The following is a 255,849-nucleotide window of genomic DNA, read 5'->3' as shown; positions in this document are numbered from 1 at the left end:
TTCCTTTAATATGATCTAGTCAAGGAAAGTTAAATTGAGGAAGGGGCTTCTGGTCCACTTAAAATGAGGCCTCTTTCTGGTAACCGCCTGACAATTGAGAGATGCGACCCTCAGAGACAATTATCCAGCTCAAATAACAGAAGCTGGGAGGAAAGAATTAGTCATTGAATCTTATGGTAAAGAATGTTAATTCTTAGAGGAAAGAAGAAAAACTGATTTTAATCAAATTATGACATTTGAAGACAATGGAATTATTAAGCCACTATTTACATTAAGCGATTATTTCCAGATTAAAGGAACTTAAAGACCTGCAACTGAATGCAATGTGTGGTGTTGGATTTGTGTGTGTGTGTGTGTGTTGTGTGTGTGTGTGTGTGAAGGGCATTACTGAATTGCCAAAATCTAAAAAAGTCTGTATATTAGAAAATAGTATTGTTAATTTTCTGATTTTCATAATTGTATTGTGACTACGTAAAATACTATTGTTTTGGGGAAAATACACACCGAGGCATTTAATAGTTTAAAAAGTGCTAACGGTCCTGCTTTAATAATAAGACTAAAATCTAAACCACTACAAGATCTGGTTCCATGTCCACCTCTATGATTTTACTTCCTGCCGTCTCCCCCACTTAATCACTGACAGGCCAGGCTGCCCGGATCGTTCCTGTAAAATGTCAAGCTTATATTCCTATAACAATCCCAAGTTTCAGTTTAATTATCACCCATTCCGAAAGTCATTCTGTAAGTACCAGGTCTCAAGTTCAAACCTCCATTGTCTCCTCTACCTTCCTACCGCAAGGTCCAACTATTTTGCCCATTTCGTTACATTGTATGTAAATTCCATGAGGGTTGAGGTTAGGTCTACTCCACGTCTTTATCACCAGTGTTTAGCAGAGTACTTGGAATATATTAGATCTTTAATCAGTTTTATCCTTAATTCCACTAAATAGTTCTTTTCACAAAAAAGGGTACTAAATGCTTCTGTAAAATTCCTGAGCTCAAAGGTGAGATACCTTTAGAGTGCAACTTCCACTGTTGTGAGGATAGGCGGGTTGAAGGGGATGCCCTCAGAATAATGGGTCAGAACCGGGACGCCAAGTGTGGAGGGAGACATCTCCTCTATCGCTTTCTTTGGTCTTGGTAAGAACATCTCTGCTTTGCTCTAAGAAAGAATAAGGTATCAAGATAGAGGGATAATTTAAAAGATAAATAATCCCTAGGAAATGGACTAGAGCAGCTTCTCAACCCGATGACTCAAAATGACTCCACATCACTCACGCCAGAAACTGAAGAGGAAGAACCCCCTACCTTGCCCTAACCCCACCTTCATTGTTTCTGCTTCTGCGCCTCGCCCGCCTAGGTTGTCCCCTCCTTTTCCTTTCCCATAATCCTCTGTTCCCGGAACTAAACACCGAGGGACGAACCACAGAGCAGGCTATTGGTCGAGAGATCAGCCAATGAGAGAGCCTGTTACTAGCCTGCGTGCTGCGGTGTAGCGGGAGCGCTTTCGGCCCTGAAGCCCTACACGTTCCGCTGATTTTTAGCAGGATGAGCTCGATCGGCACCGGGGTGAGTTCGTTATCTCTCGGTGTGATAGTCTTAGTCAGAGGATTCGCGTTGAAGGGAGCTCGGGCAGGCCGCTTAGGGTGCGCCAGTTCGGGGTGCACTGGGACTGCTTTCGGCCGAGCGGGCCGCTTCCAGTTGTCCTTCCCACACGCTTATTTCTAGGCCGGAGCCTGCGGTGACGGTGACCTGAAGCTCTGCAGCTCAGGTGTGGCGGGCCTGGCGGCGCCGCCGTGAGATTTGGAGCCGCTTCGGATTGCTGAGTCACTTGCTTGACCCTCTCAGGGAAACCGAAAGTGGAAACTCGTGGGGCCTGAGCCAGTGGGAAGGGTTTGGGCGTCAGCCCCTCTTGAGAACCACCGAGGCAAGGCGGCTTGTGGTTCCAAGATCTGAGACGCCGCTTTCCGTGGACAGTTCCTATGCAGTTGCTAGGGTGCTGCTGACTCACGGGGCCTTCTCCATCTTCCCTCCGAGTGGAGCGATCGCTCCGTATGCTTCTTTGGGAACTCTATCGGGACAGAACTAATAAGGAAAATGGTCTGAAAAGTGAAATCTGAAGGATCCTTTACGTTTTTCCTTTGTCCCAGCTTTTCCTGTACAGAGTACTTAGTACACTACTGCAAACATTGGAATTATTAGCTAAGGGACCTCACCGCTTCTGACCTTTTTCATAGACAAGACTGTTGAGGGTTTTGAAGTTGGACTTGTTCGGCTAACTTCTTGTTACACGTACTGCATATATGCAGTCATTTGCTTACCCCTTTTATGTATTTCTCCATATAGAAAATATAGTTTTGTTTAGAAATACAGATTGGTTGTTTGCATGAAGGCGTTGAATAATGGGGTTTCTGAGTTCATCAAATTCTACAGTTCACAGGATTTTGATACTCAGCATTAAACCCAAGTACTGGTTTTCCGAGTTTGGTAATAGGCAGCTTATGTTTGGAATGGTTTATTCCATTTGGTTATGTGATGCTAAAGTTTGCCTTTTTTTTTGTTTTAGGACTACTAGTTGCTTAGTAATGCATATTGTAGCAAATTGACTTTGCAACTGCATTAATATTACTTTCGATTGGTAGTGTTTCATTCTCCAAACCCTGTGAAAACACTTGATAATATAACCTTTTGTTGTTATAGTGGTAGAGTGAAGAATCTTCGTTTAACACATCAGGAAGCACCACTGTGGAGGGCTCATCTCCTGTTAGCACTTCTAATAAGACCTGTCTACTTGACATTTCTCTCCACTTGATTGTTTAACAGGCATTTCAAACTACATGTCCAAAGTAGAGCTCTGGGTTTTCTTGCCATTTTGCATCTCTTTCAATCTTGAGTCTTCAGTGAATGGCCCAGTTCTAGTTGCTCAAGTGAAAAAAAAAAAAAAAGTATGGTTCACCTTTAGTTTATTTTTTACTTCCTATTTGCATCTCCTACAATCTTCAGCTCAGTGAATGGTCGCGCTCTAGTTGCTCAAATGAAAAAAATCTGATTCATCTTTAATTTTTTATTTTTTTTTTACTTTACTCCTAGAGCCAATCCATTAGTAGGGTTTTGTTGTGGGGGGAGGGAGGAGGTTCTCTACCCTCAAAAGAGATTGCTTTCCGTTTTTTTTCTCTAGTCGAAGTACCACCTTTGGAATATCTGATCTCTGCTTCCACTCTTGTTCCCACTGCAATTCATTTTTCAGATGATTTTTTTAAAAATTAGATTATATCACACACACACACACACACACACACACACACACCCCCCTCCCCCCGTTTATATTCCCATGACTTCCTATTGCATTTAGAATAAAATATAAACTTCTTACTCCAGCCTGGAAGGCAGTATAGTTTTGTTTTTTTTTAAATATATTTTATTTATTTTTTACAGAGAGGAAGGGAGAGGGATAGAGAGCTAGAAACATCAATGAGAGAGAAACCTTGATCAGCTGCCTCCTGCACACTCCCTACTGGGTATGTGCCGGCAACCAAGGTACATGCCCTTGTCCGAATCGAACCTGGGACCCTTGAGTCCGCAGGCCGACGCTCTATCCACTGAGCCAAACCGGTTAAGGCATGGGCAGTATAGTTTATCCCCACATATCTCTGATATAGTTTTCTCTCTACCACTTAGTGCTCAAGACGCAGTGGCCTTATTTCTTTTCCTGGATTGTGCTAGGCTTATTTCTACCTTCTGGTCTTTAGGCCAAATGCGAGGATGGCTCCTCCGTATCCTAAATGTCTAGTTACGACTGTGTGACAGTCTAAATAACTAAATATAACTAACTGTCCCAGCAAGACCTTTCCTGATCAGGTAGTCTGTAATAGTTATTCCTATTCCTTCAATCTGTTTTATTTTCATTATAGTCCTTTTTTTTTAAAAAAAAAATGTTTTTATTGATTTTAGAGAGAGAGAGAGAGAGAGAGAGAGAGAGAGAGAGAGAGATCTGTTGTCTCCCGTATTCACCTGTGCATGTGCCCTGACCAGAGACCTTTTGGTGCATGGGGCAACGTTCAACCAACAGAGCCACACTGGCCAGGGCTCATTATAGTCTTTTTTTCTGGGTATTTCCAACATCAGATTTGTGCCTGGTCTGATTTGAAATGAATGAGTTAAAGAATGAGTATTCTTAATATTCCCTTATAGTGACTAACATGCTTATTACATGTTTTAATGCTAAATGATTTGTCTAAGGCTCTTCAGTTTGTTTAGTGCCACAGTTATGAATTAAAATGTTCTGACTTCAGTGCTATTTCTGCCATACCATAGTAATTACAAAATGGAGTTTTGTGTTTTATTGGAAAAAAGTTGCTTTTATCTGGGACTTCCATCTATTGCTTTCCAATAGCAGAAATCTAAAGTGTATTACTTTTCCCTTAGCTTCTGTTGCTGCTCTGACATGATAAAGCAAAGTCTTTCTTTTTTTTTTTTATATTAAACCAGGAAGCTTTATTTACACAGTAAAAGTAGCAAGAGAATTCCTGAGACTAGAGGGCTGTAGTGCAAGGCAGCGTGGCCCGTGGGGGGTGGGGGGCAGCTGTGGGGGTGGAAGTGGCCAGACCCCACGCCTGGGCACACGGGGGCTCTGCCGGGCAGAGGCCTGGCCTACCCTACCCGCTCAGGCCGCCACCCTTCCTGGAGTTTCGGGAAAACACGCCACAGCCCCAGAAACAGGCTCACTCTGTCACCGAGCCCCCAGGACACCCCCCACACACACCGGCAACACAATTTGCCAGAGAGACTGTGCTAGAAGGTCAGACTCCCAGTCCCCGCTGTGGCCTGCGACTTCTTTCATCTTGTTCTCTTTCAAGAGGCCTGGTTTCCCGTGCTGGCGTCATTGGGAGGGGTTTGAGCAACTGTGTGACTGGCAAGAGGCAGTCCATGGGCCACACCCACGGGCCAGGCAGGGGACTGCTCACGCCCCAGGCACACAGCCCGAGCGGTCATCATTTAGGTGACCGACTCCAGGGCCAGAGGGTACGCCGTTAACCTGAGCAGAGGCAGAGGCGCAGGGCCACCCGGGAGGGGACTGTAATGAACACACATTTCTGATGTGTAAACCGTTTAGAAAAAAAATTGTAAGGTTATTATTGCCAAAGATACATAATTATAGGCTTATTGTTGTTTTTTTCCTCCCAGTATGACCTGTCAGCCTCTACATTCTCTCCTGATGGAAGAGTTTTTCAAGTTGAATATGCTATGAAGGCTGTTGAAAATAGTAGGTAAGAAACGGTGTTTTATTTAAAATTAGCATATTATTAAATATCTCCTTTTCTGTATTTTTAGTGCTTAGCCTTTGTTACATTTACTTTGGTACAAAACATGTGTCCTAAAATAATCTCAACTTATTAGTCATTTTCAGATCTCTTTTTAGGCCAGATCATTTCATTAGTCTTAGTCCTATATTTCAATTTGGACATTTTACCATGTCTCAAATCTACCTATCTACCTAATAAAAGAGTAACATGCTATTGACCATACCTTTGCGGCACCCACCAGCCAATCAGGAGTGAGTATGCAAATCAACCCAACAAAAATGGCAGGTTAATTTGCATATGCAGGTACCTAGCAGCCGGGGGTGGTGCGGAATGCTCTGGGCCTCTGGGCAGCATGGGAATGTGAAAAGGCAGCTCCTGCCAGAGCAAAGTTGGTGCTGGCAGCCAGGGGAAGGAAGGCTCATTCTTGCACGAATCTTTGTGCATTGGGCCTCTAGTGTGGTGTATAAAACCAAATTCATTATCATCTTTGCTAGCCCATTTCCTGGTTTATATCATTGTTTTCTTTGGCAATTAGGTTTTGACTTGTATTTCTTTGTTTTTTAAATATCCTATGCCATTAGTCATGTGTTCCTCTCTGCAGGGATTTTAAAAAATTCTGCTGCCACACTCCAAAAGGTGTATGATCACTAAGATACTTTTCTGTTGGACTCTTTTAGTTTATCTTTTATTGTTTAGAATAATGCACTAAAACGATCCCGTGGCAAATTTTATGAATCTTTTATTGAAAAAATTGTATCAGTTATAGTTACATGTTAATTGTATTTTTGAATCTAAAGAAGCTTTGGGAAGAATTAAAGGACTTTTAAAAATGAATTTTTATTATAGCATTTCACTCAGATCTCAAAGAATTTTTTTTCAGGCCTACTAAACAAATGGTGTTGGTGTTTAAGCTCAGTTTTTAAAATAATAATGAGCCCTAGCCAGTTTGGCTCAGTGGAAAGAGTGTTGGCCTGCAGACTGAAGGGTACCGAGTTCGATTCCTGTCAAGGGTACATGCCTGGGTTGTGGGCTTAATCCCCAGTGTGGGGCGTGCAGGAGGCAGCCAATCAATGATTCTCTCTCATCATTGATGTTTCTCTCTGTCTCTCCCTCTCTCTTCTTCTCTGAAATCAATAAAAAAAATATAAAAAATAATAATGAAAGCTTTTGGAGTAGAGGTGGAGTAGGGAAATGTTTGTAGAGCTTTAGAAAAGTCCACATGCAAATACTGAGTTACTCAAATTTGTACTAATATCTTTAATACTGATTATGGAGACTATTATTTGTCTTTGCATGTGCTAGCACCTAGCATGTCCTCAGTAGTTATTCCTGACTACTAGAAAGAAAGTATGTGGATTTCTAATGGTTTATGAAATATTTAAAAAAATTTTAGCAAAAATACATTTTAAGTCCTATTATAGGATTTGAAAGTTTATTTTGTGTTTAAGTGTTGTATTAGATACATTGGTATATTTATAGGTTGTTGGTATCTGATCCTGTAATAGAAGTAAAGCTGTTAAGAATTTAGGCTAAAATGTATTTGTCATTGTATACAAAGCCTGATACTAGGTGTACTGGTTAATAATATCAGATTTTGTAATCAAAGAAAACATGGTAATTTCAAGAGAAACATCAAAAGTGCGTTATTCAAAGTAATGTTCATCGCTAGCTACACATTTCCCCCATCTTTCAGGTAATTTGTGGATACCGTCCCAATAGAACTTTTCTTGTTTTGAGGCAAACCATTCAGAAACCCAGTTTTCCACTTCTTTGTATGTTTTCAAGTGCTGCTCAGAAAGTGTGTGTGCCATCGATCAGAACAAGTGTTAATCTGAAGGAGCAATGTCTGGTGAATACAGCGGGTGGGTTAATACTTCCCAGGCAAGATCTTTTAACGTGTCTTTAACTGGTTTTGAAGTGTGTGATGGTTCGTCATCATGAAGCAAAATTACTTTGCCATGTCTTCTGGCACATTCTGGTCGTTTCATGATCAAAGGATGGTTCAAATTGATTATTTGTTGTTGGTAGCGATCAGTATTAACGGTTTCACCTAGTTTTAGAAGCTCATAATACACCACACCTTCCTGATCCCACCAAACGCAGAGCATTGTCTTCTTTCGAAGTGATTTGGCCTTGCAGTGGATGTTGATGGTGGACCTGGATCAACCCATGATTTTGTACATTTAGGATTCTCAAAATAAATCCACTTGTCATCGCCAGTCACAATTCAATGCAAAAAAGACTTTCGTGTGTTGAGGCAACATTTTACTGATAACTTTTCGGTTTTCTATTTGTCTTTCATTCAGTTGATGTGGCACCCATTTTTCCTTCCTTTAAAATCTTTCCCATTGCTTGTACACGATTGGAAATTGTTTGCTGAGCAACGTTTAATCTTTCTGCAAGTTGTTTTTGAGTTTAACATGCATCTTCATCCAATAATGCTCGTAATTGTTGGTCTTCAAACTTTTTCAGTTGACCTGAACGTCTTTGTCTTTCACATCGAAATCATCACTTTTAAAGTGTTTAAACCAGTGTTCACAAGTATCTTTTATTTTTTAAGTATATTTTATTAATTTTTTTTTTTTTACAGAGAGGAAGGGAAAAGGGTAGAGAGTTAGGAACATCGATCAGCTGCTTCCTGCACACCCCCTACTCGGGATGTGTGCGCAACCTAGGTACATGCCCTTGACTGGAATCGAACCTGGGACCCTTCAGTCCACATGCCGACGCTCTATCCAGTGAGCCAAACTAGTTAGGGCCACAAGTATCTTGAGATGAAGCATGTTCACCATAAGCTTCCCGAAGTATTCAGCAGCACTTTTCTTTAAAATAAAGTAACGAATTAAAACTTCCCGCAAATGCTCTATTTTTGGCACGAAATTCGACATTTTTAAGTGTAAAAATATCTATGATGTTAACACCTTCAGCAAATTTGACATGGAGTTTTGAAGCTTGTTGTCAATACAACAAAATAGCATACATATCTAATTGCATATATATCAACATATGTGTAACTCCATTTATTGAAAAATATCCGCATTATTAACTGGTACACCTAGTAGGGTTCAGAAGAGAGTCAAATTAAAAAAAAAGTTGGCACATTTTCTTCCTGTTGATAAAGGAAGATTGGCTCTTAGACTAGGGAGCTGGAGAAAGACTTGAGGAAGTTACAATTTTTTTTCCTCTTTTGCATTCTTGCACTTTCATTAGTGTGAAAAATGGTAAGAGAAGTATCAAGTAAGAAAAACTGGAAATACATTTGAAACCATCTGTAACCCAGAAAATTGAGGCTAGGCTATGGGGCTATATTTAATAATTGGTTTTCTATTAAGTATTTCTAAATATGATTTAAAACAGTTACATTTAAATAAAATTAGAATTTTTAAAAATTGAAATATTATAAATGATGTCTTTATCTGCATAAAGAAAAAATACGCAAAGTTCTTCTTTTAAAGGGATCTATATAACCTGATATGATAGAATGTTGGATGAGGATCACAAAATGTGAATTTTCTACCCTGGCTGGAAGATAGCTCAGTTGGTTAGAGCATCCTCCCCATAGGCCAAGGTTGGGTGTTTGATCCATGGTCAGGGCACATACAAGAAGCAACCAATTAATGCATAAATAAGTGGAACAAGAAACTGATGCTTCTCTCTCACTTCCCCCTCTCTCTCTCTCTCTCTCAAAATCATTAAATTAAAAAAATATCTTTAAAAAACAAGATGTGAATTTTCTTCCTAGCTGCTAGGAAGAAATAGTGATATCAGGTAGGGTTACTACAGTCTTATGAATGTTAGGTGTAGACATTTACCCTAACTACTCACATAACTAATAATAAGAATGAAATTTATGTAAAAATCATTTGGAAAATCTTTTAAGTGCTGTGTGGGAACAAAAGTGAAAATTAGAAAAATTAGATTGTATATTAATTTTTTCTTAATCTGGCCTATAAACTAATCGTTAGAAAACATTTAACCATTTATTTAAATAAATTGATGTAAGATTATATTATGCATTGAATGATGATCAGTTTTTTTAAAGAAAGAAATTTAATCTTGAAAATTTAAAAGTCAAATATTTTTGAGTACCTGCTAAGTATAGGAACTACCAAATTAATTAATGACATAAGTTAATACGTAAAAGTACTGTATTATGATATATATACCATGATCTTAATTTTATACCCTTAGAATGTGATATGCAAAAGGTTAAACTGTAATCTTCCTCTTGAGCCTCATTGAGGAATCATAATATGAAAGAAAAATTGTGAAATATAACATAAGGATTAGATTGCTTAGAACAAAAATGTACACAGAATTTTGGTGTCCAGACCCCGTTATAATTAGGACCTCAAAGCATTTTTTATGTAGGCTATAGGTTCTATCCATATTTACTGTGACCCTAAAGAGCTTTTATTTATGCAGGTTATTGGTCCTATTAATATTTACCATGTTAGATTTTAAAACAATTAAAAATATTAAATCACTCAAAAGAACAATAATAAACACATTTGCATGTTACCATAAAATATTTAAATGAATGTTATTTAAAAACTGGAGGCCCGCTGCACAAAGATTTGTGCAATAGGCCTTCCTTCCTCTGGCTACTGTCTACAGTTTTCCACCGGCACCCGGGACCCAGGCCTTCACTCTGGCCGCCGCCTTCAGTCTTCGCTCCGGCTGGAGCGCCGCTCCTGTAGCTCCCTCTGCCCCCCACCCTCCCCCTCATAGCAGGCATCCCGCCCCACCACTCCACACCTGCATGCCTGCTGCCCAGAGGCCTGGAGTGGGAATGGAACTGTGACCTCCTGGTTCATAGGTCTATGCTCAACCACTGAGCCACTGTGGTTGGGCAAGATCTATCTTGTTTTAAACAGTTGTATAGAACATATATTTTATTCTTTTATATACTTACTAGTGGCCCGGTGCATGAAATTCGTGCACGGGATGGGGGAGGGGTGGTTCCCTCAGCCCAGCCTGCATCCTCTTCAATTGGGGACCCCTTGGGGGATGTCTGACCACAATCTGGGACCGCTGGCTCTTAACCACTCACCTGCCTGCCTGCCTGATCGTCCCTAACTGCCCTCCCTTGCCAGACTGATCTCGCCCCCAACTGCCCTCCCCTGCCAGCCTGGTTGCCCCCAACAGCCCTCCCCTGCCTGCCTGATCTCGCCCTCAACGGCCCTCCCCTGCCAGCCTGATCGCCCCTAACAGCCTCTGTCTCTGCCCCCACCACCATGGCTTTGTCTGGAAGGAAGTCGGATGTCCGGAAGATGGCCGGTTGACCTGGCTAATTAGCCTATTACCCTTTTAGTAGAATAGATAGATTATATACATAGGATTGCTTAAATGGGGGGCAAAAGCCTTTTTCATCAGGAGGAGATGCTCTTGGCAGACAGAAATACATAATCCCTATATCTGGACTGATAGCCAGCCATATGCACTATACTGTTAAACTGGTCATTAAAAAATTGAACCGCTCTCTTACACCTTACACCAAACAGCTGTTGCCTTTAAAACCCCTCCTCAGCCCCCACCTTAGGTTCTGTCTTTGCAGTTCACCCAGATTAGGTTCTGATTGGTCGGTTTCTATGCCAGTCAGCATCAAAAGCTCTTCCTCCTAGGCAGCCATTGGCTCCTCACACTTCACCCAGACTTGGTTCTGGTTAGTCGGTTTCTATGCCAGTCAGTGGGCCTGATCAGAGAAGCGGGGCTGATCAGCAGCCCCAGCAGAGGCCAAAGAGAAAGAGAGGCATGGCTGCTGTCCAGGCCCGGAGCAAAAGAGAGAGGCAAGTGCTGATCAACAGCTGCCATGGAGGCTACGGATCAGACCCTGCTTCTCTCTCCCCAGGCCTCTCTCTGGGCCTGATCCACAGCCCCCTTGGCAGTCAGTGCTGGGTCACCATGGCAACCCAGCACTGACTTCCGCTTGGTCAAGCCTTTGGTCATATTGGATGTTACAGACCCTGGGTTTTTTTATATTAGGATTATAAGCAGTACATGGTTAGTGCAGAAAAAGCAAAGAAAAAGAATTATAATCTATCCACCCAAGTTAGTCACTGTTAACTTTTTAGCTTGTGTATAGCCTGTTTCTTCAATGCATATAATGTACCACTCTTAATAGACATGAATTTAGTCAACATTTGTTATAATATGGCTATCATATGCCAGACATTACCATGTTGTACATATTTTGTTGGCATCTTTTTTCACTTATGTTTTAATATCCTTTTATGTCATAATATAGATTTTTTGGTCACATGATATTCATTTATATGGCTATAATTTACTACACTTTAGGTAGCATACCCTTTTTAGTTTTCATATGTGTTTTAAAGTACTTGACATGTTTTTAAAAACTAAATGTTACCTATTTTTGTGTTTATGAACTTCATTAAAAAATTTTGATTTTCTTGTGCTTGTTTCAGTACAGCTATTGGAATCAGATGTAAAGATGGTGTTGTCTTTGGTGTGGAAAAATTAGTCCTTTCTAAACTTTATGAAGAAGGGTCCAACAAACGACTTTTTAATGTTGATCGGCATGTTGGAATGGTAAGTTCACATTTTAAAATGTTTCCTTCTGCCTTGTCCAGTTTCTTGTAAAGTAACTGATTGGAATATATTAAGATGTGATTAAAAGTACCCATTTATTACTTTAGCATTGAGGTAGAAACAGATTAGAGAGCAGCCACAGAAATCAACAGAGAGTTACTGGTTTGTGAACAGTTCTCATAACTTGATTGGAAATAGATATGAAAAACCAAGTTGCCTTAAGAAAAAGGGGAGGGGAGAGGGGTGAGAAATATGTGTAGAAAAGAGAAGTTGGGCTCTGGCCTGTTTTGGTCAGTGGTTAGAGAGTCAACCTGTGGACTGCAGGGTAACGGGTTCAGTTCTGGTCAAGGACACGTAACTCAGTTGCAGGTTTGATCCCCAGCTTCAGTTTGAGAGGCAGCCAGTCAATGTTTCTCTCTCACATTGATGTTTCTTTCTCCCTCTTTCTCTCTCTCCCTCTCTCCCTCTCCCCCCCGCTTCCCTCACTTCCATTCTGTCTCTAAAGATAAATTGAAAAAATATCTTAGGATGAGGATTTAAAAAAGAAAGAAAGAAAGAGATGTTGGCAGCATAGATCACCGATGAAGGCATATCCTTGTGGAGATCACTGTCATACTGAATATATTATTAGATAGCATATACCTTTATAGGAAGGTAGAGCACCAGGAAAGGATGTTTAATGAAAGGAAAAGTGAACACATCTTTTTTAATAGTTTCATAGGCATCACTGTTTTTAAGTTTTTTCATGCAGCTAGTATCTAATGACTGGTTTGCACAGTTGCAAGGCAAATCATAAATACATTACTGGTTTATACTGGTGTCATCCTATATGAATGTCGGACTTTCTTCAGTAACAACCTAAAAAAAGGAAAGAAAGATTCTAACCCTGTTTACTGAAAAGGCTAGGAAGAAAAGAGAAAACCTGTGTTCTGGGCACTATACTAGAGGCTCTTTACATAAGTTATTGTCTTTAATCCTGACAACCCAGGGAAAGTAATACTAATCCCATTTTTTCTCTTTTTTTGTTAATCCTCACTAGAGGGTAATTTCCCATTGATTTTTCTTTAATTTTTAAAAAAATGTATTTTTATTGATTTCAGGGAGGAAGGGAGAGGGAGAGAGAGATGGAAACATTAATGATGAGAGAGAATCATGGATTGGCTGCCTCCTGTAAGTCCCCCCACTGGGGATCGAGCCCACAACCCGGGCATGTGCCCTTGATTGGAATTGAACCTTTCAGTTCGCAGGCCGACTCTTTATCCACTGAGCCAAACCAGCTAGGACTAATTTATTTTTTTTAGAGAGAATGGAAGAGGGGGGGGGGGGGGGACAGAAAGAAACATTGATGTGAGAAAGACACCTCGATTGGTTGCCTCCTGCACATGCCCCAACGGGGGCCAGAGGGTCAGGGATTGAGCTTGCAATTCAAGTGCGTGCCCTTGACCGGAATTGAACTTGAGACCCATCAGTTGGTGGGCTGATAACCGACTGAGCCAAAATGGCTAGGGCTCTAATCCCATTTTTACAGGTGAGAAAATAGATCTCTATAACTGGTCAAGATAGAAGCTGGGATTCAGACTTTTGGGTTTGCATGGCCTACATGTTACACACCAGGACCCATTTTGCAGGGTGAGATCCTATAGAACACACTCACTCTGCTATTAGCTTTGGTATTTCCAAATGAGATGTGTTACACACAAACACAAAAAAGGACTGGTAAATATAACCAGTTAAACATAAAGCTACAGGTAAAAATTTTTTTTACCTTTCAGATCATTGTTTTTTCTGAATATTTTTCTCCCCTGAACAAATTTATTATTGCCAATGAAACTAATACGTTTTGATGAAACTTGCCATGTTATAATCTTGCTGATAGGAGGGGAACTAGTAAATTAGGCACTCGTTCACTTAGTAAAAAATACTTTAGGTCAGGGTATTTTTTAAAAAATAATATATGCTTATAGGCACTTTGGTGATGAAAAATGGTTATCCTAGAATTTTCAAATTTTTCCATTTGTTATTTAAAGCCAGGAAACTGATGGCATTTCTTATAGCCAGAAATTGGCAAAACATTAGACATTGAAGGGGATTAGGAACAATGAAGGATTAATGTTTTGTTTCCACAATCGTCATCTTCAAGTGATTTGAATTTACAATAAGCTTTCTCCAAAGCAATGGATGACTTAAATAATAAAATTTACTGGCTGGGTAACCTTTGGAAAGTCACTCTAAAAACACTATTTTCCTCACCTGCAAAACTGAGGTGATAATAGTACCTACCTACCTTATACATTTGTTGGCAAGGTTGAAAATAGTTATATAAAAGGTTAATTAGCATGTAATGAGTGCTCAATATGTGTTAGGAATTTTCATCATTATTACTATTAGTAGGTAGCAGTGGATAAAAGGCTATTAAAAATTATAAATTCTGCAAATTTTCTAAACAAGCATTTTCCAGACTTTTTTGGTTCCTAGTACCTATGTCCCAGTATTTTTTTTTTTTCATGTCTTCTCATGAAATACCCAGTGGTTCTATTTATTATGTATTTAGGTCCAAACAACTTACATGCTTATGTCCTAAAAACTTAAGTAGCTATAAAAAAATGACACATAGAATGAAAGGATTATGTATATTTTAATTTTTAAACAATCACAATTAATGTGAACTGTATAACTTCTAAAGTTTGGAATCAGATTACTTGCTGCCCTCCTCATTTCCTGTTACACGTTGATTTTTGCACAGAACTTATTTTTTACAGAGAGGAAGGGAGAGGCATAGAGAGCTAGAAACATCGATGTGAGAGAAACATCGACCAGCTGCCTCCTGCACAACCCCCACCGGGGATGTGCCCGCAACCAAGGTACATGCCCTTGACCGGAATCGAACCCGGAACCTTTCAGTCCGCAGGCCGACGCTCTATCCACTGAGCCAAACCGGTTTCGGCTACACATTGATTTTTGCACAGTACTTATTTTTTATTAGAGCAACCCAGCTTCTCAGTGATTTGATGTATTGAAAGGAGTGTAGAATGATTTGATGTTGAAACTGTGAACTGCTTTGACAAATGTTTCCCCTAAACTTCACAGCTCTTGAGAGTTCATTGCAGTGCTGTACGCTATCTCAGTACTTGGTTTGGTAACTGCAGTTGTAAACCACTAATCTTGGAAGATATGAGGCTTGTCAAGTTTTGGTTTGGCATAGCAACTTATTAGTCAATAGGCTGAAAGGAGATTTGAGGTTGTGCTGTTTAGATAAAAACTTCTAATAACTTTTTGAACATAAAACTGCTTTAAATAAAGAAAAGGTCATTCCTTACCAAGACCAAAAGTTTTATTATTTTTGTTGTTGTTTTAATCTTTATAATGAAGTGGAGGATTTATTATAGAAATAATCATTCAGAATGTGATCATTGGAAAAAGCAATAAAGTCACACGTAGTAAATTTCTAAATTGTAATCCCATATCAAGCATCAAAAGGCCAGAATGTCTTTTGAAGACCTTTAAACAAAAAAACCTTATTTTTAGTGGTGATGCTTATTAAATATTTTAAAAGCCTACAATAATTATGTACTTCCCCTGACTTATGATCGTTATATCTATTAAATTGGTACTTACTTCTTTCAGGCAGTAGCAGGTTTGTTGGCAGATGCTCGTTCTTTAGCAGACATTGCAAGAGAAGAAGCTTCCAACTTTAGATCTAACTTTGGCTATAACATTCCACTAAAAGTAAGTTGATAACATGTTGGGGAGGCTTTTGAACAGTAATAGAGGTTCATTGATAAGCTCTTGTTTTCCTCCCTTCTCCCAGCATCTTGCAGACAGAGTGGCCATGTATGTACACGCATATACACTCTACAGTGCTGTTAGACCTTTTGGCTGCAGGTATGAAATTTTCTGATTTATATACTCAGATCTGTACTATAGGTATCTGTTTTTCCCAGTATTTTAGCCTTTTATACCTTAAAAATATGAGCTATACTAAGAGGTATTAGGGCAGTGATTGAATACATTATGCATAAAAATAAAACCTTTGAATAGTGAAAAACACTATACAGAGTTGAACTGATGATGAAACATAGAACTCATAGTAATAATTTTGACTATAACAAAATCTCTAGAGGAAGGTGGTTTGGTCTAAAGGTATAAACTTCCAGTTATAAGATAAATAAGCACTAGGGATGTAATGTACAGCCTTATGACTATAGTTAACACTACTGTATGATACTTAGAAAAGTTGAGAGTAAATCCTAAGAGTTCTCATTACAAGGAGAAAATTTTTTTCTCTTTACTGTACTTATATGAGATGATGGGTGTTAACTAAACCTATTGTGGTAATCATTTCACCGTTTCTGTAAATCAAATCATCATGCTGTACATCTAAAACTTTGATACAGAGGTGTATGTTAATTATTTTTCAATAAAACAAAAAAGCATTCTCTGATGTTAGATCCTGACATTCCCAGGAAACTGCAAACTGATATTCTGTGTTACCATTATTAGTAGCCAACTATACTGACACCTTAGTTTTCTCATTAATTTCCATCTGTATACTTGGGAGTTTAGTAGTCAGTAATGAGTGCATACAAAAATACATTTTAAGTTGCTGTTAGTTTCAGTTTCTTGTTGTTAAGGTGGAATGCTGGTATTTTTATTTTTGGGGCAAGCTGGGATTTAGTTTCATCAAGACCTAGAGTATATATTCAAATGTGGCTTAGATATAAATATTCAAATACAACTTCTCAGAGATCTGTCATGGCTCTAGATTTCCCTTAAAAAGATGTTTATAACTTTTAAAAAAATATTGTTGAAATTTTTACATATGTCCCCCTCCCCCCCATTGACCCCTTTCAGCTCCCCCTAGTTTATAACTTTTAAAAAAATAAACAAGTCAGCCCTAGCCGGTTAGATTTAGTGGATAGAGCGTCATCCTGCCAACTGAAGGGTCCCAAGTTCTATTCCGGCCAAGGACACATGCCCAGGTTGTGAGCTTGATCCCCAGTAGGGGATGTGCAGGAGGCAGCCAATCAATGATTCTCTCTCATCATTGATGTTTCTCTCTCTCTCTCTCTCTCTCTCTCTCTCTTTCTCTCTCTCTGAAATCAGTAAAAATATATTTAAAAAATAAAGTCAGCCCAGCCAGTGTGGAGGAATGGGGAGGCAGAAAGATAAGTGTGTCATCATTGATATAATTTTAGAAGTGATATGATAAAGGTATGTATAGTGGGGCACCAGTTAGGAAATGTTCTCTTTCTGGAGTGTTGGCAAGGAAAGGAGGATGTGAGATGTAGTGGGATTGATAAGGGTATCTTAAGCAAAGGGACTAGTATGAAACTACACGGGCATTTCAGATAATGTGGAGGTACTCAAGCATCCTTATTATGTAGACTGTATTTATATGATATTAAAGATATAGGAAGGGGTCAGATTATACAGAAGTTTGCTCCATACTAAAAAAAACATTGAAGGGCTTTAAAATAATGACAGTCAGTTATATACTCTGCAAGATAAATCTCATAGCCATGTGGAAAATGGAAGGGTATGATGCTAGTGGTGGGAATTGGACTGGTGGCTGTTAAGATATTCTGTACATTAAATGATATATAAGATGAGGCTGGTTTCTTTTCTACTTCTTAAGGGAAAGGAAAGAAATTACAATTTCAGAAAATCAGTAATTGATATGATTGTTTCATAGCCCAATTTTAATTTATTGAACATATAAAAATGCACTGAGCTAATCTGGCTAATTGGAGCAATATGAGGGCTAGCCCCCCAAAATGAAGGAACAAGAGCTTGAGGTAGATTCAGTGTATTCACATCAGGAATTTTGTCACCTTGGCTTTTTTCATATTTATGTTTTCACCTATTGGTTCCTCTTATTGGTATTCCATCTATCGTTACTCCTTTGTCTAAACTGTTGTCCTCCCAGGAAAATTTCATCAGAAAGTTTTTTGTTTTTTTTTAAATATATATTTTTTTGGTTTCAGAGAGGAAGGGAGAGGGAGAGAGAGAGAGGTAGAAACATCAATGATGAGAACCATTGATCGACTGCCTCCTGCACGCCCCGCACTGGGGATTGAGCCTGCAACCCAGGCATGTGCCCCTGACTGGAATCGAACCTGGGACCCTTCAGTCCGCAGGCCGACTCTTTATCCACTGAGCCAAACCAGCCAGGGCAGAAAGTTTAATACTAATCAAACAAAGCCCATGAATTTTGAACAGTTTCAAAAATATACTAGTTTTTATTAAAACTACCTTATTAAAGTGTATAATGAGTTATATGTATATAAGTAGTTTATCTTAGAAAGTACAACTAAATTTTTATTGCTGTGTTTTTAAAATACTTTTCTGGTATTAAGAACTGTGGTTTAAACAATTAATTTCTTTTTATGAAGTTTCATGTTAGGGTCTTACAGTGTGAATGATGGTGCACAACTCTACATGATTGACCCATCGGGTGTTTCATACGTGAGTAATTTTGAATCATATGGAATTCTATTTTTAGTTTAATTGTATATTGTTAACATTGAAATCATATATTTAGATTACATAAAGTTTTTTTAAAATTCATTCAAGGAATGTAACATTTTGTTTAGCATTAATAATAATAACCTATGGATATGAGGCAGAGGAAAGATTTGTAGTTTTCAGTATGCTGCTTATAAAAACTGCGATGCGAACATAAAATTTTGAATATGTGGTATTTTCTTTATTACTATAAGAAGTAGCAGTGTTTTAAGACTGCATATATTTTCCCTTTTAAAAAAAGGACTTTAAATGGGATTTCTTTGACCTTTCACCATCTTCTGAGATTTTTTTAAACTTAAAAAATATTTTATATTTTGTCATTACATGCAAGTATAAATGGACATTCTTTAATTTAAAAAATAAACTATAATAGGAATAATAAAGAATTATGGTTTAGAGTATAGAACTCATAGGAAATTCAGAAGTAACTTTTTTCATTGTTATAATGCTAAAAAAAAATTTCATTCCTACTCTCAAAAATGTCTCTAGTTCATGAAATATACATATTTGTTTTTATTTGGATATACCTGTATTAAAAATAACCCATATTCAAACTTTTAGAAGTAAGTTTGGTGTTTTAAATATTTTGAGCCCCTTGGTGTTCCTTAGAATGTGTTTGACTGTATTTCTGCAGACTTCCTTTTGAAAGTCTTAACATTCTTTCATTAACCTTTAAATATAAACAGTAGTTATCAATGATTTATAATAGTATATTAATTGAATATATACATATGCATATATTTTGGTGTGTGCTTTTTAAATAGGGTTATTGGGGCTGTGCTATTGGCAAGGCCAAACAAGCTGCGAAGACAGAAATAGAAAAGCTTCAGGTAGGTAATACATAATGCTTGAATTTTTGCTATAACATTATTCTCATGTAATGAAGTTTTATCACCACAAACTAAACCTTTTCTACCAAGTACTAGTATATAGTATGGTTTGCTGTTTTGAGCAGAACTTATTGAAGCTGCTAAGTAGCTGAATAGGAAAGCTGGTAACATATTACTTGTGGAATTGTGTCATGGATCCCTTTATGATTTTGGTATCTGCTTATTGTAAACCCTTAATCCAGAAAAATACAAAGTATCATGTCATTTCACAAAACCCTTCAAGGCCATTCATGGAACCCTATGAGCCTTCTTAGGTTGAGAACCTGGGTGTTTTATTCTGTCATTTCTTTCTTCTCTGGAGCACTTTTATCTGTGGATGTCTTACCTTAAGAGTGTGACTGCTCCAGTGCTTTTCTTTCCTTTGTTCCTACCTAAATTAAGGCATGAAACTCTGTCCTGTTCGAACTACCCACTTTTTCTACCCCCAAGAAGCAGAAATTCATCTTTAGTGTAAAAAAGTTTTCTTAAAAGTTTGTTGGTTTTCCTTTTAGCCAATTTGATCAACTTAATATTGAAACAATATTACCAGCTCTTTATTGCTTATCAGAAAGGTCCCGAAAAGGCAGGCATATATATGACTTAACAGTATTTTGGTAAATTACAGTGAGAAAAAATTTCATATACATTTAATATTAATGCAGAACTTGGCTTTACTCATTCAACGTATTTAAGGCCAGGCTCTAGAACATCTTTTTAGTGCTTAAAATTTAATGCCACGTTCTAGACATATAAAACCTAATTCATGTTTGATGTTTTTTGTTTTGTTGTTGTTAATCCTCACCTGAGGATATTTTCCATTGATTTTTAGGGAGAGTGGGAGAGAGAGGGAAAGACAGAGAAACATTGATGTGAGAGAAACACATCGATTGGGTTGCCTCTTGCAGGAGCCCTGACTAGGGAGGAGCCTGCAACCAAGGTATGTGCCCTTGACCAGAATCGAATCTGGGATCCTTTGGTCCTCAGGCCGATGCTCTATCCACTGAGCCAAACTGGCTAGGATCATGTCTGGTGTTTTAATAAAATTGACAAAAGGACCTTAGGCATCACTTAGCCCAAGCACAATCCTGGGTTAAATACACTGGCTAGAATCATGGAATTACATTGGTTATGAATAGTTTCTAGACCTTATGACTCTTAGACCAATGTTCTTTTCCATCACACACTTCCTGATGTAGCACTAAGATCCTGTCTTCTACTCATTTCCCTTTTGCTTTCATCTTTCCTTATTATTGTGTAGAAATTTGAAGAGAGTATTTAGAATAGTCAAGTATCTTTTTGTCTTTCTGAGGTTAAATCCTAGCAAGGAATTGAGAAAGATCTCTTCACCTCAGGAACATGTATACCTAAATGACAAAAAGATGCTCTAAATCAGGTCAACAAACTATGGTTCCTACTTTTCACAGTTTTATGGGAACACAGCCACATTCAGTCTATGGCTACTTTCATACTACAACAATAGAGTTTGATAGTTGGAATCGAGACCAAAGTCCATAAAGTCAAAAATACTTACTGTTGGGTCCTTTACAGAAGTTGGCCAACCACCACTCTCCATCATTGCTTTGCCCTCTTTTTCTTCTGTTGTTGTTTACCAAAATTATTATTTTATGAGATAAAAACTTCACGAATATATGTAAAAATATGTCATTTAAAATGTGGCTTTTGCCCTAGCCAGTTTGGCTCAGTGGATAGAACATTGGCCTGCGGACTGAATGGTCCCAGGCTCCATCCCAGTGGGGGGCGTACAGGAGACAGCCAATCAATATTCTCTCTCATCATTGATGTTTATATCTATCTCTTCCTCTCCCTTCCTATCTGAAATCAGTAACATATTTAAAAAATAAAATGTGGCTTTTCACATGTGTTCAAGTTTGCCTTTATATAATAATTTAGCAAATACAGAATTTAACCCATAAGGAAAAATTATAAAGATCCTTTATTTTATTTCACCCCTAATTTTACATAAAAAATAAAAACATCAGAAAAGATATGAATAGTACAATATCTGCATCTAGATTGCAGTTAATATTTTCCAATTTGTATGCTATTTTTCTAAATGGTTTGAAACAAAAATTGCCAACATTATGACATTGCATCCCTAACTGCTTCAGCATGCATCTCTTTAGAATACCATTATTACCCTTATCTAATGTTCAGTACATAGAGTTGCCTCATTAATCTCAACAATGTCATTTGTAACTTTTTCAAGCCATAATTAAGGTTCACACACTGAATTTGTTTTCTATCTCTTATAATTTAAATCCTCCCCCTGCACCCAATACTAATTTTTTGAAGAACCCATGCCATTGCTTTTATAGTTGTACTAGAGGCCTGATGCACAAAATTCGTGCAAGGGGCTTGGCCCTCGCACAAAGCTTCACCTGGAAGGTCGTTCAGCTGTCCACACTAATTAGCATATTACACTTTTATTATAGATTATGATTTTTGTTGTTCCTGCTTCCTCAGATGGCTGTGCAGGCACAGAGCATGTTTAAAACCTAAATAAGCCCTGACCGGTTTGGCTCAGTGGATAGAGCGTCAGCCTGCGGACTGAGGGGTCCCAGGTTTGATTCCAGTCAAGGCCATGTACCTTGGTTGCGGGCACATCCCCAGTGGGGGTGTGTGCAGGAGGCAGCTGATCGATGTTTCTCTCTCATCGATGTTTCTGTCTAATCCTCTCCCTTCCTCTCTGTAAAAAAATGAATAAATATATTTTAAAAAAACCAAACCTAAATAAATGCCAAAAGTAAAATACTAATGAATCTAGTTTAGAGATAAAGTAATTGAATTACCTCAAGTCTGCACTGCTTTATGAACACTTTTTATCTTTTACCATTTCTATCCTCCCGAACATATCCAGAATACGAACGTTTGCTCAAACGTGTTTTTGATCTTATCTTGTGCATTCCATTTTTCTTCTGCAAAATCAAACCTAATCCAGCTATGTTCTAGGAACCCACTCAACTCTTCGTTCTTCAGTTTTCCCCAACATTTTGCATTTTCGTCATGTAAGGGACAATTTTTCTTAATCATTTATGTGGATCTTATGTACAGTCTTTTAAACATCAGGGTCTGCCTGTGAATAATAGACTCAGAAAGGGGTGTGGATTTTTTTTAAAATAACCACTGTCTTTTAAAATGTATCTTTATTGATTTCAGAGAGGAACGGAGAGAGAGAGAAATATCAGTGATGACAGAATCATTGATCAGCTGCCTTCTGCCCGCCCCCTACTAGGGATCGAGCCCACAACCCGGGCATGTGCCCTTGACCGGAATCAAACTTGAGACCCTTCAGTCCACAGGTTGACGCTATAGCCATGGAGCCAAACCAGTTAGGGCAAAGGGGTTTGGATTTTTATAAATTTTAATACTTATAACAAAATTAGTGGTCCCCAGATTAGGGTCATTAAGAATATCAGTTTTGGCATAATAATTTAAAAACATTAAAATGAATCAAGAAATTTAGGCTCTCGTCTTTTAGGGATATTATTTTTCTTAGTTTTATATCTGAGAATATATCACAAAAGCATGGGTTATGAAAAGAATCTTAAAATAGTTACACAAGTGGAAAGTGTTCTTTTAACTCATAACTTACTGAATATATATTTTATTTTTTGTAGATGAAAGAAATGACTTGCCGTGATGTTGTTAAAGAAGTTGCAAAAATGTAAGTTGAAATTTCCTTACCATTAACAAAAATCTTTCACTTTATCACAACCATTAATTCAAAAAGGCTGTTTTGTTTGAAGATAACTGCATAATTTTTGGGTGAATTTAATATTTGAAGGAGAATTAAGGAAGACAATATTCATATTTTACGTGATAATTAATGGAATGGAGAAAAACTAGCTTTTGACAAAATAAACTCCTGTTCAGGTGACATAATTCAAGGGTAGGAGGATATAGTGGACCTCTGGGGATTTCATTTCATAGTTCCCAACTTCCCAAATGTCAAAATTCCCAATAATAGTAATCTTAATTTACAAACTTTATTTTCAGTTTACAGCTAATTATTTCTATATGTGATTCATTAATTTGGCTCATTTCTTTTTAAAAAAAATTATTTTATTGATTTTTTACAGAGAGGAAGGGGGGAGAGAGAGTTAGAAACATCGATCAGCTGCCTCCTGCACACCTCCTACTGGGGATGTGCCCGCAACCAAGGTACATGCCCTTGACTGGAATTGAACCTGGGACCTTTCAGTCCGCAGGCCAATGCTCTATCCACTGAGCCAAACCAGCTAGGGCAAAGTTGGCTCATTTCTTTCAGTAAGATAATGTCAGTTATAAAAGTTCTTTTAAGAAGATGAGGAGAGCAATATTTCAAACATTTAAAAACAATTGAAGAAAGCTTGAAATGATTCATTTATAGGTACAGAGTAGGTTGCTAAGTAATAGTTAATAGTAAGTAATAACAAAGCCAGTAAACCTGAGTGACAGTGCTTCATAATTCATAATTCTCCTAGATCAAGGGTGTGGAACCTCTGGTCCTCGGACTGTATTAGACCTGCAAAATCATTTGGTCTGGCCCTGCCAAGGCAGCTGCAGGCGGGACTCAAAATTCAATAAATCTAGCTTTTTTCATAGCAACATAAATTTATATTAAATGAGTTGTATTAAGTAAATGATGGTATAAATATCCAAATGGCCCTTGGCAGAAAAAAGGTTCCCCATCCCTGATCAGGGAATGCAAGCATCTGAATATTTCAAAAAGTCCAATAAAATGTTAGTTTGAAGTCAACTTTTCATATTTTAAAGTCATAAACAATACTCCAGAGAATTCACAGCATCTCTATAACTATTCCACATGAACATTGTCTAGTCAGTCAGCTCTTTGTATAAATGTCTTAGGTTTTACATTTAATAATACATGCAAGGGGAAAAGTCCTAGAGAGCTCTTTTATTATTTTTTGTTGTTAATCCTCACCGTAAGATATTTTCCCATTGATTTTGAGAGTGGAGGGGAGAGGGAGAGACAGAGAGAAACATCGATTGGTTGCCTCCTGCTCACCCTGACCAGGGCCAGGGGACCTGACACCAAGATACTTGACCGGAATTGAACCCAGGACCCTTCAGTCTGCAGGCCAACACTGTATCCACCGAGCCAAACCGGCTAGGGCTAGAGAACGCTTTATTAATATAAGTGTACTAAATAGTACCCTTAATCTCTCTTAAACTGAGTTTTTGTAAATAAAATATTAAAATGGCAAAAGTATTTGAAAGTACTAATTCTCCATCACTCATTCGCCCCCTCCTTTTTTTATCATACCCTTCCCTTTCCACTTGTGAAGAAGCAGAACCCACCTTTAAAAAATTCTCATTATAATTACATTCTAACAGGTTTTTCAAAAATAAATTTTTATTGATTTCAGGGAGAGAGATAAACATCAATGATGAGAATCATTGATCGGCTGCCTCCTGCATGCCCCACACTGGGGATCGAACTGTGACTTACTGGTTCACAGGTTGCTGCTCAACCACTGAGCCATGCATTGTAAGTTTAACATGATAAACTCAATTTCCTCCATTGAGAAGTGCTTCTGGAAATCAGCCCTTTTATGTTTAGGTGTAACAGCAGACACTAATTAGTTCCATGCAGAAAAGCCATCCCTTTTGCAGCACTACTTATCTTTTATTGGTTTCAGAAAAATTAACATGATTCCTTATATTATAGCAAGGGATTAGTAAAGTGTGTAAGGTTGTACAAAGTATAAAATACAAAAGCTTTGCTCTGATGCTTAATTTTTTGATACTTTTACTTTAATGTTATGTGACAGTACCTCCTTGTTTGCTATAATTTGGCATGTACAGTAGGTCCTTGGGTTACGTGGGAGATCCGTTCCTATGTGATTTTCGCCTTAAGTCAGAACCCACCTACATAAGCACCTATTGTCACTCACATGGAGCACACACACAGCAGTAATGAAGTGGAAGTCAAAAAAATTTAAAAGATAACAATTCCTGACCTTTACTTGTGGTAAATACAGTAAATAATAAAAAATATAAAACACATATGTACATATGTCAAAATGACAGAACTTTTTTTTTTAAATATATTTTATTGATTTTTTACAGAGAGGAAGGGAGAGGGATAGAGAGCTAGAAACATCGATGAGAGAGAAATATCGACCAGCTGCCTCCTGCACACCTCCTACTGGGGATGTGCCCGCAACCAGTGTACATGCCCTTGACTGGAATCGAACCTGGGACCTTTCAGTCCGCAGACCGACGCTCTATCCACTGAGCCAAACCGGTTTCGGCAGAACTTTTTTTTTATAAATCAATAGGAGATGGCGATGTAACTACGAGTCTGACCGTAACCCGAGGACTGCCTGTATTGTAGTTTGAAGGCCAGGGGGGGGAAAATGGACAAGGGTTTACAATGATTCCAGCCAAGAAGTTGCAGAGAGAAGAGACCATTAATAATTGCAAACTTAGAAATTAGTTTATTTTAAAGATAATCAGTTAATGAAGAAAACAAATTACCTTGAAAAGGCACAGGTAATGGTTTTTCCCATTTGTATTCCTTATGAGATCTTTTTAGTTATGTCTCTAACTAAAACACTGTATCAAGATAAACAACATGGATTTTGAAGGTATACTGAATCACTTGTAGTGTTTATCAATCCTGTGTAATTAGTTGTATTTTCTAGTGTTCATAAATAGAAATTATGTATAATGGGTATATGTATCATTTTATACTTATACAAGCAATGGGTATTCTAATTTGTGCTGACGGTACATTAACTACAATGTTTTAATTGTTAAAATTTTCTATTTTCTGTTCTAGAATTTACATAGTACATGATGAAGTTAAGGATAAAGCTTTTGAACTGGAGCTCAGCTGGGTTGGTGAAAGTAAGTTATTTTTATGCATTCTTTCAAGTTGTCTGTACCAAACCTAATTTACCACTGGGTGACTTTTTAAAAAATAATTTGTTAATGACATATATATGTATACAAATGACAAATGAATTGACAAATTATTACAATATGGATACAGTCTTATAACCACTGCTCTGGTCAACAAATAGACTAGCCTTCCTCCTCCCACCCCCCTCCTTGGATAGCTCAGTTGGTTAGAACATTGCCCTGATACACCAAAGTTGTTGCGGGTTCAATACCTTGTCAGGGCACATACAAGAAGGAACCAATGAATATATAAGCCAGTGGAACAAAAATCGATGTTTCTCTCTCTAAAATAAATTAAAATTGTAAAATTTAAAAAGTATGAAAAAACTAGACTAGCCCCCAGATCACCCCTTAGGCCTTCTTGAAGTCAGTCTTCTACCTTCTCCCCAAAAGTAACCACTATCCTAAATTTTAACACCATAGTCTTGTCGAAGTTTTTATATAAATGGAATGATACAATATATATTCTTTTGCCCCGATTTCTTCAACATTATATTTGTGTAGGTCATTTGGGTTGCTGTGTATTTTAAGTAGTATTTGTTCATTTGCCTTGCCTGTATAGTGTTCTGTTGTTTAAATATACCACAATTTATCCAACTTCTGTTGCTGGACAGTCTGGGTTCTTTCCAATTTTGTTCTGTTTCTGTTCTATAATGAATATTGCAGCTGTGAATATCATGTACAATTGTTTACATAAGAGTAGAACTACTGGGTCATGAAATGTGCATATGTTCTATTGCAATAGGTATTGCCAAAATGCGTTCAGAACAAGGGAAGTCTGAACAACTTTACCAAGTAGTCTTTTTGAAGGGAAAGTTCTGCTTAATAATTGACTAAAGTTGTGAATTATTTAGTTTAACTTTTGAAACATCCATTTCATGTTTTTAAAAAATATCACTGAGAAACAAGTTTTTCTCTGTAGCTTGGTAACCATGAAGCTTCAAGGCCAGTTTAAAAAAATTAATCATGCTGTCCATGAATGAATACATGCTGTCCATGAATGAATACTCAAGATTTATCACAGTATAATTCATTCTGTTTCCATAAAAGCTAAATTTGGACAGATTTAATTTCCCGTGGAGAAAACACATAAAAATGAGTTCAAAGCATCTGGTTTTATTCAAAGTACAACTTTACAACATTAACCTTAAATGGACCATACCTGTGGATTGGGTAGATTGCATAGTCTTGCAAATCACAATATAGTCCTCGTTTTTAATTCATTTGAATATATGGCTTAATTTCTAGTAACTAAAGGAAGACATGAAATTGTTCCAAAAGATATAAGGGAAGAGGCAGAGAAATATGCTAAGGTAAGTCACTGCATGAAAACTCCATGGAAATAAGCATAGAATTGATTCATATTAAATAACGAAAGTTGAGTTGAACTAAGGATAGAAATGTTCTACGTTATCCTCAAGGGGGATAAAGTTACCCTGGTTCTACGCTACCTCTCCCCTCTCCCATTTTATTCTTTGAAAATTGCAGTGGTTTTCAGGCCATTAAATACTTTCATACTGTGTGTATTCTATTCTATCAAAAATAAGTCAATTGATGTTAGACTAAGGTATATATAATTATCCTCTTTTTTTTTTTTTTTTAAGTTGGGTGCCTTATTCTAAACCAGTGTTAATTTTTCAATTAAGTGTTTTAGTAAGTGGCTAATTAGATTCAGGTTGTTGTGACTGTAATATTAGAAATTTATTTTAAACACTTTTTCTCTTAACAGGAATCTTTGAAGGAAGAAGATGAATCAGATGATGATAATATGTAACATTTACTTCAGCATTTATCTTAAATTTCTAATACAGTCCCAATGTAACTATTTAGCTCCTTGAATTATTAAATACCACTGACCATTTTTCATTAAATTTTTGTCTTGTAATCATTGATGTTTGGTTTAATACCCGCTTGACAAAATTGGTGAGGGTATTTGAGCACATATTTACTTAGTATTAAATTATAGATTTATGCCTATTTAAAAATTTCTTAGTTAAAATACTGCAAATAAAGGCTTTGGAATCAGATTTAAAAAGTACCTACCATTGCTTCTAGGCTGTTTGGCTAAGATCAAGTATAAAAAGTACCTATCAAGGTAGTAGGCAATTAATTGATGCCATTGCCCAGTTTTGTATTTAGTGAAATGGCTGTTGGTCATCAGCCACTTTTAACCTCTAGGTGTACACACACAAGAAAGATGTTTCAGGAGAGTCAAGAATGTATTGGAGTGGATTTAAGTACCCACAAGTTGCTATTCTGTCACATAAAAAATTTCTCAATCTGTAAAGTTAATATAAAAATACTCATATTTTATGCCAAAAAATAAATGAGAATATTTGTGGAATGCTCTGTAAGCAGAATCGTTACTGAGGAATAGTCAGAATTGTGCCCTATAAGAACAATTGTCATAACCTGAACAGTAGCATTCACAGCAGGAAGAAACAATGTGAACTCACTCAGGCCAAGTATCCAGGTGTATGCACCTTTTATTGGGCTCATGCCAGTATCACTACATTCAACTGTCATGCTTTCCTAGGTAGGAATCTAGTCACTGAGTTTAGCAGCAGGGTACTGCTGCTGGACTTTGAACATCTGTGTAGTTCAAATAGCAAATCATTATACATGAATAGCTAACTACTATACAAACAAGCCAAAACCAATGTCACTGCCATGGCTTCTTTTATATAAAATTATTTGTTAATTTTACAACTCATACATTTAATTCAGAATGACACCACTGTTGGCCTTGGCCAAACATAGTGAGAGAGACATAATAAGCTGACTATCCCTAAGCCAATCTATGGCCATTCTTTATTTTTCCAAACTTCCAAAGTAAGTATAGTACATGGATCTCCTATTACTATACTGTGAGTACATGTTCTTATTCATATCAGTATAGCTAAAAACCCTTTTTAAAAGAGTAATTCTAAAGAAACCTATATTTGAGTAGCTAAGCCACCTGAAAAACAGTATGGATGCCGTAACAAACAAATCTAAAAATACTTAAGCAGGTACACCCAGCTCTTCAGCTATGTATGGAAGGAAAACAATTGAGTTTCATACATATATTTATATAGGCTCAATTGTAGGGTCACTATGTAACTGCACCGTTGAGATAGATTAGCCTCTGAGGAAAGAGACTTGTACATTTTACTTTGTACAAGATTACAAATTTATCTTCAGAAAAGACTGAGTACCTTGATTACTGTAAACCTTGATGCTGGCACCTGAAAAAAGAAAAATGAAAAGTGTTTTAAAGAATCAAGTTTTGGTTTAGAGATTACAATTAATAAAATGTAATTAAACTATAAAAGCACTTATCTGATAATCCGTTTGCTTTTATGTTTTATCATTCATAAAGGGACCTAAAAAATAAATGAGAGCAATCACATTTGTAGGTCATCAATACACTTAACTGATTGAAACAAAATACTCTTCAAATTAAGACTTGAAGAGCAAATTAAGATGACAAATTAACATTTCCTTTCTCATTTTGTAAAAATATCTACTTATCTATATTTACTTCACCATGCACAGGCTATTTCTTAAGTGGTCTTTCCTAAGGAATCAGACCACCAGCCAAAAGCCTTCTGAAATGATTTCCCCCTCTCAAAGCTCTTTACATGTTTCCCACTAAATAGTTTTCAAATTACTTAAAAAGTAAAGAAAAAGGAACTCCAAAACATGAAGTAAAAGTACTCAGTCCTAACCAAGTAAAAGCTTTTGTTCTACCACTGCCGTGTTTATGCATCTATTACGGTTGGTGTTCACTATCCCTCCCATAGATGGGAGTTGTTCAAGAAAAGAAAACATGTTTTTCCTCTTAACTGGTGAGCACACAGTAGGCATTCAAATGCTAATGGTACACATTTTTTAAAGTTTGAAATAATTCATACTAGTGAACTACAACATGAAGTATACCAATTTTGGGTATATATTGAAAGGAACTCAAAACTGATTCAAAAGAATATATGCACTCCCATGTTCATTGCAGCATTATTTACAAGAGTCAAGATATGGGAGCAACCCAAATGCCCATCGATGAGGAGATAAAAAAGCTGTGGTACATATATACAATGAAATATTCCTCTCTCATCATTGATGTTTCTATCTCTCCCTCTGTGAAATCAATAAAAATATACTTTTAAAAAGTGTGCCCTGAAAAACATGTGCATAGCGTGACAGTCAACTAAGCCACACTGGCCAAGGAAGAATAAATTCTTTTGTAAAAACAAGATAATGGGATTTTTCTAGTTAAAAGAAGTTAGGGCTTCCTTTCTGCCACCATTGTAATCACAACAATTTCATAATAAAAGCAACATCATAATTAAAGCCAGATTAATGTAAGTTTCAAACTGGCTTTGTCTTTTAATGTGTCACCTTGGGCCAGTTACTTCTTCCGTCATCTATAAAATGAGGATTATATACCATTAAAATGGCATGAACTGGAACACTTAGGTATAAGTTTAAATTTGTGAAAGGTACGTTGAAAATTATAAAATGGTGAGAGAAAATGAACTAATCAGAAACTGATCAGAAGACTCAGTATTGTCAAGTCTCCCTAAACTGATTTATGGATTCAATGTAAACCCAAATTCATAAGAGGCTCTTTTTGGGGGGTGGGGTTAGGGAGTGGTTAAGAAATCATCAAGCTATTACTAAAATTTATATGGGAAAAAGGATTAGAACAGCCAAAACACTTTCGAAAAATAAAAAGACTGCCACCTGATCAAATAAAGTTAATGTAACAGAATGGAGTCTTAAAATAGACTTACAAATATGGTCAATTGATTGACAATGGTGAGGAAAAAAAGACAAATCAATGGAAGGTTAGAGTTTTTTCACAGATGACACTGGAACAATTGGACAGACATCCATAATGCAAAAACAAACCAACACCAAAAGCCAAACTATACGTTGGTACTATATACAGAAATGAATTCAAAGGATAAGCCAAAATGTACCCCAAACTCTAAAGCTTCTAGAAGAACACAGATGATTTGGTTTAAAAAGAGTTCTCACTGTATCAAAACCGAAAAACTGAATTTCACCCAAATTAAAAGCTTCTACTCTCCTAAAAACACTGAAAATGAAAAGACAAAAAAAGTTCTAGGGGAAAACATCTGCAAATCACTTAACTTTACAAAGAACAAGTGTTTAAAATGTACAAAGAATTCTCAAAATTCAATTTCAACAATAAGAACCTGATTTTTAAATGGGTAAAAGATTCAGACAATTCACATTACAAATAAAACTGATGTTCCTTCTTTGACCATCCAAATATGTATCCTTCCAGTCCATAAATAACTTTAAAAAAGTAAACACTGGTGTAATGTGGTTAATATACAGAAGAGCAAGGGTCCTTACACATCTTGAGTTTGTGTTTGAAGTGTAAGATTTGGACTTTTAAATGTGGAATTTAAGGAAAATTTCATTTAAAGAGCTGAACTGTACAGTTCATATAAGAAATAATTTTAAAACTTCCAGGAAAAGTCAATATCAAGACCAGTGTGCAGTATGGGAGAATTAATCTTAAGATAGCACCAAGGAAATACTGAAAATTTAAAGAAAGGGAAACGGTATATGAGAATTAGAGGTATACTAGGTGTACCAGTTAATAATGCGGATTTTTTTTCAATAGATGGAGTTACACATATGTTGATATTCATGCGATTTGATATGTATGCTATTTTGTTGTATTGACAGCAAGCTCCAAAACTTCGTATGTCAAATATGCTGAAGGTGTTAATATCATAGATATTTTTACACTTAAAAATGTCCAATTTCGTGCCAAAAAAAAGCATTTGTGGGAAGTTTTAATTCATTATTTTGAAGAAAATGTTACCGTATACTTCGGGAAGCTTATGGTGAACATGCTCCCTCTCAAGAAACTTGTGAACGCTGGTTTAAACGCTTTAAAAGTGATGATTTCTATGTGAAAAGCAAAGAACGTCCAGGTCAACCGAAAAAGTTTGAAGATCAACAATTACGAGCATTATTGGATGAAGATTGTGTCAAACTCAAAAACAACTTGCAGAAAGATTAAACGTTGCTCGGCAAACAATTTCCGATTGTTTATAAGCAATGGGAAAGATTTTAAGGGAAGGAAAATGGGTGCCACATCAATTGAACGAAAGACAAATGGAAAACCGAAAAGTCATCAGTAAAAGGTTGCTTCAAGGGCACGAAAGAAAGCCTTTTTTGCCATCTAATTGTGGCTGGCGATGAAAAATGGATTTATTTTGAGGATCCCAAATGCCTGATCCAGGTCCACCATCAACATCGACTGCAAGGCCAAATCACTTCGAAAGAAGACAATGCTCTGCGTTTGGTGGGATCAGGAAGGTGTGGTCTATTATGAGCTTCTAAAACTAGATGAAACCGTTAATACTGATCACTACTGACAACAAATAATCAATTTGAACCATGCTTTGATCATGAAATGACCAGAATATGCCAGAAGACATGGCAAAGTAATTTTGCTTCATGATGACGCACCATCACACACTTCAAAACCAGTTAAAGACACGTTAAAAGATCTTGCCTGGGAAGTATTAACCCACCCACTGTATTCACCAGAACTAGCTCCTTCAGGTTACCACTTGTGCTGATCGATGGCACACACACTTTCTGAGCAGCACTTGAAAACATACGAAGAAGTGGAAAATTGGGTTTCTGAATGGTTTGCCTCAAAACAAGAAAAGTTCTATTGGGACGGTATCCACAAATTACCTGAAAGATGGGGAAATGTGTAGCTAGAGATGGACATTACTTTGAATAATGCACTTTTGATGTTTCTCTTGAAATTACCGTGTTTTCTTTGATTGCAAAATCCGCCATTATTAACCGGTACACCTAGTAAAGACAACCTGCTATCTTTAGGAAACTGACTGGTTTGAGAGTAAGCAGGAACCAAGTGATAGCAGTAAAGAATCAATGCAAACATTTGGATGCCTACAATGTGTATCACACTGCCAGAAAGTATTTTAAAAGGTAAATAAAAAACAATTACTTCCCCAATGGGAAAAACAGGCACATTTAACAATCACTAGGCAAGGTACAATAGAAATATGTATTATTATATATACATATACTGTATATGCATACTCAACTACAAATGTGTGCTTTGGGAAGGGGGAAAGATAAATTGACAAGACAGGGAATTTGGACAGTTTCCTGAAGATCTGGTAGGATGAGCTCTCTAATCAGGACATTCAGAAAAACGAAGGATGTCCATGATTAGTATGAAAAAAGTTCTGAGAGAGCAATAATTGAAACCAAGTAAAAAGACTAAATCTTTATAAACAGAATTTAGATGACAGTGGGACTACATCCATTTGGTTCAAAGACCACCTGCGAAAGAATCCTCCATAGATTGAATTCACTAGGTTTGAAGTGAATATGTATTTTGAACAAGTAGCCCAAGGTAATGCTTAGGAATACACTAAAATTTGAGATTCACTGATTTGGACCCAGGTTATTAAAAGGAGAACATGGCAATAGAAACAATTATTTAAAGGGTTTCAACAGATGAACTTTCTGTTATAAATCAAAATGGAGGATGAAACTGTAGGTCATGATTAGTATTTAGGAAATCTGAATTTTTAAAGAAATACATGTCTCAGAAATGGGAGCACATTCTGAGACGATGAAAAGGAAAAGTAAGTATCTGTTAGAAACTTTATAGTAGATGGTTTCAAATATCTTATAAATCAGCATCAGTTCTCTGAAAATTTCCAAAATGCCAGCAAACCGATATGGAAGAAATTATATAAGTAGTCAGGGATTAAAAAGCTCCTTATTTTAGTGACAGTTCAAAAAAGAGAAAAATAGCTGACTTAAGGCTGGCTAGGCTAATTTGGTCAAAGAAAATTTTATAAAAATGCTTGGTTCTATGACTGCAAAATCACCTCAACACAATATTCCCTTACCAGCAATAGGAGGGGATTAAAGTTTACATTGAAAGTTAGGTTCTACTGACACATTCTCTTACCTAATTAGAAGTTGAATTCATAGAACAAAAACATGACAATTCATCATTTATAACTAAATGTTCTGTTTATTCACTATTTTAATGGCAAGAGTCCTTTTTTTTTAATCGTTTTAAATATATTTTATTGATTTCTTACAGACAGGAAGGGAGAGGGATAGAGAGCTAGAAACATCGATGAGAGAGAAACATCGATCAGCTGCCTCTTGCACAACTCCAACTGGGGATGTGCCCGCAACCACGGTACATGCCCTTGACCAGAATCAAACCCGGGATCTTTCAGTCCGCAGGCCGATGCCTTACCCACTGAGCCAAACCGGTTAGGGCATGGCAAGAGTCTTTAAATCATTTACTGCAACCTTTCCCCAAAAGACGTTCTATATTTACAACGTAGTCCATTTCTATTCAAATCATCACTTGACCTTTCATCTGTCCCTACTGAAAACAGAGTAAATGTGGCCGAATGCAGTTTTACATATTTGTAGAGAAAAGTCTACTAGAAATGAACATATTCTTCCTTCACAGGCTATGTAATGATTCATTCACAAACTGAAACACATTTGATATGGAAAGCCTAAAGGCAAGCTACAGCGTTAGCAAGTCATACGCTAATTATTTCTAACAAGAGTTTCTCTTCCTGGCAACCCTCTCTTTCATAAAACAAAGCCAAATGAAGCTTTCTGACAAATGTCTTCAAATGTAGACAGGATGTGCCATTCCCACCCCCAATCTCGATATTTGGACAGCTTCCAAACTGAATTTCAGGAGAGATGCTTTAAACATGCAACTCAGGCTCCTCTGTTCTTTCCCCTAAATGGAAATCTGACAAAACAGGAAGTACTTGGCAGCATAGAGAAGCAAGTTTTGTGGCTTACATATTTACTGGTAGCAGACTAATTCTTTGTGACAGTGTAATAAAATGCAGAACTTCACATTTGAGAGGAAAACAGCAAAAATTTGCCTTGGTTACCAACGTTCCCTTACATTTTAAAGGCCTTAAAGACATTATCACATGATATATAGAGGAGTAAGAAACAGGAAGATGGCTTTTCTTTTTGTTATGTTCCTTCCTATAAAAACCCCCTTCCCTGTCCTAAGCCATCAAAATTATACAAACACTGGAAGCAGTTTTATGACTACATATATAAAAACTAAGAAATACAAAGATTAAAAAAAAACACACCACTTCTGGTTTGGTTTGTGGCAAGTACTTAGGGAAAATTTTTTTGTTTGTGCTTGCCATAGGATTTGAAGTAAACCTAACTAAAAAATAAATATGAATATAAATTTCTAAGTGGCACATTAGGATTAGCAGATTCAGTAACACACTACCAAACATACCATAAACCAACCAAAGGGGAAAAAAAATAATCCTTCCCCTATGACATCCTCCAGCTAGCCTCCTCCACTTATACAAACTTCACTACAGTGAAATTAATCAGTGAACCTGCTATTATTTCAAATATCTGTTTTACTAGCCAATGAAAGCATTTACAACACTTGTTAAATAAAACACTGACGTAGGTAGGACATACACTCAGGCAGAGTAACATATCCCAGGTCACAACCAATGAAAGCAGGCTTATGATCATAGCACAGAACATGTTTTCAAATACAGTGTTTTCTTTATTAAGATATTTATGCAATCCGACATCGCACTGAACTATTGTAAAAGTTCTGAGAATTTTTAAGCTGAGCATGTAATTACTATGTTAGCTCTACGCATGCCTACTATGAGCCAGGTATTTTAACTTACCTCCCTATTTCCCACCATTCCCATTATTTCTAGAGGCCAAGACCCTATCAATAGTATAGTAACCAAGGATAAATGTTTTCATAACATCTCTCACCCAGTTCCTATTCTCAGAGTATCCTTACTTTCCTGACTAGAGACATTATGGCACCATGATAAGAAAATGTACTTGTAGACTGAGAGTATGAGTTCAATAACTAATTGAGCCAGTTATTGGCAGCAAATGTACTTTGAGTTCTAGCCAAACTTCACAAATCTAGACCACTGGTGATAAAGATTAGTGGGTGAGTAGATCTATGAAAAATCAGTTACTATCAGAAAAACAATCCCTTTGGTAGTTAGACATACTATTTTAAAAAAAGGGACACACACACACATACTAATGAAAATTCTTGACCTGTGGATAGTAGCCATTATGCTCTACTCCTTACATGTTCTTGAATCTGACCCAATTCCCAAAGCCTCAAGTGATCTCATTTTTAGTAACTGACCAGGCAAGATGTTCCTGGTGTACAAACACTGACAAAGCACATTTTCACTTGCACACATTTGTCCATTAAACATCACCTTTTAGCTTGCTATACCTTTTATAAACTTTCACTCCATATATACAGGGCATATGAAGTGCCAAGGCCTGTGATAGGTTTTAACCCTACAAAGATGAATAAGGTATAGTTATCTGCCTGTAAGAATGTCATCACTTAGTGAAGAACATGAAAGTGGATAAAAAAATGAACAAAACTGAAATGCAACATAGAAAGTGGCAGGAATCTTATAAGAAGAAATATAAAATTCATATGGACAGATTACCACAGTTGCAAAGGTATCATGGAAAGCTTCACTTAAAAAGTAGCGTTTGACCAAGTGTTAATAGGGCAACATTCCAGATAGTGGGAAAAGTATGAGTAAAAACAAAGAGCTGGACCCATCCAGATTGGCTCAACTGAGTGTAGCCCTGTGCACCTAAAGGTTGAGGTCTGATTCCCTGTCAGGGCAAATACCTGGGTTGTGGGTTCAATCCCTGGTTGGGGCACATATGGAGAGCAACTGATCGATGTTTTTCTCTTCCCTTCTTCCTCTCTCTCAGCATGTCCTTGATTGAGGATTAAAAAAAAAAAAAGAAAAAGAGCTGGGAAAACACAAAGCGTGTGGAGGGGAGACATGATAGCCTTCATGTGACAAGAGCAAATACCTAAAGAGAAGTAAAAGTATGAAGAGAGGTTGTGATGACTTTTGGAAAGCTACTGAATGGGAGGCAGAGTCTAGATGCTTTATTTCTGCATATAAATATAATAAAGTATTCTTTTGAAACGTTCTTTGAATGACAGACACTATTTAACATCTTTATACACACTAACCACAATAACACTTAATATCTGAGTGCTTCCTAAATACTTGGCATCATTCTAAACACTTTACATGTCTTAGTTCATTTAATACTAATCCCAACCCTATCAGGTCAGTTCTATTATTATCCCCATTTTACAGATGGGACAGAGAGGTTAAGAAATCTGCTCTAAACTACCCCTCCCAATAAAAGCCTTACCACACATACACATTCTAAAGCTGGAAGTATCTTCTTTGCTATCCCTGAATGATTTTTAAAGCTATCATTTTAATGGAGAAGATTTATAACCTGTAAGTAAATCGAATGATGTAACCTTTGAAAATAAGAGGTACCAGAGAAAAGGGGTTAATGTAAGAGAAGCAATTAAAACATACACATACCAGTCATTACAAACTAATGCTGAAATTAATGCACAAATGTTGTATGTTTCTGAATGTATTACTTTTTCCTCAACTTATAAACAGGTTATATCTTTGTAACTCAAAGCTAGCACTATGATGGGGAAACTTTTTTATACCTAATTATTTAAATGAGGTAAGAGTCTTGATATATGTGACAAAGTAGCCCAAAGTTCATAAGACCATATACTAACTCCAAAAATTTGGTTTTATAAAAACAGATTAAAAAGCCAAATCAAAAAGAAAAAAAAGGGGGGGAGGCAAATTTTTTTTGCTAAAACAAAACTGTAATCTTTTCCTTGCTAAATAGCAGAAAACATTTTTTAAAGCCCTAGGAAAAAATGGGGGAAAGGATCATGAGAGATTAATTGGTTAAATTAGGCTTTTTTTAATAATAAAATATATGTTTTATTGATTTCAGAGAGGAAGGGATATGGAGAGAAACACCAATGATGAGAGAGAACCATTGATTAGCTGCCTCCTGCATGCCCCCCACTTGGAATTGAGCCTACGATGTGCCCTGACCAGGAATCAAACCGTGACCTCCTGGTTCATAGGTCAACACTCAACCACTCAGGCCACGCCAACTGGCTAGGCTCTTCCTTTTGAAGAACACTCAGTCTACTCCATATTTTCATGTCTAATTGCCAAAGTCCTTCCTTAAATTGAACACTTAAATTTCATCTATTAAAAGTGCTTCCCCCAAAATAAGACAACTAACATCTTTACTTAGATGTCATATATTCAAAGAATATTGGCTAAACATTCATGTTTCACAGAATTACATCTGTTTCTTTTCTATATTTTGTTAAAATAAAAATAAAACACACCAAACTTAGTCCACAGAGGAAGAGGAAAGATACATCAACCCATGTATCTGAACAGCTTTTTAAAAAAGCATCCACGTATTTTACAAGATGCTCATTTAACACTATTGTTTTTTTAATCATGAAAAACTAACCTCCTTTTAATTTAGTTTGAGAATCACCTGGTTTCCCTGCACTTATTTTACTATTAATCTACTTTAACTTTTGAAGTTGTACTTTCAAACTCAGAAATAAGAAAGCTCTGATAAAAGAACCAAAGTCTCAAGACTAAAACTGAAAGTCAAAGTACAGAAAGCAGTATCAAGGTCCATCATATACCTTGACCCAATTAGGGACCTCATAGGCACTTTGAGAAAAGGAAGAATAGATGCTTACTGAATAATCCAAGCTCTAACTTGCATGTTTAAAAATAATTTCATCTTTCTTACCAACCAGTGGTCTCTGCTGACTTTCCAAATTAGTTAATGGTACAATCTACTCCCTGCTCTTTAAAATCCTGAGTGTTTTTTCTTTCTTCTTTACTTTTATAATCAATTAGAGATCAAATGCTGTCAACTCTTTTTCTTGCTCACCTGTTCCTTCCTATTTCTCCAGGTCTTAGTCTAGTTTCATTTTAGGCTGACACAACTGCAACATTATCTTCCTTCCTCCAATTCTTGTGTCATTTCTTTAGTTACATTGGACACACTGTATCCAAATAATTTTCCAATAATACATTTTGTGTACATCATACCCCTCTGTGTCTGTTAAAAAAACCTACAACAAAAATAACTAAAATTAAAAGAGAAGTCTACATGGAAAAATATCTGCAGCAAATTACTATTAAATAGTATTTAATACACTCAAAAGATATAAAAAAAACATCAAGGCTGTACTACATAAGGGACAGAAGTCTTGAATAGACTAATAATCAGTAAGTAAAAATCCAACCTCACTAGTTAACAAAACATTATAAAGAAAAAGAGAATTTAACAGATTTTTCACCTATTAAATTAGCAAAAATGATTAGAATTATAGACTACCCAAAGCTGACAATTACACTCACAGGGATGGTGAGTAAATTATAACTCTTTTGGAAAACAACATTGCAATGTTTCAAGAGTCATAAAAATATTCATACAATGACCTTTTAAATCAATCCTGAAAGTCAAAAGACAGAAAATATTGTATGCACATAGATGATAATTATAGCACAATCTTGAAGAACTAGAAACCTAAATATAGACAGGCAACAGAAAAATGAAGTTAAAAGTAAAATAATTTGATGGAATGTTTTCAGATATTAAAATTATTAGAGAGACTGCATAGTCATGTTGAATGTTAAAGGAAAAACTAAAATAAAAAAAAATTCTAAGACTAAAGAAAGAATATGTGTACAGACCAGGAAGAAAAAACTTTTAAAATTTAATGTTGGGGTAGGATTAAATATGATTCATTTTAGTTCCATTTTGATTTGTAAAATTTGAAAATAAAACAAAAATTAATCATCACTTTCTGCTCACAAACCAGCTTTCAATGCTCTCTACAGGTTCCAAAACCCTGTAGAGGACAAGCACCTGATATAATTCTGATGGCCTCAAACAATTTTCCCAATGTAATCTTTAGCCAGCCATCTTCTCCAAAGTGGTTTACTCACTGTCCCAAATATAGCTTTCCTGACATAATTGTATTCTCAGTCACAACCTTCCACCCACTTAGAATGTCTTCTTCCTTTTTTCTACTTTAATATATTAAATCTCACTAATTTTGAGAAGTCTTCAACGATCACTAAGTGAATTTCTTTCTGTTCAGTATTATCAATTTGTCCTCTTATAAGCAATTAGATTGACTGAACTGCCATGTTTTAAATCTTTAAAAAGTTTATCTAAATTGACTGAATCTTCTGAAATAACTACTTTTTACTTAGCTTTCACATGTTTAATTTTCTTTCGTTTACTGACAGTAAGCTCCTCACCATGTAGAAATGCCACTAGGTAACCTAGATCAGCTTGAATCCAAATCCTAAAATATGCTGTCATTCTAGTTTGAATTATAAATGAAAGAAAACCAGTATCAATGACTCCATGTGTCCATAAAATCACCAGTGACATCTAATAGGGCAAAAAATCAGATAGAGATTGCAAAGGTTACTTTGGTTTCAAATGAGCAAATTTTGTAACTATAAAAAAAACACCACACTCATTAGGAATCATCAAGCAGATACATTCAACACAGTAATGTTCTACTTCTCTAGATAGACATTTACAGAAACAACTGTACAGTGGAACAAATCCTACCACTTTTCAAACGAGATATATGTAACAGTAACACGACTAATCTTGATTACTAAAGAATAGTTAAGTGAAATTGCTTACCAGAAACATAATTTTCAACAGGTAGCAAATCTAGGTATTTAAAAACTGGAATACCTTCCTTCATTTTTCCACAAAATGAAGCTAGAAGACAAAGCCCACATACTCAGAACACAGAATGTTTTAAAATTTCCATTAAAAACACACACACACACACAGTATTTCTTCACTTCTAAACACTTTTAAGGATGAGATCTCAAGTACTGTTAAAAAAAATCATGAAAATATTCAGTGTTCTGTGATTAAGAATCCAGAAATGAAATCTATGTGAATGGGTAAACAAATCCATATGGATCAGGCGTCCTCAAACTACGGCCCGCGGGCCACACGCGGGTGTTTTTGCCGTTTTGTTTTTTTACTTCAAAAATAAGATATGTGCAGTGCGCATAGGAATTTGTTCATAGTTTTTTTTAAACTATAGTCTGGCCCTCCAACGGTCTGAGGGACAGTGAACTGGCCCCTGTTTAAAAAGTTTGAGGACCCCTGATATGGATGTTCTAAATTTGTGATTTCAGTCTAAAATACATTGGGAAGATAATTATATAGCCTCACTGAAACCCCTGGCCAAAAAAAAGAACATTTTGCTTTCACAAAAGCTTTTCATCAATAGAAGCATTATTAAAAAGTTGACAATTGTGATTTTATAGGAAACATTATTCTATTAATTGGGGCCTGTTGAAATAGGTTACAAAAAACAATTCTATTACAATTTTCTTTCATTCATACCTAAGAGATAGTCAAAGTGACTATTTAGTTACAGTTGCCTTCCATTAAGAGATCATAAAATCTTTTTAAAAAAACTGAGAAAACAAAATCCTGAATAACTGTTCTTAAGAGTTCTCTAAATCCACATATTAGCAATTACAAATAAATTCAGTATTAAATAAAAAATTTGGAGCATCAAAAAATTTCTGAAGGTTAAGACAGCATCAGTGGAACATCATGAAAGAATTACTGTTAAAGAAAACCTAAATTAGCTTATTTTACATATTTTGTATATAAAAGTACATAGATTCATAAGAAATAATAACAGAGCATCTATTATGTTTCTGACAGGCAAACACAAGAGTGATTAAAACCTCTGTTGCTTCCCTCTGGAAATACTGTCTCAAACCCAGGAGAGCCAAACAACTGCTAAGTAAATGTTATGAGAGGCATGAAAAGGGTCCTTCCTTGTAAGGGTACAAAATCACCAAGAGCATAGAATAATGTTTCCTATAAAATCACAATTGTCAACTTTTTAATAATGCTTCTATTGATGAAAAGCTTTTGTGAAAGCAAAATGTTCTATTTTTTTGGCCAGGGGTTTCAATGAGGCTATATAATTATCTTCCCAATGTATTTTAGAGTGAAATCACCAAGAGCATAGCATGCACATAAGGATGGATAACTTTAGGAAATATAGCATTCTGCTTTCACAATAGGAAAGGTTACAGGAAACTCTAAAATAGTTCAACTCAACTAACTATATCATAAAAATAATTTGTTGAACTCAACTAAATATACCAAAACAACAACTTGTTTGTTTTTAGCAACCTCTAAATGTCACTTCTGTGTAGCAAAATGTTTCACTGCACATTTAATTTTTAGAGTAAAAAATAAATTAGCTTTAAAAAATTATTCCTAAGGTCCAACAAAAATTCTCAATTTTACTACATATGTGACTTAAGACTGTAATAATTCTACTTGAATAAACAGAGACCCAGGAGAGAAAATTAAAAAAATAAAGCTAAAGAAAAAAACAAAATATAATAAAAAGCAAACGGACGACAAAACAATGTAAGTGCAGTAAGAGCAAATGCTTTTTGATAGACAGCTGTTCAAGGATTAAAGGCATTAAATATACAATCCCTTTGGTCTTATATTTCCACTTCCGGGAATTTATTCTAAAGAAATAATCAGGGATGTGAAGGAAAATCTTGATGCCTAGAAATTTTAGTCACAGATGTTAGTTCTTAGGCAAAATCTTGTAAAATATATACAAGGCTATTCAGACACATTGCTGAAATAGGAAACAAGAGATCAGGTTATACGAATTATTGTGCACCTACCTTGCAGAATACTATGCAGCCATAAAAATGCTTTAAGGACACAATATTTTCTGTTTCCAATGCTTTCTATAAAGAAAAATATATCGGTGACAAAATGAGTACGACTGAAATGATTTTTATTTTGTAAAACAAAACCAATGAAAAAGTGAAATTCCTTGTATAGTAAAAGCTGTAATTACCTTTTGGTGGAGGGAATACAAAGATTGTGGTGCTCTTCTTTTGGCTTTTTAGTAATTTCCAAATGCCCTCTGATGTGTTATTTGGGGAGTAACAGCTGAAAGCTGTGTAGTGAAATTAGAGGTGATTACCCCCTGGAAAGTTCCCTAAGGAAGAAAGAAAATCACTTCACTTGTAAACTCTTATTGAAGTATCTTTTTTATATGTAAAATTTTTAAACTGGGAGAAAAAAAATCATAAAATAGTTCATATTAGTCCATGATAAAAATACTAAGTACTTAAAAATCCAGAAATGAGAATCACATGAATGGGTAGACAAATTCATAAGCATGTCCTAACTTTGAGGTTTCACTCTAAAATACCACACCAGAAAAAAATAAAAAATATCACACCTGATAGCTAATTGTACAGACTCACTTGAATCCTTGACCAAACAAAACAGCTTTCAACTACCATTCTTCCATTTTGCTATTTATGGCTCTCCTTTTTTGGTCCATAGAAAATTTTTCCAGGCAGCCTCCCCAATTTTAAACATTTTTACAGACCTTAGAACTCCTCTCGGTAACATTTCAGGGTATTTGTCACGGAGAGGTCCTGCTATCTTCAGACCAACTGCCAACAATACCCAATAAATTATTAAAACTTAACCATAGTATTCAAAACAGGGGCAGTCTTATCATGGTAATTTAAGAAGCTATCCAGATCAGTGCCACTGGGTCACTCAATAGAAATACCAACCTATCTTTCACTTTCTTAGTAATTATTTTTGAGAAAAACCACTGTTCTGGATGAAAAAAATTGATTCGGCTTTCTTGGAACTGTTCTCGGAGTAAATTTAGTCAACGTGGATTATCGGACGATATTTTCCATTTCCCTAATTATCTCATTCCTTATGACAGCTTGCCATTGACATCCCACCATTTCAAATGTGTTTTTGCTTCATTTGACAAAACACAAGATTTTGCTAAGCGACCAAGACCAAAGGCTGCCCGGCACAAGGTCCTCCCCGGAGGTCCTTTGATCGAAGGTGTTTTCTGACCCTGCAAAACCGCTGCTGCCGCTTCCTCTCCAAGAGCAGCCTAAGCCTCGTGCCACGCGGAACAGCTGCCAGCCTCAGGGCAGAGCGGCAGCGTGGGTGCGAGCACGTGCATTCTCGGCATTCCGACCCGAGAGCCTAATCGCGTGACGGGCACGCGGAAACACCTGTCCCCACGCACCGTGTCGCGTCTAAGAACCTATCCTTCCCCGTCTTCATGAGGGAGGCGCCCAGAGCCAGTAGCACTTGGCAGAGAGTATGACAAATCCCCGGAACACACTCCCAAAGGGAGGTGCGGCCCGGGGAGGAGCAGAACCCAGAAAGCCCGTCAAGCTCTCCGGAGGAGTCCAAGGACCAGCCCAGAGAAAGACTTCCCCTCCGCCCCTTTTCTCGAGCGGCGGGAGAGGAAGCCTCGCCCCCTTTCATCCCGCCTTCTACTTCCCACTCCGCGGCGGGGAGAACTTAGCCATGGCGGCCCTGGCCCCTTCACTTCCGGTGCCGGCGCCGCTAGAGCTGCGCCATCCCCCCCAGTCAATCGGACAACCGCGGCTTCCAACTGACCTTTTAAGCAGACTCGCGACTCCTCCGACCTTCACTTAGGTGCTGTCCTGGGGAGAACCGCGGACGGGTACCGCACTGAAAAGGATCTACGGTAGAAAGACATCGCTGTCCTCTCGCCAGAAACATGAAATGCGATAGACCTGCGGCCACCGCTGCCCAGACAAAATGGCGCCGAGAAGTCGGTTTGGCGCATGCGCCTTGGACAGGCCCTGCCCCGCCCCCGCGCAAGTCTTGGCCGCAGCCCCCGGGTTCGGTTTCCATGGGACACTCCGCTGCCAATCCTCGTGCGGAACTGCTCTTCCTGACCCCCTCCATTTACCAATCAGTGTTCAGTGAAGCACATCCGGAGTCTTCTCAGCCAATCCTTTGGCAGCCCTGGCTTACTCAATACCTGGCCCTCCAGTAACGTTAGGCCTCGGAGGCGGCCAATCAGAAGTGGAAGATGTCCTACCTGCTGTTTTTCGCACCAATCCGTGAAGTTTCAGAGCTACATCCAATGAGGACGGCAAGGAGTGAGCGCCAATCCGAAACTCTTCGGCGTCATGAGCAGCCAATGAGAGTTCGTGTAGAAGCCAGTCTGCTCAACAGCTTGTTATTTGGTGGATTGTGGCAGTAAATTGGGAGAGTGGGGAACCGGGCGCAGGAACTGCCGCCGCGGCCGAGAGTGGTGCTGCCCAGCCGGGGGCCCCCGGCGGTCAGTGGGGCGGAGGACTCTGGCACTGACAGCGCGCACTTCTCCCGCAGTTGGTAGGTGGGGAGGAGGGAAGTGGGGGATACCGAGCAGCATAGCAGCTGCTGCCGCTGCCCGGGGTCCCGGTGCAGTTAGAAGCTTTGGAGGGTGGGGAGCGGGGTGCTAGGCTAGCGGTGCGGCGAGCGCTGGGGAAGGGGCACGTCGCGGAGCGGCGACAGCAAGTGCGGGAACCGCCGCCGCCTCCTCGGCCGCTTCCCCGGGAAAATGGCTGTGGGGCTGGCCGCGCCGCTAAGTTTGCTTCGGCGCCGTGAAGAGCGGGCTGCTTTAGGGAGCCGGCCCCCAACTCCGCGGTGCGTCCTTCCCCGCAGAGTCCGCGGCAGGACCCGAGGGGCTGGGGGCAGGTACCGCTCTGGGCTGTACAAAAAGTTAAGGCGGGCGCGGGGAGGCGGCGGCGGCTGCCGCTGTGTGGCTCCCCTCCCCTCCCACACACTGTCCGGGCCACCTCCCTCCTCCTCTCCGCCCCCTCAGCCCCCTCCTCCTCCGCGGGTATCCCCGCACCCTCGCGCCTCCCGCTGAAGGCCTCGGCTCCCTGCCCCTCCGGGGGAAGAAGCGCTTCTTTTTTGACTGACATGGTGCAGAGCGGAGGAAGGAGAGCAATGGCGCCGTGACACTCCGCTGCCGCCACCGCGGGCCCGGGGCGGGCCGAGGGGGCCGAGCGGCGGAGGCGGGGCGCGGGCCGAAGTCGGGTATCCGGCGGGCGGCCGAGCGAAGGCTGGGGCGGCCGCGCCTATCGGGGACTAGGGTGAGCCCACACGGCGCCCCGTCCTTTTCCTGAGCGATCGGCCCTCGGGATCCGAGTTGAGCTTTTCGGGTCCAAGTAGCGAGCGAGGCGGGGGCGCGGTGGGCCGCTGGCGAAGTCCCGGGCGGAACGGGCGCCGGCGGGGTTTTCGCCGCCCGCTCTGCTCCTGCGTCCCAGTTACCCTCCGAGGGGACGATCTTATCCCGTGGCCGGCGAGGTTCCTGCCCCTCCCCGCCGGCGTTTGTTTACTTTCTTTTCCTGGGTCGGTCCCCCCGCGTAGACTGATTTCTGGCTTGTCTTTCTCCTCCCCGTGGTTCTAGCGACGGAGGACAGAGCCGGTTGAGCTGGAACCCCATAGGTCACCAGTAAAAATGAAGGTAAGTGGAGTCAGCACTGCTCTGAGCCTCGTGCCCGGGACACTGCCCGTCGGGAGGCTAAGTGCTGTGGAATGTCATTATTTTTTTTTTTTTTCTTTTGGCTACTCAGAATTGATTTCTCAGCCAGGCACCGCTTTCTGAAAAGGAGGACGTGTTGAATGGGTGAGAAATGATCATTGTGTCTAGATGCAGTCAGCTCGGCCCATCGCTGAAGCAGCACTTGGGCAAGGCTGCTGCAGCCTTTCCATTGTTGTCCATTGGGCTAGTATTTTTAAACACTTCCTGTGTTGGCAGCAACCTTTGCAGAAGTAAAGCTTTTGTCCTGCTTTGGTTCTTCAGGGGATTTTTGGGGAAATTTTTATTCTTCCTCAGTGCCAGTGTGATTTTTCTAAGGAAAAAAAAAAATAGGTGGATTGTGTAAGGGAGGTATCATTTTTGTTGGAGGTAAAGTGAAATTCTGTGGCTGAAATACTTGCAAGTTGAACCAAAACTAATAGTTTTAGTTCAGTCGTTATAATAAATAATTTTAAGCATGTAGCTAACCAGAAAATACGTATATATTCTTCTGAAGACAAATAATATTGCAAACATCGTATGTGATGTTTAAAGGAGAAGAAGGGGGGATAGCAGTCTAGTGCTGTAGCATTGAATGTTTCAGGTCAGATATTTACTTGCTAAAAGTATTCCTTTTCAGTTTGCATTATTTGAAAATACACTAACTTTAAGAGGTTCTTGATTTCTTAGTCACTTACTATTTCAGTGTATTAAGCCCTGAAATACAGCATTTTTCCAAATTTTCTCTTACCTTATCTTCATAAAGTGACCTTTAACGTTACTTTTTTTTTTTTAAGGTTACATATAACTTTTAGTATTACTTGGGAAAACTTACTGGAAAATTAAAATCATTTCCTACTTACAAATGTGTCTCTTAAGTGTGTGTACACTGTAACTTTTGCTCTTGGCAATGTTGAATCAAACTTGTATGCTTACCTTTTGAAAAAAAATAGGTAAAGTGATAGATTGAAGTAGCAATCACTGTTACTATCAAGATTAAAATGAATCGTAGAATGAAATTTCTCACATCTTTCAATGTATCTTAGGCCATTGGCTAAAAGTAGGTATTTCTTAATAAAGCTTTTATATGTATATACCCAAAAGACTACTGTGATAAACTGGTATGGCTACAAGTCTTGTGCCATCAGTTCATATCTCTGCATTCATCAGACTTAAACCTCTAAAATGCAGCTTTTAGCCAATGATTTTTTTTCAAATAATGCTCTCATCAAAAGGATTGGCTTCATTTCTTATCTGTACAATTATACCGTACTTGAAAAGATGTTGCCTTTATGTAGCTATATTAATAAGCATATAGTTATGTATTGTTGGTATTGATTTTAATAGCATTATCTTTTCATTTGAAAACAGAATTTTCCCTAGACCATAATTGAGTAACTTAAAGTATTATGAGACACTTAATATGCATATATTTTTTGTTTTTTTTTCTTTTTTTTAATTTCTTAAATAAATTTCAGAATTGTTGAAACATTTTGTACCTGGAGAAAAAAATTGTATATTCTTAATGATACTTTCCAGTTTTAATTTAAATGTTTTATGTTATCAGGATATAGTTTATAAAATAAAGGATTGTATTTTTTTTTAAAGGGGTATTTTTCAATTATCACTGATACTAATAAATAGTGTTACCGTTTTTATTACTTTAAACACAGAACCTTTTAATGAGACTTGAGATTCAAGTAGGGGAAAATAGTAGTGAAATTCACATTTTATGTTCCTTCCATCAGGCGGCTGATGAGCCTGCCTACCTGACAGTGGGAACCGATGTAAGTGCCAAGTACCGAGGTGCCTTCTGTGAGGCAAAAATTAAGACTGTGAAAAGACTGGTAAAAGTTAAGGTAATTTTTTTTTCTTTTTATGTAACAGCATTACTAATTCTAGATTGAAAAGTGTTGGGGAGGTGGGGCATACTTCAAATCAACATTTCATTTATTGAATCATTACTTTGTACAAACACTGTTATACATAAAACTATAGGAAAAGCACATTAAGGTTTGAGCAATAACTCAAAATGAGAAATTATTTCAAAGTGCTTCCATGAAAATACCATGTTCATGATACTTCCTATCATTTGGATCTTTCCTGTTTGTGGCATCATGCTTACTAAGGCTGTAATTTCTTTTCTTTTCTTTTTTTTTCATGATGTTCACATTGAGACAATTTCAAGTGATTACGAATAATAATAAGTGGGAATTGTGTTTTCAAGATAGCATTAAAAATGATTTAGGAAATTTATTTTTAAGATGCTTTTATAACCAGAAAAAAACTTAACACATTATTTGTGTACAATATTTGGAAATATAGAATGTACTAAGGATTAATGCCCATAGCTTACCTCTTAGAAACACTACTATTAACATTTTTTTGTTTCCTTATAGTAATTTTCCTATATAAATGTTTTTAATAATCTTAGTTATAGTTCATTAATTCAGCAAACATTTATTAAGTGCCTATAATATGCATTGACATTTGCTAACTGCTGGGCCTATAGTGATGATGGAGGACTAGAGCCTTCAAGGAGCTCACAGTTAATGAGAGAGACAATAAACATAAATACAAGACAATGTAATAAGTATTATAACAGAAGTAACCACAGGATGCTAAGAAAGCAGAGACTAAAGACATTGTTGTTAGAGTATTACCATAAATGTATTGTTTTAAAACTAACATATGAATTATTGTGCAAAAATACTTTTCAGGTACTCCTGAAACAGGACAATACTACACAGTTGGTGCAAGATGACCAAGTAAAAGGTCCTTTAAGAGTACGTATGTTCTACATTTTCAAATCTGAAATGATGAATAATTAATTCATACAATAACTTACTGAATTTTACATTTGTAGATACAATTTAAAATTTTTAGAATGTTAGAGAACAAAAATACAAATGTGATGTTATACAGTTAGTATAAATTATGATAATGCAATGGTTATGTCCTTAATTTAAGAATGTTAAACATCTTATGGGAGCGTAACTTTTAACATATATAAACATGAGTTTTTCAGCCCCCCCTTTCAATTCTTGGATTTAATGCTTCATTTTGTTTTTTAGGTTGTTATATATATTTAGTTTGCTAAGTAATACGCTAATATAAATCTGAATCTTCTGTTATTCTTTCTAACATACCAAGTAAACTATTGATTTCATAATTGAATTTAATGAATACCTATATTATGTTTTTCATTCATTTCTGGCCATTTGTTTATATAATCTTTATTCTGTCAGAATGCTATTTTAGTTAATATCTGATATACAAAGGCCTGAAAAGAAGGTCAGCTGGTCCATCTCTCTCTCTCTCTCTCTCTTTAGGTGAAATTTTTATCTAAAAGGTCCCTTAAATACAAATGCTAAATCCAATATTTCTATGAAAGAAATTGAAGCTATTTTTGCTGTGTTGTATGTTTTTTCGGTTCTTACATTCCACAGTTTTCTTGAAGACGTGTTATAGTAAGAAAGTTCTGAAGTAAGACAAGTGACTGGGTTCTCATCCTGTATCCTGCAAATTATTTTCTCTTTCTGAGCCACAATTCTCAATGTGAAAAATAGGGGCAATAATAGCTTTCTTACGTATGCCAAAAGAGGGCTCAAATTGCATGATAAATGTATGAGCACTATTAATGATAAAGATCTAAGCCAATATAAGGTAGAATTATTCTAAGTAGTATTTTTTTACCCAGGTGGTAGTGATTTGGTTTGTTTACATTTGGAAATGAATTTTTCATTTTGTGTTTTAGGTTGGAGCTATTGTTGAAACAAGGACATCCGATGGATCCTTTCAGGAAGCTATTATCAGCAAGTTGACAGATGCTAGTTGGTATACTGTGGGTAAGTAGTTAAGTAATAATTTAATACATAGGATTTGATTTGTAGGTTGCATATACCTCTATTTTGTAAATATACTGAATCATTATGTTGGCAGAGAAATATGTATTCTTTCCTGTCACTTATCTCTTACAGTAGTAACTTGGCTTTTGTGGCTGTTTCACCCAAGATTATATGGTAATTTTTGTTTCATAAGAAAAGTCAGTACAACTTAGTATTGTAAATAATCAGACTTTTTAACTTTCTGTAATTACAGTTAGGATTGCTTAGTTGCAGTATTTTATTGTGTTGCTACCTCTTTTATATAAGGGTAGTATAGATGTGACCATGGGATTCACAGAGTAAAAAATTCTGACCAGAGTAGATTCAAGCCGAGGTAATCATAGTTTAATTTTTAAAATATGATACAATGAGGGTAAGGAAGATATATGTGTGCTAGCTTTGGCAGCACATATACTAAAATTAGAATGATACAGAGAAGATTAGCATGGCCCCTGTGCAAGGATGACACACAAAAAAAGAAAGAAAAAGATATGTGTTACTAATATGAATGCACTTTAACATTCCATACATAACCTTATACTGGTTTTAAAAACTTTACTGTAGTGAATAGCAAGTGTCATAATATAAGTAAATTAAAACCTAAATGTAGTGCTTATATAGTTGCTGTCATTATGTTGATGAGAATGTCAGTAATTAAAATTCCTAAATTTTCTCTCAGTACTTCCAAACTATGCCATCATGTGGATAACATCGAATCCTTGGTTTTACTCTGAACATCTATCTCATTCTTTGTTTTTTATGTTAAATCTTGGTACAAATAGTATAATGACAGTGATGTGGTTTCCTTGTAGAAGTAAGTGAAATGGCCCTTAGATTTACTTAATGTGTTGCTTCGGGTAAAAAATATTTATCTGCAGTTGTTCAAAGCTGTGAAGAACATGCTTTGGTTAACAATTGTACTTCCTGTACCCCTCCTACCCTTGTGGCTTCTATTAGTACTAGTAGCAATTTACTGAACATGACTAGTACTATACTGCTATTTCCTAACCATTTTTATTCTTGAATTTCCTAGAAGTTGGTATTGGTTCACAGTGGTCTATTATTCTGAACTACATATTTTTAGGAAGCTTAGTTGTGGCTATTGGTAGATGTTAGAGGTTTAAAAACTAAGCTAATGTTTACTCTTAGAGATTAAGTAAATACAGTTTTGCTATATTAAATAAGGCAGTGACAAAAATTATAGGAGTTGATGTGTGCAGAATCATGGTAAATTATATGATGCATGTTCAAATACTGATACTTCATTCTATTTGGTGTCCAATATCAAGCTTGCATTCATAGTACTTGTTTGGTTTTATTGATATAATGCTCACGCTTCTGCAGAAGCAATACTTTCCAGGTTTTCACATTCTTGATTTCTAGACCCTAGAATAATCCTTCAATTGTGAATAGCAACCTCTGTCCTTTACATGAAAGGCATTTTAGCATTTCTAAAAACTAGTTGCTACTGAGCATTCTCTATAGTGATTTTCCCATTGGTAATTACAGAATTCTTGTTCTCAAAAGAGTTTAGAATTATAATTACATATAATTCATGTATCGCAATCACTAGTGTACATAAGAATCACTTGGTGCTTGTTTAAAAATTGAGATTTGAGGACCCCAAGTCTCTCTAATTTAGTAGATCAGGAGGTGGCAACCCAAGAATCTTTCTTTTTATATGCACAATGGCTGAATCTAATGTAGCTAGTACACACTTAGGAAAACAAACCACACTTAGAGAAACAGAGACTTATTCAGGAGAAAAATTAAAAATATTTAAGATCTTTGCATCTGTGTAATGAGAGAATTATCTAAAATACTTAAGGCTTGAAGAGGCACTATTCACTTAATTGTACTCAATATAGCACTCTACTATAAACAATGTTTAGGTATTGAAGGATGTAAATTACATAAAGGATGATTTGAATATAATGAGCTTAATGCATTGTATGCCTTAAGCGTCTGTAGACACAATCGGCGGACCTTCCCCACACGCCGCGCGTCTATTAAAAAAAAAAATGTTTTCCCTATGTGGCATCCTTGACCAACTTTGAAATAATTTTTCGTGAGAATTTTCAGCTGAAAATATTCAAGAACACCCGAATTGTAACATGTTTATTTTTATAATATTCATTGCAAATTGATTTTTTAAATTAAATTCAAAATGTGGTGTGTGGGGATGGTTTTGTTTTGGACATGTGGTAGTCAACTGGTTAAGAGGCAAAATGAAATGATTTCTTACAGGTCATGAACTTTCTATATTTTTCTTTGATTAAGTGTCTACTACCTATTTAATTTTTCTTTTCTGAAAATTTACTTGATTTCTAGTTCATAGGAAGTGCTGTATAGGTAGAAACAGTTATACAAAGTATAAATGTACTTCATGACTATTTAAGAGGTCTTGAATTTATGTCAGAGTATTAAAAAACGAAACAAGGCCTAACCGGTTTGGCTCAGTGGATAGAGAGTCGGCCTGCGGACTGAAAGGTCCCAGGTTCGATTCCAGTCAAGGGCATGCACCTTGGTTGCGGGCACATCTCCAGTGGGAGGTGTGCAGGAGGCAGCTGATCGATGTTTCTCTCTCATCGATGTTTCTAACTCTCTATCCCTCTCCCTTCCTCTCTATAAAAATTAAATAAAATATATTTAAAAACAAAACAAAAAAAAAATGAAATAAAGGAGGATACCCTACTGCTGGTTTGGATCAGACAGGAGCAATGAGTCAGTGATAGTAACATAGATATTAACTTTTCCTATTATAGCTTAACTAGAGGCCCAGTGCATGATTGAATCATGCACGTGTAGGGTCCCCTACCCGCTTTCGCTTTTCGCAGTGGAGCTGGGCACCCAGCTCCCCCGCTTTTGATGGTCCGCGGCTGCTGAGGGGGGCTACCCTGCTGTTGAGAGGCTCAGGGGGCAGGACTCCGGCCCCCTGTGCCTCTCAACGGCCAGATCCGCGGCCGCTGAGGGGGCCTGCCGCGGACACCCAGCTGCGCCTCTCAACGGCCGTTGAGAGGCGCAGGGGGCGGGACTGGGCGCATGTTACCCTATTATTAGATAGGATAACCAATTTTGAAAGAGGTTTTAGATCTACTATAACACAATTTTTCAAAATCTAATAATACCGTATTTTCCAGCGTATAAGACGACTTTTTAACCCAGGAAAATCTTCTCAAAAGTCCGGGGTCGTCCTATACACCTGGTGTCATCTTATAGGGCGGGTATATCCCAAACTCTATATTTTAACTGGAAAAGTTGGGGTTCGTCTTATACACCCAGTCGTCTTTTACGCCGGAAAATACGGTACTTTGCCTTCTAATGGTGAACAGTAAATAGCTGGAGCTATTTACTGTTTTTTTTTGTTGGTTTGTTTTTTGAACCTTGGAAATACTACCTCTCATAAAACAGTGCTTCCTAGCATAGTTTATTCATTTGACAGTTCTTTTCCTTGCACTAAAGATAAGGAATCTGTAATGTGTGGAATTGTGTTGTTAAATGTCATTTAAGGGTATCAAAATTTGGAATAGAATTCATATCTACATTTTTGAACATTGCCATTAACTCCTGGTGAATACAACACTCAATAAGACATTCTAAAGCTACTCCTCTTTTGCATTTTTGGGGTATGAAAATAAACACATTGATTTGAAAAATAAGGAAAAAAATTGCTGTTAAATTTAGTAACTTACATATAAAATGTACATATACATTATGTATCAGATTTAACACTAAAATCTATTTGATCATTTATGTTTTTGAGACAAATTATTTTTTAAGATTCTTAATTTTTTTCATGCCTTATAGTTGTTATTCTGCACATATATCATACCAGATCTCATGGATTTCTAGTTTAGATTAAACTGGTGAATGGACTGACATTTCTTTTGGAATGCGCTGAAGGCTTATAAGGCTTTTAATATAGTTAGAGCCTCTTCTGACAAATGTTATAACCAAAATCAACCACAAAATGTTTTCAAAACTAGGTGGTTATTCCATTGACTAGAAAATTGTTAAAAAATGTACTGAACAACAAGAAATCTATTCAGTCCTGTGATAGGCTTTAACCCATTGTTTAAATGGCCTTTCATGAGACTTAGAATTCCTATATTTTAATCTAATTAGACATTTGAATGTTAATTTCTCCAGTTTACAGATTCCTGAAGTTTTTTACCTTAGCTGTTGAAGGACTCAACAGATGATTTTATGAGTAGTAATAGAACTATTGATTGTTCCTAGGGTATGCATCTATTTTTAACTTTAAAGTTTTTACTTCATTATGTGAAATATTTTGTTAATCATAACTGCAATACGCAGACATAATAATACTTATTTTTCCAAAGTCAGAATTCGTTCATTTTTTACCTCTGCTTCATACCTATTTATTATGCATTTTGATCCCTCTTGACTAAATTGTAGCTCATTGATTAACTTTCTGATTCTCAATTTCTTTATCTATGAAAGAAAGGTAATAATTCCTGTCTTGTAGAGGCTGCTGTGATGGTCAGGACATGGTAGAAACTTAAGTGATAGCCAATTACATAATGGGTAAATAAAGTTAGTTTACTATTACTATCTTACTATCCTCCAGCATCTAGCAGTGTTATGATAGACTACTATGTATTAAGTAGTTAGATTAGATCCTGGTTGGCTTTTGTTTCTTTGAATTCTAACAGTTTAGGATTAGGCTTTGTATATTTATTTGCATTGGTATTATTTTTCCTAGAATGAGTAAAGTTAATTGAGAGATTCTCAGCTTTATCATTTTTCTCAAATTAGGTTTTAGTATTTACATATAATATAATATAATAACAGATACTACTTTTGTTATATCCTATTGCACACAATGAATAATCTATTTAAATGCAAGTATAAGAAATTTCATAGAATTACTAAATTCTAATAGCCTTACGTGGTTTTTTTTTCTCTTGGCATGCTGTAGTATACATCTTAAACTGGAAGAAGCTGAGTTTACTAAGTACACCAGTTACTTATTTCACTTATCAAAATGCCAAAGTCACTTTTCAACGCCTACAAATTTTGTGTTCTTTTAAATGATCCTTAGAAGTTATAGAGAAAACTTCTTATAGGTAGAACTTTCATGATTTTGATAATCAGGATATCATGATTAATAGGTCTACCTTGCTGTTGGGTTTTCTAATTGCCTTTCAGAAAATCTTGAGAAATCACATGGCTTAACAGACTTGTTAAAGTACTCAAATACACAGTTTTGCACAGTTTTGTGAATTAAAAAAAAAGTCTTAATACTGTTTCTCTTTGTTCACTTGAAGTGGGAAGGGTTCCTATGTAAAGCTGTGAAATTGTTTGCTCCACAATCTGCTGTTGAGAAGTTTCTTTGGTTCTTACATTACTTCTACTGATGGTAAATAAAATGTGATGAGTGAAATGAATTTTTTCTTTCAAAAATCTGATTTATTTCAAAATGGTTATTTTGAAAAACAAGAATTAATAATGTTAAACTTGAAATTTCTCATAAAAACATTTTGACTTGGGCTGCCATTGATTTTAATGGTAAAAAACTGGTGAATGGTTTTGTGGCCTAAATTTAATATTAATTGATCTTACAGTCTCATTTTCCTTCCTCACACCTCCACTTAAATGTGTGTGTAAATGAGTATGTATGTGTGTGTCCAGTGTTACCATCTTTGTAATGTAGGCATTAAGGAAAATTGGAACTTTTAACATTTTATTCTTTAGTATCTTATGGATTTTAATATTAATGAGAAGCATTATTTTAAATTTGGTATGTTAATTTTATGATTTTGAATTTTATAAAGAACAGTGGTTTATTATTAGACTTGACCCCATATAAATCATAATTTTGATACAAATACTTGTTTAGAGCACTGTTAATCAAGAATAGATTAATGATGTAATTGTTGAAAGATGCTGTTTTATCCTGTCATTGTGTCTGCCTGCAAGTGGTCATTAATTTCTGCATCATTGACAGCTACTTTGTGGGATCATTATGGTTCTTTGAATATGTACTTCAGGAGCTGTTAATTGTCTCTGCATTGTCTCCTGCATGTAAGAGAATCTAAGCTAAATGTCTTCAGTCTAAGGAAAAGATCTGAATGTGGTAGATGAATATTGAAGAAGTAGAGTGCTCTTACATAATTGAATTTCTGGCATGAAAAATTAAGTTTATGATTTGAAGGCAAAGTACTAATAAAACAACCTTAAAAAAAAAAAAAAAAAAGGCAGGGATGGCCTGGCCAGGTAGCTTAGTTGGATAGAGCATCATCCTGATATGCCAAAGTTGCGGGTTCCATCTGAGGTCAGGATACATATAAGAATTAACAAATGAAATCTTAAATAAGTGGAACAACAAATCGATGTTTCTCTCTCTCTCCCTCTCTCCTCCCTCCTCTATCTTTAAAATCAATTTAAAAATTTTAAATGCAGGATTGTAATTATATAGATAACAAAGTAAAATATCTTAAGACAGGCGTCCTCAAACTACGGCCCGAGGGCCACATGCGGGTGTTTTTGCCGTTTTGTTTTTTTACTTCAAAATAAGATATGTGCAGTGTGCATAGGAATTTGTTCATAGTTTTTTTAAACTATAGTCTGGCCCTCCAACGGTCTGAGGGACAGTGAACTGGCCCCCTGTTTAAAAAATTTGAGAATACCTGATAAGATATTATTAAATTAAGGTAGTGCAAAATTTTCTTTTATTAACACTAACCTATTTTGTTAGAATGGAAAAACATCAAGCAGCTTTTTGGCTCCTTCTCGAATCTGTCTGGTTCAGCCTCCTCGCCTCCACTGCAGTCTCCGCCATGTCCACAAGGGTGACCCAGAAGACCTACATGGTGTCCACCTCTGGCTCCAGAGTCTTTAGCAGCTGCTCATACTCCAGTGGGCCTGGCACCCACATCATTTCCTTGGCGTTTTCCTGGGTGGGCAGCAGCTACCGGGGTGGCCTGGGGTTATGACGGGGCTGGGAGTATGGGGAGCATCATAGTTGTCTCAGTGAACCAGAGCCTGCTGACTCCCTTGAAGCTGGAGGTGGACCTTAACATCTAGGCTGTGTGCAACCAGGAGAAGGAGCAGATCAAGATCCTCAACAAGTTTGCTTCCTTCATCAGTAAGGTGTGGAGCCTGGAGCAGTAGAGTAAGATTCTGGAGACCAAATGGAACCTCCTTCAGCAGCAGTATACAACTCACAGTTACATGGACATTGTTTTCGAGAGCTACATCAACAACCTTCAGCAGCAGCTGGTTCGGGAGGCCGAGTTTGGCAACATGCAGGGACTGGTGGAGGACTTGAAGAATAAGTACGAGGATGAGATCCACAAGCGCACAGAGATAGAGAATGAATTTTTCCTTACCAAGGAGGTAAGCTTACATGGATGAAGCTTACATGAACAAGGGAGAGCTGGAGGCCCGCATGGATGGGTTGACCCTGACTGATGAGATCAACTTCTACAAGCAACTGTATGAAGAGGAGATTCATGAACTGCAGTCCTAGATCTCTGACACATCTGTGGTGCTGTCTATGGACAACAGTTGCTCTCTGGACCTTGATGGAATCATTGTTGAGGTCAACGCCCAGTATGAGGACATTGCCAACCGAAGCTGGGCTGAGGTTGAGTTTATGTACCAGATCAAGTATAAGGAAGTGTTGGCTGGGAAGCATGGGGGTGACCTGCGCTGCACGAAGACCTAGATTTCTGAGCTGAACCAGAACATCAGCGACTCCAGGCTGAGATTGAGGGCCTCAAAGGCCAGAGGGCTTCCCTGGAGGCCGCCATCGCTGATGCCGAGCAGCGTGGGGAGCTGGCCATCAAGGATGCTCAATCCAAGGTGGCTGAGCTGGAGGCCGCTCTTGAGAAACACCAAGCAGGATGTGGCTTGGAAGCTGCACAAGTACCAGGAGCTCATGAATGTCAAGCTGGCCCTGAATGTGGAGATCACCATCTACCTCAAGCTGCTGGAGGGTGAGGAGAACCAGTTGGAATCCGGAATGCAGAACATGAGCACCCACACCAAGACCACCAGTGGCTACTCAGGTGGGCTGTTGAACCCATCTTACGGAAACCTCAACTATGGTCTGGGTTTCCAGGCCAACTTGGGCTTTGGCGGGACCTCTGCCTTCTTCAGCTGCACCAGCTCCTCCAAGGTTGTGAAGAAGATTGAGACCCAAGATGGGAAGCTGGTGTCTGAATCATCTTATGTCCTCCCCAAGTGAATGACTACCAGGGTCCCTCCTGTCCTAGCCTTGGGAAAGGAGCTGTGCAGGGGAGCAACAGGCACAGGAAGCCCTGTCTGAGGCTCAGCCCCAGGCCTAGCTCACCCTTGGGGTGGGGGAGTTTACTGCCTGGGGGACCACCTCTTTCCCATGCTCTCAACTAAAAGCCAAATCAAGTTTTTCCCCAAAAAATAAAGCCTTAGCTGATTCTGCAAACCCTAAAAAAACACATACAATGGAAAAACATCTAAAATTAGGAAAAACGGGATTAAATCTTAAAATAACATTTTTTGTATATGTTTCCCTGTTCATAAGTTATTTTCATAAGTGTACAAACATTTGCTGATATATCTATACATTTTAAGTATCTGAAGTAAGGACTCCATTTTATATTTTATTTCTTCATAATAGCTGGACAATCAGGTGTCTTCTGAGAACATTTTCTTTTTATAAGCTTTGTAAGTTTTAGATGTTAAAATCAGTACATTTCTGCAAAATTAAACCTATAAAATTATCAAGATAATATAGCTACTTATATGGTAAACGTTAGTTGTTAATTGTTAAATTTTTTCCCCCATTTCCTTAAAGTGTTTTCAAGAAGTGTGATTTTTAAAAATTATAAAGTAAAAACTTTTAAGTTCCATGTAATTTTGACTAATTTTTCAGAATTTAAAAAAAAAATTCAGCTTTTTGATGTTTTCCTCGTTTCAACCTTTATGTCTAAAACTTCTTACATCCTCTTCTACCAAAATAAAAAAGTTGAATCTTATGACTTTAGAATCTACTATGGTAGGTTATCATACAAATAACTAGAAGTAAATAATCCAACATCATTATCAGAAGTCAGTTTCTTGAAGTTAGATGTACTCCATTGATAACTTGAAAAACAACACCATAACACTTCATTTTTGTAAACCAGGTTTTTGTTCATTCTTCTAGGAGTAAAAGTAATTTCATATTTGTGTTTTGACTATGCTGCTAATGGTTTAAGAAGGTGACTGAAGAAACTTAAGCAGTTGGGGCAGCCATTTAACTTGTTTGGTACCTATAAAATGAAAAATGTGCTATGTACATTTTAAAGGGTTTTGAAAAATAACAAATTATGGTTCATGCAAATATTAAACCCTAGATAAATAGCAATGACAGCATTCTGTGCAGTTATGTTTTTATTTGTGAGCATAAATTTTCTCTCTTTTGCTCATTATAGTGTTTGATGATGGTGATGAGAGGACATTGAGACGCACCTCACTTTGCTTAAAAGGAGAGAGACATTTTGCTGAGAGTGAGGTAAGGTGACACGGACTTTTGCGGTTGAACAAAGGATACTCATATAGAGAAAAATGTGATTTAATTTGTTTGTTTCTTATCCAGACACTTGATCAGCTTCCATTAACAAATCCAGAGCATTTTGGAACTCCAGTAATTGCAAAGAAGACGAACAGAGGAAGGAGGTCCTCTCTTCCTATGTGAGTGTTAACATATACAGTAACATTATAGTAATTATTATAACATTAAACAAATGACTTTTCTAGGATGGGTAAATTTGTTTGGGTAACCTTTTCATAGCATCTTGTATTATGTTAGATATTTATCCTGTGCCGACTTTGTTCTTAATTTTTCCCATTACTTTGTCAGTAATTATCACACTCCTTTTTCAAAGAGGTTATTTTTGTTTTGAATTACATTGCCAAATTCCATAATTGATACAATAATTTTATTTTTAGTGAGTATATATAATTTTTTAACCTTTTTATTTCAAAAACATTTCAGAATTATTGAATTTATCTTTATTGTTGATGACCTTTTTTCTTCCTGCGCCCACCCAGACATACCGCACTATTGCCTGTGTCTATGGGCTATGCCTATATGTATACTAGTGGCCCGGCGCACGAATTTCGTGCTCAGGAGGGGGTGTTCCTCAGCTCAGCCAGTACCCTCTCCAATCTGGAACCTCTCTGGGGGTTGTCCAGAGGGATCGGGCCTAAACCGACAGTCAGACAACCCTCTCGCAATCCAGGACCACTGGCTCCTAACTGCTCACCTGCCTGCCTTGCCTGCCTGATCGCCCCTAACCACTCTGCCTGCCAGCCTGCTTGCTCCCAACTGTCCCCCACCTCCTTGCTGGGCTGCTTGCCCCCAACTGGCACCCCCTGCTGGCCTGCTCACCCCCAACTGCCCTCCCCTCTTGGCCTGATTGCCTCTAACTGCCTCTGCCTTGGCCCCACCACCATGGCTTTGTTTGGAAGGACATCAGGAAGGTCTCTCAGTCTAATTAGCATATTACCCTTTTATTAGTATAGATAAGCTCTTTGGTTAATCTCTTCCAGCTTCCCCCACCCCTCTCAAACTTAAAATTTTAAAGAATATTACAATAAACTTTAATATATTCATAATCTAGTTTCACTAATTGTTAACATTTTTGGCACATCTGCATTGTCATTTTCTCTTTTTATAGGTACATATCACAATGTTTTAATTAAATAATAACTTTAATTGGTTGAACTATTTAAGAGGAAGTTGCAAGTGTCATGACCTTTTACCTCTTAAATACTTTACCTAGGACAGAAGAAGGACATTTTCTTACATAACCAAAGTATGATTATCAGAATCGGAAATTTAACAGTATAGAATGCTATCTTTGCCAGTTGCTCAAAATAGCCTTTATAGCATTCCCTAATTCCAGGATGCAATCTAAGATCATGCATTGCATTTAGTTTATATTGTTCTCAAGTCTCTTTTAATCTGGAAAAGTTCCTCAGCCCCCCCCCTCCCTTTTTTTTTGTCTTTTCATGACATTTGACATTTTTGAAAAGTACAGGCTAGTCTACTAGTTCTGTAAACTGTTCTTTGCTATGGGTTTGTATTATTGTTTAGTTATCTAGATAGGTCATCTAAATAACCCCTCAGATGTGTTTTCATAATCTGTCAGAAAATTAGAGTTCTATTATCTGGCATACATAAAAAATAGAAGGGAATCTTTTTTAAAAATGTGTTTGGCATAGTAAGTTCTTCATGGTGACATATAATTAGGCTTTTCTGTCCCAGTGGGTGGCTGGCAGGAGAGCTTAAGTTCGTGTCCTCTTTAATCTGATGAAGTGGACTCCGAGTTACGATGGACATTTCAGGACGACTACTGTGGGGCTAGGAAGTGTCTAGCTCTTCAATTCAAATAAGAATAAAAAGGGGTAATACAGATTAGAAATTGAGTTGTATGTATTAAATTCACACCTCTCTGACTATATTCAAAGTGGTTTATCTTAAGATTATGATAAAATTATTTCGGCTTTTAGTAATGAAGATGAAAAGGAGGAAGAAACTAGTGAAGATGAAGATGAAGATAAGCGACGTCTCAATGATGAATTATTAGGAAAAGTTGTAAGTGTGTTATCTACTTCTGAGAAGACCGAATGGTATCCTGCTTTGGTAAGTAAGGTTTCTTTCCAAAGTTAATCAACCATTTAACATACTTGTTTCACATGGGTTTTAAAAAAGCATTTAAAATATTTTTAAAGTGTTACACAAATTTAATTTGGACTTCATTGCAAAATTCAGCAATCATGCTCAGATCCCACATACTTCACTGTCTCTTTTTGTTATTTCCTCTCTTTAATTTTAATTCTCTGTAACCAATCATTTATTGCAGGGGTGGGGAACCTTTTTTCTGCCAGTGGCCATTTGGATATTTATCACATCATTTGTGGGCCATGCAAAATTATCAACTTATAAATTAGCCTGCTATATTTGGTCAAACATGTAATTAACTCATTCCTAATGCCTTGGCAGGGCCAAACCAAATGATTTCAAAGACCTTTTGTGAGCCAAACATTCCCCACCCCTGATTTATTGGAATCTTTCAATTCTTCCTTTAAAACATGTTAGTGGTGTTTCTTTTTACCCTATTCCCATTACCACTTTATACCTGACCCTATGGTAAGCTACCTCCTAAGTTCCCTTAACTTGATTATTGAATTTTTTAAAATTAATTTTCAAGAAGTAACTTTTTTAGAGATTTAATTATGATAGTCTCATTCTTTAAACACACAAAACTTTCTTTTTTAAAAAAAAAATATTTTATTGATTTCAGAGAGGAAGGGAGAGGGAGAGAGAGATTGTAACATCAGTGATGAGAGAGAATCATTGATTGGTTGCCTTCTGCATGCCCCCCACCAGGGATCGAGCCCGCAACCCGGGCATGTGCCCTTGACTGGAATCGAACCTGGGACCCTTCAATCCACAGGCCGACGCTCTATCCTCTGAGCCAAACCAGCTAGGGCAAAACACACAAAACTTTCACTGACTGTGCCTGATGGATCAATTCTGCTTTCTTAAATAAATATTTAAGGCCATCCCTACCTCTTGATTTGTTCCCATTCCCAGTGTAAGCTCTCTACTTTACTCAGGTTCTTTCTCAATTTCTCCCTCCATAAGTCACTTCAATCCTCCTAGCCTGCTTAAATCATTAGTATTTACTGAGGATCTGCAGTGAGTTCAGGTTTGTTCTAAGTTCCTTAGAAGAATGAGAAGTATGAGATTTGCAACACATTGCCCTCAAGCAGCTTACTAAACACATAGTAATGAAAAATTATATAGTAATTTAAAAAACTTTTGGGGAAGACACAGGTCAGGGAGTTACTGGAGAAAGGAAAGGTACACTTAGACTTTGGAAATGCAAGTCTTAGTAGATAGGTTAGTAGAGAAAACTAATCTTTGCTTATTCAGGGAAGAAGTGAAAAGAATGGATGGGCAGGAGATTTATTTCATGAGAGGAATCAATAATATTTGGAAATACCTCTCTCCTCTTGCTCCTCTTACTATTTCTCTCTTAAATAAGTCTTAAGGTCCAACTCAAGTCCTATCTTTTCTGTAATCTCCCCTAAACACTAACATAAATACACCCTTTTTCTCTGAGTTTTGATATCACTTGTATCTAATAATTTTGACACAAAAATGTGTCCCAAATTAAATTAGAATCCTTTTAAGAGCTGAGGCCATTTTTTTAAGGTTATTTGTGCATATAAATGCATTACTTAATCCCATATAATGGATTTACCTTATAGAGGAAAAGTCTGAAAATCCTTTGAATCATTCATTTTGCAGGCAGATAAGTAAACAGGGTTCGATTCGGAATATTCAGGTCATAATTTGCCAAGAGACTTAAAAAATAACTATTCAATAGATTTATCCTTTTTCTGGTGATGGACAAAATAAAAGATGAGGAAGACACCAATCTACATTTGGTGATTTTATAGTCTAATGCAGAAAATGATTTAAGTAACTATACTAATAGTATATGTTTAATATTATGACTTCTTGTCTTGAGAGGTTATATTTATTTAAAGGAAAATCAGAAAGCCATCATAAAGCAGGTACTTTTGAGCTGGGCCTTGAAGGATTTAGAGTTAGTAAGCAGAGCTTCGTTAGAGGACTTAGAGGATACAAGATAAGTAAAAGCAGAAAAGCAAGAGGTTTGTTCATGGAATTGTTTGATCTGGGAATTCACTTTGGCTAAATATTAGAAGTGAGTACGGGAATAATAGGAAATAGATCGAGAACATACCCTGACTGGGTAGCTCAGTTTGCTGTAATGTCATCCTGTACACCAAAAGGTTGTGGGTTCAATTCCCAGTCAGAGCACATACCTAGGTTTTGGGTTTGATCCCCAATCAAGGCACATATGGGAGGCAACCCATTGATGTTTCTCCCTCTCTCCCCCCCTTCTTCTTTCTCTAAAAATCAATGAAAGCATATCCTTGGGTGAAGATGAAATTAAAATTAAAAAGATTGGGAAGATAATTTGGATATAGAGCAGAAGAGTCTTTAAAAGTTCATCTAAGGAATTTGGACATAATTCACGGTATTTTGCAGAAGAGTGACAGTATTTGAGCTGTGTTTGTAGGAATATTAATGAGGCAGTGGTATGTTGGATGGATTATTGTTAGAAAGACTGAAGGTGGCAGGAACCAATTTGGAGGCCATTAGAGTGATTCACAAATGAGGTAATTAAGCTTTGGGCTGTGCCTACTCATCCTTTAAGACTTACTTGAATCCTTTGCTGCTACACCTGTTTCTTCTCCAGGGTGGGTTGAATCTTCTTCCTAGATGCTTTCGTGTTACCCTGAGCCTAGTGGTATCACTGTACTTACCCTCCATTGTGTTCTTTTGTGTATCTTGACCCTTCATTACACAGTTAGCTCCTTGAAGGTAGACATAAATATATTACTATTTTTAAATATTCACCTCTTTTATCTTTTTAAATATGTTTTTATTGATCTTTTTACAGAGAGAGGGAACAGAGAAACATCAATTGGTTTTCTCCCATAGTGGGGATCAAACCAGCAACTTTTTGGTGCATGGATGCTGCTCAGCCAACTGAGCCACACCGGACAGGGCACAAATATATTATTAATATAATAATTACCAGCACCTAACAAACATTTACTTTCACCTGATATTAAGACAGCTTATTTGACTGCCAAGAATTTTCAATTATCTGGATATATGCTGTTTAATATAATAGCCATGTGGCTATTGAAGTTTAAATGTAACAATTAAAATTAAATAGAATTAAAAATTTAATCTCTAAGTTGCACCAGTCACATTTCAAGTGATCAGCCCCATGTGGTTCATTGCTACTTTATTGGTCAGATATGGAAGATTTTTTTAAAATTTATTTTCTTTCTTTATTGATTAAGGTATTACATATGTGTCCTTATTACCCACTTTGTCCCCCCAATTCCCCCCCCACACACACACACACACAAAGATATAGAAGATTTTCATCATTGAACAAGTTTTGTGGATAGTGCTAGATTGTAGGAGAGGGGCTAGTTAGGGGTGATAATGAGCAGGTACATGTCAGTAATTTATTGGTAGAGTTTAATATTTAAAAAAATATGAAATTCTATAAAGTACACAGACTAGTTATTTACATTTGTTATTTTTTAAGAAATTAAAAAGTTCTTTACTCAGATTTTCTCAGATTTGAATTAAATACTAAAAGTTGTATATGCCCTGGTAAGAAAGGGAATTTAGATAGGTGCTTATTTCAAAATAGATCCTGATTCAAGTATATTTTTAAAAATTAACTTGCCAAGTTTTCATCATATATCATATGTAATTTATTAATAATTCAATGAGTTATTTAGCTTAGAGTAAGTCCTAATATTTTTAAATATTTTGGTGGTCACATTGTAATTTATATTTCATTAATTAATCATTTTATAATTAACTAAAGGCCTGGTTATATTGAAAGTAAATTAATTAGAAGGTGGCCAGTGGGAGCAGGACTGGGCAAGACGGTCCAGACACACCCTAGAGCTAACCTCCTGCAGTCCCTCCCTGGCTGGCAGCACCTGGGGCGGCACAGGGCTCGAAGGGTGTCTGAGGAGTGAGCCGAGTCCCTCTGGCAGGTGGGGTCCCTTTGCCTGGCCCTCGGGGATTGGGCCAAAACCGGCAGTCTGGCATCCCTCGAGGGGTCCAGGAGTGCTAGAGGGCACTCTGCAAAGTTGCTGTCGTTTGGCAACTCCTGTGTTTAGTGTCTGCCCCCTGGTGGTCAGTGCGTGTCATAGCTACTGGTCTGTCTTTTAGGCTTTTATATATATATAGATGACTAGATAAAATAAAATATCTAGAAAACTAATATGTTAAAGAAAAATTATAAGGTTATCTTCTTTTATAAGTAATTAATAATGGAAGGTATTGATAATGAAGCTCTTTCTTATAAAACACTAGAGGCCCGATGCCAGCATTGGTTTCCTTCTAGCACCCAGGACCAGGGCTTCCCTTCGGCTGCCAGCAGGCACCCGGGACCCGAGATTCCCTCCGGCCACCGGCAGGCATCCAGGACCCGGGCTTCCCTCGCAGCCCCAGCTTCATCTGGAAGGTCGTCCAGAAGGACGTCCAGTCTAATTAGCATATTATGCTTTTATTATTATAGATTATCCACTTGAGAATATATTCTGTTTTTGAGCAAGGATAATAGGAATCAATGTATTCTTATTTTTTATTTTAGGTAATATCTCCCAGTTGTAATGATGACATCACAGTGAGAAAAGACCAGTGTTTAGTTCGATCATTTATCGATTCTAAATTGTGAGTAATTAATCACTTCATACATTGGGAGAAAAAAAATGGAATCACAGTGATAGAAAAGTTTTTAAAAGTTTAATCACTTCATGAACTGAATTTTTACTTATGTTTTGCCTTTGTAATGTAGGTTATTTTTTACTTAAAAACTATAAAACCTGAACAACAATATGTGAGAATAATAGTAAATAGTTTTTTTAAATAAAGCATGATGTTGATTTTCTCTTTAGTTGTAAAAATTCTGTAATTTCTATGTACTATTACATGTTATGAACTATGAAATAGTCTTTAAATAAATAAAATTTATTTACCAGAATAATTATCTTGACTTTTTTTCTGATTAAAAGTCAGATTTTTAGAAACTTTTCTTAACTTCAGCTCTGCTTTGTTTCCATAAAAAGATTTAAGATTTAAAAAATATGAGTTATAATCCTCTGAAAAATTTAGTGCCATAATATATCTCACAATGATAAACATATTTTAATACTACCTTCTATTACATTTCTTTTTACTAAACCAAATAGTAAGTTTAAGAAATAATGAAGATCAAAATAGACATTTTTGTCTTCATAAGGAAAACATCATGCTGATAGAAAGTACCTCATGCTGTGTGTAGGAGAGTTGCATAGCTTGAAATATTACAAATGTGAGGCTCTCAATATACTTTGACTATGTGACTCATCAGAATTAAGACACAAGCTTTGCATATATTACCTCTTACTCTTTATTAAGGATTAGGATATATATGATGTTTTTAAAACATTTTATGTGCAAAGTAATTATGATTTTAAGGTTTATATTTTTTCTATATATTAACAAGGACTATTTAAATGATGATTTTTATTTAATAATGATTCCCTCCCTTTTCTTCTTTTCTATAATTAGTTATTCTATAGCAAGAAAGGATATCAAGGAAGTGGACATTCTCAATCTGCCTGAATCTGAGCTCTCTGCTAAACCAGGTAAGATAAGGATGAATCAGTGCATTATTTCATGATGTGGCTGTAAATGGCGAAACTGACTAAAGCAAGACAGACTATTCTCTGGTGCCATTTTAACTGTTTAGAGTTGATATCCACTCTGATTTGATGGCTATTTTTTGAATGTCTAGAAAGAACATTTGATTTATAATTTTTAGATAAGGATTACTTTTCATGTTTTACCATTAAGATTTCTAACAGTACTTTCTAGAGTAATAAACATTAATATGACATTGTAACTTATAAAAGGTGTTTGAGTATATTGTATTATTTTGTGTGTGTGTGTTTATTGTTTTCAGAGAGGGGGAGAGAGAGATAGAAACATCAGTGATGAGAGAATCATTGATCGGCTGCACACCCCCTATTGGGGATCGAGCCCACAACCCAGGCATGTGCCCTTGACTGGAATCGAACCCGGGACCCTTCAGTCCACAGGCCGATTCTCTATCCACTGAGCCAAACCAGCTAGGGCTGTATTGTGTTGTTTTATAAGTGACAGTTGAATTTGAACCCAGATCTTTTGATTGAATGTTACGCCTTTCAGTCATGTTATGCTGATTCCATAACAATTGCTAAAGTGTGTTTTAAATCTTAGGGCTACAGAAAGCAAGCATCTTCTTAAAAACTAGAGTTGTTCCTGATAATTGGAAAATGGATATAAGTGAAATCCTTGAGTCATCTAGCAGTGATGATGAAGATGGCCCCCCTGAGGAAAATGAGGAAGAGAAGGAAAAGGAAGCCAAAAAGGAAGAAGAAGAGGTGGTAGGTGAAATTTTGTATTTGTAACATATAAAAACATTTTAATATAGAGGCCTGGTGCATGAGATTTGTTCACTGTGGGGGAGGGAAGGAGGTCCTTCAGCCCAGCCTGTGCCCTCTCGCAGCCTGGGGCTCTTGCAGTCTGGGACCCTTTACTCCTTACCACCCGCCTGCAGTGGAGGCAGGAAAGGCTCCTGCCACCATTGCTATGCTCGCCAGCCATGAACCAGGCTTCTGGCTGAGCGGTACTCCCCCTGTGGGAGCGCACTGACCACCAGGGGACAGCTCCTGCGTTGAGGGTCTGCCTCCTGGTGGTCAGTGTGCATAGATTTGCATATTGGGCTTTTATTATATAGGATACTCTAAAGCAGTGGTTCTCAACCTTCCTAATGCCACGTGACCCACAGGTTAAGAACCGTTAGCAGAGTCGCCTAAGACCATCAGAAAACACAGATATTTACATTACAATTCATAACAGTGGCAAAATTACAGTTATGAAGTAGCAACGAAAATAATTTTATGGCTGGGGGTCACCACAACATGAGGAACTGTAATAAAGGGTCGCAGCATTAGGAAGGTTGAGAACCACTGCACTAAAGTAAAAGTTATACGTTTGTATTTTTTCCCTCTGTTTAGAGTAGGGTTGGGGAACCTTTTCTCTGCCAAGGGCCATTTGGTAGTTTATAATATCATTTGCAGGCCATACAAGATTATCAACTTAAAAATTAGCCTGCTTATTTGGTCAAACATTTAATTAACTCACCCCTAATGCCTTGGCAGGGCCAGACCAAGTGATTTCAATGGCCTTATACGGCCTGCGGGCCCGACCTTCACCACCCCTGGTTTAGAATCTCTATTACTTGTTTCTGTCTTCCTCTGGTTCATCTTGATTTAGGAGAGAGGGTTTGTTTGTTTTTTGGCTTCTAGCTTAGTGGGCAAATCAGGATTAATTTTTATCCAGTAAGAGGTTACAAAGAAGAACTCTTCAGGTAAATCAAGGGCAAATTTTATTTTTATTTTACTACCTTTCCCAAACAACCAAGAAGTAAAGAAATGTGTGTAGGAGTTACATGTGTTACCTCATTTAAGTGTTTGCTATGTGGAGTAACTGGTGTTATCCTACTTTAAAGCAGAGAAAAGTAATGGTCATAAAGTTAAATAACTTTTCAAGGTGACCCAGGTTAAATGTGGAGAACAAGGATTTGAACCTAGGTCTGGTCTGTCTTAACTTCGAAAACATGACCTCTTTCAGAAATTTAACAGTATCTCAAGGATAATGGGTATAAAAAAATTCTATGCAAACTGAAAGAAAATTTCATTTGGCAGTTTGATCAGTCATAGGAAAGATTTAAATTACATTTTTGAAGTGCTGATGGTTTTTTTTTTTGTAATATTATATGTCATTTAGAGTATTGTAGGAAATCATTCAATGGAATTCCACATAATTATTTACATGACTATTGTTGTCTATTTATTCAGTAGTGTTTTGTCAAATGGGATAAATTGTCCAGTGTATTTTGGTTGTTATGAGGTAAAGGAGTTTGGGGATAGACAAAGAGAATGAGTTTACTGAAAAGGAAGACCTCCTTCTTTGAGCATGAAAAATATTTGTTTGAAAAATGTGGAATGCTTATTTCTGTTTTACATTTACAAATATGAATTTATGAAATAAGATTAGTATACTTGTATGTGATGAAGGGCATACAACATTTCTCCTTTTACTTCCCCTGCAGTATTTGGTTTTGTGCACTCTGAAATCAGAATGGCGGTTCATACTTAGAGGCTGCCTACAGAGTTGCCATAGTAACATGCTGTTGGTTTTAAGTGAGCATGCTCGGAAAGACAGGAAGGTTTAGCAGAGGCTTGGCAGGTTGCCAATGGAGGTTTGCCAGATGCTTTGAAATGGGCTGTCTTTCTTTTCCTTTCATGTAATGTCTGATTTTTATGTGGAAGAGAATGTAAGTAGTGCTGTATAACCCTGCGGATGCTATGCCCTAAGAGGGAAAGCAAATATTTGCAAGTCAGACTGAAAAATGTTCAGACACTGTACTGATTAAGTAGAAGGGGAATCTAACCATATTGCATTTGAAAGAAAATGCAGCATATAGGTAAGATTTTTTTTTATATTTAGTTACCATTTTTATTGCCAAAAATGAGGTTAAATAGGAATTTTAGGTATTGGTGATGTGGCTGATATGGTAGGACTCGTAACCGAGCGTAATTGTTTTTTGTAAAAGAGACAGTAGGAGTCTATTTTTAGAATATCAGAGGACGAAGGCTATTTTTCTGAAACATAAAATAGATTTTGAAATGAAAATGAAGAGATAGTTTGGCAGAATTGAGAATTTAAAGTCTAAATATTAAATGTGATTTTTGTATTTTATCTGTATTTATAGATTATATGTTTTCAGGATAAATAGGCCACATTTTCAGGGTGTGAACTGTTGCAGTCAGGTTTTGATATTTTTTTTTAATTATAACATTGGGTTAGTATCTTGTATTGCCAATTATTGAAAAAAGATTAGTCTGTTTTTGCTAGTACTTTTAATTGGTGTTCCTTTCAGAATGCATTTTCTCTATTCCCCACCCCCCAAAATACCCTGAAATTTTAAACAAAGAGGGAAAAAAGAGCTCTGTAGTAAGATTGGAGAGGATAGCTTAAAAATAGTAAATAGTGCTCTTATTACAGCTATTAATTTCATAAAAATCATAATGTTTTATTTAAACCATGAGTAAATATTAGTAAAAAAGAATGAAGAGCAGAGGCAAGCTCTGTTACCTATTGTTTGCAGGTAATAAGTAAAGAAATTAAAAAGGTAAGGACTTTTATAAGGCTAGCATCTTCTTATAATGTATCATTTAAGTTATGAACCTGCTAAAATTAAGTGAACCAAGATGCTTTTCATGTACTAAAAAATAAAAGCAAAATGTAGGCACTGATTTATATGGTTATCATTTTAAATTATTTTTCAAATGGTCATTTTCATAATATACTTTATTGAATTCATTGATAGAAACTAATTCCTCTTTTTCTCTGGCTATATAGGCAGGTTTTCTTGAGTGAGATTTTGATTGCTTTAGAAAAAAACAGCTGCATTTTTGCTCTTGGATTTATGATTTAGTTGCTGAATCATTCTAACTTGTCTGGAACAGTAATTTAAAAAAATTGGTATATTGATAAACTGAAAAGCAGGTGAATCTATATATAGCAAAGGGGAAAAAATGGGTATGCTATAAAATGAATTAAAATCTGATAAGCCAGGGCCTACCTGGCTTAGTCATTACAGGCCTTTACTACATAAGTGAGGCTAAGCTGTTGTATTACATTACAGATCATATTTTTCTCGAAATGCAATTATGGTATGCTTTTTATGAAGATTTAATATTGCTTTTCAATGATCAAAAAGATCTTTTATGACATTCTGTAAACCACTACAATAATACTTTAGCCTCTCATTTGGTGTTTGTAAATTTTATGCAGTAGAATCATACAAGTGTTAGATACTTCTGCAGTGTTCATGGGCAGTGGGCATTGTTTTTATATTTCATGCTTTGAGTGTCCTAATATAGCCTTGATAAGGAGATTTGAGATTCTACGACTTTACCATGGAGAAGTATCTTTTTACTTTAAATTATTTGAATTCCTAAGCATTGGTAGTTTAGGATTCCAGTACGAGAAATATATTTTATACTATTCCTGGATGGAAAAGGACTTGAGAGTTTGACAGGAAGTAGATGATATCTCTCTTGATGACTTTAAATTTTAACTCACTGGTAAGTGGAGAATATTTTTGAGGCTATTACTTAAATGTCTTCTGTTAAGAAAATTTTATATTAAAAAATATATTACTGAATTTCCTTTTGAGCTTTGAAATTGCTTGAACGTCCATGTAAACATAAAGTAATGATGTCAGTTATTCATTTACTCCTGACATATTCACTTCGGGTGAATATAGGGGAGTTTTCTAAAGATAAAGTAAATAGGTGATTGCTTAGAAGACTAAATATAAGGGGGGAATTTGGCCAGTCTTAGCTTCTTTGTCCTTTTGGTTTGTTATAGGTAGGCTTATGTGTTGAGCCCCTTCAAAAAATCTTTTCTGGTTTCATATTTAGCAAAGAAAATTAGAATTTAGTGAATTTTTATAAGAAATGTTCATTTTTGTTTACAAGTATTGGTACCCATTTCTCTGACCTGTGCATTATCTAGGGATCACTGTTACATTTAATGCCTAGAATTATATTCCACTATTATAAAATCATAAGTGCTTGAATTTTTTATTCATGGAAATCAGAAAGTATTTTAATGTTCTCAGTTTATTCTTGGAGACTTAGTGATTTTTAAAGTAAGATTGTTTATTTAATCCTCACAACAGGATTTTTTATGACCGAGAAAACTTAGAGATGACAGAGGTTTTCACAGAGTTTTAAGAATATTTTCTCTCTTCCTCTAGATTTAATGTCTATGAAAGCAGTGGTTGTTAAGTTTTTGTTTTGTTCCCTTTTCCCACCAATATAAACATCCACTATCTAGGAACACAGAGCTTGGCACAGAGTAAACCTTCATTTAATAGTTTGTGAATAAATGAATGAGGTGTGGGCTACGCAATTATCCTAACATATTTCTGTTTGAAACAAAGTGGAAGATTTGTTGTAAGGTTCTAGAAAGTTCACTTGGAAGGAAACATGGGATAGGTATCTCATAATAGGTTTCCTTTTGTTTTTTATCCTCACCTGAGGATATGTTTATTGATTTTTAGAGAGGGGCGGGAGAAAAAAGAGAGAGAAACAAACATTGATGTGAGAGAAAAACATCCATCAGCTTCCTTCCATACACACCCCAACTGGGAATTGAACCTCTAACCTTTTGGTGTATGGGATGATGCTCCAACCAACTGAGCCACCTGGCCAGGGCCATAATTTATTTCTTTTATCAGACAGTGCACTCTGTAAGCAATCTCATTTCCTTATCTAATATTGTGAGTTTATAAATTCTTTTTGGCTTAAGCTAGTTTGGAATAGTTTTCTGTCACTTGCAATAAGAGTTCTTGAATAATGCTCCTCTTTCGTATCTTGCTCCCACTTATTTCAGTATCTTTTGACTAGTCTTTTCCCTCCTATACCCCTTCAACTCCAATCCATTATCCATAGACATCTTCCTAAAACATAAATGGTTCATGCTGGGAACCCTTTAATGGCTTTCAGCAGCTAAAGGATGAAGTTTAGATCTTTTACCTTAACTTTTTATAAGTCTGGCCCTTCATGCATGCCCACCTTTTTATTCTCTCCTCCACCATTTTCCAGCAATAGGGAACTTCTTACAGCTTCCCTCACTACCTCTTATGTGTTGTATAGAAGCTGCTTGTTGTCAGGTATATTACATTGAGTATCACCTTTGTGCTTCCCATTTGCTTTATTCGTATTAAATATAATAGGAAAGTAAAATGAAAGTTTAAAAAACTCAGAAAACAATGAACTATGATTTAAAGGATCCAATGGAACTAAGAGAGCACTGGCTAAATTACAGTGGTTGAGTATGACTTATAAATGTTATATGCATTAACCTTAGTAAGATGTTCTGGTATTTATTTCAGTTTTTTAAAAAATCAGTGAGGTTATTACTTCATGTTTCAAATTTAAAATGTATTCAAAAAAGCATAAGCAGCTACTGGTATTACTGTTGCTTTTATGTTACTCTTCCAGTCCACAGAGCTGTACTTCTTGCAGGGCTCCCCAGAGTGGAGCTTTTAGGGTGTTATCTTAATACCCTCATTTCCCTAACAGAGAGATCTGCCCATGTTAAAGGAGTCCAAGCTCAGCCTCCTTTTGTTTTTAAAGTAGTGGGGCATTACAGAGAGAACAAGGGATTATAAGAACTGAGGAGTTGAGAGAATGTGTGATGGAGTTCCAGGGGTGGGGTGAGAAGGGGAGCTAATAGAGAGGAGCAGAGGAGGTGCTGTAGACAGCAGCATGAAGGGTAAGCAAAGCTACTGTTGTCCAAAATAACGTTAATTCACAGAAACAGTATTTTGGTATTGAAAAATAAGCATGGTATACTAGAATTTAAAAAAAAAAAGGAGGAGGGTGTTATATAATCATTTAATAACTTATTAAGGATACCTGTAGGGGTTCATGAGAGGTGAGATATACCCATCAATAAAAGATGTGTAGCCAAAACCGGTTTGGCTCAGTGGATAGAGCGTCGGCCTGCGGACTGAAAGGTCCCAGGTTCGATTCCAGTCAAGGGCATGTACCTTGGTTGTGGGCACATCCCCAGTAGGGGGTGTGCAGGAGGCAGCTGATCGATGTTTATCTCTCATCGATGTTTCTAACTCTCTATCAAAAATCAATAAAATATATAAATAAAAAAAATAAAAGATGTGTACTTCACATACAATACACAACACAGGGAAACTACAGAGATCAAGTTCAGTTATATCCTTTCCTAATCTGTTATGTGCTAAGAAACTACTCTGACCCCCTTCAGTAGAACTGTGTATAAGTTATATTGGTCTGAGGGGTTTTGTGTATCATCTTTTACTAAAGTATTTTGACAATTTGGACACTTTCTGTTCACCTTCCTAATTTGTGTTCTGAAGAGTAGAGTTGCTAGCTAAGTAAATTAATATCTCAGCAAAAACAAGGTATTACCTTATTAAAAAATAAATAACAAAATGTGTTCACCTCCCATTTCAAGAAAATGCTGTAAGTTCGTACTTCACTAGAATTTGTGCCTTTTGTGAGTGAATAATCATTCATTTTTGTCATTAACGTATTTGGGAAAAGAATGAAGTAAATGCTAGCAAGTGATTTATGAAACCACCACCTGTGACTTAACATCCTTGGCCATTCTTGTTTTTCTCTCTATTCTCTGACTCCTGTTACATTTATATTATCATTAATGTTAGCCCTGAAACTCAGTGAATGTGGAACAATTGAAGAAAATCTCCTCCTCAGTTCATTTTCACTGATGTCATTTTCATTCATATAACAATAAAGTGTCTAACCTAAATGTCAGACTCTGGTGATAAATTGTGAGTAAAATAGGCAATAGGCATATTTGTAGCATCATAGAACTTACTGATCATTTCTAGTGTGTTGGAACTTTGAGGACTACAACTATGAGTAACTTAACTTAGGCTTAAATTTAAAAAATATCAGTATTAATTCCTCTCTCTTTCCTTCAGGGGAGGGGTCACCTTTCCATCACCAGGTGGCAAGACTAATTCAGCATTGATCCTCCTCCTTATGGACTGCTGTATTAGCTTGCCTTTCCCTTCCAGTCATCAAACTCATTCTTGGCAGAGAACTTTTAAAAACACAAATCTGACCTAATTCCTCTTTAGCTCTCTCAGACCTCACAGCTACCCAGAGTATTCAGTTCTGATTCTCTAGCATATATCATCACCAAGTCTTTTCCTAATCACGGTCTCTGCCTTTGTCAGCCTTGGGTTTATGCTGTTTGCTTCTAGCTCCTGGGCTGTCTGCTCATCACATTTGGAGGCTTTTCCTAATGTTACCACCATCAGTCCATCCCCAGCAGAATCATTCATCCCCTCCTGTATTTTTTATTTTTTTTTATTAAGGTATTATATGTGTATTTCTTTATATATTTTACAACACGTATCACATTGTATTGAATTGATTTTACATTTTGACACTCCTTGCCAGACTCGAGCAAAGTAGAAGATAGACTGTTTTCTTATCTAATCACAGTACTTTTGCATATTCCCTGACTCATGGTAACCATCAACAGATGTTTGAACTGAATTTGAAGATACAGAAAACCTTCATAATCTAGAAAATTCATAATCTAGTATTATAGATAAATAGATAGCACAACTATCTAATATTCAGTAGTATATACTGATGCCAACTAAAATTGTAAATTTCTTGGAATGATGATCATGGCCATGTCTCTTCTATATCCTTAACCCCCTCCCCTGCCATTTTACTGGGAGCATAATTACTCTTCACATGTTTGACTAAATGAAGAGAAGAAGGCCCATCAGTAGTCTGGTGGACTCTCTACCTCCCATCATTACAACCCTTTCCCACTCTAAAACCCCTATCAAGGAGGAGAGAGATGCTATAGCAAATACGAGCCCCCAAGCAAAAGCCATGAAGGCAGATTCTTCTAGTTCAAGATGCTTCCTAGCATATGTAGTCTACTTCAAAGTGACTAACAACACAGCTAATTTCAAAAACAGATTGGGAAAAATTGCTTATTATAAGAGAATAAGCAATTTTAATTTTTGCAAAAGCAATTAGGTAACTTTAAAACTTGTTTTATAGCCTCAACTTTGTGTGTGTGGAAAGTAAATTTCATTTCAAGCAGGCATTTGTTTATAAGTAAAATTATTCATTTACATCTTGTTTTTACACCTGATAATTGCACCTAAACTTAAAAGTTTATGGCCATGGTTTCTTATGGAACTTAATACACTTTTGGACATTGACATCCACTGACTTTTAAATCATGTGTATTTAATTCACTAATTTTTATCTATAAATTTATATTCTTGCCCAGCTGGTGTGGCTCAGTGATTGAGTGTCAACCTATGTACTAGGAAGTCACTGTTCAATTCCAGGTCAGGGCACATGCCTGGATTGCAGGCTTCATCCCAAGCAGGGGGCATGCAGGAGGCAGCAGATCGATATTTATTTTTCTCTCTCATCAATGTTTCTCTCTCTCTTCCTCATCCCTTCTCTTTCTCTCAAATCAATAAAAACATCTTCTTTACGGGCAGTCCTCAGGTTACGTCATTTCATGGTTAGTCGCCATCTCCCATTTATTTATTTAAAAAAAAAAAAAGATCCGTCATTTCGACGCATGTACATATGTGCTTTATGTTTTTTATTATTTACTTACCACAAGTAAAGGTCAGGAATTGTTATCTTTTAAGTTTTTTAAACAGTTTCACTTCATTACTGCTGTGTATATGCTCCATGTGAGTGATGTAGGTGGGTTCTGACTTACGGCGAAAATTGCGTTACATCACGCTGTAGGAACGGATCTTCGACGTAACCCAAGGACCTACTGTGTGTGTGTGTGTGTGTGTGTGTGTGTGTGTGTGTGTGTGTATGCCTAAGCGACCGTTAGGACTGAATGATTGGAACAAGCAGTCGCTATGACATGCACTGACCACCAGGGGGTAGACGCTCAACGCAGGAGTTGCCCCTGGTGGTCAGTGTGCTCCAACGGGGGCAGGGGGGGAGTTGCCACTCAGCCAGAAGCCAGGCTCACAGCTGGCAAGCATGGCAGGAGCCTCTTCCAACTCTGAGGCATTGGCAGCAAGCACCAGGTCAGGATGAATGTGAGAGGCATGGCACCTGCCCCCGCTAGGGCTCCTCCCTGGCCACCTGCCACTTGGCACAGTGCTATATCCCTCTGGGGATATCCGACTGCCCGTTTAGGCCCAATCCCTGCAGGCCAGGCAGGCAGGCAGAGTGGTTAGGGCCTAAATCGGCAGTCGAACATCCCAAGGGGTCCAGATTGCAAGAGGGTGCAGGCCAGGCTGAGGGACAACCCCTCTGCCACCCCTGTACAAATCCGTGCACTGGGCCTCTAGTTTTAAAATATAAAGATTCTTTGTTTTGTTAATCCTTACCCAAGGATATTTTTCCATTGATTGTTAGAGAGAGTGGACGGGAGTGGGAGAGACACAGAGAGAGAAACATCGATGTGAGGGAGACACATCGATTGCCTCCTGCTCACGCCCTGATCAGGGCCAGGGATCAAGCCTGCAGTCGAGGTATTTGCCCTTGATCAGATCGAACCTGAAACCCTTCAGTCCATAGGCCAATGCTCTATCCACTGATCCAAACCACCTAGGGCTAAAAAAAAATTCTATAATAATAAAAGTGTAATATGCTAATTAGACTGGACAGCTGAATGACCTTCTGGATGAAGCCGTGGCAGCGGGGCCGAGGTAAAGGCGGTTAGGGGCAATCAGGCAGGTAGGCAGAGTGGTTAGGGGTGATCAGGCAGGCAGGTAAGCGGTTAGGAGCCAGCAGTCCCAGATTGCGAGAGGGATGTCTGACTGCCGGTTTAGGCCCGATCCCGCAGGCCTAAACTGGCAGTCAGACATCCCCGGAGGGGTCCCGGATTGTGAGAGAGTGCAGGATGGGCTGAGGGCCCCCCCCCCCCATGCATGAATTTCGTGCACTGGGCCTCTAGTATTCTCAGTAACTAAGAATTTATCAAGCCAAAACCGGTTTGGCTCAGTGGATAGAGCGTCGGCCTACGGACTCAAGGGTCCCAGGTTCGATTCCGGTCAAGGGCATGTACCTTGGTTGCGGGCACATCCCCAACAGGGGGTGTGCAGGAGGCAGCTGATCAATGTTTCTCTCTCATCGATGTTTCTAACTCCCTATCCCTCTCTCTTCTTCTCTGTAAAATAAATAAAATATATTTTTTAAAAAAAAGAAGAATTTATCAAATGGTTGATACAACCTTAATAAATACCTAATCTGCAGTTGATGGCTTTGTTTTGTTTACTTGTTTTGGAAGAAACTTTGATTTCAAATCAACGCCTTTTTAAAAAATGGTTTTTACATATACTGGACTAGGTGCCCAGTGCACGAATTCGTGCACCTTGAAAGGAACTGTGGGTTGAGAGGCTGTGGTGGGCATGGGCAGGTCTCGGCCCATCTTCCACACACCCGCCTAGCCCCTCCCACCACGGCCCTTCCCCCCCAGCCCCATGTCTGCTGACAGCCCCACTCCTGCTGCCTCCGCTCCCACGTGCTGATGGTGCCAGCCATGCTTGCACCCGCTGATGGCACAGAGCGATTGGGGCCGGCGCCAGCAGCCGGTGCAAGTGATGGCTGCTGCCCTATCGCCCCTCAGGAGCAGGGGGAGTTGGAGAAGCCCTGAGGGGCCATCGGGGCCTGCGCCAATGCTGGCAGTGGATACAAGCGCCGGGCAAGACCGCGGCACATGGGCGCAAAGAATTTTTAGTAACCACCAGAGGCTCGCCCTAATGACAGCAGCTGGCGCCCTACCTTGGTCTGGCTCCCCTGCTCACCATCCCGCCACAGCCGACATCCTCCATGTTCCACACTCTGCTACTTGCTGCCAATGCCTGCCATGTTCTGCGCATACCCCCTGGTGATCAGTGTACGTCATAGCGACCAGTTCGGTTGTTCTGCCTTTTGGTTTGTTTGCATATTAGGGTTTTATATATATAGATAAGATGGTCTTATTTGAATTCTGTATGATCATAAATACTGGAAATGAGTTGTTAGCCTGAGGAGAGAATATTTTGATTACAAAGCCCAAGCAAAGCATAGAGCCAGTCTGGCATAAGGTGTTTTTGTTTTTCCACCCATACTGAAAGTCCTTAAAATTAATATCTGAAATGATTCTTGGTTACTAGATTTCTTTTTTCCTTGAGTTAACTCATTGGCAGGTCCCTCCCCCCCTCCCCCCCAGTTACAGTTAACATTCAATATTATTTTGTATTAGTTTCAGGTGTACAGCATAGTGTTAGACAAAGCGTTTTCCCTGATAGGCAGTTGTATTAATAACCTTGCAAAAGCAAGATGTTTTAATTCACATGGGGAAAAAGACTTTTTTGTGTGTATATATATTTATTTTGTTAAATTTACTTTTCACCCTGGCCAGTGTTGCTCAATGGATAGAGTGTCAGCCCAAGTACCAAAGGGTTGCAGTTTCACTTCCTGGTCAGTTCGATTCCTGGCCCCATCTGGGCAAGTGTAGGAGTCAACCAATCAATGTGTCTCTCTCACGTCAATGTTTCTTCCCCTCCCTCCCACTCTCTCTAAAAAAAAATAAATAAATAAATGGAAAAAATATCTTCAGGTGAGGATTAACAAAACAAAACAGAAATTTATTTTTCAATTACAGTTGACATACAATATTATACTAAGAACTGCCATTGTTGATTTGAGCATTTATTAATGACTCCTATTAACTTTGTAAATTGCTATTTTGAGGCTTAGTAGAATTTTGACTTAAGTTTCTTTATATTTGATAAAACTGAAAGAACTCCAATTTATAAATCATTCTGAATGAATTTTAAATAAGAATGTTCCCAAATACTAGTTTACAAGTAGCCTATCTGAAAAGGGAATATTTTGTTGAAACCCATAACCAGTTGTTTTACTAGAGCCAAAAACCTAAGCTGCATAAGAAGAAATCATTAATTTATATAATTAGTAAAAAATCACACTTAAATAGGTATTTGTAGAAATAGTTGCTTTATCATGAATGTTTCCATTCGTTCCTCTACCCCATCACCCAATAAATGAGCAATTATTTATCTAGTTTTTTTTCATAAGAAAATTTTCATTGTCTTATTTTCAGGGGTCGCAAAGTCAATACAGATGCTAGGCAAATCAGAAAAGCAGGCTAGTGTGATAAGAGGGGATGATAGAGTTTGGGGCAAAACAGAATTTATATGACTCATTAAAAGGCTTAAAATTTTTTTTTTATCCTCACCCAAGGATATGTTTTTATTGATTTGAGAGAGAGGGAGAAACCATATGAGAGAGAAACATCAATCTGTTGCCTTCTGTAAGCGTCCTGACGGATGATGGAACCGAGACCTTTTGTTGCACAGAACGATGATCCAATCAACTGAGCCACCTGGCCAGAGCAAGGCATTTAAAGTTTTTACAAATGTAGTGCTTCCAAACAAAAAATCTTTGCCATGTGACTGCAACCTTTGGGTTATATTCATTCAACAATAACAAAATTTTGATGTTTTTGTGTGGGTTGTTTTTATAATAAACACATTTGTAATTAGTGTGCTCATCTATCAATGTATTTGTACAGGCCACATGGTATTTTAATAGATTAAAAAAACAACAACAAACGAGTGAGTTGAAAACACTCTCAGCCTATTTCATTCTTGAGCCTTTTTCTCATAGCTAATCTTAGTCCTTATGGTGATAGTCAGGGTAGGGTTAGAGTGATAAATGGCATGATGGGTAGAGATTGATATTTTTTAAATTAATTCTTTTATTTTTGAGGGTAAATAATGATATTTTGACAGTTGCATCAAATCAGCTTTATCAAAATATGACTTAAAAATCTGGCATTGTAGGATTTTGAGGAAATTCATATTTCCAGCTTCATTAAAATTTTATCCCCTTATATTGAGTTCACAAAACAGCAACAAAAAGAAGTCATGTATCTCATCCTACTCATTGTTCTACATATTTGTATATTTTACCTTTACAGCCTGAGGAAGAACTTGATCCTGAAGAGAGGGACAACTTCCTCCAACAGCTTTATAAGTTTATGGAAGACAGAGGTACTTTCATGCTCATTAATTAAAAGTAGTCATTCCTTTTACACTTTTAAATTCTAGGTTTATGCATTGTTTTTGTTAGAATCATGGGTATATGGATTTGGATTTAAAGTAATACCTGACAGTAATTAAGTACTTGGAATAAAAACAATGTTCAAATCTATTTTGAGCAGAAATATATAGGAAAATAGTTTTGGTACAAGTAATTTTAGTTTCCTTGGGACTTGTAAAACCAAAACATATAATATTTCGGTAATAAAAAGTGAACAGACATAATGTTAATCTACATACCGATTAATTAACTAATACTGCCTTTGTGGCAAGTAAACTAGCCTGATCCTTGCTCTCAACAAATTAAACATAATAGGAGATCAGTTCCTATCTGAGAGAATAGGATTTCTATTTAGAAGTTAGAAAAAATAAAAGCTTTAGAGTTAGAAGAAATAGAATCCTCAGAAATCATAATTCTTGACGTTATGTTAGATCTGAGAAACCCTTAGATAAATTGTCCTGCACACACTGTGGCCTTCAGAAATCATCCTTAGGATTACTGCGAACAGTCTTAACATTTGTGTTAAAACAGAGAAAATGGAACCATGGCCTAAAATGTACCCTTTACATTGTGTGTATTCTTGCCCAAGCTTTTTGAACCAACAACACTATTGGCTATACCTTGTAGTCCTAAGGTTTAATTTAGTTTTACTCAATTCAGTGGTAATTAGAGAGGTGATTTTATTATTTGTGGAAGTAAATCTAAGGACTACCACAAGAATATACTGAATATTTTGTGTTGTCTTACTTAACTTAAAAAATTAAGGTGTTTAAACATATCCATTGATTAATGAAATTTGGGAAATTAGAAATTGATAGCTTTTTTTACCTTAGTTTTTTCCATTTGATTAAACATTATTTCTACCCTCTATAAAAAAAATAGGTACTCCAATCAACAAACCACCTGTTTTGGGCTATAAAGATCTCAATCTCTTCAAACTCTTTAGACTGGTTTATCATCAGGGTGGATGTGACAATGTAAGTAAGGAAATGATGAAAAGTTAAATTATCTAATGTTTCACTGTTATATATACTTTAGGTGATAAAACACATTTTCTTAACATAGAATATTACTCTAAAGATGATCTCCCTTTGCAAATGTTAACAAATAAAAACTTAATTTTCCAGATTGATAGTGGTGCTGTATGGAAGCAAATTTATATGGACCTTGGAATTCCTATTTTGAATTCAGCTGCTTCCTACAATGTAAAAACTGCGTATAGAAAGTAAGTAGTATCGTTTACTCATCAAAGAATACATACTTACAGGGAATATTTTCCATTTATTTGGTTAACAAATAAAAACATTAAAGTTGGAGAAAGTGTATAAAAAGTTTAGGTTAATAGATACTTGTGATTGAAAGTTATTTCAGTGCACCAAGTCTGCTGTGCTCCATTTTTTGTGTTGTCCTAATTTCCTTTCCAAAATCAGGGATGTAGGCAGCATTTATCATCTAAAATGATGGTACATGTTATGGAGCTGAATCTTTTGTGTGAATAACTTTCAGATCAAAACCACAGTGGCTATGTTCAGTTATCACAAGCTTATATTTTTTAGGAATTTTATTTTATGATCAATGTTTCTGTTAATAATTCTTCTTAAAACACCAATAATTTAGTAACATAGAAAAAGTACTTTAAAAAAAGAAAGGCTTGAGTTTTACTTTTTAAAAATGTGTGTTTAACAATATTGTATTCAAGTTAAATGTAAAGACTAAGATTTATCAAAGGGAAATACTGTTTGTTTAGGTATCTCTATGGTTTTGAAGAGTACTGCCGTTCGGCAAATATTCAGTTCAGAACTATTCACCACCATGAACCAAAAGTAAAAGAGGAAAAAAAAGACTTAGAAGAATCAATGGAAGAGGCTCTAAAACTAGACCAAGAAATGCCTTTAGTAGAAGTAAAGAGTGAACCCGAGGAAAATATTGATTCAAACAGTGAAAGTGAAAGAGAAGAAATAGAATTAAAATCTCCACGTGTAAGTACTTAAACTATTTGGTTTATTTTAAAAATTACATAACATTTTTTATTATGGACATTTTCAGATACATACAAAAATACTCTAATGAACCTAACTTATTTTCCAGTATTTAGTTATGTGTTAGCCAGGCTAATCTAGCTACCTTTCTCTAAATATATCATATATTATTTCTTCTACCTGAGAAATCATTTCTTCTGTTGTTTTCTGTTTTTAAGTCATTCTCACCTGAGGTCAAATATTCATTGCACATTCCCTCTAACATTGCTCTTTTTATATGTAAATTTATTCTGTTTAGTATATCTTGTTTCTTTTACCCCTCTCTGCACTAGAATCACACTTCAGGAGAGCAGGGACTAGTGTCTACTCTATTCATTGACAGTTCCCAGACATCTAGAATAGTGCCTGACATAAAGTGAGGACTTATTTAATAGTTGTTGCATGAATGAATCTCCTCTTTATAGTACTTGTGCTCCCAACCAGGTGGGATCTTTTCTCTGTGTTACTCCATAGCACACTGTATAGTGCTTGTGGCCATTTTCTTACGATCTGCCTTGTCTTCTAGTCATGTGCACACTGGTTTTATCTTCTGACTTTACTCTTCCTCTCCATAACTATGTAAGTCCCCTATAAGAATTATCACCCACTGTTTTGGTCATTGTTGAATGATGTCTACATAATAGTATTCATTAAAATTTAGGAGAAAGAAAATTTATCACACTATCGAAGTTCAGTTACTGAAACACATCTTATTTTTCAGTGAAATCATATTTGATGAAAGAGGAGGTTGAAGTCACCTTCTCTTTTATTTAACCAGAAACTACTTTCTAAAACTGTCTATTCTGACTGTCATCTAGTAAATGGAATTTTCTAGTGAGTTTTAGGAAACATCCAAATTGGTTTGTCTCTTTTCATTTTTTTAATTTTTGAAAATTGTGGCAAAAATTTGTGTTAAAAAATTGTGGTAAGTACACAACATAAAATTTATCATAACCAATATTAAGTGTATAGTTCAGTGGCATTAACTACATTCACGTTGTTGTACAACCATCACCTTCATATTATGTAATCTGTACTGTATTGTATTGTAGATGTACCATAAATTTACTTCCTAGAGATTTTTCTCCAATTTTTACTATTATAAGAAGAGCTGCAATAAATGTGCTTGTAAAAATGTACTTCTAATGTAGCTGAATATAGAGAGCAGATTTGTAAAACTGGGATTTCAGGGACAAACGTATTCAGACCTAAATTTTAATAGATAATAACTTTCATTATACATACAAATATTTAAAGGGCATCTGCTATGTGCCAGGCACTGTCTAAATCTGAGAATACGAAACTGATCATGACAAAGTTCCTGCCCTCATGGAATGTAAATTTTAGTTCTTTGTGAAAAGAAAAATAAACTTCTTCTTTCTACCTTTGAAGTTTAATACATAGTCAGGAACTAGGAAAAACATTTGTTATACTGAGATATTAATTGTAAAGTATTTCAGTGGTCCCTAAATTGTTGGTACCTTTTTATCCTCACTTTATTCCAAGTAGAGGGAATCCTGCCAGTGTGCAAAGGTTGACTTGAAGAAGAATTTAGGAAATAATTAAATAGCTCACCAGTTTCATGTTCAGTTGAGTATGCAACAAGAGGCGGAGTAAAAGCTGCTGGGGGCAGAACAATACAGTGCAGGCCCAGTGAGCTCTTCAGATATTCATTCAAAGAAATCAGCTCACTTCTGGCCATTGATGCAAGTCAGTCCTTTTAAAATGTAGCCATAGATAACTATAGTGATAATATTAATTTCATTTAAAAAAAACAACACAGCCCTGCCTGGTTTGGCTCAGTGGATAGAGCGTCGGCATGCGGACTGAAGGGTCCCAGGTTCGATTCCGGTCAAGGGCATGTACCTTGGTTGCGGGCACATCCCCAGTGGGGGGTGTGCAGGAGGCAGCTGATCAATGTTTCTCTCTCATCGATGTTTCTAACTCTATCCCTCTCCCTTCCTCTCTGTAAAAAATCAATAAAATGTATTTTTAAAAAAAACTAAAAAAAAACAACACAGTAGAATTAGAGACCGCAGAGCTTTTTAAAAGTCCATATAAAAGTTAGGGGGTTGGGCCGAAACCGGTTTAGCTCAGTGGATAGAGCGTCGGCCTGCAGACTCAAGGGTCCCAGGTTCGATTCCGGTCAAGGGCATGTACCTTGGTTGCAGGCACATCCCCAGTAAGGGGTGTGCAGGAGGCGGCTGATCGATGTTTCTAACTCACTATCCCTCTCTCTTCCTCTCTGTAAAAAATCAATAAATATATTTAAAAAAAAAAGTTAGGGGGTTGGTTTATTATTACTATCACTATTATTATCAGCTTATTTCATTGACATTTAAATACTGCTTTAAAAACTTTTATTATAGTCAAGAAATACTAAAAGTGAGATAAATAATGTAGTGAACAAAGAACATTTTTCTTTTTTAAGTAATCTGTGGCTAAGGATCATTGTAGTCCTGGACATAAGTAATTTACATGAGGTATTATTTTATTTTCAAGAGGAAGAGAAGTATATAGGAGTTTCGTTGTCACTGTCATTTCTCAAGCTAGAGAGAAGATTAGTCATTGCTATTAATGTTTAAAAACCAACAAACACATTTTCTGTTGTCTAACCTCTGCCCCCCTTGTAGTGATAGCTATTTTAAAGCTTCTGTACTCTCTATTTAGGGACGAAGGAGAATTGCTCGGGATGCAAATTCTATTAAAAATGAAATTGAAGAAGAGAAAACAGAAGACAAATTAAAAGATAATGATACAGAAAGTAAGGATGTGAATGATGACTATGAAACTGCAGAGAAAAAAGAAAATGATCTACTACTGGGGAGAAAAAATACACCAAAGCAAAAGGAGAAGAAAATTAAAAAGCAGGAAGACTCTGACAGAGACTCAGATGAAGAGGAAGAGAAAAACCAAGAGAGGTACAATATCTTATATTTGTTCTCCAGAAGCACCTGTCTGGGGCACATCAGTGCTCTGTTCCTGCTTAGATATTCAGGTTTGAGGGAATGTTTTCTTATTGGGACTTCCATTCCTCTTGTCTAATGAAGGTGAAACACATTGTGAAGATGATGTGTATCGCCTTTCGGAATTGGAGAATATACTGGTCGCACCATTTTAATAGCACTTGTGCCCTAAACAGTGGCCTCAAAGAAGGCTGCGCCACCCAGTCAAAAGAAAGGTCCTGCAGTTGACAGCAGGGAAGGGAGCTGGAGAAAAATGGAGGAAGTGGACAAGAGGAAACAGCGACAGCAAAAATTCCATTTTAAAAAAGGTACAACGTGGGAAAGCTAACAAACACATGGGTGCACAATACTAGCAGATGTTTCTGTGTGTTAGCTTTATCTAAGACATTTTTCTTTTTCAAGTTATTGTATTAGATTAAGTGGCATGCACCCCTTATTCTTGTTTGGAAAATACATTCTTGCCCCACATCACACCAATAAATTTCAGCTTTTTAATGTCCATCCTGTTTGCTGTTGAGTGAAAACTGTATTTTTTCCCCCCGTGTATTATATACATATATGGACCGAATTGACTTAAAAATAACCAATTAGGCAGTTCAGCTAGATCAAAGTAATATCCGACGGTGTTTAGTTGGCCATTTCTGTGTTGTCAAATAGATTTACTAATTTTTATATGCTACTAAAAATGAATTTTAATTTAGCAACAACAGCATAACACACTTGTAATATAAGCTCGCCTCCATAGTTATTTTTCATTTATTACATTATATGATGCTAAGTTTTCTAGAAATTTGAATTGTTGAGCAAAATTTGGGAAAAGTAGCCTGCTGTGTTCAACTAGTGGCTGACATCCATCTGAACAAAATATTTAGAAAAATAGGAATGACTGCTGAGTGAAGAGGTAATTTTATGATTCAGTACAAATAAGTATGGGAGCTATCACAAATGTGAGTGAATTAGATTAGTGAATAAGGAAAGTTCTGTAGTGAAATATAATTAGGATTAGGAAAAGTGGAAGGAAGTAATTGGAGTCGAGTATAATTGTGTATAATGGGATTTCAAATATTTGGACAAAAAATTTAAGCAAAGGTGAACAACTTAAAAAGTAGGGTTTAATTATAGTTTGAAGTTTTGTTAATAATAAGCAATATAATATAATATATAATATATAATTATTTAACATAATTAATATAATATATATATATATAAAAGCTTGAGTGACCGGCTGATAGCTATGATGCTCAATGACCACCAGGAGCAGATGCTCAACATAGGAGCTGCCAAGTGACAGCAACTTTGCAGAGTGCCCTCTTGCACTCCAGGACCCCTCAGGGGATGTCAGACTGCCGGTTGATCCCCACAGGCCAGGCTGAGGGACCCCACCTGCCAGAGGGACCCCACTCACTCCACAGACACCCTTCGAGCCCCAGTGCCATCCAAGGTGTGGCCGACCAGGGAGGGACCATGGGAAATTGGCTCCAGGGCATGTCCAGCCACCCAGTCCCGCCCTGCCCAGTCCTGCCCCAGGGACCACTTTCTAATTAATTTCCTATCAATGCACAAATCCGTGCGCCAGGCCTCTAGTATAATACATAAAACACACAATACATATCTAAAATATAAATGGGACAAATATTTTAAAGAAAATTTTAGACATATATGAAGAACAGTATTTCTTTTTATAAAATAAAATTTGAATATGCAAATAAACAATCTGTACTCTCATTCTGTAGCAGGAATCATGGAAATGGGAGACGTATCTGTAGAAATTTGTTTTAAGTGGTGTCTCTCATAGTGTTTCAAATTATCCTTTCAGACTGTAATTGGAAGGTGCCCTTGGAGGAAAAACATTCCCAAGGCAAATGGGTTGTCAAAGCTATTTCATGTTGACTGCCCAGTAGTCCTCAAAATAATGCTCTATGCTTATTATAGAGCACAATGCCTTCTCTTAAGCACTTAATAATACTCTTGTGACATTAGAATGGCCTTTGATGCAGATCTCTTCTGAATCCTTGCAGTATTAACACAGGATGATTATTTGTAAAAATATTATTGGACCTCCCAATGTGAATCTCCTTTTACCTGATTATCAAAACAAAGAAAAACTAATGGGAGATGAATAAAAACAAATAGAGAATATACTGGTTGCACCATTTTAATAGCACTTGTGCCCTAAACACAAAGATACACAAAGCTTTGTTCTGGTGCTATCCCACAGTTTCAACTAGTGACCTGATATTCAAGCATCTATTGTTTCTTTGTTAGGATAGGGAAACCTTTAAAATATAAACTAGTTTAAAAGATATGGTTACTAAGGTAGATAGCTCTTTTTCATTATTTTATCCACCAAAAAGTAGTCTTGCTAAGAACAATTCTAAATTGAGTAGAAAGCAATAGTAATGTAGATTTAAAACAGTTTAGTTGCAGGAAGTTACAAACTACTTTTAGGTAATTTTTGCATATAAAGTGACATTTGAGTGTAAATTCCAAAGGCTTTCAGAGCATATTTATTCTTATTTTGTTTTAACAAAAGTGATTTATTTGACTCCACATCATCATTTAATTATATTATTGATTGGCCTTTAAAAAGTCTGGATTTACTTTTGGTACAGTGCACCTTTACATAATAAATAAATTCCTTAGTAAGTAGTCCATTAAAAATCTTCTCCTTCTCCTCCTTCTTCTCCTCCTCCACTGACATGCTATTAAGGTAATATTTAGGTTGTGACTATTGCATATGTTGGATTTTTTTTTTAGCATATATTAGTTCTCCATTAAGCTATTAGTAGCATTATCAATGTTATAACTTACTGCAGGGAAGAAACTGAAAGCAAATGTGACTCTGAAGGAGAGGAAGATGAGGAAGATATGGAACCCTGCCTAACAGGAACCAAAGTAAAAGTAAAATATGGACGGGGGAAAACGCAGAAAATCTATGAAGCCAGTATTAAAAGCACTGAAATTGATGATGGAGAAGTTTTATATTTGGTACATTACTATGGTTGGAATGTGAGGTAAGCAAGAAATGTATTTTCTTTCTATTGAAATTTCTTTTCAGTGATTCAAAAAGTTCAAATTAATGTTGTGAAGAGCCATTGCAAATGGCATATGTGTATTTACAAAGCACACCTTGTACCCTAATTTTCCAAGATTTCCAACATTCCCACTGTTTTACTAGCTGTGCCAATACTCCCAGCCAAAGGTTGCCTAGATCATACCTATAGTTGAACAAGTTGCATGTATTACTCATTTGCAGTGAGGAAGAATGTACAGCATGGAGAGCTGTGAGGTGATTCAGTAAGAGGGTGTTAGACGAAAGCCCCGAGTACCACCTTTGGGGGCAGCCATAGCCCAGGATTCTCTGAGAACATCCTGCAGATATGGGCGAAGAACCAGGCCCATAGCTCCCAACAGTACAAATGGGTTTGTTTGTTTGTTTATTACATTTATTGGAAATCAAAACTATATCATGCATTGTAGTAATTCTAAATTGATTACTTTAGAAAAGTGTTAGGAAGGACTTAGATTTGAACTTCTATTAGGTGATTTGGGGGAGGGTTTAAGGAAATGGGGCTTTCCTCTAGATTAGAAGTTGTCAAGACATAGGGTTAATTCTGTGATTGGTCATCTTAATAAATTTTATCCATAAGGAGGGAAGACTAAACCATTGTTAATGCTGTAGGTTGGTAAAGAGGCTGTAGTCAGTCAGGAAAAAAGGATGTTTGGTCATTTTTGTGGCTTGGACAATGTTCACGTTTTTCTGTGTTTACATACCCGTAGGGGGGTGGTTTTGTTTTTGTCTTGATTCATCACAGTCATGTTGCAAGACTTGTCTGATGTTGATGTTCTGTGAAATTGTTCATGTTCAACAGGAGAACAATACAACCTAGCTGTGATGCCAGATCACCTCTGTAGCAACACCAAGGCCCACCTGATTGTACCAGGCTAGTTTTCTTTCTCCTTTAGAAAGGCTTGTGTGTTTAATATCTCTGCTTGGTCTGTATTTGTTTGGAACCAGAGTGCTCCAAGGTTTCCCTGCATACTCACAATGTACTCTGTTATACCTCAATTCCCTCATCTCTGAATTGGGGAAGATAAAATACCTACTTTGTAGAGATGTTGTGAGAAATCTTGGTTAATACCTGTATTAAAATACAAAATGCTTACAATAATGCTTGGCACTTAGCAAGTGCACAAGTAAATGTTAACTTTTTTTTTTTTTTTTTTAGTGAGTTAGGTTTCTTTCATCTCACATCATTTTAAATAAGTTTGGGTTTATCAATATAAAATATTAAAGTATGGGTGTATTGCATATAAACCTTTTTTTTTTTTTTCTCAAACCAGCTGTGTCTTTCACATTTTTACTAACATTAGAAACAAACCTAGTCTACCTCACTGTAGTATGTACTTGTTGAGTTCATGGGGAAAGCCTACATTTACCAACTTTGAGTCACTATCTTTGCAGTGATGGCATATTGAAGTCTTCTTTTTTCCTCAGATTCTATTCAGTTAAGTAATCCACTCTTGTTTATTGTCTTTGTGTGTCTGTTCTTCTGTTCTGCTTTCTAGAATTTCCCCTTGCTATCATCTCTCTCAATTGTTTAATGTTTTACTGTATGACCATTCTCACAGAAATTTTATTATATGCTGACATTCTTCCTAACTAGTTAAGTCCCTAAATACTTACTTAACTGATTACTCACAAGGTTCATGGTTTTTCACTGCCCCTTCATACTCCTAAAAGCTGGTATAATTCTAGTGTGCTCATTGACATAGAGCCACTGTAGTTCTTAGAGAATCTGGTTGGGTTTCTAAAATAGGGTGGCATGTGAAACTATGAGGGAAATACTAGTCTTAGTTGAGAAACTCTTGGACCACCTTTGGTTGGCATTATTACTGCTGGAAGTGCCTACGTGGCATACGATGGTGACCAGGACCTGCTGTCTTCCAGGTCAGGCCTGTGCTTGCTGGTTGTCTCATATGTCCTCTGGAATTTTAGAGTTGGGCAGAGTTACTTACTTTTTCTTTGTTAGCCCATAACCAGACACATACCCTCTTAGTGTATTTACCAGACTATACTTGGTTTTAGTATTTATCTGTCTTTCAAACCAGACTGCGAGTTGCATGAGAGCAAGGGCCTTCCTGTTTTTCTCTATTATTCTCTACACTAGAAGCCCATTGCATGAAAATTCATGCCCTGGAGTAAGGGGGTAGGGATCCTCAGCCCGGCCTGCCCCCTCTCACAGTCTGGGAGCCCTCAGGGGCGGGAGGCAACACGGTGATCAGGGGAAGGTGACACCCCCATCATACCTCTGCTGCTGCCACTGTCAGCAGCATAAGCCTCGGCCCTGGTTACCTGAGCCCTGAGCGGCTGGGCAGCCACCATCCGAGGCTTGACTGCACCTTGGGCCGGCCCTGGGCAGCTGGGGGCTGAGGGAACTGGGCGCCGCTATCTTGTGGCTGTAGGCACCGCCATATTTGAGGGTGTGGCAGTCAATTAGCATATTTCGTCCTTATTGGCTATGGGCACCACCATCTTTGTGAGGGTGTGATAGTCAATTAGTATATTCCCTCTTTATTAGATAGGATATCTCCTCATACATACTACCTGGCATACTAAGTAGGTCCTCAGTAAATGTCCAAATAAATGAATACTTCTAAGTAAGGTGACAATGTATAGATACTTAGCCTGGTAAAATGAAGATATTTGGTTGATTCAGGAGAGATCATTTTCAAACCATAATATAGGTAATCATGAAACTAGAACTTGTGGATATTAGAATCATGTCCTTGCTTTGTATGGTAACTGGGTTGCAAAATGAGGGTATGGTTTCTGTTAACATGACGCAGTTCAAAGCAAGGATTGCCTGTAGTTTTTTGTCAGTGTTCAGATTTTGGATTGTGATAAGAGTTCTATAAATATATATATATTTACATAATGTAAGAACTGTTATTTAATTCTAGAAAGTTTAATTTTTATTTTGCCCCTGATTAGTAACATGGGCCAACTATATTGAAATGAAAAAGTGTTGCCAATATTTTGGAAAAGGTACAGAAGAAATGAGGAGTTTTCAACTTGAACTAAAGAGAATAAACTTATATAAAGGAAATATCTCTAAAAATTTTCAGTCTTGGAGGTGATATAGTTCAGAATAAAATTTTATTAGACATACTAGAGGCTGAAGAGAGTTCTGTGAGGAAAAGAGAATTGAAAAGGACTTCATAAATGAATCTGGAACTGATCATATTACAAGTTTGAATTTACCTGACTTATCTTTAAATTATTTGGTCAATAAAATGAATTCCAGTGCATTAAGTTCAGGTCTGTGGGAGCTGTGGAAAACAAAGCAGTTCAAACAATCTTGAATCTATTTAGAGTTTGCTTACCCAGCTCTCTTGCCTTGCCCTATTAGTGGCAGGTATACAAAGCACTTAGTACTGTAGCTGGCATATGTTACCAACAAACCAGCCCCTATGCCCTTCACATTTCTGCCAACACTAGAAACAAACTCTTCAGTTTATCCCACTGTTGCTTTTATTTGATGAATATATTTCAAATAAGTTATTATGAATTTTTAAAATATATTCTTTATTTTAAGGTATGATGAATGGGTGAAGGCTGACAGGATAATCTGGCCTTTGGACAAAGGTGGACCAAAGAAAAAACAGAAGAAAAAAGCTAAAGTAAGTTCATAGTTTATATCCTTTATGATAGGCACAGGAATTACTCATATTATGTGTTTATAAATTTGTTTTCCCACTGTAATAATCATATTGATTCTTTTAAGGTAATTGATTTTCTCTCTTACAACCCAGAAGCTAAAAATGTAAACACATTAACATATTGTTTCAGGAAAGGAGAAAAACCAGAGACTCCTAGGACATAGGCATTAAACTCAAATGCCTATATCTGCTATCTTGAAAAGGGATAAAGTAGGACTGGTAGTGACCAATAGCAGGACATGTTCCTCATCTAGAGAGGGTGGAACTAACCCCTTTGCAATGCGATCCAGTCAGGGTTGCCAGATTTTAGGATTTTCAACAACAGTACTTTTTAAAATGTAAAATCTGATTTATTTTTTTTTTTTTAAATCTTTACTCCAGGATATATTTTATTGATTTTTTAGAGAGAGAGAGGAAGAGGGAGAAAGAAACATGGATGTGAGAGAGAAACATTGATCAGTTGCCTCCTGAACACACCCTGACTGGGGATCGAACCCGCAGCCTAGGTATGTACCCTGACCAGGAATCAAACTTACAATATTTTTGGTATACAGGACAACACTCCAACCAACTGAGCCACCCGCACAGGTTGAAATCAATTTTTAAATTTTGGAAGCTAATACTAAGTTTTAAAACATATACTTGTTGGTCAGCTGTATCCTCATCCACACCCTGAATTTTCAACCTTTGCTGTAGAGATTCATCTAATGTTTGCCTGTTTTATGGTAGATGTCTTTTTTTTTTTTTTCTCAGCGAATAGCAAGAAAGAAGGAAGGGAGGTTGCTGAGTAGTTGTATAGCTTTCTAATGCACCAACTCTGACCTTCACAATATAATTGCAGTGTTAGATATTATTGACCATCATATTCATATAATTATAAAATATGTTAGAACAGTTTGTCCTTAATTATTTGATAAGCACAGATTAGGAAATTAACATATAAAATATCTGAACTTTTTGAGTTTTATTTTCCTTGCAGAAGTAGAATGTTCATTTTTCATAAGGAATGGGCTCTTCTCATACTTTTTGTTGTTGTTATCCAGAATAAAGAAGACAGTGAAAAAGATGAAAAGAGGGATGAGGAGAGACACAAGTCAAAACGGGGACGACCTCCTTTAAAATCTACCCTTTCATCAAACATGCCATATGGTTTGTCTAAGACTCCAAACAGTGAAGGAAAATCAGGTACAAGAATTGCGCGCAGCAATATGGCAGACAGCTCACCTTTGTCAAATGGAATGGAAGGTGCTCAGTTTTGAGGAGTACTGATTTTTAAGAAAAATAATATAAATTCAAAAATGTCGGTTGTATGAGAGTCGTAGAAGGTCATCTAAGTTTCTAATCTCATATGCAATTTAAACTAAAATTTGATTTGAAGACAATATTTATTTTATTATATCATGGTTACTTAAAACCTAGTGATAGTTTAATTTAGGCATACCTTTTCTTGTCAATATCTTAGAAATACTCTTTTAATAGAGGATATGTTGACAAGATGTACATCCTGCTGTGTGCTGCACTGTCCTTCAAAGCTTGCACCATGTTTCCTGTAATTCAGTGCTGTCCCCTAGGATCTTTCAGCAAAGCTGAGACTATGTTGTTCAAAGAGCACACCTAAAGTGGTATAGACATGTTTTGTGATGAGTGTAGGTGAACATATTTTATTCTGCTTTTACCTTTTTCCCCACTTTTCTATCTTTATGTTTTTCTATATAACTTAAGAAACATTAAATAGTTGCCTTATATATAAAAATGTCCCTGCCTTCAAGGAAAAAGCTATTTTGAACCTGCAGTTTTGCTGTTAGCCTGTAGGATGCTTGTGTGCCAATTAGGAAAGGGCATTCTTCCTCCTCTGTACTGCCATCTGCTGGAAGGTTGCCATATTACACAAATGCAACGTCCACAGAGTGAAAGATCTCAGGTGGCATGCCCTGTGCAGTGTGTAACCTATAAAACTGTATAGTAGTCTTGCTAAACTACTTAAAAAAGGGGTGTTTTTTTTTTTAATTAATTCTCACCCAGGATATTTTCTCTGTTGGTTTTAGAGAGTGGAAAGGAGGAAGGGAGAGGTAGAGAGAGAGAGAGAAACATCAATGTGAGAGACACATTGATTGGTTGCCTCTTGCACATGCCCCTGACTGGGGTTGGGGATTGAATCTGCAACCCAGGTATGTGCGCATGACTAGGAATCCAACCTGCAACCCTTCATAATGTGGCCGATGCACTAACCAAGAAGCCACACCGTGAGTCTATAATGTATAATATATTTTAACATGAGAACAAATGAATTCTAAATTCTGTATATGGTAAAACCACAAAATAAAACTAGATATCTTTTTATTTACAACATACATTTAAATTTGCCTTTTTGATCTTTACAATATAAACACCATGTGGACAGAATTTTTATATTTTACAGCTCCTATACCAGTGGTCGGCAAACTCATTAGTCAACAGAGCGGCAAACTGCGGCTTGCGAGCCGCATGTGGCTCGTGAGCCGCGGTTTGTCAACCACTGTCCTACAAAGTCTTAAAACTACTTTAAAAATTATCTGACTTAGAATGATTTCTTTGTCTCTTAATCAAAATAGTACTTAAGTTTTGAGAATTCACATTGCTCATTTTGTATATCTTTCTTTCCAGAATTATTTTTAGTAGAATGTCTGATTCCTAAGGCCATAAAATGGCCATCACATTTATTAATCACTACCTACACTAGATCTCAGATCAAACCACTTTATCACTTCATATCTCAGTGTTAGTTCTTTGAATTTTCTAAGGAGTATCATAGCCTAAGCATGATACTAGTACAAATTGCAAAATAGCTCTTTTACAGAATTAAGATAGTAATGTTTTCTATGTAATGTATTTTTACATGGAGTTTAACTTGAAACCCTCCTCCACACACATTTTTGGCACAAGTGTATGATTTATTTTATATCAGAAATTTCTGTAGGAAGGTATTCAGAGGTACATGATTAAGGTGTGTGGTTTTTTTTTCCCCCTTTGGCAGAATTTTTATTACAAAACTAGAAGCCCGGTGCACGAAATTCGTGCACGGGGGGGGGGGGGGGGTGTCCCTCAGCCCAGCCTTCATGCTCTCCAATCTGGGACATCCCTCTCACAATCCAGGACTGCTGGTTCCCAACTGCTCGCCTGCCTGCATCCTGATTGCCCCTAACCGCTTCTGCCTGCCAGCCTGATCATCCCCTAACCACTCCCCTGCCAGCCTAATTGCCCCTAACTGCCCTCCCCTGCAGGCCTGGTCGCCCCTAACTGCCCTCCCCTACTGGCCTGGTCACCCCTAACTGCCCTCCCCTGCAGGCCTGGTCACCCCTAACTGTCCTCTCCTGCAGGCCTGGTCTCCCCCAACTGCTCTCCCCTGAAAGCCTGGGTCCCCCCTAACTGCCCTTCCCTGCAGGCCCGGTCACTCCCAACTTCCCTCCTCTGCCTGGCCTGGTCACCCCTAACTGCCCTCCTCTGCTGACCTAATCTCCCACAACTGCCCTCCCTTGCAGGCCTGGTCCCTCCCAACTGCCCTCCCCTGCTGGCCATCTTGTGGCGGCCATCTTGTGTCCACATGGGGGCAGGATCCTTGACTACATGGGGGCAGCCATCTTGTGTGTTGAAGTGATGATCAATTTGCATATTACTCTTTTATTAGATAGGATTACATTAGTAATTAAAATAGAAACTTTTCTAATATTTCCTCTTGCAGACTCTTGTTCATCTGATAGTGAAACAGAAGACCTTTTAGAAAAGAATTTGATGAATGAAGAACTTTCTCCTGATATTAAAGAAGAACTAGAAAAAAATGAAAATTTAAATGATGATAAACTAGATGAAGAAAATCCAAAGATTGCTGCACATGTATTAAAGGAAAACGATAGGACTCAAATGCAGCCTTTTGAGACTTTGAAATTAGATATTGGAGAGAATGAACAAATAGTACAGATTTTTGGAAATAAAGTGGAACAAACAGAAGAAGTTAAGAAAGAGGCAGAAAAGTCCCCTAAAGGAAAAGGAAGACGAAGCAAGACAAAAGATCTTTCTTTAGAAATTATAAAGATTTCATCATTTAGTCAAGATGAAGCAGGAAATGAACCTCATATAGAAACTCACAGTCTAGAATTTCCTTCACTAGACAGTAAAAACTTTTCTTCTGCTACTGAAGATGAAATTGACCAATGTGCAAAAGAAAAAAAGTTGAAACGGAAAATACTGGGACATTCATCACCAGAGAAAAAAACAAGAATTGAGAACGGAATAGAAATGACAAATAGCATATCTCAAGAAAGGACCAGTGATAGTGTTGCATCTGAGGGAATGAAAAACTTAAATTTTGAACAACACTTTGAAATAGAAAATGAAGGAATGCCGTCATTGATAGCAGAGTCAAACCAAGGCATTCAGGAATTGACTAGTGAGAAATTTGATGGTCCAGCTGAAGAAACTGTAAATACTCCACTGAAAGAAGAAGAGGATACAATGCCTCTGATTGGGCCCGAAACCTTGGTTTGCCATGAAGTCGATTTGGATGATCTGGATGAAAAGGACAAGACCAGTATTGAGGATGTAGTAGTTGAAAGCTCTGAGTCTAACTCTCTGGTTTCTATTCCATCCGCCCTACCTCCTGTAGTACAGCATAACTTTTCAGTAGCTTCACCACTTACTCTCAGTCAAGATGAGTCTCGAAGTATAAAAAGTGAGAGTGACATAACCATAGAAGTGGATAGTATTGCTGAAGAATCCCAAGAAGCCCTCTGTGAGAGGGAATCGGCAAATGGATTTGAAGACGGCATCGCCTCTGGTACCTGTAGTATAATTGTTCAAGAAAGAGAGAGCAGAGAGAAGGGTAAGGACTTTACAGGGAGAAAATCAGCCTTTATATTAAAACCAAGTATTAGTAAATTAAGAGTTTAGGAACTCTGGATCTGTAAAATATGTTCGTTCCTCCCTCCCTCCCTTCCTTTCCTTTCTTCTGTCCTTCCTTACTCTCTCCATTCCCTTTCCCCCCACCCTTTTTATAAATGTATGAAATTTTATACATGTTGTTATTTTTAACTAATATATAAAATTAAATATATTATTATTTTTAACTAATATATAAAATAAATATATATTAGTTAACTAATATATATATACATATGTGTGTGTGTGTATATATATGTATGTGTGTGTGTGTGTGTGTGTGTATATATATATAAATAAATTCATTTGTACAAGTGAATAAATATACTTGCTATTGACTTTTCAAGATGTCTCTCCCTTTTTTTCAGGTCAGAAAAGACCAAGTGAGGGAAATAGCGGATTACTAGCAAAAAAGCAAAAACGTACCCCAAAGCGAACGAGTGCTGTAGCCAAAAATGAAAAGAATGGAACAGGTTGGTGTTTTTCAATGCTGGCTTGTACAGTATTAATATTTTCAGCAGTTCGTTGGCTTGATCATTTGTGTCAATTTAAAAATAAATTTGGTTTATTGTATTCTAAAATAGCAATTTTCCCATTAATTTTTAATCTGAGGTGCTTGTCAATTTTATTTAGAACTAAAATTGCTGTGATAATTTATTATGCCTACTTGTATTTTTTATGTAAAGCAGTTTAATATTAGAGGAACATATTTGGGAAACTTGAATAAAAGAAAAACATTTGCTGTAGTGGTACAAGCAGATTAAGTTTACATTTCTGAATGGGATGTTTTTTTTATATCTAGAAAAGCTAATTGCTAAATGGTTTGGCAATTTTAAAACAGGAAATAAAAAAAACAAAATTAGTTCATATGAATAGATAACATGAAAAACAGACTTCTGTACAATAAGGAATAAAATTAAGTCATAGAATATAGTAGAAATAAACATGGTTGATTTTGACAAATTAAAGTTTTACCTTCAAAACCTGCCTTCATACAAGTCTGAAAGGGATACTCTAGGTCCGTGGTCGGCAAACTGCGGCTCGCAAGCCACATGCGGCTCTTTGGCCCCTTGAGTGTGGCTCTTCCACAAAATACCACAGCCTGGGCAAGTCTATTTTGAAGAAGTGGCGTTAGAAGAAGTTTAAGTTTAAAAAATTTGGCTCTCAAAAGAAATTTCAATCGTTGTACTGTTGATATGTGGCTCTGTTTACTAATGAGTTTGCCGACCACTGCTCTAGGTTATACTAGATACATGTGCCAAAGAAAGAGCATATAATTTATATAAGGCATTTCAGGTGCTCAGTAGCCTTTATGTGGCTGGACAATACAGGACTAGAGTATAGAGAAAGAGAGATAGGAAATGAGACTAGAAAGGTAGCAGGAATTACAAAGGGAAAATTAGCAACTTTATAGTGGATAAGACTGGTGGGCACCACCTTAGTTAGATGATCAAAGTGAGCACCACCAACAATGGGACAAATTGAAACTATGTACCATCTGACACAATGCAGTAAGAAGAACATAGCAGCACATCTGTGATTTTCTCTCAAAGATGCATAACCTGAATGTAATCATGAGAAACGATCAACAAATTCAAACTGCAGGATATTCTATAAAATAACTTCTAAAATTGTCAAGGTCATGAAAATCAAAGAAGAATTGTTGCAGATTGAAGGAGACTTATGAGATGTGACAGCTAAATGCAATATGTGATTCTCACCTGGACCCTATTGCTATAAAAGGACATGACTGGGTCAAGTAGAGAAACTTGTATGGACCGGAGGATTAGACGATAGCAATATATTTGTGTTAATTTCCTGATTTTGATGGTTGAATTATGGTTCCATAGGAGTGTGGTGGTTTTCAAAACATCCACAAATTTGTTGATACTCTTCTCTTCAAGAGACAAAGCTAATTCTCTCCCCTAGAGTGTGGGCTGAATTTAGTGACTCACTTCTAACAAAGTGGAAGTGATAGACTACAGCTCTGGAGAATAAGTCATAAAAAGCACCACAAATTCCTCCTTGTTCTCCCTTGGATCACTTTCTCTGGGAGAAGTTAGCTGTCACACTGTGAGGATACTCAAATAGTCCACCTATGAAGAGGCCCAGGTTGTAAGGAACTGAACATATCCTGCCAACAGCAAGCAAGAAACTGAGGCCTTCTGACAACAGCCACTACATGAATCACCTGGAAAGCATATCCTCGAGCTCCAGTCAAGTCTTCAAGCACCACAGTCTCAGCTAAAAGCTTGACTGCAACCTTATCAGATCTCCTGGTCCAGACCACACAGCCAAGCTGCTCCCAGAGTCTGACCCTCAAGATACCTCGTGAGATACTAAACATTTGTTTAACCTAAGATTTAATCTAAGATTTGGTGTAATTTTTCCATGCATATACATAGGGAAATGTTCTTGTTTTTAAAGAAATAAGCACTAAAATACTCAAGTATGGTAGGGCAATTAATTTTTAAATGGGTCAGAAAAACATTTTTTTGGCAGCTGTCCTTATAACTTTTTTGTAAGGTTGAAAATGGTATCAAAATAAAAAGTTAAAAAGATTGAAAAGGAGGAAAGGAGATGGGTGAGTTTTACTTTTTGGAAAGAATCTTTGGCTTAACTAAGGCAGTGAAGGAAGGAAACAGAATCACTAGAACTCAGTTATTCGTTATGAGGAATTAGTTAACACATTGAACACAGGAATATCACCAGGTTGTTGGAAGAGTAATTTAGGGATTGTTGAGTTAGAGGTACCCAGTATTAGGAAAATTGGGGCCTTGAGCTTAGAAGAAAGTCTGTTTTTAGAAGATAGTTGTCAAAGGAGTGCAAGCCAGTGAGATTGCTATGGGAGAATAAAATGAGAAAAAGTACAGCATAGGAAATGTAGTCATTAATATTGTGGTACCTGTGTGGTGCCAGGTGGGTACTGTAAATATCAGGGGGACACTTTGTAATGTATATGATTGTCTAACCATTATGCTGTACACTTGAAACTGATACAAAGTAATATTGAATGTAAACTGTGATTGAAAAAAAAGAAGAAAAAGGACCAAGAGTATAATTATGTAGGATATCTCTTTATATGGGACAGCCAGGAAGAGTGGAGTAGAAACTAATCAAAGATAAATGAAAATCAGTAAACTAGTGGGTTTGAATAAGAAAGGCGTTCCAAATGCTGTAGAATATTCAATAAGCTTAAAATATATAGTCATTGAATCTGGCCATCATAAGTGTTTGGGACTCTAATAATAGCACAGTGATGTGATCAGAAGGTGTGTAAATCAAGGTAACAGAGAATTTCTTTGAAGAAATTTGACCTTAAAGAGAAGGAAAGAAGTGCTGACGAAAGGGAAAGGTTTTTCTCTCCCCTCCCTCTCTAAGGGTAGGAAACATCTAAGCATGTTAGTAGACAGAAAAATTGAAGTTAAATGAAGATTGTGAATTGACATTGGGAATTTCAGAGGAGCTGGAAGTAGATGGTTTTAACCCTTTGCACTCGCTTGCTTTTTTCTCGATTCCTTTATTCTAATGCTAACCGTGTCGTCACACTTGACATCCGAGTGCAACTTAAGAGTACAGCTAAAGAGATTAGTTTGCCCAGAAACGGTTTCCTTGTTTTGAGGCCAACAAATGGGCAGCAAGGACAGATACAGGTAGGGGAGGGGCTGGGAAATTGCCTTTTCAGTTGAAAGCAAGGTTTGCTTTTGAGAGAGAATAGGGTAGAAGTAGGGTATAGAGCTTAGAAACATAAAATTGAGAGGCAATTCTAATTTGTTATTAAGTGAAAACCAAAAGCATCTCTAATACAGATTAGGTGAGGAGGGATGTAGAGTTTTAAATAAATATCTGCTCACATTTTATTATACATATGTTAAAGATAAAGACTGTGTGTACATCAGGATCTTTCTTGCCCTACAGGTTTGGCTAGAGCGTCAGCCTGTGGACTGAAGGGTCCCAGGTTCGATTCCAGTCAAGGGCACATGCTTGGGTTGCAGGCTCGATCCCCAGTAGGGGGCGTGTAGGAGGCAGCCGATCAATGATTCTCTCTCATCATTGATGTTTTTTTCTCTCTCTCCCTCTCCCTCCCTAAAATAAGTTTTTAAAAATATATGTTTTTTAAAAAAGATCTTTCTTTGTGCTTTTTTATATATATAGTTTCAGTAGGTCCTTTTTATTGATTTTAGAAAGGGAGAGAGAGAAATATCAATGATGAGAGAGAATCATTGATTGGCTGCCTCCTGCATGACCCCTACTGGGGGGTTGAGCCTGCAATCCAGGCAGGTGCCCTTGACTAGAATCAAACCCGGGACCCTTCAATCCGCAGGCCAACGCTCTATCCACTGAGCCAAACTAGATCTCTAGTTCATTCTTGTTCAACAACTTTAGCAAAGTATTCAATAGTATATTATTTTTAACCATTTTCCTATAGGTAGGCATTTAGATTTTCCTTTTTCTTTCTGTTAAAAACTTTGCACATTGTGCACTTATTTCTGTAGGATACCAAAAAGTGTAATTGCTGGTTCTGTTGTATATTGATATTGGAGATTTATATATTTTCTAATCTGAGTCAATTTTTTGTTGTTATTATAGGACAAAGTAGTGATAGTGAAGATCTTCCTGTCCTAGACAATTCAAGTAAATGTACCCCAGTAAAGCATCTTGGTGTATCTAAGCCACAGAAGCTTGCACGATCTCCTGCAAGAATATCCCCTCACATCAAAGATGGAGAAAAAGATAAACACAGAGAAAAACATCTGAATTCATCCCCTAGGACATATAAGTGGAGCTTTCAACTCAGTAAGAAGCTTATAAAAAACTTGAATGTATATTGTAAAGTGGTATATACCTTGAAATGTCAAAATGAGGGATAAATGATGAGCAAATTCATTTATTTCGGTTTCCAAATACTGTCTTATCAGTAATCATCATTTGTTATCTTAAATACAAATCCATGTCATTTCATAATACTAACTTGTTAAATCTTCACTGGAGGAAAATCTCCAGTTAGGAAATAAGACATGTCTGATTTATATGAATTGATGAAATAATCACCCTTTCTAGTTTGGAAATAACTAGTAAATGATAAAGCCATCAACATAAAGAAGCTATTTGGGTAAATAACTACAATTATAGATCAGCTGTGTGTTGATGTTTTCTTACCTTTTTTTATCATTTAAAATACTAAGTAATGTTTAGTATAGAAATATTGGGCTACATAAAGAAATCTTATTCCTGAAATTAATTAATGTCATCCCTGTTTATAGAGACTTACTAGCATAATATAAGTTTTAATAAACTAAAGCTTTTGATGATTTATAAGTTGGACTTCTGATAGAATTGCCATATTTTTCCTGAAAAAATTATTTTTAAATTCTAATTAACTTTTTTCCCTCTTAGATGAATTAGATAATATGAACAGTACAGAGAGAATCTCTTTTCTCCAAGAAAAACTACAGGAAATCAGAAAATATTACATGTCTTTAAAGTCTGAAGTTGCAACCATCGACAGGAGGAGAAAAAGATTAAAAAAGAAAGACAGAGAAGGTAATTTAATTATAATTTTTCTTTCCTCTACTTTTTAATATATAGCCTATCATCTTAGAAGATACAGGTTTGTCACTCCTTGAATATAGTATACATTTATTAATTGTTGTTTTTAGATTCTTAGTATTTTCTCCTTTGTTGCTGTTGAAATGAGTCAACAACTGAATTAATCAGAATGAGACTCTTGAAAGAGACCATGAACTGTTTTACAAAATGTGTGATTTTACTAAATGTGATGGGTTCTCAAGAGTTGACTTGCTTGGAATTCACTTTTTGCTCAACATTTTACTGGCTGCCTGTTAATAGGTACTGTATTTGTTATTATGAGGTTCACCAGATTGTTGGGATCATAAGTCATTTCCTAAGCAACTACCATCTATATAAATATATATATATAAATATATATATATATATATATATGTGCCTAAGCGACCATCGCAACCAAACGGATAACCGAACAGGCTGCGTGGGGCGACCAGGGCGACCAAGCCGGCAGGGGGGTCAGCGAGGGGCGACTAAACAACCAAGCAGCAGGCTGTGTGCGGCAACCAGGCCGGCAGGGGGGTCAGTGAGGGGCGACCAAACGACTGAGCAGCAGGCTACGTGAGGCAACCAGGCTGGCAGGGGGGTCAGTGAGGGGTGACCAGGTCAGCAGAGGGGGACAGTGAGGGGTGACCAGGTCGGCAGAGAGGGGCAGTGAGGGGTGACCAGGTCGGCAGAGGGGGGCAGTTAGGGGTAACCAGGCCGGCAGGGGGGGGCAGTTAAGGGTAACCAGGCCGGCGGGGGCGGGGGGGGGGGCAGTTGGAGGTTACTAGGCTGGTGGGGGGGCAGTTAGGGGTGATCAGGCAGGCAGGTGAGCAGTTAGGAGCCAGTGGTCCGGGATTGTGAGAGGTATGTCCAAATGCTGGTTTAGGCCCAAACCCCAGGATCGGGCCTAAACCGGCAGTTGGACATCCCCCAAAGAGTTCTGGATTGGAGAGGGTGCAGGCTGGGCTGAGGGGACCCCCTCCCCCAACCCCTGTGCATGAATTTTGTGCACTGGGCCTCTAGTATAAGATAATTCAGGTGAACAACATTAACCCTTTGCACTCGCTTGCTTTTCTCTCGATTCCTTTATTCTAATGCTAACTGTGTCGAGTCACACTCGACATCCGAGTGCAAAAGGTTAATGCATACATACCATGTGCCAGGCTTTCTTCTAGGTAGTGGAAGTACGGAGATGAATGAGATCCAGACTTTGATCTAAAAGATATTAATGTCTAGTGCAGTGATAGCAAACCTATGACACACGTGTCAGCACTGACACGCGTAGCCATTTCTGATGACACGCGGCCACTGAGGCGGCCGCACGCCGAGGATGAAACATTTGCGAAATAATGTTTTCTCCTCAAAGTGACACACTACCCGAGTTATGCTCAGTTTTTTGGCGAAGTTTGACATACCAAGCTCAAAAGGTTGCCCATCACTGGTCTAGTGGGATAGTGTATGATGAGGGACCCAAGAGTGATAACAAGTACATGAGTTGGTAGAAGGAGAAATTACTTTAGAGTAGTCATGGGGAGAGAATAGTGTCTGACCTAGACCTTAAAAATATGTAGGATTGCCCTGGCCCAGTGGCTTAGTTGGTTGGAGCGTTATTTCATATACCAAAAAGGTTGAAGGGTACATACCTACGTTGCCAGCTTGGTCCTGGTTGGGATGCATATACTGAAGGCAACTGGTCAATGTTTCTTTTATCTCACTCTCTTTCACCTTCCTCCCTACCTCCTTCCCTTTTCCTCTTCCCATTTCTCTCTCTTTCTCTCCCTGTCTCTCCCTTTCTCCCTCTCTGAAATTAATTTTTAAAAGCCAACAAAACATATCCTCAGGTGAGGATTTTTTTTTTAAAGTATAGGATTGCACTAGCCAGTTTGGCTCAGTGGATAGAGCGTTGGCCTGTGAACTGAAGGGTTCCAGGTTCGATTCCAGTCAAGGGCACACACCCGGGTTGCGGGCTTGATCCCCAGTTGAGGGCGTGCAGGAGGCAGCTGATCGGTGATTCTCTCTCATCATTGATGTTTCTATCTCTCCCTTTCCTTTCCTCCGTGAAATCAATAAAGAAATATATATTTTTAAAATTTTTAATAAAAAGTATAGGATTAATTTCTAATTAAATATTGACATGTTCATATCTACTCTATCCCAAATCCCAACTAAAATAACAGCAAAGAAAATCAAAAGCCTTATACCCACAAGGACAAGAGAATGGCACAGCAGAGTGTGACTGATAAGAAATGTCTACAGCCTATCTTTTGGAAGCTGAGGAGCAGATAAACTACTTAACTGTCCTAGCAGATAAGGGAATGCTAAAACCTAAGCTTGTTTATTCTTGCAGTAGGACAAAACAAGACAGTTCATACCACAGCACCCCAGAAAAGCTATAAAGGCAGGGATATGGGGTGAGGCTGAAAAATGGAGTTTGGTTGAAAATGGAAGGAAAAATTAGATCCTTTTGTCTGACCCTGTGCAGCACACTACCTTTTCCCACAGCACTGTCAGAAAATAAGGTGGGTGAAGCGGCTCAATAAGCTTGTATACTCAGGGATATCAGTCATTGGTGAAGGTGAGAGCGAAGTGCCAAACCAAAAATACGATCATGAGTAAAAGTTTGCAGAACTGAATGGTGAGACTCCTATCCTTTTTCCAACCCGAGATCTTAGCCTATTGGCTCCCTGAGAGCCATCAACCAAGTGTATGCTCATTTCTGGGACAAGATGGAAGGAAACCTCTGGAGAAACTGGACGACTCAAGAGAAATGGTCTAACATAGATACCAACATTTGGAGGTTCCTGAATCAAAAAGCAAGATCCTTGCCAATAATTACACGTGCAGTGCCCACCACTGAAAAGTCCTACCTACTTATGCATGCACAGCTTCTGGTTAGCTTTTTAATGTCCCTCTCTCAAATATGGAAGCCATAATATCAGATAGGAAAGCCTCTACATACATGAAGACAGAAGCCAAAGTAGAAAAGGAGGGGAAAAGGGAACTTGGAAAAAAATAGACAATGTACCACATAAAGACACCAAACTATAAATAATATACAGAGATATAGGAAAGATATGGCAGTCTCAAAAGAAGAATACAATTTTAATAAAATTCAGAGAACAAGATGAATCTGTTAAAATTAAAAATAAGAGAGCAGAGCCCAGCTAGCATGGCTCAGTGGTTGAGTGTCGACCTATGAACCTGGAGGTCCTGGTTTGAGTCCTGGTAAGGCACATGCCCAGGTTGCAAGCTTGCTCCCCAGTGTGGGGTGTGCAGGAGGCAGCCAATCAATGATTCTCTCTCATCATTGATGTTTCTATCTATCTCCCTCTCCTTTTCTCTCTGAAATGAATAAAAATATTTTTTAAAATATGATAGCAGGAATTTGTAAAAAGATGTAATAGAATGGATAGATAGCAAAGCTAAAAACTCCCAGTAGAAGGTCAAAAAGACAATAGGAGAGAATCAGAAGTATTCTGAATCATAGGATTTCTAGAAAAAGTACTGAATAAACATAGGATGAAGTCGTCATCAAAGCAGTATTATAAGAAAGATTTCCAGAACTGAAGGATATGAGATAGATGATTGACAGGACTCACTGTGACCTCTGTGAAGAATAGGAGAGAAAAATTACACCAAAGCACGTTATGAAATTTCAGAACCTTATGGATAAAGAGAAGATTCCAAAAGTTTACCATATAAAGGCACATACAAAAAAAAAAATGGGTCTCAGAATGGCATGAGGTTTCTCATGTCACATTTCTTAATGGTAGCACTGGAAACTAGAAGCCAAGCTAAGAAGACAGCGTGAGATCCAGCAAACATGGAATTCCACATAGAGAAACAGTAAGGAAAATCTCAGGATGATGAAGGAAAGCACTAGGCTGACCATTGCATAGCAGCCCTAGAAAGCAACTACTCCAGGAGCACGATGGGACAGGAGAGGCGGGTTCTCGGAGGGCTGTTTCTTTAAAAAATAAATAAAAGGTAAATTACCTGCACTGAGAGGATTTCGTTGCCTATGGCAGAGAGTTAAAGGATGAATTACTGACAGAATGACTTGTGTCATATGTGGTCATGAATCGTTCTATTCCCGGTGCAACTGCAACAGTTTTTAATTCCTGGAAATATGATGGAGCAAATGGAAAGGGATATGGTTGAGATAAAAGGGAAATGATTTCCATGTTTGTCTTTAAGTACTGTAAATAGCAAGAAGTCTTAACAAAATTTTTAAACACAAAAAGGAAAGGGCAAGTTAAATTGAAATTTCTTCAGAGAACCCTCAACACTTTTGAGTTTCCTAAAGGTGATAAAAGTTTCAGACAATTGCAAAGATTCTCCTTCCCTGTTCTGTTCTCTTAGTTTTTTGTAGTTGAAGTGAGACTTCTATCATACATGTTAAAATTTGTAGTAATGAGTTAATGTTATATTGGTAGTACACACACTCTGAGAGACATACTTAAACAACAATTGAAACATTGAAAAACTAGCACACGAATGCATGCGCCAGAAGGTCGCTGCCGCCCTCCTGTAGCTCCCCCTGCCTCCCCCTCATAACTTGCTGCCCTGCCCCCTCCTGCAGATCCGTGATCAGGTCATTACGCTGTTGGTCATTAAGCCTCAGGGTGTAACAGATAATTAGCATATTCCTCTCTTATTATATAGGATGTTCAATAAAGTAGGAACAATTGACCCAACTGGCATGGCTCAATGGTTGAGCATGAACCTATGAACCAGGAGGTTTACGATTTGATTCCCTGTCGGGGCGCATGCCCAGGTTTCGGGTTCGATCCCTAGTAGAGGGCGTACAGGAGGCAGGGTGAATTCCTCCTAGGGACCTTTAAGTGGAAGTTTAAGAGTTTCAGGCCCTCGATGGGCAGCTCAGTTGGTTAGAGCATCATCCAGATTTGCCAAGGTTTCGGGTTCTATTTCAGGTCAGGGCACATATAAGAAGCAACCAATGAGTGCATAAAAAAAGTGGAAAAACAAATCAATGTTTCTTTTTCTCTTTCCCCCTCTCTCTCTCTCTCTCTCTCTAAAAATCAATAAATAAAGAAACGAGGGCCTGGGATTCTTAGGCTTTAAAATAAAAGAGATCCCTAACCAGTTTGGCTCAGTGGATAGAGCGTTGGCCTGGGGACTGAAGGGTCCCAGGTTCGATTCCAGTCAAGGGATGTTCCTTGGTTGCAGGCACATCCCCAATAGGGGGTGTGCAGGAGGCAGCTGATAGATGTTTCTCTCTCATCGATGTTTCTAACTCTATCCCTCTCCCTTCCTCTCAATAAGAGAGTTTATGTCTTTTTAATATTTAAAAATTTATGTTGCTTTTTTTTTTTTTAATCTGAATTACTTTACTGACCAGAGACTGATTCTACTCATATGAGCCAAAAAGTTTACTCATTTGAGCTGACAGTTTATTCCTACATGCAGCATCTAAGAAGACTACAACTGAAGAGAATAATGTTAATTCCTAACTTGCCAGTGACTGGGCATCTTTGCATGATAGTTTTTGAGTCTAATATAGTTGTTTTAATTCCACAGTGTCTCACGCAGGAGCCTCCATGTCATCTGCTTCATCAGACACTGGAATGAGTCCCTCATCATCATCTCCCCCACAAAATGTACTTGCTGTAGAATGCAGGTGATACTCGTTTTCTCTGCCTTCCCAGCAGTTTGCTGCCATGGACATAAATCCCAAAACTCTGAAATACAACCACAGAAAGCACTCAACTGGCTTGACATTGCTAAGTATATCCTGTCGACCCTTCCAGGCTGGATGGTATCTATTCCCTTCTTATCTTTTTTCTGTTGCAAAAAATAAGCTGATTAATAACTGAAATTTAGGAAGCCTGATGTATTTGTCATAATTTTTCTTCCTTTTTTTTTCCATTTTTTGTGAAGATAGAAAAAGGGCACTTAGCAAATATGAATTTGTATAATAAAGCTTTCAGGTGTTATAGAAATCATAGACAGGCAAGTGCACATGATAAACATCAAAACATTATCCAGCTGAATAGTTACTGCTGCACTTTCACTAAGGTGGACTGAACACTTGGTGAGTAGGGGGTTTATGTTGTGTGTTTTTGTTTTTTATTGTCGTTGTTGTTGTTCTTTTTTATTTTTGTGGAAGCACTTGCTATGTAGAACTGCCAAAGTATATGTTCAGCAGTGTGCCCAGGTTTAAAGTGTAAATGGGACAAAATAAATTGTGAAAGGAAGTGTAGTTGACTGAAAACTACAGTTGTAATAAGTCTTCCACTTTTTATAGTATTTTTGAGCACACAATTATGCAAATATTTTAATGTTTATTAATGTTTACAGTGGAATTGTGAATAAGTTTTCAGTGGACTATCTTATCCCTTGACAAAAATATTTTGTCTTTTTTCTATGTAATTTCAGAGTTTTTATTTTGTTACAAAAAGACAAAAATGAAATATATAACAACAATGAAGTTATTTAACAAGATTTCTAAAGCTGAAATTTTTGTGTAAAATAAGGTATTATCTTGCAACTTGTTAAATATATTTATTCAGACATTGGATGTTGTATTTTTATGTATTTTTTAAAATATTAATAAAATTGAAAAAAAGAAAATTCTAGGTTAATTCACTCTTTGGATGACAATAGCTCTCAGCTGTCCCTCTTACAGGATGCTGCACCAGCAGCTCTGCTTGTATTGAAGGGAATCTGTCTCAGTCCTTCAAACAGTATGATCTATGAATGGGCATCTGGATCATTAAATACATCCTCTTTTAGACACTTTGGCAGTCCTAGTATTTAAACTGTTTTGAGGATCAAATTTTTGGTTGCCCTTAAGATACTTTGTCACAGTTTTTATGTTTGCTATACTGCCGAATGAATTTATATCTCCCAAAGTTGAGATGCAACAACCAAGTAAAGCAATTATGTATGCTATGTCTGTGAATTGTTCCACAGACTGATACATTTTGTAAATAATTCTTCCAAAATCGTGTATTTAAAGCAGTTTTGCCATATACATTATGTAAAAACGTGATTTTTTAAAATCAGTTTTTAAATTCATGTTTGTACATTGAAAGGGTTTGTTTTTTTTAACTTCCTTTCTGTGTTTAATATGCTGTAGAGTAATAACCTAGATGCTCTAGACTGTATATCAGGATCTGATTTACACCAACCAAGTCAGAGCCAAACACTAGTGATGGCATAGCATTACTAAAATCATTGTTTCTTAATTTCATTTTACCGCATTGTGAACTTGTGATTCAGATTCCTTCCATTTTCACAGAGAATTAAAAACAAAAAAGTACTCTTGTAAAATGCACTTCTCTGTCTTTTCTTTGCAAAGCAGAAGTATTTCAATGTAAAATAAAAATAGAGCTCAGTGGGCAATATTAATAAAGGCCATGTTTTAAACATAGGCTTTATATATTTAATTTTCATTGAAGTGATTGTTGTTTTCCTAAGTGCCAGTAACTTACAGTTGGAAAGTCAGACTTCAGAAAACGAAGCATATTCAATATATTCTTCAGTTTTCACAATAAAAATTTTCTAATACTTAATTATAAAATTGAAAAATGTGTGTCATTCAAATCCAGTTGGAAGTAGGAGGCAACCTTAGATTCAGACATTAGAAATTTTAACGATTTCCTTGAATACCAATTCAGTAAATCTGAGATAACTAGTTATCAGCTTGGATATTGTCCCTTCTAATTGATATAAATCTGATAATGAAGTATTGTGACCTTGTTACAGAGAGCAAAGTTATATATTCACTAGAGGCCCGGTGCACGAAATTCGTGCACAGGAGCAGGGGTCCCTTAGCCCGGCCTGTACCCTCCAATCCGGGATCCCTCTTGCAATCCGGGACTACTGGCTCCTAACCGCTCGCCTGCCTCCCTGCCTGATCGCCCCTAACCTCCTCTGCCTGCCAGCCTGATTGCCCCTGACTGCCCTCCCCTGCAGGCATCATCGCCCCTGACTGCTCTCTCCTGCCGGACTCATTGCCCCTAATTGCTCTCCCCTGCCGGCCTGATAGCTCCTAACCACCTCTGCCTTGGCCCCCGCCACGGTGGCTTTGTCCAGAAGAACGTCCGGAAGATGTCCGGTCTAATTAGCATATCACCCTTTTATTAATATAGATTGGGTATATGGACATGGTTAAAATTCTTTTATTTGGGCCTAGAAAGTCTTATGAAACTAAGTGAATATTGACTAGGTATTAAAATTAAAGATAAGATAGTAAGTGAATATTGGTTAGGTAATAAATTCAAATATTGGGCATATTTTGAGTTTAGCTTAAACTTTGAGTAAACAGTCTTGCTTGTGACTAAAAAAGTAAAATTATAGGTACTCTCAGGAGCATGCCCACATCATTCCCTGTCCCTGTCCCTGTCCCTTTCCCTTCCCCACCAGGGCACTTTACCATTACCTTCCTCACTCCCAAGCTCTGAGGGCCCTTCCTTTACCTCTATAACTTGTTCTTAAGCTCATTTCTTACACAAATTGCTTCTTCCTCTGTGACATTATAAATATATGTTCTCTTATTTTTTAAAAAAAGTAAAAGTATAAAGACACTCTAATATCTAAAATGGAAGGTGTGCCCAGCTGGTGTGGCTCAGTGGTTGAACATTGACCCATGAACCAGGAGGTCAATTCCTGGTCAGGGCACATGCCCAAGTTGTGGGCTTAATCTCTAGTAGGGCCTGTACAGGAGGTAGCTGGCTGATGTTTCTCTTTCATCGATGTTTCTATCTCTTTTCCGCTCTAAAAATCAATAAAAACTTTTTAAAATATAAATAAATAAAATGGAAGGTGCTATCTATTAAAATCAAGTACTTTGAGGATTATGGAGATTTCTATTTTAGTATTCCTTTGTGTACTTTTATGGTTGGTTGTTTTGTAGAATTTCTACTTTTCCGATCCTTCACTAAGGAATATGTTTGTACATATGTTAGCACATACATACTATGTCTTCTATGAAATTTCTTTAAATCATTGAAATCTACATGAATTAAGCTATTTGCTTATATACCTTTCTTATAAGTCCTGTAATTTACCATAGCTAGAAACATTGTGAAAGTACACAAAGTATATTACCAGAATTCATAATCAACAATTTATTATCTTCAATGTGCCAGGTATTGTGCTAAGGCCCAGGAATCACAATAGTGAACAAGACAGAAAAAAGTCCCTGTATTTTCGTGGAATGTATAATCCAGTGAAGTAGATGTTAAACCCTTAATCTATGTAATTCTTACTGCAGGTGTGATAAGCATATGAAGTTTCGGCATGCCATGAGGTAGTGATACAGAGCCCAAGTTTGAAGGCAAAGATGGTCTGGGAAGGCTTTGCAGAGAAAGCAAAAGCCCAGTCACAATTATGAATTGGCTAGGCAAATGGGAGGAGACAATAGAGAGTAAAGTGGTCCAAGCACAGGAAGGAGACAAAATTGGTAGAATAAGTCAGGACAAGAATAGACCTGAGTCCAGGAGCCAGAACTATACAGGCATTGCCCAAACTTGCCCTTGCCCACCTCTGTGTTTTGCTCCTTATGTTCCCCCCATAATTCTGATACTTAGTTGTCCAGAGCTATCTCAGCAGCTACTTTTTCCATGAAGTTTTGCTGACTTCTCATTATCACCAGAATATCTCCTTCTATTGGGCTCTGATAACATTTTCAATTTGTATTATTTTCCTTGACAACTTATCTTGTATTATGCTTGCTTATGCACGTGTCTTATTATCCTACTAGAGGCCCGGTGCATGAAATTTGTGTACGGGGCGGGTCTCCCAGCCTGGCCTGCACCCTCTCGTACGCCCCGCTCCTGGCCACTTGGTGCCTGCATATGCAAATTAATCTGCCATCTTTGTTGGGTTAATTTGCATACTCCTGATTGGCTGGTGGGTGTCACGAAGTTATGGTCAATTAGCATGTTACTCTTTTATTAGTGTAGACTAGATGTTTAGTTTCTTATGTCCTCCTTAGTTACAGTTGTATCTCACACAGTGCCTGGTCCAGCATCTAACACATAGTAAAAATGTCAAAAACCTGTTTACCACCCTAGCCAGTTTTGCTAAGTGGTTAGAGTGTCAGCCTGAACACTGAAGAACTCAGTTTTGAGTCTGGTCAAGGGCACATACCTCAGTTGCAGGCTCGATCCCTGGCCCCCTGGCCCATACAGGAGGCAATCAATTGATGTGTCTCACATTGATGTTTCTGTCTCTCCCCTCTCTTCCACTCTCTAAAAATCAATGGGAAAAAATATCCTCTCGTGAGGATTTTAAAAAATACACACACCAAAAAACACACACTGTTTACTTAAAGTGAGAAAAGTTACTTTTGAATTGTTAGTTTCTTTTTTTTTTTTTTTACTAATGATCTTTATTTAATAGTTCTTTTCACCAAGATTTGAATATACACTTCACCAAAGAAGACGTAATGATGGCAAATAAGCACTTATAGTGTTCATCAAGAGAATGAGAAAACAAGCCATAAACCAGAAAAAAATATTTGTAGAAGATCTAATAATTATTTTTTAGTCTGTTTGGGCTGCTCTAACAAAAATACTATAAACTGGGGGGCTTATAAACAAACATTTTTCATCGTTCTGCAGGGTGGGAGGTCAGATCAAGGTGCCAGCATGGTCAGGTCAGGGCCTTCTGAGGGAGAAGGGGCTAGGGAGCTCTGCGGGGCTCTCTTCAAAGGGCACTAATCTCAATCATGAGGGCTCCACCCTCATGATGTAATCATCTCTAAGAAGCCCCACCTCCTAATACCATCATTAGGGATTAAGATTTCAACATAGGAATTGGGGGTGTGAGGGGACAAACATTCAGACCATAGCATACTATTACCCAAAATATACAAAAAAAAAAAAATCAAAATGCAACAATAAGGAATAATACAATTTAAAAATGGGCCAAAGACAGACACTTCACCACCAAGAAGATAGATGGCAAGTAAGTATGTGAAAAGATGGTCTACATCATATGTCATCAGGAAATTGCAGATTAAAGCATACCACTACATACCTATTAGAATGCAAAGATTCAAAACACTAACAATACCAAGTGCTGGTGAGAATGTGGAAGAACGGCAACTCATTTACTGCTAGTGGAATGCAAAAATGGCACAACCTATTCGAAAGACAGTTTGGCTGTATTTTTTTTACAAAACTAAACATACTCTTAGCATATGATCCAGCAATCATGATCCTTTGTGTGTGTGTGTGTGTGTGTGTGTGTGTGTAAATGAGTTGAAGACGTGTCTACACAAAAACCTACACACAGATGTTTACAGCAGCTTAATTCATAGTTACTAAAACTTCGAAGCAACCAAGATGTCCCTTCAGTAAGTGGATGAAAAAACTGGTACATCCAGACAACAGGATATTACCACTAAGAGAAACTATCAAGTCAAGAGAAGACATGGAAGGACTTAAATGCATATTACTAAGTGAAAGAAGCCAATCTGAAAAGACTACATACAACATTCTGGCAAAGGCAAAATAATGGAGACAGTACAAAGGTCAGGGGTTGGGAGAGGGAGAGATTGTATAGATGTAGCAGAGTAAAACTGCTCTGCATGATGTTATTCTGATGGATATATGTAATTATATGTCAAAATCTACATATATAAAAGGCTAATATGCAAAGTGTGTCCTCGGGAGTTTGATCACTCACTGTGACATGCACTGGCCATCAGGGGATGGCATGAACAAAGGAAGGTCCCAGCCAGCAGCCATAAGGAAGGCTCCGGCCGGCAGCCGGAAGGCCCTGGCTGGCAGCCTGAAGGCCCCGATTGGCCTTGATGGCTGGCCAGGCCTAGGGACCCAACCTGTGCACAAATTTTGTGCACTGGGCCTCTAGTCATTATATATTGCATAACATCAAGTGAACCCTAATGGTCCTAGACGGTTTGGCTCAGTGGATAGAGTGTTGGCCTGCAGACCAAAGGGTCCCAGGTTCAATTCTGGTCAAGGGCATGTATCTTGATTGCAGGCTCCTCCTGACTTGGGCCCTGGTCCTGGTCGGGACTCCTTCAGGAGGCAACCAATTGATGTGGTTCTCTTATATCGATGTTTCTGTCTTTCCCTCTCTCTTCTACTCTCCCTAAAAATCGATGGAAAAATACCCTTGGGTGAAGATTTTTTTTAAAAAGTGAACCCTAATGTATATTATAGACTTTGGGTGATAATGATGTGTCAGTGCAGGCTCATTGATTACAAGAAATGTGCCACTCTGGGATCCTGGTAGTAAGGGAGGGTGTGTGTGTGGGATCAGTATATGAGGGCCCTCCATACTTTCTACTGCACCTAAAACTTCTCTAAAGAATAAGCTCTTCCCTCTTGCAGCCATCGTAGGAGCGCCAGCGGTCAAAATGAAGTTCAATCCCTTTGTGACTTCTGACCAGAGCAAGAACTGTAAAAGGCATTTCAATGTACCTTCCCACATTCGAAGGAAGATTATGTTGTTTCCTCTTTCCAAAGAGCTGAGACAAAAGTACAATGTTCGATCCATGCCCATCCAAAAGGATGATGAAATTCAGGTTGTTTGAGGACATTACAAAGGGCAGCAAATTGGCAAAGTAGTCCAGGTTTACAGGAAGAAATATGTCATCTACATTGAACGAGTGCAATGGGAGAAAGCTAATGGTACAACTGCTCATGTGGGCATTCACCCCAGCAAGGTGGTTATCACTAGACTAAAGCTGGACAAACACCGCAAAAAGATCCTTGAACGTAAAGCCAAATCTCGCCAAGTAGGAAAGGAAAAGGAAAAATATAAGGAAGAAACAATTGAGAAGATGCAGGAATAAAGTAATATTATATACAACTTTCAAAAAAAACAAAAGACTTTTTAAAAGGTGTTCAATATTAGCCATTAGGAAAATACAAGATAAAACCACAGTGAGAATCCTCTGTATGCCTACTGAAATGCTAAAATTGAGAAGGTTGACCATACCAAGTGTTGGCAACCATATGGAGGAACTGGAACTCTCATATATTGTTGGTGGGAATGCAAAATGGTTTAATCATTTTGGAAAGATGTTTGACAGTTTGTTTAAAAACTAAGCACTCCTAAAACTCTAGATCACTTTCTTGGATTTTTATTACCCAAGTTAAAAAAATAAATAAAAATAAATAAAAAATAAACACTCCTACCATATGATGCAGCCATTTCACCTTTAGGAGTTATTTAAGAGAACGGAAAATATTTTGTCCTTATAAGGACTTGAATACAAATGTTTATAACAGCTTTATTTGTAATAGCAATAAATGAAACAATCAATGTCCCTCAACAGATGAATGGTTAAATACATTGTCTTATATCCATAAAATGAAATGCTACTTACCAATAAAAATGTACTACTGATAAAACAATACAGATGACTCTCCAGATAATTATGCTGAGTGAAAGAAGCCAGACAATAAAAGAATACATATTGTGTGATTCCATTTATACAATAATCTAGAAAGTACAAATAATCTATAGTGACAGAAAGCAGGGGATGGTGGAGGAGGTGAGGAAGAGTAGAAGAAGGGACTAAAAAGGGGCCTAAAAAACTTCTGGGGGTGACGGGTATGAATACTATCTTAATTGTGGGGATGGTTTTAGAGATGTATACATATGTCAAAATGTATCAAGTTGTACACTTTAAAATGTACAATTTATTGTATATTAGTTATATTCCAATAAAGCTGTTTAAAAGAAAGAGCTATTATCCAGCTTAGAACTATGTTTTGGGGACAATTGTTAATGCTTTCTCAATTTGAAAAATGACCAAAGCTTTTTTAGGAATTCTGATCACCAAATTAGCCAGAGTGGTGTCTATGTTTGAGAAGAAAAATACACACTTACCATAGAAACTGGCCTTCAAATTTTTCAGTTACTTTCCCACATTGTCTCTGTGGCAATTTCAGTTTGAGTGATCTGTTTATTTTTCATCACTGTCCTAATTCCCTGGACACCCACCTTGCTCCAGTTTCCCTGGCCCGATCCCTCTCCATGTGCCATAGAGAGTCTATGAGTTCGGTGGGAATAACGGATGGGAAGGGGCAGAAAGGCAATAGAGTGGTTTTGTTAGAAGATCAGACCAGTCAGCCTAGAAAAATATCCTTTGGAACCAGGCTACATCCCTCACTAAGATTCTGAACCCAAAACTCCAAGATCACCAGTAACACTGGATTCTGATGCTGTCCTCCATTTTTGTGTTTACAATCAGGTTTTGACAATAGCTCGAGTTGCCAACTATAAGACTGAGCCATCGTAGGAAGAAAAAACATACAGCAGTCAAGAGAACAATCACATGCAACAAACATCTGCTAACTCAAACTGTGAGGGCCTGGGCTGCTGCTCAGCCCCTACTGTGGTCACAGCCGTGATGAGCACCTTGCGATGCACACTCTAGCAATATTATTACATCGTAAGGAGCAGTTGAATAACCTAACAAAAAAGAAATTATTTCATTCTTTAGGTCCTTACCTAGCTTATGCCTTTCTCTTTGGCTTACTTTAAATTCAAAACTGGTATTTGGGGTAAGGTCTTACCTTCTTTCGGCTGTGTCTGCTGAATAAGGCAAATATTAGGAAGAAAAGCATATCGGCTAGCAAGGATCATGGGTCTCTCAGAGTTGGGTTTGCTACAGGAGCTTTGGCTGTCAGGGTCAGCTCAGCAAATTAACGGTGTTTTTTTGTTCTTTGTTTTTTTTGTTTTGTTTTTTGTTTTTTCTAGGCTAAACGTTATTTCTACAAAATTCCTCTTTCTTCCTGTTATTGAGCTAAGGTGGCTGGGTACTTTGGGCTGCTGGGTCCTTTCCGGTGACGTGGGAGCCCAGGCTGGGGAGTACGGCTGTTCCAGAGCTCCCTGGGCAGTTCTGCAGGAGATGACCAAAGTTTTGCATCAACTTAAACTTGCAGGTGAGGGAACCCAGTCCTAAGGACGATCCAGTTCCCCAGCTAACCAGATTGCTGACACTGTGATTTGCCACAGGGACAGGGGTGGGGTGTGTTGGGTCAATGGGGTTCAGAATTTGGAGTGCAACGGACCTAAGTGTGAACAGAGCTCTGTGGCTGGGTGGCGGTGAGATCTCCCGCACAGGTCCTCTGGGACCCTTGGTCTCCTCCTCCCTCCTCCGCCCGGCAGCAGCGGTGCGAGGCTTCGACGCCTGCGGCCCTGCGCACTGGAAGCCCGGAGGCCGGTATGGGCGCCGCGCTGACGCCCCCTGCCGGCCAGCCGGGCTCCCCGCGCTCGCTGGCCCGCGCCCAACGCTCCGCTCGTGGGACGCCCGCGGCCGGATGCCCTGCATCCGCACCCTCCTGGGCCTCCTGGCGGCCCTGGCGTCCTGTGGCGCCGTCGCCTTCCTGGGCTACTGTGTTTACTTCGACTGGAAGCGGCGCGGCGACCCCGCCTTCAAGCGCCGCCTGCGGGACAGTGAGTGCGGCGGCGGCGGCGGCGGCGGCGGCGTGGCCCGGGCGGTCGGGCGGCCCCGCGGGGACGAGGCGGGGCCCTGGTGCCGCCGCTGTGGAGGGGCCCGCGGGGCCACGCCGGCGTCGGGGTGGCTCCCGCTCAGCACGTGCCGCGTTGTCTTTGCAGAGAGAAGAGCCCAGCCTCCCAAGGCTGATGGACCCGGCGCCCAGGTGAAGTGCTTCAGCGCCGCCGAGGTGGCCTTATCGGGAGTCACCTCCCCGCAGTGCCCGTCCTGGCTCGGATTGGGGTCGTGGCTGGTGCCTGAGCTGGCACCTCCGAGCCCACGTTGCGTTCAGGCTTAGTTTTTATTGTCGCTTACAAAAGACAAAGAAGGAAGAACCATTTGGGGTTATGAAAAGGCAGCTATACAATACACGTTGTAGGAACAGGTGCTTAAAACAATTTTTTTGAAGTATGTGTTTTTTTTTATAAGTGTCTCTTTTTATTTTATTTTATTGATTTATCACAGAGAGGAAGAGAGAGGGATAGAGAGTTAGAAACATCGATGAGAGAGAAACATCAATCAGCTGCCTCCTGCACACCTCCTACTGGGGATGTGCCCGCAACCAAAGTACATGCCCTTGACCGGGAATCGAACCTGGGACCCTTCAGTCCACAGGCCAACGCTCTATCCACTGAGCCAAACCAGTTTCAGCTTGAAGTATGTTTTTATTGATTTCAGAGAGGAAGGGAGAGGGAGAGAGGAATAGAAACATCAGTGATGAGAGAATCATTGATCGGCTGCCTCCTGCACGACCCCTATTGGGGATGGAGCTCACAACCCAGGCATGTATCCTGAGCAGGAATCAAACCATGAATGACATTCTGGTTCATCTGAGCCAGGCCAGCCGGGTGCTCACTCTGCCTTTAAAGACCAGCCCTGGGCATGGTTCCAATGATGTGGCATCCTGTGACCCTGGTCACCTTCGTAAACCAGGCTGCAGCAAACCACAGCAACCTTCTAACACCAACTGCGCTGCCAACTCCCCGCCACGCTGTTTCCCAGTCAACAAGCAATGTTAATACCCCAGGCAAGGCAACAGTTTTGCAACATACAAAGTAATCTTTGTTATAGTTATAGTAGGATGTCTGATATGTGTACTTAGTAAGCCGAGTAAAATATGAATGAGTTATTACAAGCATCTCAGCCTAATTTGGATATGCCATGTATTTTTTCTCTTTTTTAAAATTTTATTTTATTGTTGACAGTATTACAGATGTCTCCTATTTCCTCCCCCATTACCCCCCACCACCCAGCCCCTCATGTATTTTTTTTTTATGGCCTGAAATCATAATTGCATTTTAAGAAATTGGTTTAAACATTGTAAAGAATAACTGCTTTTGTCATACTTTGGATTTAGAAACTAGGTTTAAGAAGTGCATTTAAAAATAAAAACTAAATAATTTTGATTAGTAAGCATATCCCTCACATTCATTACTCACTATTAAATATTTTGTGCATCGCAGCTGTGGGATCCAGCAAGGAATGAAAAGTTGCAAGAACTTTTTCTGCAAGAAGTACGAATGGGAGAGCTTTGGCTGTCTAGAGGTAAGAACGTGAACATTCTTTTGTAAGCAGTTCTTTATGATAATTTGTTCATTTATTGATCCGTATATGTATGTTAAGTAACGTAACTAACTATATGTGTTAGCCAACGTGCTTCAGTTTAAAGAGAAACTGTCCCAGCATTGTCACTCCATCCCACTTGCCAGCTCCAATGTGTTATAGTTAGTGCTCCAGGTTATGTTGCAGTTGGAAGTGCCGATGGAGAAGCAAAGCCAAATGCTAGAACAGCTCATCTATCATCAGGTAAAAATTTAAGTAAATGAATTTTCCAAATGGTTACTTGTATGAATCAAAACTTTAAAAAATTTTAACTGCTTTATAAACATTTTCATGCCTTCTTATTCTTTTTAAAAAATAATTCATTGATTTTTTTACAGAGAGGAAGGGAGAGGGATAGAGAGTTAGAAACATCGATGAGAGAGAAACATTGATCAGCTGCCTCCTGCACACCCCCTACTGGGGATGTGCCCGAAACCAAGGTACATGCCCTTGACCGGAATCGAACCTGGGACCCTTCAGCCTGAAGGCCGACTCTCCGTCCATAGAACCAAACGGGCCAGGGCCTGCCTTCTTATTCTTAATAGGATACTTATTTTTTAGGGTAAAGTCATTATGAATATTCATTCTTTTCTTTTTTTTTTTTTTGCAATCAAAGTTAGTTTTTTTTTTTAATTTCTTTATTGATTAAGGTATCACATATTTGTCCTCGTCCCCCCATTTCCATCCCACCCCCCTCCCCACATATGCCCCCACCCCCCTGTTGTCCTTAACCACTGGTTGGGATCATATGTCTGCACACAAGTCCTTTGGTTGATCTCTCCCTTTATCCCCACCCATCCCTACCCTCCCCCCGAGGCCCGACAGTCTGATCCATGCCTCCTTGTTTCTGGGTCTGTTCTTGTTCATCAGTCTATGTTGTTCATTATTTCCCCTAGATGAGTGAGATCATGTGCTCTTAGAAATACACTTATAAGAACCGAAAATGAGACAAGCAATAATGGTTATGGTGACAGGCAAATGAATCGGTCTGTAGTGAGTTTCTTTCTGGGCCAATAGTTCTTTTGAGACCCAATTTCAATGTCCAACAGTTCCTTATGTGTACATGTCAGCACTGACATTTCAGTTCTGGATGGTGGACAACTGGTGGTAATGCAGGTCCGACTCTGTCTGGTTTGGTCCTGGGCAATCTGCAGTGATGATCAGTTGCCCATTTTTTGATTGGGTTGTTTATCTTCTTTTTGTTAAGCTGCATGAGTTCCCTGTAAATGTTGGAGATTAAACCCTTATCGTTGATATCATTGGCAAATATATTATGAATATTCATTCTTGTCCCATCTTATGTAGTGATACCTGTAGGAAATACTTTGCACTTAATGGCCATGACCTATCTTTTGAAATATAATTTATCCCCACCCAATTCCAGATAGATTTGAGAGAAAATACAATATTGCCAGATAAAATGATGGTAGATAATTTTAGTATCGTATAAAATATTGTATATATAATGACCATGTTTTTACTCTGGTGTTGAACCCTGGAAAGAAAAATATTTTTTTCTTGAGCCTTATCTAAGGGAAAAATGATGATGCTCAATAAACAAGCATTACACCCATTTATGTGTCTTTTTTTTCAAGTGTTACTAATTCCCCTCCATATCACAGTACCTGTACCTGTTTTTGCTTCTTTTGATTGTCTTTTTTGAAAAGATTTTGTTTTTCAACCTGCATTTATGAGGATAGCATCCTCCAGGATTTATAAAGACAAAGAGGAAGTCAAGATCCTGGACAACTCAGAGCAATACCAAAGATTTTGACTTTAATCGGTGGCTTAAGAACTTGCTAAAGGTTTTGAGAAATTAAAAAAATATTGCAGCCACTCAAAATCACTGCACATTAATCATAGTTTGAAATTTCAGTATTTTATTCAGTACTAATCTTTTTGGTAGGTTTATAAATGGACTAAAAATAACTGTTAAGTATGAATGACAAAACAAATAATTGGAACTGACTTAATGATATAAGCAGGAGTGATTTTACATAAGGTAATGAAGTAGAAGTTTTAAGGACCTTCATTTGCATGGGCCTCTTTGAAAGTGCTGTATTCAAAATTTTATATTTTCTTTTTTAATCCTCACTTGAGGATATTTTTCCATTGATTTTTAGAGAGAGTGGAAGAGGGAAGGACAGAGAGAAACATTGATGTGAGAGAAACACAACAACTTGTTGCCTCCTGCACATGCTCTGACCAGGGCCCCGGCTAGGGAGGAGTCAGCAACCGAGGTACTTGCCCTTGACTGGAATCGAACCCGGGACCCTTCGGTCCGAAGGATGATGTTCTGTCCACTGAGCCAAACCGGCCAGGGCAAAATTTGTTATTTTCTTAAACAGGGTCCCCCAAATTATATAAACTAGGGGCTTCATAAAATCTAGATTACTCCCTAGATATGGATACTCCCTTGATAAAGGGGCAATTAAAATAGAGCTTTTCCGCTTTAATTTTTCATTTGGGATAGTATAAAATAAATATGGAGAGGAAAATTCTGAATATTAAGCCAAAAGAAAAAATAACAATTATTTTTTACATTTTATTTTTATTCACCATGTTTAAGAGCTATCATGTATTAGTTTAGACTGAGATGAATGTTACAGATATTTAGATGATTAAAACAGTAATTGCAAACTTGTGTATTTAAATTTTTCCCTCTCAAAGGGAATAGCATTAATTCTGTGAACCCCTAACTTGGTTAATTAGCTCTTTAAGGGTTATGTACTTTTACTGTATTTAACTTTTAAAGCAGTTCTCAATCTTGTTTGCTTACTCTCTGGGGGTGGTACCCAAGCATCAGTATTTGTTAAACCTCCTGGTTATTACAATATAAATCCAGCATTGAAAACCAGTATTCTAATGCGATAACCTTTCACCCAGTTTTCTGTAATCTTTTTCAATTTTTTCCACTCCCCTGTGTACCAACCCCAATTTTCATAACTTTGTTGTCAGGTAGTCTAGTTCTATAGCCATCTCAATTTTGGTTATGTCTGTTTGGGACCATAGAACCAATGATTTGATTGAATTTAGTGGTTGACTTAACTAATCATATTGTTTTTGTGTCACATTAGCTCCATCAACTTGAGATCAGGCACTATAGTATCTTTTTCTTTAAAAAGCTCAATACATTAAAAACATTTAGACTTAAAGTATTTTCATAAAGCTGTAATTGTATTACTTTAAAATAAACCTTACAGAGAAATACTTCATTTAAGAAATAGCTTCTTTTATTTATTGATTTTAGAGAGAGAAAAACACACATTAATTTGTTGTTCCACTTATTTATGCATTCATTGGTTGATTCTTGTATGTACCCTGACCCCCGCGGGATTGAACCACAACCTTGGTGTATTGGGACGATGCTCTGGCCAACTGAGCCAGGAACAAGAAATAGCTTCTTTAAATGCCTAGGAGAAGTTATGAAAAACCCAACAATGAGGATTTCTTAAGTTGAAAATGTAAAATTAGGTGTCTATAGACACAAAATCTTAAGTCCTAAAAACCTACATATTGACAAGGCTTACTTTGTCATATCTTTCTCATATATCTATATTAATAAGAGGGTAATATGCTAATTAGACTGGGTCGACTAGCCATTTTCCGGATGTCCGACTTCCTTCTGGACAAAGCCATGGTGGTGGGGTCAGAGGCAAAGGCAGTTAGGGGTGATCAGGCCAGCAGGGGAGGGCAGTTAGGGGCAAGATCAGGCCCGCAGGTAGGGCAGTTAGGGGCAAGATCAGGCCCGCAGGTAGGGCAGTTAGGGGCGATCAGGCAGGCAGGCAGAGGTAGTTAGGGGCAATCAGGCAGGTAGGCAGGTGAGTGGTTAGGAGCCAGCGGTCCAGGATTGTGAGGGGGTTGTAAGGGGGTTGTCTAATCCGGCAGTTGGACATCCCCCAAGGGGTCCCATATTGGAGAGGGTGCAGGCTGGGCTGAGGGCCCCCCTCCCATGCACGAATTTTGTGCACTGGACCTCTAGTATATATATATTTTTTGGTGTATGTGTATATTTGCCTAAAATATTTCTATTGATTTTTTAGAGAGAGAGAGGGAGAAACACTGATGTAAGAGCAGATCATCGATTGGCTGCCTCCTGCATGCCCACTACCAGGGATTGAGCCTGCAACCTGGGCAAGTGCCCTGACTGGGAATCGAACCAGCAACCTTCCCATGCACAGGATGATGCCGAACCAAGCCAAACCAGCCAGGACATATTTTAAACTTAATATAAATCTTTGGGAAGCATTTTTTCCATGTCCATCATGCACTTTTCATACAACCATGTAGTTCAACCAAGAAATAGAAAATTCATTTCCATTAATAAGAATCTAATATAATTAACAGACTATATTTTATTTCCTAACTAGTTATATTAAATATATCAAAATTTCAACTTGTATTATTATATAACACCAGAAGAGAGGCAGCATACTGTAGTCTCAAGGTTCAGAAAATTAGGTTCTGTTACTAATTCTGGCATTAGCTTTGAAACCTTAAATCATTTCACTGATCATTGCCTCAGTTCCCCAAAACAAGGAAGTGAGACTGATTGCATGTTTTAACTTAGAGAAAGTCTATGATTAATTTCTACTCTTCACAAATTTTCATTCTTACTTTATAGCCAATCATCCTAAAACTCAACTCAAAACTTTACTTAGAAATGAAGGTTCTTAAATCTCTTAATTTCTTCCCCTGAATATGTAATTCATGTTACACTAAATCTTGTTTTAACTGACATTTTTAAATTATCATTTCGCCAGAAAAAGATGTTTTATCTACAGTTTCATCAGCCACACACGTGAAGTTAACAGCAGAACACAACCTTTAACAAACACCTCAATACCTACCTCTTACAGATACTTGACCTCAGTGAATCTGGCAGCTCAACATTTCCTCCCACATTTATACCCTTTATGAGGTTTGTTTGCATAGCCTTTATCTTTTTAAAAATGTTATTGATTTTAGAGAGAAAGGGGGAGAGAAACATCAATGAAAAACATTGATTGGCTGCTGCCAGCATACCCCCTACTGGGGATCAATCCTGCAAACGGGGCATGTGCCCTGACTGGGAATCATCTGGTGACCTTGTGGTGCATGGGATGACACACAACCAACTGAGCCACACTGGCCAGGGCAGCCTTTATCTTGATATGCTTTTAAAGTTTTTTTTTTTAATTTTTAGTATATTTTTAAAAAATTATTATTTAAGGTATTACAAATAGTAGTACATATGTCTCCCCCCCCCCCCAATAACCTACCCCCCCGGCACTTGCCCTCGTACCCCGCCCCCAGTGTCTTGCATCTGTTGGTTGTGCTTATATGCAGGCATACAAGTCCTTCAGTTGAGCTCTTGCCCTCCCCGAACCCTTCCTTACCTTCCTGCTGTAGTTTGACAGTCTGTTTGATGCTTCTTTGCCTCTGTCTATTTTTGTTCAACAGTTTGTAATGTTCTTTCTTATCCATAAATTAGTGAGATCATGTGGTATTTGTCTTTCACTGACTGGCTTATTTCACTTAGCATAATGCTCTCCAGATCCATCCATGCTGTTGCAAATGGTAAGAATTCCTTCTTTTTTACACCAGCATAGTATTCCATTGTGTAGATGGACGACAGTTTTCTAATGCATTCATCTGCTGATGGGCATTTAGCCTGTTTCCAAATCTTAGATATTGTAAATTGTGCTGCTATGAACATAGGGGTGCATATATCCTTTCTGATTGGTGTTTGTTTTCTTGGGATATATTCCTAGAAGTGGTATTACTGGGTCAAAAGGCAGTTCCATTTTTAATTTTTTTAGGAAACACCATACTGTTTTCCACAGTGGCTGCACCAGTCTGCATTCCCACCAGCAGTGAAGAAGGGTTCATTTTTCTCCACATCCTCTCCAGCACTTGTCATTTGTTGATGTGTTGATGATAGCCATTCTGACAGGTGTGAGATGGTACCTCATTGTTGTTTTGATTTGTATCTCTTGGATGATTAGTGACTTTGAGCATGTTTTCATATGTCTCTTGGCTTTCTGAATGTCCTCTTTCAAAAAGTGTCTATTTAGGTCCTTTGCCCATTTTTTGATTGGATTGTTTATCTTCCTTTTGTTAAGTTGTATGAGTTCCTTGTAAATGTTGGAGATTAAGCCCTTATCAGAGATAACATTGGCAAATATGTTCTCCCATGCAGTGGGCTTTCTTGTTGTTTTGTTGATGGTTTCTTTTGCTGTGCAGAAGCTTTTTATTTTCATGTAGTCCCATTTGTTTATTTTCTCCTTAGATTCCATTGCCCTAGGAGCTGTATCGGTAAAGATATTGCTACGACAAATGTCTGCTATTTTGCTGCCTATGGCTTCTTCTAAGATTTTTATGGTTTCCCATCTTACGTTTAAGTCCTTTATCCATTTTGAGTTTATTTCTGTGTATGGTGTAAGTTGGTGGTCTAGTTTCATTTTTTTTGCATGTATCTGTCTAGTTTTCCCAACACCATTTATTGAAGAGACTGTCTTGTCTCCATTGTATGCTCTTGCCTCCTTTGTCAAATATTAATTGAGCATAATGGCTTGGTTCGATCTCTGGGTTCTCTGTTCTGTTCCATTGGTCTATATGTCTCTTCTTGTGCCAGTACCAGGCAGTTTTGAGAACAGTGGCTTTGTAGTATAGCTTGATATCTGGTATTGTGATCCCTCCAACATTGTTCTTCTTTCTCAAGATTGCTGCAACTATTCAGGGTCTTTTTTTAATTCCAGATGAATTTTTGGAGAATTTGTTCTAGGTCTTTGAAGTATGCCATTGGTGTTTTAATGGGGATTGCATTGAATTTATAATTGCTTTGGGTAGTATGGACATTTTAATGACGTTGATTCTACCAATCCACAAACATGGTATATTCTTCCATTTGTTCATGTCTTCCTCTCTCTCTTTTTTTAGTGTCCTGAAATTTTCTGAGTACAGGTCCCTTGTCTCCTCGGTTAAGTTTATTCCTAGGTATCTTAATGTTTTGTTGCAATGGTAAATGGGATTGCTTTTTAAATTTCTTTTTCTTTGAGTTCATTATTGGTATATAGAAAAGCCATAGACTTATGGGTGTTAATTTTGGATCCTGCTACATTGCCGAATTCATTTATTAAGTCTGGTAGTTTTTTGATGGAGTCTTTGGGGTTTTCTATGTACAATATCATGTCATCTGCGAATAAGGGATTGAGTATTCTTGGATTCAGTCCTTTGCTTTGCATCACTTTGTATACCTCCTTCCATTCCCTTCTAGCTTAATGTGTTTCTGTTGAGAAATCATTTGATAATCTGATGGGGGAATCCTTTGTAGGTAACTCTCTGTCTCTCTTGCAGTCTTTAAGATTCTCTCTTTGTCGTTAACATTTTCCATTGTAATTATGACATGTGTTGGTGTGGGTCTTTTGGGATTCATCTTGCTTGGGACTCTATACTTGTGTAACTTTTTTCTTCCCCATATCCGGGAAGTTTTCTGTCATTATTTCTTCAAATAGATTTTCTAATCCTTGCTGCTCTTCTTATCCTCCTGGCAGCCCTATTATATATATGCTACTTCATATAGCTCCCTTAGGCTCTCCTCCTGCTTTTTAATTTTTTTCCGCCCATTGCTGTTCAGATTGAGCTTGTTTCTCTACCTTATCTTCTAAGACACTAATTTTGTCCTCTGCTTCTTCTAGTCTACTGTTGAAACCTTCCATGGTGTTTTTGATTATAACTATATGACTTTTGATTTCTTCCTTAGTTTTGCATAGGTTGTTGATTTTCTCATCCATCCGGTGCATGCACTGTATGACCATTACTCTAAATTATTTTTCTGTCATGTTGCATGCTTCCGTTTCATTTATTTCCTTTCTTGACGACTCCTCATTTTCTTTCCTCTGGGGATTGTGTAGTTGTCTCCCCATTCTGACTATCACCAGAAGGTTCAAACATCAAGTTGTGTGGGCCTGGGCCGTGTGCAGTGGGAACTTTGAACCACCCGAGTGTCACTGAAGAGCTGCGACACCAAGACGTGTGGCTGCCACGGGTTGGTGGGAGTCACGCTAGCCCAAGGTCAGAGTCACTGGTGCTCAGTGTGGCCTCATGCATGCACCTAGAATCAGGGACCCCGCCTGTGCCGCGCTGAAACAAGAGACCCCATTGGCATTTGTCAAAAATCAGAGTCCCCTAATGCATGCCAGGCGTCAGTTCCCCTGTGCCCGCACCAAGAATCGAGTATCAGAGTCTCTGTTGCTTGGTGTGGCCTTGCGCTGAGAATCAGGGTCCCTGTGTGTGCATGCGCCAAGAATTCGAGTCACTGGCTCTTAGTGTGAATGCACTGGGAATCAGGGATCCCAGGCGCACGCGATGAGAAACAAAGTCAAATCACTGGTACTCAGTGCTGCCTCTTGCACAGAGAATCAGGGTCCCCAGTCTGCTTGGGGGACGGGGTTGCACAGTAGCACTGTGTCGGCAGGAGGTCCATTCCTGCGCTGCGGAAAACAAGAGTTCCATGTGCACTGCCCAGAACCGAAGTCAGGTGGCAGTGCCACCCTGCATGGGCGTGGGGTTTGGTCACCCTATTGTGTTGCGGGAACAGATTCCCAGTGTCCACGCACGCACCCAGCCTCAAATTCCTGTAACGGAGCTGTGGCCCTGTGCAAGGGGCAGGTCTAGCAGTTCCTATGGCATTGCAGCGAGCCTGTGGGGAGGGGGATGGGCTCTGTGACTCACAGAAATCTGTGGCTGGGATATCTGGATTCTTGGTGTCTGTGGGTCTGCAGCTGTGGTCACAGGTCTCTGTCCCCAGTGGCTGCAGGGTCCCGGTTTGCGTCTTGAGACCAGACTGGGTGGTGCTGAGGCCAGGATCCTAGTCTCAAGCAGGTCTGTTTTTCAAGATGGCATTGTCTCTGTGCCCACGCTGGCCACCCCCCGAGTGTCCGTGGTGGCAGCGGGGCTGCACCATCTGAGACTGCCCGGTTTGGCAGCCCCTTGGAAGACCTGCAGGATCTAACTGTCCCTAGCTCATACACACACACACCATGCACATCTCTATCGCTCCCTCACTCTCTCTCTCCCTACCTTCCTGCCAGTCGCCATCTTCAGAATCCTCCGCTTTTAAAGTTTTAATACTTGGTGCTTTCTCAGTAATTTGTATAATTTATATTTTGAAGAACATTAAAATTTTGCTCTGAACTTATCCATTTGTTTCAGGAGAGCACAGAATGGGGGTTGAACATCTCAGCAATGCCCTTTCAATGTGTGGGCAACCACGGGAACTTCTGAAGGTTTTTAAACACACACTCCCTCCCAAGGTATTTGAGATGCTGTTACACAAAATTCCCCTTATTTGCCAGGTAAGCACTTACTTAATTATCTTTGTGAAATGGGCAGAATAAACAAATTGGGCTTGAATACATAGAAATAGCAAAGTAGATGTGTGAATGGCCCAAAGTTTTAAATGAGTAAAATCTGAATTTTTTTTGCCTTTCTTGCCTTAAGGTGAAACAAGCCAATTCTTTCATGTTCCTTTGACTATAATGTATTGTATATTTTTGAGAATAATATGTTTCAGCATTTCAATTTTAAAGGTAGCATTGTTAACATTTTGTCTTTGTACTTTGAAAGATACCACAATTATTGACCTACTGTAATGTCCATGGAGGCCTTTAAGTTAAATGGTAGTTGTTATTTAAAGGACCTAGTGGCTTAAAAATTAGATGTAACATAGAAAACAGTAAATTATCAAAGCAGAACACTTCTACTTTCCATTAGTATGACAAAACATAGATATCACATTGGTAAGTTTAAACACATAGGCTAATCAGTGTTTTCTAAAGTATAACTTGAGATTGATATCAAATGAAATCCTTTCAGAAGCTAATTATTAATGGATATTAGTCCACTTACATTTACCAAACTGCTTGATATGCTTATGGATCAACTAGAATTTCCTAAAAATGCTTGGATTTTAGGACTCATTTAGCCATAAGACACTACTTTTTAAACTTTGGTTCACTTTTTATTACACTGATCACATCATGGCTGAGAATACACTATGTATTGTTGGTCTGACTCAGAATCATTCAGGTTAGACTCTCAGCTTTCAAACAAAACACACATTCCACTAGAGCCTAACAGTCAATTCACATATTCCCAGGCTAGTCTCAGATGGGTTGTTTCCTGAAAATATATGGAAATGTAGCTAGAATAAGGCTAGACTAAGAATGTGTAATGCCCTCCCTGACACAGAAGAGGCAAGGAAAGGATCGTGCATTGAAATGATTAGTAACTATTTTATGTATTTACCAGCAATTTGAGGCAGACATGAATGAACAGGAATACTTGGAAGATGATCCTGATTGAAAAACATTTCAACGTATCCACAGTCCAGTCAGAATACTATATTATGATATAGCATAAACAACTGCGCAGTGATATTTCCATTTATTTAACTTTTAGAAATAAAAAATTTTTCTATCTCATTCATGATTGAACACATATTTTGTATTAAAATTAATAGTCACAATTGAAGAAACAATGGTTTATTTTTCTAATCAAGTGACTAAGCTCCTGAATCATAAGGCCTCAACAAATGTTGCATCTTACATTTTGATTGGACAATAAGACCTTCTATTTTGATTATCCCTGGTAAATAGCAATTTTGTTTCTCCACTGGTTTCCATTTGCCAAACAGTCATGACAGATGGTTAACATGGTGGCTACTGCTTTCAGGGGATTCTATCAGATGGAGCCTCACTTCCAGTGCAAAGCTATTGGCAACTTTTCAGGCAAAGTCCAGCCATCAGGACGTCTCTATCGTGGCTGGCCAAGGAGTCCTGCTTTGGCTGCCAGGGCTTCATTCTGCTGAATATGATATTCCTGAAATCTCATGGATATTCTTTGCGTCATTTTTAAATATTTCTGTAAGCAATGTTCTGAACAGGTGGTCTAGAAATAAAATAAAAAGAAAGAAGATGGAAGAGGCAACACAGAAATATTAATTTGAAAAAAAAAACAAAACATGTATTCTAAAAGACCAACCAGTAGGTACTTTTCTTTGAATATATCTGAGAATTAAATGGTATTAAGTAGCAGATGACCATAGCTTTCAACTGTTAACCCTTTGCACTCGCTTGCTTTTTTCTCGATTCCTTTATTCTACTCAGGATTTAATTTTTTAAATACCCCAGATTTTACAAAGCGCGGCAGTAGAATAAAAAACTGGAGTTTCTTTTCATACAAACTTATTTATTTGGATTTTTTTATATTTCAAATTATTGATACATTCAAAGAGTATAAAAAGAGCTGCTACCGATGCTAACCGTGTCGAGTCACACTCGACATCCGAGTGCAAGAGGTTAATACAAGAGGTATTACATTTTGATACCTATGGGTCTCTAGGCACTAAAAACAATAGTAAGTCCCAACTATCTGGACTAGATTTTCTGCAGGTGTGTTTTAATATTAACTGAAAGCCCACATTCCCATCCCCTTATTCTGATTATTAAAATGTAGGCCCAGTACAACTTTGTTCCTTTTTAATGAGAAATTCCATTCTTAATATTAAGTTAATTCTTAACCTTTTACTTTTTTCCAGTAAGAATATTACACTTAGCATCTATCAAACTTTGTCATTTATTTAACAAGTACTTATTCATTGCTGGTTAAAAGTTAAGATCTTGGCATGAATGTTTTCAGTATTCTTCCACTGGAAGAAGTTATTTCACTTTCAGCCAATATATAAATGTTTTGATGAGCAGATTAAAAGTTGTAACTTCTAATAGGATTGGGTTTTGAGAGTCTACCTATGCAATATGAGTGACCAAATTCAAGCTCTAGTTTTTCCAAAGTTACCCTGAATTCTCAGGGTCAGATAGAAAAGCCATGTCAAGTTTCTCTAGCTAGGTCATCTTAATTGAAAGCTAATTACTAAGACTTTGTAATGGAACAATAACTCAGCAAGCCCCAGGCATCTTCTCTAGAAAAGTCTGCCTTGACTCAATGTGACTATCATTAAATTTGTCATCACTAAACTCAACGTTACAGGTCCTTGGCTGCTTTAGTTCCTCCAAGCAATGGAGCATAAAAGGGGGGCAAAATTCCTGTAACAACTAGGAACAAGCAAAATGCTTAGGGGGACTGCATTTAAGTTGCTGATCACAAGCTTAGAGAATTTTTAGTGGGTACACTTTTCATACCTCTTCAGGTTTTACTTCTCTTGTTGTGAAGTCTTTAACACAGTCCAAAAAGCAGGTTTCTGTAAGTTTATTGTAGGTTCCAAGAAATTCTTTAAACTATAAACAAATAAGGTGTTTTTAAAAAACAAATAAGGTGTTAATATTTGGTGTTTTAGAAAACTTGATTTATTGTTGCAAGTATTACAGAAGTCCCTTCCTCCCCATCACTGACCTTCTCTCCACCCTGCTCCTGCCCCCTCCCCAGGTCTTCCCAGCATTAATGTCTGTCCATGGGCTATGCATATCTATACTAATAAAACGGTAATATGCTAATTAGACTGGGTTGACCGGACATCTTCTGGACATCTGACTTCCTTCCAGACAAAGCCATGGTGGTGGTGGTGGGGGGACAAGGCAGAGGCGATTAGGGGCGATCAGGCTGGCAGGGGAGCCAGCAGTTAGGGGTGAGATCTGGCTGGCAAGGGGGAGCAAGCAGTTGGGGGCAAGATCAGGCTGGTGGGGGAGCAAGCAGTTAGGGGTGAGATCAGGCCGGTGAGGGGGAGCAAGCAGTTAGGGGTGAGATCAGGCTGGTGGGGGAGCAAGCAGTTAGGGGTGAGATCAGGCCGGTGGGGGGAGCAAGCAGTTAGGGGTGAGATCAGGCTGGTGGGGGAGTAAGCAGTTAGAGGTGAGATCAGGCTGGTGGGGGAGCAAGCAGTTAGGGGGTGATCAGGCCAGTGAGTGGGGGGCAAGCAGTTAGGGGTGAGATCAGGCTGGTGGGGGAGCAAGCAGTTAGAGGTGAGATCAGGCTGGTGGGGGAGCAAGCAGTTAGGGGTGATCAGGCCAGTGAGGGGGAGCAAGCAGTTAGGGGTGAGATCAGGCTGGTGGGGGAGCAAGCAGTTAGGGGTGAGATCAGGCTGGTGGGGGAGCAAGCAGTTAGGGGTGAGATCAGGCCGGTGGGGGGAGCAAGCAGTTAGGGGTGAGATCAGGCCGGTGGGGGGAGCAAGCAGTTAGAGGTGAGATCAGGCCGGTGGGGGGAGCAAGCAGTTAGGGGGTGATCAGGCCGATGAGGGGTAGCAAGCAGTTAGAGGTGAGATCAGGCTGGCAGGGGAGCAAGCAGTTAGGGGTGAGATCAGGCTGGCAAGGGGGAGCAAGCAGTTAGGGGTGAGATCAGGCCGGCTTGGGGGAGCAAGCAGTTAGGGGGTGATCAGGCCAGCAGGGGAGGGCAGTTGGGGGCGATCAGGCTGGCAGGGGAGTGGTTAGGCAGTGATCAGGCAGGCAGGCAGGAGAGCAGTTAGAAGCCAGCGGTCCCGGATTGTGAGAAGGATGTCAAGGGGTCCCAGATTGGAGAGGGTACAGGCTGGGCTGAGTGACACCCACCTGCCCCCACCATGCGTGAATTTCGTGCACCAGGCCTCTAGTAGGTATATAAGTTCACTGGTTAATATTTGGCTTTTAAAACAAAAATGGTCTGAAACTTAACTGAAGTTTGTACTTTAGGTGAAATGTCCTGTAATATTTGAAATCAAACTTTTGCTAACATAAATGGGTATACTATGATCTATGTAATATGAGCTACAAAATATAGTCAGATTTTCTCACTGAATACTCTTTTCCTGGATTACCAGAAAAATAAATATTAATTTAATATCCAATTTTGGAAATGAAATATAAACCATTATTTTGTGAGATCACTGACATGGTTGCATTCAACAGTACCTTAAAATTTTTGCCAAATGCCTTTTCCTTAATTATAATACCTTACCTGTTTTATCTGGTCAGATTCTGGAATTTGTGCAGCCATATTCTTTCGGTACCTTTATTAGTCACCTGATTTAAAAATAAAAAACGTTTGTCAAACTATAAACAAATATTTTATTTAAAAAATGTTTTTTATTGATTTTAGAGAGAGAGGAAGGGAGAGGGAGAAAGAAACATTGGTGTGAGAAACATCACTTGATCATCTGCTTCCTGTATACTCCCTACTGGGAACTGAGCCCAAAACCTGGGCATAAGCCCTGATTGGGAATTGAACCAGCGAATTTTTGGTACATGGGACGATGCTCAATCAACTGAGCTACATGGGCTATAAATAAATGTTTTAGGCTACTTGAAGAGTTAGGTAATCAAAACAAGAATAGTTTCTGAAATAGAACTAAAACAAGTCTACCTGAAATAACACATTATTCACATTTTATCAATTTCTCACCATGTATGTAATTACATGCCACTCCCCAATTTCCCACATCATTAATGACAATAGAACCATAAAGCTTAGATTTTAAAAAAATATATATTTTATTGATTTTTTATAGAGAGGAAGGGAGAGGGATAGAGAGTTAGAAACATTGATGAAAGAGAAACATCGATCAGCTGCCTCCTGCACACCCCCTACTGGGGATGTGCTCGCAACCAAGGTACATGCCCTTGACCGGAATTGAACCTGGGACCTTTCAGTCCGAAGGCTGACGCTCTATCCACTGAGCCAAACTGGTTAGGGCAAAGCTTAGATTTTTTAATGCTATTACCTATGGGACCTAAAGACCCTGTCTATCTAAATCTTTAGTGGGTTACTTTTTTTTGTTTTTTTGTTAATACTCACCTGAGGATATTTTTTCAATTGATTTTGAGAGAGAGTAGAAGGGAGGGTGGAGTGGGAGGGGGGAGAGAAAGAGAGAGAGAGAGAGAGATCAGTGTGAGAGAGAGACACATTGATTGGTCTCCTCCCCCACAGGCTGGGGATAGAAATCTGCAACCCAGGTACAAGTGTGCCCTTGAGTGGGAATTGAACCAGAGACCCTTCTGTCCAAGGGCCTACACTCTAACCACTGAGTGGCTAAATCTCTAGTTTTAAGATGATTTGTCCTGCTACTTTGCAAAAAAGCTACTTATTAAAGTCCCATTCCTAGTAGGATTTTTTTTAAGGAATCTGAAATTTATTTTTTATTTTTTAGTTAATCCTCACCTGAGGATATTTTTCCATTGATTTTTAGGGAGAGTGGAAGAGAGAGGGAAAGACAGAAACATCGATGTGAGAGAAACATTGATTGGTTGCTTCCTGCACCAGTCCTGACCAGGGTTCGGGCTGGGGAGGAGCCTGGAACCAAGGCTCGGAATTGAACCTTGATTGGAATTGAACCCGGGAACCTTTGGTCCACAGGCCGACGCTCTATCCACTGAGCCAAACCAGCTAGGGCCCCAGAAGGATTCTAAGGGAAACCAAGAGATCTCTGTTGTCTTCTGTAAGTACTTAAGTTAACTATTCCATTGGTTGCTAATGTAACTTTGACCTGTGCTACTAATGATCCTTTTACCTTCTCTATGCAAATGGAGAGTACTATTAATTAACAAAACACCATCCTAACTTATAAATCAATAACCCAAATGAAAGATATTCAGAGTTCCAATATAATTTAAAAGGAAATTATAGGAATTGTGAAGTCTGAAATTCAAAAAGGGCAATCACTGTAACAGAAACTTCTAAACATATGACACTTATGATCTAACTTGGGGACAACATAGAAGTGAAGATAAGGAAGTCAAAAGCCTTTCTGAATTCCTGGGATTTTCACAGATCCTAAATGCAGGGCCCTGGCTTAGTTAATCCAGGTATAAGAATGTATCACATTATTTATTCTATCTGGCTAGTTCTAAAATGGAAGAACATCTCGTATAAAAGATTTGTATAAAATAAGACTGTTTAAAACAGAAATTAAACAGCATGTAAAGAATAAGCAAATACATGCCGAAACCGGTTTGGCTCAGTGGATAGAGCGTCGGTCTGCGGACTGGGGGGTCCCAGGTTCGATTCCGGTCAAGGGCATGTACCTTGGTTGCGGGCACATCCCCGGTGGGGGGTGTGCAGGAGGCAGCTGGTCGATGTTTCTCTCTCATCGATGTTTCTAGCTCTCTGTCCCTCTCCTTTCCTCTCTGTAAAAAGTCAATAAAATATATTTAAAAAAAAAAAAAGAATAAGCAAATACAATCTTGTACACTGTAGACTAAATGAAATTTAAAAAAAATGTATTTTATTGATTTTTTACAGAGAGGAAAGGAGAGGGATAGAGAGTTAGGAACATCGATGAGAGAGAAACATCGATCAGCTGCCTCCTGCACACCTCCTACTGGGGATGTGCCCGCAACCAAGGTACATGCCCTTGACCGGAATTCGAACCTGGGACCCTTCAGTCCCCAGGCCGACGCTCTATCCACTGAGCCAAACCGGTTAGGGCCTAAATGAATTTTTATGTATTATATTTAGCTTTGAATTTCCTAATAACCAATGCAAAAAAGGTAAACTGGATGTGTAAGTCATTCTTATTGACTCATTATTTGAAGTGGCTCTGTAAAGCATGATGTTTTCATGAAACTAGGAAATTCAAAGTGCTATTATCATGAAAAAAAATTAACATTCTCATTTGATTAATGAATATAATTGATGGTAATTCCATTCTAGTATTTCCAACCGTGTATACACCTTCTACTCTTTTGCATTTATTCTTCTTTCCTCTTTTTTTTTTTTTTAATATCCTATAAGTTAGTGAAGATACAATCCATACTTATAGAACATTTCACCCAATACCACAGAAGACACATTTTTAACAAGTGCCCACTGAAGCAATATCCTTGGTCATAAAACTAGCCTCAACAAATTTAAAATAATTTAAATCATTCTAAGTGTGATCTCTGACCACAGATGAATCAAGTTAGAAATGATTAACAGAAAGAGAACAGGCAAATTTCCAAACATCTGGAAAATAAACAATAAATTTCTAAATAATGCATGGGTCAAAGAGGAAGTTTCAAGGGGGGGAAAATCAGTGAACTGAATGAACTGAAAATACAACATATCAAAATTTGTGTTAACAGAGCTATATCAGTGCCAAGAGAACAATTTATAGCATTAAATTCATATATTAGAAAAGAAGAAACCTCTCAAATCAAAAATCTAAACTCTTACCTAAAGCACCTAGAAAAGGAGCAAAATAAACCCAAAGCATGTAGACGGAAATAATAGAGCAGAAATAATAAAAATGAATACATAAGCCTTGGCTGATGTGGCTCAGTTGGTTGAGTGTCGTTCCACGCACTGAGAGGTTGCCTGTTCGATACCCAGTCAGGGCATATGCCCGGTTGCAGGCTCAATGTACAGTAGGGGGCATGCAGGAGGCAGCTGATCCATGTTTCTAGCTCATCAATGTTTCTCTCTCTCTCTAAAATCAATAAAAATATACTTAAAAAAAATGAAAACTTAAAAGCAGAAAACAATAATCAATAAAACAAAGAGTTGGTTCTTTAAAAAGACTATCATTACCAGAAATGAAACTGTGTATCACCATAGACCATGCAGATGTCAAAAGTTTAACGAATTTACTATTATCCTGATATCAAAACCAGATAAAGGCAGTACATAAAACTAGAGAAATATCCCTCATAAAATAGACCTATAGGTCCTTAACAAAGTAATAGCAGATTGGTATTACTCTGCTGACTATCCTCTACTTGCCCTTTAGGATACCTAACTCATGGTGACAAATGATGGTTATTTGATAAGACATAGATAAGAAGTGCCCCAATGGTGTTGGTATGAATCTTCTTTATTTATAATTATTTTCTTGGCATTATCTTTTTTTAATATATTTTTATTGATTTCAGAGAGGAAGGGAGAGGGAGAGATAGAAACATTAATGATGAGAGAGAATCAGTGACTGGCTGCCTACTGGGGTTTGAACCCGAAACCCAGGCATGCGTCCGTGACAGGAATCGAACCCGGGATCCTTCAGTCCACAGGCTAACGCTCTATCCACTGGGCCAAACCATCTAGGGCTTCTTGGCATTATCTTTTAATGTAAAGTTCTTAATATTATACTGTATATCTCCTTAAAATGAAATAAAGTTTTATATTATAAAAGTAAAGTAATATAATCTATTTCTTGAGAATTTGGAAAATAAAAGAGAAATACTTTACTCAAAAACCACTAAATTAACATTATGGTTTCCTTTTCTCTAGAATCATTCAATTATAAACTTTTCAAATATTGTCCCAGACCTACAATTGAACTCAAGAGCTAACAGTCAGAAATTTTCTCAAGTCTGCCTAAATCTCTAAAGCTCTTCTCTATAGTAATAAAGGCATACCTTTTTATTGTGCTTTGCTTTATTGCGTATTTTTTTTACAAATTGAAGACAAGACCCTCCACCAGCAAAAAGAATATGACTCCCTTATTGCAGTGGTTTAGAACTGAACCCGCAATCTCTGAAGTGTATCTGTATCAAGATCATGGTATACGTAATTGTAGGCAACTGTTCCTAGGAAATACTGAAGGTGATTGATTTGCAAATTTACCTGCTATCTGGTGTCTCTAAAGTCTTTCAGCCTTCTCTTTTGCAGTTATTTAATCATAAATTATGCTGATTGACAAACTCCAATAAGCCAAGCAAATCACTGACAGTGAAAACAGGCAGCAGCAATGTGGCTGCCCTTTTATTTGGTCCTAGTTTCCAGATATTACAGCAAATGTTTGTTATTATAGAGGCAAACATCCACTGAGGAGTTACCTTTCAATTATACCCCTGAGACCTGGAGATGGAGGGAAGGGATAAGAGTTCCAGAATCTCTGACTTAGGTCTTGGGAATGATACAGCAATGCTATTTTTTTTGCCAAACACAAATATATCATAAAACCAGGTAACTTAAGAGTAAAGGGAGATCTTAGCAGTCATCAAGCTCAAACCTTTTCTGATGCATGAATTTCCTTTCTGTTCTGGAAAAGCAGTTGTCCAACTTTTGCTTGAATGTCTCCAGTGAGGCCTTATTTCTTATCTGAAAAAAATGATGGGATTACAATGACTAGGGAGACCTCTTCAAGCTCTAATAGTTTATTTGAGAAATCTAAACTTCTGTTGGCTAAGTCATTTTAAAAAAAGCCTCTTCCTTAGATTTATTGTAATCATTTTGCAACATATACAGATATGGAATCATTATATTGTACATCTGAAACTAACAATGTTACATAGAAAGAAAAAAGCCTCTTCCTTTTCAGTATGTGAAATTTAGTTTCCGAATTCTGAGGTTACAAGTCTTTAGCATATGTTATTATATATATTTTAAAAATAACATAACATTCTGCCCTGGCCAGGTGGCTCAGTTGGTTGGAGAATGGTCCCATGCATCAAAAGGTTACATACCATCACCTCTGTGGTATTCTCCCAAAAATGGATGATTTGACTCTGATCATGAGGGAATAATTGGGAAAAGCCACCATAAGGGACAATTTTTAAAACCAGAGGTCTTAAAAAAAAAAAAAGTCATGCCTGTCCTGTGTGGCTCAATGTTTTCAGCATTGAATCAGGTCAAGGTTCAATTCCTGGTCAGGGCACATGCCTGGGTTGTGGACTTGATCCCCAGTAGGGGGCGTGCAGGAGGCAGTTGATCAATGATTCTCATCACTGATGATTCTCTCTCTCTGAAATCAATCAATAAAAAAGGTCATAAAGAAAAGTGGTAGAGGGCTGTTCTAGATTAGGACACTAAAGGGTCATGACAACTAAACAGTGTGTGAACTTCGAATCCTGAATTAAAAAGAAACATTTTTGAGTTAAAAAAGACATTCTGGGGATATGTTATCATTTTAGGTGTAATAATCTTATCCTGGCTATGTAACAGATTGTTCTTAAGGTGATTCATGCTGAAGAAATTAGAGTTAAAGGTCATGATGTCTGCAACTTACTTGCAAATGGTTCAGCAAAAGAGTACGGTATCTATGTATATAGAGAGTGGAAAAGAGACAGCAAATAAGTAAAAATGTTAACAATATTATAACAATCAAAAAAGAACAACAATCTTGTGAGCCCTACTTTTTGTTCCAGGGCTATCAGTGTCTTTTATTTGATAGGTCAGATGTTTAAATTGATCTGAACTAACTTGTTTGGTTGGTAGGCTTTAACAGGACTCTACCACATGTCCCTTTACTTGATTATCGGCAGCAGGTTTAGTAAGTTAATGTCTGATTAAATGGCAACTCATTAATCAGAGCAAAAAATTCTGGCTATACCACACCACTCCCACAAAAATTCTTTTGAATGATGACTGTCTATTGCTTTCGGGTTTAAAGGTTGGCCTTCAAGACTTAAAGCATAATCCGCTGAGCGCTGGACTAGATGGGGGGAGGGGTGCCAAGACTACTTGGGTTTCAACCCAATTCAACTTGTAATGACTGCTTATGGTCACACTTTAGAGACTGGAGGGGAAAGGTTACTTTATTTCACATCTAAGTTACATTTAGAAAATAAGGGAGTTAAATCATCTCCAAAGCTCTGACATTGTCACTTTATCTTTTAATTTTCCCGAAAACAAATTGTGAACGAGCAGGTACTACCTGTGAGCCCAGTAATGAAGAGGGAAATGTAACTGGAATAAGCCATAATTTGCAAAGAATAATTAAAAGGTTCTTCAAAGCCAAGACCCTTAGGTCCCTTTTAATTCTAGGATTTCTCCTATGAAAGCTGAGCTGTAAAAATAATAATAATAAAAAGTGTTATTTAGCTTTTACATCAGATTACATTGTTTGGCTTTGATTAATCTTTTTTCCTAAAGCCTCTAGTAATGCGTAAAGGGAAACGTCTAAGTAGTGCGTCCTTGAATATTAGCAGATCAGATAAAGGTGTTGGGCCTGGTTTTGTGTCCAGGGAGGATTGCTCAGTTAAAGGGGGGTCTGCTGCCTGTTAGCTCAAGGTCAAGGCGTGGATGCCATGCCTTACCGCCTCTCTCTGTCTCAGAACAAGACCCCGACTGCTCAAGCCCAGTTTGGTGTGCCTCGGAGCCTCAAATTACGACCCTCGCCCAAGTGACACGGACGTCAGGCAGGTCTCAAACCCGCCCTGGGAAAGCAGGACCCGCTGCCGGGCTCCGCAGCCCCCCGCAGCCCACGAAGATACGGCGGCCTCATTCAGAGACCCACCGCCTTTCCGGAGCGTAGCCTGCCGCCCCCCGCCCGGGAACCCGGGATTCTGAGGGCAGAGAAGGAGATCATACTTAAGCACAGGCTCTCGCTTCCGACAACAGTGCGAGGCTGGGGGGACTGCGCTGCCAGTCGAGTCCGGGGGCGGAGGGTCGGGGTCACGGCGGGTGCCGCCGCCGCCGCTGGATGCAGAACACGTGGGAGCGGTGATGTCAAATAGCCCTTAGACCCTTGGACGCCGATTCGTTAGGACGAGGGGAACTTGAAAGAAAAAAACCGATATGACCCTACAACTTTGAAATCCTCTGAGAATTAATTTTTGTGATTGTCTCCTTTAGACAATGCTTCCTATTCCTGATTTCCTCGCCACTAACTAACCCGAATCTGCCGAAACTGTTTGAAAGACTTAATTTACTTTGCGTCCCTAACGGTCTCCAGGAGCTACGCTGTAAACATTCCCTAATGAGTGCGAGTGGTACTACCAGTTAGTTCGGGAGCGCTGCAGGTGTTCAATGAGTCTCTCGGGTTTTATCCAACATTTTAAATCCTTTGGGGCAATGTACTGCCTTAAAACAATTCACAGCTGTTTTAAGCCTTTTACGTTGGGCGTTTGTTTCCACCCGGAAAGGGACGGAGGAGCACCCGGGAGCATTTAGCCTTTTGGTTGGCTGTTTTGGACACTATTCTAGGCGCGCATGCGTGTTGTACCTCAGGGAGGGCCGGGCTTACAAGGAAGTGGGTGTTGACCCGCGGGCAACTGAAGGTGTTGTCTGGTTAGACCTGCGGCTGTGAGGCTGCCCGGCGTTCTGGAGACTCGGAGGCGTGAGGTTAGGTGTCCGGCGTTTGCAACTGGAGGGATGTGTAAGACTCATTGGCTGAATAATGCTATTAAGCTTCTTACGTGGGGAATTAAAAAAAAAAAAAAGCATTTGGGTTTTACCTGCTTGCCTCCCTCCGCCCAGCAAATCTTAACTCCGCCTCTACTTCTGTTTGATTTTGTCTTGCCGACTCTCGGGCTGGAGAATGCACTGTTGTTATGGTTATTATTATGCTCCTGCAGTCGTTATCTTGTCATCTCCAGTTTAAGATTCCTGGCACGGTGCATTTGTAGACTGAGTGGGATTAATGGGTAAAAATGTTCTAGTCTTTAGGCTGCATTAAGTACCAAAATTAAAATTTCTAGCTTTGTGTTATAGTCTGTTTAGACGTTGTTTAATTTAAAAGTTGATGACTGCATATTTCAGAATCACTTGAAATTCACGTTTTCTTTATCATACCCCCCCCGCGCTTCTTACCCCATCTCCTCCTCCCCAGTCTTCAAAGCGGTGAAAATTTTGTTCTGAAGTTTTATGGACCCAGAAGAAAGTTCTGCTATAGAATTTCGAGACTAGTTTTGTTGCCAGTAACATGAAAGGCCCCGAGTTTAGCCCGGAAAAGAAAAGAAGGATTAAAATACCAGCGAAGAGGCTTCGTGAGGTAGTTTCTCCACACCAGGGAGATAATTTGGCTTCGCTGAAAGACGAGTTGTCCCGTGTTCCTCCAGCGTTGTCTGCAAACAAACATCTTCCTTTTAGAACGGGGACTAGCTTGAATGGAACGTTACGTGGTATGTGATGCCACATAGTTTTTCAACTTTTGATTTTTGTAAATTTTAAGTCTTTTTTTATTGCATGTTTTTTTTGCGTGTGTGTTTCAAAATTTAGGGGATTTTTAATGTTTAAATCCACAAACGTGAGACATGTTTAGCTTGTACAGGTGTCAAAACCTGACTGTTCCGTGGGAAAATGGCGAGGCATAGCCTGCATCCAATAGTATTGAGTAGATAGAATGAATGAAACTGGAACATTTCCTATTGTGTTTTTTCTTTGTGTGGCTTTTGTATACTCTTCCAGTCCCATCTGTAATGGACATACTTAATTTGTATGCTGAGCTTATTTTTCACTGCTAGGGCTTTTTACCAAATACTCTACCTTCTGTTTGGATTATGATAGTCAGTTTGGCATAGTAGAAAAACACAACTTCTGCCATTTGATGGCTTTCATATTTTAATTCACTTAACCTGTATGGACCTCAGTGAAAATGAAGATAACATATGCTTTATCCAATTCATGGGTAATTGTAAGGATTAAGTTAATGGATATATGTGCAAAAACAAAAAAAAATGCTTTTATAATGTTGCTTTTTGGTTGGTACAGCATTTCATATGCCTGCTGTTAAATCGGGCTTTTATATTATATACATATTTTATTCATGGCAAGTGATTCTGCCCTAGTTTGTCCAAATCTAACAGAGTAATGATATACTTTAAACCATTTTATACTTATCTCACTTGCTTGTCAATATTGACCCATATTTTCCAAGATATGAGTTGTAAAATCTAATTTTTCTTAAGTTTTTTTTTGTTGTTGTTGTGTGAAATGTGGCTTCCAATTTAGGTCTTGCATTCATATGGAGTTTATATATACTAGTAGCTCTTGAGTCATGCCTGTACAGTTTCTACATGTAATGTTCTGATTTGAAAAATCACTAAAATTAATTTCTTTGTTTTGGTAGGTTCATCAGACTTAGCTTCGGCTAGAAATGATTACCAGCCTCCATTAGAAACCCCCCCTGTGTCAGAAAGTGTAAGCAAAAGGATTCTTAATTATGCTGATGTTGAAATTTTCAGTATTGTCAAATAATGTATTCTTAAATTATGTTTGATTAGCAGCAAGCCTTGTTTTTAAATTTCACTTACCAAGAGAAATGTTTGACATACAACAATTGTGATTTAAATAGTGTTTGAGACATTAACGAAAAAGCCTTCCATAGAATCAAAAATACCCATTAGTAAGATAATGACCTCGGAAAGAAATAGTGTAATTAAAAAAAAAAACAGCTCTGCTATTATCTAAGGAAAAGGTATTCTAAACAAGAGACATTATGTAAAGGTAAGGAACAATAACAACATAATAAAAAATGTGAGTGTGATTATACATCAGACAAACTATTGTGAGGTCTTTTGTGGGTATTTTCTTGAGGGGTCTTTAAGAAACAAAACCATGAAATTTTCATGTTAACCTTTTTATAATGCTAAAAATATTTGATGATAAATATAATGTTTTGGTGATGCAGTCTAATTAGACTTTGATCAGTAATCGTAATGTTGACCTATGTATTGTCAATTTAAAAAGTCTATAAGGGAGAGTTTCACAGTATTTTGGGACTTTTTTTTCCCCCCTCTGTTTTTTTTTTTTTTTTCCTTTTTACTGAATTTATTGAGGTGACACATGTTAGCAAAACTATACAGGTTTCAGGTGCACAATTCTACAACACATCATCTGTACACTGTATTGTGTATCCACCACCCCAAGTCAAGTCTCAGTCCATCACTATTTATCTCCCGTATACCTTCCTTCACCCCCACCTCTCCCACAATCACCACCTTGTTGTTTGTGTCCTTGAGCTTTTTGACAATATTTTGAAAATTGAGACTGGTAAACTAAGAATTAAATTGAAGCTATTGTCAATTTTTTCAAAAACTCACAGTAAAAAGATGTATAATTACGCACCATACTTGATTCCTGAGCAAATGCCTAGCCTTTGGGTTGGTGTTTTCTGTTTCTTTTTTGAGCAGGCCTTATTTAATGATTGATGCTATTTGAATTTCATTATCTAAATAATTTTCTGAATGTATGGAAAATTATTTATGTATGTTTGAGGAAGACGATCAGGCAGGATTCCATTACATTTAATATGGGCTCACAGCTTGTTTTGTGTAGATTTATCTAATGCAAAATATGCCTGCAAAACTAACCTAGTTCATTATCATTTTATCATGAACACAAACTGCAATCTCTTTGCATCATGTTTTTGTTTCATAAATGAGTACTAAGATTATAGTGTGGATTGACTTGGCCATGCTATTTTAATTAGAAAACTGAAGGAGTTTGTTCCCGATATGCTCACATTTATAAATGCTCCTATTCATACCTATTTCTCCCTCCTACCAGAAGATAAGATGTTCCTATTCCTGTTTGGGTCTAATCCTTACATATATATAGAAAGAAAATAAAAACTTAAAAAAATTCATTGTAGAAAATACAAAAAGAAAAAAGAACTTGCATGACTTAAAATCAATAACTGTTAACATTTTGAGAGTTTTTTCCCCCTATGTGTGGATATATATTATGAAATGGGACCATACTATTTTATAACTAAATAGCATTAAGGATATTTTTTTCTAAGTAGTAGTAAGAATATTTTTCTGTCATTTTTTTCTAGAAACTTTTAAAGGGTTTATAGAATTTAATTGTACGTATGTTCCATTGTTTATTTGTTCATATTCCTATCATTTGACATTAAATTTTTTCCTCCAATTTTTATAATGTAAACAACCATGTGATGAACATTCTGGTGTATGTCATGGATCATATCCTTAAGATTAATTTCTAGATGTAAAATTATTAGATCAATGGACATGCACACTTCTGAAACATTTCTAAATTGCCTCCAGAAAGAGTTTATCAATATATATTCTCTCCAGTAAGGTCATTACTGGAATTATCTCCCCATTCATTAATACTGAGCATTAAAATTAAAAAGTCTTTGCCATTTTACATGTAAAAGGCATCTCATAGTTTTATTTTCTATTTTATTATTAATGAAGTAGAAATTTTTTTAATGTGTGTGGCCATCTATACTTATTCTTTTGTGAATTACATATTGATGTGCTGTGCTTTTTCTTACCAATTTGTAGGAGTTGTTTATATTAATTTCCCAGATGCCTTCTGTATTATTACCTGTTTCATTGGATTTTTTGGGGGGAAGTTAACACTTGTTATCAGTCAGTAGCCTGGATCAGTTTTCTTTTATGATTTTCTCTTTTCCCTTTTCTGATGTAGCAGAAAAAAAGAAAAGGTGTGTCTAAGGCAAGTGAATAGAACATTGAATGAATCTAGTACTTTAAAAAAGTCATGGTGACTTAGCCATGAATATAATCTACAGATGAAGTTGCACATGTGAACAGAAAGCTATTTGTCAGTAGGTATGACTTACATAGAGAAGCCTTCTGATACCACATTATGAGCTCAGTGACGAATGTTTTGGTAAATTTATAATTTTGTGCCATGAACTGGCTGGCCATCCTTATGTTCTCCATCAGACTCACTGTGAATCAGATTTTCACATTTAACTGTAGCAACTGAGATGTTACACAACTTGCTCTGCTAGAAGTGGCAAATTGGGATATGAGTGTGAATTTCAGGGCCATAGTTGCTTGCTTGTTAATTTACTCATTCACTTGTCTGACAGCTTACTACTCATTCAACAAATCCTTGAGTAGCTTCAAGGTACCTAAGCATTCTGGTGATGATGGGAATTAAGTATATAAAGCATATAGTCCTGCGCTCCCAAAATATAGCAGTCACATGGCTAGTAAATAGTACTTGATAAGTAATAAATCATAACATTTATTTAGCCTTTTATTTCTTCCTTTCATATCCCAAAGGATGTTTCTAAAGATGTGGCAGTGAAAGGGTTGCCTTTGGATAAAATAGAAGAGAACAATAGACAAAAAGGTAAAAGGATACATTTGATTTTTAAAAATTGTGGTCAAATATACATATCATAAAATTTACCATTTTTAAGCAAACAGTTCTGTGGCATTAAGTACATTCACATTGTTGTGCAGCTGTCACCACCATCCATCTCCAGAACTTTTCCATCTTCCTCAACTGAACCTGTGTATTACCCACTAACCCCAGCTCTCCATTCCCCCTTCTCTCTAACCCCTGGCAGCTGCCATTCTACTGGCCGTCTCTGTGAATTGCACTAGACCTCAGATAAATGGAATCATACTTGACCTTTTGTGATTGATTTATTTTAGTTAGCATGTCTTCATGGTTCATCCATGTTGGAACATGTGTCAGAATTCCTTTTAAGGATAGAATTTTATATTTTTTATATATTCATTGAGTTTTAGACATTCATTAAACAACCTAATAGTTTTTTCTTATTTTTATTTTAATTAAAATTTTTTCCTTCTAAATTAAGCTATTAATAGAATCTCAAAAACTCCAGAAAAGGGTTTGCAATGGTAAAGGTAATTTTATTACTACCAACCTATTGTATAGGTTTGGTACTAGAAACCTGTTTATAAATTTTGAATTCACGTTTTAGATAGTCTTTGATAAGATAGTAGATTAAAGCGGTGCTTTGAAAAATTTATTTAATGATGCCTTTTTTTAAGAAGTTGATTTTACTTTATTCTAAACAGTTTTCTCGTTAGAGTTTGAGCAAATATTCCCAATTTGACCCCAGGTGTTTTTTTTGTTTGTTTGTTTTGATAACATTTTTTCCCAGGTTATGACTATTGACATTTAGTCGTTTGTGTCTTGCCTTTTTAAAATTGTGAAATCCTGTTGCTGAATTCTTAAATATTCTTTAAATATTCTTTGAGTTTAAAAAGGTGCTTTATTCAGTAGCTTATTAAAATTTAACAAATTTTCAGGAATCTAAAGTATATTTTTGTTTTTATTTTGCAGCAAATGACATCTTTATTTCCCAGTACACCATGGGGCAGAAAGATGCTCTCAGAGCAATTTTAAAACAAAAGTAAGTTGCAATTACAGAAAATAGGTGGGCCACTTCTTGTTTTTATGTGGTTCTCTAAAATCAGTTTAACTTTATACTTTGGGTATAGGAAAAACTTTTTCAATGTGTGAAATATGTATTGTATGTAAGCATGTATAAAGCATTGTTCATGGTATTTGGCACATATAAAGTATTCAATAGCTGTTAACAGTCATTATAGAAGAGGTACTGTTCAAAGTACTTTATGTGATTTAACTCATTTTATACTCACAAAATCCAATGAAATACATTCTGTTGCTATCCCAATTTTACAGAATTCGATTTTATAGATGAGGAAACTGAGGCACAGAGAGGTTGATTTTCCCCTGTGTCATTTAGCAAGTAGACACTAGGCTGGAATTCAAACACAGGCAGCCGGGCTTTAGAGCCTATGGTCTTAATCACATCGCTACACTACTTACAGCAGAGGTCAAGAAGTTCCAGGTACATAATGGTTATTATTTACCATCAGAGGATATTTAGACTCATCCCAGGTTGCTTAGAACTTAGTTGGGGAGAGTGTTACAGAAAACCGGAGAAGAACCAAGCAATACTTAGAGAGATGGAGTTACATTTATTACGCGCGGGTCCAGAGGAAAATGTCTCTCAAATTCTGGGCCCCAACATGGAGGAACTTTCCCTATTTATATGTTTTTACCTTCTTTGTCTCCCAAATATGGGGTGTTTCCAGCCCCTGTTGCAAGTTCTTTTTTTTTAATTTTTATTTTTTATATATATTTTATTGATTTTTTTTTTACAGGGAGGAAGAGAGAGGGACAGAGAGCTAGAAACATTGATGAGAGAGAAACATCGATCAGCTGCCTCTTGCACACCCCCTACTAGGGATGTGCCCGCAACCAAGGTACATGCCCTTGACCGGAATCGAACCTGGGACCCTCGAGTCCGCAGGCCGACGCTCTATCCACTGAGCCAAACCGGTTTCGGCCCCTGTTGCAAGTTCTTAAAGAGCCCCTATGTGCTGGGGCCTTGAGACCTCAACCAAAGGCCTGGCGCCAGCACTGATAACTTCATCCGGGGAAGGTTTAATGGCCTCTCTGAAGTGGGAGTAGTCTTATTTTCCTTATTATTTAAGTAAGCACGCATTTACAAAAGCCAAATAGCAGGGTTAAAATTTCAAACATCAGTTTTTATATAAGATGAATGCTTCAAGAGAACATACACATATGTGGAGGAATGAGTGATTAGAGCTCATAGGAAACAGCATTGCATTCAATATATTATTAACCCTTTGCACTCGCTTGCTTTTTTCTCGATTCCTTTATTCTACTCGGGATTTAATTTTTTAAATACCCCAGATTTTACAAAGTGCAGCAGTAGAATAAAAAACTGGAGTTGCTTTTCATACAAACTTATTTATTTGGATTTTTTTATATTTCAAATTATTGATACATTCAAAGAGTAATTTTAATCTCGACATCCGAGTGCAAAGGTTAAACTGTCCTGTATAGACATTTAAACCATAGCATGGCTGTCAGGTCTCAATTGTGTGATATAGGCAGTAAATGCAAAAGGAGTTAATGAAAGGAGAGATCAAGAAGAGGTATTATAAAGACAAGCTTATTTAAAAAGGTAAGGCTGATGTTGGATCTTACAGAAGGAGGTTATAATAAGTGGGTAGAAGCAGGTTGAGAGAACAGAGAGAGAGAGAGAGAGAGAGAGAGAGAGCGTGGGAGTGGTGTGGTACAGTGAGTGAGGAGCGGACTCCCGAGAGTTGTTTTGTGAAGTGATAGGAGTATATAGAGGAAGCTAGGGCAGGGCCAGAGCATGGAATTATGTGGAAGGCCAGCCAGAATAAATTTGCCTATTTAGTTGCTGTAAGGAACAGTTTTAGATTTTTTAATGGTGGAGAAATATGTGTGGGAAATTATTTTATTTTATTTCTTTATTGATTTCAGAGAGGAAGGGAGAAGGAGAGAGAGATAGAAACATCAATGATGAGAGAGAATCATTGATTGGTTGCCTCCTGCACACCCCCTACTGGGGATCAAGCCCGCAACCCAGGCATGTGCCCTTGGCTGGAATCGAACTTGTGACCCTTCAGTCAGCAAGCTGACACTCTGTCCACTGAGCCAAGCCGGCTAGGGCATGTGTGGGAAGTTTTTAAGCAAGTCAAAACTGGAAAAATGAAAATAGTTGGCAAGAGGTGATGAAATGTTTTACTGGAGAGGGAGAAGTAATAAGGGAGAAGTGTTCTGAGAGAGAAGGCTAGGTGTCCTGGGAAGATCTCTAGGAATCAGATCCTAACAGCTGCTTACTAGTTATGTGACTTAGATAAACTAAGTCCCTCTGTGGAACTCAATGGACCTCTGTGGACCTCAGTTTCTTCATCTGTAACATTAGGAAATTAGGGTAGATGGCCTATTGGGTTCTCCCAGCTTTTGTGATTCTATGACACTATTCCTGCAATTGTGATGAAATAATTGACACAATTTGATGACTCATGTGGGTATGAGAAGATTAAGCGGAGGATGGAGAAGTTAAGATAACCTCAAAATTTTGAGACAGAGGGAAATCATGCTCTTAGTAGAAATGAGGAAATATCAAAGAGGAGTAAGTTGGAGAGCTGCCCTATGCCTTCTTTAAAAATCAAGGGGGGACATCCAGCAGCTGGGGCTGGAGCTCATTCCTGCCGATTTACTTGTTTGTTTGTTTTTTTACTAGGGAGTCTTTGGTTTTGTCAGTGGTTTATGTCATTGTCATCTTTAGGCCAAATATAGAGCGAAAAAAATTTATTTTTTTAAAAAACAAGAAAAACCACTTTCAGCAGATTACCACTTAGGTATTTCTTGAAATGGTTCAAGGTAGCTTACTGAATATACTTTTATTCCTTTTTTATTTACAGAGCTCAGAGCATGCCTGTTTTTAAGGAGGTAAAGGTACAGCTTTTAGAGGATACAGGTACAGAAAAGGACACTGTTGCTCAGGAGCCTAGAACTTCACCCCGTGGCATTGACTCAGCTACCACTGTGGCTGCAGCAACTGCCGCCGCCATTGCAACAGCAGCTCCACTGATAAAAGTATATTTTTCTCCCCAGATATTCATTCATTCATAACTACTTTATAAAATGGGAAAGTATTTATTAGAAACTGATACTATAAATGGTTGTGTTCAGCTATAGGTTAGGAACATTCTAGTTGCTCTCAATTTGAAAGATTTTTCTTGTTTGTGGTGATGTATTACCTCCCATGCGTTGTGAGACCCCTTCATTACTGTGAAAATGCTAGATAACCCGGGACTTTACCAGTTTTAACACCAAAGATATCTCATCTTAGGAACCCCTCAGTCCTGGGCAACCTAGGACACTCGGCCATCCTTATTTTAGAGCTGGCAGGGACTTCAGAAATCATCTCTGCCACAGCTCGTAAATGGGAAAACTGAGAAACGGGTCAGAGTAGCACAAGGTCCCAGAGCTAATAGGTGGCAGAGCCGAGACTAGAACTCCAGGCTGCTGACCTCACTCAGCCGGAGGTGAATGAAGTATCAATAGCTACTCTGTTTTGGTATTTCCTTCCTTTTAATTCCCAATTTAGTATTTTATTTCTGGCATTATAAAAATTGTGTGGCAGATTTGGTATTTTTTTTATGAAGAGAAAAGATCTACTTAAAGATAATATGTTGTGCCTTTTATTTCTTTGATTATAAAAATAAAGGCATCAAATCATCAGAGATTTTAAGAGTAAAAATCTGGTTTGATCATTTCTCAATACCAATTGCTTTAAATAACATTTTCAGTAATGGGCCATATTTTTTAAATATCTTTTGATATTTTTTGCCATAGGTGCAGAGTGATTTGGAAGCAAAGGTCAATTCTGTTACAGAATTACTCAATAAGTTACAGGAGACTGATAAACAGTTACAACGTGTTACAGAGCAGCAAGCAAGCATTCAGAATAAACATGAGAAACAACATTGTCATGATCATGAAAAGCAAATGAATGTGTTTATGGAGCAGCACATTAGGCATCTTGAGAAACTACAACAACAACAGATAGATATTCAGGTATCTATAACAAAGCCAGCACACATCCCATGGCCCTTTATCCCTTGGATTTCTAAGCTCATGTTCATTGGTTATTGCAGTAGCTCAGTAGATTGTAAGAGTTTTAGTTCTTAAATAATGATTGCTTATCATTCTTCCCTTCTACGTGGAGAGCTCTGCACATTCTAGTTCAAATGTCACTGGTTCTGTAAGACCTTCTTATGGTTGGCTTCTCCTTTTGTGGTATTTCTGTTCATACCATTTTTAAAATGCTCGTATCCCATTACAGTTATTTCTTACATCAGTGTTTGTTAGTCTGGGAATGTGCATCACAATCACTTGGAGAGCTTTATAAAAATAGACATGCTCTACCGCTCAAGATTCTGGGACATTAGGTATGAGAAATCAAAAGCTCTCTAATCTGATGCACACACTTGGATGAGAACCATCCAGAATACATACTGCTTCTGCAATTAAAGGTTTGAACATTGTTCAGTGTCTTGATTCAAAAGACACTAAATGATTCTCTCTCTCTCTCTCTGAAATCAATAAAATATTTTTTAAAAAGTAAAATAAAAAGTTATCCTCACAAGAAGCTGATAGTATAGTTTCTTTTTTTTTTAAATTTTATATATGTATACTTTTTATTGACTTTAGAGAGGAAGGGACAGGGGGAGAGAGAAACATCAATGATGAGAGAGAATCATTGATAGGCTGCCTCCTGGACACCCCCCACTGGGGATTGAGTCCACATCTTGGGCATGTGCCCTGACCGGGAACTGAACCGTGTGACCTCTTGGTTCATGGGTCGACGCTCAACCACTGAGCCACGCCGGCCAGGTGATAGTATAGTTTCTTATTTATTGTGGAATTTCCAGATCTTGGGATAATATCCAGCATTCAGATACACAACATACTTTTTTTTTTTAATGAGTAAGTGACCAATATTATAAATGCATTGATTTTATTTTACTTTTTCCCTAATTAGAGTGCAGCTTTAAAACTTAAACAATTAAATTAAAATACAACATTTAGAAGAATGTACAAAAATAAGTTTATTATAGCTTGATATGCTATCACAAAGTGAGCACTAATATACTGTAATTCTTAAGACTTTTTTATATATAAAGTATAATTATCTTTAAAAAAAACACATTTTTATTGATTTTAGAGAGGGAGAGAGAGATAAAAACATCAATGATGAGAGAGAATCATTGATAGCTGACTCCTGCATGCACCCTCCTGGGGATCGAGCCCGCAACCCGGGCATTTGCCTTTGACTGGAATTGAACCCAGGACCCTTCAGTCTGCAGGCCAATGCTCTATCCACTGAACCAAATGAGCTAGAGTTTAAGACTTGTTAATAGGATTTGTCTTGAGCTCTCATGTGGTTGACGAGAGTATTTTTATTGGAATGATTATGGGCATACAAGGTAAAGTTTTAGTAAGTACTCCTTGCATAACTAAAACTGAGTATGCCACATGTTGTCTAGTGAGAGGCTGGAAGTGGGTCTATGAGAGTTCTCTTCTTAGTTTACAAATAATTGTAATGGGATACGAGCATTTTAAAAATAAACATGAGAAACAACATTGATTTCTTTACCTAGAAAATGTTTTTCTTTTGTTCAGGAAAAAATGAGATGACACAATTGAAAAGCATATTGATTCTTAAAGACAGGGTCTTACTTGTCCTATTTGTCTCCATTCATCCATCCTTATGTTAATAAACATGTAATTTATTGATTTTCTGGTTTTGGAAGACTGGAATTTTTGCTCATTCAGGTTTATTTATAAAGCTTATGATTACAGAGAAAGTTGAGGTTTCAGTGACATACTAGGCATATTAGTAGTTCCGTAAATGCTTAATGAAATGAAATTTATTGAGTCTCTCCCATCTGTTTCATGTAGAGAGATCTCTATACATTGATAAGAATTCTGTAAACCTATGAATAATTTTAGGTTTTTCTTTATTTGGCATAAAACCTCTTTTGAAATCAGTTTTATTAGGTAAGATATTTGTACATTTTAGATATTTTAATAAATAATGCTGAAAACAGTTACCACTATACTTTCCACTTATATATAAGTACATATATTATTGCTGCTACTAAATATGGCTACCTTTAAATGCTTACTAGCAATGGTCTTAATCTTTATCTTCAAACAATCATCCAGAATACTAAAGATGAGATGTTTTGTTTTTAAATGATCTGTCTGAAGTAGAGGTTCCCTTTCTTCTGGTCGTCTCCTAGCCTATTTCAGTGTCCCCTGAGCCATCTCTAAATTCAAAGGAAGAAACTGAGGGTTAGCATGGTTAAATACAAATTTCAAGGTCACACCGCAGAGCCAGGCTGAATCCAGGCCTTTGTGATACTATATTCTTCCAGTGGTAGCACTGCTGCAGTGGATTCTTTGTGTAATGTATTTACTTTCACTGTTATTAAGTCTAATGAATGGTTTTAAGTCCTCTCATACATTTCAATGCATTTTGTCACCTAACTCTTTCAAATGATATTTAAAATCAATAACGTAATTTTCTTCTAGACTCATTTCATTAGCGCTGCGCTCAAGACTAGTAGTTTTCAGCCTGTTACTGTGCCTCCTAGAGCAGTGGAACAGTGTTCGGTAAAACTAGACCATTCTAATCCTGGTAGCAGTGACCTAGCTTCACATAACACGTTTGGTTGCAAACAAGGTAAAACAAATGGAATTCTCTATGAATTAAAAATGTCAGCTCTAAATTTTCTTTGTGGTATATTATTCGGTTGTAGAAGATTAAGCCTTTGTTTTATAAAATTACTAGTATTTTTTGTAGGTCGTGTAATTTTTAGGTCATTTGGAAACTTGATCATGTCCTTTTTTGTTTCAATTAATAACCTTCATAAATTGTCAGAAGCACTTATAAATGTAGAAAAATTTTACTTATCCAGTATCAAACATGCTTATAATCAATTCTCTAGGTCTCTGGCAAACTGAGCATTTACTATTTTTTTTTATTCTGTCAGGAGAGAAACCACCTGAGTATAATTATAAACTATTTCTAAGTATTTTCAAAGAATTAGTAATGCAAGGCTGTCTATCTTAATAGGACTTTAAAAATCTCTGTTTATAATAATAGAGGAATACATAGCTTATTTGTATTAAACCTTTGGAATTTAAAATAAATGAATAAATGTGTTCCAAATTATTGATATTTGAATAATCATACCTAATAAAATGGTAATATGCAAATTACCATCACTCCGCTACGCCCACAATTGGGCCGGCTGGAGGCGCGGGGGGCGGGACTCAGGGTGGCCGATTGGCTGGCGGTAGGAGCGGGGGGTGGGGACTCGCGAGTCCCCGACCCCCGCTCCTCCCTCTGGCTTAAACGGCCGGCGCTGCGGAAGACGCTGGTGGCGGAACTCGGGGTGGCCGATCATGCTGGCGGGAGGCGCTCTGATCGGCGGGTGGCCAGAGGAAAACTGCTGCTGGCGGATAACTGGTGCCGGCAGCCAGGTGAAGGAAAAGTCTATTGCACGAAACTTCGTGCAACGGGCTCCTAGTGAATTAATGAAAATCAAGGGCTGTTCCTTTAATGATATACAGACACTTGTAGTACAATAGCCCCAATATTTGATTTGTTAGAACATTGTTGTATTACATACATATTAACCAGTTAACTGCCACGATATTTTGGATTTAACTGAAAAAGGTCCGCCGCTTGCGTCTATAGACGCTATGGTGTACTAATGGTTAAAGATTTTTTATAGTTGTTAGTGCTTTACGTTTTACAACAAATGAGTGGTCCTTAAAAACTATTGTGAAGTGAGATGAGTCCATTTTTAAGTTGTGAAGAGAGGAAGAGGAGGCACAGAAAGGTTATGACTTGCTTGGTCAAGGTCATCTGGCATGAGAGTAAGAGTGTCAGAGCTACTGCCAGAACTCAGGTTTCAGTATGACCCACCCATGTGCTTTCTTTTTCTTTTTTCAAAATATATTTTTATTGATTTCAGAGAGGAAGGGAGAGGGAGAGAGAGATAGAAACATCAATGATGAGAGGGAATCATTGATGGGCTGCCTTCTGTACACCCCACACTGGGGATTGAGCCCGAAACCCAGGCATCTACCCTGACTGGGAATGGAACCATGACTTCCTGGTTCATAGGTCAATGTTCAATCACTGAGCCACGCTGTCTGGGCTCATGTGTTTTTCTATAGAAGTAGACACTTGTTTCATCCTCAATTCTGGAAAAATAGTTGCTCGTAATTTTGTTTTTTTTCAGACTTGAGTTTTAAAGGAAGATGATTTTTTTAAATTGATTGTGTACTGAATTGGGTTTTTTGTGTATTTTAGTGACAGTAAAAAATTTTTTAAAAAAATGAGTAAATTAAAAATTCAAATTAAACTACATTTTTCTATGTTTTTTCTTGGGCATATATCATTTTTATGTCCTTGTAGTTGTAGCAAAAAATAATTTTATACTACTACTTTACTAGCATACCAAAAGTATTTCCCCCCAAAAAAAAAAAAGTATTTCCCATGTTTACATAATTACTAGAGGTACGATGCACGGAATTCGTGCAAGAGTAGGCCTTCCTTCCCCCTGGCTGCCGACACCGGCTTCCCTCTGGCACCTGGGACCCTGGCTTCCCTCTGGCCCCCAGCAGGCATCTAGTATTCAGGCTTCCCTCGCAGCCCCAGAAGGTTGTCCAAAAGGACATCCAGTCTAGTTAGCATATTACACTTTTATTATTATAGATTTCCATAATATTAATTTTTAATGATTGAAGGATAGTCTGTTGAGTACTTAGTACTTCCTATACTTAATACCAGATGGTCTTATCAGTTTTTATTGCCATGAGCAGTGTCTGGCTATGCCATTTTCACCATAGCACTGAATATTATCATATTGATTTTTTTCTTATTTATTAGCTCTATGTATAAAATATTTATAGTCTGTTGATTTCTTTTGATTTCTAGTGAGGATGAAGTTATTTCTGTATAGTTGTTAATAATTAGTATATCCTTTATAATTTTGGTTTTATTTTTAAAATATGGGGAAGGGTAAAACTCTACAATGTCAAGTTTTTAAAAAATAAGTTAAATTTATTTTCTTTTAAGCACCTTCAAGAGAGGTTGAAGATATGGGTTTTGATAAACAGAAATCTCCTTTAGAGACACCAGCACCTCGAAAGTTTGCTCCTATACCTGTTTCAAAAGATGATAAAATATCAAAGAGGGAAAATCCTGCAGAAGAAAAAGAAAATATGGAGATATCAGGTCATGCAGGTAATAAAGCAATTATTATTAGCACCCACTCCTTCTGTTATACTGATGTCATATTAGGAACAGATTTCCACACAATATTTATAGTTTTCTAATGAGCTAAAGTAACTAAAGTGAGCTGTCTATTTTTAATATTTTTCTTTAATATGATAAAGGGCAAATCAAGCTAGTTTAGATTCTTCGTAGAAGAAGTTGGAGATATACACTTATGATTATATTTTGATATAGGTTATTTAACCTTTCCTGAACAAATTTTGCTTTTAATAAATAAAAAATAATGCTCTGCTGATCATTTTAGAGCATGTTTTCTTATTATTTTTAGGTGTGAGTTTCAATAATAAAACTCAGAGAAATTTAACATTTGTTACTGTGTTCAGTTGGAAAAAATGTTCATATATTAACTTTTATAAATGACCTGAAATAATTTAGACCCTTAAATATATTAGTATTCCTTTAGGAAAAGTAAATGAACATGTTAAGTATAAACTTATATTCTTAAATGTATTTAAGTCCTGTCTTGAACACATTTAAGGAGTTTTAAGGAATTTAAAAAAATAATAAAATCTTTAAAAAAACCAACTTCACCAAGATAAGGTTGTTATGTAGTCTCATTAAAGATGAAGCTAAAGAGAAGATTCAAGTAATAGTTGCTATGAAGAAAAACTTCTTTCAAATTCCTTTTTTTTTCTGTAATGTAAATAAAGTTGGGCCTGAACTTTCACCTGTATCATTTTAAAATTTAGTTTTATTTGATGAGTGTATTTATAGCCTACATTGTAGAGTGAATTGAGTTGATCACCATCATAAGAAGCTAATTTAGTATAAATATATGTGAAATCCTATATAATAAAGAGCTAATATGCAAATGGTCATCACGCCCTCATGCTGTCAAGGCTCAGACACTCAACACTGCAGAGAGAGGAAAGGGGACCAGCCAGGCACAGATGAGCTCGCAAGAGAGGAATGGGGACCAGCCAGGCACAAATGAGCTTGTGGGAGAGTAATGGGGACCAGCCAGGCTGCGGCCTGGGAGAGGGACAAGCCACCTGCCCCGCGGTCCCGGGTGCCAATGGCTGCGCCTGCAGACTGGCCCAGGGGAGGGACAGGCTGCCCGCCCCACGGTCCCGGGCACCAGCGGCTGGGGCTGCGACCCGGGAGAGAGACAAGCCGCATGCCCTGTGGTCCCCTGCGGCTGCGACTGGCCTGGGTGAAGCCGGCCTGGGTCCTGGGTGCCTGTGGCCGGCCAGAGGGAGGGAAGCCCATGTCCCGGGTGCCTGTGACTGGCTGGAGGAGGGAATCCTGGGTCCCGGTTGGGGGTGAGGCAGAGGCAATTAGGGGTTATCAGGCCAGTAGGGGAGCGGTCAGGGGCGATCAGGTCAGTAGGGGAGCAGTTAGGGACAATCAGGTAGGCAGGCAGAGGTGGTTAGGGGCGATCAGGCAGGCAGGCAGAGGTGGTTAGGGGCGATCAGGCAGGCAGGCAGGGGGGTTAGGAGCCAGCAGTCCTGGATTGTGAGAGGCAGTTGGACGTCCCCCGAGGGGTCCTGGATTGGAGAGGGTGCAGGCCTGGCTGAGGAACCCTTCCCCGCCCTGTGCACGAATTTTGTGCACCGGGCCTCTAGTATTATATAAAAGAAGAATGAAGTAGTACTTGAAAAATGATACTATATTTCTCTTATTGTAGGAACTATAAGACTATTGGAACAAATTTTGAATAATCAAGATTCTTTGACAAGAATAAGTGAATCTTCAGACAAAACCTCACTAACTGGGACAAAAATAGGATGGAATCCTGAAAGGAAAGACAGGTAAAAACAAGGGATTAGAATAAAAGCTAGATTGAAAAGAGCGTTCACATTTCTAAAGTTTCTTTACTAATTCTTATAATTATTTTACATTGCTTTAAAAAATTATCTTAGACTTACTTGCTATTTTCTGCTGCTAATGTATATCCCCCTTTTCTGTAATATAATTACAAAATGAGTATATTTCATTTTCTAAAAATGCAGGTTATTAATTTCTAATGAATGCATATTATTCAATTCTGATGAAATGCTATCTGAGAATAGCCTCAAAAATAATCCAATGCAGGGTAGAGGAAGCTGGGTTGTTCTTAATTGATGCTCTTTCCTAAACTGTAAAGTCTCTATTCTTTGTCATATGCAGCAAATCTCTATTTTGTTAGCTAAAGTCTACTAATGATTGGAAAGAGATTTCCTTAACTACTTTGAATGATTAAGACTCCCTCTCTTTGCCAAGTGGTGTGTGTGTGTGTGTGTGTGTGTGTGTGTGTGTGTGTGTGTGTGTGTGTTGGGGCACACCTTCAGTGCTCTGGCAGTTTTTAAGTCTCGGTTAGCCTTAACTTCCTGCTTGCACAGAGCTTCAGTTCAGCCAGATGTGAGAGATTAGTCCCTTCTCAGGTCTTTCTTTGGCATGCACACATAGCCCTGTACGTGCAGATGACCTTCTAGATCTCCAGTAATGTGTTGGAACTTTTCAAAAATACATAATGGACATCTCATTCCTCAGATTTTTAGTTTATTGGCAACCCTCTTGTTCACCTCAACTGATATGGCCATCTCAGGCAGCTAAGATGTTAGACAATTGCCACTATTTTTGAAAAATGACCTGGAGATAGGGTTTCTCACTGAGCTGGCTCTGAGGCAAATCAAATAAAGAGCAACCCTGTAAATGGGACTTGCTCAGGGGCTCTAAACCTGTTTCTCCCTCTTTAGTGGTTTTGATGCTGTTGGTTTTCAGGGCTACCACAGAGTTGTGGAAAGGGATTGGGGGAATGGGGCCTTAGCAGGTTTGGTTCAGTGGATAGAGTGTCGGCCTGCAGACCGAAGGGTCCCGGGTTCGATTCCAGTCAAGGACACATACCTTGGTTGCAGGCTCCTTCCCAGCCCAGGCCCTGGTTGGGACTTGTGCAGGAGGCAGCCAATCGATGTGTTTCTCTCACATCAGTGTTTCTTTCTGTCTTGCCCTCTCTCTTCTACTCTCCCCAAAAATCAATGGAAAAGTCTCCTCGGGTGAGGATTAACAACAACAAAAAGCCACAAATCTTCCTGTTCTTACTTAGAATTATCCATTTTCTTGATTAATGTTTCTCAGGTTTTGAAAGCCTTTGTTTAATTTCCAGAGTTCTGAAAAAGTTTTTGACCATTTTTGCAACTGTTCTCTTTGCTCTTATGTAGAAGAGGATTTTTAGAGGCTCTTACTCAACCATTCTAAGAGTGTTTCTACATGTTAGCTTCTTCAAAATAAAACCTTTCCTGCTCTTTTTCTATTATGCCTAAACCAGTCTGGTCTGAGTAATTTTGTCTCTTGTGATATTTTGTATTATATATGTTTAATCATATGATTGATTAACTTCATTGTCCAGTTTTAATAGAACACCATTTAGAATTCATATAACTAAGGATGTGTGTAATCAGATATTTTCTGAATTTGATAATTTTAGGAAACTTTATTTTTAAATCTTTTACAGCATTGCTACTCTGTTCTCTCAAAGATTTCCTTCATGTGAAGAGCTAGGTGCAGCTAAGGTGACTGTGCAGAAGTCTGATAATGTTCTTCATGATCTTGGCCAAAAAAGGAAAGAAACAAATGGCTTATTCCAGGTAAAGTGGCAGCAAGATACTAAAATTGGTAATTAGCAAAGATAAAAATTATGAAGAAATAGAAAAGTTATCAAGGCAGAAAGCAAGAGTAAATATGAAGACAAAGCACTGAAAAAAAGACATGTTTTCCCAGTCTGTTCTCTGTGCAATTTTTTTTTCAGAAGCCCTCACTGATTTCTGCTTCCTGCTCTGTGGCTGGGATGGAGCCACATGGCCCTCTCTAGCTTTATAGCTTCTATTTGAGAGGAAGGAAGTGGGAGGGAAAACTATGCGTGGACCCTTGTTTATCCAGTTCACAAAGTCTGCCATGCCTACCTAGAGCCAACCCTTTTCTCGTTTTGATTTAGCTTACTTCACCAGATACAGTTTTTATTGGCCACTGTATTGCCTACTACTCCTGTGGACATCTCAGCTCTATTTCACTTAACATACACATTAGTACCTCTAAATGGAAAGAAACCTTAATTGCCAAGTATTCTTTTAAAACTCTGAAATTTGACAAATTGAGCCCTTATAATATACTAGAGGCCCCGTGCACGAAATTCGTGCACTGGGCGGGGCGGGGGGGTGTCCCTTAGCCCAGGCCCCCTCGCATTCAGGAGCCCTGGGGTGGGGGTGGGGGGGAATGTCTGACTGCCATGAAAGCGGGAAAGGCTCCAGTGACTGGCTTCTGGCTGAGCTGCGACCCCCCTGTGGGAGTGTACTCACCACCAGGGGGCAGCTCCTGTGTTGAGCCTCTGCCCCCTGGTGGTCAATGCACATCACAACAACCAGTTGTTCCACCGTTCAGTCCATTTGTATATTAGCCTTTTATTATATAGGATTTGCATATTAGCCTTTTATTATATAGGATTGGCATAGTATATGGCCCCAACTATAATGAGAACTCTTGTTTTGAATAAAATAATTAATATGATTTTATATGGTGACATTTTTGCCCTTTTTTCTTTTAAGCCAAAAGAATCTCTGCTTATGTCGAGGCTTGCTGATTTTCCACAGAATTCCATTAAGCTTCAAACGACCAGTACGAGGTCCATATTGAAAGAAGCTGAGAAGATTTTGAGAGGAGTACAGAACAATAAAAAAGTACTTGAAGAAAACCTGGAAGCTATTATTCGTGCAAAGGATGGAACTGCCATGTATTCGTTTATCAGTGCTCTATCTAGCAACAGGTAAGACAGGATGTTGTTATCCTAAGGTTATTTATGAAACCACAGTTTACAGCCTTTCTTTTTTTTTTTTTAATATATTTTATTGATTTTTTACAGAGAGGAAGGGAAAGGGATAGAGAGTTAGAAACATCGATGAGAAAGAAACATCGATCAGCTGCCTCCTGCACACCCCCCACTGGGGATGTGCCCGCAACCAAGGTACATACCCTTGACCGGAATCGAACCCAGGACCTCTCAGTCCGCAGGCCGACGCTCTATCCACTGAGCCAAACGGTTCCGGCTTTACAGCCTTTCTTAATTTTTTTTTCTAAGCCCATTATTTTGTGTAATATGTTTTAATCGTTAGAAAAGGTTCTTTATTTCCTTTGATGATATGGGCTTATGATGGAGTTGAATTTGGATCTATAAATGTTACTATTACTTTTACAAATGTGACTGTTCCCTTTACTTTTGTTTCTCTTAGGTACATATCTTCTGAGATTTACATATACTTTACAAATACACTTCTGTTTGATGAAAACTAATAACATTGTTTTTTTCTTTTTGGATGAAGGATATTGGGCTACACAGTGGATTCAAAACTATGTAAGAGATCTGATCCAGGTTCTATTCTGAGGACATTAAATGCTAATAAAGAGAAAATTCTTTATTCTCTTTTGTAGAGAGATGTCAGAGAAGATTCGGATCAAAAAGACAGTGGATGAGTGGATTAAAACTATTTCTGCAGAAATTCAGGTAGATTTTGGAAAAAAAAATAGAATTAATTCCCAGGAGATAACATTGTTTCCAATTTATAAGTATACTAGCGGTCCGGTGCATGAAATTTGTGTACTCGGAGGTGAAGGTCCCTCAGCCCTACTGCACCCTCTCACAGTCCGGGAGCCCTCAGGGGATGTCCGACTGATGGGGGGAGCAGGCCTAAGCCATCAGTCGGACATCCTTAGTGCTGCCGCAGAGGCAGGAGAGGCTCCCACCACCGCTGCTGCGCTAGCCAGCCATGAGCCCGGCTTCTGGCTGAGCGGCGCTCCCCCTGTGGAACACACTGACCACCAGGGGGCATCTCCAGCATTGAGCATCTGCCCCCTGGTGGTCAGTGCGTGTCATAGCGACTGGTCATTCTGCTGTTTGGTCAATTTGCATATTAGCCTTTTATTATATAGGATAATGTCTTATTATGGGCAAGGCCTCTAGTTCAATTTTTTTTAGGTAGTTAAAGGGAGGGGCAGAATTTTCACTTGAGCCTGAAGCTAAAATTGCCCTTAGCTCAAAAATCTTCATACCACTGAGACACATCTTGGTGAGGCTCATTCTGAACCCCCACTGTTCTATTATGTGTATAAGATTTGGGAACCATCTTATCTCTTTAGTGAAAGGAAACTTTATCTCATGAGTTGTGTTTTGGCTTCAAGCCTGTATCCAGTATTCATGCAGCAACTTTAGCTTTTCTGTTCAATATTTACCTGGCATATCTTTTATTTTATTTTCTCTAAATCTTTCTAGGTTTTTATGTATTAGATAGGAATAGCTCATGGACACAGACAATAGTTTGGTGAAGGCCTGGAAGGGGCGGGTGCAGGATGGAGGAGATCAATGAGAAGAAAAAAAATTAAAACAAGGGGACATCTGTAATACTTTCAACAATAAAGATACATTTTAAATAAAGGAAAATATCTTAGTTGAAGAGTTTTATGTGAAATAATATAAGTAATTGCTCTACACTGTACTTTATATTCTCAACTCCTCTCAAAGAGATATTAATTGACCCTATGTTCACTTAATATTAATTGACCCTATGTTCACTGCCTGCAGGACTGACTTCCGCCACGCCGACTCAGCACTGACTGCCACGGGGGCTGCAATCAGACCCTGCTTTTCTCTTCAGGACTGATTGCAGCCCCCTTGGCAGTCAGTGCTGGGTCGCCCAGCACTGACTGCAGGACTGACTTTTGGTGTTCAGTCGAGGCTTCGGTCGTTTTGGACATTACGGACCCTGGCTCTTGATATATATAGATGCTTATTCTCAAAATATCCCTTATATATAACTCCACTTATAATTCTTAATTTCACTCTATCACTATATTTATTTAATAGTAAGTTTCATTTTACTTAAGTGCTTTATCTCATAAATTATATTATGGCTCTTTTCTGGAAAATTGTTGGATAATAACTAGAATATGAGTATTTGAAAGAAAATCTAGCAGAAGCATTTAGAAAAGAAAGAAGTATACTTAAAAATGTTTCAAGACAGCAGCTTTAGAAGCATTGGGCTACCAAAGTAAAAATACCAGTTATTTAAAGGGAAAATACTCCACAGGATTTCTCAGGTTACTGAATTTACAGAAGTCAGTTCCAGATGGAAAAATTTCCCCCTTATTCATATCCGCAGGGTGTCTTCAGACATTAGCATTGCAAAAATTTAAGAGTTTTTTTTTGTATTATTTTTTAATTAAATTTATTGGGCTGACATTGGTTAATAAAATTATATAGGTTTCAAATGTACAGTTATATAATATATCATTTGTATATTGCATTGTGTGTTCACTACCTGAACTCAAGTCTAGAGAGTTATTTTTATTAGGGGGTCAGTAATTTAAAGAAAAGTCTTAAAATTTTATATATTTGAGGAAGTAGAACTAGACAGAGTAGCCCTGTTACTTTTATCTTGGGGTGCAAAGTGTTTTATTCCTAACTGTAAGGTGTGTGTATATGTTTATTCACAGTGGCAGCAAGATGAAGTGTCAGTTCGGTTTCCTCAGCAATAAATACTGAAATATATTTTTGCACTTTGTTGTTTAGGATTATATATTTCTAATGTGGTTGTGAAGAATTTATACCAGCTATTACCTGATGTACCAGAAAAAAGCTGAACTAAGAGTGTGCAGACAATTATCAATATATGTCACTATTACTATGGATTCCATATAAAATGTTTGTTGAAACCTTCAAGCAACTTTAACATATTTATTTCAGAGTTTTATTACAAAGTTGTTTACTTTTGAAACTTACTTTGTAATTTAAATTTTAAACAATTTCTTCAGTCATATAGTTCACACATCAAAGAGCTCTATAATGAAAAGTTACCCTCCTACCTCTGTATCTCATCTGATATTTTTCATTCGCCCTGCTCCATGAGACACCAATCTTCTTAGTGTTTTGTTCATTCTTCCCGAGAATTTTTATTCATATGTAAGCCAATATTATTTGTCTATAAAGCATTAAAAACTGCTAAACTATATTTTTATAGCAGAAAAATACAAACTTTAATGCTTTTGAAAGCATTAGTACTTGGATAGATTTTAAGTAATTTTAATTTTGATTATGTTAAGGATGAACTGGCAAAAAAGGATGAACAAAAGAGATTTGATCAGAAGAATCAACAGACCAAGAAAGTTCAGAATATGAGTAAAGATACTAAATCCAATAAGCAAGACAAAACAGTAAATAATTCTGTAATTCCAAGAAAACATGGTCAAAACCAAAAAGAGGAGCATTTTAAAAATCCACCTAGGAGGAGCATGCCTGCTTCAAGCTTACAGAAAGAGAGAAAAGAAGTAAGATCCTACTCTGGTTATGTGGCATAAATGTTGCATTAAAACTAATTATTTCCTTTAAGATAATAATTATGAAAATGTTTTAAAAATATGAAGGACTATACAAGGGTAAACTAATTTTAAACTTGATATTTAGGGTTTTGAATATCCATAATGTGGAAATCACTGCATAAAATACATAATTCCTTCCTGAGATCTCACACTTAGAATCACAGTTTTTTAGATCATCTAGTCCAAAAATTAGGAATTTATGGTACTAAGAATTGTATTTCATCGTTGTGTGTGTATATGTATAGTGTTTGTTTTTTTCAGTTTAACAAATGTATGTTTAGTGCCTAGTGATTGGTGAGGCATAGTACTAGGTGTTGTGGACGGAATGTTTTGGCTGCTCTACCGAGGCTCTAACTTTCTTAATGCCAAACATGGATTTGGGGGCACATTAATAAAGCAGCTAACTCAATGGTTAACACTTAGTAGATGCTCAATAAATGCTGCCTTTCTGTGTACTATTTAGGTTATGATTAAAGGTGGGATCAGAAATGTAGAAAATCATTTAAAGGCTTATGTTATATTATTGTACTTGAGTGTAATATATAAAATGTGTTTAAACCTTACTTTTTGGTGCTGAAAGTATTCCTAGTAGTGTAAGAACCTTCATGTTTCTTGGGTGAATGATTTATATATTTAATTTTCATGCTTTTAAAAACTATAAAATTTTAAAACTGTAGCTTGAAAACTATATCCAGAATTTAAGAACCATTTAAAATAAAGGACTTTTCTGACCTGATTATTGTTATTTTAGTACTTAAGCTTGCAAAAAGAGGCTTTAGGAAAGCGAGATAAGTGTTTGATGACTATTTTGTAGGTGCAATCAATAAATTTGTGTACTTAGGGTTTTTTGAAAGCAACCACAGCGATACAAGATGAAGATTATATGTTACAAATTTATGGAAAACCAATTTATCAGTGCCATCGCAGCACTCTTAAAAAAGGGCCGTATCTCAGATTTAATTCTCCATCTGCTAAGTCCAAACCACAGAGACCAAAAGTAATAGAACGGGTTAAAGGTAAGAAACCTCATTTTTCGTGGCAAACCTCCTTATTTATGGTATCAGTTTTGTGTAAAGTTTAATTTTTGCTTTTTATTTATTACTTATAAATACAGTTCAAATTATATAATGTTTTAGGGATGGAAACATAATTCCAAGCAAGTAGGAAATAATAGACCTGATTTAAGGCACAAGGTAGGAATAAGTGGAGAGAAATATAGAATTAGACGGTATCTTCAGATAAAACATGATAAAATTTGCATTTATGAGATGAACCTGAACAATTTAAATTAAAATTTAGGGAAAGTAGACATTTCCTTGAAGGTCTTGGTCCATCATGTTCTTTGTGAACAGAAAGATCAGCCATGTGCTGTATATTATCATAAAAATGCTAATGGGGCCCTGGCTGGTGTGGCTCAGTTGTTTGAGTGTTGTCCCATGCACTGATAGGTTGCCAGTTCGATTCCCGGGCAGGGCACATGCCCAGTTAATGGGCTCGATCCCCAGTAGGAGGTGTGCAGGAGACAGCCGATTGATGTTTCTAGACTCTCAACGGATGTTTCTATCTCTCCCGCTCCCTTTCTCTCTTAAAAAAAAAAAAAAAAAAATCAGAGCCCGGTGGTGTTAATCAGAGCTCAACATTGGTTGAGCATCGACCCATGAACCAGGTCACAATTTGATTCCCAGTCAGGGCACATGCCTGAGTTGCAGGCTCAATCCCCAGTAGAGGGCATGCACAAGGCAGTCAGTCAGTGATTCTCTCTCATCATTGATGTTTCCATCTATCTCCCTCTCCCTCTCTCTGAAATAGATAATAACATATTTTAAAAAATTAATGAAAACAGTATTTTTTAAAATCACCTTGAAAAAAATTCTCATGGGCACTTTTGCAGTTCTCAAAGAGCCATAGGTAGCAAAAGTGAAAAAAACTTTTTGGTTATTTTGTACACAACTAAAAATATCTTCACTTATCACAGTATGTTGTGACTCACAGGCATCATATCACTAATGTATTTAAATATAACTCGTATATATTGAGCCTGTTGATCTTGTTACATTTTTAAATTCCTTGTACTTTAGCAGTGTAAGCCACTTTGGCAATATGTAGTAACTAGTGAATACCTACTCAGTTTTCTTCTTCTTCTTCTTTTTTTTTTTTTTTTTCATCTGATGATTGCTAACATGGTTAGAAAGGCGTTCTCAGGTATTCTTGGGTTTCTGGTTACCTCACAATTTCTTCCCTGAGGTTTGACGTTCTGATTGATGTTTCTCTGTCTCTGGATCTATTTTTTTTTCTATCAGTTTATGTTGTTCACTATATTCCACAAATGAGTGAGATCATGTGATATTTATCTTTTTCTGCCTGGCTTATTTCACTAAGCATAATGTTCTCCATCTCCATCCATGTTGTTGCAAATGGTATGAGCTCCTTCTTTTTTACCACAGCGTAGTATTCCATTGTGTAGATGTACCACAGTTTTTTAATGCACTCTTCTGCTGATGGGCACTTAGGCTGTTTCCAAATCTTAGCTATGGTGAATTGTGCTCCTATGAACATAGGAGTGCATATATCCTTTCTGATTGATGTTTCTAGTTTCTTGGGATATATTCCTAGAAGTGAGATCACTGGGTCAAATGCGAGTTCCATTTTTAGTTTTTTAAGGAAACTCCATACTGTTCTCCACAGTGGCTGCACCAGTCTGCATTCCCACCAGCAGTGCACGAGGGTTCCTTTTTCTCCACATCCTCGCCAGCACTTGTCATTTGTTGACTTGTTGATAATAGCCATTCTGACAGGTGTGAGATGGTACCGCATGGTTGTTTTGATTTGCATCTCTCTGATTATTAGTGACTTTGAGCAGGTTTTCATATGTCTCTTGGCCTTCTGTCTTCTTTCAAAAAGTGTCTATTTAGATCAGTTGCCCATTTTTTGATTGGGTTGTTTATCTTCTTTTTGTTAAGCTGCATGAGTTCCCTGTAAATGTTGGAGATTAAACCCTTATCGTTGATATCATTGGCAAATATGTTCTCCCATGCAGTGGGCTTTCTTGTTGTTTTATTGATGATTTCCTTTGCTGAACAAAAGCTTTTTATTTTGATGTAGTCCCATTTGTTTATTTTCTCTTTAGCTTCCGTTGCCCTAGGAGCAGCATCAGTAAAGAAGTTCTTTTGGCATATGTCAGAGATTTTTCTGCCTATAGATTTCTCTAGTATTTTTATGGTTTCCCGTCTTATGTTTAAGTCCTTGATCCATTTTGAGTTTATTTTTGTGTATGGTGTAAGTTGGTGGTCTAGTTTCATTTTTTGCATGTATCTGTCCAATTTTCCCAGCACCATTTATTGAAGAGACTGTCTTGACTCCATTGTATGTTCATGCCTCCTTTGTCAAATATTAATTGAGCATAGCGATTTGGATAGATTTCTGGGTTCTCTCTTCTATTCCATTGATCTATATGTCTGTTCTTGTGCCAATACCAGGCAGTTTTGAGAACAGTGGCTTTGTAATATAGCTTGATATCTGGTATTGAGATCTCTCCTACTTTGTTCTTCTTTCTCAGGATTGCTGTAGCTATTCGGGGTCTCTTTTTATTCCAGATGAATTTTTGGATCAGTTTTCTTTCTTGTTCTTTCTGGAAGTTGGAGCTTTCGCTGGTGCTCTAGTTTTCTTTCTATTGCATTTCTAAGAGTTAGGTGATTATATAAGCCTGTCAGTTTATCTAGAAACCCTACTGAAGTTATTGAGGTAAAGCATATAGACGATATTTACGCTAGTGTTTCCTTTTGTTTATTGGAACTTTTCTATTATATTTGGGGTTTTAAAAGCCTTTGCAAAAAATAACTTGAGGTTTTAAAATACTTTCAAACCTAAAAATAACTTTATTAAGCAATCTTTTTAATGCTAGAAGTGATTGAGAATCTGTGGACACATGCCCATCCTTAGACCTTCATACCTGATGTCTCCTCTTCCTGAAGAGCTTTCCCCTTCGATCCTTATATGGCTCACTCTCTCAGTTCCTTCCATCTCTGCTCTGTGATGTTAGCTCCTCAGAGGTTTACCCTCACCATCCTATCCAAAGAAATTGTCTTCTATCCCTTTACATTCCTTGGCCCTGCCTTATTGTTCTTTATAGCACTTTTCACTGTCTGCTGTTACATTTTTGTTTACTGATTGTTTTACTTGTTAGACTGTAAGCTCAGTGAGTACAGTCGGTTTATTCAGTGCTGTATTCCCTGTGTCTGCAGTGATACAAAACTCATATTAAAGGCTTTGAAAATATATCTTCAATAAATACTCAAGAAAAATATTTATTCAATTGAATGAATACTAGAGAACAGGATGAAAAAATATAGTCAGTGGTAATGAAATTTTCTTTCTGGGATCATGAAACTTTATTTAAAAATCTAGATTTATAAAATCACTCAGATATTACAAGTAAAAATGTAGTAATATCAGGAATTGATTTAGAAAATAGTTCATTTTCCTTTATAATGTTACTTTTCTTCACTTTTCTCATATTCCCTTTATCTTCTCCAAAGAGACAGATGACAAAATTTTTAATTCTTTAAGAATTTAAAGTCTATACAGATTTATTCTATAGGAATAGAATTATATATATATGTATATATATATATATAGAGAGAGAGAGATAGAGAGAGAGAGAGATTGATATTAACGTCTATAAATATTCTTCCAAATCTTTATTGAACATTTTTTCCTAATCCTTGTATCTGTTCTGTCATAGTAGTTATATACGTTGTTACTTATATTCCGGGGTTGAGAAACCATGGTCTGGAGGTCAGTTGCCTGTTTTTATTTTTATTTAATTTATTATTTTTAATATATTTTTATTGATTTCAGAGAAGAAGGGAGAGGGAGAGAGAGATAGAAACATCAATGATGAGAGAATCATTGATCAGCTGCCTCCTGCAGGCCCCCTACTGGGGACCGAGCCCACAACCCAGGCATGTGCCCTTGACCGGAATCGAACCCAGGACCCTTCAGTCCACAGGCCGGCACTCTGTCCACTGAGTCAAACCAGCTAGGGATCAGCTGCCTGATTTTATAAATACATTTTTATTGCAGCATAACTCTGCTCTACTTATGTATTGTCTATGGCTGCTTTCATGCTACAATGGCAGAGTTGAGATGTTGCAATTGAGACGACATGGCCCATGAGACTGAAATACTACCTGGCCTTTTAATAAAAAGTTTGCCATCCCCTGGTTTATATGCTACTTCTTTTTGGGGCACTGTAATCATATATAGAATGAGATTTTTCTGTGAAGAAGAGTTGTATATTTCTAGATGGGTGGATAGTGGCTGTTCAAACAATATTTAAAAATATCTACCATTGATGATTATTACAGGCACTAAAGTAAAGTCAATAAGAACACAAACTGACTTTTATGCAACAAAACCCAAGAAGATAGATTCTAAACTGCAGCATTCCATTGCTACACTGCCTCCTGGTGATCAGCAGTATTTGTTCAGCCCAAGCAGAGAAATGCCTACTCTTTCAGGTACACTGGAAGGTCATCTAATTCCTATGGCGATTCTTTTAGGTAAGATCTACAGAACATATGGGTAAGTTTAAAATTCATATTAGCAATAGCAGAACTTATAGAATGGTGCTGACATGATAGTCACCTATCTTTTCCCTTATGTGTTGTTTACTAGGTGTACCGGTTAATAATGCAGATTTTTTTCAATAGATGGAGTTACACATATGTTGATATATATGCGATCTGATATGTATGCTATTTTGTTGTATTGACAACAAGCTTCAAAACTTCATATGTCAAATTTGCTGAAGGTGTTAACATCATAGATATTTTTACACTTAAAAATGTCGAATTTCGTGCCAAAACAAGAGCATTTGCGTGAAGTTTTAATTCATTACTTTATTTGAAGAAAAGTGCTGCTGAATACTTCTGGAAGCTTATGGTGAACATGCTCCATCTCAAGATACTTGTGAACGCTGGTTTAAACGCTTTAAAAGTGATGATTTCGATGTGAAAGACAAAGATGTCCAGGTCAACCGAAAAAGTTTGAAGACCAACAGTTACAAGCATTATTGGATGAAGATGCGTGTCAAACTCAAAAAACAACCTGCAGAAAGATTAAATGTTGCTCAGCAAACAATTTCTGATCGTTTACAAGCAATGGGAAAGATTTTAAAGGAAGGAAAATGAGTGCCACATCTACTGAACGAAAGACAAATGGAAAACCGAAAAGTCATCAGTAAAATGTTGCTTCAATAGCACGAAAGAAAGTCTTTTTTACATCGAATTGTGATTGGCAATGAAGAATGGATTTATTTTGAGGATCCCAAATGCACAAAATCATGGGTTGATCCAGGTCCACCATCATCGACTGCAAGGCCAAATTGCTTCGGAAAGAAGACAATGCTCTGCGTTTGGTGGGATCAGGAAGGTGTGGTGTATTATGGACTTCTAAAACCAGGTGAAACTGTTAATACTGATCGCTACCGACAACAAATAATCAATTTGAACCATGCTTTGATTGTGAAATTACCAGAATGTGCCAGAAGACACGTCAAAGTAATTTTGCTTCATGATGATGCACCATCACACACTTCAAAACCAGTTAAGGACACATTAAAAGATCTTGCCTGGGAAGTATTAACCCACCCATTATATTCACCAGACCTTGCTCCTTCTGATTACCACTTGTTCTGATCGATGGCACAGGCACTCTGAGCAGCACTTCAAAACATACAAAGAAGTGGAAAATTGGGTCTCTGAATGGTTTGCCTCAAAACAAGTAAAGTTCTATTGGGACAGTATCCACAAATTACCTGAAAGATGGGGAAATCTGTAGGTAGCGATGGATATTACTTTGAATAAAGCATTTTTGATGTTTCTCTTGAAATTATTGTGTTTTCTTTGATTACAAAATCTGCTATTATTAACTAGTACACCTAGTATATTTGTGGGTAGGGCCTCAGAATGTCTCTGATATGATGAATTCTGCTCACAGGAAATATTGTTTTGGTATTTATAATACATTGCTGTAGATGAAATGAAATTTTAAAATTGTTTAGATATCATAGACATTCATAAAAATTAAAGAATTCTTGACTGGTTTAATATCATCATGTGTTAGGGGAAATACTTTAAAGTACCTTTTATGTACATTTGAACTAGGCTGTTATAAGTAGACTAGTGTGGCTGTATATTCTAAGCCAATAGTTGATTATTTACTTGTTTGAGGTCTCGGGCTCATCATTGTAAAAACTGATCAAATAATTTTTGCTCTCACTAGTTAGCTATTTTTCTCTTTTAGTCTCATTACTATTCTTTCTTAATTTTGATGAATGATTTAAATATGGATATTTTTCAGTATGAGAGAATTTTTAATATTTGATATTATGTGTTAATGACATGTTAGTTTGGTGGCTAATGTCTGTTCAAACATACCTTCTACTGATATAATACTAAAACTTAAAAAGTTCTTACTGTGTGCCAGGTACAGATCTAAGCACTTTACATATGTTAACTGCTTTAATCCACCCTATAAAATACAGTAATGTACCAGTTTCATAGATGAAGAAACCAAGGCACAAAGGAGTTAGGTAATTTGTCAAAGGCTACATAGCTAGAATGGAGCCAAGATTCAAACCCAGGTGGGCTGGCTTTATTTAGAGTCTATGCTTTATTTTTTTATTTTTATTTTTTTTTTTAATTTCAGAGAGGACAGGAGAGGGAGAGATAGAAATATCAGTGATGAGAGAGAATCATTGATTGGCCGCCTCCTGCACGCCTCCTACTGGGGATCAAGTCCACAACCCAGGCATGTGCCCTTGACCTGAAATCGAACCTGGGACCCTTCAGCCTGCAGGCCAATGCTCTATCTACTGAGCCAAACCAGCTAGGGCTAGAGTCTATGCTTTTAATGAGTGCTCTGTACCATAACAAGTGGAACTTCTGAACTGAAAGCTAACGAGTTTTTGACAGTTATGATAATCACCAAATAGTTGGCCTACATGCTGTTTATTGGTGGTCAAACATTGGTATTTTGTTGTTGGTTTTATTTCTGTCCATTGTTGCTCTATGAAGATTTGAGAATAAAAATAATACAATATAATACATTACACTTTAGTCTTGGCTTTGTCACTTAGAAACAGTTATGACCTTTGGCAAATTATATGTTTCTAAACCTCTGTTTCCTCAATTGTAAAGTTACTAATACCTCATAGGCTTATATTGAGGGTTAAATTAGATAGTGTGTGTGAAGTGTTTAGTACGTATGAATGCCAAATAAATGTTGGTCATTGTTAAAAGGATGACATTGTTTGTTGACAGTGGTGATGCTAGAGGGAAAGGTGATTGTAGATGGTGCTTTACTTATGAGAATATAGCCATAAAGATCTAAGTTATATATTAGATTTTTTCCTTTATTTCTGAAATGGTTGACTCATTTTCTCCTCCAAACTTTTTAGGACAAACCCAAAGTAATAGTGATTCCATGCCACCTGCTGGAGCAATTGTAAACAAGCCACACCCTGTAACAGTGATTACTTCTATTCCTCCATCGTCTCGAAAACCAGGAACTGGAGTAAAGAAACCTAACATAGCAGTTGTAGAAGTGAAGTCGGAAAAAAAGGACCCTCCTCAGCTTGCTGTACAGGTATCCCAGGGCGCATGAACAGAAGTCTTTCAGGAAAAAAAAAAATCTTGGCTTAACTTTAGTACTTAAAATCTATTATATGTGTTCATGAAAACTTTGCTTTTATCATGGGTCTTTTCTTTAAAACTATGGTGGTAATGTGATGTTTCTTTCCTTGCTTTGCACGCTTTAAGGTACCTTTTCTAAGCCAATGGCTAATATCCAGATGGCCTGATGATATTCCAAAGGGAATGATTGAACAATATATTGTAACTAATTTAAAAAATACAGTGTTTGTGACTTATTAATACATCAGTCTTTATACAAACGTACTAGAGGTCCAGTGCACGAATTTGTGCATAGGTGGGGTCTGGCTGGCCTGCCCCGATGGGGGCCCATCAAGCCGGGCCAGCGGGGGGAGGGGCCATGGGTGGTTGGCCAGCCAGCCCTGCCCCTGATCGGGGTATTGGGGGCTGATCAGGGCCCGGATCAGGCTGGTTGGTTGCTGCAGTGTGCGTCATAGCCACCGGTTGTTCTGGTTGTATCACCGTTCCAGTCGCTGGGCTTTGATATATATATAGATATATGAAGATTTGAATAGAGAAAGAACTTATATGTGAAGATTAAACATTCAATTAGTCAATTTTCCTTAGTTAATGTATAATTTAAGTGAAATTGTAATTTAAAAAAAACATGACTTTTTTTAATAAACTTGAACTTTAGGATCATTTTGTTGTTTTTTTTGTGTGTTTTTTTTTAGCATCATTTTGATATTTGAAGGAACAAAGGGTTTAGAAAAGTTTGTGTTTTGGTACTGGTCCTTTATAAAAGTATTTCAGAAATTGTGTTGGTTAATTAAAATATAATATAGGATGGATAAATCTGTTGAGACATAGGGTTCTTGTAAAAAAAAATGTGTGTTATAATTGGTTAGCAATGTGGAAAATGGATCAGTTTTAGACTCTAAAATTCCTGCTGTATATAGCAAATGAGTTCCAAGCAGGCAATAGGCTAATGTGTAACTACAAAGTATAAAAATAGGAAGAATTAGAAGATAATTGCATGAAATCTTTATCAAAGTTGAAGCTAAGTTTGAATATGAGACAAGAAAACAGAAATAATATAAAAATATTTGAATCTTTAAAATCTAAAACTTAAATATATAATAAATTTCTAAATAAAAAGGAAAACCACATATAGTAAGAACATATGAAAGGAATATGCTAGAAAGAATTAATTTTTAAATATTTTTAAATATAAAAACCTCCATAAATTAATAAGAAAACATAGATACAAATCCAGAAATATTCAAAGAACATGAATAAGATTCTAGGGAAGCGGAAATACAATTTATAATCAAACAAACTGAATAATTTAAATCTTGCTAGTTACCCAGATAATACAAATTAAAATAATATACCTCCATTTAAAAACTATTATTGCTGAAGCAGTTAAGTTGGGTAAAGGTTGGGTAAAACTTATAATTGATCACCTTTTTTGATGTTGTAAATAGAGCTCATTTGGATTGCATTTTGGCAGTAATTACCGAGAATCTTAAATATTCACACCCTGTGGCTCAAGAATTTAATCTAGTATCTGGCTATCTAGTATAAGGATATAATTCAAAATTTAGGGAAATAAACCCTATATATATTAAGAAGTTTTTTGTAGTGATCTATAATAATGAAAGTGTAATATGCTAATTAGACTGGCCATCCTTTCTGAGGACCTTCGGGACAAAGCCTGGGCTGTGAGGTAAGCCCAGGTCCCGGGTGACAGAGGGAAGCTGGTGCTGGCAGCCGGCAGACGGGGGAAGGAAGGCCTACTCTTGCACGAATTTGGTGCATCAGGCCTCTAGTATACATATAATAGTAGAAATATTAGGAGTATCCTAAATGTTTGCCAACAGGAAAATGATTAATAGTAAAGGCATGTGTATTTGTTGAAATATTATACAGTCATTTAAAATATAATTATGAAGTCTATATGGAAGCAAGGTAAGATGTTTATGACTTAATTACATTGAAAAATCAGGAATGAAATTATTGTATATTTTGCCTACATATAAGTGACTAGTAAAAAGATATGTAAAAGGAATAGTGAAAATGAAGCTTTCTTAAGATAGTAGGATTTTGTATGTTTCTCTTTATTTTCCAAATTTTGTAAATTATCCTTTCATAATTAAAAAATTATTTTCCTTTGACTTTGCAATAAAAAGTTAAATATATGTTATTGATATATAGATATCAAGTATTTGAGTCAAAATGATGAACAGAAAGCTACAAGTTGTGCTCTTTTTTAGGTATTACCCAGTGTAGATATTGACAGCATTTCAGATGTCAGCATTGATGTCAGTCCATCTCTGCCTAGTCCCAAACAAGCATCTCCTCCTCCTCTGAACACCTGGATACAGGTATTGTCCAGAAATTTATTTTATAGTTTTAAGTAATGTTTCACTTTAGATTTTAGCTAATGTTATTCCCTGCAAAGTCTTTCATTATCATTATAATTTATTGTAATAATTTAGGTTTTAAGAAGATTCAGAATGAATCTGGAATTGCTTATGAACCTGAAAATGAAACTTTAAGATTCTTACATTTATAAATATTTTGAAAGTGACAATCCTTACTGTAACTTTTTGGTCACATAAGTTGTAATACTCTCATATGTGAAGAATTTTTTCTCTTCAGAGGAGAATCTCAATTTAAATGGGAACTAAGTATAACTTTTCTGAATGTGAATTTTCTAATGATGATTGGAGTTTATGTTTTGGGATGTTACTTTGTCATTGTACTATTGACATGATGCACAAATATGCATTTCTTCCAAGTATTTATTTGCTACTAAGTAATGAAGTTATGACTCTACTACTACACATCCAGATAGCACCGTAATTTTCCCCACGTTTCATCTATTGTAGGCAAATTTGGTCCTCAAGTATATAGTCTTTTTTTAAAAAATTTATCTTTATTGTTGAAAATATTACAGATGCCCTCTTTTTCCTCCCCATGGACCCCTCCACTCCGTCCCCAGCCTTCACCACACTATTGTCTGTGTCTGTGGGTTATGCCTATATGCATTTAAGTTCTTTGGTTAATCTCTCCTTCCTCCACCTCTTCCCTCTGAGATTTGTCAGTCTATTCCATGCTTCTGTAAGAATACATTCTTAAGGAAAGGGAGAAAACCAACAATTTTCCATAATCAGAAATAGTAAAATAGAACTGAACCTAAATGTATTTGTATCTAATTTAAGTTTTTCATTAGTATTATTTTTCCACCAGAAGTTTATTAAAACATATATGATTACAAATAATAATTTTCTGACTCTTTATCGTTCAGCTCTCAGGAGGCTATTTGTGGTTTTAGGTAACTAGGTTACTTACAGTGAGGCCTACAAACTAAATTTGTAAAATAACTTTATTTTTTAAAATTTTTGATTCTGTATCTGTCTTTTTGTGAGTTTGTATGTGTATACTTACATATCTACATATACAAGCACTTTATCTTAACTCTAGGAGAGAAATCACAATCATACCAACTTGATTTAAGTTGCATTGTTGATGGAATCCTTGACAGAAAAACTTATATTTAATTTTTTAGGACTGTTGAAATGAGAACCTAATGGCTTTGGGACTATCTTAGATTTTTTTTTTTTTTTTGGAGGAGTTGATGTTTAAAAAAATATAGTTTTATTGATTTCAGAGAGGAAGGGAGAGGGAGAGAGAGATAGAAACATCAGTGATGAGAGAGAATCATTGATTACCTGCCTCCTACATGCTCCCTACTGGGGATCAAGCCTGAAACCTGGGCATGTGCCCTGACCGGGAAACTTAACCATAACTTCCTGGTTCATAGGTTGACGCTCAACCACTGAGCCACACAGGACGGGTGGGACTGTCTTGGATTTCATTTACAAATGAGATAAATTCTGAACAGGATGTTAAAATTTAAAAAAATTGGGCTATTTATTATAAGCTTATGCTATGGGTAGAAATATGGTAAATAATGTATAAATTAAAAAGACAGTAAACACAACAAAAACTTTCTGAAATGCTTTCTTAGACTCCGGAATTAACGAAGGTAGATGAAGAGGTGAAGTTTCCAGGAACTAACTTTGATGAAGTAATTGATGTCACACAGGTAACAGATCTGGAAACCATTTTCTACCAGTATTTTTCCATATGGTAGACAAATGTGTATGTAAATAATGTGATCAAATGAATTGAAATGCCATTGATTAATTTCGAAGTGTTGGTTAAGTTAATTCATCTATGTAAGTTCCCTGCCTATACTTGTCACTCAGCAATGTTGAACTGATATATGAATATAATCATTTTGTTTTTATTATTACCAGGAAGAGGAAAAATGTGATGAAATTCCGGAATATTCTGAACCAATTCTGGAGTTTAATAGAAGCGTTAAAGTTGCTTCTACAAAATATAATGGTCCTCCATTTCCACCAGTTGCTTCTACTTTTCATCCCACTGCTGATATTCTGGATAAAGTAATTCAGAGAAAAGAAACCTTGGAAAGTAGTTTAATTCAGTGGTGAGTTTACAGAGGCATTGGTGTTAACAGAATTGTAGTAGCAAATATAAATGGAAAGTATTGAGTTTTGGTTGAAAATCTTTCTAGTCTCCTTTCATTTATTAAATTTCGTTCCTTTGCTATAGTCATTGGAAACTATTTGATGTGATACTTCATGTGTAACTAATTGTTGGAGATATTATTTCTGTCCTGGAATACTTGTACTTAGACTGTCTATATGGCAAAAGAGCTATTGTTAAGTAAAAAAGCCTTAAAAATGTACACGTTCTTCAATCCAGTGATTCACTTCCAGAAATTTATCCTAAGGAAATTACAGTTCTGCTGCTGGGCCATAGCTTACTTAGCAGCTGTAGTGCTTATTACAAACAAGGCACTGTTCTGTTTGTTACTTATATAAACTTATGAACTTATTTTTATCCCTGTGAGAAACCTTAAGGAAGTTATGGAATAAACTAAACTGAATATTAATACAGTTATCAAGATTAGATTTAGAAAAATATTTGGTCATGTTGAAATACATTATTTATACACTGGTACGTAAACTAAGTGGGATTCTAATGATTTAACCATCTATAATAATAAAAAGGTAATATGCTAATTAGACCGGACATCATTCCGGATGTCCTTCCTGACGAAGCCGGGCCGGAGGGAAGCAAGCCTGGGTCCCTGGTGCCTGCGGGCGGCTCGAGGGAAGCTAGCCTGGGTCCTGGGAGCCTGCGGGCAGCTGGAGGAGGGAAGCAGCCCAGGTCCCGGGTATTGGAGGGAAGCCGGTGCCAGCAGCTGGGGGAAGGAAGGCCTACTCTTGCATGAATTTTTGTGCATCGGGCTTCTAGTAGTTCATAAGAACTCACTCCAAAATAAATGGACATATGGAAAAAAAAGGAAAATTATATTCCAAATTGTTAACTGTGTTTATCCTTGAATCTGGGATTATGAGGGAGCCTTGCCTGTTTTAAAAGTTTTTAATATGTTTTATGATTTTTTGAAAATTAACATTTATTACTTGTATAATTTTTAAAAATATTTTTTTATTGATTTCAGAGAGAGTAAGGGAGAAGATATAGATAGAAACATCAATGATGAGAGAGAGTCATTGATCGGCTGCCTCCTGCACACCCCCTACTGGGGATGAGCCCATAACCTGGGCATGTGCCCTTGACTGGAATCAAACCTGGGACCCTTCAGTCTGCAGGCCGATGCTCTATCCATTGAGCCAAACCAGCCAGGGCATATAATAATTTTTAATCGTGTATTAGCTGTTTTCATATACAGAGGCAGTCTCCTATTTCATTCCATTTCCCGCTCCCCCCCTTCTCCTTCTTTTTCTCCTTTCTAACAATAACTTTGGAAATAAATTACCTTTTTTTAAGAGGAAAACTACCTATCTATATTGCAGTCTAAATATTTATTCCTTGAAGAGAGGGTAGCTGGACTTCTTTTCCAGCTCTGATCTTGTGTGGTTTTATATGCATGCTTTCAGAGTAGAGAACCCAACATTTTAGGTGCATGATATGCTAGGTATAGTTGACCTAAACCTTCTTATGAATTTATGAGGTCTGTTAAACTCTTTAGACTAATCTGAAAGATTTTAATTTGATGTAATGAATTACCTTCCACATGGAGATCTATTTTATGTGGTTTATTTTGCTAGGGGATACACTTGATTGTTTCTTCTTCCAGATTCAGCTTTTAGAATGACTGCTTTCACATGTAAATGTTTGTGCTTATGGTTAAAGGTTATTTTTAAGGGTAATATTTCTAACATTTTCTACATTTCAGTCAAATTTAGGAATCCTTAACTTTTATCCCCTAGGGTAGAACAAGAAATAATGTCAAGAATTATCTCTGGGCTCTTTCCAATCCAACAACAGGCCATAGCTAATGTGAGTGTTTCAGCCAGCGAAGCAAGTGAACCGTTGAGTTCTGACATTGGTAAGTGAAATGGAATCTCTTTAATTTTTTTGTTATTAAAAGACAAAACTTTCAGGTCATTGTGGATTTACATATTCTAGAAGTCAGGTATTCTTTGCCTGACAAAAGATAAGCTCTTTCTATATCAGTTCCCAGATCTCTGTAGTGGAGGTTAGTTCTCCCTCACCTCCTTATTTCATACTACAGCATTCAGATGATTATAACATCCTCTATTCCTCCCATCCCAAATCTCTGTTTTTTCCAAAGTGTTATATATAGCACTTTGTATATATATTTGTATAGTAACTTTCACATTGTATTGGGATTGGTTTGCATATCTATCTCACTCACTAGACTATAAATTACTAGGATTAAGGATGTTTCTCCTTTAGTGCTTAGCCCTTGACTAACATTTAAGAGTTTATGTGGTTATTGAATGACTAAAGGAGCCTCTTTCTTTATGGAACCCACATCATTCATAGAAGTTATTTTTAAGGGTAGTATTTTCAAGGGTAGTATTCCTCCTTCCTTTTCTTCCTTCTCTTCTTCTTCCTCTTCTCTTCTCTCCTCCTTCTATCTCCTCCCCCCTCTTCCTCTTTTCTTTCTCCTCCTTCTGCAACAGCTTTTTTGAGATATAGCTTATTTGCCATAAAACTCACCAATTCTAAGTGTTCAGTTTGATGAGTTTTAATAAACACAGCTATATATTAGCCACAGGATCATAATATTGAAAAACATTTCCATCATCCCAAAAAGTTCCCTCATACCACTTTGCAGTCAATTCCTAACCTCCTCCCATGCTCGGCAGGCCCTAACAACCACTGATCTTCATTGTTTCATTGTATTTTTGCTTTTTCTACAATTTTATATATACATGATCATACAGTGCATAATCTATTGTGTTTGTCTTACTTATAATGCTTTGACAGTCGTAATAATATTACACTGTATGTATGTAACAATTTGTAATCCATTTACCAGTTGATAGACATTTGTAGTCTTTTAGTTTTTGGCTATTATAAATCTGTGATATGAATATTTGCAAACAGACTTTTTAGACACATTTTTTAATTTCTCTTGATCATATGGTCAGTAATGTTTAACTTTATCAGAGATTGCTAAATGTTTCCAAAATAGCTATTTTGCATTCCAGTCAGCAGTGCATGAGGGTTCCAGTTGCTCCACAATCTTAACAGTGTTTGGCATTGTCAGTGTTTTGAATTATTCTGGCATTCTGTAAACATGCAAAGATATCACCTTCTGGTTTTTATTTGCATTTCCCTAGTGATTAATGATGATGTACAATTTTTCATATGCTTATTTATCATCTGTATATTTACTTTGGTAAAGTATTTTTTTAAAATATTTTGCCCATTTTTAAATTGGGGTTTGTGTCTTCCTATTATTGAGTTGTAAAAGTTCCTTTTTTTTTTTTTAAATCTTTATTGTTCAGCTTATTACAGTTGTTCCTCTTTTTTCCCCCCCATAGCTCCCCTCCACCTGGTTCCACCCCACCTCCTTCCCTTACCCCACCACTGTCTTTGTCCATAGGTGTACGATTTTTGTCTAGTCTCTTCCCGCACCCCCACACCCCCTTCCCCCCGAGAATTGTCATTCCACTGCCTTTCTATGCCCCTGATTCTATTCTATTCACCAGTTTATTCTGTTCGTCAGATTTTTTATTCACTTGATTTTTAGATTCACTTGTTGATAGATATGTATTTGTTGTCACTTTGTTGTTCATAATTTTTATCTTTACCTTTTTCTTCTTCTTCCTCTTCTTAAAGAATACCCTTCAACCTTTCAACTGGTTTGGTGGTGATGAACTCCTTTAGCTTTTTCTTATCTTTAAAGCTCTTTATCTGACCTTCAATTCTGAATGATAGCTTTGCAGGGTAGAGTAATCTTGGTTGTAGGTTCTTGCTATTCATCACTTTGAATATTTCTTGCCACTCCCATCTGGCCTGCATAGTTTCTATTGAGTAATCAGCTGACAGTCGTATGGGTACTCCTTTGTAGGTAGGTAACTGTTTTTCTCTTGATGCTTTTAATATTCTCTCTTTGTCTTTTGCCCTTGGCATTTTAATTATGATGTGTCTTGGTGTGGTCCTCTTTGGATTCCTTTTGTTTGGGGTTCTGTGTGCTTCCTGGACTTGTAAGTCTATTTCTTTCCCCAGGTGGGGGAAGTTTTCTGTCATTATTTCTTCAAATAGGTTTTCAGTATCTTGCTCTCTCTCTTCTTCTGGCACCTCTATAATTCGGATGTTGGTACGCTTGAAGTTGTCCCAGAGGATACTTGCACTATCTTCATATTTTTGGATTCTTTTTTCTTTTTGCTTTTCTGGTTGGATGTTTTTTACTTCCTTGTATTTCAAATCTTTGACTTGATTCTTACGATCCTCTAGTCTGCTATTGGATCTCTGTATATTATTCTTTATTTCAGTCAATGTATGCTTAATTTCTAATTGGTCCTTTTTCATATCCTTGAGAGTCTCACTATATTTCTCAGAGGTTTCTAGAAGATTTTTGAGTAACATTATAACCATGGTTTTGACCTCTATGTCCAGTAGTTTGCTTTCCTCCATTTCTTTCATTTGTGACATGTTTCTTTTTCTCCGCATTTTGGCTGCTTCCCTGTGTTGATACAGTGGCCTTGTATGCTAGGTGTCCTATAGGGCCCAGTGGCTCAGCCTCCCTAATTACCTGAGGTGGACACTCTTGGTGCACCCCTTTGTGGGCTGTATGCACAGTCTTGTTGTAGTTAAGTCTTGATTGCTATTGGTATCAGTGGGAGAAATTGACCTCCAGGCCAGTTGGCTGTGAGGACCGGTTGTGTCTACAATGGGAGAACTTCTGTGCTAGAGACACCCTTATGGGGCAGGATTTGCTTCAGTGGGGCTTTGGTGCCACTGAATCTGCCCCCTGAGTGTGTATCTTATGGATGTGAAGAGTTGTAATCTGGATGGTCTCACTCTGACCACTGGGGACACTTGCTCTTGGATCTGCAAGGAGGTGCAAAGTCAGCCACTACCTGAGGCTACCTAGCAGGAGCTACAGAGAGATCTGCAGATTCCTCTTCTTTGTTTGGGGTTTGGAGGTGCCCAGATGAGGCCCAGCTGTGAAGCAATGCAAGCTGCTATGGAGCCTTGGGCCTTCTTTTGGAAGCTCTGGGGCTCTCTGACCCAGCTGCAGTTTGTTAGGTAATTTTAGATTGCAAAAGGCTAGTCCATTCATATGCAAAAGCCTCTGTGCACAGCTTGGGTGGGGTTGTAAATTGGGTGAGGCGAGGTCTCAGGGAATCACCAGGGTGGAGCAAACAGCAATGGCAGACCGTCAGCCCTGCCCTGCAGAGGCCCCCAGGTCTGTGTCCCGCGGCACCTTGCAGGAACAATGATCGCTGCAAGCACCTCAGAGAAAGCTGCCCTCGAGTTCTGGCCTGATGCCAGACAGTCCAGCTTCTCTCCATATGAGTCTGGGTCCCCAGAGTCTCGCCTGGAACTGGAGTTCAGAGCAGTCAGGAGCTTGTAACTCCCTCCCGATTGAAAAAGACAACAGCGTACTCAGTTGCCAGCCCCTTTTGCGCATGCCTCCATACCTCCACACTTCCACACCTCTGCACCTCCTACCAGACTCAATGCGCTTTTCTCTTTCCTTTTAGTTGTAGAATTTCCACTCAGCCAGACTTCCTGTGGTTTTGGGTGATATTTGTTTTGTCTTTTAGTTGTAGTTTTGATATGTTTGTGCGTGGCAGCAAGTTCAGGTATTTACCTGTGCTGCCATCTTGGTTGTCTCTGTAAAAGTCTTTATTTATTCTGGATACAAGTTCTTTCTTGGATACATGTTTTTGCAAACATGTTCTCCTGGTTTGTATGTTGCCTTTTTGTTTTCTTAACATTATCTTTAGAAGCCCAAAAGATTAATTTTGATAAAGTTTAATTTATCAGTTTTTCTTGTATAGCTTGTGATGGTTTTTGTTTGTTTGTTTTGTGTGTATACTATTTAAGAAATCTTTGCCTAACTTAAGATCATTAAGATTTTCTTTTAGAAGACACATGGCTCTGCGGTACATTTGAGTTCATTTTTATATATGGTCTGAAGTAAGGATCAAGACTTATATTTTTGGTATATGGATATCCAGTTGTTCTAGCATTATTGGTTGAAAAGATTATTCTTTCCTCCATTGAATTGCCTTGACACTTTTGTTGAGAATCAACTGGCTATAACATATGGGTCTGTTTTGAGACTTTCTATCCTGTCCCATTGAGCTACAAGTTTATCTTTATACTAATACCATACTTCTTGATTACTGTAAATTAAAAAATAATTCTTGAAGTTGGATAGTGTAAGTTCTCCTACTTTGTTCTTCTCTTTTTTTAAAAATATATTTTTTAATTGATTTTAGAGAGGAAGGGAGAGGGATAGAGAGATAGAAACATCAATGATGAGAGAGAATCATTGATTGGCTGCCTCCTGCACACCCCCTACTGGGGATCGAGCCTGCAACCCCAGGCATGTGCCCTTGGCTGGAATCGAACCTGGGACCCTTCAGTCTGCAGGCCGATGCTCTGTCCACTGAGCCAAACTAGCTAAGGCCTCTTTTATATATATATTACTCTATTTTTTTTCCTTCTCTCCACACCTAAATAACCTACTCTTTCTTCTCCCTAGGCTATCCCTTAACTGCTCAAATCTTAGTCATCAGAGTCCATATTTACTTTCTCTTTTGTCTTTATGGTTTGGCTTTCTGCCCTCCCCCTAACAGAACTGCCCTCTTATAGCATTTGGTTGTCAAAAACAGTCTCTTCAAATCTTTGTCCTCCTATATGGTTCTAGCATGGACACTGTTGACCACCTCCAGTTCTTAAAATGTTCTACTGGTGTTTGATTTTTAGAATTTAGCTTGTTGTTCTTCCCCTTATCTTTTTAATTTATTTAAGGCCTCATTTCCTCATCTTTTTTCCCCTGCTACTTGAATAAAAATTTTCCCAACTTTCTGTGCTCTTCTCTGTTTCTTTTATGTTTTCCAGCCTTCTTTTGCCATTACTTTTCCTATGTCACTTATTACCCCTAAGACACACATCTAGCTGTAAACTCGTTATTCCCACTTGTTCCACTGGCATCCCAAACGTGTCATGTCCAAAATGTATCTCATTTTTCTAAACAAACGTGCTCTTCCTTTGTTTCTATTTCTGTTAATAATATCACAGTTTTCCAAGCACCCAATCTCTAAAGCCTTGGAGTTACTATTTATTATATTTTCTTTTCTTTGGTCTTCCTCAGTTACCACCCAGTCATAGCCTGGATCCTAACTCCATACAATTTATTGTTGCATTTGGTTCATTCTTCCTATTTAGTATTACTCACATACTCCCTACACTACTATTACCCCAGCTTTTCTTTCACCATCTCATATTTTGAAGGAAAGTAAAAAATTACCAACAATGTTTTGAAGAAATGGATGTTTTTCTATATTTTTTGTGTTTTTTAAAAAAATATTTTTTTATTGATTTCAGAGAGGAAGGGGGAGAGAGAATCATTGATCAGCTACCTTCTGCATGCCCCACACTGGGGATTGAGCCTGCAACCTGGGCATATGCCTTGACCTGGAATCGAATTGTGACCTCCTGGTTCCTAGGTCGATGCTCAACCACTGAGCCATCCCAGCCTGGCAGAAATTGGTGTTTTTCTGTATGAAAATCTTAAATTTTTCAAATTGGCTATTTATATCCTGTTCTCTTCTCCGTAAAAGCATGAGCATTTGCTTTTGTTTTGCCTATTTGGGTAGTGCTTTTGTGCTTTCTGGCAGAGATGTTCTGATTTTGGTCATGCCCAAATAGTGAATTATGGGAATGAAAAAGGAGACATGTCAACATATAATTAATTACTTATCCCTCAACAAGACACCTATACCCACTTTTTAGGGATTTCTGGATATTGCTGTCATAGTTGTACTAATTAATAGAGTGCTCTTTTGAGAGGTCACATCTCCATCAAGTCATATAGATCATTGTTTACATGTTTTACACACAAAGCTCTAGAAATATAGCCACTTTAAGTCTAGTAAAGTCTGTTGTTAAAATGTCACTGAATTTTCTGCACATTCATGCAAGTTAAAAGTACAACCTATTTGGAAAATTAATATACCTGTGGAGCTTCTGATATCAAGCACCTAAACTGTAAATGTTAGTGTTGAAACTAGAAGGAAGGTAGGTTTGTGTTCATGTTTATAAAGCAGCTGCCATTTCTCTGAGGTTCCCCCACAGTCATTGTATCCTTGTGTTTTGCAAGATCTGTCACAGGGTTTCCTGTGACCTCTTCTTGGAAATATGGATTGTTTTCAGATAGAACATTTAATGTGGATGTAAATCCTTTTTATCACTAAGTTCTATGGCAGGGAAGAGGCCATATACGTAAATTTTCATCTGTATATTTTCCTTCCCTTTTTTGTTTGCTTTGAGAGAATGTGCATTATTAAGTTATCTTATTCTTCTTCATAATAACTAGATTATCTGTTTTCATTTTTATTTCTCCTCCCATCCTCTTGCACACATATGTTTGCATCTCTAAAATTTTAAGAATTAAGGTTTGGATTGCAAACATGTTTCTTGCCCACTTATTCTGAAATTCTTTCACTTTGTAGTGGAAGGAACAAGTGGTGGCGTCCTCCAGCTTTTTGTTGATGCTGGGGTTCCTGTGAGTTCAGATATGATTAGTCATTTTGTGAATGAAGCTCTTGCTGAGACCATTGCTGTCATGCTGGGTGACAGAGGAGTAAAGAAGCAAGATCTTGTCGCTACAGGTGTTGCTGAGGATGTTTTAACAAGTGAAACATGCCTGCCGGTAGGTGTGACTCTCCTTTCATAACTTGGGTTCCTGGGGAATTTTTGATACATTTATTAAAGAAAAGTAAAATGGACAAATTTTATTTTTGTTTTTAAATTTATCTTTATTGTTGAAAATATTACAGATGTTTTCTCATTTCCCCCATTGACCTTCTCTACCCTGCTCCCATCCCCTCCCCTGGCCTTCACTGAAAATAAGCAAATTTTAAACTGGGTATCATAAAATCATAGTTTGTGGTGGAGATTAATTGCTTGTTGTTATGGTTACAGTAACATTTCCCCAGCATTTTACTTTAAAACCTTTTAAATTCATAGAAAAAATAAACATATGAGACAGTGAACATATATCTATCTGTTTTTATGTTCTATTTCTTTAAAAATCATTTGAAAGTTGCAGATACCCTGACACTTGTAAAAGCATCAGCAGTATCTTCTAAGAACAAGACATAACCAAATACTTTCTTACATAACCAAATACTATTGTTACTGAACTAAAGGGGTTTGTTTGCCTGCACACATCAAGGCCCAATTAAAGGCAAACAGGAGTTTGCAGCCAAGAAAGTAAAGGTTTATATTTAAGGAAATGGTACCATGCCCAGAGTCACAGGTGGAGCTCATGCTCAAAGACCTAGCTCCCCCATGGCTTCTAGGGGATGGGTTATAAAGGGGGACTAAGAGGTTAGGGTCTTGATCTCTATGGAGATCAAGGTAGGGGCTAGTTGATAATTGCATCTGGTCCTGATGTCAGCCATGGTGTTACTTTGTCTAATTTTGCAAGGATGTGGTCGGTAGGTCGTTCTGGAGCTGAAGCACAACTGAGGCCTAGATGTTATCTGTAGTTTGAAACTCTGTCTCTGTGGTCAACAGATTTGAGGCTTTGTTCCTAAGATTATTTGATGCCACTGACCACCAGAACGTCATGAGGGCTTGATGATTAAGGGAGTGGAGGTGCAAGGGAAGGAGAGGCAGGTGAGTTAGGATACTCTTAGGCTGGACAAGGCCAGTTTGAATCAAAAGGAAAGAAGGTGAAAAGGTCATATTAAAGAAATGAAGTTTCTGCTAGGTTACAGCATCATCAGACCCTCACAGTTTGACATTGATATGTTAATACTATGTAATATTATCATGCATGTGGACATGTCCAGGCAAGTTACACACAAGAAAGATATACAAATGGTCCCTATACATATAAAAAGATGGTCAGTCTCACTGATAATAAGAAAAATGTCACTGAAATTTTATTTTTACTGAATAGTAACACTGAAAGTTTGATAATGCCATTGTTCAGCAAACCTTGGGGAAAATGGGAATTCTCCACAGTGTTAGAGTAAAATGATAACCCTACAGAGAGAAATTTGGCAAGATGTATTCAAATTAAAAATGCAATTAGCCCTTTAACTGTTCAGTCCCACTACTGGAAATTTAATAATCTATGCATATGAAATGCCTTAAGACAAGCTTATAGTTAGTAACTCTGGGGAAGGGAACTAGATAGATAGGGCATGGCTAAGAAAGGAGACCTAGTTTTCACTGTCATCCTTTTGCACCTTTTGAATTTTGAAACATTTGAATGATTGATTATCTACTTAACAGATTGATTTCATAACAGATTGATTTCAAACTGTGTAATTTTTTTCTTCCCCAGTATTTTTCATCTCCATATTGTCTTTATTTGATCTCCCCTACTTCATATTCTTCCATTGCTTTTTAAAAAAATATTTATTGTTGTAATTATTATATATATATCTCTTCTCCCCCTCCCCATTGACTCCTTCTAGCCCATCCCCCCCCCCCCCCCCCCCGCCAGGCCTTCACCACCCTATTGTCTGTGTCTGTGGGTTATGCCTGTATGCATACAAGTTCTTTGGTTGATCTCTTCCCACCCACCCACTCTTCCCCCAACCCCACCCCCTCCCGCCTTCCTCTGAGATTCCAGTCTGTTCCTTGCATCCATAACTCTGGATCTGTTTTGTTCATCAGTTTATTTGGTTCATTAGATTCCACATATGAGTGAGATCATGTGATACTTGTCTTTCTCTGACTGGCTTATTTCGCTTAGCATAATAGTCTTCAGGTCCCTCTATGCTGTTTCAAAGGGTAAGAGATCCTTCTTTTTTACTGCTGCATAGTATTCTATGGTGAAAATGTATTTCCATTGCTTTTTATAAGCGTTTTTCTTTTGTGCTAAAAGGCTGATTTTTGATATCTTGTCAGTTAAAATTCTTTCTGTACATGGTCTACCCAGGTTGTGTCTGGGTTTGATATGCAGCTGTGTTTGTTTAACCCTTTGCACTCGCTTGCTTTTCTCTCGATTCCTTTATTCTAATGCTAACCGTGTCTAGTCACACTCGACATCCGAGTGCAAAAGGTTAATCTTCTCCATATTAGAAGAGGCAGCCTCAATTTCTTTGGGGCCTATTATCAGAGGGAGAGCTATTTCAATTGCCTGCTGTTATCCACAGGCTGGTCTTGAAAATACATAGCTTAGATGTTCAAGAGCCAGGGTATTTAGGGCTCCCCCCTCCCCATCCATTTAAAATCTATATAATCTCTGAATAAGCTCATTTTATTTTTTTAAATTACCTTTGCTTGGGTGATTATAAGCACCATTTATCTTATTTTGTTAATTTATTTTAGGCAAGAGTGTGTACCCCAGTGGCTACCCCACAGCCAACTCCTCCTCACTCACCTTCACCTCCTAAGGAGCACGTGTTGGTGAAAACTCCAGATTCTTCTCCCTGTGATTCAGATCATGATACAGCTTTTCCTGTGAAAGAAGTATTTGCCAAAGAAGGTACACACCTTATTTCTGTAATTCAGTTTTAACTTTAGCAACTATGAAATAAAATTCCATGGTTTGTTTCATAGATTAGTATACGGATGCATGTTGTTTACTAGGTTTTAGTAAATTATTTTTCCTTGCATGGAAACCAATAAATTGGTTGCCACTTTAAAAAATATATAATCTAATAGACACTTACACTACTATAAGTTCATGGTAGTGTTAAAAGTGATGTCTTTTCAATGTTATTTTCTTATACTTTACTAAATTAATTGGGGAAATTTTCCATTAGTAGCTATTGTCATGTTATGGGATTTCTGAAACAATATATCTTGCCTTCCTATGGAGTTGTTTTATCTTTTATCTTTTCTTTCTTTTTTTAAAAAATCTTCAGGAAATGACATGCCTGCTGCCACACTTGTTAATACTCCAACAGTTACCCCTGTTACTACACCTCCTCCTGCAGCTGCTCTTACCCCAACTTTGTCAGAGATTTCCATTGATAAATTGAAGATATCAAGCCCAGAGCTTCCCAAGCCATGGGGCGATGGTGACCTGCCATTGGAAGAAGAGAATCCTAACTCTCCTCATGAAGAATTTCACCCGAGAGCTATGTAAAGATAACACATTCACTTCTAGTAACTGTACATTTCCTCTTTAGTTGACTTACATGACCCATTGAAAACGTCAGAAATGATAAGTGAAGTTTTATAAATCACAAGCTACTTTATATTTTAACTAGAGGCCTGATGCACGAAATTCATGCAAGGGGCTCAGCCCTCGCAGCCCCGGCTTTGTCTGGAAGGTCGTTCGGCTGTCTGGTCTAATTAGCATATTATGCTTTTATTATTGTAGATAGAAAGAAATGTCATAAATTTTAAGTTTTCAAAACTTTTACCAAACTTATACCTTCTGTTCTTTTTTTTAAAACATCTTTTGGAGACAGTGAAATAAAGATTTCTATCATCCTATCTAATAAAAGAGTAATATGCAAATTGACCATCACTCCAACACAAGATGGCCACTCTCATGTGGTCAAAGTTGGCTGCCCCCATGTGGACACAAGATGGCCACCACAAGATGGCCAGCAGGGGAGGGCAGTTGTGGGCGATCAGGCCCTCAGGGGAGGGCAGTTGGGAGAGACCAGGCCTGCAAGGGAGGGCAGTTGGGGGCGATCAGGCCGGCAGGGGAGGGCAGTTAGGGGTGACCAGGTCATCAGGGGAGGGCAGTTAGGGGCAATTGGGCCAGCAGGAAAGCAGTTAGGCATCTATCAGGCTGTCAGGGGAGTGATTAGGGGGTGATCAGGCTGGCAGGCAGAAGCAGTTAGGGGCAATCAGGCAGGCAGGCAGGCAGGCAAGCGGTTGAGAGCCAGCATTCCTGGATTGTGAGAGGGGTGTCCAACTGCCCGTTTAGGCCCCGGTCTCCAGAGGGGTCCCAGATTGGAGAGGGTGCAGGCTGGGACACTCCTTCCCTGCGCACCCCCCCCCCCCCCCTGCACAAATTTCGTGCACCGGGCCTTTAGTATTGTTATTAAATAGAAAATGATTTTTTTCCCAGTGTGAATATTTACCAGACTAAGTTGACGTAGTACAATATATCCCCATGTAGATTTATTTTGTGGATGGTAGGACTTTCAAGATGGTTTATGGTTAGAGCATGAAAACAATCTTGGAGAAATAAATCTTGTTAATTATAATAGTGCAGATTATAGAAATATGTTGCTAAAGAGACATAGTCTTTGGATATCACAATTAATATAGGTCTTCAGTGACCTAATAGGTTCAAAATATGTCTTTTTCTTCTTAGTGTAATGTCTGTGGCCAAAGATGAGGAACCTCAGAGTATGGATTTCCCTGCTCAACCTGTTCCTCCAAAGCCAGTTCCTGTGATGCCACTTCCTGCTGGCACCAAGGCCCTATCCCCCGTACAAATGCCAAGTTCTGATACCTCAACAATGGAGAGCACCTTGAGCACTGAACCTGAAAGACACATCTCTGAAGGAGAGCTTCTATGTAACTATGGTCAAAGAGCAGCTCCCAAGAGTACGTTAACTTGTATAAATTGATTCCACTGGTTAGATTATGGTAATTCCTAGCTAATATTTGGATGTTGATAATTCCTAAGTAATAGTTTCTCTAATTAAAGTGTTTTTACTTAATTCTCAAGATTTAAGTAAAAAGAGTATGGACTCTGCAAGTGAACAATTCTTGGCCTTAACCTTAGAAAGTAAAATCTCCCTCATAAATCCAGAATTAATATCACTCTTAATAGTTTGGGGTCTTCCCTTCTAGTCTTCATTTTCTGTGCATATATAGAAACAAAATATAAAGTGTCCCCCCCAAAATGCATATACACACTTTGAATAATTATAAAGGCAGTGTTTATTAAAATACATTTCATTGTCAAAATTGAGCTATCAGCTGTTAAAGTGGTATATATTTTTTGGGGGACACCCTCTATATTTGTATGTGTATGTGTATGTGTTTTTATTTTTAAAAATAAGATATATTAGCCCTAACTGGTTTGGCTCACTGAATAGAGTGTTGGCCTGTGGACTGAAGGATCCCAGGTTCGATTCTGGTTAAGGGCACATGCCTGGGTTGAGGCTCCCCAGTAGTGGGCATGCAGGAATGCGGGAAGCAGTCGATCACTGATTCTCTCTCATCATTGGTGTTTCTATCTCTTTCTCTCTGAAATCAATAAAAATATATATTTAAAATGTTTAAAAATAAGGTATAGTATACATATTATTTTGAAACCTGAATATTTTAACATAATAACATATTGTATACATCTTTTTATGTCAATACATAGAGTTCTACTTCTTTTTTTTAAATCCTCACCTGAGGATTTTTTCCATTCATTTCTAGAGAGGAGGGTCAGAGAGAAAGAGAGAGAGAGGGAGAGAGAGAGAGAAACATCGACATGAGAGAGACACATCAATTGGTTGCCTCTTTCATGTGCTCCAACTGGGGAATCTGCAATCGAGGTACGTGCGCTTGACTGGGCATCAAATCCAAGACCCTTTGGTCCGTAGGCTGATGATCTGTATGCCTAGGTTTCTCTCTCTATTTCTTCTTCTCATTCCAACAGTTCCTTTAGCATTTCTTGTAATGCTGGCCTGGTGGTGACGTACTCCTTTAGCCTTTTTTTTGGTCTGGGAAGCTCTTTATTTGACCATCTATTTTTTTAATGATAGCCTTGCTGGATATAATAATCTTGGTTTCATATCTTTGCTTTCCATTACCTTGAGTACTTCATGTCATTCCCTTCTGGCCTATAGAGTTACTGATGAGACATCAGGTGTCAGCCTTGTGGGAGCTCCTTTGTAGGTAACAGTTTGCTTTTCTCTTGCTTCCTAAATTCACTCTTTGTCTTTAATTTTTGGTTTTTAATTATGATGTGTCTGGATGTGGGCCTGTTTGGGTTCTTCTTGTCTGGGGATCTCTGTGCCTCCTGAACTTGTGTGACTTTTTCCTTTACCAGGTTAGGGAAGTTTTCTGCCATTATTTCTTCAAACACGTTCCCTATCCCTTTCTCCCTTTCTGCCTCTTCTTGCACACCTGCTATTTGAATAGTGTTACGTTTCACGTTGTCCCACAGCTCCCTTAAGCTGTCCTCCTGTTTTTTTAATTGTTTTTTCTTTTTGGTTCTCTGATTGAATGATTTTTTTCAACCCTGTCTTCTAATTCACTGATTCGACCCTCAGCTTCCCCTAACCTGCTGTGTATTCCTTACAATGTGTTCTTTATTTGTGCTATGCTATTCTTTATTTCTGTTTTCATAGTTACTATATCTTTTCTGCTACTGAGCATCTTTACCATCATTATTCTGAACTCTATATCAGATAAATTTCTTACCTTCATTTCATTTATCTCTTCTTCTGGAGAATTCCCTTGTTCTTGCATTTGTGGTTTGTTTCTTTGTTTCCTCATTTTGGCTGCCAGTTTGGGTTTGTGACTCTGTATTAGGTCTTATACGCCTCTCAATCTTTAATGCAGGACAGTGTCGAACGCTGTTTCTGACTAATTAGATTCTTGACGATCTAACCACTGAGCAAAAACAGCCAAGCCCTCATTTTTTTCTTTTTAGTGTCTGTGTAGTTTATTAAAACAGTGCCATAGTGGTAGGCATTTTGATAGTTTTGTGTTTCCATACTATATTTAACTCTCCAGTGAGCATCCTTGCACTTATCTGATAACTTCCTTAGAATACATGCCTAGAAGTGGAATTGCTGAGTCAAAATATGCACGGTAAAATAGCGATACATTGCCAGTATGTTTTCCAGAAAGGTAAATCAGTTTTTAATTTTAACCAGGTTTTAATTACATCAATAGTGTATAGGAGTGTCTCTTCCTCAATTTAATAGTTATAGTTGATATTTATAGTTTTTTAATTTCTGACAAATTGGTAGGTGAAACAAAAATTCAGCTTTGTTATACAGTGTACTTTAGAAAAGGAGGTGAGATTAAACATGATTTTCCTAAACATGATTTTTCCTAAACATGATTATAATTCCTTGTGATTTATTACTTATGAACTTTGCCAGTATTTTCTTTGTGTAAGTTTAAATGTAATGTTCTATAGCATTATGGTCAGATTATTTACTTTGAGTTATGTTCTTTTTCTGAACTTTTACATTTTAATTTCTAGTTTTGGGAGACATAGGACTATATCTGACAAACCTAAGTGATAGCTTATCCAGCACTCTACATGATGCCCATGATATGGTAAGAAATGACTGACTCATATTGACTTCTGACATCTGACATGAAGGTGAACTTATTACTACTAATCAGGCTTTTTTCTCAAACATTTGAGTCATAAACATAAAATGTAATGAAGTGCCCATGAAGGAATTTGCTTTCTTTCACATCTCAGTGTTATAATTGTGAGAATGAGAAGAAAATCATTAAGTTCTTTGGCTCCAGTAATTGAAAAATACACATTAATGTAATTAGGTAATGAAAATCTAGCTCTGAAATTGTTACCTGAATATGTCACCTTTACAATACTTCAGGCAGAACCTTAGCAGCTTAAACCGCTGTCTTGTAATACATTTGTTATTTTTTCCTAAACATGATTATAATTCCTTGTGCTAAAAATAATTGACTTCAGTATGTTTTGTAAAACATACTAAAATAAGACCCAAGGACACTAGCTCTTCCTAGTTACCATCTAGCTCTATAAAAAAAAGAAAATGGCATTTATAAATTTTATTTTTATTGACATAATTTATAAAATAATATGGAGGGAAGTCTCAAGTAAGGTATCTTCATTTTCAGAGAAGCATTATACTCACATTTGGCCTGCTTAATGTGTCACTATCTCATCTTTTTTTGTTGTTAATCCTCACTTGAGGATATTTTTCCAATGATTTTTAGGGAGAGTTGGAGAGAGAAACATCCATTGGTTGCCTCCTGCATGAGCCCTGACCAGGGCCCAAGCCGGGGAGGAGTCTGCAACCAAAGTACATGCCCTTGATTGGAATCGAACCCAGGACCCTTTGGTCCACAGGCTCTATCCACTGAGCCAAACCGGCTAGGGCTCACTATGCCATCTTTATCCATTCATAGAACTTGATCATGATTCCAAAGCCTGTTTAAGTTTGTTCTAAGTAAATAACTAAACTAGGACTAAATGATAGCATCTTTCTTTTTCTATATTTGAAACTAAATTATAATTTTGATATTTTTACTAAGCCTAAATCAGATATACTACAAATTCAGAATAAAGTCAAATGCAAAAGTACAATCTTGAAGAACTGAGAATAACTCATGTACCAATAGACATTTATCTGTATACAGCTGGGGAATAAGGACTTTAATTCAGAGTTAATAAACTTTATTTCATGAGAAATAAAATACCTAAGTAAAAAACTATTAATGGAATTTAACCTTTTGCACTCGGATGTCGAGTGTGACTCGACACGGTTAGCATTAGAATAAAGGAATCGAGAAAAAAAGCAAGCGAGTGCAAAGGGTTAATATCATAGTAATACTTGCATTTGCAAGGGAATCCAATTTTCTTTGACTCCTAGTCCCACATTTCTGGGATAGTTCTATTTTGAGGCACCATGAAGCCTAAGCGGGGTGTTCCAATGAGGGCTTTCCATTACCTGCTCCCTAGCCAAGTACCAGAGATCAGTGCAAAGGCAAAGGCAAAGTCGAAGGTCTTAGAGGTGCCTTAACCTGAAGTTGTTCATTCTTGCTTGCGATCCAGGTTGCAGTAGAACTACAGCGCTTTGCCTCATCGCCACACGTGGTGTTGCTTTGTGTACTGCACAAACATGCAGTAGGAAACTGTCTGAGCCAAAATAGAAAACATTTGTGAATCATTGTAACTCAGTCACATGACAGAGGATTTAATTTTCATATGTTTTTATAATAAATCTCCAGTTTAAATGTAGGCAAATTACTGAATATTATTATTTATATTTGAGTCAAATATAGAGGGTTTTTAGTGTAGTCAAATGGGAATGAGAACTAAATGAAAATAAAAAGTCCATCTTTTTCCCATAAAGTACTAAATGACCATTCTCATGGTAATTAGTTCTATTAATCATAAACTGAGAAAAATGCAGTTGTTTGATAAAATTTTTTGTTGTGTTAATTGTCTCTATATTTCATTTAGGAAGAAGATCCACCCAGTGAAGCACAAGTGATTAGAATGCCCCATAAAATATGTCATGGAGATGCAATTTTTTCTCTTCTTGCTAAACAAAACCAGGAATCAGTAGTTCCACAGCAAGGTGGCTGTCATTCAGAGGTACTTTTTAACATTCATGGTGTTTTTTTCTTTTTGGTTAGATTCACATGTAGGAAAAAATAACAAAATATTCATGTTTTTAGTTAGTGCATGCTAATACTTCAACTTATTCAGGGATCGTCCTTGTAGTAACTTTAACCTGGAACATAGAGTTATCCAGTTTTACAGCACAGGAATTTGGGCCATCTGTTCCAACCCTCTTGTTCTACAGCAGAAAAAACTGAAGCCTTTTCCACAACCATTTATTGAGTACCTGCTATGTGCCGGACACAACCTTGGAAGAGATAAAAAGATGAGTTCGGTCTCCTACCTATAAGTAGCTGATAGTCATATAGAAGACAGTTAAATAGTTACTGTACAGTACAATAACTGGTCATATAGCTGAATTTACAACTATATATGAGTTCAGAGGAGGGAAAATTGCTTGAAGTTTGATAACCCTTTATACATGATACGCTATTGATGGAGTTTTTTAAAGACCCAGTAGGATTTTTCTAGACAGCGGTGAAGGGGAAGAACATTTTGAAGCCAAAATAGCATGTGTTAAGGGATAAGAGCCAAGAAAGATTAGGGCATGTTTAGAAAGTGTTGAAAATCTCAGTGTGGCTAGAGCTGTAGATAGGTCAGTCTGCAGAAATAGGTTGAACCAGATAATCATCAAGAACCTTTTAGGCCATGGAAAGGTTTGGGCACTGGGAAGCCCATTAAGATATTTTTGGGCAAGGAGGTCACAACTAAGGTATTTAGGAAGGAATATGGAGGTTTTGTAAGATAGTCCTGGGGTTTGGAGGGAGGAGGGTGAAGGAACAAATGCCCATGGGGTCCCGGTCAGATTTCACCTGTAACTTTTCACCCCAGTTGGGCCTTCATGCTCCCTGATGTTACTCTGGGCTACTAGTGTCTCAGCCTGGGTTGTTGCCAAGATCTCTGTGTGTAAGGGGAAAGCACTGGTGACCTCAGGTTGATGAGGCAAAGAAGCAAGTGCTTTGCTCCAGTCATTCCTCTCACTGAACCCCCTCCAGCCTCCCTCCTCCTTAGGATGCAGCCCCTTTCTTCCCACACACAGCAGGTCAAGTTTGCTGTCAGTCTTTCCCAGTGGTTTTTCACAGTTTTTACTTAGCTTTCAGAGTCTGTGGTTTCTTCTCATTTCTGTAGTTAACCCTAAGGTGTTTTGGGGGATAGGGAGCTTGGCAGCCTTTGTTAGTATGCAGTCCTGGCCAAGTCAGAGGCCCAGAAGTGGGAAGTTCATCCTTTCCAGATCTTATTCTAAGAATCTAAGCATATGTGTGGACATGCATGTATAAAATTCTGAGGTATGTTTATGTAGTATTCTGTAACCTGTTTTAAAAATGTTAACTATAAATTCTAAAGATCTACCATTTCTTTTAATCTACCATAGAGTATACCATAATTTAATTATCCTGTTGAAGGATTTTTAGATTGGTTTCACTTTTTTCTATTCAAATTATAATAATAAGAAAATCCTTTTTTCACTTATGAGGAATTGTTTCTGTAGATCAGATAATGGGGTGGAATTGCTGTTTCAAAAGGTACAAACCTTTATAATTTCAGGAAGTACTAATACATTGCTTTCTAACTACTAGTCTCTTTTCTTATTATGACACGTGGTGTTCTTAATCTTAAGTTTTGCCAGTCTTATGAACAGTGACATTTGGCATATTTTCACATGTGTACAAAACTATTAAGTATTTGTTTTGTTTGTAATAATGATATATTTATGTGTTAAAATATTGCTTTGGTAAGAAAATAGTGGCTTTTCTTTGTGCTTATAACTACTTGCCCAAAGGGAGCTTCAGGTCAGCAAGAGCAGTCTCATGGCAAAATTGCAATTTGTACATTTATGTAGTTGGGCTGGGTACATTAATTACTGTAGATTACAGACAACGTAACTTAGAATTACATGAGTCTAAGCTTTGAGTATAATACAAAAATCATACTTATGCTACAAGAGCATTTTGTGAATAGACAAGCTAAGTCTTCATTAGGGTCATAGAGTGCTGAGGTGTCAGCAATTACAAGTACCCTAGAAAAATTGATTCAAATAAAAAAGGTAGTGTATTTGGCACAATATTTTATATGGTAGTGGCAGAGTAATATAGGCACTGTGAAATATTTCTAATTTCTAGAGAAAACGTATCTGCCATCAATCTAAACTTGAGTCTTCAAGGATTTCATATTAATTGCAGAACAATCCTTTTCTATTTAAAGGATGTGAGGCAATTGGTGTTCCTAAAGAAAAGTCAGATTAGGGAGTAAGGGGAGATAGACATGCATAGAGAAGAATGAGGGCAAGTTGTAGAAAATCTTGAATGCTGAGCTAAGAAATTAGGTTTTATTTGTAGTCAATAGACTCATCAAAGATGTTTCAGTAGTGATTTCATATATTCTAGTAAAAAAACCCACTTGGTTAAAATTAAACCACTTTTAAATGAGAAACTGGAGAGCTTTTAGATATTGGATTTTTATTCAGCTCTTGAGTAATAAACTTAATAATTAGAATATCTCCAGGTCACAAAATGTGGTAATAATTAGATATCTAATTTTTAGAAAATAGAAGTCTTAGTTTTTTACGTTTTTTATTTATTTCATATATTTGACAAAGAAAAATATTTGTACTTTTTAAACTTTTATACTTTCCCAGGGAAATAACTTTATTAAATATGGTAGTCTTCTTTAATTGGCATACTTATAAAAATGCAATTTTTTTACATATGATGGTAATCTTTATATCATTTAAGGTATATTCTCCTTATCAGCTGTATAATTATAAATTTTACATTAACAATTTTAGGCAATTTTCATTAATGAAGAATGAGAGACAAATTTTCCATTATAATTTTAACTTTTGTGAATAGTATATAATATGTTTCAGTATTTAGTGTTTTAAATAATAAAATTTTCCTATGTTTTATTGATATCTAATTTGAAGGTTGGAAAAATAGATAATGGTTATTTAACTTCATAAAAAATAAGATTAAAATGAAAGCCTATGGCTAGATGCCTCATTAAACTAACTTTTTAAACTTGTCTTTCATGTAGGGTGTATGTGGCGTAATAAGCACTTTCTAAAATACCTTTAAGTAGTCAAGTGGTATGGATCACACGTGTGTCTGACAAATATTTCCTGTTTTGACTTGATTTTAATATAATGGTTTTAACCATTGTTTCTACCTTTCACAGGACTTGGAAAGCAGTCTGGGTGAAAGACAAAGGCCCAGGCCGACAGCAGCAGCAGAGAACTTACTGGGACATCCTGTCTACAAGCAGCAGCCTGTCGCTAATGCAGAGTGTTGGCATCAGAAAAGTACTCTTAAGCCTTTATCTCAGCAATTTGACACAGTCACAGGTATACACCAAAATATTGCTGCTTGATGTATCGTCTGTTAGAATATTCACTTTGAATCCCATCGTACTTGTTCTGTACAGTTTCGGTGCCGAATGCTGTGGTCCATTTGTATTATAATCCATAGTAGTAGTGTTCCTAATCTGAGCTGAGAGAAGCATAATTTTTTTCAGGTGGGGCTTGCAAGATTCCTTTATTAAAAAGGGTCTTCATAATTGAAAAGTTTGGTAACAACTTTTTTTATTTCTAATAGCAGTGTTTCTCAAAAAGTGATCCTTTTATCATTTGGTACATGAACCATTGGATGGGGGTACATGAGATAATTTTGGTAAAATGCATATGTACACTTAAAAATTTTTAATAGTGATATATTTATTTTAATACATACTGGAAGAGTATAACTAGCACATCAAAGCTGTGATCTAAGAGATTTTATTCAGGACAGGTTAAATTAGATGATACTGAAGAAATTCACTCTTTTTGCTGTATGAATTTCTGGCTCAGTGCTAAGTGAGCTCAGGACTATTTTAGAACTTCATTAATGAAACTCTCTGTTGAAGCACTTTGGGATAAGAATGGAACAGAGAACACCAATCACTACCATAGTTGATTCTCGTTAGCTGCAGGACTTACGTTCTATAGTCACCAGGAACACTGAATTAGCAAATACGGAACTGTTGCTCTTAGGGAAAATACAGATTTAACTTTCTATTAACCTCTGATCATAACATTTTTGTCAGTTAACCAATACATCACCTTGTTTTATATGTGTTTTTTATTTAAAAACGTTTAATATATATTGTTGGTTTGTTAACATTGAACTCAGAGCCAACAGCTGTAACTCATGCCTGAACAAAGCTCATTTTATATATATATTTTTTTTCTGTAAGGCCCATCACAGCCTTCTTGCACTTAGCCTACGGCTAGATGCCTTACTAACTAAATGCTAGACAGCGCTTTAGCACTCTGCTTGGGGGCCATTTTAAACAGCAGAATCAACCAACAAAATGTACAGAAATGTGGAAAACATGTCACTAAATAGACAGTAAAAAGGGCACTTGTTTACAGTAGAAGTGCTGAGATAAAGTAGAGCGAGCATCTTTCGCTGTGTTCAGCCTCAGCTGGTAAAGGGTATATAGGGTGATTCAGGTTTTTCGCTTCTCTGTATATGTCCACATATGACTGTGGAAATGACTGAAAATGCTGCAAGTATTGATTTTGGTTGACAACTAAATTTCATCAAGTAGGCGAATTTGCAAACATGGAGTCTTCGAATCAATGAGGATCAGTTGTTTTCTCATTTAACTGATTTTTCCATTCCCATTCATGCATTCTCTTAAGTGAAGAAACTTCTGGAGGTATGCATATTTTCTAGAAATCTGAAAGGGAAAGGCCTGGAGTAAGAAAAACATTGGAGTAGAGTATTTACAGTTTCCATTTTATATTGAGTGAACACATTATATTTGAAGAAATTCAAGGCAGTTTTCCTTGGAATTATCATTTTGTGCACATAGTGAGCATTAAATGTTTTATTTTCTTTTAAAATTGGATTCAGAGAAAAAAAAAAAAATGGCGACGGAATAGAGTCGGGTTTGGAGTCTGTTCCTGGGGCAGAGAGTTGGAGCAGCAGAGGCTCGCAGAGCGAGTGTATGTGGGCAAGCCAAGGGACAGCTAAACTCCAGGAGAAGGCGGGGGAGTGCTGGGCAGTGTTCCTCTGACCACGCAGCACCCACAGGGGCTGGGTCCCCTCTTGGAGCTGCGGGCTCGCCGGGCGCCTTGCCATCTTGCAAGGAAAGGAGGATTTTAGGGGAAACCTGACCTTCCGCGACAACTGCAAACACTGAACTGCTGGGAGCACCAGACCACCGGTCCCCTATCAGCGCAAACATTTGGATTCAAAGAAACTCTTCACTGCACCACGGAAAGGTCAGATTTTGTCTGAAATAAGCTGCGGTTTCTGATCCCCGCGGTGGGTGAGGGAGGCGCTGGGTGAGGGAAGCGCGGCAGCCGCAGGACCGGCAGGAGCCGGGAGGTCTGTGCCTAGAAAAATCAGCGGCAGTTGGAACTGCCGTGATCCGTGAATGAGGAGGGGGGTCTTCTGAGCTGCTAACAGAAGTGACCTCTTGAAAGCAACTCATTTTAATCTGACGAGGAGGGTCAGACTAAGAATTTTCAAAGGAGTGCAGGCTCCTTAGTCTGGGGCACAGACCCACGGTCCGCACACCTGGGCTCTTTCCGACTCTGATTGCTAAGCCCAATACAGAGGCAAACCCAGGTGGAAACCCTGAAAGACTGCAGGGGGAAGGTGTTTTTTCGGAACCTGGGGCCAGAGCTGCGTGTGACCATCAGAGAGGCAGCACTGAGGCGCACACCTCTACAAACCGGTAGTGAGTGCCATAGAAGGGGAAAAAAAAAAAAGAAAAAAGAGCTAGAGAGGCCCGGAAGTCAATTCAGAAACACTGCCACCCAGGGGCTGAAACGCTAATTGTCTCTGGTGTAATCAAAAATAAATACGAGAAATTAAGACAGGGCTGGCTTAAAAAGCAGGACTGGCTTCCAACACTGAGGAGCCCTGGAATGAAGCTGAACTGATATACCGCCCAGACTGGGAAAAAGGCGTACCAAACAGAATAATAGAGGAAGTGAATGACAGCCGCTACTGCACATTTTAGTCTTCCTATTTTTTAATTTTCAATTCTTTTTTCAATTTTTTAAATTTTTTATTCTCATATTTTTTATTTTCATTTTTTGCATCTTATACTTAAGAAACTAATATTTTTTCTTTTTCCTCACTTGATTTTCACCTTTTTAATTATTACATTTTTATTTCCAATCAGCAATATTATTACTATTATTTTACTTTTTTTTTTTTTTAATGTCATTTGATTTTCTCTTTCTTTTATTTTTGGATTAGTGTCCTACATTCGATTTGCATCTTTCCCTTACAATCGCTTTACCCTATCTCAAAGCTAACATTATGCCATCACTCTCCTCCTAACCTTTCCCCCTTGTTCCCCAGTTTATCTTAACCCTTTCTGGCTTTAGATTTTCCCTACTTTTTCAGTTTACTCCCTGCTAAAACTTCACCCTACTTATATATCTAATCCCAACCCCCTGCTCCAAATCCATACAAACCTCTCTCTACGCTACCTTTAAAAAATTATTTTTCTCTCGGGCCTTTTGTTGTTGTTTGCTTGAATGTTGATTAGATTGAATTTTTATGCTTTTTTAGGAGATTGTTTTGATTATTCTTTTTGTTGGTTTGGTTGGTTCTTTTGTTTGCTTTGTTTTTGTTTGTTTTTTACTTTTGTTTTCCCTTGCCTCACTTGATATTAGCTGCTGTTGCAGTTTGTATTAATCTCCAGGCTCGTGTTGCTGGAATTTGCTGGGAATAGTGGTTGTTCTAGTGGAGTTTACTCCCCATATATATAGTTTGTTCCCCTTTTCTCTCTTAGTATCATTCTTGTCTCTCTTACTTTTTTTTCTTTTCTTTTTCTTTTCTGTTATTTCTTTTCTTTCTTTCTGCTCTTTTCCCAAGTTCAGATTCACACTCTTTGTTGTTGTTTTTTTTTTTTTTTTTTTTTTTTCTTCGTTGTTGTTCTTTCTTTTTACTCTCCCTCTTCCACTCCTATTCCCTAATTTGTCTTTCTCTGGTGGTTACCTTTATTGGAGGTTATTAATATCGTGAATACAATTCTGTTCAGTGCCTTGTCTGTTGTGCCCGGTTGTGTTGTATTTTATACCTTTAAATCAACGCCAGAGAGAGAAATCTATATAACCAGACATCCGGAGAAGAGAGACCATGGGGAGACAAAGAAACAGCCCCCACAGGAAAGAGAAGCAGGCATCACCAGAAAAGGAAGTAAACGATTTAGAGGCAAACAACCTATCAGAGAAAGAATTCAGAGAAATGGTCATAAAGTGGCTGAAAAGGATGGAAGACAAATTCGACAATATGAGTAAGAACCAAGAAGAAATGAAGAAGAACCAAGAAGAAATGAAAAATGACATCGCTGCTGTAAAGAACTCAATAGAAAGCATCAAGAGTAGACTAGATGAAGCAGAGGACCGCATAAGTGAGCTAGAAGACAAGATGGAAAAAAATACCCAATTACAACAGCTTCTAGAAACAAAAATTAGAAAGATTGAGGAGAGCGTAAGGGAACTTCAGGACAATACAAAACAAAACAACATCAGGATAATAGGGGTGCCAGAAGGAAAGGAAACTGAGCAAGGAATAGAAAACCTGTTTGAAGAAATAATAACAGAAAACTTCCCTGATATAGGGAAGAAAAAACCCACACAAATCCAAGAAGCTCACAGAGTTCCAAGCAAAATGAACCCCAAAAGACCGACGCCAAGGCACATTATAGTTAAGTTGGCAAACACCAACGACAAAGTAAGAATCTTACAAGCGGCCAGAGTGAGACAGACAGTTACATACAAAGGAACCCCCATCAGACTAGCAACTGATTTCTCAACAGAAACTCATCAGGCCAGAAGGGAATGGAATGAAATATACCAAGTCATGCAAAGGAAGGGTCTAAATCCAAGAATACTGTACCCAGCAAGGCTATCAATCAAAATTGAAGGTGAAATCAGGAGCTTCAGAGACAAAAAAGGACTAAGGGAGTTTATCACCAACAAACCAGCAATGAAAGAAATGCTAAAGGGTCTGCTGTAAAAAAAAAAAAAAGAAAGAAAGAAATAGGAAGCAAAAAAGGTACACAGGGGTATAGAATAAAAATGGCGTCAAATAAGTTCCTATCAATAATAACTTTAAATGTAAATGGATTGAATGCCCCAATCAAAAGACACAGGGTAACAGACTGGATAAGTAAACAAAACCCAGATATCTGCTGTCTACAGGAAACCCACCTCAAAAAAAAGGATGCATACAGACTGAGAGTAAAGGGATGGAAAAAGGTTTTCCAGGCAAATGGAAATGAAAAAAAAGCTGGGGTTGCAATACTTATATCTGACAAATTAGATCTCAAAGTGAAGGACATAACAAGAGATAATGAAGGCCACTTCATAATACTAAAGGGAGAAATCCAACAAGAAGAAATAACTCTGGTAAACATATATGCACCCAATACAGGAGCACCAAGATACATTAAAAAACTCCTGGAAGATATCAAAGGAGAGATTGACAGTAATACAATCATAGTAGGAGACTTCAATACCCCACTATCACCATTGGACAAATCCTCTAAACAAAAAATCAGCAAAGAAACATCAATCCTAAATGACTCACTAGAACAGATGGAATTAATCGACATCTTCAGAACATTTCACCCCAAAGCCACAGAATATACATTCTTCTCAAGTGCACATGGGTCATTTTCAAAGATAGACCATATGTTAGGACATAGGCAAAGTCTCTCCAAATTCAAGAAGATAGAAATCATATCAAGTATCTTCTCAGATCACAGTGGCATAAAACTGGAAATCAACTACAATAAAAACAACCCAAAGAAATCAAACACTTGGAGACTAAACAGCATGTTATTAAACCATGACTGGGTTACCAAAGACATCAAGGAAGAAATAAAAAACATCATGGCAACAAACGACAATGAAAACACAACAATCCAAAATCTATGGGACACAATGAAAGCAGTCCTGAGAGGGAAGTTCATAGCTCTACAAGCCTACTTCAAAAAACAAGAAACAATGGTAATAAATTACCTAACCCAACAACTCAAAGAGTTAGAGAGAGAGCAACAAGATAAGCCCAGTGTAAGCAGAAGGAAAGAAATAATAAAGATCAGAGCGGAGATAAACGACATAGAGACCAAAGAAACAATACAAAAGATCAACAAAACCAAGAGCTGGTTCTTTGAAAGGATAAACAAGATTGATGGACCTCTAGCCAGGCTCACCAAGAAGCAAAGAGAGAGGACCCAAATAAACAAAATCAGAAATGAAAGAGGTGAAATAACAACAGACCCCGACGAAATACAAAGGATTGTTACAAAATACTACGAACAACTCTATTCCAACAAACTGGACAACCTAGAGGAAATCGACATATTCCTAGAAAAATACAACCTTCCAAAACTCAATCAGGAAGATTCTAAACAGCTCAATATGCCAGTAACTATGGAAGAAATTGAAGCAGTCATCAAAAAACTTCCGGCAAACAAAAGCCCGGGGCCTGACGGCTTCACAGGAGAGTTTTATCAAACTTTCAAGGAAGAACTAAAACCTATCCTCCTCAGACTATTCCAAAAAATTCAAGAGGAAGGAACACTTCCAGGCTCCTTCTATGAAGCCAGCATCACCCTAATACCAAAACCAGATAAAGACAACTCAATGAAAGAGAATTACAGGCCAATATCCCTCATGAACATTGATGCCAAAATCCTCAACAAAATTCTAGCAAATCGGCTCCAGCAGTACATCAGAAAGATCATACACCATGACCAAGTAGGATTTATTCCAGGAATGCAAGGATGGTACAATATCCGCAAATCAATAAACGTGATACATCACATAAACAAATTGAGAGATAAAAATCACATAGTCATATCAATAGATGCAGAAAAAGCATTTGACAAAATCCAACACCCTTTCTTGATAAAAACTCCCAACAAGGTGGGAATAGAAGGCTCATACCTCAACATAATAAAAGCTATTTATGATAAACCCACAGCAAACATCATACTCAATGGGCAAAAACTAAAACCATTTCCCCTAAGAACAGGAACAAGACAGGGATGCCCACTCTCACCACTCCTGTCTGACATAGTACTGGAAGTATTAGCTATCGCAATTAGGCAAGAAGAAGAAATAAGAGGCATCCAAATTGGAAAAGAAGAAGTGAAGCTGTCCTTATTTGCAGATGACATGATATTGTACATAAAAAACCCAAAAGATTCCATCAAAAAACTAATAGACTTAATAAATGAATTCGGCAATGTAGCGGGATACAAAATTAACGCCAAGAAATCTATGGCTTTTCTATACACCAATAATGAACTTACAGAAAGAGAGACTAAAAAAGCAATCCCATTTACCATCGCACCAAAAAAATTAAGATACCTAGGAATAAACTTAACTAAGGAGGTAAAAGACCTATACGCAGAAAACTACAGGACACTGAAAAAAGAGATAGAGGAAGACGTAAACAGATGGAAGAACATACCATGTTCCTGGATTGGTAGAATCAACATCATTAAAATGTCCATACTACCCAAAGCAATCTACAGATTCAATGCACTCCCCATCAAAATACCAACAGCATATTTCACAGACCTAGAAAGAACTCTCCAAAAATTCATCTGGAATAAAAAAAGACCCCGACTAGCCTCAGCAATCCTCAGAAAGAAGAATAAAGTAGGTGGGATCTCAATACCAGATTTCAAGCTGTATTACAAAGCCACTGTTCTCAAAACAGCCTGGTACTGGCACAAGAACAGACATATTGATCAATGGAACAGAATAGAGAACCCAGATATCGACCCAAACCACTATGCTCAATTAATATTTGACAAAGGAGGCATGAACATACAATGGAGTCAAGACAGTCTCTTCAATAAATGGTGTTGGGAAAACTGGACAGATACATGCAAAAAAATGAAACTAGATCACCAACTTACACCATACACAAAAATAAACTCAAAATGGATACAGGACTTAAACATAAGACGGGAAACCATAAAAATACTAGAGGAATCTACAGGCAACAAAATCTCAGACATATGCCACAAGAACTTCTTCACTGACACTGCCCCTAGGGCAATGGAAGCTAAAGAGAAAATTAACAAATGGGACTACATCAAAATAAAAAGCTTTTTTACAGCAAAAGAAACCATCAACAAAACAACAAGAAAGCCCACTGCATGGGAAAACATATTTGCAAATGCTATCACTGATAAAGGTTTAATCTCCAACATCTACAGGCAGCTTATGCAACTTAATAAGAGGAAGATAAATGATCCAATAAAAAAATGGGCAACAGACCTAAACAGAATATTTTCAAAAGAAGACAGAAGGAAGGCCAAGAGACACATGAAAACATGTTCAAAGTCACTTATTATCCGAGAGATGCAAATCAAAACAACAATGAGGTACCATCTCACACCTGTCAGAATGGCTATCATCAACAAATCAACAAACAACAAGTGTTGGCGAGGATGCGGAGAAAAAGGAACCCTCGTGCACTGCTGGTGGGAATGCAGACTGGTGCAGCCACTGTGGAGAACAGTATGGAGTTTCCTCAAAAAACTGAAAATGGAACTCCCATTTGACCCAGTAATCCCACTCCTGGGAATATATCCGAAGAAACTAGAAACACCAATCAGAAAGGATATATGCACCACTATGTTCATAGCAGCACAATTTACAATAGCTAAGATTTGGAAACAGCCTAGGTGCCCATCAGCAGATGACTGGATCGGAAAACTGTGGTACATCTACACAATGGAATACTATGCTGCCATAAAAAAGAAGGAATTCTCATCATTTGCAGCAACCTGGATGGAATTGGAGAACATTATGCTAAGTGAAATAAGCCAGTCAATGAAAGAAAAATACCACATGATCTCACTCATTTAGGGATAGTAAAGAACATTATAAAGTGGTGAACAAAAAGATAGATACAGAGACAGTAAAGCATCAAACAGACTTTCAAAGTACAGGGGGAAAGTTTGGGAAAGGTGGGGGAGTTATGAAATCAAACGAAGGACTTGTATGCATGCATATAAGCATAAACAATGGACGCAAAACTCTGGGGGGGAGGGCATGTGTGGGTGTGGGGTGGGGGGGTAATGGTAAGATATGTACACATATAATACCTCAATAAAAATATTAAAAAAAAAAATAAAAAATAAAATTGGATTCAAAATTAGTACAATAAAAAAACATAAATGGTGACATTTTTATCCTATCTATGTGGATTGCAATTAAGCAGAATTGACACTAGATGGCTCTCGCAGATCACTTGAGAGATGATGGGTACTTCAGAGCGACTAGGTGCTTGTTCAGTTGTTCTAGAATAAAATCTACGAGAGCATCTTCCATTCAGACCCTCCTTGTACCTGTGGTATCATCTAGCAGATTATCTACAATATAGTGCACATACAGGTACACTATAGGTATTTGTTTAAATTAATTGGAAAAAATAAGTAATGTGGCATAACATATGATTGAGCATATAGATGAGGCATTATAGCAGAATGACTAAGAAATGGAGCTTTTGGAGTTTCAGATATCAGTTTGAATTCTAGCTCTGTGTATTTCATGGCAAATAATATCTCTGAGCCCAGGTTTCTTCATCTATCAAATTGGGGGTAATACTGTATTTTTGTTATCTATTGCTATGTAACGTATTACCTCAGAGTTTCGCAGCTGAAGAGCAAACGTGTACAGTATTATCTCACCCAATTCTGAAAGCATGAACCTGGGAGGGGCTTGGGTGGTTCTCAGGATCTCTCATAAGGTTGCAGTCAAGCTGTTGGCTGGCGTTGAGGTCATCCGAAGGTTTCAGTTGGGGTGGAGGATCCGTTTTCCAACCTCGCTCACGTGGCTGCTGCAGGAGGCCTCAGTTCCTCACTACAGGAACCTTTCTGTAGAGCTGCTCATGACAGAAGCCGGCTTCCCCCAGACTGGGTGCTCTGAGGGAAAGTGAGCAAACAAGATGGAAACTACAATGTCTCTTACTATCTCAGAAGTGTCATGCCATTGCTTATGGCACATTCTAGCAGTAACACAGACCAATCCTAGAATAACACAGGAGGGGACGACATAAATGCGCAAATACCAGCAGTACGGATCAGGGGGCATCTTGGAGGGTGGTTACTGTAAATAGTATCCACAGAATAAATTTACTAGGGGTAGTAAGTGACAATGCATATGAAGCCTTTAGCACAGTGCTTGGCACATGATAAGTGTTACTCTTGTTAATAATACCTGGAGTATGTAAAAATACCTTCTTATATGTACTAGTACTTAATAGAATCAGAAACTATCCACAGTTGCCCAAAAGGAATGTGCCTATAGAGTTAATTTGTTTTGAGTATTTTGTTACATAATGGTTACTATAGAAGAATGAATCCTGAGTATCATCATTTCTGCTGATGGCAAATCTCATGCCTTTTATATCAATTTTTAATAACTTTGCTTATAGCATCTCATCTGTTTTTACTTTGCTTCTTCCTATCTCTGCTCATTTTCATAAAGTGTCCTATTTGCAGTCCATAGTCCACTACCACTGTTTCTAATTCTGAGGCTCTTGGGTTGAGTAACAAAAAGATGCAAAATAAGCTTTGAAGAGTTATCTTGGGAATCCTAAAATGTAAACTGTATTTTGAACAAGTTGTGAAGACTCTTGGATTTTACTACCAATTGTAGTTCTTTATTTACTCAGAAAACTTGTATTGAATACCTACTGTATACCTGGTACTATATTAGTACTGTATTAGGCACTTGAAGTACAGAGATAGTAGACATCTGCTCACAAGGAAGTTTACAAATTAGTAGAGGAGAAATACAAGAAAGACAGTAATTACAATATTGTGTGATTTGTATGATAACACAGACTGCTGTGAGCACAGAGGAGGAACTCAGCCACACGTGGCAGCTCAGAGGTTTCCACACGAGCCAGTGTGAAATTGAATCTTAGAGAATTAGCCAGATGGGGAAGTATGATGAGCATGTTCCAGTTTGTTCATTTATTTATTCATTCAGAAAATATCCTTCGAGTGCTTGCTATTCTCTAAGCACATTGTAGGTGCTAGGAATATAAACCCGGGTAAGGCTCTGCCCATAAAGAGTTTTTTCTCTAGTAGAGGTGTAGATGAGAAGGCAAGAACATTCCATACATTATTGTATTATTGTAAAGAAGTCCATCTGGGATGTAGGTACAGGTCCATTGTACCCATGGAGGACAATCAAGAAAGACGTCACACAGGAGGGGAGGCGTACCTGAAATGAGCTCTCTAAGATGAGTAGATGTTTGCCATGTAGTAAGTGAGAAGCAACCTTTCAAGCAGAATATGCAATGAGACAAGGGAATAAAGTTGAAAAATAGGAAGACTTAGGGAAATATGTCTTTATCAATTAATTAAAGTTTAGGATTCAATGAGATTGGAGCAGTGAATGGAAACCAGGTCCTAAAAACCCTGAGTGACATATCAAGTAGTTTCTGGATTTACTCTTAAGATGGTAGGGATCCATTTGTGTGCAAAATGGAAAATAATGCCAATCTTATTCTATTCCCGTTGAAAATTCAGTCTTGAATTTCTACCAATTCTTAATGTTTTATAATCCATGAAGGATTATAAGTAAATGAGTGATTTAATCATATTTTCCTTTTATTTAGCAAGATCATCTGAAGTGCCATGTGATGGATAGATTGGAGAGGATTAAGACTGGAGGCAAGGAGCTGATTAGACAGTTATTAAAGGAAACCTGGTGAGACACTATTCAGCAGCAGGGGTGTATGTAAAAAGGGAGATTTGAGTGACAATTGAGAAGGAAAATGGACAATTTTAAGAAATCTTCGAGTTTCTGGCTAGAATGATTGGCTAGATGGTATTTTCATTCACAGAGAGGAAGGAAATATGGAGGAAGGACAGATTTAGGAAGAAATAGGATGAGTAGGGTTTTAGGATGAGTGGAATTTGAGGTACCTTAGGGTTTGGAATAATCTACTAGACATGCCAGACCCAAAGCTGCTGCTGGCACTGGCAGTTTCAAGTGGACTTGGTCTTCTCTGAAAGTCTGCCATGTTGCTTTGTCATAACAATGAGATTATAGAAAAATAAAAATAGGGATTGCAAGTTATGATGAACTTAATGAATTTGACTTGAGTGAAATAATACTTGAAGCATCTCTCTTACAAAGTGTAAAACTTACATTATACCAACAGGACACTCACACTCAATGAGCATACTTTTTATTTTATTTTTTTGAATTTTAAAATGCTACAGTAATGTGTATATTTTATTTTTCTCACCACCATTTATGCCCTCTTCACCTCAACATCCCCCTCCCCATACTTTTTAGAAGTGATACTGCAAATTCAGCATTTTTACGATTCCTGTCATGAAACTCTTTCCTGGCCCCTTATCTCTGGGTTAGAGACCCACCATGTGTTCTCTGTGTAGTCTTCTAATGTTGCCGACCTAATGTTACTCTTATCACACTGATTTGTAATCTCACTTGAGGGTAAAGACTTTATCTTGCTCACTGTCATATCCCTGTCACTAGCAGAGTATGTAGCGCCTATTGCATAGTCAGTAAACGTATGCTAAATGAGAGGGTGTTGTATAAGCTGAAAGCTATTATGTACTTTTAATGTGTTAGGGGAAATGTTTGATTATTATGATGACCAATTAGTACCTTTTTTGTAGGTTTTTTTTTTCTTTTATCAACATGTATGTTGTGTCCTTTTGATTTTTTTCTTTATACCCATATATTATCCACATATAATCCTATATAATAAAAGGCTAATATGCAATTCGACCAAACGGTGGAACAACCAGTTGCTATGACACACACTGATCACCAGGGGGCAAACACTCACTGCAGGAGCTGGCCCCTGGTGGTCAGTGCGCTCCCACAGGGGGAGTGCTACTCAGCCAGAAGCCCTGAGCTGGGCTCACGGCTGGCAAGCGCAGCAGCGGTGGCAGGAGCCTCTCCCGCCTCCGCAGCAGAGCTAAGGATGTCTGACTGCTGGCTTAGGCTCGCTCCCCCAAGGACATCCCCCGAGGGCTCCCAGACTGCAAGAGGGCACAGGCCAGGCTGAGGGACCTCAGCCATATGCATATTGGGGGTGACCACGCAGGCAGGCAGAGGCAGTTAGGGGTGATCAGGCAGGCAGAGGAGCAGTTAGGGGCATTAGGCAGTCAGGCAGGTGAGTGGTTAGGAGCCAGTGGTGGATCAGGCCTAAATTGGCAGTTGGACATCCCCCGAGGGGTCCTGAATTGGAGAGGGTGCAGGCCGGGCTGACACCCCCTCCTCCCCCATGCACAAATTTCATGCACCGGGCCTCTAGTCCTATATAAAAAAAGCCTAATATGCAATCAACGAGCAGCAGAACAACCGGCAGAATGACTGGTCGCTATGATGCGCACTGACCACCAGGGGGCAGACGTTCAACACAGGAGCTGCCTCCAGCCCGCAGGCCCCAGGCCAGCCAAGGCGGGTGCCAGTGGGGGGCCCCACCAATCACCCGGCTGGTCGCCCCGCAGAGGAAGGCAACCGGCGGTGGTGACAAGGGTTGGTGAGCGGGCAGCGCCAGACCGAACAAGGCGGATGCCAGTGGGGGCCCCCCAGATTGCCCCGCCAGTCATCCCACAGATTGGCCCTGATTGTCAGCCAGGCCTGGGGACCCTACCCGTGCACGAAGTTCATGCATTGGGCCTCTAGTTTTACATAAAAACAAAATGTGATTATATTACACGTTACTTTAAATTGCAGACTTTTTTTAATGGCCTCCATCCACTCTCCTCACATTTTAGGTAACTCATATTAAGATTCTGATATGTAAACGTCTCTTTTCTAACACGTATATATAATTATATACATACACACAAGTATGATACATACGATAGGTATGTAAGATGTGTGTGTGTGTGTGTGTGTGTGTGTGTGTGTGGTTATTTTACAAGTTGAGGTCATATCCTGCTCTCTTGCCTGTATTTTGTTTTTACTCAGTAAACTCTGTGGAAATTACTTCAGGTCAACTGATATTGCTTAAGTTCCTTTTTTTAAATAATTGCAACAAGCATGTTAGTGTGGATTTTCAATAATTTATTCAGTCATTGCTCTGTTGATGGATATGTATTTTATTAGCATTTCTCCCCACTATGAATAATGCTAGAGTACATATCCATAGACATGTATCATAACATATTGTTGCATTTTATATTTATGGAATAGTTTCCCAGGAATAGTTACTAGGTCCAAGGGCAAATATATTTTTAATTTTAAAATAGATATGCCAAGTTGCTGTCTTAAAATCAAACAAATTTATTTTTATCTGTAATTTATTAGAAACTTTTTCCTTCATCTCTTCCAGAAATTGTGTTTATTACTCTTTTTATTTGTGTTATTTCAGATATAAATATATGTTTCTGACTGCTGGTGAGTTTATATATCTTTTCATGTTTGCTGGCCATGTGGATTTGCTCTTCTATGAATTACTTACTTAAGCTCTTTCCCCATATGTTAGATTCTAAAATTTTTTGTAACTTTTCTATAGTTTATATGTTTTCTTTCATCTGTATTACAAATTCCTTTTGACAAATTTATACTTTGTTGGCATTATTTGTGATCTTTCTTTGCCATATGATTTATAAATTTTTTTGTATAGTTATTTGTTTTTTTATGTTTTTTGTGTTTTCATAGCTTGATTAGGTTTCCCCTAACACAAGCTTATGCCTATAGTCTCCTAGATTTTTTAAAAAGATTTCCATTATTTAGTATATATTTATATTTAAGTCTATCTGTAATTTATTTTTGCAAATGATGTAAGGTAGAAGTTCAGTGTGATTTCCCTCCAGATAAATAGCCAGTCGTGTCAGCATCAATTATTATGTAAGCTATTTTTTCCTACTGAATGAAAATATTAACCAATTTTTATATTAAATGCCCATAGATGTAGGAATATTTTTTGTTTTCTTTATTCTAGATCTAAAACATTCTTTATGATCTAAAATATATTCCACTATTGTGTCTTTATGACACATTCTGATGACCTGATAGGGCAAGTTTCCCTTTTTAACATAATTTTTTATACTTTTCTGGCAATTCTCAGGCATTTATTCTTCCATATAAACTCTAAATTTTTTAAAATAAAAAATCATCCTAATTGGAATTGTACTAATTTACATATTAATATTGGGAGAATTGACATTTTTATGGTATATTTTACTATTTGTTCAGATGTTATTTTATGTTCTTCCATAAAATTTCCTAATTTTATTCATATGGGTTCTATGCCGTTTAAATAATTTTATTCTTAATTATTTTATAGTTCTGGTCACAAAAGTAAAGAATTATTTTTCCATTTGTATGTGTGTATTGTTAGAATATAGAGAAAAACCAATGATTTTTACATATTTATCTAGTATCCAGTCACATTATCAGATTCTTTTATTAATTCTAGTAGAGTTTTTCACCCCTCACTAGAGTTTCTTGGTTATAACCATATGATCAGCACAAAGTTTTTAATCTCTTTTTTTTTAATATTATATATGCTAATTATTTTATCTTAAGTCATTTTCCAGTCTTAACCTTTTGCACTCAGATGTCGAGTGTGACTTGACACGGTTAGCATTAGAATAAAGGAATGGAGAAAAAAGCAAGCGAGTGCAAAGGGTTAGGATAGTGTTGGAAAAGTGACATAAGAATAGAAAAAAGCATGACGGGTAAAAGGGACCCATATAAGGCTGGGAACAATAGTTACTCTAAATGATAGATATTATTACCATTATTTAAATTAATCTTATGTTATTCTAGATAATTAAATAAAAATAAAACAGGTAATAATGTTGAGAAATTGTTTTGTACAGATTGAATATCAGAAAGATAAAACTCATTGTATGTATTTTGCTTTATGCAAAGTCCAGCTAAAAATATAGGTTAACATAAAGTATCAGAGGGTGATAGTTTGCTAAACCTAAGAAATTGTGAACAGACTACCTTTAAATGGAAAATATCTGTGGGGTCTTTAAAATATTATTTCATTTAAAACAGTTTAGTGTATATAATGCTTCATGTCTACAGGTTGGGGACAAAAGCAGGTTTACAGTTATTTGTATGGAAAATAATACAATAACTAATAAATAACACAAGAGTAAATTCTGTTTCATTTATTCACAATTATAATCCTAAGAGGGGCCCAGTGCATGAATTCATGCACCTTGAAAGGAACTGTGGGCTGCGAGGCTGCTGTGGGCACAGGGGTGGTCTCGGCCCATCCTCCATGCCCCTGCCAGGCCCCTCCCGCTGTGGCCCTTGCCTCCCCACTTTGCTGGCAGCCCTGCTCCCGCCGTCGCCGCTCCCACGCGCTGACGGCGCTGGCCCTGTTTGCACCCGCTGAAGGTGTGGAGCAATTGGGGCTGGCACCAGAACCGGGTGTGAGTAGGGCCAGCGCTGTCAGCGGGTATGAGCAGCAGCTGCTGCCCCAAGCGCCCCTCAGGAGCAGGGGCAGGTGGAGAAGCTCTCAGGGGCGATCAGGGCCGGCAGCTGCTGCTTATACCCGCTGATGGCGCCGAGCAATCAGGCCCCAGTGCTGAGTGCCAGCAGGGGGTGCGAGAGGTGGCTGCTGGTCCAATTGCCCCTCAGGAGCCGGGGGAGGTGGAGAAGCCCTGAGGAGCGATTGGGACTGGCACCGGGCACCAGCATCAGGTGTGAGTGGTGGCTCCGGCGCCGGCAGCCGGTGTGAGTGGGGTGGGCGCCGGCAGCGGGTATGAGCACTGGGCTGGACCACAGTGTGTGGGAGCAAAGAATTTTCAGTAACCACCAGAGGTTTCGCTCTGGTGACTGTGACCGGTGACAGTGACCGGCGCCCCGCCTTGGTCTGGTGCCCCCGCTCACCTGCTCCATCATCCCGCCACGGCCATTGCCCGCCATGTTCCACGCTCTGCCGCCTACTGCTGACACCCGCCATGTTCCACGCACACTCCCTGGTGGTCAGCACATGTTATTGTGACCAGTTCGGTTGTTCGGTTGTTCCGCCGTTCGGTCTATTTGCATATTAGGGTTTTATATATATATAGATTTTTGCCTCACTCTGTATTTCAATTGATTAAAATGAAATAGATTATACTGTGCTGTATTTAAAAGGTGGCCATTATTAAGGAAAAGCCAGATTTTTCTTAGAAATATTTTAGCAAAAATGTGAAATAAAGAATAGTGACTAGGAGTTGGAAGATAGGAATTTTAATTTCTTTTAACCTTTTACTAGCTCTCTGAGTTTTGGACAGTTGACTTTCCTGAGCCTTAGCTTTACTGTCAGTGTAAGATGGTTATAATATTATTTGAACTGCCTACCTGACTTAATAATTTTGAGATTCAAATTAACCTTTTGCACTCGGATGTCGAGTGTGACTCGACACGGTTAGCATTAGAATAAAGGAATCGAGAAAAAAGCAAGCTAGTGCAAAGGGTTAAATGAGATAGTGTATATGATAGTGCTTAGAGTATCCTATATAGTAAAAGGCTAATATGCAAATCAACCAATTGACCGAACAACCAGTTGCTATGATGAGCACTGACCACCAGGGGGCAGACGCTCAATGCAGGAGCTTTCCCCTGGTGGTCAGTGCACTCCCACAGGGGAGTGCCGCTCAGCCAGAAGCCGGGCTCATGACTGGCAAGTGCAGCGGCTGTGGCAGGAGCCTCTCCCGCCTCCGCAACAGGGCTAAGGATGTCTGATGGCTCAGGCCCGCTCCCCCGAGTGCATGAATTTTGTACACCGGGCCACTAGTTAAGTGTAATATAACTGTACAGTGATACTAGATAAATAATATCTTTTATTGCTCTTATTGTCTTCTGTGTTTTGTTTTGTTAATCCTTACCTGAGGATATTTTTCCATTGATTTTTTTAGAGAGAGTGGAAGAGAGAGGGAAAGACAGAGAGAAACATCGATGTGAGAGAAACACATCGATTGGTTGCCTCCTACACAAGTCCCAAGCAGGGATTGGGCCAGGGAGGAGCCTGCAACCAAGGTATGTGCCTTTGACCAGAATCGAACCTGGGACCCTTTGGTCTGCAGGCCGACACTATCCACTGAGCAAACTGGCTAGGGCTCTTATTATCTTCTTTTTATTGATTTGATTGAGATGCCATTTGGATAAGGAAAAGAGGAACTCGATCATTTGAAGGAAAATATTTACAGAACAGAGCTAAGCAATTTCTAGTCAAGAAATTGCCCCTTACTTCAAGGGCTATATTTTAGATAGAAAATATTGTATTGACTTTTTCTGATAGAAAGGTAGGCTGAAGTGTTAGGGTTTGGGTTAGACTGCATGAGCAACTTGTTGATTGGAACCTTAGAATATTCCATAGATTTGTTTGAACAGAGGCACTTTTTGTATTCTCTATGAGCTTTGGTTTTAATTGCAACAAAAGCTTGGTACCAAGTGTTTGGTTGCTACTTCTAATTCTGCAGGTAAGAAATATTGATAATTTTAGCCAATTATTTATTCTGTGTCCAAGATAAATTAAACAATTTATTTTAACTTTTTGTTTACATATTTGATAACAGGTGGTGGTTTTGAAGATGCATGTGCTAGTCATGGTCCAATGAGTTTGAAAGAATTGGGGTTGCAGCCAGATACTCTTCTTGCTCTTCCCACAGCACGTCCAACAGCACAAGAAAATTATGTCAAATTATCAGCAGCTGGAGATTTTCCTCAGGTATCCAATCAGTAGCACTTGTATTTTATTTAAAGTGAAAATAGTTACACTGAAAAAAATAGGATAATTACTCTCCAAGAGGAACAAAATGCTCAAGTTATTAAGTATAGTTTTATATCTGTGTGATAGCAATGGATATCTCATTGTGGGTTAATTTACTTAATAAGTATTCATTGCGTGGTGTTGTGTAGCATGGTATGATGTTGAGGGTGAAAGCCAAAAATATGTAAAGTAAAGATTGTTTATGTAACACCACTATGTAGGGTTCAGTATTAACAACCTGTGATGAAGATCAGAAAAACTAATTAATAATGAATAAATATTTGTTAATAACTTCTCTATAAAATAAAAATAGTTTTGACCTTGGGTTAGGCAAAGATGGCACCAGAAACATTATCCATGAAAGTAAAAATTAATAAATTGATCTTATCAAAAATAAGAACTTTCAGTTTGTCAAGACACACTGTTAAGAGAATGAATAGACCATCCATAGACTGGGAAAAAATACTTGCCAATCACTTATCTTATAAAAGGCTTATATCCAGAATATGTGAGGAACATAATTCAATATTAAGAAAACAGTCTGCCCTGGCTGGGTGGCTCATCTGGTTGGAGCTCATCCTGTATATCAAAGGGTTGTAGGTTCAACTCCTTGTCAGGGCACATACCTAGGTTGCAGGTTTTATCTCGGTCGGGGTGCATATAGGAGGCAACCAATATATGTTTCTCATATGCCCACATTGATGTTGATCTATTTCTCTCTCTCTTTCTCTTTCTCTCTCTTTCCCTCTCTCTTTCCCCCTCTCCCCCCTCTCTCTCTTCCCCTCCCTCTCTCCTTTCCACTCTCCCTAAAAATCAATGGAAAAAATATCCTTGGGTGAGGATTAACTCACACAAATATATACATATACACTGAGTGGCCAGATTATTATGATCTCTGAATGCATAATAATCTGGCCACTCAGTATATATCCTATATAATAAAAGGCTAATATGCAAATTGTCCCCTCGACCAGGAGTTTGACCAGCAGGCAGGTCGGCCAACCCCCCCATGTCCCCTCCCCCTGGCCAGGCTGGCCGGACCCCACGCATGCACGAATTCATGCACCGGGCCTCTAACACACACACACACACACACACACACACACACACACACACGTATATATGTATGTATATCCTACCTAATAATATACAAATATGCAAATTGACCATACCTCCGACACACCCACAAGCCACGCCCACCACCCAATCAGAGCGAGTATGCAAATTAACCCAACCAAGATGGCTACAGCCACAGAGAGCAAGGTTTCCTAGGTAACAGAGGAAGCCAAGCTTTCTGTCTGCCCTTGCCAGGCCTAAGCCTCCACTCAAGCTACAAAGTTTTAATTATAGAAGGTAAACAAATTCAAACAGAAATGGCGGCAGAACGGAGCTTGAGAGAGCAGGCCAGGGTTGTCCCCGGCAACAGGGGAAGCAAAGCTTTCTGCACACCCTGGCCAGGCTCACCTGCTTAAGGCTACAAAGTTTCAATTATAACCCCAACAGAAATGGCTGCCAGCTGCGGAGGGAGCCCCGGGCTTGGCTCCGCTCCAGGCTACAAAGTTTCAATTGTAGAAGGAAAATAAATTCCAGATACCAGGGCCTCTGCTTGGGTTGCCAGGGGGCGTGGCTGGCCTGCAAACCACCACAGGCCCCTCACTCAGGCCACCCCACGCCCCAAGGGAACCCCACCCTGATCAGGGACACCCTTCAGGGCAAACCAGCTGGCCCCAACCCCTGTACCAGGCCTCTATTCTATCTAATAAAAGAGTAATATGCAGAATGATCATCACTGCAACACACAATATAGCTGCCCCCATGTGGTCAAAGATCCTGCCCCCATGTGGACACAAGATGGCCACCACAAGATGGCCAGCAGGAGAGGGCAGTTGGGAGGCACCCAGCCTGCAAGGGAGGGCAGTTGAGAAGGACTAGGCCTGCAAGGGAGGGCAGTTGAGAGGGACCAGGCCTGCAAGGGAGGGCAGTTAGAGGTGATCAACCCTGCAGGAGAGGGCAGTTAGGGATGACCAGGCTGGCAGAGGAGGGAAGTTGGGGGCAAACAGGCTGGCAGCGGAGTGGTTAGGGGGTGATCAGGCTGGCAGGCAGAAGTGGTTAGAGGCAATCAGGAAGGCAGGCAGGCAAGCAGTTGGGAGCCAGCAGTCCTGGATTGTGAGAGGGATGTCCGACTGCCCGTTTAGGCCCGATCCAGGATCGGGCCTAAACAGGCAGTCGGACATCCCTCGAGGGGTCCCAGATTGGAGAGGGTGCAGGCTGGGCTGAGGGACAACACCCCCTCCATGCACGAATTTCGTGCACCGGGCCTCTAGTATATATATATGTATGTATATGTGTGTATGTACACACACACACACACACACACACACACACACACACACACACTGAGTGGCCAAATTATTATGCGTTCAGAGATCATAATAGTCTAGCCACTCAGTGTATATATCAATAAAACATATTCTCAGGTGAGGATAATGGAAGGAAGGAAGGGAGAAAGAGAGGGAAGGAGGGAGGAAACAATCCAATTAAAAAGTAGATCAAGTATTTGGAAAGATATCTTACCCAAAGAAGATATACTGATGGCAAGTAAGCACGTAAAAAGAATCTCAGTATTATTAATCATTAGGAAAATGCTAACACCACAAAGAAATACTATTATTTAATTTAAATTTTATTTTTCAATTACAATTAACATTCAGTATTATTTTGTAGTAGTTTTAGGTATATAGCATGGTGGTTAGACAATCATATACTTTACAAAGTGTTCCCCTGATATTTCCAGTACCCACCGGGCACCATACCTAATTATTTCAATGTTATTGACTATTCCCTTGGTTGTACTTTATATTCCTGTGGCTATTTGGAACTACCAGTTTGTACTTTTAAATCCCTTTTTTTCACCCACTCCCCCAACTCCCTTGTCCTCTGGTAACCATCAGTTTGTTCTCTGTATCTATGAGTCTGTTTTTATTTTGTTTATTTGTTTATTCTGCTCTTTAGATTCCACATCTAAATGAAATCACAAGGTATTTGTCTTTCTTTGACTTACTTCACTTAGCATAATACCCTCTAGGTCCATCCATAATATCGCAAATTGTAAGATTTCATTCTTTTTTTGTGTCCAAATAATATTTCATTGGATACCACAATTGTTTTATCTACTTGTCAGTTGATGGGTTGCCTCCAAATCTTGACTATTTAAAATAACACTCCAGTGAACATGAGGATGCATATATTCTTTTTAAAAATATATTTATTGTTGATAGTATTACAGATGTCTCCCACTCCCCACCCCCCTTAATCCCCTCCTCCCAGCTTCTACCCCCTGTCAGGTCTTTACCCCCTATTGCCTGTGTCCGTGGGCTATGCATATCTATACTAATATCTATACTAATAAAAGGGTAATATGCTAATTAGACTGGACATCTTCCAGACGACCTTCTGGTCGTCGTCCTGGATAAAGCCATGGTGGCGGGGCCGAGGCAGAGGCAGTTAGAGGCAATCAGGCTGGCAGGGGAGAGCATTTAGGGGGATCAGGCCAGCAGGGGAGAGCAGTTTGGGATCAGGCCGGCAGGGGAGGGCAGTTAGGGCGATCAGGCTGGCAGGGGAGGGCAGTTAGGGGGATCAGGCCAGCAGGGGAGAGCAGTTTGGGATCAGGCCGGCAGGGGAGGGCAGTTAGGGCGATCAGGCTGGCAGGGGACGGCAGTTAGGGGGATTAGGCCAGCAGGCAGGTGAGTAGTTAGGAGCCAGCGGTCCTGGATTGCGAGAGGGATGTCCAACTGCACTGAGGGGTCCTGGATTGGAGAGGGTGCAGGCCAGGCTGAGGGACGACCCCACCCTGTGCACAAATTTTGTGCACTGGGCCTCTAGTAAGTATATAAGTTCTTTGATTTATCTGTTCTCATCCCGCCAATCCCCACACCTAAGTATGTCAGTCTGTTCCATTCTTCCATGCTTTGGGTCTTATTTTGTTGGTCAATTCATTTTGTTTGTTAGATTCCATAAATAAGTTAGATCCTGTGATATTTGTCTTTCTCAGATTGGCTTATTTCACTTAGCATAATAATAGTCTCCAGGTCCATCCATGCTGACCCAAAGGGTAAGAGATCCCTCTTTTTTTTTTTTTTTTTACTGCTTCATAGTATTCCATTGTATAAATGTTCCACAGTTTTTTATCTATTCATCTACTGATGGGCACTTGGGCTGTTTCCAAATCTTAGCTATTGTAAATAACGCTGCTATGAACATATGAGTGCATATATTCTTTCTGATTGGTGTTTTGTGGTTTTTAGGATATATTCCCAGAAGTGAGATCACTGGATCAAATGGAATGCATATATTCTTTTGAATTAGTTTTTTGGGTTTCTTCATATATATTCCCAGAAGTGGGATTGCTGGGTCATAAGGCAGTTCCATTTTTAATTTTTGAGGAAACTCCATACTGTTTTCCACAGTGGCTGCACCAGTCTACATTCCCACCAACAGTGCATGAGGGTTCCCTTTTCTCGACATTGTCACCACACTTGTTTGATTTATTGATGAGAGCCATTCTGGCAGGTGTGAGATGATATCTCATTGCATTGTGTGTTTTTGTTGTTGTTAATCTTTACCTGAGGATATTTTTCCATTGATGTTTTAGAGAGAATGGAAGGGAGGGGGAGAGACAGAGAGAAAACATTTATGTGAGATACATATCAATTGGTTGCCTCCCACATGCACCACAACCAGGGCCAGTGATCAAGCTTGCAACCAAGGTATGTGCCCTTGACCTGAATCGAACCCAGGACCCTTCAGTCCGCAGGCCAGTGCTCTATCCACTGAACCAAACTGGTGAGGGCTTATTGTGGTTTTAATTTGCATCTCTCTGATGATTAGTGATGTTGAACATTTTTTCATATGTCTGTTGACCATGCCTATTTGGGTCCTGTACCCAAAATAGTCTTTCTAAATTTAGGATATTAACCTCTTATCAAATGTATCATTGGTGAATATCTTCTTCCATTCAATATGTTGGTCTCACAAATACTATTACACACCCAGTAGAATATCTAAAATTAAAAAGACTGACATGCCAAATGTTGGCAAGGATGTGGAACAATTGAACTCTTATACAGTGGTGGTTGGGAATATGATATTATTCAACCACTTTAGAAAACAGTGGCAATTGCTTAAAAAAAGTGAAACATACACCTACCATATGACCCAGGCATTTCACTCCTAGGTATTTACCCAAGAGCATCTAAAACATATGACTACACAAAGACTTGTACATGAATGGTCATAGCAACTTTACTTGTAGTAGCTCCAAACTGGAAACAAAACAAACGTGAATCAATTGGTGATTGTACAAATTGGGTATAATCTATTCAATGGAATACTTCTCAGCAATAAAAAGCAATGAACTACTGAAACATACACTAGAATGGATGATTCTCACAGAAGTTATGTTGAGGGAAAGAAACCAGACCCTCTTTCCAAATGTGTATACTCTGATTTCATTTATTTAAAATTCTAGAAAACGCTAACTAATCAATAGTAATGGTAGGAAATGCAAAACGTATCAGAAAACCTCTGAGATTAATGGATATGTTCATTACCTTATCTTGATTGTGGTGATGGTTTCATGGGTATACATATATGCCAACACTTAGCAAGTTGTATACTTTAAATATGTGAAGATCATTGTCTTATCAATTATACATCAACAAAACTATTTAAAAAAATAAAAGAATGATTGATTTCCCTTAATTGTTGGCCTATTTTAAAATAAAACTCTGGAATGTTACCAGAATGGGCCTCAATAATTCATTTGTGAGATTTAACAGAGAGGTATGGCTAGTAATAACAGCACACTTACAGTGCTTATTCTGCTGGATGCTGTTCTAAGTTTTTACATATTTAATCCTTATAACAACCTAATGAGATAGTTATTATCATCCCCATTTTATGAATGAGGAAATTGAGGTATGAGGGGTTAATAACTTGCCCAAGGCCGAAGCTCAAACTTACAGCCAGGTTTGAACACAAAGCATTTTAGCTCCACTATACTCAGCTCTTAGTCACTGTGGTTAAGGACGGGAGCCAATTAGGGATGTTCTAAGCTGAAGCTGCCAGAGACAGTCAGAGTACCCAGGGAAGCACACATTATATGTATATTTCCTTCAAGGCAGATACCTACATGACTAATGGCTCTAAGCGTAGAAGACCAAGTTAAAGCTTGTTACTACTGCAAGTCTAAAGTTACTTTTATTTGAAGGTAAATGGGTGCCTGCCAGAGCTGGGGTGGTTACATTTGAGTCCATGTGGACAGGTGTTTCAGATTCTTCTCTGCTTGTATTTGTTGATAAGAATCTAGAGATATCTTTCTGAGTTCCTGTCAAAGTATATCTGATAGTTTTCAGGGACTCATTTAAAATTAGGCTCAGAAACTAGGAGAGGGAAGAAAGAAAATGGCTCAAGTCATCAACAATTAGTGATGTGTGATTGTGAAGGGATTTATGACTGCTGTAAATTTCAAATTTGGTTTGGATATAGGTAAGGAGGAGAGATGGTGGGGTTTATTGTGGAACATATATTTCTTGAATGGTAAAGGAGGATAACAACAGTACCTCTTGCACCTGTGAGAATTAAGTGATATTACTATATATTAAAGCTCTTTGAAATTTTCAGCGCAGCATGCAAATTTTATTTGGGAGAGTTTACAGCTCTCCAGATTAAGCTCTTATCCTGTCTAAATCCATCATGTATATGTATCTGAAATAGTTTTATTTCTAAGTAGCTCTGAATTTCCTATTAGAAATAGACAAATTATTTGAATATTTGAAATCTGTATATATATATTATCCAAATCTTTTTTAAAAATTTATTTGCATTATTTTTTTCTTTAGTAACATTTGGCAATTAGAAGGCATGTATAATATTCAAATTTTACGTAATAAACTCCTACAAAATTTAATTGCTCAAATTATTTTAAAGTAACTTTAAAAATATTACTGTGACTTCATGTCTTAAATTCTTTAGTACCAACAAAAGCAAGACCAAGATGTTAAGCAAGTTGAACACAAGCCAGCACAAACTCGTATAATACGTGTGAGAAGTAAATCTGATATTTCACTTTCAGAGCAACAAGGTAAGATTCGTTTTCTTGTAATAATATAATAGTTTGATACTTACCCTGATATTGAACAGATATATAATGAGAATTCTTTACTTTTATATACATCTTATCTCTAGGTTTTCTTTTTATTTGCTTTTTCAGTCCATTGGGATAAAGAATCTGGCATCATATTTGATGGTATATTTGTTAGTTCTTTTTACCAATAAACTCTATCTCTAATAGATTTAAAAAAACTCTCTGGTAGTTTTTTCCCTTTAATGTTACCTTTTGATTCTTGTACAATTGATGAAGACAGGGGTATGGCTATTAAGGTGCTTTGTAAAGGCAACTTAGTGATGTGTGTGGATGCTGATCAAATACAACTTAAAAAACAGGATTCTCATGTTAAATGCTATTATATGGATGAACTTTTCTGTACTGTTGTTTGATTATCAAAATTGTGTGGTTAAACATTAATTCTATAACCTGTATCATGGTATTTTGATGTTGTCTTTATGTTTCTGTAAGGCTGTTAGCCATTCGTGTGCCTTCTTGCTTCTTAGGCATTTAAATTTTATATAACCTAAATTCTGAAATTTGGCAGTAGAACTTAAGATTTCTAATGATTAAAACTTTCTATTCACAATCCAGGAAGAAGTATTAGGAATACTTTAAGCAGTGGAATGTTTTTCTTTGTTTTTACAATTGTGTTTTGTAATCTCATTTATTGAGTGACAATATAATTGTAAATATAACTATGCATTTGGCATTTGGGGAGGACTTAAATTAGGAGGCACCGAGATATTTATTAAGATCATGCTATATGAGGTTTAGATTTTTACTTTTTTGTTTATTTTCTGTTCCTCTCTTGCTCCAACTTGTCAGAACTTTACCCTCCCGACTACTTTTTAACCTAACCATAGTATGATAGTGGTAATAATGTATTTTAGACTCCTATGAAAAATTGCCTATAAAACCTTTCTCATGGTATTTAAAAATTAATCATGTCAGTATATAGAGCAAATGAATGTTCCTAACATAATATCAGGACTGACTTGATATCCTCCTACTGAGTACTGTTACTATTCATGGCCAATGACTTGACATTTAATTTCGTTTTTAAAAATTATAATTTCTTAAAATTACAAATGAATTTTATCACCTTGGGGATGTTATGTGTAATAAAATGATCATTTTTCTCAGCTGATAGGAAAATACCTTTGTTTGTAAATATCTCTCTTTAGGGAAGTGACCTTGTCTTTTGTTTCATAGATATGAATGTCTGACCACAAGATGGCAATAGTAAATTTTTTTGTTGACTTAGAACAATTTCATTAAATAATGTCCAGGTAACATTCAGTAAGTCAATAAAAATCATAAGAAGAATAAGAGAAACCAAGGTGTTACTAGTAGGAAGAAGTTTTATTTAGAAAGAGTTTAAAACAATGGACTTAATATGTGTAAATTTTTAAATTTAATTTTTCATCTAATACAGAAGTTAGGAGAGCAGACCTATGTCAGCTTTGACTAAGACAAATACCCAGTGAGCATTTTAAATAGAAGCCAAGTGTTTCACTTTATAATTGATACATAGCTCCATCCTGAATATTTTTTGAATGAATATAATTGCCTTGGCAAATACAGTCAGTTATGACTTTATTTCCATAAAATTTTTTAAATTTATTTTTTGTTTGATGAAACTCTGAGACATTGCCTAATGTTCCAGAGAACAGGAGAGTCAGAGTGGAAAAATAATCCTTTAGGGCAAGCATGTCAAACTCGTAGCCCGCGGGCCACATGTGACCCACAACAAATATTTTTGCGGCCCAACTAGTATAACAGTGTGAGCAGTTATTTACAGTTATGAAAGGAAATAAGTCTCCTGTCAGATCCAGAATTACTGACATTCACTTTGGGTCAGTTTTGAAAGTAATCACTGCGAACAAGACTTCCCCCGAAGTAGGAAAGATAGTAGCAGAGAAGAGATGCCAAATGTCAGGAAGAAAACATTAATTTTATAATTGCTCTTGGTCTTTTTTTTATATACTATATTTTTGAAATAAACCTACGTTTCTATGAAAATTGAAGCTTTTGTTTTTTTGCAGCCCACATAAACTTAAACCTTGCTTGTCTGGCCCGTGTTAGCCTTTGAGTTTGACATGCTTGCTTTAGGGTCCTCAGGCCTTTGGGTGACCTTGAAGGGATTCAATCCTATCTCATACAGAGGCCTTGAAGATAATGAAGGAAATTCACCTTATTACAAGGGAATTAAACCCACATCTTGTCTGGCAGTTAAATGCTTCTAAGAATACATGGACCCCAAATTATGGCTGTTTCATGGAGAAGTATGTATTTCACTTTGAATGAACAATTTACATACATAAAAGCATAATATGCAAATCGACTGGACAGCAGAACCACCGGTTGGCTATGATGCACACTAACCACCAGGGGGCAGATGCTTAATGCAGGAGCTGCCTCCAGCCTGCAGGCCTTGATTGCCTGATGAGAAATGGGGAACCGGGGGTGGGTGGTGGCAGACGCAGGCAGCACCAGGGCCCCGATCGGCCCATACACAGAGGGAGACTGGTGGCGGCGGGGGGCAGGGCTGGCGAGCGGGTGAGAATGGCCAACCTATTGGTTCCTCCACCCGGCCGGCAGGCTCCGATTGCCCGATGGGGAACCAGGAACTGGGGGTGGGTGGCGGCTGATGCGGGTGGCGGCGGGGCCCTGATCACCCGGGCGACCGGCGATGGTGTGGCAGGAGCAGGGCCAGCTGCCGGCAGCCAGAGAAGATTGGCCCTGATCGCAGGCCAGGCCTAGGGACCCTACCTGTGCAGGAATTTCTTGCGCCGGGCTGCTTGTCCTATATAATAAAAGGCTAATATGCAAATCGACCGAACGGCGGAACTGTCAGTTGCTATGAAGTGCACTGACCACCAGGGGACAGATGCTCAATGCAGGTGCTCAACTGGTGGTCAGTGCGCTCCCACACGGGGAGCGTTGCTCAGCCAGAAGCCGGGCTCACGGCTGGTGAGCGCAGCGGTGGTGGCGGGGGCCTCTCCTGCCTCTGCTGTAGGCAGGTGGTAAGGAGCGAGGGGGTCCTGGACTGCGAGAGCCCCGGACTGCAAGAGGGATGTCTGACTCCCGGCTTAGGCCCGATCTCTGAGGGGTCCTGGACTGCGAGAGGGTGCAGGCTGGGGTGAGGGAACCTCCCCACCGCCCTCCCCCCCCCAAGTGCACGAATCTCGTGCACCAGGCCTCTAGTATTTTTATAAAACTTATCTTCAATGAAATATAAGTTGCATATTTAGGTGTTTACTTAAGAATACATTCCATTCAAGCTAAAAGTCTGGAACATTTATGCTTTATAAATTATTATTAACTAGAAACAAAGAAAAAGAAGATAGTGTATGTGCTAATAACTCTAAAGTACTTGATAGAAACACTGTTGTTTTAAAAATAAATTTTTCGATTTCAGAAAAGAATGAACAGTTCAAAACTTATCCTTATTGGCACATTCAATATACTAATGTGTAATCAACCCAGTTCAGTTCAATAAATATTAATTGAGCCCTCTCCACACACTATACTTCTAAGTCTCAATGCCTTTGCATGTTGTCTTCCCACCTGGAGTTTCCTTCTTATCCCATGTCTACCAACTTCTTAGTCTTCAAAATTCAGCTCTAAGTCCTTACTGAGCTTCCAATTAAAAAAAAAAAATGACTTATTCATCTTTAACCCCACCCCCAGTATTTTTGTGCCCGGAACACAGTCATAATCTTAGCAATAGTGTCTATTTACTGAAACCTTGCTAGGCACTCTGTGTTATTATCTCATTTATTTCTTACAATACCATGCCATAGAGGTAGTTGTATTCCCATTTTTAAAGAGAGAAGTTTCTGGAAGTTTGAAAATTTGGGATTCAAGCCCCTACTACCTGTGTGCAAAGCTGATGATCTTTTCCTTGTTTTGTGTCATTTTTCCAAGCTCTTTACTAGTTTGATCATGCTCTACTCAAATACATCTTTCATAGAGTTACACTAGGACAGAACGCAATCACTGCCAAGTGTGATAGATCTGTTTCTTCCCCCTGAACAACCCACATTGGTGAAACCTTACATTTGTCAAATGCTTTACAGCTGACAAGGAACCTCTCTCATATCATAGCTTTCATTTTCACAGCAAACTTTTATGTAAAGATGTTTTTATTATTGTTGTTTTATTATACAGACGAGAAAACAGAGGCTCATGGAGGTTATGTAACCTCCCTGCTCTTTGCTGGTCTCAGTGTCCAGAGAAGTTATTAGAAACTGTTGCTCGATACTCTGGTTTTCAGTATTCGAATAAAACTGGCCAAGCTTTGTTTCAGTGACTTGATATCAAACTAAGTTTTCTACCTGCTGTGGTTGTGCAGTTAATTTTTTTTTTTTCAGTTAATTTTTTAAGCATAGTATCATTAAACCTAAATAGTATCCTGAGAAGTTTCTCAACTGGTCTTCCTATATTCATTTTTGATCTCCTATTGTCTATTATCCACCTAGAGCAAGAGTAATATTTTAAAAATATGAATCAGATCACGTGACTCCTTGTTCAAAACCCTCCAAAGACTTTGTTTTGTACCAGAATAAAGTCCAGACTCTTCACAATGACCTGAAAGGATCTGCATGATCTGGCCCTTGTCTTCTCTGAAATTATATCAGGGTCAACTTTTGAGGTAAAAACTTGTTAAATGCAGTTTCTTGTTTTTTTTTTTCCTTATAAAATTTATGGTACTCCATTAGGTTAGTATCTTTATATATACAGTATATATAAACACCCCTTAAAAGTAGAAATGGGCAATTTCTGAAGAAGTGCATGAATAATTATCAATATGCCTAATAATTGGAATGATACAACTCTATATTTTTCATGAGTTAACTCAGAGTATAAGAAATAATTTACTAATAAATCCAAGATAAACTACTTTTCTTAATCATTTTGTAAGGGAGTTGATTTCATGTGTTGAAAAAACTTATAACAGAATTGATTCATTGATAAGTGATGTTATTTATTCTTAATTCTTCTTATATAAGACTTTAATAACACTTTAAAAATTTTTTCTTTTTCTGCTTTTTACATGGTAATTAGATTACAATAGCAGAAACTGATTTTTTGGATTTGATCATTACAGTTAAAATGCTCAGTTATTCAGCACTGTTGCCACAAATTAATTTAGACTTTAAAAAAGTGTGTGTGAGTGTGCATGTGCAACCGAGTGCAGAGGGAAAATACCTGTGGCTGAAAATGCTTATGAGGGTATCAACCTACACAACAAGTGATTACTCCATTTCTGCTTCTCTGGGTTACTTCACAATTACCTTGCAAGGGGTGGGAGATCTAATGCAGTGAGAGAGATGTCAGTGTTTGGCTTCAGTTTCTAGGGTGGAAGAGTCTGAGAATAATGTGGACAGTGCAGCAAATGCAAATTGGGAAGCATGTGTTCATGGACTATAATCATTTTCACCATTTCACAGATATATGTCTTCTCTTTTAACAAACCTAATTATTATTTTTTATTATTATAAAAGGGCAAAACGAAACAGGATTAAATGTATTTAATTATAAAATAGGTTCAGATAGTGTGTGTGCATGAAAATGCTTTTATTTTCAGAGTTTCTCTGATGGGCTCCTTAGGCACCACCTAAGAATGGTGATTACCAATTGAAGGGTTCTTGGGTGAATTTTTACGTTCGTGGTAAATGCAGAGGCCCAAAGTGTGCTAGGGTTTCCAGTGGAAGAAATTCAATCACCTGTGAATTATTTTAAGCTAGGATGCTGTTTACCTTTTTTTAAAATAGTAAAACAAATTACTCTGTTGTGGAATACATATTTACAAGTCTTTAAGTGAAATATTACGGTCAATATTTACCTTAAAACCTACTTGTTAATCTTTGTTATACTTGTCAACTCATATGGAGAGTAACTTTGTCATGTGATGAGCCTCACTCAGTAAGGCTGTGGAGAACCCTGGCACTTTTTTCTTATAAATATAGTTGCAGTAATACTGTCCTACGTAATGAAGTAAAAAAAAAAAAAATTATTAGGTAGAAATGTAGTTCCAAGAAACTTGTGATTATCGCCTTTCATGCCCTTCTGCCTACGTTAAAACAAATCAGACATAGGAAGTCCTGGAAATATTATGTTGGATATTTTCTAATTACTATGTCAGCATGATCAATCATTCTCTAAATTCGCCAGTTTCCTGAAATCGCTTAGCCTGTGTTCATAGCACTTTACAGGAAGCAGCACCAAATTAGTCTCCACGTCCCCATATATTTTTCTCGGTGTCACAAAAAATCTATATTGTCTAAATGAAATATTTGTCTTTGGCAAACGGCCTGTGCACCAAACTACAATTAATGAACACAAGAATCAGAAATCAAAACTTTGTTTAGTCTGAGGAAAAACAATTCTTTAAACTGTAACCACATGGCTGTTTCTTGTTTGCCTCAACTCTGGGTGACTGTTACTGTCTTCGGTGAATTCTCGGGGGCAGGGGCCTGACTTTGTTGAATGAGCCAATTGTTTTCCTTTGTGTTGCCCATCTAGTAAGTTCCCATCTGGTTTGTATCAGACTGTTTTCACAGCCAACAACTGCTGCCTTCTCTATATCCTGACACTTCAGGGCCCCACGCTATCAAAGCACTGCTGCGCCGGCCTCGCTGGCAGGGCCTCTACAGCTGTGCCTCACAGCTTGGAGCTATTACCCAGAGCACGGGGAACGTAGAACTTGGACGGGCCCCTATTCCCATTGGTGTCGTGTGTACAGTGAACAGAAATCCACCCTCACCTCCCCACCCCCTCACCCCGAAACTCACTATTCAACAGAAACATCTTTAGGGCTCGAATGTTAGGATATGGGGTGGTGGTGTTCTTATTTTCTAGTGGCTTCCTGTATTTGAAAGCTCATTTTTCATTCTTTCACTCTTTTTCAAACGTTAACAGGTCTGGCCTTGGTGAAGTGAACTGGTCACTATGTCACATTTAATTCTTGTTTCCAAGTTTAGTCAGAAATGGCTAGATATGGAAAAACCCACCGTAAAGGCTATACAAATAATTCAGTGTGTTTTTAGTAATCGTCACAGGCCATAACCTGAATGAAATTTTTATATTTAAGAAGGATTTCCATCTCTGAAATCGGATTTTCTTTGTGTGTGTGGATTGTAGAGGCACTTAGTTTCAAACTGCTTGGTAACTATTAGGGAGTTTCTTTGCCTTCAGCTTTGTTTGCTATCAAATGTCATTTATAAGAATGTGATAATAGTGGCCTCCTCTAACAACTGTGGCCTCTGGTAATTAAAGTTATAGGAGTTATTGTTGAAGAAGAGTTAAAATTGAGCTTATTTATTTTTATTTTATAAATATATATATATTTATTTATTGATTTCAGAGAGGAAGAGGAAGGGAGAGAGAAAAAGAAATAGAAACATCAGTGATGAGAGAAATCATTGATCAGCTGCCTCCTGCACACCCCCTACCAGAGATAGAATTTGAAAACAGGGCATGTGCCCTGGCCAGGACTCAAACCGTGCCCTCCTGGTTTATAGGTTGACACTCAACCACTGAGCCACACTGGAAGGGCAAAGTTGAGTTTATATATAGTTATATCATTGCTTTTTATAGACATGAACTGAAACAGCAAACTTTTTATGCACCCAAAATAAGGAATTAAATGCCTTTTATAGAATGTATTACTGTTTTATAAATATTATGCTTTATAATATTAATAAAGTGCTTTCAAGATTAGTTAAAATGATAGTAATTTGTGCTTTTAGTTTAAGTGAGTAGCTGATTGTTGCAGAGCATCAAGAACCCTAAGTAGCAAGTTCTGTGAGAGTCAAACTAGAGTTACAATGACAAAAGCTCACCTCCGCTTCTGAATAATTTCAGTTCACTGGTATTTCAAGATTTTAAGAAAAGAAATAGAAAGGAATTTGTCTTTGTAGTTAACAGTATGGCCTGTGACTTAGCAATAGCCATTCACTTGATATTAAAGTCTGCCTAATAAGTAAGGTTAGTTATGTGGCTATTTTAATCATTAGAAAACACTTCAAAACTACATGGTGTCCTCCAAAAATGTGTACACACTTGGAATCATTATAAAAGCAGTGTTTATTAAAATACATTTCATTTTCAAAATATAATAGAATCAGATGTTAAAGTGTGTATATACTTGTTTGGGACACCCTGTATAAAGGAATCACCTTTTCATTGCTCAAACTAATCTATTGGTGTGTTTTTTTCCAATATAATATTTTTATGGAAGTGTAATATACAAAAATGTACACTTATGAGTATTATAGCTGCAAGAATTTTCAGAAACGAAGCTACTTGTATAACTCACGGCCAGCACCCTGACGCTCCCTCACGTTCCCTTTCAGTCACAACCTCACCCTCGCCGGGTTAACCACTGCCCTGCCTTCTAACAGCATAGATTAGTTCTCTGGTTTCTGTACTTTGAATAAACGAAATCATGTGAAATGTAAGTCTTCTTTCATGAGGCAAACCTATTGTATTTTTTAAGATTCTTTTCATTTTCAAACCGTTACGGCATGCTTTTATAAATAATTATCCAAGAGGAATTTATTTTAGTAGCTGTGTCACGCAGGAAGTGTACTGTAGATAAAGTTGTCTACTAAAACATCGGGTCTCTCAGCTCTCAACCAAATTTTAATGCTGGAATGTCCCTCTAGACATTCCTGCCCCTAAAAGGCAGGAACTCTCTTTGTCATAACACCACACAGCAATACATTCAAGCACTTAAATGGTTTTTAAATGAGCTTTAGTAATTAAATCTACACTATTCAAATAAATCATGGTTTGCATTCAGGGTAGGGTGGCTCACTATTTTCTGAATTATCAGTCAGCTTCGTGGCAGTTGAATGTAAGCTTTTATGCTGCCACGATACTGTTTCTGACAATGCTGTTATTGGAAGGAGCCGATGAGTAACTTAATTGGCTTAAAAATATTAACTTCTTTTTACATATTTTAACCACTTTAATACTTGCAGCATTACTTTTTTGTCAGTGAACGCAAATTAGTATAAAAGATGCAGCTATTCTGAATCTTACTACATTTTAGATTTCTCCTTACTAGATTTTGTTTCAAATTCTGGACATCATCTATTTAAAATCTCTTGTGAGTTGAAAAATGCATGTTTGGGAGTCTTTGTCCTTATATTCTTATTTTGCAGTTAACAGCTTTATCATACCATACAGTGTTAAGAAATAATCCATAAAGGATTTGTAAAGCAATGATATGGCGGTTTACAGATTTAAGTATTGCTGTGAGAGCTCTGAGAGCTGTGCCTGCAGTGGCTCTGCGTTCCCATCCTTGCATCCTGTCTCCAAACCCAAAGTCACTTGTGTTTATTTTGTGGTGTCTTGAAATATTTAAGTAAAAGTTGACACATTCGCCCTTTGTGGTAAAAGTAAAAGGATAAATTATATTCATGGGTAATTTATGACTCAATTTTTGTTCATATTACCCACTCTGAAATTTCCTAGAAATTTCTAGGTCAAATATTTAGATATTTTCTCTTCTTATCCTTTGACTTAAATATCAATGAGTATTAGGTTTCTTCAGTTTTGAACAACAGGGTGAGGTAGTGTAAGAAACAGATTTGATAAGCAGTTTTCAGATCATGTTGGCCAGGGTGTAGGTTGTGTTTGCTACTTTAATTCTCACTGCAGAGCCCAATACTCACCGTTCCATCACCCAGCAAGTCAGAATTATGAGTCAGCTACTTGTTACAAGAATAAATGACAGTAGTCACTGATATTGACATAATACCTTTTTTCATACCGTTAGGAGAAATTAAGATGCTCCTCCAGTTTTGGTAGAGGTGACTGTTGTTTATAACAATAGCAACAATCTATGTATATAAAACCCTAATATGCAAATAGATCAAACGGCAGAAAAACTGAACAACTGGTCTCTATGACATGCGCTGACCAACCGGGGGGGGGGGGGGGGGGCATGCACGGAACATGGCGGGCGTCGGCCATGTCAGGATGGTGAGCAGGTAAGCAGGGGCGCCAGACCAAGGCGGGGTGCCGGTCACTAACATCGGGGCGAGACTCTGGTAGTTACTGAAAATTCTTTGCTCCCGCATGCTGCGGTCCCACCCAGCGCTACCACCTTGCTGCCAGTGCCAGCCCTGCTCACACCCGCTGCCAGAACCTGGTGCTGATCCTGGTCGCTCAGTGCCGTCAGCAGGTGCAAACAGTGGCTGCCGGCCCATATTGCCCCTGAGGACTTCTCCACTTCCCCCTGCCCCTGAGGGGCAATCAGGGCAGCAGCTGTCACTCACACCCGCTGTGGCGCTGGCCCCAATCACTCCACACTGTCAGTAGGTGCGAGTGGGGCTAGCGCTGTCAACGCATGGGAGCGGTGGTGGGAATGGGGCTGCTGGCAGACAGGGGCCAGGGCCGCGGTGGGAGGGGCCAGGTGAGGGCGCGGAGGATGGGCCAAGACCCGCTCCTGTGCCCACCACAGCATAGCGGCCCACAGTTCCTTTCAAGGTGCACGAATTCGTGCACTGAGCCCTTAGTAATATATAATAGCTACCATTAAGTATACTTCCTAATGTAATGCATTCTGCTAAGATCTTCAATCAACCCAATTTGTTAGGTAATAGTCTCATTTTATACTTGAGAATCTGAGGCTCAGAGAGGTTACATATTTTGCCCAAAGTCACATCCTATCCTATATAATAAAAGCCTAATACTAGTATGTTAAGTGTCTGGTCGTCTGGTTGGCCATTCAACCAATCAAAGAGTAATATGCTAATGATATGCTAAGGCCACTCAACCTCTTGCTATGACGTGCACTGATCATCCGGGGGCAGATGCTCCGACTGGTAGGTTAGCTTGCTGCTGGGGTCCAGCTGATTGCGACTGAGACAGATGGATCGGACACGCCCTGGAGCCCTCCCGCGGTCCCTCCCTGGCTGGCCAACCTCCCGCATCCCTCCCTGGCCCCGATTGTGCACTGGTGGAGTCCCTCAGCCTGGCCTGCTCCCTCTCGCAATCTGGGACCCCCTCAGGGTATGTTGGAGAGCCAGTTTCGGCCTGATCCCACTCAATGCAGGAGCTGCCCCCTGGTGGTCAGTGTGCTCCCACAGGGGGAGCACTGATCAACCAGAAGCCGGCTCATGGCTGGTGAGCGCAGCAGTGGTGGTGGGAGCCTCTCCCACCTCCACGGCAGTACTAAGGATGTCCAACTGACGGCTTAGGGGGAGCAGGCCTAAGCCGTCAGTTGGACATCCCTCGAGGGCTCCCGGCTTGCGAGAGGGTGCAAGCTGGGATGAGGGACACCCCCCCCCCCCAGTACACAAATTTCATGCACTGGGCCTCTAGTAACTAATAAAAAATGACAGAGCTGGGAGTAAAATCAAATCCAACTCCAAAAGCAAAGGCTTTACTCTTAAACATCGTATCTCCTTCCTTGATAATTTTTAAAGAAAGTATTAGAGATCATTTCTGATTGTTCTTACAGGGCTCAATATCTGAAGACACATCCTAGTAGAAGAGTATGAAAAAGTTAGGAGGTGGGGAAGAACTGTATGCTGTGGGTTGTAGTTCCTACTACTAATTTGTGACATTGATTTCTTTGTCAGTAACCTCTCTGAATCGTGATTTCTTTATTAGTAAGGATAAGATACTTTGTGAAGTCCCTTTTAGCTCTATTGCTGTAATATGTGATCAGTATTTTTTCCTTTTTCTTTTTTAAACAAAAAGACTCCTTGTCAAAATTATTTTGAAAAGATTGCCTAACAAGAATGATTGTTGTTGTTGTTTTGTCAATGGGAAAAGTTAGAAAATAATCATAGGCTAAATAACAATAAAACTACCATTATTGAGTGCCTACTTTCTAGGTACAGCTCTAAGTTAGTTACATACATCATCTTTGTTAATGATCATCAGAAACCTATGAAATAGAAGAATAAATTGAAGCACAGAGTGGTGGTATTTCAGGTCTCGCAGCCAGTTCGTGTTGGCACTGAGAGTTGCATTCAGGCAGCTTAGCTTCTGAGTTTGTGCTCTTAGCTACCAACTTACAGCTAATATAGTGTTTGATTATCATTTATTTGCAATTTTTTATCGTACATACCACAGTATAAAATAGATAAAGTGTTTTTTCCCCTAAAAACTGATCTATAAAAGATCACAGGGTGGTATCTCTATTTGACATAAAGGTTTCAGAAACATCGTTCTGCTGGATATTTCTTGAGCAACTCTATGCAAAGAACTGAATCTTGGGGGAAATGAAGCGGTAAAATGGAGGGAAACCATTTATTTTCTTATCCTTTAAGTAAATCCAGCATTACAATAAGTTTACTTCAACCTATGAAGTGGTTTAATGGAGACCTAAAAATAAAAACAGATTTGATATGTTATTTCAATTTAGATGTTTTTACTAATGCAATTTTGTTTGATACAAAGAGATGCCCATAGTATGTTTTGGTTTGAAATAATGAAATAGTTGTAACTTTTTTGAGCTAAAAAAATTTTTTTAATGAAACATTCTTTTTTTTATTACAAATAAAATGGAGTGTATAAAATTTACATTTAGGTTTTTATGAATTTAGAAGAGTGTTTCACTGTAGCAGCAACTCCCTTTGGGGATACACCCAGAGTACAGGCCTATCAGAATAGAAGGGAGCCCTTGTTAGTTTGAAAAGTCCCCAATGTGATTCAGACTTTCCCTTCTCTCTACCCCAAACTGGTTTAGAAGGGGTTTCACAACGACTTTACACAAAGCCATCCAGGTATAAAGTATAGCAACCTTTTTAAAGAGAATAAAACAGAAGGTCATAGAACAAGAAGAGGAAAAGAAAAATTACCCAGCATAGCATTTGAGTTACACAAGTGGAAACATTAGCAGATAGAAATGATATAATTTTAAAAGGCAGAGAGCTCAGTTGGGTGTTAGCCTTTGAAATCCCTTATATTTTAGGTGGAACAGGAGCAGTTGGAAGATTTGCTGACTATTCTCATAACACTCTGTGTTCATTTTGTCTTTCCAGTGAAAGAGGATTGAGATAATGTCCTGCTCTTCTTTTCGGACTTCACAACACCTAATGTAATAATGATGGGTACATAAAAGGAACTTAAATTTTTTAAGCTGAACCTTCCATAGACTGAACGTCCTCTTTCTTAGTTTGTACCCCGTTTTGTTTAGTATGAAAGGGAATGATGTTGCTGATTTCTTACCATAACACAATGCATATGCTTGAATTCTGGGCTTGGAGGCAACCACCTCAGAGAAGACTGCTACTTACTTGCTACAGATAAATGGTTCTTCAACGGAAGGGGCCTCTAAAATGGTCCTGATACCCATTTCCACGATTGTCCTTCAGGATCTGAAAGGTAGCTCAAATAAGCGGAGGGGCCAGGCAGGCACGGCTGTCCCTCTCTAACTCAGAAACTTAGAGGCATTCTGGGAAGTGAGGTCATCGGTAGTGTCTCACAGTAACATCATAGTGAGCACTTATAATGAATTCAAAGATTTTTTTAAAAAACAGTATCAGCCGAGACTGGTTTGGCTCAGTGGACAGAGCGTCGGCCTGCAGACTGAAGGGTCCCAGGTTCGATTCCGGTCAGGGGCATGTGCCTTGGTTGCGGGCACATCCTCAGTGGGAGGTGTGCAGGAGGCAGCTGATCGATGTCTCTCTCTCATCGATGTTTCTAACTCTCTATCCCTCTTCCTTCCTCTCTGTAAAAAATCAATAAAATATATTTTTAAAAAAACAAACAGTATCAAAGTTGGATGTTCTGTTTTGGTCTATTTGCAGATTATAAATATACTAGATGCCCAGTGCATAAAATTCATGCACTTGGGGAGAGGGGTCCCTCAGCCCGGCCTGCACCCTCTCGCAATCCGGGAGCCCTCAGGGGATGTCCGACTGATGGCTTAGGCCCACTTCCACTCCTGCCCTGGCCTAAGCCAGCAGTCAGACATCCTTAGTGCTGCTACAGAGGCAGGAGAGGCTCCTGCCACCACTACTGTGCTTGCCAGCTCAGAATGGGGCTCCCCCTGTGGGAGTGCACTGACCACCAGGTGGCAGCTCCTGCATTGAGCGTCTTCCCCCTGGTGGTCAGTGCGCATCATAGCGACCTGTCATTCTGCCTTTTGGTCAATTTGCATATTAGCCTTTTATTATATAGGATAAGTAAACTGTATTTGCCCACAATCTTACTCTTATAAAACTATATTTTCCTCTAAAACTGTTCTTTTTAAGCTTTTATTTCTTCATTGAACTGTATTGCATTTTAATTTCTAAACATTTAATTTTGATGTTTCCTATAGTATAACTACAGTAGTTTAACATGACTGTTTGTCTCCAGTGAGAATATATTGCTTAGTTTAATGAACTATGTAATGCTTAAAATCACATTCATTTAATTATCTTCTTTTAAATCCACTTGAAATTTTTGTGGAATAAAGGAAGCTTGAGAGATGACTTATACCTTAGAGAAAATCAGAAAATACTGGTTATGGCATATTATGACTTTATTCCAAATCATTCTGCCCTAAGAATTTGTTCAAAACAGTGGTTATTGGCAGTTATTGATGCTTTTCAGAGCGTGGGTTGACAGCATGCTGTCAGCAGGATCTAATGCCTTTGGCCTGAGGACTGTGTGTGTACTACAGGCTTCTCTCTCCAGTTATTTAACATTTCTCTGCTTCATAATTTTCTAACCATAAAGAGAGTTTCCCCCGGCCTATTTCATTTTAATGTTAAAATTTGGCTCCTGTTGCACAGTGTAGGGCTCTTTTGTGCTCCCTGACAACTTTATTGGTTGTTTCACGTAGATTGTGTTAGGCAGCATGTCCCAGGCTGGCTTTTTGTGTTCTAAGCTGCTTTTTGTGATTATTAAATCCTTAAGTAAAAATATCTGTGAAAACTTTTAACCTTGGTATACATGGCCTGTGGGTTTCTTTTACTTAATACAAATTGTGAATTCTCTTCTGGCCTTTTGCTTCCCCCTTCTCCTAATCTTTGATGCATAAAGATAATAATCTATTAGGTAAAGTATTATTTTATTGACAGTCATTAAAATCCAGCTGTTTAACTTCCTTCTTTATATTAAGGCCACTATATCAGGCTTCTGTTTACCTGGTTTTATGAGAGCAACTGTGAGGAGTGCATTTGGTTTGTGTTCTTTTTAGTGAATAGAAATGAATCATGATTATTTCTATGCTTAACTGATTTTCTTATGCAAAAAAAAATTTAAACTGTAGCTTTACCAGGTGCTATAGGACTCGGACACATTGAGCCCAATCTGTTCCTTACATCTCATTTATGGGGATGATTTTTACTTTAAAACTTGTTGAACTTTGGAGCTATTTGTTTTTCTCATAATAATAAACATAGTAGAGATAGTAATTCTATTTTTTCCCCAAATTATAAGAGAAGTTTCTTTAGAAAGTTACAGAGGAAGTAGAAGTAAGCCAGCTGGGCTGTGTAGACGCAGGAAATAAGTTACTGAAGCAAAAGAAGGGTCCTTGGAGCTTAGGAGAGGGAAAGGCAAAGGTAGTACACCTGGGGGAAGGAAGGGAAGGAAAGGCTCCTGAGAGGGAGAGCGAGCCCAATTTATTATTTGCCTAAATATCTACAAACGCTCCCCAGGTAGAGAACTCCCTTCAGGCACTAAGCTCAATGCTCCGGAAGTTAGGGGACAGAAAAAATTTATCATTTCCCTTGGAAAGTTTATAAAATGTTGAATTAAAAGGCTGCAGGTGTGGTATTCAGAGCTCTGAGGATAGTACTTGAGATAATTCCATCTGGGGGAGGTTATTTGTTGGGACAGGACAGTGTTTAAACTTTGAAGTCAGTTTTAAACAAAGTGAAGCAGCTGGAACCTGGCATAAGAAGAAACGAATCTTTCACATTAACTATTGCTTTTTAGAGGAAAAAGAATTGGAGTTGTTTTTACAGGTGCCGATGCATTTATTCTTCCTATAGGAAGAATTTTATCTTAAATTATAAATTTTAAAATAAGCATTTGTCAACTCAGAAAACAGAAGCAATAGTAAACTTTAAAAATGTAATGGGATTTATGTCTAAACATATTTTTGGGATGAGACTATACTAACAAATCACTTTTAAACATGAAAGCAAGGAAAGAAATGTTTAATAGTGACTAATTCTGGAAAGCAAGGCAGATAAAATATTACATACTAAACATCAAATGACCAGGCACCTTCTCCATCAAGACATAGTATTTTTCTCAAGCACCGAAGCTATAATGTTGCAAAATCTGCAGGGCTGGGTTAAGTATGTGAGGAGAATTGAATGCAGCAGGATAGTTTAGCAGCTGCTTAAACAAGGAATTAAAGCAAGAGGAGATGCGTCCAGGGTGGACAGGAAAAATACTTCAAGAACTCAATAAAACACAGCTGAAATATTGTTACGTTTTCAAAGACAGCTGGGAAGTGACGGCAATCGCTGGCACTCAGGGCTGATTCTAAAGACCAGATCTGGTCAGCCGTGAATCTAAGCAAGCTGTTCGTCATGAGGAACCCCAGACTCGAGGTGGAAACCAATCAGTTAAGTTCAGCCATCACTGCAAGGCCTGGCATTATGCTACAACTTTGTAGAATGCAGAGATAAATAAGACACGGTCGCTGACCTTGTGTAGCCCACATTTAACAGGAACAACAGACCCATAGCAAATAATGATAACACGAGATGAGAAGGTCACAGATACTGTGTACCTACTGTGCTGGTCACGCAGAAGACAGTGACTGCAGGTCCCAACCCATGCTCTTAAGGAGTATACTATCCTGTGGAAGTGACAGGTACATAACTAATTACAGTGCCGTTTGGTAAGTGCTATAATAGAGCTGCCTTTGGAAAATAAGGCATCCACAATGAACAGGAGAGTTATTTTGCCATTACTGCTGGAAAAACAACTCATAGGTCTGTGGTAGCCTTTAAGGCAATGATTCTTAAGTATTTGGGGCTACAGACCCCTTTAAGACATCAATAGCTATGCCCATCTGTCTCCCTCCTCAATTGTATTTACATGAAAATAATTTGCCTACTATTTCAAGGTATTCACAGATCCCTGCTTGTCCATCCATGAAATATGGGTTAAGATCCTTCATATACTTAGATTAAAAGGTTGCAGGTTCGATTGCTGGTCAGGGCACACCTAGGTTTCAGGTTTGGTCCCAGTTGAGGTACACACAGGAGGCAACAGATCAATGTTTCTCAAATCAGTGTTTTTCACTCCCTTCCTCTCTCTCTAAAACCAATAAACATATTCTCAGGTGAGGAATAATAATAATAAAAAAGACCATTATATTTCTTTCCTTTTTAATTTTATTTTTAAACTAGAGGCCCGGTGCACAAAATTCATGCACAGAGGGGGGGGTATCCCTCAGCCCAGCCTGCACCCTCTCCAATCTGGGACCCCTTGAGGGATGTCCGACTGCCCGGGATCGGGCCTAAACGGGCAGTTGGACATCCCTCTCACAATTTAGGACTGCTGGCTCCCAACTGCTCGCCTGCCTGCCTTCCTGATTGCCCCTAACCGCTTCTGCCTGCCAGCCTGATCACCCCCTAACCACTCCGCTGCCAGCCTGATCACCCCCTAACCACTCCGCTGCCAGCCTGATTGATGCCTAACTGCTCCCCTGCCAGCCTGTTTGCTCCCAACTTCCCTCCTCTGCTGGCCTGGTCACCCCTAACTGCCCTCCCCTGCAGGGTTGATCGCCTCCAACTGCCCTCCCTTGCAGGCCTGGTCCCTCTCAACTGCTCTCCCTTGCAGGCCTGGTGCCTCCCAACTGCCCTCCCCTGCTGGCCATCTTGTGGTGGCCATCTTGTGTCCACATGGGGGCATGATCTTTGACCACATGGGGGCAGCCATATTGTGTGTTGGAGTGATGGTCAGTCTGCATATTACTCTTTTATTAGATAGGATAGAGGCCTGGTGCACGGGTGGGGGCCAGCTGGTTTGCCCTGAAGGGTGTCCCGGATCAGGGTGGGGGTTCCCTTGGGGCGTGGGGTGGCCTGAGTGAGGGGCCTGTGGTGGTTTGCAGGCCAGCCACACCCCCTGGTGACCCAAGTGGAGGCCCTGGTATCTGGAATTTATTTACCTTCTACAACTGAAACTTTGTAGCCTGGAGCGGAGCCAAGCCTCCTGCTCGCTCCGTGGCCAGCAGCCATTTCTTTTGGGGTTTGTGTACCTTCTATAATTGAAACTTTGTAGCCTGGAGTGGAGGCCTGGGCTGGTTTGAGAAACATTGATCTGTTGCCTCCTGTGTGTACCTCAACTGGGACCAAACCACCACAGGCCCCTCACTCAGGCCACCCCACGCCCCAAGGGAACCCCCACCCTGATCCGGGACACCCTTCAGGGCAAACCAGCTGGCCCCCACCCGTGCACCAGGCCTCTATCCTATCTAATAAAAGAGTAATATGCAGACTGACCATCACTCCAGGGTGTGCGGAAAGCTTTGCTTCTTCCATTGCCGGGGGAAACCCTTGCCTCCTGCTCTTTCCAGCTCTGTAGCTGCCACCATTTCTGTTTGGATTTGTTTACCTTCTATAATTGAAACTTTGTAGCCTTGAGTGGAGGCTTAGGCCTGGCAAGGGCAGGTGGAAAGTTTGGCTTCCTCTGTTGCCGGGGAAACCCAAGCCTCCCTCCCGCTCTCTGTGGCTGTAGCCATCTTGGTTGGGTTTATTTGCATATTCGCTCCTGATTGGCTTGTGGGCATGGCTTGTGGGTGTAGTGGAGTTAGGGTCAATTTGCATATTACTCTTTTTATTAGGTAGGATGTGCAGTTTATAAGAAACTAGTCTTTATCTGCATGTAGAAAACACCAAAACTTGGCAATTTAAAGTACTTTTATCTACTCCTCGTCTCATAGAAGAATACCACAAATTCATATATGTAGCTTGTGCCACGTGCAGTTATCTGCTTGTCTAATGTTGTTTTAGGAGAGAAGGCTTTGTTTGAATTTCTCGAAGTTAGCAAATGACAGATATACTAGTAATAAGAGGTGTTACCAAGTGTTTGAAGATTACTATAGTCAGAATGTAAGGCTTGCTGATGAAATTGAATTACCTAAATTGAAAAACCTTTTCAAAAGTTATGTATATTTTAAAAGTTATACAGATAATATACAGGCAAAATCTTAAATGGACATTTTAAATCTTTATATTACTTAGAATAAATTAGTTTTAGCTTTTCTGTTCCTTAGTCTTATAAATCCAATATCAAAGAACAGAAAGCATAACATTTCTTAATACATTTTAAATATTTGTAAAGCCTAAAAGATTTGAACTTCAAATTTCAAATGTCTACAAAATGTATTAAAATACATCTTAGGAAGCTTCACGCTCATGGTCTCACTCAGTGGCATCTCAGCTTCCTAGTAAATGCATGCCAGGCTAAACGACATACTGCAAACCCATTGAATCAAGAAATGGTCTCTTTAAAAACAAAACCTGAAAACAGCTGTTGAAACAATTACATCATAGAGTAATGACACGACTATGGAAATTTTGAAAGTCAAATTCAAAAGCATCAGACTGTATTTACTATAGGTAGAAAATTTATGTTTGCTTTACTGATGATTTGTTAAGACAGTTTGTCTTTTCTTTAAAAAAATTTTTTTTAAACTGTAAAGGACCATAACTGGATGGGAATGCACTTTTTGCCTTTTAACAGGAATGAAAATGATGCTCTAAAAAAATGTTCTCAGTCTAAAAGTTTCTCTTTTAAAGTTCTTAAAACTGTGTCTGTTTTAGCTTATGGAGATGAATACTTCATAAAGTTTTCCTGAAATGTACATTGTGAAACAATTTTAGATAAAATAGTGCATTTTATTTACATAATTGGTTGTTTAAAACAATTGCTAGAGTTAAAAGTAGCACGATTACTTGGAGGCCTCCCAGAGCTGTGGGGGTTTGCTTAGTGCCTTTCCTTGAAGCAGCCTTACCCTTTCCGAAGCCGACTACCTTTTGTGGCCCACCCTGCGGGTCATTGCCTCTTGGGATAGTTCCTTTCCAGTTACATAAAAGGCACAGAAGCTCATGTAAAGAGCTAATCTCTTCTGAGTGCTTTCCCTGTGCCAGCACCATACAAAACACTTTCTATGGCTTATTCCACTTAATGTTCACAAAACCCTCCAAGGTAGGTAGTTATCTTTATTTTATAGATGGGGAAACTAGGGTTTAGGGAAGCTAATAACTTTCCCAAAGTCTCTTGTCACTCACTGTTTTTTATATATACAGCACTTATCATCCCCTGATGTTCTTTACGTTTATTTCCTTACTTGTTTCTCATTTGCTCCTACACCCGAGTGGAATATGATGCCAGTGAGATTGGAGCCTTTGTCTTGTTCACGGATGAAATTTCCAGAGTCTAGAACAGTGCCTGGCACATAATAGGTGCTCAGTTGATATTTGCTGAGTAAATCGATGGATAAGTCCAGCTGCCCAGCTCTGCCCTATTCTGGAATCCGTGCTCTACCCCCCACTCAACCCACTCTCTCTCTTTTTTTTTTTAATGATTTTCTTTTGTTGTTGTTAATCCTCACTTGAGGATATTTTCCCATTGACTTTTAGAGACAGTGGGAGGGAGAGGGAGGGGCAGAGAGAAACATGGATGTGAGAGAGACATATTGATTGGTTGCCTCCTGCACACATCCCGATCAGGGCCCGGAACCCACAACCAAGGTACATGCCTTTGACTGGAATTGAACCCAGGACCCTTCAGTCTGCGGGATGATGCTCTATCCACTGAGCCAAACCAGCTAGGGCTCAACCCACTCTTTACTCCTTACCACACAGAAGCTTCACACCAACAGTCTGCATGGGACCTTTCCCACGTGTCTGGTCAGTAGATGTCATTTGGACCCTACACTTGCCCTTGACCAGTCATAAAAGGACTTGTACTTGGAACTTCATCACTGCTCCCCTCCTCAGCTGTCCCTACCATTCCATACCAACACTTAAATGGAATTTCCCCCAACAACTTTTAGCAGTAGTAATTTCTTCCTGTAGGTGATTACGGTGTTTGGTATAGGGCAAAGAAAAGAGCGTTGTGGCCTTAGCTCTACTGATTATGAGTTAGATGATTTATACTAGACTCTTCTCTGAAAACCATCTCCTACTTCATGTGACCCTTCACTCTTGGATCTTTTTCACCTTCCCTCACTTTCCTTTTGTTTTCCTTTATTTTCTCCTTAGTCACTATCATTGTCCTTCCCTATATTTTTGTCATTTCTCTTCTCAGTCTATTTTCCTTTCCTAGGAGATCATTGTTCTCATTGTTCTAATTATTATATCTGGCTAGATGGTTGCTATTTTGCTATTTTTATATCTCTAAAACTGTCATAATTTTGACTAAGAGTTGCCTAGAAAAGTCTACTCATACACTTTGCAGGCATTCAAACTCACCAAGTATGTAACTGACCCCAGTATTTCCCCACCTTTCTTTATCACCATAGCCTCAAGCTTGTTTGTGTTCTTATTACTACTTATTCAGCAGTTCAGAGCCATACTCAATTCTTTATAAAGTACTGAGGCTTCCTCCAGGTATCCTGAATCTATTTCCACTCCAAGGATCATCAATTCTTGGATGGACTGTCTCCATAGATTCCTTTCTCCTATTTTCCACACAACTCTTAGAATTCCCTTTTCTAAAATACATTTGCTCATAATTACTCCTATGTTCAAAGTCTCTGTGACTCATAATTGTTTGCAGAATTTGACCCTGACCTTCCTTCACAGCCTTGTATCTCATCATTCCTCATATCCAGTCAAGAGTTTGATATCAGAATACTCAGAGTTCCCTTAACATACTAACTTTATCTTGACTTTATTTTGTTGGTCTCTTTTCCTTCGTTGTCTTCCACATCTTTTAAGTCCCAGCTCAACTGCTACTTTCACCTAATTTACTAGTAAACTAAGAATTCCTGTACATGTTTATCCCCACTACTAGGTTTTGAGCTTTTTGGAGATGAGGCTGATTGATTTCTTTTTTACCTGTGTATCCTCTGAGCACCATCTTGACTCTGCACACAGTCAGCTTGTATCGATTTTTACTTAGTGAGTATATGCTTTCAGAAAAGCATATACTCACTAAGTAACATCTTTACAGCCAGCTTTAACATCTCTTTGCCTCAATTGCCTTGCCAGTTTGTCTTTCAAAATTACTATTAGGATGAGGTGAAATGATGGGGGAAAGATCTTTGTAAAAATTTAATTGCTGTATTAATATAAGGCAGTAACTGCAAGAAATAGCATAACTTTACAATAATTGAATTTAATACGGTCTTTGACATTTAAAACGTCTTCAAGATCCAAAAAGATAATAAATTATAGTTCTCATAACATCATTGACAGTTTAATCAGTCATTTTGTGCACAGGGAAAATGAAGGTGCATAGAGAGCAGCTTTGTGCAATTAGATAACAGAGAAAATAAGAATTTCTGGTATCAGTGTAGTCTTTGACAGATATGGAACTCAAAGAATAGAGTTTTTCTTAATAATGGGGAAAGGTAACATTTAATTAATTTTTAAAAATATGTATTTTTATTGATTTCAGAGAGGAAGGGAGAGGGAGAGAGAGAAACATCAATAATGAGAGAGAACCATTGATCAGCTGCCTCCTGCATGCCCCCTACTGGGGATCAAGCCCGCAACCTGGGCATGTGCCCTTGACTGTAATTGAACCTGGGACCCTTCAGTCCACAGGCCGAAGCTCTATCCACTGAGCTAAACCAGCCATGGCTTAATTGATTTTATGGGTTGCAAATTAATTCTTCTCTTAGACATAGTTATACCCTGTGTTAGTTTTTACTTTATTGACGAGGTGAGCTCTCACCTGGGATACTTCTCTTGGTTAAACTGTAGATGTACTACAGTTTTTTAATCTACTCATCTACTGATGGGCACTTAGGCTGTTTCCAAATCTTAGCTATTGTAAATTGTGCTGCTATGAACATAGGGATGCATATATCTTTTCTGATTGGTGTTTCTGTGCTTTTATCCCTATAAAAATTTTCACTTTATTATTGTGGAAACTTTTAAAAATATAAAGGAGTTTTAGAAAAAGTACTATGTTGTTAACATTGTTTAAGATACTTGGTTCTTAAGATGTTTACTATTCTTATGCGTATATGGTAAATGCATGAAATTTGAAATGAGATTTTTGTGTTCTTAAATAATACCGAGTTGGCATTCTGTATGTTCTTAGTCAATATACTTTAAACTTAGAGGGATGAATTAGGGTATTCACGAGTAGATATGCATATATAGTCAACTCTGGCGTTTGTTAATGAGTTCTTCATCCCGAACAGCCTCCTTTACTCACTTGCTATGTTACCTGTAGCCTTTGTCATCTGTACCACAGCCTCTGGCACTTGTAATAGTATCTCAGCCCATGTAGGCAGCTATAGGAAATATTACAGGCTGGGTAACGTCTAAACAACAGGCATTTATTTCTCTCAGTTCTGGCGGCTGGAAGGCACCCCTTCCTGGGTCATAGCCAGCGCCTTCTCTCTGGTCTCACGTGGTGGGAGGGGCCAGGAAGCTCTCTTGGGCCTCGCTATAAGGACTCTACCCTCATGACCTATGCCCCTGCCAAAGGCCTCACCTCCTAATACCTTCACACAGGGCTGGAGGATTTCATCATATGGATTGGGGGTGGGGGGTACATAAGCATTCATATCATATACTTTTAAAATGTTGTCTCTGTGACAAGTTCTGAGCACCTTGAGATAAGAAATGACCTCGTATGCAATCCTTGTTTTGATCCCCTGTATTATTTAGGAAAGTTTAAAGCACACAACACTCAGGATACATCTGTTTAGCTGAACGAGTTTCTCCTCTTTACAGGCGGTAAAGCAGTAGCACCCTTCACTAGTCAGATGCCACCCACCAAGATGTCTGTGACGCTACCCTCAGCGAACCCGGAGGACTGCCCTTCATCCCCGAGCATCCAGGGGGACTCGGAGTCCTCGGAAGCAGACACCTTCTGAACGGGGAGTGAGAACCACGACAGTATTTGTGCCCCTGGTTTTGAGGTCATTTTTCTCTGACATAAAACTCTCTCTCACACTATTTTGGTATTGAGCGTATTCTGAAAACTTATTTCTAAACTTTTATTAGAGTGGAAAGCATGATTTGAGTAGGTAAAATTTTTAAATAAAGTATTTGAAATGTAAATCATCATGAGTGTGGCTGTGAATTATTTCTTAGAATCCTGAGGCAGCGCAGAATAGTGGAAAGGGCATGCGTGACTTCCCTCATCTAAGCATTTGTTCTACAGATATAATTATTTGTATATAGTTATGAAATTATGTTGGTCAAGGTCTTTCATTCCAAAAATTTTTTTAAATAATTTTTTATTGATTTCAGAGAGGCAGGGAGAGGGAGAGAGATAGATAAATATCAGTGATGAGAGAGAATCATTGATCGGCTGCCTCCTGCATGCCCCCCACTGGGGATGGAGCCCACAACCTGGTCATGTGCCCTGACTGGGAATCAAACCATGACCGCCTGGGTCATAGGTGGATACTCAACCACTGAGCCATGCCGGCTGGGCCCACATTTTTTATAACAGTAAATAATTAGAATTAATCTAATGCCTATCAGTAAGGGAGTGATTTTTGAAAAGTGATGATATATCTATACAATGGAATACTATGGTGGTACAAAAGAGAATCTAAAAGTGTTTATGGGTTGATATGGAATTATCTCTAAGATATATATACATATTTTAAAAATTTTTTTATTGATTTTAGAGAGAGAAGAAGGGAGAGGGAGAGAGAGAGAGAGAGAGAAGCATCGATGAGAGAAACATCAATTAGATGCCCCCTACTAGGGATCAAGCCCGAAACCCGGGCATGTACCCTGACCTGGAATCGAACCACTGACCTCTTGGTGCATTGGATGACACTCAACCAAGCCACACTGGCCAGGGCTCTGAGATATATTATTAAAATGAAAAAGCCATATACAAGAAGTGGGTGAATTATGCTATCACTGTTTAAAATGGACTACAGAGGAATCAAATATATGGTGTGTACACACATACAGGGTGGGGCAAAGTAGGCTTACAGTTGTATGTGAAACAGTTTATTCTTGTATTATTTATTATTGTATTGTTTTCCACATGGACACCTGCTTTTGTTCCATGCTGAATATGCTTGCATACATATATTTGCTTGTGTGTGCATTAAAAACCTTTAGAAAGATAAACAAGAAACTACTAACGTCTCCAGGATTGAGGGGCTAGGTGATAGGACTCAAGGATGACTATAGCTATTGTGTATTTGAAGTACAGTTGTAACAGGAAAAGTTATCAATGCGGTCAATTTTTAATATATATTATGTCTACCTTATAAAGCTTTATGCTTTGTAAAAACTGTGAAATGAGACTGGATTACTTTTCAAACTATCGATATATAAAAAAGAAAATAAAAGCATGGCTTTGTAATCTGGCACATGTGGGTTCTAATTCCAGTTTATACACCTGCGTGCTCTTGTTAGAGGCAAATGAACCCCTCCTTCGTGCTGCCTGGGTAAATGGGTTTCATATTTAGTTGGCAGGATGGGGATTATCAATAATGTTGGGGTGGCACCCAGCACAGTGCCTGGCACCAGATAAGCGCTCAGTAAATGGTGGGTGTCGTCTTGAGGGATTTGGGCATCTCCCATTAGAGGTCTAAGTAAGTACATGAGAAGGGCAGCCTAGCTCTAGCACAATCACTTTCCTGTCACTACTGAAGTTCAAGCCCACAGTGACGATAGTCGTTCGACTTTGCTCGGTATTTTTCTCCGTTACTTGGTGAGTCTCAGCCCTGAGTGCACTTTAGAACCTGTGGCTGCTTTAAAAATGCCTGGGGTCCAGACCCAGCGCTTTGATTTATTGACCTGGGGTGGGGCCCAGGCACTGGTATTAAAAAAGGAAAAAGACCTTCCCGAGGTGCTTTTAATGTCCACTTGAGGTTGAGAATTACTGAAGAACAATTTAGAATTCCTTAAACTTCTAGGAAGGCCCACTGCCTGGAGAACTTAGGAAGAGTTTGAGGATTTCTTCTAACTGAAGATAGAAGCTGCTCACACTTAGGGAAACAAATGTGCCGCCTTCCTCACGTTCCTCTGCCCCCGTCCTCGGGCTCCTCCGGGTGTCTGGCTACCTGAATGCTTTAGGGTGCACGTCAGAGCCTATCTCTCTTTGCTGTGGCCTGTGGACAGGTCTACTTGTCATAGTTCCCATTTAAACAGTAGAACAGAATGCCATTGTGTGGATCGTAATTTGTTTTTCATGTTCATCTACGACTCCATGGATAGGGGAAGGCTGGGGAAACATTTCTGAGTGCTGCTTCGTTTTAAACATCATCCCGCCCCCGCCCCCCTTTGTTTCTGGTTTGCAGAGCTTTTTCTGGTTTTGGGAAAGATAATTCTTAATTTTAGTGAAAGCATTTTTTTTTTTTTTTATTGAAAGGTGTTGTTAGTCCCTGCACCCGCACCAACCATGGTAAACTTGCCTTTTTTTAGTTTGGGGGCAGAAATATAATCTTTGATTTATTTCACTACTGTGCACTTGAACTTTACTTTTAAAAAATTTTTTGGTGTCTGCTCATCAGTATTTTGTTTTATAGAATTATTTCTGGCCGGAGTTACTTCTTTTCTGCTTGGAAAAGAAGTAACCTCAATCCTTTTGGAATAAAACTGTGTGTGTAAAAGTAAATTAAATAGCATTTTTATGTTATAAGCTTAACAATTTTTAAAAATTTTAATTTTATAATTTGTAACTTCTGGAATGAACTATACATAAGACATGCTATTAAGAGGTAGACTCTATCAAGATTAAGGCTGTTAGAGAAATTGGTCATAGGGAAGTAAGTAAAGCATAGGAAATACCGTCAATAATACTGTGATAACTATGTATGGTGCCAGTTGGGGTTCTGGAAATATCGAGGGGAACACTACAGTATCTGATTGTAACCACTAAGCTATACACACAATACATAATAAAAATAAAAAGATTAAGGCTATTACTACTGGTGGGCTTCCATACCTTAACACTAGGGTAACAAGCATTCAAAATGTTCCTTCGGTATAAATCATAAAATAAATGTGCACATTAACAGAATAATTGAAGAAATGTTTTTATTTTCATGAGATGATTACCTCAACTTCAGTAAATTTATCACTTGCATATTTCTGGTATTTTAAGTTTTCTTTTTAAATGCTAAACATTTTTAGGTTAGCTTTATTTTTTTAATAAAAAACTTACTATTTTTGTGTAAAATAGCATTTCTTAGTTCATGGTGGATTACCACCCCCAATCCAAGGTTAATTTTATATTTGAAGCATCTTTTTAAAAATGTCCTGATGTTGCCCGGCTAGCTCAGTCGGTAGAGCATGAGACTCTTAAAAATGTCCTGATGTTATGGTTTCCTGATAGCTGAGTAACTTGAACAGTCATGATGGAGAGTGGAATCCTTAGGATTGCTGTGATGTTACTGAAATGATACCCACTGAAGTGCACTCTTTTCTACCATCCTATGTAATAAAGAGCTAATATGCTAATTAGACTGGACAGTGGAACGACCTTCCGGAACAACCAGTGCGCGGGGCCACAAGGCAGCCGGCTACGATGGGCTGAGGCAGCTGGGGCTGTGAGGGCTGAGCCCCTTGCACAAATTTCATGCATCAGGCCTCTAGTAACATATAAGTGTATCTGTTCAACAAAACTTAACTCTGAAGCACGTTGGGCACAGAGTGTGGTGTGGACACTTATGGGCCAGACGGGGTAGTCCTTCGCCTCCTTTTGGTCATCTGCTTCTCCTAGAGAAGGTTGGCCACAAGGAATTCTGTCTCTTCCTAGTATAGAATCATCATTTGGCCATGAAATACCAGTTTCATAGTAGTTTTAAAGACTCCCTTAGAGATGCATTGAGGGAGTGGCAAATTATTAAAGTGGCAAATTTGGCTATCTTTACAATTTAGAAAATTTCAGGAAGCCAGTTTTTTATTTAACCTATTTCATGCCTAGAGACTAGATTCTGAGTCTCACACTGTCAAACCTTTGAGTGTAATGAGCCTATGTCTGGATGTTTTTAAGATTTTTTTTTCTTTTTGTACTGAAATGTTTACCTAGAAACAATAGGAAATATTAGCCAGAGTGCAGATGTCCCCTTGTGAGGCTGATAAATATTGTAAAGTTATGGAATGGTCCATTAATTACCAAGAGAGCAAGCAAATCAAAGCTCTTTTGCTGGTTCTTTATAGTGTGAATGGTCTCATTTATAACTTCAGCCACAGTGAGGGGTAAGTTACTGATACAGCTCTTAAGTGCAGGGACCTAACCAAGGTAGAAACCCGCAAGCAAGTCAATAGATTCCTCTAACTTCTCCTGGGAGGTCACTCCTATGAGACCTCTGAGGAGACCCAGATGGTGAGACTGAACACGGTTTAAAATCTTCAAAGAGCTGGTAAGGAGTCCCAGGAATAGTTCTTGGTATACACAGAGGTCACAGATAATGAACAGGCCTGGTGTGCACACTGATATGCTCTATATGTAAAGAGTTGAAAGTGTATGTCTTTTCCCCTGAGTTATTATGACAAATGGTGATAACTATTTCAGTTGACATTTTTGTAACCTCCTTTTCCTGAACAAAGACATTTTTTTTTTCACAAGGTTTTACCTTAGGAGGAATATTAAGTTATAATGTAGGAGATACACTGAGTGGCCAGATTATTATGATCTCTGAACGCATAATAATCTGGCCACTCAGTATATATCCTATATAATAAAAGGCTAATATGCAAATTGTCCCCTCAACCAGGAGTTCAACCAGCAGGCAGACCGGCCAACTGCCCATGTCCCCTCCCCCTGGCCAGGCTGGCCGGACCCCACCCATGCATGAATTCATGCACCGGGGCCAGGGCCTCTAATATATATATTAGAGGCCC

At 38.1% G+C, this 255,849-nt stretch overlaps 5 protein-coding genes, 1 long non-coding RNA gene, 1 other non-coding gene and 2 pseudogenes across 16 annotated transcripts; 7 read left to right on the top strand and 2 right to left on the bottom strand.

The window, feature by feature from the left end:
* Window positions 1-1,440: 1,440 nt before the first annotated feature.
* Window positions 1,441-28,050, top strand: PSMA3 (proteasome 20S subunit alpha 3). 3 transcript variants are annotated; one of them, XM_054716028.1, is made up of 11 exons: window positions 1,442-1,569; window positions 5,185-5,263; window positions 11,737-11,855; window positions 15,480-15,581; window positions 15,664-15,737; window positions 18,248-18,320; window positions 19,145-19,210; window positions 22,888-22,934; window positions 26,058-26,125; window positions 27,428-27,492; window positions 27,909-28,050. In XM_054716028.1, the coding sequence occupies exons 1-11, from the start codon at window positions 1,549-1,551 to the stop codon at window positions 27,951-27,953; spliced, it is 759 nt and encodes a 252-aa protein (XP_054572003.1). In that variant the 5' UTR covers window positions 1,442-1,548; the 3' UTR covers window positions 27,954-28,050. The 3 variants fall into 3 exon arrangements, with proteins under 3 accessions (XP_027997463.1, XP_054572003.1, XP_008137220.1); XM_008138998.3 differs by having other exon boundaries at window positions 5,185-5,267; window positions 11,732-11,855; XM_028141662.2 differs by lacking the exon at window positions 19,145-19,210 and having other exon boundaries at window positions 1,441-1,569; window positions 5,185-5,267; window positions 11,732-11,855.
* Window positions 28,051-40,855: 12,805 nt separating this feature from the next.
* LOC114230624 (uncharacterized) lies at window positions 40,856-44,841 on the bottom strand. The gene is made up of 4 exons (XR_008556091.1): window positions 44,672-44,841; window positions 43,077-43,220; window positions 42,898-42,963; window positions 40,856-40,930 (listed from the first exon to the last, which is right to left on the bottom strand). It is a non-coding gene; the product is annotated as an uncharacterized LOC114230624 (long non-coding RNA).
* A 415-nt stretch (window positions 44,842-45,256) lies between these two features.
* On the top strand, window positions 45,257-111,542 carry ARID4A (AT-rich interaction domain 4A). 5 transcript variants are annotated; one of them, XM_054716024.1, is made up of 25 exons: window positions 45,258-45,418; window positions 46,482-46,538; window positions 48,341-48,451; window positions 49,313-49,378; window positions 50,350-50,440; window positions 50,576-50,614; window positions 59,902-59,981; window positions 60,066-60,160; window positions 61,985-62,117; window positions 66,706-66,785; window positions 67,665-67,741; window positions 68,355-68,521; window positions 81,726-81,798; window positions 82,730-82,824; window positions 82,975-83,072; window positions 83,595-83,826; window positions 86,536-86,786; window positions 89,648-89,845; window positions 93,431-93,515; window positions 94,598-94,739; window positions 97,273-98,409; window positions 98,834-98,938; window positions 103,056-103,262; window positions 103,863-104,009; window positions 109,578-111,541. In XM_054716024.1, exons 2-25 carry the CDS (start codon window positions 46,533-46,535, stop codon window positions 109,679-109,681), a joined length of 3,819 nt encoding a protein of 1,272 aa, XP_054571999.1. In that variant the 5' UTR covers window positions 45,258-45,418; window positions 46,482-46,532; the 3' UTR covers window positions 109,682-111,541. The 5 variants fall into 5 exon arrangements, with proteins under 5 accessions (XP_054572001.1, XP_054571998.1, XP_054571999.1 ...); XM_054716026.1 differs by lacking the exon at window positions 89,648-89,845 and having other exon boundaries at window positions 45,257-45,418; window positions 109,578-111,542; XM_054716023.1 differs by lacking the exon at window positions 50,576-50,614 and having other exon boundaries at window positions 45,257-45,418; window positions 94,598-94,799.
* LOC114230691 (U6 spliceosomal RNA) lies at window positions 50,870-50,977 on the top strand. Its single transcript, XR_003616657.1, has one exon. It is a non-coding gene; the product is annotated as a U6 spliceosomal RNA (small nuclear RNA).
* On the top strand, window positions 57,268-59,291 carry LOC103283698 (keratin, type II cytoskeletal 8-like; annotated as a pseudogene).
* Window positions 111,543-116,358: 4,816 nt separating the features above from the next.
* LOC103283697 (60S ribosomal protein L26-like) lies at window positions 116,359-117,572 on the top strand (annotated as a pseudogene).
* A 1,629-nt stretch (window positions 117,573-119,201) lies between these two features.
* TOMM20L (translocase of outer mitochondrial membrane 20 like) lies at window positions 119,202-131,527 on the top strand. The gene is made up of 5 exons (XM_008138997.3): window positions 119,202-119,447; window positions 119,610-119,653; window positions 120,951-121,032; window positions 130,285-130,427; window positions 131,383-131,527. The coding sequence occupies exons 1-5, from the start codon at window positions 119,312-119,314 to the stop codon at window positions 131,434-131,436; spliced, it is 459 nt and encodes a 152-aa protein (XP_008137219.3). The 5' UTR covers window positions 119,202-119,311; the 3' UTR covers window positions 131,437-131,527.
* A 72-nt stretch (window positions 131,528-131,599) lies between these two features.
* Window positions 131,600-142,490, bottom strand: TIMM9 (translocase of inner mitochondrial membrane 9). 2 transcript variants are annotated; one of them, XM_028141654.2, is made up of 6 exons: window positions 142,282-142,490; window positions 140,978-141,008; window positions 139,982-140,070; window positions 135,013-135,077; window positions 133,272-133,367; window positions 131,600-132,021 (listed from the first exon to the last, which is right to left on the bottom strand). In XM_028141654.2, the coding sequence occupies exons 4-6, from the start codon at window positions 135,049-135,051 to the stop codon at window positions 131,887-131,889; spliced, it is 270 nt and encodes an 89-aa protein (XP_027997455.1). In that variant the 5' UTR covers window positions 135,052-135,077; window positions 139,982-140,070; window positions 140,978-141,008; window positions 142,282-142,490; the 3' UTR covers window positions 131,600-131,886. The 2 variants fall into 2 exon arrangements, with proteins under 2 accessions (XP_027997455.1, XP_008137218.1); XM_008138996.3 differs by lacking the exon at window positions 140,978-141,008 and having other exon boundaries at window positions 142,282-142,463.
* A 520-nt stretch (window positions 142,491-143,010) lies between these two features.
* KIAA0586 (KIAA0586 ortholog) lies at window positions 143,011-251,091 on the top strand. Of its 3 annotated transcripts, XM_054716020.1 has the most exons (31): window positions 143,011-143,068; window positions 143,522-143,813; window positions 144,761-144,831; window positions 147,696-147,765; window positions 148,732-148,801; window positions 151,683-151,857; window positions 152,620-152,841; window positions 155,365-155,515; window positions 157,925-158,092; window positions 159,771-159,894; window positions 161,577-161,709; window positions 162,664-162,881; window positions 163,544-163,616; window positions 166,208-166,432; window positions 167,325-167,499; window positions 171,850-172,044; window positions 174,945-175,132; window positions 177,414-177,524; window positions 179,174-179,251; window positions 179,466-179,659; window positions 181,473-181,591; window positions 188,211-188,410; window positions 191,050-191,206; window positions 191,589-191,808; window positions 193,001-193,236; window positions 195,848-195,924; window positions 197,828-197,962; window positions 201,164-201,329; window positions 219,551-219,702; window positions 226,777-226,885; window positions 250,759-251,091. In XM_054716020.1, exons 2-31 carry the CDS (start codon window positions 143,615-143,617, stop codon window positions 250,899-250,901), a joined length of 4,554 nt encoding a protein of 1,517 aa, XP_054571995.1. In that variant the 5' UTR covers window positions 143,011-143,068; window positions 143,522-143,614; the 3' UTR covers window positions 250,902-251,091. The 3 variants fall into 3 exon arrangements, with proteins under 3 accessions (XP_054571995.1, XP_054571996.1, XP_054571997.1); XM_054716021.1 differs by lacking the exon at window positions 143,011-143,068 and having other exon boundaries at window positions 143,516-143,813; window positions 161,601-161,709; XM_054716022.1 differs by lacking the exons at window positions 143,011-143,068; window positions 143,522-143,813; window positions 144,761-144,831; ... (1 more) ...; window positions 148,732-148,801; window positions 151,683-151,857 and adding an exon at window positions 151,311-151,390.
* Window positions 251,092-255,849: the final 4,758 nt, after the last annotated feature.

This window comes from Eptesicus fuscus, chromosome 5 (genome assembly GCF_027574615.1).
Source record: "Eptesicus fuscus isolate TK198812 chromosome 5, DD_ASM_mEF_20220401, whole genome shotgun sequence".
Classification (NCBI taxonomy): domain Eukaryota; kingdom Metazoa; phylum Chordata; class Mammalia; order Chiroptera; family Vespertilionidae; genus Eptesicus; species Eptesicus fuscus.
Note: the sequence above shows the minus strand (reverse complement) of the source record. Positions and strands in the feature narration are given on the sequence as shown.

Bases quoted from the DNA above. Each gene is read 5' to 3' on its own strand.
- PSMA3 (XM_008138998.3), top strand. From the start codon at position 1,549: ATGAGCTCGATCGGCACCGGG. The intron at 15,582-15,663 runs GTAAGTTGATAA...CCCTTCTCCCAG, and splicing joins GCTATAACATTCCACTAAAA to CATCTTGCAGACAGAGTGGC. The intron at 26,126-27,427 runs GTAAGTTATTTT...CTTAATTTCTAG, and splicing joins GCTCAGCTGGGTTGGTGAAA to TAACTAAAGGAAGACATGAA.
- ARID4A (XM_054716027.1), top strand. The intron at 60,161-61,984 runs GTGAGTGTTAAC...TTCGGCTTTTAG, and splicing joins AGGAGGTCCTCTCTTCCTAT to TAATGAAGATGAAAAGGAGG. The intron at 62,118-66,705 runs GTAAGTAAGGTT...TTTTTATTTTAG, and splicing joins CCGAATGGTATCCTGCTTTG to GTAATATCTCCCAGTTGTAA.
- TOMM20L (XM_008138997.3), top strand. From the start codon at position 119,312: ATGCCCTGCATCCGCACCCTCCTGGGCCTCCTGGCGGCCCTGGCGTCC. The intron at 119,448-119,609 runs GTGAGTGCGGCG...TTGTCTTTGCAG, and splicing joins CAAGCGCCGCCTGCGGGACA to AGAGAAGAGCCCAGCCTCCC. The intron at 119,654-120,950 runs GTGAAGTGCTTC...TGTGCATCGCAG, and splicing joins CTGATGGACCCGGCGCCCAG to CTGTGGGATCCAGCAAGGAA.
- TIMM9 (XM_028141654.2), bottom strand. From the start codon at position 135,051: ATGGCTGCACAAATTCCAGAATCTGACCAGATAAAACAG. The intron at 133,368-135,012 runs GTAAGGTATTAT...ATTTGTTTATAG, and splicing joins AATCTGACCAGATAAAACAG to TTTAAAGAATTTCTTGGAAC. The intron at 132,022-133,271 runs GTATGAAAAGTG...TTTTATTTCTAG, and splicing joins GAGAAGTAAAACCTGAAGAG to ACCACCTGTTCAGAACATTG.
- KIAA0586 (XM_054716020.1), top strand. From the start codon at position 143,615: ATGAAAGGCCCCGAGTTTAGCCCGGAAAAGAAAAGAAGGATTAAAATA. The intron at 144,832-147,695 runs GTAAGCAAAAGG...CATATCCCAAAG, and splicing joins CCCCCCCTGTGTCAGAAAGT to GATGTTTCTAAAGATGTGGC. The intron at 181,592-188,210 runs GTAAGTGAAATG...TTCACTTTGTAG, and splicing joins ACCGTTGAGTTCTGACATTG to TGGAAGGAACAAGTGGTGGC.